At 39.0% G+C, this 288,358-nt stretch overlaps 1 protein-coding gene and 1 non-coding gene across 2 annotated transcripts; one reads left to right on the top strand and one right to left on the bottom strand.

Moving 5' to 3' along the window:
* The first annotated feature begins 21,003 nt into the window (after positions 1-21,003).
* Positions 21,004-21,136, top strand: LOC126021116 (small nucleolar RNA SNORA51). Its single transcript, XR_007499727.1, has one exon. It is a non-coding gene; the product is annotated as a small nucleolar RNA SNORA51 (small nucleolar RNA).
* Positions 21,137-76,661: 55,525 nt separating this feature from the next.
* On the bottom strand, positions 76,662-273,838 carry VPS41 (VPS41 subunit of HOPS complex). The gene is made up of 30 exons (XM_049781729.1): positions 273,722-273,838; positions 273,359-273,493; positions 270,714-270,752; positions 241,914-242,021; positions 233,565-233,642; positions 189,610-189,684; positions 182,703-182,765; positions 178,277-178,342; positions 161,732-161,851; positions 160,405-160,551; positions 152,540-152,606; positions 143,303-143,400; positions 138,998-139,127; positions 137,572-137,687; positions 136,260-136,316; positions 133,271-133,332; positions 131,047-131,128; positions 126,586-126,678; positions 122,226-122,353; positions 120,050-120,194; positions 117,472-117,513; positions 117,276-117,326; positions 115,300-115,437; positions 98,961-99,015; positions 92,221-92,361; positions 89,772-89,908; positions 80,611-80,710; positions 80,452-80,496; positions 79,176-79,255; positions 76,662-76,745 (listed from the first exon to the last, which is right to left on the bottom strand). The coding sequence occupies exons 1-30, from the start codon at positions 273,836-273,838 to the stop codon at positions 76,665-76,667; spliced, it is 2,796 nt and encodes a 931-aa protein (XP_049637686.1). The 3' UTR covers positions 76,662-76,664.
* Between the last annotated feature and the right edge of the window lie 14,520 nt (positions 273,839-288,358).

The following is a 288,358-nucleotide window of genomic DNA, read 5'->3' as shown; positions in this document are numbered from 1 at the left end:
TGCTAACTCTACATGGGAGACATTTCCAATGTTTCTTTTGCCACATTGTCTCTCAATTGTGACTTTAGCTACAGTTTACAATCTCCTTCTACAATTTCTGTATGAGACACTTTATTCACTTTAATCCTTGTTTACTTATTTCATTATGCCCTCTTCCTTTCTGGCACCTTCCCTTAATCAGATCTCAGTCCATTGGCCCTCATCAAATAGCCACTACCTTCCACTCCTTCACAGCTCCCTCGCAGGGGTCTTCAAACTACGGCCTGCGGGCCACATATATTATATTTATTCCCATTTTGTTTCTTCACTTCTAAATAAGATATATACAGTGTGCATAGAAATTTGTTCATAATTTTTGTTTTTACTATAACCTGGCCCTCCAACAGTCTGGAAGGACTGTGAACTGGCCCCTGTTTAAATAGTTTGAGGACCCCTGCATGTGCGTTCTATGATTTGCACTTGCTCAGGCAGTTGACATTGAATCAATTCTCATGATGGTACCCAACCCAGGTCCACAACTGAGGTTTGCTTATACTTTTTTGCTTTGAACTTCAGTATTCTCATGGGAAATTTTTTTATATTTACTGAATAGTCATAGTACATTGAGATGCCATTCACAATACCAGGGGCTGAAACATTTGTACCACAATTTTCTAACAGAACTGTTTTTTGAGTCTTTTATGATTCTGGGGGAAGGAATTTAGCCTCTTTTCAAGCCACTTAAATTTTGGATCCCTTTATCATTTTAGAAGAGTGATAAAGTGAATTTTTAATTAATATCTTTAAGCACCATAAAATATCCTTATTTTTACTATGTGTGTTCTTCCAACAAGCAGATAGCCTCTAAATCATATTCTCTGAGAAATCCATAGTGGATGACCCAAATGAGGTTCCATAGGCAAATGAATCAAGGAGATAAAAAAAAAATACTCTCTGTGTCCCAGCTTCCACCTGACCCTGCTTTTAGAAATAATAATAAAAAATAAACAGGGGGCCGGAGAGATATCATGGAAGTAAGACGTTTGCCTTTCATGCAGAAGGTCATTGGTTCGAATCCCGGGATCCCATATGGTCCCCTGCCAGGAGTGATTTCTGAGCCTGGAGCCAGGACTAACCCCTGAGCACTGCGAGGTGTGACTCAAATACCAATCAATCAATCAATAAATAAATAAATAAATAAATAAACAGGCTTAAAGACTCAATCTTGATGTTTGAATGCAACTATCTTCATAGATGTAATCTATTCTTGAAAGAGATGCAAAACCAAGCTGTGAAAAATAAGTTACTATACTGGCCATGCAACTGAAGCTGGCAATATTGGGAGAACATGAACCAAGCCCCTGCACTGGTGAAGCCACGCTTGCTGCATCCACCAACCACAATCACTGCTTTGCCAATGTTCCTGCTTCACCCCTCCTTGACTGTGCTTTGCAGAGACACCAATTTGACCAGAACTCCAGGTATTTTGATATTTGGACTAACATCACCAGGACTTTTGTGTAGTGAGTGCAGGCACCCTCACTTCACCTTCTCATACTTTCAAAAGACAGGGTGACTAATGGAATCCTAATTATTTGCCAAAGTGCTTGGAATTTCTAGAAAATTTGAAATATTTTAATACTGCCATCACAGCAGGAACTTGTCGAGTTAGATGACAATGTGTATTTGAAGTCACTTACTGCTCAGAAACAAACAAAAAGAAAACAGAAAGATCAACTAGCAGCAAGAATTTATAGACCTTTTGACAATGACTTAATGACCTCACCGTGAAATGCTATAATTTTCCCAAATTTTTGTTGTTGTGCTCTTTTTTATTCTTCTTCATCCTTTTTCTTTTATTCTTTCCTTCTCTCTCTTTTGTAGTGTTTGGGCCACACTTGGTGGCGCTCAGGGGTTCAGAATGTTAATCTATACATAAATGTATCTTGCTTATTTAAGAAGCATTCTTCAAGAACATTCACAAACCATGAGTACTTTTGGTCTAAGTCAACAACTCCCATAAGAGTCTCTTCAAGGAGCTGGAGAAATAGTACAGGAGGCAAGGTACTTACCTAGACCTTGACTGATCCTGGTTTGATCCCCAGCATTGCATAGAGTTTCCCAGACTACATCCAATGTGATCACTCCCACCCCATCAAAAATGATAATATCTGAATTCATAAGTCATGCAGGGGCCAGAGTGGTGGTGCAAGCAGTAAGGCCTTGCCCACGCTAGCTTACGATGGACCACGGACCATGGTTGGATCTCCTGGCATCCCATATGGTACCCCCAGCAAGGAGCGATTTCTGAGTGCATAGCCAGGAATAAGCCCTGAGCATCACCGGGTGTGGCTGAAAAACCAAAAAAGAAAAAAAGAAATCATGCAGATTATTATTTGATCATCTTATAATATATATTATAAGAGTATATATTATATATATTATAATTATATATATAATAAGTCTAAGCTAATTTTCTGCTGAAAAAAATGTATAGCCATGACACAACTGAATGGTTTTGGACAAAGTCCTTACTTTCTTTCTGTCCACATTTCCTTATCTCTAAGTTTAAGATAATAGTATTCTTACAAGATTATGTTAGATGTTTAAGGTTGTTAGTATGCGATTAACCCTTAAAACTGGCCATGTGTTCCATCAATCTTGTATGTTTACAACTGTTCTAATCATTCCTAAGTTGAAATCCCTCCTTTTCTGAATGTAAAATTTTATCATCCTGGTACTTGATTCAAATTCCCTCAGTCACCATTACCAGTATACTATTTTTGGGTCTTTCTGAGAGTCAGTGGGCATGATCACAAAGAAAAGATGAGTCTGCGCAGAGAATGATCAGTCTTCTTGTCCTCTTGAGTTTCTTCATGTTCATAAGAGCCAGCACTGCATTTATTTAAAGCAGAGACTTTAAACCAGTTTATATAGTGTAAGCCCCTCTCCATTTAAAATTGTTTTCTCAAATACTTTCTACCATAATAGGGTCTCGATAACACATAGACCATTATTACTCTTATAGCAAGAACAGATTCTAAATAAAAATTAAAGGAAATTTGAGGCTTTTTATATTCTTTGTTAGGAACAGTTTCTTAATCTTTCTGTGGGCTCTTGGCATCAATATTCTGTAAAAACCACCACTTGGTGCTATAAAAATTTAAGTTAATGAGACTGTCCATTGTGTCACAGAGATGTCTGGATATTTCCTACACTGCAAAATAGACTTACAGGGAAAAAAAATCCAATCCTGGTCAGGAGGGGGAGAAATTCGAGATGCAAATAAAATATTATGTAACACTGACTTACAAGGTAAGTTTTATATATTACAATATGTTAAACATTAATTCATTTACTATATATTTATGTACAATATTGCCTTGCTATTATTGAGAACTTACTCTATGATTATCAACATGCTGAGCATGAATTACAACACTAAAGTTAATACAAGGGTGGTTTGGTTTTGTGTGTGGTAGCCAAATAGAAATCTAGTGGGAATCCCAGATATTTAACAACAATTATGATAATTAGTAAGTGCAAACATTCAAGAAAATTAAATGCAAACATCGAACCTAAGAAAGTGTGGGAACGATGATTCTATCATTGCACTTCAATATAAAAGGATATTGGTTTGGGGCTGGAGCAATAGTACAGCGGTAAGGCATTTACTTTGCATGCGGCCAACACAGGATGGACCCGGGTTCAAATCCTGGCATCTCATATGGTCCCCCAAGCCTACCAGGAGCGAATTCTGAGTGTAGAGCCAGGAATAACCCCAGAACCCCGGGTATGACCCTCTCCCCCCAAAAGAAGAAAAAATGGATATTGGTTCTAGGACAGGTTTTCACTTCCTGAGGATGCCAAAATTGGCAAATACTCAAATCCCTTACACAAGGTAGCAAAGTATTTATATATTTACATAGTATTTATACTCATCTTCTTGTATACTTCATTAGATTGCTTTTCATACCTAATATGTAATGCTATTTAAATGGTTTTATTTTGTATTGGTTAGAAATAATGATAAAGAAAATAAATTTGGAGTCTCTTCCAGCATGGAGTTCGGCAGGCCTCCGCCATACCAAAGGCCTTCTTAACCAGGCCTAGGGGGTTGCGGGACTTGGGTGACCCCAGCACCCCTCTACCGCCTTGCTCCAGATCTCCAAGGCTTCCCCTGGGCCACATGCCTGGGCAAGCCAGCGAGGTGGGTCCCTTGGAGGAGCTTGAAGGTTCCCCTAGGCTTAACTTGTGGGTGCTGAGAGCTGCTTGGTTGCACTAAAGCAGTCACTGGTAATTTCTTACCAGTATATACATTAATAGTACTTCCTATCCTTGAATTATGTTTTTGTGTACGCAGAATGTCCATTTTGTTATCTGCCCTTTCGCACACCCCTACAAAAGCTCATTTTTTCTTTAGCTCTCTCACCCCCTACCTTCATTACTCCACATTTACCCTTTTTATCTTCAGTACTGAAGAGTCCTCAGTTACAGACCAAAGTGGTGCACTGGAGTTAACACCGCCCCCAACTATTTCAAAAGGCATAAAATGGATACGTATTTCTTTTTAACATTTTATGTGTGTTTTCTTTGACAGCTATACCTCTTGCTGAATATTTTCTTATACAGTGATGATTTTCTCCATGTTTTATCTTTTCTTCTCTTTGTGAACTGCTCAATAGGAAATTTGGTGAAAGAGTCCCTCAGTTTAATGCTTATGTTTGAACCAAGTCATGGTTATTATTGGACGTGTTCTTATGCCCCCATATCACCGATAACACCACGTGGCTTTATTTCTTGTTTGCATAGGCACATTAAAACGGGAAAATACTATACACACAAATAAGTTCTTATCTAATAGAGATGGGAACACACAAATCTTGTAGTGCAATGGGACCTTATGCCCTGAACATTGACATAATGACCTGGCACAGGCCTCAGAAGAATGGGCATTCTCCATTCACCCCTGATCTAGAGAAGCCATCTACGAAACATCCAAGGTTGTCTATAACATCACCTGGAAGCAATCCTCTACCACGGAAGACCCTACCACTGCTCTGACATCGACCTACTCAAAAGAGACTTCCCTTAACACTGAGAAGACTTAACAACAACGACGACCTTACTGGACAGGGCTTTCTGCATTGCCCTTTAATTGTGAGGTGAAACTAGAGGATGCTCCACACCAGCCTGACTTTAACGTAGGATATGCAGATTCCAGGATCTTTAATACAGAAACATGATGCCAACAATAGAGACTGTGTGAAAAATAAAACCGTATTGGCACTACAGACAATAATTTGGATTTAACAAAATAGTTTGCCTGAAGCCTAGAGTTGGTCTTATGCCAGGAAACTTCAGGGGTAGGGTCTCCTTGTATTTAGGCCAAGGATTTTCCTTTCCATGTCCCCCATATTTTGGTGGGCCTATGCAAACAATATTTGCCGCTCTAACACCGTTTTTAATGTGCTCCTTTGACTCTAAATCTTAAAAAAAAAAACACTTAAACTTTTGATGTTAACTTAAATATGCATGTGCATGAAAATGTAAAAAAGTACTATGCCTTCAATGTTTAAGGAGTCACATAAATTTCATGGCTTTAAATTGCTTTGTGTACTGCTAAGAAATGTTATAATGTACTACAATCTAGGGACTTGTGGACAAAGTAATTGTATATGGGTTCTGTTTTATTTTTCTTAATGTTCTTTGACTGTAAGGTCAAAATTTAGGCGTCAGCAAGGGTATTTCTTCTGAGAATTCTGTTTATGGATGATTGTCCTTCCACTGTAACTTTACCTTGTCCTCTTTATTTGCATCATTGTTCTTATAATTAAAAATAAAAAAGAAAAGAAATTTGTATATATTCAATACAGGCAGGACCATTGTAGACCTAGCTGTATAATAATGTACAACACACAACAATAATAATTATAATGATGATGCAGAATAATAATGCTGGGTGATTCAACCTGACAGTGTGATATCCACAGATATGTAGAGATGACTATAACTCAGAACAGTAACCAGTTGTGTGGGACAAGGTGTTTTTAAGAAGAGACTTTGAGTGGCTGGAGTGATGGCGCAGTGGTAGGGCATTTGCCTTGCACATGGCTGACCCAGGATGGACCATGGTTTAATCTCCAGTATCCCATATGGTCCCCCAAGCCAGGAGTGATTTTTGAGCACATAGCCAGGAGTAACCCCTGAGCATCACAGGGTGTGGTCGAAAACCCAAGAGAGAAAGACTTTGATATAAATAACATATGGGGATTATAGAAGAAGAACTACAAAGATTTTAAAGCACAAGATTGAGATGTCAGGAGAGTAGGTGCCCTGAGGAAGACTCATTAGTTGTCTATGAGATAGGAAGTGGGGGGTTGAGTACTAGATGGTCAAGAAAAAGACCATGTTATTCTTAGACATGAGGTGCCATATATGCCTCTGAAACATACTAAAAAACATTATTATGTAGGTGTTATAATATGTGTATCTGAAACAAAGAGAAAATTTATAAGCCAGTAGCTAGCATCATAGTGTTAGTAGGAAAGTTCACTCTACCTGTCTACCCATACCTATTCATCTATATCTAACTCACTCTACCTGTCTATATATACCAATCTCTCTATATCTAACTCACTCTACCTGCTTGACCATACATATCTTTCTTTTTTTGTTTGTTTTTTGTTTTTGTATTTTTTGGGGGGTCACACCCGGCAGTGCTCAGGGGTTACTCCTGGCTCTATGCTCAGAAATCACTCCTGGCAGGCTCAGGGGACCATATGGGATGCCGGGATTAAAACCACTAACCTTCTGCATGAGAGACAAATGCCTTACTTCCATGCTATCTCTCCGGCCCCACATATCTTTCTATATCTCACTCATTAAACCTATATTTCCATACTTATCTATCCATATCTAACTCACTCTACCTGTCTATTTATACCTTTCTATACTTATAACACTCTGTCTACCCACATTTATATGCCAATATCTAACTCACTTTACCTGTCTATCCATACCTATCTCTCTAGATCTAACTTATTCCACTTGTCTATTCATGGCTATGTCCCGATATCTAACTCACTCTGTTTATTCATATGTATCTGATTATTCTAACTCACTCTAGCTGTTAACTCACTCTACTATATCTGTCTATATCCCACTCATTCAACCTGTCACTCCATACATAGCTATTGCTATGTAACTCACTATTCTTGACTATGCATACTTATCTATTGATATTGAACTCTATCTGTACCTGTCTGTCTATATCAAACTCATTCTGTCTATACCTCACTCATTCAACCTATCTGCACTTATCTGTCTAGATCTAACTTACTCTACCTGTCTATCTATACCTATCTGTCTATACCTAAATCACTCTACCTGTCTGTCAATATATAACTCACTCTACCTGTTTTTTGTTGTCATACATCTGAAAAATCACTTTACTTTTTTTCATACCTTTTCTGAGTTAATTAGCAAAAGGTAACCTTAATTATGTCAATCCTGACCCTTCAGTGTTTCATGTTTACTCTGGCTAATACAAGTGGCCAGGAAAGCAGCAGAGAAAGAAGAGTTGTTTACTCAGTAAGACCCAAAAAGCTGCTCAAAAACCCCTGGCCAAAACACATTTTCTTCCATGACTCTCTGATTTCTTGTACAAAACTACAAGCTAAGACTCCTCACATATTGCATAATGGTGCCTGACTAGGGACATGAACATTTCAAAATAGTGAGAGGGATAAAGTTTTCTGGGGTACTGGGTAAATAACAAAAATGGTATCACCATGACAGCCCTCTTTGTTTGCACTGAATGTGCTATTAAGATATACCCAATATACTCTATTGGAGTATATGTCATCACACATAACCCTTGTTCTGAGTTGCCTCATGTTGCTCTGTGGTATTTACCAACATCTTTCCAGACCAACTGAGCATGGCATATGCATTAAAATTTCTCCCATGCACATGCCCCAAGAAGGGAAAGGTATGGTTACAGTAGTGAAGAGTTCTTACTCAAAAGACTTTTCTAATGCCAGTACTGGACCCAGTAGGATAAGTAAAATTGTGTTAAAGATGTCTGATAAATGTGTGTAGGGTACAAGAGTAAAGAGCTCTAACTCAACAGCACAGAATCCTTCAGGATGAGCAATGTGGGTACAGATAAGCCAGTGCTGGCAATCCATGTCTTGGGCACTGTTAAATGGTTCAATGTTCAAAATGCAATGGATTAATGCCATTAATTAACGACACTAAGCAGGATATCTTTGTTCACCAGACAGCTATTAAGAGAAACAACTCCAGGAAGTCTTTGCACAGCATTGGAGATGGAAAGATTGCAGAGTTTGATATCATGAATGGACAGACAGAAAGGTCCAGAAGCTTCAAACATAACTAGGTTGGGGGGATACTAGAGCAAGGCAGCCACTATCCTCCCAACTGATGTAGGTTTTCACTGATTCAACCTTCGGGCAGCTGAGGCCTTCTCAGGCAGGATAGAACAGCATCCCAGATGCTGGTGTCCACCACTCTTTTGCAGAAGGTGCTTTGTGAGAGACCTGAGGCCCCTCAATCAGCTGCAGATAATTGAGGGCACCAATCAACTGTGGATGTATGGATGTCTGTTTGTGTTGTAAGCAAAACCTTTTTTCTATTCCTCTAACACCTTTCTTTTTGGTACAGTGTTCCCATCCTGCGTCTTTTCATATTTGTGCTGAGAGAGAGTGAGAGAAAAGTATGCGAGTCGCTGTTTACAATCAAGCTGACCACATGAAGTGGCCTCTTTGTGTGGATCTTAGACTGATCTGTGATTCCAATCAGCAGCTGCAGGAGATAATCATCCCCCTGACTACTCTTCACCAACAGATTACTTTGGTAGCTGATCACTAACTGATATTTCCCCCATCCACGGGTCTTTTTTTGTTTTGTTTTGTTTTTTTGGTTTTTGGGTCACACCCGGTGACACTCAGGGGTTACTCCTGGCTATGCACTCAGAAATCGCTCTTGGGTTGGGGGAACCATATGGGACGTTGGGACGTCGGGGGATCGATCCCCAGTTCATCCTAGGTTAGAACATGCAAGCCACCCCCCATGGGTCTTTTTAACAAATAGAAAATGGGAAATTGTTGTTATACACCTGTAAATTCACTATTTTTTCCTCTTACGTTTTCTGAGTTATTTAGCACAAGTATCCTTCATTATGTCAACACTGACCTTCAGGTGATTTATGTTGAATTCTGGCTAATAAAAGTGCCAGTAAGATATAAGAAGATAGTCAACAACCCCTGAATGAAAATGCATTTTCTACCTAAAAAATACATTCTCTTTGAAATTGCATTCTCTCTTTGTCTGATTTTTTGTGCAAAACTACAAGCTGAGACCTCGCATAGTACAGTCTAATAATAATCTCTATATCTAACTCATCCATGCTTATCTTTCTATATCTAACTCACTCTACATGTCTATTTGTATCTTTCTAGATATTTCTAATTCACTCTACCTTTTAATCCATACCTATACATTTATATATCACTCATTCAACCTATTTATTCATATCTATCTGTCGATAGCTAACTCATTCTACTTCTGCACCATGCCTATCTTTCTATATCTACCTCACTCTGTCTATACATACAAATCTGCCTGTATCTAAAATACTCTACTTGTGTGTTACCTAACTGTAGATATTTTACTACTCTACTTGTCTATACATACCCCTCTATCTAAATCTAATTCAGTCTACATGCCTATACATACCTAATGTATATCTAACTTATTCTACCTACCAGTCTGTTGATATCTAACTTACTCTGTCTATCCATACCTACCTGTTTAAATCTTACTCACTAACTCATGTTGTCAATGGATAGTCCTGACAACATTGAGATCCATAAGTATAATTATCAAACCAAAAAATGTGTTTATTAGGGAATTAGGATGGGGGGGCAAATGAAAGCCTGAGGTTATTGGGTGTTGGGAATGGCAATAGAAATAGTATATGCGGATCCCTGGGTCCATCTGGAAAGAGCACAGAGAGCTGAGCTCTCTGGAGTCTGTCTGAAGGTAGGGGTGGATCAATCCACTGCACTTTGACCCATATCTGCTTTGGCTATGGCAGACTGTTTTTGAGGGCCACACCTGAAGCTGCTTTGTAATCCCTGAGTCCAACCAAAAAGAACACAGGGGGAAAAATAAAAAATAAAAGCACGCTCTGCAGCCGCGCACTTTTTATGTAGTACGAACCCCATTGCAATATACAGAATTACAATTAAAGGGTGACAATGAGGAAACAACAAAGAACAACTGCTTGCATGGAGTATGAGGATGGCATCTCTGATGAGCCAACAAGTGCCAACTACCTGGTTGACCTCTCAGAAAGCGAGTTTAGAGTGGAGATATGGAAGATGTTCTTGGAACTCAAGGGGAACATAGATCAATCTAAACAGAACACAAATATAGAAATTATAAAACTCCAAACTAAAATAATGGGACTGAAAAATGCAGTAGAGTTAATGCAAAACTCTATGGAAAGCCTCTCTAATAGAGTAACAGCAGTTGAAGACAGAATTATTCAGCTAGAAGATGAGAGGCATAATAACTCTATACAACAAAATAGATTTGAAAGGAATCTCAAAGTAAATGAACTAACAATGGGAAAAATACTCAAAGATTTTGAACAGATGAAAATAGAAATGTTTGATAAATTCAACAGAAACAACATACGAATTATTGGAGTCCCAGAAACACAAGAGGAGAATCCCCAGGAAGAATCAACAATTAAGGATATAATAACAAAGAATCTCCCAGAGATAGTGACTGTATGCAACCAAATCCTACATGCCCGAAGAGTACCAGCTAAAAGAGACCCAAAGAAAAGCATCCCAAGACACATCCTAGTCACAATGACAAATCCCAAAAATAGGGATAGGATAGTGAAAGCAGCAAGATTCAAAAGGGAAATTAAATTCAAAGGAACATTCTTAAGATTTACAACAGCTTTTCCAGGCCAGAGTTGTGGATAAAGCTGACTGCTGAGCCCCTTAGGCTCGGCAAATATTTTGGGGCTTCCCCCAGCTTGCTTCAACCTGGGAACTTTGATCTTCTCTGGCATTCATCCCCTGAGGGCGTGCCTCGGCTGAGGTGTGTCTTTCCGGGCCGGAGTTGCGGATAAGACAGACTCTGCTGGGCCCCTTAAGCAGGGGTCCACCTAGCCAATGAATACCACCACAACACATAGAAAAACCCACATGATAAGCGTGACAATGGGGAAACTACACAGACCAACATCAGCCATAGAGAATGAAGATGGAAACTTTGATGACCCAACAATGGAAAACCACATAAGCAGTCTTTCAGAAATGGAATTTAGAGAAGAAATATGGAGGATGCTCACAGAACTCAAAGGAAGTATAGATCAGAACACTAATAAAAATCAAGAGAATAGGAAGATAGAAATCAGAAAACTCCAAACTGAAATATCAGGTCAAAAAACAGGTCTGAAAAACTCAGTAGACAAATTGAAAAACATAATGGATGACCTTTCCAACAGGTTAAAAGCAGCTGAGATAAAATTAGTGTGCTGGAAGATGCGATGCATAACAACTTTACACAGCAGAAGAGATTGGAAAAAAGCCTTAAATCAAATGATCAGACAATGGAAAAGTTACTCAAAGAATATGAGCAGATGAAAATAGAAGTCTTTGATAAGCTCAACAGAAACAACTTTAGAATCATTGGAGTCCCAGAGACCCAAGAAGAAAACCTCCAGGAAGAATCAACAGTCAAGAACATCATCACAGAGAAACTACCAGAGCTAAAGAAAACATGTGACCAAATCCTGCATGCCTGAAGAGAACCAGCTAAAAAAGACCCCAGGAGAAACACCCCAAGACACATCCTAGTCACAATGATGAATCTCACAGATAGAGATAGAATACTGCAAGCAGCAAGATCAAAAAGGGAAATTATATTCCAGGGAGCATCCTTGAAATGTACAGCAGGCCTGTCACCAGAAACACTCAAGGCCAGAAGGCAGTGGTGGGATATAGTGACAAAACTCAATAAAATAAATGCTTTACCAAGAATACTGCACCCAACAAAACTCACTTTCAGGTTTGAAGGAAGTATACATGGCTTCACAAATAAACAACAGCTCAAAAACTTTAAAGACTCAAAACCAGCCTTAAAAGAAAAACTGAAAGATCTATTCTAAAGACAAGACAGAACCAAAACACACCAAACTTCTATACAAAGATGGCAATAAATCCCATGACAATTATTTCTCTCAATGTCAATGGACTAAATGCACCCGTTAAGAGGCACTGAGTGGCGAAATGGATTAAAAAACTGAAGCCAACCTTCTGCTGCCTACAAGAAACACACCTGAATAGTCAGAATAAACATAGACTCAAAATCAAAGGCTGGAGGAAAATTATTCAAGCAAACAACACCCTTAAAAAAGCGGGGGTGGCCATACTACTATCAGATGACACAAACTTTATACTCAGAAAAGTTGTAAGGGACAAAGATGGATATTATGTACTAATCAAGGGATATGAACAGCAGGAAGAAATCACTCTCCTAAAATATACACACCCAATGAGGGACCAGCAAAGTATTTAATACAATTGTTGACAAATCTGAAAAAGGATATCAATAATAACACAATAATTGTGGGAGACCTCAATACAGGCTTGTCAACTCTTAATAGGTCAACCAAATTGGAACCCAATAAAAATATACTAGACCTGAAAAGAGAAATGGAAGAAAGAGGCCTAGTAGATATATATAGGACACTCCATCCTCAAAAACCTAGATACACATTATTTTCCAACATACACGGGTCATTCTCCAGGATAGACCACATGCTGGCACATAAAACATATTTCCATAAAATCAAGAAGATAGAAATTTTGCAGGCTACCTTTGCTGACCACAAGGCCTGAAGTTAGATGTGAACTACAAAGGGACACAGAAGAAAAAATTTAACACCTGGAAATTGAACAGTCTACTACTGAACAACCAGTGGGTCCAAGATAAAATCAAAGAAGAAATCAAAAATTTCCTGGAAACAAACGACAATGAAAACACAAACTATCAGAACCTATGGGATACAGCAAAAGCGGTACTGAGAGAAAAATTTATAGCTTTGCAAGCACACATCAGAAAAGAAGAAGGAGCATACATGAATAGCTTAATGAGGCAGCTTATAGAATTAGAAAATGATCAACAAAAGAAACTAAAAATAGGGAGACAGAAGGAAATAACAAAGCTGAGAGCAGAAATCAATGAAATGGAAACCCAAAAAACAATCCGAAAGATCAACGAAAGCAGAAGTTGGTTCTTTGAAAAAATAAACAAGATTGATAGACCATTGGCAAAACTCACAAACCAAAAGAGAGAGAGAGAAACTTGATAACGCGTATAAGAAATGAAAAGGAGATCACTACAGATACTGCAGAGATTCAAAGGGTATTCAGAGAATACTTTGAGAAACTCTACGCCACTAAATATGAGAACCTGGAAGAAATGGATAAATTTTTGAACTCATATGATCTTCCATGGTTGAAAAAGAAGATGTAGCATATCTAAACACCCCCATCACTAAAATTAAAATTAAAAATATTAAAACTGTCATCGAAAATTTGCCTCAAAACAAAAGCCCAGGCCCTGATGGATTCACGAATGAATTCTTTCAAACCTTTCAAGAGGAACTACTACCAATCCTGGCCAGGCTCTTTTATAAAATTGAAAAAACAGGAACACTTCCAAATAGCTTTTATGAAGCCAACATCACCTTCATACCTAAACCAGATAGAGATGCTGCCAAAAAAGAAAATTACACACCAATATCCCTGATGAACACAGATGCAAAGATCCTCGACAAAATCCTGACGAACAGGATCTAGTGCCTCATCAAGAAGATCATTCACTTTAATCAAGTAGGTTTCATTCCAGGAATGCAAGGATGGTTTAACATACATAAATCTATCAACATAATACACAACATAAACAACAAGAAAAATAAAAATCACATGGTCATATCAATAGACGCAGAAAAAGCATTTGATAAGGTTCAATACCCATTCCTGATGAAAACTCTCATCAAGATAGGAATAAAAGGAACATTTCTCAATATAGTTAAGGCCATTTACCACAAATCAGTGGCATATATTATTCTCAATGGAGAAAAACTAAAAGCCTTCCCTCTAAATTCTGGTACAAGACAAGGCAGTCCTCTCTCACCACTCCTATTCAACATAGTACTGGAAGTACTTGCTATAGCAATTAGGCAAGAAAAAGATATCAAGGGAATCCAGATAGGAAAGGAAGAAGTCAAGCTCTCACTGTTTGCAGATGACATGATACTCTACTTAAAAAAAACCGAAAGACTCTACCAAAAAGCTTCTAGAAATAATAAATGCATATAGCAAAGTGGCAGGCTACAAAATTATCACACAAAAATCAATGGCCTTTTTATACACTAATAATGATAGGGAAGAAATGGACATTAAGAGAACAATCCCATTCACATTAGTGCCACACAAACTCAAATATCTTAAATTCAACCTGACTAAAGATGTGAAGGATTTAAACAAAGAAAACTATAAAACACTGCTACAAGAAATAAGAGAGGACACACAGAAATGGAAACACATACTCTGCTCATGGATTGGCAGGATCAACATCATTAAAATGGCAATACTTCCAAAAGCATTGTACAAATTTAACGCGATTCCTCTAAAGATACCCATGACATTCTTCAACGAAGTGGATCAGACACTTGTGAAATTCATTTGGAACAACAAACAGCCTCGAATAGCTAAAGCACTCCTTGGGAAAAGGAATATGGGAGGCATTACTTTCCCCCAATTTTAAGCTGTATTATAAAGCAATAGTTATAAAAACAGCATGGTATTGGAATAAAGACAGACCCTCAGATCAGTGGAATAAGCTTGAGTACTCAAAGAATGTTCCTCAGACATATAACCACCTAGTTTTTGATAAAGGAGCAAGAAATCCTAAATGGAGCAAGGAAAGCCTTTTCAACAAGTAGTGTTGGCACAACTGGTTAGCCACTTGCAAAAAAGCGAACTCAGACCCCCAGCTAACACCATGTACAAAGGTAAAATCCAAATGGATTAAAGACCTTGATATCAGATCTGAAACTATAAGGTATATAGAACAACATGTAGGTGAAACACTTCAGGACATTGAGACTAAAGGCATCTTTAAGGAGGAGACAGGACTCTCCAAACAAGTGGAAGCAGACATAAACAGATGGGACTATATTAAGCTGAGAAGCTTCTGCATCTCAAAGGAGATAGTGCCCAGAATACAAAGGTCACCCACTGAGTGGGAGAAATTATTCACCCAATACTCATCAGATAAAGGACTAATATCCAAAATTTACAAGGTACTGACAGAACTATACAAGAAAAAAAAACAACTAACCCCATCAAAAAATGGGGAGAAGAAATGAACAGACACTGTGAAAAAGAAGAAAGTCAAATGGCCAAAAGGCACATGAAAAGATGCTCAACATCACTAATCATCAGAGAGATGCAAATCAAAACTACTATGAGGCACCACCTCACACCACTGATATTGGCACACATCACAAAAATGGAAAACAAGCAGTGCTGGCGGGGATGTGGAAAGGAACTCTTTTTCACTGCTGTTGGGAATGCCATCTAGTACAACCTTTATGGAAAGCGATATGGAGATTCCTTCACAAACTGGAAATTGAGCTTCCATACGATCCAGCTATACCACTCCTTAGGAATATACCCGAGGAACACAAAAATACAATACAAAAATCCCTTCTTTACTCCTATATTCATTGCAGTGATATTTATAATAGTCAGAGTCTGGAAACAACCAAGATGCCCTTCAACAGATGAGTGGCTAAAGAAACTGTGGTACATATACACAATAAAATACTATGCAGCCACCAGGAGATATGAAGTCATGAAATTTTCCTATACATGGATGTACATGGAATCTATTGTGCTGAGTAAAGTAATTCAGAGGGAGAGAGAAAGACACAGAATGGTTTCACTCATCTATGGGTTTTAAAAAAAATGAAAGACATTTTTAACAGTATCTCAGACAAGAGAGATGAGGGATGGTAGGTGCAGCTCATGACATGAAGCTCATCACATAGAGTGATGAGTGCAGTTGGAGAGATGACTACACTAAAAACATAACAATGTGAATGAATGAGGGAAATAGAAAGCCTGTCTCGAGTACAGGTGTGGGGGGTGGGGAGGAGGGAGATCTGGGAAATTGGTGGTGGGAATGTTGCACTGGTGAAGGGGGATGTTCTTTACATGACTGTAATCATACAACTATAATCATATATGTAATCACGGTGTTTAAATTAAGATAATTATAAAAAAAAAAACAAAGATTTACAACAGACATATCACAAGAAACTCTTAAGGCCAAAAGACAGTGGTGGAATATTGTGACCAGACTGAATGAAGGGCCCAGAGAGATAGCACAGGGCGTTTGACTTGCAAGCAGCCGATCCAGGACCAAAGGTGGTTGGTTCAAATCCCGGTGTCCCATATGGTCTCCCGTGCCTGCCAGGAGCTATTTCTGAGCAGAGAGCCAGGAGTAACCCCTGAGCACCACCGGGTGTGGCCCAAAAACCAAAAAAATAAAAAAGACTGAATGAAATGGAGGCTTCACCTAAAATAATGTACCCAGCTTGTCTCATGTTCACGTTTGAAGGAAGGATCCATAGCTTCACGGATAAACAACAGTTTAGAAGTTTTAGAGATACAAAACCAGCCTTAAAGGAGAAACTGAAAGGCCTACTTTAAGACAAGATAGACAACAGAAACATCAATGTTATAAATAAATATATATATGGCATTAACTCACATGACAATCATCTCTCACAATGTCAATGGATTAAAAGGATGAATTAAGAGGCACAAAGTGGTGAAATGGATCAAAAATATAAATCCAACCTTCTGCTGCCTACAAAAAACACACCTGAATAGTCAGAACAAACATAGATTCAAAATCAAAGGCTGGAAGAAAATCATCCAAGCAAACAGCACTCTTAAAAAAGCTTGGGTGGCAATATTAATATCTGACAATGCAAACTTTAGACTCAGAAAAGTTGTAAGGGATAAAGATAGACACTATGTACTAATCAAGGGATATGTACAGCAGGAGAAATTGCAATATTAAATATATATGCACCTACTGAGAGACCAGCAAGATATCTAATACAACTATTGACAAATTTGAAAGAGGACATCAGTAATAACTCAATAATTCTGGGAGACCTCAACACGGCCCTTTCAACACTTGATAGATCATCCAGACTAAAACCAAACAAAAATATATTAGACTTGAAAAGAGAAATGGAAGAAAGAGGCCTAGTAGATATATATAGGACTCTCTATCCTCAGAAACCTGGATACATATTTTTCTCCAGTGCACATGACCCATTCTCCAGGATAGCCACATGCTGGTACATAAAACATATCTTTATAAAATTAAGAGGATAGAAATTTTCAGGTTATCTTTACCAATCATAAAGCTCTGAAATTAGATGTGAATTACAAAGGCACATAGAAGAAAAAGTTAACTGGAAACTAAATAGCCTGCCACTGAACAACCAGTGGATCCGTGATGAAATCAAAGAGGAAATTAAAACTTTCCTGGAAACAAATGACAATGAAGACACAAATTATCAGAATCTATGGGACACAGCAAAAGCAGTACTGAGAGGAAAATTTATAGCTTTGCAAGCACACATCAGGAAGGACGAAGGGGCATACCTTAATAGCCTAATGATACAGCTCATAAAATTAGAAAATGATCAACAAAAGGAGCCAAAAATAGGGAGACAGAAGGAAATAACAAAGCTCAGAGCAGATATCAATGAAGTGAAAACCCAAAAAACAATCCGAAAGATCAATGAAAGAAGTTGGTTCTTTGAAAAAATAAACAAGAACGATAGACCATTGGCAAAACTCACAAAGAGAGAGAAACTTGATAACCCGTATTAGAAATGAAAAGGGGAAGATTACTACAGATATTGCAGAGATTCAAAGGGTAATCAGAGATTACTTCAAGAAACTTTATGCCACGAAACATGAGAACCTGGAAGAAATGGATAAATTTTTGAACTCTAATAATCTTCCACAATTGAACAAGGAGGATGTAGAATATCTAAACACCGCTATCATTATTGAGGAAATTAAAATGGTAATCAAACGTCTCACCAAATAGAAAAGCCCAGGACCAGATGAATTCACTAATGAATTCTTTAAAACTTTTCAAGAGGAACTACTACCAATTCTGGCCAGGCTCTTTCATGAAATTGAAAAAAAAAAAAAAAGGGAACATTTCCAGACAGCTTCTATGAAGCCAATATCACCTTGATACCAAAATCAGACAGAGATACAGCCAAAAAAGAAAATTACAGACTATTATCTTTGATAAATACAGATGCAAATATCCTCAATAAAATTCTGGCAAATATGTTATCAAGAAGATCATCAATATGATCAAGTAGGTTTCATCCCAGAAATGCAAGTATGGTTTAACATTCATAAATTCATCCACATAATACATAATATAAACAAGAAGAAAAATAAAAATCACATGATCATATCAATAGACGCAGTAAAAGCATTTGATAAGGTTCAACACCCATTCTTGATAAAAACTCTCAGCAAGAAGAGAATGAATGGAACCTTTCTCAATCTAGTCAAGGCCATCTATCACAAGCCAATGGCAAATATTATCCTCAATGGAGAGAAACTGAAAGCCTTCCCTCTAAACTCCGGTACAAGACAAGGTTGTCCCCTCTCACCACTCCCATTTAACATAGTACTGGAAGTACTTGCTATAGCGATTAGGCAAGAAAAATATATCAAGGGAATCCAGATAGGAAAGGAAGAAGTCAAGCTCTCACTGTTCGCAGATGACATAATACTATACTTAGAAAACTCTAACGATTCTATCAAAAAACTTTTAGAAACAATAGATGCATACAGCAACGTAGCAGGCTATAAAATTAACACACAGAAATAAATGGCCTTTTTATACACCAATAATGATAGGGAGGAAATGGATATTAAGAAAACAACCCCATTCACATTAGTCTCACATAAACTCAAATACCTTAGAGTGTACTTGACTAAAGATGTGAAGAACCTATACAAAGAAAACTATAAAACCCTGTTACAAGAAATAAGAGAAGACACATGAAAATGGAAATCCATACCCTGCTCTTGTATTGGCAGGATTAATATTATTAAAATGACAATACTTCCCCAAAGCTTTGTACAGATTTAATGTGATCCCTCTAAAGATACCCATGACATTTTTCAAAGAAGTAGATCAAACACTTCTGAAATTCATTTGGAACAATAAACACCCACGAATAGCTAAAGCACTCCTAGGGATAAGGAATATGGGAGGTATTACTTACCCCAACTTTAAACTGTATTACAAAGCAATGGTTATCAAAACAGCATGGTATTGGAATAAAGACAGACCCTCAGATCAGTGGAACAGGCTTGAGTACTCAGAGAATGTTCCCCAGATATACTGTCACCTAATTTTTGATAAATGTGCAAAAGATCCTAAATGGAACAGGGAAGGCCTCTTCAATAAGTGGTGTTGGCACAACTGGCTAGCCACTTGTAAAAAAGCGAATTTTAGACCTCCAGTTAACATCATGTACAGTGGTAAAATCCAAATGGATTAAAGACCTAGATATCAGACCTGAAACCATAAAGTATGTAGAACATGTAGGTCAAACACTTCATGACATTGAGACTAAAGGTATCTTTAAAGAGGAAACAGTACTCTCCAAACTGGTGAAAGCAGAAATAAACAGGTGGGGCTATATTAAGCTGAGAAGCTTCTGCACCTCAAAGAAAATAGTGCCCAGGATACAAGAGCCACCCACTGAGTGGGAGAAACTATTCACCATCAGATAAGGGGTTAATATCCAAAATATACAAAGCACTGACAGAACTTTACAAGAAAAAAATCTAACCCCATCAAAAAATGGGGAGAAGAAATGAACAGACACTTTGACAAAGAAAAAATACAAATGGCTAAAAGGCACATGAAAAAATGCTCTACACCACTAATCATCAGGGAGATGCAAATCAAAACAACTATGAGGTACCATCTCATGCCACAGAAATTGGCACACATCAGAAAGAATGATAACAAACAGTGCTGGTGGGGATGTAGAGAAAGGAACTTTTTTTTTTAAATATAATTTTTATTTTGATTGTAGTGGCTTACATATTGTTGAGAAAGGAACTCTTATTCACTGCTGGTGGGAATGTTGTCTGGTCCAACTTTTGTGGAAAGCAATATGGAGATTTCTCCAAAAGCTGGAAGTTGAGCTCCCATATCATCCAGCTATACCACTCCTAGGAATATATCTTAGGAACACAAAAAATACAATACAAAAATCCCTTTCTCACACCTATATTCATTGCAGCGTTGTATACAATAGCCAGACTCTGGGTACAGCCTAGATGCCCCTCAATAGATGAATAGTTAAAGAAACTATGGTACATAGACACAATAGAATATTATGCAGCCATCAGAAGAGATGAAGTCATGAAATTTTCCTATATATGGATGTATATGGAATCTATTATGCTGAGTGAAATAAGTAGAGGGAGAGAGATAAACGCAGAATGGTCTCACTCATCTATGCTCTTTGAGAAAAATGAAAAACATTTGTGTAATGATTCTCAGAGTTAAAATAGAGGAGGACTGATGGGTCCTGCTCCTGACATGAAATTCACCACAGGAATCATTTAGTGCAGTCACAGAAATAATTACACTGAGAAATATCATAACAATATGTGACTGAATGAGGAAAGTAGAATGCCTGTCTAGAGTACAGGCCTGTGTGGGGTAGGGAGGAAGGACACTTGGGATATTGGTCATGGGAATATTGCACTGGTGAAGGATTTTTTATACATAAATATTAAAACATTTAAAAAGAAAAGAAAAGGCCTCCCAATTCTTACCACAGGCTGTGTTCTTTACACTGACTGTATGGAAAGAGGAGGTACAATAAATGCAACCCATATACACCTCAACCCAGGCCCTTTGCCTGGTCTGTATTGTGAATTGGGGGACAAAAGAAATTAAAAAAAGAAATAGTATATGCCTAAAGCCCTATTGTACACAAAATTATGGTGTCTCAATAAAAATACAAGTTAAAATAATCAAAATATAAAAATATTTTAAATAAAATAAGATGATGAAAGAGAGCATGGCCTTGTCTGGCAAGTTAGATTTTCTAGATTATTTTGTTTAAAAATTTTTATTTTAACTAAAATTTAAATAATTTCTATCATTAATCCTAGAAAATGTTCCAGCATGAGTCACAAATTGCACAGATTGAGAATATAAAATTGTCTTTCAATAAAAGGCATGCCAAGTTTTGCCTCCTTCTTTACAAAGTACATCTCCCACAATCCTGTGACATGGCAAATGCATAATTTGAAAAACACTATAAAAATGCCTCAGACAGCTTATTTTACAAGTATATCTTGACCTTATTAAGATTACAAAGTCACAGTGGTACCTAACTACATTAAAATATGAGAGGATGGGAATATTTACCTTTGGTATTACCAAACATGCACAAACCTGGAACATTCAATACACAGTTCTTTTCAAGTAAGGATGAATCAAAAATTAGGCTGCTGTTGGAAGAAATAAAAAGACAGTTTCATTTGTAGGTAAAGTACGGGTGGGACACAAAATATGAAAAATAGGAATACCTGTAGATAACATTTACTTTCAAGGAGGAAACGGTCAAAGGCATAAGAATCATACCCCACCACTGTGTATCATTCAAAAACCTTGATTTTAATTATTTTTATTCATTTTAGTCATGTATAATGTACTTTTGTAAATGGCAATCTGTACAAATAGTGCCATTTTTGACATGGTATACATTGAGGACATCATGTTGAGTGACATAAACCAGACCAAAATAGACAAATGTTGTATTAAATAATTAAGGATGGAGCTGGATGGCGATGGATGGAGGTGGATTTCTCTGTCTGCCATCCCAGGCCACGTGGCTCAGCAACCCCATGAACCGGCGAGTTTCAGGCCCAGGTGAAACGCGAAATCACTCACTCACAGGCAGGCTTCAGGAAGAATCATCTTCATTTATGCCCTAGCCACCACATGTGTGTGGCCTATCTCATAACCTTTCAAGCATACAGCCATTCTAGGCTTGCCCTGTGTCTTATTCTCTTTCAGCCATCTCCCTTAGAGAGCCCACCAGGGCCAAAAGGCAAAAGCCCCTTAATCCCTTGGCTTCCGGGTTTATCTACCTATTCCAAGACCCCTCCCCGGAATGGGCCGGGCTTTGCAGGTAAAGTCACACCTATTATCCGGTTCCCAAGACCCCTCCCAGAAATGGGTGGGTCTCAGATAAGTACCCTACATTTCCTCCTTTTTTGAAATATAAAAAGAGCCTTTTGTAATTTTGACTCCACCTTTAGCCAAAGGTGGGTTAATATTTTCATGCAACAACGTAATAAAGTGAAAATTAATATACCAGCCCTTTTCAAAAACATATTTTTGCAAAATATACTTTACACCTGTAACCTAAAATTCTATTAATGCTTTTTTACCAAGCATTATTCCGGAACTTTTATGTTTCTATACTTTTAAACTATATTGGGGGAACTTTATTGTTCCTATACCTTTCCTATACACAAGTACTTCAGCATACATGCATAACATACATTATAAAAACAGGCTAAGTACATTAAAATACACACAGTAAAACATTTTGCAATTAAAAATATTAACTATGAAAGACAACAAAACACATTTAAATTATAAAGAAAATGACTAAGACAAAGATGCAGGTGGTTAGAAATCAGATTTTAAATGGGCTAAGCTGTATTACCTTCCTATTATTTTTATTTTCTAACCACTAACTAACTAAAACTTATTCCATCACCAACTATGAGTAAAATATAAGACTACCCGCTTAGTTCCTATACTTAAAATGATTAATTTGTCCCACGCTGATCTCACCACGTGGCTTCTGTAAACTTGCTGGTTTGTCCCACGCTGATCTTACCACGTGGCTTTCTTTTAGTTTCAGGCCCTGCAGACAGTTCTGTAGACCATGAGGTTGCAGGTTTTCAGGCTTGCCACGGAGCAAAGCTGAGCTGAGGCGTTTCTGCTTCTGGGCTGATAACTTTTCGCCGCTTTTCCCCTCAGGGCAGCACTTAGCAAGCCAGTTTTTGGCCACAGCTTTTTTGCAGAGGGCTTTTGGATGTTCAAAGTTCAAAGTTATTTAAACTAAAAGTTCAGTCCGAAATTTCCAAAGTCGAAATCCAAATTCAAGCCGCAGGTCATTTTCAGAAAATCAGTCCACTTTAAATACAGTCTTTTTTCTCCTTCGTTTCCAATTTAAGCTTTTAATCAGTTTTTGTACAGGCCGAGGTTTTTGTTTCTTGTAACAAAGTCTCAGTTCTGGGCCTGGGCCTGGGCTGGAGGTGATGCAAGCTTCCACCTCTCTTTTTTCAGTTGCCCTTCTTTCCCTGGAAGGGGTTGCGGCCATATTTGAACATGGCTTTATGTGGTCAAACCCTTTGGGCTGACTCCATTTGAAAAGAGCCAAAATGAAACAGAAGAGCAGTAATCTTACCATATTCGCTGTTTTCTTGGGTCCAGGATTCAGGTCAAAGTTCGGAGCGCCAGATGTTGTATTAAATAATTAAGGATGGAGCTGGATGGCGATGGATGGAGGTGGATTTCTCTGTCTGCCATCCCAGGCCACGTGGCTCAGCAACCCCATGAACCTGCGAGTTTCAGGCCCAGGTGAAACGCGAAATCACTCACTCACAGGCAGGCTTCAGGAAGAATCATCTTCATTTATGCCCTAGCCACCACATGTGTGTGGCCTATCTCATAACCTTTCAAGCATACAGCCATTCTAGGCTTGCCCTGTGTCTTATTCTCTTTCAGCCATCTCCCTTAGAGAGCCCACCAGGGCCAAAAGGCAAAAGCCCCTTAATCCCTTGGCTTCCGGGTTTATCTACCTATTCCAAGACCCCTCCCCGGAATGGGCCGGGTCTTGCAGGTAGAGTTACTCCTACTATCCGGTTCCCAAGACCCCTCCCAGAAATGGGTGGGTCTCAGGTCGCTACACGTAAATCCAGGGTGGAGTAACAGACAAACACCATAGAAAAGCACTTATATATGGATTCTTTAAAAGCTTCTAAATATGAAAAAACAGAGCAGAGGGCCAGAGAGATACAGCAGTATCTCTGGTTGCACACAGTTAACACAGAACAAGGCAGAATACATCCTGGTTTGATTCCTGGCATCCCAGATGGTCCCCCAAACTTGACAAAAGCTATTTCTGAGTGCAGATCCAGGAGTAGCCCCTGAGTGCATTCGGTATGACCCCCCAAAACAAACAAACAAAAAACCCCACAGATCAGAGGTTGCCAGAGGACATGGGAGAAGGTGGGAAAAAATAGTGGTATTGTGGAGTGGTAAAAGTTACAAAATTCAAGTCATAAAATAATTAGTCTTTGGATGTAATGTGTAATGTATAGAAGCTGACAATAGTTAACAGTGCTACACCTTTCCATTGAAAGCGGCTAAAAAGTAGTGACACAAAATATCAAAATGTTTTGCCCAGTCTTTTAACTTTGAGGAGCCCCAGCAGCCCTGCTAACACCCCCCAGCCAGCCCTAGTGATATGAGTGAGCAAGGTCATCTTCAAATAAGTAGTGTTATGGGGAAATAAAATACTGCCCTTTATGTATCACCAAGTCCTGGGATACCTCCCCAGAAATTGGGTGACCACATGTAAATAAAATATGACTCTGGATCCATTTCACAAAATTCAAGCCAAAGTGGATCAAAGACCTTGAGATCAGACCAGAGCCCATAATATACAATATTGTATTGTAATATATGGTATACTATATTATATTACATTATATTATATTGTATTATATTACATGACATTATATTATATTACATTGCATTACATTATATTATATTAATTATATTATATTATTATATTATATTATATTATTACATGACATTATATTACATTACATTATATTATATTACATGACATTATATTACATTACATTATATATTAATTATATTAATTATATTATATTATATTATATTATATTATATTATATTATATTATATTATATTATATTATATTATATTATATTATATTATTACATGACATTATATTATATTACATGACATTATATTATATTATATATTAATATGTAAAAATATCAGCAAAACACTTCAAGATTTGGGCCTCAAAGGTATTTTCAATGAGATGATTCCAATGGCAAAAGTAACAGTTAAATAATAAACCAATGACTGGAGTGATAATACAGTCGATAGAGCACTTGCTTCACATGCAATCAACCTGGGATCAACCAGGCACCACATATGATCCCATGAGCCATACCAGGAATGATCCATATTGCAGAGCCAGAGTAAGCACAGAGCACTGCTGCTTGTTGCCCAAAACAGCAATAAATAAACATGTCTGACTATATATAATTAAAGCACTTTTTATAACAAGACACCTGGACTAACACAAAGACTCACAATTGAATGGGAGAAATATTTACATTCAACACATCAGAGAAAGGATTGATATTCAAGATACATAAAGAACTCACAAAGATTAATAAAGAAAAGTTAAAAAGAAAACCTTATCAAAATGGGGGAGAGTAGTATGAGAATAACAACCAAATACAATAGAAATAATGGGCAAAACCATGACTGAGCAGAATGTTTCCTGGCACCATAAAGAAAGTCCTTGGGGATGGATAACTAACATTTTGAAGCCTGTAGTCAGTCTCATGAGAGTATGCTTCAAGGGTAGAGGCATCTTTATCTCTTAGGACAAGGGAATTTTCTTTTTAATTTCCCCAATATTTTCTGTGCTTATGCAAAACAAAACTAAACAAAAACAGGGTCTGGAATGGCCTTGCACACAGTCAACACAGGACAGATCCCAGTTCAAATCTCTGCATTCCATATGGTCGCCCGAGCCTGCCAAGGAACAATATCTGAGCACAGAGCCAGAAGTAAACCCTGAGCGTTGCCGGGTATAGACCCCTCCCAAAAAATTACAAAAAATCTTTGCCACATCTGTCCCCCCCATTTTCTTTCTTTTTATTTTCTTCATTTAATTTTATTTATATTTATAGCTTCCAGACAGGGGCTCCTGCCCACTTTCTTTTTCTTGTTCTGTCTCATATTTCTATGTCTTCCAACAAATTGAGAAAAAAAAAAAGTGGATGGAACCTAGGGGCCAACCTGTCTCAGTAGCATTGAGTGGAAATAAAAATGGTCTGAAATACCCAAAACCAAAGCCAATGACAATAGAATCAAGAGACCCTAACTACAAGCTATACACAAAAGGGACTTGTTACACTAGCAGTCCAGGGTGCTAAGGTGGAGGAGGTATGAGATCATGCGGGGAACTATGGTGGAGGGAAGTCAACACTGGTGGTGGGAATGGCCCTAATTCACTGTCACTGTGTTACTGAAATACAAATGTGAAGAAGAAGAAGAAGAAGAAGAAGAAGAAGAAGAAGAAGAAGAAGAAGAAGAAGAAGAAGAAGAAGAAGAAGAAAGAGGAGAAGAAGAAGAAAGAGGAGAAGAAAGAGGAGAAGGAGGAGGAGGGGAGGTGGAGAAGAAGGAGAAGGAGGAGGTGGAGGAGAAGGAGAAGGAGGAGGAAGAAGAAGTGATGGGAGGAAAGTGCACTTAAGACAGAGAAAAGACCACTATGACAATAATAGTTGGAAATGATCACTCTGGTCAAAAACTGGGAACTGAAAGTATATAAAGTGATATGCGAGAGCATGAAAACCGGCAAGACTTTGCAAAAGACGGCTCCCTGTGTGTGACACCAGGCGGGGAAAATCCACAAAAGTACACCGGCCCAGTGGGGCCCAACTGTGAAAAACTGTGAGCGTGACCTGTATATGTCTGTCTACTGTCCTCTTGCGTGAAACTCTTGCTAGTGGGGCAAAAAGAGGCTCCAGAAACCTCGCTCGCCCAGACGCCATTTTCAGGGAGGGACTACAGAGCATGAAAACCGGCAAGACTTTGCAAAAGCCAGCTCCCTGTGTGTGACACCAGGCGAGGAAAATCCATGACAGTACGCCTGCCCAGTGGGGCCCAACTCTGAAAAACTGTGAGTGCGAACTGTATATGTCTGTCTACAGTCCTCTTGCATGAAACTATTGCAAGTGGGGCAAAAAAAGGCTCCAGCGGAACACGGCTGTGTAGCAAAGCGGAGCGGCCGTGCACTCTTTCTAAGGAAAGAACACCATTGCAACAAGAAAAAAAAATCACACTAAGAAAAGTGCTATATCACAGAAGCAAACATTTCTCTCCAGACTGTCTTCTCTGTTGCATGCTCGGGCCTAAGATTTGACCCAGTGTGAGGCTTCATCCACGGAGGACTCCCCTCCCTTAGAGGCAAGTCAACCCATCCAGAAAGGGAGGAGCCAGAGGAGTGTGCTGCCTGCATCATATAGACAACGAATACCACCACAACACATAGAAAAACCCACAATACAAGTGTGACAATGGGGAAACAACGCAGGCCAGCATTAGACATAAAGAATGAAGATGACAATTCTGAGGACCAGATAATGACCAACCAACTAATCAACCTCTCAGATAAGGACTTTAGACTAGCAATATAGAAGATGCTCAAAGACCTCCAAGAAACCATAGATCGAGTTGAACAGAACACTAATAAGAACCAAGAAAATATGAAGACAGAAATCACAAAACTCCAAACTGAAATAACATGTCAACTAACAGGACTAAAAAAGTCAGTAAATGAAGTGAATGACAAAATGGATAAGCTCTGGGACAGGGTATCAGAAGCTGAGAATAGACTTGGTGCTGTGGAAGATGAGACATAACAGTTCCATACAGCAGGAGAGATTGGACAAAAAACTTAAAGCAAATGAGCAGACAATGGAAAAATTAGTCAAAGAATGGGAACAGATGAAAATAGAAGTCTATGATAAGATCAACAGAAACAACTTAAGAATCATTGGAGTCCCAGAGACCCAGGAAGAAAATTTCCAGGAAGAATCAACGGTCAAGAACATCATTAAAGAGAAACTTCCAGAGCTAAAGAATATATGTGATCAAATCCTGCATGCCCGAAGAGTACCAACCAAAAGAGACCCCAGAAAAACCACCCCAAGACACATCCTAGTCACAATGACAAATCCCACAGATAGAGACAGAATTCTGAAAACAGCAAGATCAAAAGGGGAAATCACGTTCAAGCAAGCTTCCCTGAGATTTACAGCAGACGTGTCACCAGAAACACTCAATGCCAGAAAACAGTGGTGGGATATTGTGACAAGACTGAATGAAATGAATGCTTCACCCAGAATACTATACCCAGCAAAACTCACTTTCCAGTTTGACGGAAGAATACATGGTTTCACAGACAAAAAACAGCTCAGAAACTTCACAGACACAAAACCAGTCTTAAGAGAAAAACTGAAAGACCTAATCTAAGACAAGACTACCCAAAAGACACACCAAATTTTGAAATAAAGATGGCGTTAAATCCCAGGACAATTCTTTCTCTCAACGTCAATGGACTAAATGCACCAGTTAAGAGACACAGAGTGGCTAAATGGATCAAAAAACTCAATCCAACCTTCTGCTGCCTACAAGAAACGCACCTGAATAGTCAGAACAAACATAGACTCAAAATAAAAGGCTGGAGAAAAATTATCCAAGCAAAAAACACCCATTAAAAAGCTGGAGTGGCCATACTAATATCAGATAATGCAAACTTTATACTCAGGAAGGTTGTAAGGGACAAAGATGGACATTTTATATTAATCAAGGGGTACGTAGAGCAGGAAGAATTCACTCTCCTAAACATATATGCACCGAATGAGGGGCCAGCAAAATATTTAATACAACTGTTGACAAATCTGAAAAATAATATCAACAACAACACAATAATTGTGGGGGACCTTAACACGGCTTTGTCAACACTGGATAGGTCAACCAGACTGAAACCCAACAAGAATATACTAGACCTGAGGAGAGAAATGGAAGAAAGAGGCCTAGTGGATATATATAGGACACTCCATCCCCAGAAACCTGGATACACATTCTTCTCCAATGTACATGGGACATTCTTCAGGATAGACTACATGCTGGCACATAAAACATACCTCCATAAGATCAAGAGGATAGAAATTTTGCAGACTACCTTCGCTGACCACAAGGCTCTGAAATTATTTGTGAACTCCAAAGGGACTCAGAAGAAACACTTTAACACCTGGAAGTTAAACAGCCTCATGCTCAATAACCAGTGGGTCCGAGATGAAATCAAGGAGGAAATTAAAAGGTTCCTGGAAACAAATGACAATAAAGACACAAACTATCAGAACTTATGGGACACAGCAAAAGCAGTACTGAGAGGAAAATTTATAGCTTTGCAAGCACACATCAGGAAGGAAGAAGGAGCTAACCTGAGTAGCTTAATGACACAGCTAATAGAACTAGAAAATGCTCAACAAAAGGACCCAAGAATAGGAAGACAGAAGGAAATAACAAAGCTGAGAGCAGAAATCAACGAAGTGGAAACCCAAAAAACAATCCGAAAGATCAACGAAAGCAGAAGTTGGTTCTTTGAAAAAATAAACAAGATTGATAGACCACTGGCAAACCTAACAAAGAAAGAGAGAGAGAGAAACTTGATAACTCGTATCAGGAATGAAAAAGGAGAGATCACTACTGATATGACAGAGATTCAAAGGGTAATCAGAAACTACTTTGAAAAACTCTACGCCACTAAAAATAAGAACCTGGAAGAAATGGATAAATTCTTGGACTCTTACAATCTTCCACGGTTGAAGGAAGAGGATGTAGCATATCTAAACACCCCCATCACCATTGATGAAATTAAAACAGTAATCAAATGTCTGCCGAAAAACAAAAGCCCAGGTCCAGATGGATTCACTAATGAATTCTATCAAACTTTCCAAGAGGAACTACTGCCAATCTTGGCAAGACTCTTTCATGAAATTGAACAAACAGAAACACTTCCAAATAGCTTTTATGAAGCCAACATCACCTTGATACCTAAACCAGACAGAGATGCTACAAAAAAAGAAAATTACAGACCAATATCGCTGATGAATGCAGATGCAAAGATCCTCAACAAAGTCCTGGCAAACAGGATTCAATGCCTCGTTAAGAAGATCATCCACTACGATCAAGTAGGTTTCATCCCAGGAATGCAAGGCTGGTTTAACATCTGTAAATCTATCAACATAATACACAACATCAATAACAAGAAAAATAAAAACCACATGATCATATCAATAGATGCAGAGAAAGCATTTGATAAGGTCCAACACCCATTCTTGATCAAAACTCTCAGAAAGATGGGAATGGAGGGAACCTTTCTCAATATAGTGAAGGCCATCTACCACAAGCCAGTGGCAAATATTATCCTCAATGGAGAAAAACTAAAAGCCTTCCCTCTAAATTCTGGCACAAGACAAGGCTGTCCTCTCTCACCACTCCTATTCAACATAGCACTGGAAGTACTTGCTATAGCAATTAGGCAAGAAAAGGATATCAAGGGAATCCAGATAGGAAAGGAAGAAGTCAAGCTCTCACTGTTTGCAGATGACATGATACTCTACTTAGAAAACCCTAAAGACTCTATCAAAAAGCTTCTAGAAACAATAGACTCATATAGCAAGGTGGCAGGCAACAAAATTAACACACAAAAATCAATGGCCTTTCTATACACCAATAGTAATAAGGATGAAATGGACATTAAGAAAACAACCCCATTCACAATAGTGCCACACAAACTCAAATATATTGGAATCAACTTGACTAAATATGTGAAGGACCTATACAAGGAAAACTATAAAACTCTGCTCCAAGAAATAAGAGAGGACACACGGAAATGAAAACACATACCCTGCTCATGGATTGGCAGGATTAACATCATCAAAATGGCAATACTCCCCAAGGCATTATACAGATTTAATGCCATCCCTTTAAAGATACCCATGACATTCTTCAAAGAAGTGGATCAGACACTTCTGAAGTTAATCTGGAACAATACACACCGTCAAATAGCTAAAGCACTCCTAGGGAAAAGGAAAACGGGAGGCATTACGTTCCCCAACTTTAAACTGTACTACAAAGCAACAGTTATCAAAACAGCATGGTATTGGAATAAGGACAGGTCCTCAGATCAGTGGAATAGGCTTGAATACTCAGAAAATGTTCCCCAGACATACAATCACCTAATTTTTGATAAAGGAGCAGGAAATCCTAAATGGAGCAGGGAAAGCCTATTCAACAAGTGGTGTTGGCACAATTGGATAGCCACTTGCAAAAAATTGAACTTAGAATCCCAGCTAACATCATGTACGAAGGTAAAATCCTAATGGATTAAAGACCTCGATATCAGCCCCCAAACCATAAGATATATAGAACAGCACATAGGCAAAACACTCCAGGACATTACAGGCATCTTCAAGGAGGAAACTGCACTCTCCAAGCAAGTGAAAGCAGAGATTAACAGATGGGAATATATTAAGCTGAGAAGCTTCTGCACCTCAAAGGAAATAGTGCCCAGGATACAAGAGCCACCCACTGAGTGGGAGAAACTATTCACCCAATACCCATCAGATAAGGGGCTAATCTCCAAAATATACAAAGCACTGACAGAACTTTACAAGAAAAAAACATCTAACCCCATCAAAAAATGGGGAGAAGAAATGAACAGACACTTTGACAAAGAAGAAATACACATGGCCAAAAGACACATGAAAAAATGTTCCACATCACTAATCATCAGGGAGATGCAAATCAAAACAACGATGAGATACCACCTCACACCACAGAGAATGGCACACATCACAAAGAATGAGAATAAACAGTGTTGGCGGGGATGTGGAGAGAAAGGAACTCTTATCCACTGCTGGTGGGAATGCCGTCTAGTTCAACCTTTATGGAAAGCGATATGGAGATTCCTCCAGAAACTGGAAATCGAGCTCCCATATGATCCAGCTATACCACTCCTAGGAATATACCCTAGGAACACAAAAATACAATACAAAAACCCCTTCCTTACACCTTTATTCATTGCAGCACTATTTACCATAGCAAGACTCTGGAAACAACCAAGATGCCCTTCATCAGACGAATGGCTAAAGAAACTGTGGTACATATACACAATGGACTATTATGCAGCTGTCAGGAGAGATGAAGTCATGAAATTTTCCTATACATTGATGTACACGGAATCTATTTCGCTGAGTGAAATAAGTCAGAGAGAGAGAGAAAAACGCAGAATGGTCTCACTCATCTATGGTTTTTAAGAAAAATGAAAGACACCCTTGTAATAATAATTTTCAGACACAAAAGAGAAAAGAGGTGGAAGTTCCAGCTCACGTCAGGAAGCTCACCAGAAATAGTGATGAGTTTAGTTAGGGAAATAACTACATTTTGAACTGTCCTAATAACGAGAATGTATGAGGAAATAGAGAGCCTGTCCAGAGTACAGGCGGGGGTCGGGTGGGGAGGAGGGCGCCTTGGGACATTGGTGATGGGAATGTTGCACTGGTGATGGGTGGTGTTCTTTACATGACTGTAACCCAAAACACAATCATGTATGTAATTAAGGTGTTTAAATAAATTAAAAAAAAGTGATATGCATAATGCCCATTCAGTATCAGTATTTCAAACTACAGTTTCTAAGAGGGGAAAAGGAGAGAGAGAGTAAGAGAGTGAAAGAGAGAGGTAAAGAGAAGAAAAGTATCTTCCATAGAGGCATAGGCATGCTGGGGATGGAGTCTGGGGAACAAGAGTGTCAGTGGGAAAATTGGAGATGGGAAATGGACACTGGTGAAGGGACAGTGTTGGAACATTATATGACTGAAATTCAACTATCAACAACTTTTTTAAACTATCTTATGGTGTTTTAATTAAAAAATTTTTTTTCAGAAAATGGAGAGAGGAAATAAACAGACACTTCTCTGATGAAGACAGATGAATGATCAATAGGGCATAAAAGGTATTATCATTACTTGTTATAAAGGAAATCTGAATCAAGATGACACCGAGCTATCATCTCACACAAGTGAAAATACTACATATAACAAAACTGGGAACAATTCATGTTGGTGGGGTTGTGATAAAAAAAAAAAAAGGAACTTTTATTCACTACTAATGGGAATGTTGTCTGGTTCAACCCTTAAGTAAAACAATATGAAGATTTCTCAGAAAAAAATAAGAATTGGGGCTGGGCGGTGGTACTAAAGGTAAGGTGCCTGCCTTGCCTGCACTAGCCTTGGATGGATCGTGGTTTGATCCCCCGGTGTCCCATATGGTCCCCCAAGCCAGGAGCAACTTCTGAGCACATAGCCAGGAGTAACACCTGAGCATTACCGGGTGTGGCCCAAAAACCAAAAAAAAAAAAAAAAAAAAGAATTGAGCTTTCATAGGATCCAAAAATCCCACTTCTGGGTATCTACCTCCAGGGCACAAAAACATTAACAAATTTTTGCACAGCATTACTAATTTTGATATTAGTATAATACTTAGGGTCTGCAATCAACTGAGATGTCCAGTGACAAAGGAGTGAATTATGCAAGTGTGGTAACATATACACAATGAAATACAATGCAGCTGCAAGAAAGAGTAAAATCATATAATTTGTTGCAATGAGGATGGAACTGGAGGACATGTTGAGTGAAGTATGTGATGGTCTCACTTACCTGTGGTATATAGAATATCAGGAGGAGTGCATTCAAGGGTGGTCCTTAGATAACCCCTGGCCCTAGAGTACAGGAAAAGAAATAAATCAAGGGAAGAAGCAAGACAAGGCAGACAGAAAGTAAAAGGGCAGGAGACAAAGGTCTCAGGTCCATTGGTGGTATAGATGCGGGTATGTCTATAAATCTAGACCACTGAGCTAGCTCACTGAGAGCAGGAGATCTAAACTCCAATGGATTTTTTAATGTGTTTGTCAATAAGGCAGTCTGCAGGATAGAAGGGAACCTGGGGATGCTGGTGGGGATAATTTAATACCGGAGGTAGAATTGGTGTTGATTAAAATCATTAAAATGTCAATACTCCCCAAAGCATTATACAGATTTAATGTGATCCCTCTAAAGATACCCATGACATTCTTCAAAGAAGTGGATCAAACACTTCTGAAGTTAATCTGGAACAATAAACACCCTCAAATAGCTAAAGCACTCCTAGGGAAAAGGAAAACGGGAGGCATTACTTTCCCCAACTTTAAACTGTACTACAAAGCAATAGTTATCAAAACAGCATGGTATTGGAATAAAGACAGACCCTCAGATCAGTGGAATAAGCTTGAGTTCTCAGACAATGTCCCCCAAACATGCAATCACCTAATTTTTGACAATGGAGCAAGAAATCCTAAGTGGAGCAGGGAAAACCTCTTCAACAAGTGGTGCTGGCAGAACTGGTTAGCCATTTGCAAAAAAGTGAACAGTTAACATCATGTACGAAGGTAAAATCCAAATGGATTAAAGACCTTGATATCACACCTGATACCATAAGGTATATAGAACAACACTTAGGTAAAAACACTCCATGACATTGAGACTAAAGGCATCTTCAAGGAAGAAACTGCACTTTCCAAACAAGTGGAAGCAGAGATAAACAGATGGGAATACATTAAGCTGAGAAGCTTCTGCACCTCAAAAGAACTAGTGCCCAGGATACAAGAGCCACCCACCGTGTGGGAGAAACTATTCACCCAATACTCACTAGATAAAAGGCTAATATCCAAAATATACAGGGCACTTTACAAGAAAAAAAAATCTAATCCCATCAAAAATGGGGAGAAGAAATGAATAGACACATTGATAAAAAAAAAAAAAAAGAAATACAAAAGGCCAAAGGCACATGAAAAAATGCTCCTCATCACTGATCATCAGGGAGATGCAAATCAAAACAATGATGAGATACCATCTTACACCACAGAGATTGGCCCACATTACAAAGAATGAGAACAATCAGTGCTGGCGGGGATGAAGAGAGAAAGGAACTCTTATCTACTGCTGGTGCGAAGCCGTCTAGTCCAACCTCTATGGAAAGCGATATGGAGATTCCTTCAAAAACTGGAAATTGAGCTCCCATTCGACCCAGCTATTCCACTCCTAGGGATATACCCTAGGAACACAAGAATACAATACAAAACCCCCTTCCTCACACCTATATTTATTGCAGCTCTATTCACAATAGCCAGGCTCTGAAAACAACCAAGATGCCCTTCAACTGACGAATGGCTAAAGAAACTGTGGTACATATACACAGTGGAATATTATGCAGCCATCAGGAGAGATGAAGTCATGAAATTTTCCTATACATGGATGTACATGGAGTCTAACATGCTGAGTGAAATAAGTCAGAGGGAGAGAGAGACACAGAATAGTCTCACTCATCTATGGGTTTTAGAAAAAATGAAAGACATTTTGCAATAATTTTCAGAGACAAAACAGAGAAGAGCTGGAACTTCCAGCTCACTTCATGAAGCTCACCACAAAGAGTGGTGAGTGCAGTTATAGAAATAACTACACTGAGAACTACCATAATCATGTGAATGAATGAGGGAACTGGAAAGTCTGTCTAGAGTACAGGTGGGGGTGGGGTGGGATGGAGGGAGATTTGGAACATTGGTAGTGGGAATGTTTCACTGGTGAAGGGGGTGTTCTTTACATGACTGAGACCTAATCACAGTCATATTTGTAATCAAGATGTTTAAATAAAGAAAAAAAAGGAAAAAAAAAGAAAGAAAATTGGTCGATAATAATGGAAGCCAAAGAAAAGAATTAGTGTTGAGACACTGGATGCCTGAAATTCAACTGTGAATAACTTTGTAAGCCTAAATAAATATCTTTTTCAAATGTCACTGTGGTAGTTTGACTAGTTATCTGAACTTACTGTGGTGATCCCTTTGCAATATTTACAATTAAAAAATCATGTGTGAAACAGTCCACCACATCCATCATGCTGACTACTAAAACATTATATGTCAATTATATGTCTATAAAAATTAAAATGCCTGAGCTCACAGGTGTGTTGTCAGCCATGCACATAGTGCCTGATGCTCACACACAAGTCATTTGTGACTTGAGATTTTCATGCTTTCACAGTGGGGTGCATTCTATCTCTTTCCATTGGTTTTTCTCAGAATTTCTAAATAAACCCTGTTTTTTACTTTAAAAAAAATAGTATATTTCCTCTAATCTTCTTGCCTGTTCTTTTCCCAACCCCAGAGTTAATTTATTGCTTCTATTTCTTTGTGTTTACCTGCTTACATACCTGAAGACCCTGCTGACTTTATTTTATTGTACATAGTGAACCATTCTGTATGCACTGGTTTATAACTAGTTTAGTTACACTTCAGAAAGTTTTAGATTTTAGATTTCCTTTAGCACACGGTCTACAATGGTCCTACCTGATTGACATTTACTTTGATCCCATTGGTCACACTTTTTGTGCACAAGTGTGAAGAAATTTTGCGAGTTTATTTGTAAGTAGATAGTTGCAAAGAGGCTAGATATATATTTTTAATTTTAATTAGTGCTGCCAAATTGCCTTTAAAAAAACCTGTGAACAATTTACACCTCCAACCTACAGTAGATAAATGTAATCGTTCCTTGTGCCTTTGCCAACTGCCTTGGCAACTTTAATTACATTTCCCTAAATATTAGTGAGACTGGGCTCTTTCTACATGACTTTTTTAATCTTTTTTTTTTTTTTTGCAATTTGTCTTTTTTTTGTGCTGAATTGCTCTTTCTATTTTTTTAAAAAAATTGTATTTGGGCCTCACCCAGCTATGTTCAGGGTTTAATTCTGGCTCTGCACTCAGGTATCATGTTCTGTGGTATCGAATATGGGTAATCAAACTTTTATTGGCTGTCTGCAGGGCAAATATCCTACTTGCTATACTCAATAACTCTCCAGCTCTCTTTTTGTTTTTTGTATACTGCTTCCTTAAGTGTCCAGGTCTTCTCAGTTTTCTTCTTAAAGTTGATTTTTTTTATTTGTGCTAATCATTTGCATGATTACAAAACAGTAAAAAGTAAGGGTCATGTTTTAATCTCTTTATTGGTCCCTAAATTTATCCCTATGCTACATTTTGTGTCATTTATGAAACTATGACTATTTCTGATTAACTGTCACTTGTGAGTTGGCGAAGTCATGCATACAAAATAGATAAACTATGGTAACTGAGCCAAATGACCAGCAATGTGCAGTAATACCTGATCAGGCAAGGAAAAAATATTTCAACACATACATTTATGATGAAATTGGCACTTACATTTTTTTACTAGAAATTGAAACAAAGGCAAGGAAGAGGCATACAAGAACTCGGGGTGTGAAGACAGACTTGAGATGGGCCTCTCCTGCAGGAAGGGTTTCACTAATCTGAAAGGAATCTGCTCTAATTCTCAGTTGTTATGACAACATCATTCCTCCAAACAGCACCAGTAAAATGCTCACCATGCTTACTGCCCAAGCCCCGCAGCTTGCCAAGTCTTGACTATTTTTTCACAAGTTCGTGTCTGGTAGAAACTGGTAAAAGACCTCATGTGCCAGAACACACACTGTTCATCCCGACTCACCTCCCTGTTTACCTCCATAGGGACCTTTCTCACCTCCCTGACTTAACTGAATTCAAAAATAATTCCCTAATATTTCCAAAACAATCCACACATGTTTCTGCACTCAAACACTGCTAGAGTATAATCTGACCATCTTTCCACTGGGCAAGTGACAAGGCATTTCAAACTTTAAAATGATCTTTATCATTTGCACTGAAAATTTAGTGTAAGAATATAATCAAACTTTCAGAGAATATAAAATATATGAATATGAACAAAAAGGAGTGAGCCAATGATTGGCCTCACTGCAAGGCAAAATTCTCTCTTCTGTGTTTTTTTTTTAATAAGAACAGAAAGAAAATAGTACCCATCTTCTGATGATCTTGATTCTTGAATTTGGAATAATGTTACAATTTTATTGTGAATTTTATATTTTTCCAAATATTTTTTAAAGATCTAAACTCAACAAACAAACTTGCCATGACTGCACTGGGTAGACTCATTCTCTTCTCAAAAGAGATGTAAACTAAATTGATAAAAAAAAATCATGGGTAAACTAGCTAGAGAGCTGAAAGCTGGCAATCTTGGGAGGAGAGTGTGGGCCAAGAGCCAACTCTGCTGAAGCCATGCCTGCTTCTTCCATCTTACCACTTTGCCTATATCCCCACTTCACCGTTCCTCTGTAATTCTCTGCAGACATTAATCTGACAAATTCCAGATATGCCATTATTTGGGCTGATATCACCAGGACTCTTTTTTTGTAGTAAGAGCACCCTTCACCCACCTTCTTCTACTTCCAGGAGGCCTGGTAGTTGTTACCACACTCACAACATGGTCACCATGTTTGACTGGGCCAGCTCCATAAACTTACACCTACTGCATCTCTAGCCCTCACAATAGCTGCTTTGCCTATGGCCCAGCTTCACCATTCCTGTAGGGCTCTTTGCAGAGACACCAATCTGACCAAAACTCCAGATAAATTGGTATTTGAGTTGATAGCACCAGTTTGTTTTTTTTTATAGAGTGAGTGAGAGCACCTTCCTTCCTTCCTTTTCCATCCCCTTCCCCCTGCATTCTCCTATTTCTGGGAGACCAAGCAACTGAGAACATTTCCCACAAAAGTTATAGTATCAGTAATAGTGCTTTGAATTCCTGGACAACTTCATTTGTTTCATGTTGCCATCCCTACAGGAACACAGAAATTAGATGCAAATGTATAGCTAGTATAGCTAAGGTCACTTAATGTTCAGAAACAAATGAAATATCAAAAGTCAGCAAGCAGCAAAAGCTTACTAATGCCTTAATGACCTCATTGGAGAGACAATAATTTTTCAAAATTTGCCTGTCATTGTACTTCTTTTTTAATTTTCTTTCTTCTCTTCTTTTTATTCCTTTTTATTTTTATTCTTTTTTAAAATTATTTTGTTCTCATTTAGAAAAAAATGTAATATGGCCAACTCAATCAACTATGTGATAAATGTTCTTTTTGTTTGTTTGTTTGTTGGGCCACACTCAGTGACGCTCAGGGGTTACTCCTGGCTATGCGCTCAGAAATTGCTCCTGGCTTGGGGGACCATTTGGGATTCTGGGGGGGTGGGAACCGAACCGTGGTCAGTCCTAGGCAAGCGCCAGCAACCCAGATGCTTTACTGCTCCATGCCACTGCTCCGGCCCCAAATGGAAATTAAAATAAAATTTAAATTTAAAATTTAGTTATAAAAATCTAATTTTTAATTGGAAAAATATATTTTAAAAATGATTCTAGTCAGGGTTTCTGTAAGTGACAGTATAGAGGGTAATTCACGTGTCCTGCATGTGGTCAACCTGGGTTCAAGCCTCAGGATCACATATGGTCCTCCAAGCACTGCCAGGAATAGTAGTGCCAGGATTAGTCTTGGTGCATCACTAGGTCTGACCCTAAGACAACAACAACAACAACAGATCCTAGTCGGGAGCTGGATCAATAGTATAGTGGATAGAACTCTTGTCTTTCATGCAGGTTCAATCCTCAAATACCCCATATGATCCCTGAAGTACATCCAAGAGTGATCCCAGGAGCGATCTCTGAGTACAGAGTCAGAAATAAGTTCTGAGCATGCATGGTATGTGCCCACCAAAGATCCCCCCAAAGATCCAGATGGGAAAAAATTAGAGGGTAGGAGAAAGCTTGAGATCTGAAGGGAGTAAGAAATATTTCATTGTGATTTACTGGTATATAGCTTCTGATTTGAACAAAACATTAAAAATTGTGTAAAATAATCATACTAATAGAGTTACTTATTACATGTTAGATATAAAATCATTAATTTAGAACATGAAAATGTAGGGTTGGAGTGATAAAACAATGGGTAGGGCGTTCTCGTTGCACATGGCTTACCTGGGTTCAAGCCTTGACATTTCATATGGCCCCAAGCCTGCCAGGAGTAATTTCTGAGTGCAAAGTCAGGAGTAACCCCTGAGTGTTGTCAGGTGTGCCCCTCCCCACCAAAAAAACCAACCCAAACCCAAAAAACCAACCAACCATGAGAATGTGGTTTTAAAAGAGCTTGTGTATTTTGATTAAACACTAATATATTTATGAATGAAAGAAAATGATGTGTCAGAGTTGCTTTAAAAATACAGTTAGAGAGGCTGGAGTGGTTGTATTGTGGTAGGTGTTTGCTTTACTTGTAGCTGACCCAGGACAGACACAGCTTCAATCCCAACATCACATATGGTCCCCTGAGCCAGGAGTGATTTCTGAGTGCAGAGTTGGGAGTAACTCCTGAGTGCCGCTGGGTGTGGCCCAAAAACCGAAGGAAAAATAAAGTACACTTAGAGGGTATCACAGGCTCTGTATACATCTGACTTATGTTTGAACCCCCACTACTATTACAATTCTTCCCATATATTTCTATAGGTTGTGAGCAAAAACCTTACATATTTTTCTGGATCTACATTTGGTGCATAAATCTTGATCAAAATTAGTACTTCTTTGTCTAATGTTCCCCTGATCAATAAGTAGTGTACACCTTTGTTTCTGAGTACTTACTTGAGGCTGAATACAATTTGGTCTAATATAAGTATGGCTGCCTCAGCCTTTTTTTCCAGCTGCATGTATAATTCATTTCTATCCTTTTACTATAAGCCTGTGTCTATCCTGAACTTCTAAGTATTTCCTGCAGGTAGTAGATATCTGGTTTTGTTTCCTGATCCAACCATCTACTGAGTCTTTTAATGGGAGAGTTTGGTCCATTGACATTTAAGGAAATTATTGTCAGAGAGGTTGTTGTGCTATTATATTGTGTAGGGTGGTGTTGTTACAATTGAATGTTTGGTTTGTGTAATTGGTCTCAGAGTAGTTCATTTAGAGTCCATTTTGTTAGCACAAATATTGAGAGTTCTTTTTCGTCAGAGAATTTGGGGGCTCACACCCGGTGACACTTAGGGATCACTCCTGGCTATGTGCTCAGAAATCACTCCTGGCTCGGGGAAACATATGGGATGCTGGGTCAGCCACATTCAAGGCAAATGCCCTGCTGCTGCACTATTGCTCTGGCCCCTTGTCAGAGAATGCTTTTAACTCTCCCTCTCATGGAGATGAGAGTTTTTCTGGTAGTGGACTCTAGATCGAAAGTTTCTTTTATTCTATAGTTTAAATATATCACTCTACTCTTGCCTGGCTTGTTTCAAATGGAAGATCTGGTTTGATTCTTATGTTTTTTCTTTGTACTTGAGGTTTTTCTTTTCCCTTATTGCTTTAAAGAGCTCGTCTCTCTATCTCTATCTCGTTTTTTTTGTTTTATTTTTTGTTATTTTTTGTTTTTTTGTTTGTTTGTTTGTTTGTTTTTGCCATTTGAATTACTGTATGTCTTGCTGTTGTTCTGTTAAGATTTATTTTGCTTGGTTCTCTTTTCACCTTTTGGATTTGTATAGCAGCCTCTTTCCATAGATTGGGAAAATTGTTATCATTTTCTTTACTACTTGTTCTTCCCCTTTACTTTTTTCCTCCCCTTCTAGTATTCCTATAAGTCATCGTTTATTTTTATTTTGCCTTTTTTCATTAAAGTACCTTACATGGGGCCGGAGAGATAGCATGGAGGTAAGGCGTTTGCCTTTCATGCAGGAGGTCATCGGTTCGAATCCCGGCGTCCCATATGGTCCCCCGTGCCTACCAGGAACAATTTCTGAGCCTGGAGCCAGGAATAATCTCTGAGCACTGCCGGGTGTGACCCAAAAACCACAAAAAAAAAAAAGTACCTTACATTTCCCCCCAATGTTTAATCTCTCCTTTATTGATTTCTTTGTTGCTGCTTTTATTTTGCCTTTGAGTTCATCCATGTGATTCTCCATGTGTGTAGTACTACTACTATGGCTTGTTAGCATGTTTTTAGTTCCCTTATTTCCATTTGTATGGATTCTCTCATCTTCTGATACAGTTCTTCTTTGAGTTGATTGAATTGTTCATCTATGTATTTCTTAATTTTTCTGATAGTAATTTTTTGATTTCCATTGCTAAAACATTAAATGCTGATTTTAGGTCCTCATCTATAAGGACTGTGCACTTTGGAGGACTTGGAAATTTGCTAAGATTTCTCTCCATATTGCCAGCTGCTGGTTTCTTCCTTAGTTTCCCATTGTTCTTTGCATCTGGTGGGTTGGAGTGCTGGAGTTTCAGGGTGTTTAAAAGAGTGGTCTGTTTAATTGTATAAAAGGTGGTTGGAAGTATATATGTTTTAGGGTTTATTTATTCTAGGTAAGGTTATCCAATTATAATAAAAATGTTGTAAACTATTTTATTGGGTTGTTCTGGTTTTAGGGCTGTATATTTTCTTTTCCTTTTTTCCAGCCAATTGCATTTTCTTTTTTTTCTTTCTTGATCCTTTTTCTTTTTAATATCTTTAATTAAACACCTTGATTACAAACATAATTATGGTTGGTTTTCAGTCATGTAAAGAACACCCCCTTCACCAGTGCAACATTCCCATCACCAATGTCCTAAATCTCCCTCCTCCCCACCCGACCCCCGCCTGTACTCTAGACAGGCTTTCTACTTTCCTCATTCATTCTCATTGTTAGAATAGTTCTCAATGTAGTTATTTCTCTAACTGCGCTCATCACTCTTTTTTTTATAATGATCTTTATTTAAACACTGTGATTACAAACATGATTATAGTTGTATGACTACAGACATGTAAAGAACAACCCTTCACCAGAGCAACATTCCCATCACCAATGTCCCAAATCTCCCTCCTCCTCACTGACCCCCGCCTGTACTCTAGACAGGCTTTCTACTTCCCTCATTCACTCTCATTGTTAGAATAGTTCTCAATGTAGTTATTTCTCTAACTGCACTCGTCACTCTGTGGTGAGCTTCATGAAGTGAGCTGGAAATTCCAGCCCTTCTCTCTTTTGTCTCTGAAAATTATTGCAAGAATGTCTTTCATTTTTCTTAAAACCCATAGATGAATGAGACTATTCTGCGTTTTTTCACTCTCCTTCTGATTTATTTCACTTAGCATAATAGATTCCATGTACATCCATAGGCAAATTTCATGACTTCATCTCTCAGGATGGCTAAATAATATCCCATTGTGTATATGTACCACAGTTTCTTTAGCCATTCATCTGTTGAAGGGCATCTTGGTTGTTTCCAGAGTGTGGCTATGGTAAATAGTGCTGCAATGAATATAGGTGTGAGGAAGGGATTTTTGTATTGCATTTTTGTGTTCTTAGGGTATATTCCTTGGAGTGGTATAGCTGGATCATATGGGAGCTCAATTTCCAGTTTTAGAAGGAATCTCCATCTCACTTTCCATAAAGGTTGGACTAGACAGCATTCTCACCAGCAGTGAATGAGATGCTGATACATCCCTATCAGCACTGCTTGTTCTCGTTCTTTGTGATGTGCACCAACCTCTGTGGCATGAGATGGTACCTCATAGTTGTTTTGATTTGCATGTCCTTAATGATTAGTGATGAGGAGCATTTTTTTTAATGTGCCTTTTGGCCATTTGTATTTCTTTTTTGTCAAATTGCCTGTCCATTTCTTCTTCCCATTATTTGATGATATTAGATTTTTTTTCTTGTAAAGTTATGTCAGTGCCTTGTAGACCCCTCCTGAGAGGGACCAGTAGGGGCTTTGGGACAGGCATCTGGAGACTCCTCTCCAGATCTTCTACTTTCTTTTTCTTTTTTTTTTTTTTTTTTGGTTTTTGGTTTTTGGATCACACCCGGCGGTGCTCAGGGGTCACTCCTGGCTGTCTGCTCAGAAATAGCTCCTGGCAGGCACGGGGGACCATATGGGACACCGGGATTCGAACCAACCAACTTAGGTCCTGGATCGGCTGCTTGCAAGGCAAATGCCGCTGTGCTATCTCTCCGGGCCCCAGATCTTCTACTTTCTTAATAATAGGGACTATCTTATATTTATCTTAACTGACCAGCACAGTACGTTTTGTTAAGTATGAGAATATTGAGATTGTAAAATATGTCTGGTTTTTATTAAATGAATTTATACAGGATACTTTTGTATATTAAAAATACTTTAGGTATTGAAGTGATAACACAGTGGGTAGGACACTTGCTTGCATGTGACTCACCTGAGTTTGATCCCTGTAAACCTATATCGAACGCCAAGTACCACCAAGAGTTATTATTGAGTGCAGAGTTAGGAGTAGCCCCTGAGCACTACCAGACATGCTGGAACATTCTTTCCAATAAATAAATAAGTCTTTGATTCCTCCCAGCTATTTCCCTCTCTTAATATGTCTGAGTAGAACTAACTCTCAGTCAGTAGCATACTGTGAGCATATGGACCAATTTGAAGGCCGCCCACAGGTTCTATAGAGCATTTTCTGAAGCTGCTGAAAAGCTCCTTCTTCTGAGCCATGCCTTACAATGATTCAGAAACATATCTGGGAAAAATCTGGGCTCAACTTTCTAGAGGCCAATGTGTCTTTCCCACTCAGAAATGCTATCCCTTGTTACTGAAAAAAAAAATGAAGTTTCCATTATTTTTGTGGTCACAAAGAAAAATTAGGTTCATAAAATCTTAGCTGTGATACTGCCACTGTCAAGGCTGCTGGAGTTATTAAAGTCATTTGTCAATATTAAATGAACATATAAAATTGTAGGCACTTTGGGAAGACCAAAATTCAATATATTTTCAGTGATCCTGAATGAGTATCCTTAGTATGTATTATTAGAGAACTGCCTTAAATATGGGGTCATCTAAGGGTTATGTGGTACAGAATCAAAGGTATTTCAGATAGTACTGGGTTTGCTATTGGATTGTAATTTAGAAAGCAACCTAAAAATTAGTCAGGAGTTTAGCTCCCTTTCTTCCGTATTGTGCACCAAAACAAAATAGTGCCTTTTTGAAAATTGACAGTTTAGTTATTATTTTTTGGCTGATCATAAAAGACTGAGTAATTCTTCCACTATCTGTACTTCTGGATTTAATTACTTGGTAAGGCCTGTGGACTCAGAGGAATAGTCCTTTGCAAAGTTGTGTCAGCTCCCATTGGGAATATTTCAATCAAGATATAGATTTAGACATATTGCAGATATGCATCTTAAATAGGATATATACTTTACATATACACATGAAAAAACTACTGGGTAAGATTTTTAGGAGCAGCTAAATGCATATTTCATTTTCCTTTTCCTTTTATTAGTGTGACAGGTTAGTAGGTTGATCAATTGCAAAATATTTCATAAAATTTGAAAAAATATAATGTTCAAATTCTCATCCTTATTGCATCCATCATAGAAGTTGTCCAAAAACAATTCCTAATGATAAGAAATAAAACTTAAAGTCATGTGGAGTCATGCCTACAACTTCAGATCTGGCACTTTTAGGGCCCAGAATCAAAATACAAAAACACACAGATGGAATAAAGCTGAACAAAACTTTTTAAAATTTATATATAATTTTTATTTTGACTATATTGGCTTACATATCTTTCACAGTAGTATTTTAGGTACATATTAACATTGAATCAGGGGAATTCCCATTGCCAAATTTATCCTCTCTTCACCCCTGTTCCCATCCTGCATCCCATATTCCCCACCCTCACCCCCCGGGCTGCTAGAATAAGTGGTCCCCTCTGTGTCTAGCTTACTACTTAGTGATCATATATCTGTTTGGTCCTGGTACCCTCCCATGTTTCCCCCTCCATTTGAGAGGCGGAACTAGACAGTTCAAGTTATGTGGTTTTGTTTGAAGAAAAGAAAGCAATAAAATGAGGTAAAAAATCAAATAAGCCTAAAATGAACAAAACTTTAATCTGTCTACCAACAACTCCAAATTGACCAGTCAGAGCTGTCTCTTATAAACGATAAACCCTGCCCAAGGTCATAAATCAAATTCTATATGTAGGGGATATAGAGAGGTTCTAGTTTTTTTTTTTAAATAATCTTTAAAATGATTGGCTAGTGTCTAGGGCAGGGGTCTCAAACTCAATTTACCTGGGGGCCACAGGAGGCAAAGTCGGGGTGAGGCAAGCCGCATAAGGCATTTTGCTTACCGAATATTCTCAATAAAAAATCGCATTAGTAAGAAAAGAAATCGCAAAAAATCGCATTAAATATTTGCATACCCCAAATGGAACTGCTCGGGGTCTGCGAATGTTTAATGCGATTTTTCTTACTAATGCGATTTTTATTGCGATTATTCGGTAAGCAAATAATCACGAATATTGCGATATTTGAAGGCTGGCCGCGGGCCACAAAATGTTGTATGGAGGGCCACAAATGGCCCGCGGGCCGCGAGTTTGAGACCCCTGGTCTAGGGTATCTTCCTACTGCTCCCTTGTATCCTTTCCAGAGAGGCTACATGGTATGGCCAGGTAGCTTGGGGCAGTGTTAATAAAAATAGGCTTGTTCAAACTATTATATGGAATAATGTGTGTGCCTGAAAGATAGAAGTAAATGGGAAGGGTCAGTTCCTAATAATATGATAGAATGTGACCAGCAGGGCTGGTCTGTTTTTCTCTCTTTAGGAGATGTTTCAGAGATCACACTCATCTACTGTTCATCTCCACATATCAGAATATTCATGAATGTTTTGTTCACTTTTTTCTAACTGGACTTAGGAATCTGTATGCAATTGTCTTCCCTCTTCCCTTTGTACTCGATGTTCTTATAAACACTGTACATTTAGTACTCTGTAGTTTTTAGGTACTTGAGAAAATATATATCCAATCCCTTATTTCTTAAAAGGGGCTCTATATTGTTATTCTTTTCATTATTCCTTTGTCAAGATCTTTGTTTAAAGATGCATCGCATTGGGGCCGAAGTGGTGGCGCAGGTGGTAGGGTGTTTGCCTTACACACAGTAACCTAGGATGAACCGCAGTTCGATCTCCAGGCATCCCATATGGTCCCCCAAACCAGGGGCGATTTCTGAGCGCATAGCCAGGTGTAACCTTTGAGCGTCACCCGCTGTGGCCCCAAAACCAAAAAAAAAAAAAAAGATGTACCGCACAAAGTGCTCCTCTATGCATAATAAAGAGCCTTTCTGTGAGCAGGACAAATGTCTCATTCAAAAGCTGCCTTGTTGTCTCAACATTGGCTGAATGGCTCCAATTAGTAGTTCAGCACCAGCACCCAGGCTTGCAGCTGCCGAGCATTCATGGCTACACAACACATATCCACATCTTTTCAAATGTTTTCTTGCTGCCTGGACTATTTACCCCTAACTCGTTGCAAAAGTCTTTTATCCAACACTCAAATCCATAATCAACATATTAAAATATAAAGTCTCTTCCCTTTTCATCTTTATAAATTTTACGTAGATATAGTTTAGAAAACTAAGATTATTACTCATATTATGTTTTTTGCCTGGCAGAAGTAAATTTTTGAATTATCAATTAAAAAAACCCAGATAATTGGGGCCGGGAGATAGGATGGAGGAGGTAAGGCGTTTGCCTTTCATGAAGAAGGTCATTGGTTCGAATCCTGGCATCCCATATGGCCCCCCGAGCCCGCCAGGGGTAAATTTCTGAGCGTGGAGCCAGGAGTAACCCCTGAGCACTGCCGGGTGTGGCCCAAAAACCAAACCAAAACAAACAAACAAAAAAAAACCCAGAAAATTAATTTTGTTTCATTCTCTTTGCATTGGACAAAACTTGAACATGATTTTTATCATCAAAACACAAGCAAATTTCCTCAACACTGGCCACAACATTCACAGACTGAGAAAATCAAAGCATCTCTTTCAAAAGGAGGCAAGTCACATTTTTCTTTCTTAAAAGTACATCGTCCACATTTGTGATGACATGGAAAACCCATAGCTTCATTTTGCACTATAGAGCAATGGTCTCCGTTATACACTGGGTCAGGATCAATGAGCCTCACAAAGTGGAAAGTAAATTCAAAATGCTTTGCATGATCCAGTGTGGGAAAAGATATGCCATCAATGTTGCGGAGTTATGTTTATTACAGATCAGTCCTAGTCAAGGCAGCAGGTGTCAATAAGACTGCTTGGAAGTGGACATTTACCAAGCATTTGTTCTATTTGTTTTGTTTCTTTGTTTGTTTGTTTTTGGGCCACACCTGTTGATGCTCCTGGTATATGCTCAGAAATCACTCCTGGCTTGGGGGAACCATATGAGACACCCGGGGATCAAACCTCGTTTCATCCTAGGCTAGCGCTTGCAAGGCAGAGACACCTTACCTCTAGCACCACTGCTCCTGCCACTTGTTCCATTTCTGTGTAGACATTCTGTGTAGAATCCTTCAGAGTACACCATCCCATTTTACTCCCAAGGCAACAGAGACTTAGAAATATTAAACAACTAACAAAAACTGTTTCTCTGTGAAAGAACATTGGTCATGGCACAGGTCAAAATTAAGGGAAAGCACACCCTTTTATTATTTTATTTTTTGGGGGGGGAGTTTGGGCCACACCTGTTGATGCTCAGGGATTACTCCTGGCTATGTGCTTAGAAATTGCTCTTGGTTTGGGGGACCATATGTGATGCTGGGGGACTGAACCAAGGTTCGTTCTGGGTCAGCTGCGTGCAAGGCATTGCCCTGCCATTGTGCTATCACTTCGACCCCCGCAAACTTATTTTCAAACTATACATTATATATAATATATATGTACAGAAATGTTTATATTTTTAAGGGAAGTTTATGGAAAAGAAAATTGGATGTTCTAGACTTGTATTATAGTACTCGGTGTAAGAATGTTTAAGAATTTTCAAATTAAGTATATCTGCAGAAAGGTTCTGTTTATGTTCAGAGAAGTCTATGAAAAAAGCTTGTGATATGTATATGATATGGAAAGCTGATTGTTTTGAGAATGATGTATACAATTTAAACTTTGATACTATCACAGCCAATTTTACTGTGTCTATGCAAAATAACAATCATTTTTATAACTTCTGATCTTGCAGAGATCTTGCAGAACACGACTTAACTGCACTGCCCTTCTCAATTATTTAAAAAAAGGGAGAAGTTGTTAGATTATATCTTGTTTTACCTGAAACAAAGCTCATCCCTATTTTTTTAATATCTGTTTGTTTACAACTTGATTTTACTTAAAACAAAGATTATTTTATATGTAAACCTGGGTGGGACAGTCGCAGGATAGCTGAGCTATCTACTTTTAGTTTGTTCTAACTCCCACACCTCTGTATTTAATAAAAAAGATAGTCTGACAGCTTGCTCTCCAAATGAGGTAGAAGATTGCCTGACTAACACACACTTCACCCTCAGCCTGGTTTGGATGATTTCATGCACAACCTTGACTTAGACTCATTCACTCAGAGTTGGAAATATGGCACATGGGATAATTTTACAGAGGGCAGAGGGTAGTTGCCTTCTCAATTCCTGTAAGACCCCAGATTTTTCAGCTCCCAAAACGACAGTTGGAGTTTTTGTTGGCTGTCTCTGCAGAAATTAAGAAGTGAAGAAGTGGTGAAGAAGTGAAGTAGGACCAGTGGTGTGGCAGCAACCAGGGTCATGGTGAAGCAGCCAGGGATTCATCAGGGTGAGGACTCAGCCTGATCCCTTCCTGAGGGTCCCCTAGTTTAATAAACATTATTTTTTAAAAGCATAATTGTAGAATTTTTTTTGCTTTTTGTTCGATTAAATTCTATCATGATTACTAAATTTTACAAATTTTCTTCTTTATCATATGGAGAATTATTTTTACCTAACTTGTGCCATCTACAGTCCTATTTATACACAGAAAATGATAAGCAATATTTGAGAAAAAAATGAATGTGCCCAAATGTGTCTCTAAAGCATGATATGGGTAGGGTGAAACTAAAATCCTAGTGATAAAAGATATGTTACTTTTGAGATCAAACACACTAAAAAAAACTGAAGAAGAAATTTGTGCTTCAGAGCCAAATTTTGTAAATATAAAATTTAATGTGGTTTAGGTCTTTCTATCCTTTGTTATTTATATAAAACTGGCCAAAGGCCTTTATCCATCATTCTTCCTAAAATTTCAGCCAATCCAAGGTTTCTCTGTTCTTATTGCTATATTCCTAGTAGATCCCAGCTCTTGTTCTTTGTTGCTGTTCCTCATGGTTTACTTAGTTCATGGTGACAGTGCTTATAGGAGAGATGCCACTAAATATATCATGACAGTGCATGACAATTATGAAACCCCAAAACAAATAATTCTTCTTTCTTTAGAAGTTATTGATCACCCAGGTTGCTTGTTCTTCTTACTTAAAATCTGGCCAAGTTTCTAAACTTAAACCAATTCTTCATTCTAATCATTCTAGTTTTATTTACAATTTATATATCTATTATTATTGTTGGATATACAATTACAATTTTTTACATGTAACACAATAATTTAATGAAAATGAAAAACCATGCACATGCAAGGTAAGAGTTAGGATCAGAAATATTAGGGAGAAAATTTTTATAAATAAGCCCAAAGATTTTAAAAGAGAATTAGTCTGAAATATTTATAGAAGGTCAAAGTGGTGAGCAAATTATGAACAAGTAGGAATGTCTTAAAAAAATGCTATTTCTAGAAGGAAATGAGCTTATATGGTCTTTTACAACAACTCTTAACAGTAAAATATAGAAACAAAAGCCACCTCCAAGAAATAAGGGAGGACACGCGGAAATGGAAACGCATACCCTGCTCATGGATTAGCAGGATTAACATCATCAAAATGGCAATACTCCCCAAGGCATTATACAGATTTAATGCTATCCCCCTAAAGATACCCATGACATTCTTCAAAGAAGTGGATCAGGCACTTTTAAAATTTGTTTGGAACAATAAACACCCTAGAATAGCTAAAGCAATCATTGGGAAAAAGAATATGGGAGGAATTACTTTCTCCAACTTTAAACTTTACTACAAAGCAATAGTTATCAAAACAGCATGGTATTGGAATAAGGACAGGCCCTCAGATCAGTGGAATAGGCTTGAATACTCAGAAAATGTTCCCCAGACATACAATCACCTAATTTTTGATAAAGAAGCAGGAAATCCTAAATGGAGCAGGGAAAGCCTCTTCAACAAGTGGTGTTGGCACCACTGGCTAGCCTCTTGCAAAAAATTGAACTTAGACCCCCAGCTAACATCATGTACAAAGGTAAAATCCAAATGGATTAAAGACCTCGATATCAGACCCCAAATCATAAGATATATAGAACAACGCATAGGCAAAACACTCCAGGACATTGAGACTACAGGCATCTTCAAGGAGGAAACTGCACTCTCCAAGCAAGTGAAAGCAGAGATTAACAAATGGGAATATATTAAGCTGAGAAGCTTCTGCACCTCAAAGGAAATAGTGCCCAGGATACAAGAGCCACCCACTGAGTGGGAGAAACTATTCACCCAATACCCATCAAATAAGGGGCTAATCTCCAAAATATACAAGGCACTGACAGAACTTTACAAGAAAAAAACATCTAATCCCATCAAAAAATGGGGAGAAGAAATGAACAGACACTTTGACAAAGAAGAAATACAAATGGCCATAAGACACATAAAAAAATGCTCCACATCACTAATCATCAGGGAGATGCAAATCAAAACAACGATGAGATACCACCTCACACCACAGAGAATGGCACACATCACAAAGAATGAGAATAAACAGTGTTGGCGGGGATGTGGAGAGAAAGGAACTCTTATCCACTGCTGGTGGGAATGCCGTCTAGTTCAACCTTTATGGAAAGCGATATGGAGATTCCTCCAAAAACTGGAAATTGAGCTCCCATACGATCCAGATCTACCACTCCTAGGAATATACCCTAGGAACATAAAAATACAATATAAAAACCCCTTCCTTACATCTATATTCATTGCAGCACTATTTACCATAGCAAGATTCTGGAAACAACCCAGATGCCCTTCAACAAACAAATGGCTAAAGAAACTGTGGTACATATACACAATGGAATATTATGCAGCTGTCAGGAGAGATGAAGTCATGAAATTTTCCTATACATGGATGTACACAGAATCTATTATGCTGAGTGAAATAAGTCAGAGAGAGAGAGAGAGAGAGAGAGAGAGAGAGAGAGAGAGAGAGAGAGAGAGAAGCAGAATGGTCTCACTCATCTATGGGTTTTAAGAAAAATGAAAGACATTCTTGCAATAATAATTTTCAGACACAAAAGAGAAAAGAGCTGGAAGTTCCAGCTCACCTCAGGAAGCTTACCACAAAGAGTGATGAGTTTAGTTAGAGTAATAACTACATTTTGAACTGTCCTAATAATGAGAATGTATGAGGGAAATGGAGAGCCTGTTTAGAGTACATGCGGGGGTTGGGTGGGGAGGAGGGAGACTTGGGACATTGGTGATGGGAATGTTGCACTGGTGATGGGGGGTGTTCTTTACATGACTGAAACCCAAACACAATCATGTATGTAATCAAGGTGTTTAAATAAAATTAAAAAAATGAAAAAAAAAAAGAAACAAAAGCCACAAATCTCCCACAACTATCTAAAATAATTGAAGTCACAGAAATACAGGCAGATTTGGGAAGGCCTCAGACAGAAAAGAAAGTGGTTTGGAATAGACTGTCCCTATTAGTATCTGGCATAGGAGCTCTAGTCTCCTCGCATTTGGGGCATTGCAGGTTTGAAGCAACACGCGCCCATCACTGAACTGTAACCTTGAACTCATGCAACTCATTCTGGAAAGCAGACCCACTAAGTTCTTCCCTTGTCTCTCAGTAGAGTGTGAATGAACTTTAAATAGAAGTTGACTTGCCACTAAAATCACTATAACACTATGACTCTTCAGTAGCATGCCTCCACCTCTCTTCCACTTTCCTCATACCCCAAAACTTCAGTGACACCCTACCTGTTTTCTGCCTTCTCTATTTATTTTCTTACCAGGGAAAGTAAGTGCAGTGCAGATTTATTTCTTTCACTGGTTTGGCTTATATGGAGTGTCTTAAAAGGCAGCGTCTAGTGTTTGTTCTAGTTTTCAGTGGGCCACTTTCTGTCTCCTTTTTCTATTGCATTTAAGATTGAAGCACCCGTTCTATATATCAGAGGCTGGTAGTATATTTTTAACATTGCCAGAGACAGCCCCGATGCTTTAGTTTTTCATAAAGCCCACTCTTCTCTAAATGTCCTTGTCTGGCTCACAGATGACATTAACTATTCTATACAAAGCCAAGTTGATGTACTTTTCCAACTACATCATACATAACAGTATTAAAGCCGAAAGGAATAATGATACCATTACATGTTTTTTCTTTTACTCATGGCTATGCACTAAGAAATTACTCCTGGTCGTGCTTAAGGGACTCTAGTATGCTGGGGACCAAACCTGGGTCAGCTATGTGCAAGACTATCTCTCTAATCCCCCAAAATAATAAAACGATTTGAAATAGTTGGGTTAAAAACTGGTATTAATTATATAGCCTTGATTTTAGTATAATTTACTTAAAAACCATGAATCTGTGGTGATATGACCTATTTAAACAATTTTAACATCTGTGGCTACAAACCTTATCAGCATGCTCATTTTTTTTTTAAATGAAAAGAATATTTCATTTAAAGAAAAAGCCACATAAAATGAAAAGACAACTAGGGAATGTACCCTGTAGTTATCAGATACCAAAAAATTTAAATCACCTGGGTTACTGATTATTAAAGCAGTAGTTCAAGCAGAACCACACTTTTCCCCTGTCACAATCGCCCCAACCCCAAATCTTAAGGAAAAAATTCTATACCTAGGAAATGAGGCTTTGGTCACTCAATTGGGAGACAATAAATGGGTACCTTTCTGGAGCTTGCTTTTGGAGAGTCTGAAAGATTTCTTTCCTCTAAGAAGCAATTTAAAGGGATGAGACTCATTAAGGATAATATATTATATAGTTTTGCTATATAATGACAGTAATGAGCATACATTGCAATTGTTTTAGATAGAAGAGAAATAAGTTGGGGAAATAGGGGCTAGATTGGCTTGAAATCCATGAGGTGTAGAAGAGGAAATAAAATATGAGAAAAATGTATTAATACATTTTAAGCTTTGGAAAAATACATGGAAACATTATTGGATAAGTTTGAAAGATTGATGTACAAGGGTATTGCCATATAAATTGGAAAAATGTGAATACTGAGATAGGGAAATGGAAGGAATTGGTTATATCCCAGCTAGGTACTAGATACTAAGAATATTGGTGCAGGGCTGAAGAGATAGCATAGAGGTAAGGCATTTGCCTTGCATGCAGAAGGATTGTAGTTCGAATCCTGGCATCCCAGATGGTCCTCCTATTCTGCCAGGAGCGATTTCTGAGCGTAGAGCCAGGAATAACCCCTGAGCGCTACCAGGTGTGACCCCCAAAAAACAAAAACCAAACCAAACCAGAAAAGATATTGGTCCAGGCCCAAGACAGTGACAATCAGAATGCACTACAAAGTATGATCGCAAGAAAAAGACATGAATATGGATGGGGAGTAAGAACAATTCTTCTGCATAATGTCAACCCATGTTCAATTTCCGGCATTCCATCTGGTCCCCGAGCTTTCAAGGAGTAATTTCTGAGTGCAAAGCCACCACTGGGTGTGGCCCAAAATCAACCAAACAACCAAGAAATAAATTTCAGGTGGGGCAGACTTGAGAAAAACTCAAGACATTGTTTTGTTTTGGTTTCTTTAGAGCATTTTTTAAAATTTATTTAACAGATCTCCAGGGCTTTCCCGGGCCACATGCCTGGGCAAGCCGGTGAGTTGGGTCCCTTGGTGGAGCTTGAAGGTACCCTAGGCCTTCCCCCATTATCCATTCAGCTCCTTAGGGAGGGCCTGGGTGGGGCTCTAAACTTCTGGCCTCCCAGCTTCTTGAAGTCACTGGTAATCTCTGTCCAGTCTATATTTTCAGAATCGCGCGGGGGCTTGTGCCCTCGTGCACACAAGAAACATTAATAGTACTCACACAAGAGACATTAATAGTACTCACACAAGAAACATTAATAGTACTCACTATCATTGAATTATGTTTTTATGTATGCAGAATGTCCATTTTGTACTCTGCCCTTTTGCATACCCCTTCAGAAGTTCATATTTCTCTTTAACTTCCTTAACTCCTGTCATCATTACTCCTCATTTACCCTTTCTAACTTAAGTACTGTAGAGTCCTAAGTCACAGACCAAAGTGGTGCCCTTGAGTTAACACCCACCCAACTATTTTAAAAGGCATAAAAAAGACACTTATATGTTTTCAACATTTTATGGGTGTTTTCTTTGACGTATATAAACTTTTGCTGAATATTTTCTTATACAGTGATGATCCCCCCCCCCATGTTTTTTATCTTCTCTTTGTGAACTGCTCAATATGGAATTTGGTGTGAAAGAATCCCTCAGTTTAATACTTATGTTTGAACCAAGTCATGGGTCTTGTTGGAAATATTCTTACGCCCCCATATATCTGATAGCACCACGTGGCTTTATTTCTTGTTTGCTTAGGCACACTAAATTGGGAAATTACTATACATACCAATAGGTTCTTATCTAATAGAGATGGGAACACACAAATCTTGTAGTGCAATGAGACCTTACACCCTGAACATTGACATAAAGACCAGGCACAGGCCTCAGAAGAATGGGCATTCTCCATTCACCCCTTGATCTACAGAAGACATTTACAAAACATCCAAGGTTGTATATAACATCACCTGGTGGCATTCCTGTACCAGGGAAGACCCTACAGCTGCTCTGACATCTATTTACTCAAAAGAAACACCCCTTAACACTGAGAAGACAACAAGAACAATGACCTGATTACTGGACAGGGCTTGCTGTATTGCCCCTTAATTGTGAGGTTTGTCTATAACATCACCTGGAAGCAATCCTCTACCACGGAAGACCCCACCACTGCTCAGACATCGTCCTGCTCAAAAGAGACTTCCCTTAACACTGAGAAGACTTAACAACAACAACCTGCATACAGGAAAGGGCTTCCTGCATTGCCCTTTCATGGTGAGGTGAAACGAGAAGACACTCCACATCATGACTTCAATGTAGGACATGCAGATTCCAGAATCTTTAATACAGAAACATGATACCAACAACAGAGACTGTGTGAAAAGTGTGTTGGCACTACGGACAATGTCTCGAATCGGACGATAACTTGCCTGAAGCCTAGAGCTGGTCTTATGCCAGGAAACTTCAGGGGTAGGATCTCTTTGTATTTAGGCCAAGGTTATTCCTTTCCATGCCTCTCATATTTTGGTGGGCCTATGCAAACAACAATTGCCACTCTAACAACATTTTTACTGTGCTCCTTTGACTCTAATCCTTAAAACGCACCCACTTAGAATTTGAGGTTAACTTAAGCTAATATTCATACACATGGAAATGTAAAAAATACTATGCCTCTAATGTTAAAGGAGTTACGTAAGTTTGATGGCTTTAGATTGCCTTGTGTGCTGTTAAGAAATATTTTAATGTGCTACAATCTGGGGACTCGAGGGACAAAATAATCGCACATGAATTCTGTTTTATTTTATCTTAACGTTCTTTGGCTGAAAGTTCAAAGTTAAGATATCAGCAAGGGGACTTCTGAGAATTATGTTATGGGTGATTGTCCTTCCACTGTAACTTTACCTTGTCCTCTTTCTTTGCATCTTTTGTTCTCATAATTCAAAATAAAAAAATTAAAAAAAAAAAAAACAATTCTTGAGAGGTTTCAGGAACAGAAGTGATAGCTCAGCAGTAGGGAGTTTGCCTTGCATAATGTCAACCCATGTTCAATTTCGGCATCCCATCTGGTCCCCGAGCGTTCAAGGAGTAATTTCTGAGTGCAAAGCCACCACTGGGTGTGTCCCAAAATCAACCAAACAACCAAGAAATAAATTTCAGGTGGGGCAGACTTGAGAAAAACTCAGGACATTGTTTTGTTTTGTTTTGTTTTGTTTTGGTTTCTTTAGAGCATTTTTTAAAATTTATTTAACATCTTTTTTTAAGCACCATGATACAAACATGTTTATAGTTGGAGGGAGTTGTGTGTGTGTATGTGGGGGAGAGTGTTGGTGGTAGGAAGGTTGCACTAGAATTTAGAATTTTAGAATATTAGAAATTTAGAATTTTAGAAGAATATAGAATTTTAGAAATTTAGAGTTTTAGAAATTTAGAATTTTAGAACATACTTTAGAATTTTAGAATAAAATTTAGAATTTTAAAAATTTATAATTTTATAATAGAGTTTAGAATTTTAAAATTTAGAATTTAAGTATTTTAGAAAATAATTTAGAACTCTAGGGCCCGAATAGCACAGTGGCGTTTGCCTTGCAAGCAGCCGATCCAGGACCAAAGGTGGTTGGTTCGAATCCCGGCGTCCCATATGGTCCCCTGTGCCTGCCAGGAGCTATTTCTGAGCAGACAGCCAGGAGTAACCCCTGAGTACCGCAGAGTGTGGCCCAAAAACCAAAAACCAAAAAAAAAAAAAAAAAAAAAAAAGAATTTAGAATTTTAAAAATTTAGAATATTATAATAAATTAGAAGTTCAGAAATTTAGAATTTAGAATTTGAAAATTTTAGTATAGAATTTAGAATTTCAGAATTTAACATATAGAATTTGAGAATTTTAGAATAACATTGAGAAATTTAGAATTTAGAATTTTTTTTTGAGCTTTTTTCTTTATTTAAACATCTTGATTACATACATGATTGTGTTTGGGTTTCAGTCATAAAAGGAACACCACCCATCACCAGTGCAACATTCCCATCACCCAAGTCCCAAATCTCCCTCCTCCCCACCAAACCCCCGCCTGTACCCTAAACAGGCTCTACATTTCCCTCATACATTCTCAATATTAGGACAGTTCAAAATGTAGTTATTTCTCTAACTAAACTCATCACTCTTTGTGGTGAGCTTCCTGAGGTGAGCTGGAACTTCCAGCTCTTTTTTCTTTTGTGTCTGAAAATTATTATTACAAGGGTGTCTTTCATTTTTCTTAAAACCCATAGATGAGTGAGACCATTCTGCGTTTTTCTCTCTCTCTCTCTGACTTATTTCACTCAGCATAATAGATTCCATGTACATCCATGTATAGGAAAATTTCATGACTTCATCTCTCCTGACAGCTGCATAATATTCCATTGTGTATATGTACCACAGTTTCTTTAGCCATTCATCTGTTGAAGGGCATCTTGGTTGTTTCCAGAGTCTTGCTATGGTAAATAGAGCTGCAATGAATATAGGTGTAAGGAAGGGGTTTTTGTATTGTATTTTTGTGTTCCTAGGGTATATTCCTAGGAGTGGTATAGCTGGATCGTATGGGAGCTCGATTTCCAGTTTTTGGAGGAATCTCCATATCGCTTTCCATAAAGGTTGAACTAGACAGCATTCCCACCAGCAGTGGATAAGAGTTCCTTTCTCTCCACATCCCCGCCAACACTGTTTATTCTCATTCTTTGTGATGTGTGCCATTCTCTGGGGTGTGAGGTGGTATCTCATCGTTGTTTTGATTTGCATCTCCCTGATGATTAGTGATGTGGAACATTTTTTCATGTGTCTTATGGCCATGCGTATTTCTTCTTTGTCAAAGTGTCTGTTCATTTCTTCTCCCCATTTTTTGATGGGGTTAGATGTTTTTTTCTTGTAAAGTTCTGTCAGTGCCTTGTATATTTTGGAGATTAGCCCCTTATCTGATGGGTATTGGGTGAATAGTTTCTCCCACTCAGTGGGTGGCTCTTGTATCCTGGGCACTATTTCCTTTGAGGTGCAGAAGCTTCTCAGCTTAATATATTCCCATCTGTTAATCTCTGCTTTCACTTGCTTGGAGAGTGCAGTTTCCTCCTTGAAGATGCCTGTAATGTCCTGTAGTGTTTTGCCTATGTGCTGTTCTATATATCTTATGGTTTTGGGGCTGATATCGAGGTCTTTAATCCATTTGGATTTTACCTTTGTACATGATGTTAGCTGGGGGTCTAAGTTTAATTTTTTGCAAGTGGCTATCCAATTGTGCCAACACCACTTGTTGAAGAGGCTTTCCCTGCTCCATTTAGGATTTCCTGCTCCTTTATCAAAAATTAGATGGTTGTATCTCTGGGGAACATTTTCTGAGTATTCAAGCCTATTCCACTGATCTGAGGACCTATCCTTATTCCAATACCATGCTGTTTTGATAACTGTTGCTTTGTAGTACAGTTTAAAGTTGGGAAAAGTAATTCCTCCCATATTCTTTTCCCCAATGATTGCTTTAGCTATTCGAGGGTGTTTATTGTTCCAAATGAATTTCAAAAGTGTCTGATCCACTTCTTTGAAGAATGTCATGGGTATCTTTAGAGGGATGGCATTAAATCTGTATAATGCCTTGGGGAGTATTGACATTTTGATGATGTTAATCCTGCCAATCCATGAGCAGGGTATGTGTTTCCATTTCCGTGTGTCCTCTCTTATTTCTTGGAGCAGAGTTTTATAGTTTTCTTTGTATAGGTCCTTCACATATTTAGTCAAGTTGATTCCAAGATATTTGAGTTTGTGTGGTACTATTGTGAATGGGGTTGTTTTATTAATGTCCATTTCATCCTTATTACTATTGGTATATAGAAAGGCCATTGATTTTTGTGTGTTAATTTTGTAGCCTGCCACCTTGCTATATGAGTCTATTGTTTCTAGAAGCTTTTTGATAGAGTCTTTAGGGTTTTCTAAGTAGAGTATCATGTCATCTGCAAACAGTGAGAGCTTGACTTCTTCCTTTCCTATCTGGATTCCCTTGATATCCTTTTCTTGCCTAATCGCTATAGCAAGTACTTCCAGTGCTATGTTGAATAGGAGTGGTGAGAGAGGACAGCCTTGTCTTGTGCCAGAATTTAGAGGGAAGGCTTTCAGTTTTTCTCCATTGAGGATAATATTTGCCACTGGCTTGTGGTAGATGGCCTTCACTATATTGAGAAAGGTTCCCTCCATTCCCATCTTGCTGAGAGTTTTGATCAAGAATGGGTGTTGGACCTTATCAAATGCTTTCTCTGCATCTATTGATATGATCATGTGGTTTTTATTTTTCTTGTTATTGATGTTGTGTATTATGTTGATAGATTTACGGATGTTAAACCAGCCTTGCATTCCTGGGATGAAACCTACTTGATCATAGTGGATGATCTTCTTAACGAGGCATTGAATCCTATTTGCCAGGATTTTGTTGAGGATCTTTGCATCTGCATTCATCAGTGATATTGGTCTGTAATTTTCTTTTTTGGTAGCGTCTCTGTCTGGTTTAGGTATCAAGGTGATGTTGGCTTCATAAAAGCTATTTGGAAGTGTTTCTGTTTGTTCAATTTCATGAAAGAGTCTTGCCAAGATTGGCAGTAGTTCCTCTTGGAAAGTTTGATAGAATTCATTAGTGAATCCATCTGGACCTGGGCTTTTGTTTTTCGGCAGACATTTGATTACTGTTTTAATTTCATCAATGGTGATGGGGGTGTTTAGATATGCTACATCCTCTTCCTTCAACCGTGGAAGATTATAAGAGTCCAAGAATTGATCCATTTCTTCCAGGTTCTCATTTTTAGTGGCGTAGAGTTTTTCAAAGTAGTTTCTGATTACCCTTTGAATCTCTGTCATATCAGTAGTGATCTCTCCTTTTTCATTCCTGATACGAGTTATCAAGTTTCTCTCTCTCTCTTTCTTTGTTAGGTTTGCCAGTGGTCTATCAATCTTGTTTATTTTTTCAAAGAACCAACTTCTGCTTTCGTTGATCTTTCGGATTGTTTTTTGAGTTTCCACTTCGTTGATTTCTGCTCTCAGCTTTGTTATTTCCTTCTGTCTTCCTATTCTTGGGTCCTTTTGTTGAGCATTTTCTAGTTCTATTAGCTGTGTCATTAAGCTACTCAGGTAAGCTCCTTCTTCCTTCCTGATGTGTGCTTGCAAAGCTATAAATTTTCCTCTCAGTACTGCTTTTGCAGTGTCCCATAAGTTCTGAGAGTTTGTGTCTTTATTGTCATTTGTTTCCAGGAACCTTTTAATTTCCTCCTTGATTTCATCTCGGACCCACTGGTTATTGAGCATGAGGCTGTTTAACTTCCAGGTGTTAAAGTGTTTCTTCTGAGTCCCTTTGGAGTTCACAAATAATTTCAGAGCCTTGTGGTCAGCGAAGGTAGTCTGCAAAATTTCTATCCTCTTGATTTTATGGAGGTATGTTTTATTTGCCAGCATGTAGTCTATCCTGGAGAATGTCCCATGTACATTGGAGAAGGATGTATATCCAGGTTTCTGGGGATGGAGTGTCCTATATATATCCACTAGGCCTCTTTCTTCCATTTCTCTCCTCAGGTCTAGTATATTCTTGTTGGGTTTCAGTCTGGTTGACCTGTCCAGTGTTGACAAAGCCGTGTTAAGGTCCCCCACAATTATTGTGTTGTTGTTGATATTATTTTTCAGATTTGTCAACAGTTGTATTAAATATTTTGCTGGCCCCTCATTCGGTGCATATATGTTTAGGAGAGTGAATTCTTCCTGCTCTACGTACCCCTTGATTAATATAAAATGTCCGTCTTTGTCCCTTACAACCTTCCTGAGTATAAAGTTTGCATTATCTGATATTAGTATGGCCACTCCAGCTTTTTTATGGGTGTTGTTTGCTTGGATAACTTTTCTCCAGCCTTTTATTTTGAGTCTATGTTTGTTCTGACTATTCAGGTGCGTTTCTTGTAGGCAGCAGAAGGTTGGATTGAGTTTTTTGATCCATTTAGCCACTCTGTGTCTCTTAACTGGTGCATTTAGTCCATTGACGTTGAGAGAAAGAATTGTCCTGGGATTTAACGCCATCTTTATTTCAAAATTTGGTGTGTCTTTTGGGTAGTCTTGTCTTAGATTAGGTCTTTCAGTTTTTCTCTTAAGACTGGTTTTGTGTCTGTGAAGTTTCTGAGCTGTTTTTTGTCTGTGAAACCATGTATTCTTCCATCAAACCGGAAAGTGAGTTTTGCTGGGTATAGTATTCTGGGTGAAGCATTCATTTCATTCAGTCTTGTCACAATATCCCACCACTGCTTTCTGGCATTGAGCGTTTCTGGTGACAGGTCTGCTGTAAATCTCAGGGAAGCTTGCTTGAACATGATTTCCCCTTTTGATCTTGCTGTTTTCAGAATTCTGTCTCTATCTGTGGGATTTGTCATTGTGACTAGGATGTGTCTTGGGGTGGTTTTTCTGGGGTCTCTTTTGGTTGGTACTCTTCGGGCATGCAGGATTTGATCACATATATTCTTTAGCTCTGGAAGTTTCTCTTTAATGATGTTCTTGACCATTGATTCTTCCTGGAAATTTTCTTCCTGGGTCTCTGGGACTCCAATGATTCTTAAGTTGTTTCTGTTGATCTTATCATAGACTTCTATTTTCATCTGTTCCCATTCTTTGACTAATTTTTCCATTGTCTGCTCATTTGCTTTAAGTTTTTTGTCCAATCTCTCCTGCTGTATGGAATTGTTATGTATCTCATCTTCCACAGCACCAAGTCTATTCTCAGCTTCTGATACCCTGTCCCAGAGCTTATCCATTTTGTCATTCACTTCGTTTACTGACTTTTTCAGTCCTGTTAGTTGACATGTTATTTCAGTTTGGAGTTTTGTCATTTCTGCCTTCATATTTTCTTGGTTCTTATTAGTGTTCTGTTCAACTCGATCCATGGTTTCTTGGAGTCTGTTGAGCACCTTCCATATTGCTAGTCTAAAGTCCTTATCTGAGAGGTTGATTAGTTGTTCAGTCATTATCTGGTCCTCAGAATTGTCATCTTCATTCTCTATGTCTGATGCTGGCCTGCGTTGTTTCCCCATTGTCACACTTGTATTGTGGGTTTTTCTACGTGTTGTAGTGGTATTCATTGTCTATATGATGTAGGCAGCACACTCCTCTGGCTCCTCCCTTTCTGGATGGGCTGACTTGCCTCTAAGGGAGGGGAGTCCTCCGTGGATGAAGCCTCACACTGGGTCAAATCTTAGGCCCGAGCATGCAACAGAGAAGACAGTCCAGAGAGAAATGTTTGCTTCTGTGATATAGCGCCGTTCTTAGTGTGATTTTTCCTTCTTGTTGCAATGGAGTTCTTTCCTTAGAAAGAGTGCACGGCCGCGTAGCGAAGCGGAGCGGCTGTGCTCCTCTGAGCCTCTTTTTGCCCCACTCGCAAGAGTTTCACGCAAGAGGACAGTAGACAGACATAGACAGGTCACACTCACAGTCTTTCACAACTGAGCCCCACTGGGCCGGTGTACTTTCGCGGATTTTCCCCGCCTGGTGTCACACACAGGGAGCCCGGATTTCCTTCAGAATTTAGAATTTTATAATAGAATTTAGAAATTTAGAATTTTAGAATAGAATTTAGAATTTTAGAATAACATTGAGAAATTTAGAATTTAGAATTTTATAATAGAATTTAGAAATTTAGAATTTTAGAATAGAATTTAGAATTTTAGAATAGAATTTAGAATTCTAGAATAGATTTTAGAATTCTAAAATTTAGAATTTGAGAATTTAAATTAAATTTAGAATTTAAAAATTTAGATTTTAGAATTTTAGAATTGAATATAGAATTTTAAAAATTTAGAATTTAGAATTTTAGAAATTTAAAATTTTAGAATAAAATTTAGAGATTTAGAAATTTAGAATTTTAGAATAAAATTTAGAATTTTAGAAATTTAGAATTTTAGAATAGAATTTAAAATTTTAAAATAAAATTTAGAATTTTAGAAATTTAGAATTTAGGGTCCAGAGAGATAGCATAGATGTAAGGCATTTGCCTTTCATGCAGAAGGTCATTGGTTCAAATCCCAGCATCCCATATGGTCCCCTGTTCCTACCAGGAGTGATTTCTGAGCATGGAGCTAGGAGTAATCTCTTTGCACTCCTGGGTGTGACCCCCCAAAAAAACCAAACAAACAAAAAAGAAATTTAGAATTTAGGAATTCTAGAATTTTAGAAATTTAGAATTTAGAAATTTAGAACTTAAAATTTCAGAATAAAATTTAGAATTTTAGAAATTTAGAATTTAGAATATAGTATTTTAGAATTTAGAATTTTAAAAATGTAAAATTTAGAAAATTAGAAATTTAGAATTTTAGAATAAAATTTAGAATTGTCGAAATTTAGAATTTTAGAATAAATTTTAGAATTTAGAATTCTAGAATTTTAGAAATCTAGAATTTAAAATTTAGAGTTTTAGAATTTTAGAAATTTAGAATTTTAGAATATAATTTAGAATTTAGACTATAGTATTTTAGAATTTAGAATTTTAAAAATGTAGAATTTAGAATTTTAGAATTTAAAATTTAAGATTTGAGAATTTTAGAATAAAATTTAGAATTTTAGAAATTTAGAATTGCATGTACAATTTTAAAATTTTAGAAATTTTAAAAATCTAGAATTTAAAAAATTTATATATATAAAAATTATATATATTCTCTCTATATATAATTCTAAAATTCATGTAATTCTAAATTTATATATATAAATTTATAAATTACAAATATATATATATATATAAATTTAAATTTATAATTTATAAATTACAAATTTGTAAATTATTTATATATAAATTTAAATTTCTAATTTATTTATATATATATATATATATATATATATATATATATATATATATATATTTGATTTTTGGGTCACACCTTGCAACGTTCAGGGGTTACTCCTGCCTCTACACTCAGAAATCGCTCCTGGCAGGCTCAGGGGACCACGTGAGATGCTGGGATTCGAACCACCTTCTTTCTGCATGCAAGGCAAGCACCCTACCTCCATGCTATCTCTCTGACCCTCAGAAATTTATAATTTATAATTTAGAGTTTTAGAATAGAATTTAGAAGTTTAGAATTTTAGAAATTTAGTATTTTAGAATTTAGATTTGAGAATTTTAGACTAGAATTTAGAATATTAGAAATTTAGAATTTTACTTCCTTGTTCTTTCTTCCTTCCTCTCCCCTTCACTCCCTTCCTCTCCTCTCTTCCCCCCCCCAAAAAAATGAAGAAAAAAAAGAAATTTAGCATTTTAGAATTTAAAATTTAGAATTTGAGAATTTTAGAATAGAATTTAAAATTTTAGAAATTTAGAATTTTAGAATTTAAAATTTAGAATTTAGAATTTTAAAAATTTAGAATTTAGAATTTTAGAACTGAATTTAGAATTTTAGTGTCTTAGAATAGAATTTAGAATGTTAGAATATAAAATTTTAGAAATTTAAAATTTAAAATTTTAGAATTTAGAATTTAAAATTTTTACATTTTAGAATAGAATTTAGAATTTTACAATAGAATTTAGAAATTTAGAATTTAAATTTTAGAATTTTAGAATAGAATTTAGAATTTTAGAATAGAATTTAGAAATTTAGAATTTAAATTTTAGAATTTTAGAATAGAATTTAGAATTTTAGAAATTTAGAATTTATTTATATTTTAATTTCTTTTTTAATATAAAATCTTTATTTATGCATGATTGTGGTTGGATTTCAGTCATAAACAGACCAGTGCAACATTCCCACTAACAATGCTCCCTCCAATGCCCCTTCCCTCCTTTACAATCCCTACTTGTATTTGAGACAGGCATTCTACTTATCTCATTCGTTAAGATTGTCATGATAGTTGTTCGTGTAATTATTTCCCTAACTGCACAACAATACTCTTTGTGGTGAGCGTCATATTGTGAGCTGGTCCTTTTGGCCCTCATCTCTATTGTCTCTGAACATTATTACAATAATGTCCTTAATTTTTCTTAAAACCATCAGTGAGTCTATTCTGTGTTTCTCTCTCTCCTTCTGACATATTTCATTGAGCATAATAGATTTCATGTACATCCACGTATAGGAAAATTTCATGACTTTATCTTTTCTGATGGCTGTATAATATTCCATTGTGTATATAAACCGCTGTTTCTTTAGCCATTCATCTGTTGAAGGGCATATTGGTTGTTTCCTGAGTCTGGCTATTGTAAATAGTGCTGCAATGAATATAGATGTGAGGAAGGAATTTTTTTTTCTGGTTTCTGGGCCACACTCTGCGGTGCTCAGGGGTTACTCCTGGCTGTCTGCTCAGAAATAGCTCCTGGCAGGCACGGGGGACCATATGGGACACCGGGATTCGAACCAACCACCTTTGGTCCTGGATCGGCTGCTTGCAAGGCAAACGCCGCTGTGCTATCTCTCCGGGCCTGTGGAAGGGATTTTTGAATTGTATTTTAGTGTTCCTAGGGTATATTCCTAGGAGTGGTATAGCTGGATCATATGGGAGCTTAATTTTCAGTTTTTGAGGAATTTCCATTTTGTTTTCCTTAAAGGCAGGACTAGATGGCATTCCCACCAGCAGTGAATGGAAGTTCCTTTCTCTCCACATCCCTGTCAGCACTGATTGTTCTTGTTCTTTGTGATGTGTGCCAGTCTCTGTGGTGTGAGATGGTACCTCATTTTTGTTCTGATTTGCATCTCCCTGATGATTAGTGATGTGGAGCATTTTTTTCATGTGTCCTTTGGCTATTTGTAGTTCTTTGAGGAAGTGTCCGTTCATTTCTTCTCCCATTTTTTTGATGGGGTTAGATTTTTTTTTGTTAAGTTCTGTAAGTACCTTGTGTATCTTCGATATTAGACCTTATCTGATTGGTATTGGGTGAATAGTTTCTCCCATTCTGTGGGTGGTTTTTGTATCCTAGGTACTATTTTCTTTGAGGTGCCAGCTTAATATATTCCCATTTGTTTATCTCTGCTTCCACTTGATTGGAGAGTGCTGTTTCTTTGAATATGAAGATGCTTTTAATCTCAATGTCATGGAGTGTTTTACCTACATGTTGTTCTATAAACCTTGGTTTCAGGCCTGATATCAAGGTTTTTAATCCAATTGGATTTGCCTTTTGTACATGGTGTTAGATGGGGGTCTGTGTTCACTTTCTTCCTAGTGGTTAACCAGCTGTGCCAAAACTAATTGTTGAAGAGACTTTCCTTGCTCCATTTTGGATTTCTTGACCCTTTATTAGTTTATTGAATGTCTAGGGAACATTCTCTAAATACTTAAGTCTATTCCATTGATCTGAGGATCTGTCATTATTCCAATATCATGCTGTTTTAATAACTATTGCTTTGTAATACAATTTAAATTGGGAAACATAATGCATCCATATTCCTTTTCCCAAGATTGCTTTAGTTATTTATGGGTGTTCATTGTTCCAAATGAATTTTAAGAGTGTTTGATCTACTTCTTAGAAAATATTATGGGTATCTTTAGAGGGATTGCATTAAATATGTATAATGCTTTGGGTAGTATTGCCATTTTAATGATACTAATCCTGCCAATTCATGAGCAGGGTATGTGTCTTCATTTCCTTGTGTCCTCTCATTCCTTGAAGCAGGCTTTTGTAATTTTCTTTGTATAGGTCCTTCACATCTTTAGTTAAAATGACTCCAAAGAATTTGAGTTTGTGTGGCACTAATGTGAATAAGATTTTTTTGTGAAATAACATTTATTTATTCAAAAGAAAAATTAACAATTATTCATTCCTTTTATACTAAGTAGAAAATGAGGTGCAAAACTATTAACATACAATTCTAAATGACAAAAACTATATATAGATAAGTTAAGCAAAGCAAGATAAGTAAGATGACATGTAATAAGAAAAAGCTAAAAAAGATGACAACACCAAGGAAAATGAAGATATAGAAAAACAACTAGACTTTGGGATATATATCAGGAATATAAAAAGTAATATGAACATGCAGATAGATAAGAAGAAATTATATATAAAAGTGAAAGTGAAAACTGTGAAAGCATGAAACCCTGACTTCCTAAATAGAAATATTTGAATCAAATATTTGTAGTCAAAATAATATTATCTTGGGTTTGTAGTCAAAATAATATTATCTTGGGTTTTCCGATCCCCGCGAGAGGCTGCTAAGGAAGACCCTAGCGAACTTGATCCCATAAGGTTCACCAGCCAGGTAGGCTGTCCCCAGTGACAAGGTGGTACCAGACTCCTTCTGAGTGCTTTTAAAAGGCCTCTGCATTACTCCACTCTTGGCTTCCTGATCCCCTGCATGAGGTTGTTAGGAAAGACCCCAGCGAACTTAATTCCATCAAGGTTTGCCGGCCAGATAGGCGGTCCCAGCCCACAAGGTGGTACCAGACTCCTGCCAGCTGGGTGTGGCCCAAAAACAAAAAAAAAAACAAAAAAAAAAGAAAAATTTTTTTTGGGATCACACCCGGCGGTGCTCAGGAGTTACTCCTGGCTCTATGCTCAGAAATCATTCCTGGCAAGCTTGGGGGACCATATGGGATGTTGGGATTAGAACCACCATCCTGCATGCAAGGCAAACACCCTACCTACATGCTATCTCTCCAGCCCCTCTTCTCAGGAATATTTAATTGTTTGCTTAGGAAAGTTATTTTACTTTAAGATGTCACTTATATTAATATGTAATTGTTTGTTATATTTTGATTGGTTAGGCCTCAAAAACTTTATATCACAAATTAATATTTAGCTAACCAAAGGGCATAACTCCTGTTTGATTTGGGAGTTGAGGGTTAGGCCACATCCAGCAGCACTCAGGGGTTACTCCTGGCTTGGAACTCATAAATTACTCCAGGTAGGATCTGGGGACAATATGGGATGCCAGGGCTCAAACTCAGGTTGGCAGCATGCAAAGCAAACACCCTTTTTGCTGTGCTATTGTTCTGACCCCCCATAACTCCTGTCTGAGTCATTTTCAGGCTTATTTTCTGTTTGACTCTTTAAAGAACTCAGATTCCTTTTTTTGTTTGTTTTTGGGCCACACCCAGTGATGCTCAGGGGTTATTCCTGGCTATGCGCTCAGAAATCGCTCCTGGCTTGGGGGACCATATGGGACGCTGGGGGATCGAATCACGGTCCGTCCTAGGCTAGCGCTGGTAAGGCGGACACCTTACCTCTGGAGCCACCACGCCAGCCCCCAGATTCTTTTTTTGTTTCTTTCGTTGATCATTTTCTAATTTTATAAACTGTGTCATTCAGCTATTCATGTAGGCCTTCTGCCTTCCTGATATGTGCTTGCAAAGCTATAAAATTTCCTCAGTATCCCTTTTGCTGTGTCTCATAATTTCTGATACTTTGAGTCTTCATTGTCATTTGTTTCCAGGAATGTTTTGATTTCCTCTCTTACCTACCGGTTGTTCAGTAGTAAGCTGTTTAATTCCTAGGTGTTAATGTTTTTCTTCTGTGTCCCATTTGTAGTATATGTTTAATTTCAGTGCTTTGTGATTAGCGAAGGTAGTCTGCACAATTTCTATCCTCTTGATTTTATGGAGGCATGTTTTATTGGCCAGCATGGGGTCTATTCTGGAGAATGACCAATATGCATTGGAATAATATCCAGGTTTCTGGGGATGGAGTGCCCTATATATCTACTAGTCCACTCTCTTCCATTTCTCTTTTCAGAGCTCTTATATTTTTGTTGGGTTTCAGTCTGGTTGACCTATCGAGGGGTGACAGGGCAGCATTGAGGTCTTCCACAATTATTGTGGTGCTATTGATATCTTCTTTCAGATTTGTCAACAATTGTATTAAATATTTTGCTGGTCCCTCATTAGGTCCGTATATGTTTAGGAATGTGATTTCTACCTGTTGTACATATATGCCTTGATTAGTACGAAATGTCCATCTTTGTCCTTTACAACTTTCTGAGTATAAAGTTTGTGTCATCTGATATTAATACGGCCACTCCAACTTTTTAAGGGTGTTTGCTTGGATAATTTTCCTCCAGCCTTTGATATCGAGTCTCTATTTGTCCTGACTATTCAGGTGTGTTTATAGGATTCAGTTTTTGATCCATTTAGCCACTTTGTGTCTCTTAACTGGTGCATTTAGTCCATTGACATTGAGAGAGATACTTGAAATGGGATTTAGTGCCATCTTTGTGTATAAGTTTGGTGTGTCTCTTGGTCGGTCTTGTCTTAAAGTAGACTTTTCAGTTTTTCTTTTAAGGCTGGTTTTGAGTCTGCAAATTTTCTGAGCTGTTGTTTATCTATGAAGGTATGTATACTTCCTTCAAACCTGAAAGTGAGTCTTGCTGAGTGCAGTATTCTAGGTGAAACATTAATTTCATTGAGTTTTGTCATTATGTCCCACCACTGCCTTCTAGCCTTGTGACAGGTGTGCTATAAAATTTAATTTTAATGATGCTTTTTTGAATGTAATTCTCTTTTTGATTTTGCTGCTTTCAGTCTTCTTTTTTTAAGGAGCCACGCCCATTTGATGCTCGAGGGTTACTCCTGGCTAAGCACTCAGAAATCGCCCCTGGCTTGGGGGGACCATATGGGACGCTGGGGGATCGAACCGCGGTCCTTCCTTGAATAGTGCTTGCAAGGCAGACACCTCACCTCTAGCGCCACCTCACCAGCCCCTGCTTTCAGTATTCTAATCCTTTTTGTGGGAATCGTTATAGTGACTAGGATGTGTCTTGGGGTGCTTTTCTTTGGTCTATTTTAGCTGGTACTCTTTGGGCATGCAGGGTTTGCATTTGCATTCAGTCTTTATCTCTGGGAGTTTCTCTGCAATGTTATCCTTGACTGCCGATTCTTCCTGGGTATTTTCTTTTTGGGTCTCTGGTACTCATTGTTTCTTATGTTGTTTCTGTTGAGCTTATCAAAGACTTCTATTTTCATTTGTTTACATTCTTTTTTTTTTTTTTTTTTTTTTTGGTTTTTGGGCCACACCCGGCGTTGCTCAGGGGTTACTCCTGGCTGTCTGCTCAGAAACAGCTCCTGGCAGGCACGGGGGACCATATGGGACACCGGGATTCGAACCAACCACCTTTGGTCCTGAATCGGCTATTTGCAAGGCAAACGCCGCTGTGCTATCTCTCCGGGCCCTTGTTTACATTCTTTAATTTTTCAAAGACTTCTATTTTCATTTGTTTACATTCTTTAATTTTTCCATTGTCTGATCATTTGCTTTAAAGCCCCTTTCCAATCTCTTCTGCTGTATGGAGCTGTTATGCATCTCATCTTCCAGCTCACTGATTCTATCCTCAGCTGTTGTTACCCTGTTGGAAAGGCTTCCATTGAGCTTTTCATTTACTGAGTTCTTCAGACCTGTTATTTCAGTTTGGAGTTTTTTGATTTCTATCTTCATATTCTCTTGATTATTATTTGTGTTCCGTTCAATTTGATCTGTGCTTTCTGTGAATCTATGGCCACCCTCCATATTTCTTCTCTAAATTCCATACCTGAGAGACACACTAGGTAGTTGGCAGTTTTTGGGTCATCAGAGTTGCCATCATCATTCTCTGGTGTTGGCCTGTGCTGTTTCCCCATTGTCATGCTTGTAGTGTGAACTTTCTACGTGTTGTGGTGGTGTTCACTGGCTAGAAGATGTGTGCAGCTGTGCTTCTCTAGCTCCACCTTTAGTGGGTGGGACTGCTCACCTCCAAAGAAGAGCTTTAGGGAACAATGGCAAAGGGTCAAAATCTCAGGTCGCAGGACAGCAAAGAGAAGGCCCAAGACATCTGCCGTGTTTCAGGTCAAATAGCAGAAACCAGCTTTACTGTCTATGGGTGGGACTCCTCACTTCAGAACAAGAAGAGTCCTCAGGGAACAGTGGTGGAGAGGATCAAAATTCTAGGCCACAGGACAGCAGAGAGAAGGCCCAAGACATTTGCCATTTTCAGGTCAAGTAGCAGAATAAAACTTCAAGACATTTTTGATTTGATGGTAGCAGAATCAATAGGGAACAATGAGGGAGGCAAGTCAGACTATCCACAAGCAGGGGGACACATGTATGTCATGTTAGCCATGCCAAACCAGTGTACAAGCCTGTGTGCATATTTATTGGGACACATTTGTTCTAAGGCAAGAGCAGGCATATAAATGCATGCACACATAATTATGTATTCATATGATGCTATATAAAAGTATCCATCCATTCATCATCCATCTATCCATCCATCCGTCTTTAACCAAAGAGAAACATTTTTTAGTCTTTTTTTTTCACTCTACAGTGGTCTGTAAATACAAAGATGAACACAATGTTCCCTTCAATGAGTCCACAGTAAGACATGCATCTGAAGAGAACATGGTAATTAAGATGGGTTGCGATCCACTGGGAGCTTTAGGTGATCTTGCCCTTGTTCAGAGCAAAAGAGCAACTAAGATAGGGGTAATACAGAAGGAAAAACAAGTCTTTGATTTTAAGTAGCAGAATAGATTTTTAAAAATTTACCCTTAGCTAGAACAGAGTGCTCAAACAGGGAGGAATTTGCCTTGCATGCTGCTGAGCATGCTTTGAGTCCCTGGCACCAGAGTTGGTGACTAGACACAGAGCCAGAAATATTATGCACTTCTATGCCCATAATTCCTCATTCTTCCAAAATAAATAAAACAAACAAAACAAAAAACAGTATCCTTTTATTTATTAAATATATTATCAACAGGCTGTAGGCTTCTCAAGACTTTAGAGGATTCGAAATTGATACCATGAACAGATATATGAAAATCTGAGGCATTTCAGTGCCCCAGACATGGAGATGACATTAGTTAAGAGGAGCTCAGAAGAGGGTGTCAATGTAGTGTCAAATGCAATACACAGGCTTGATGTTCTAACAACAAATAATGCCCCACTTTCCATTTCTTTTGAGAAGCTACAAGAGTGGCAAAGCAGATGTCCATCTTCTCCAAGCCCTCAGCCCCCTACTCTTCCAAAGAGGGAGGGAGCAAAAGAAAAAGATGAACCTGATATCTACGTTTGAAAGGCCAGAGCACTAGAACCATGAAGTAGGTGGCTGGGATGCTGGAAGGGACACGAGAGTGGTCTCTATGGAGTTTTTTTGGAGCAGATCCACAGGGTCAGCCCTGGCCTGCAGACATGTCTGAATCAGCAACCACAGGACAGGCCTTGATGTCTATAGGGTCAGTGATCAAGAAGATCAGATGCTTTATTCTGTAAAACAAACAAACAACAAAACACCAAAAAAAACCCCAACACTTTATTTGTTCTTGGGTCACACCCACCTGCTCTCAGGGGTTACTTCTGGCTCTGTACTCAGAAATTGCCCTGACAGGCTGGGGGACCATATGGGATGCTGGGAATCAAACAAGGTTCCTCCTGGGTCAGCGGCATACAAGGCAAACACCCTACCGTTGGCTCTCTTCAGTTCCATACTCTTTTCTTATTGATAGGAATAGACCATATCTATCCTTACAATTTCTGTGCCCACCCCCACCTACAATTTAGAGGCAACTATAAAGGGAATCCCTATTCCACAAGTTTATGGACTTATGAGTTTGAACTGAGTAGTAGAGATTTGGGCATCAGATAGGTTAATGAGAATGCTCTCACTTGATTCTTTGGCAAGTCTGAGTTTGAGGCCTTTGTTACATTGGCATCAGACAAATGGGGGACAAAAGTCTAAAGACAGTCTGGTGTCCTGTTAGGATGAATGATAGCCCTAACCTGCCTGGGAGATTAGTGCAAGGGCAGTGGCATAAGGGAAAGAAAACTACAAGTCAATCCAGAAAGTAAAGAACTCAGGGATAAAATGCAGAGTGAAATGCCTGATTTGCAAAGCCAAGTTTGCCCAAACCTACATGCTTCATGCAAAAAGTGCATGAATTCCTGAGGTTCTGGAGAAGACATGATCATATGTTATTACAATATTTCAGTATTGGTGGAGGCAAGGAAAGAATAGGGGTGGCTATCTATGGTAGCTTTCTGGAGCCTGAGATTCTTTTTTTCTTTTTTCTTCCTTTCTTTAACCTGACATTGATCCAGAGTCATTGAACACATGACAGGCTTTCATTCTTTCCAGATTTTATAAAGTGACAGCTGGAATAGGTATTTGGAAAATTAGCCATTATTGTTATCAGAACTGTGGTGTTCCCAACCATGATAATAGAAGCCAGAACTGTTATATGATTAGCACACAGAAATGTTTCTTATACATGCATTATATTCTTGAATGTCTGTGAGGAGTGCTGAAACCAATGCAGAAATATATATATATATATATATATATATATACTTTTGATCCAAGTTTATTTAAAAATAATGATTTCCACTGCTCTATGTAGCCCATTGTAAAGGCTCCGCGCATCATAATCCCACCCCAGGAAAGTGGGTCTGGAGCAGGGATTGTCACAAAAATAAACCAGGCCTAGTTTGAGAGGGTGAAACACGCATGGCTGGGCAGCTCTTCCTGCCTCATTGAGTTTGAGAGGGCGTGCTGCCTGCCAGAACTGCTGTTTTTATTCAGTACAGAGACCACTCCTGGATGAGGGAGAGAGGCAGTAAGGATAAAAGGCCTATCTTGAGCCAGTGCTGGTATGCTTGAGACATGTAAAACAAGATGGTAAGTAGGAAAATCTATTTTGGGTGAAACCAAGTTGTAAATTGTGAACCCAAAGCCCTAATCCAAAGGATGAGGGTCCTGCAGTTCATTTTGCAGGGAGGGTAAGCTGTAAGCTGGTGAACTGAGATAGAATGTGGGAAGATTGTAACAGTGCCTATCACAGAGTAATTCTTTAACAAATGCCCTTCCACAATATTAAATATAAATTAAATAATGTAACAAATGAAATGATTAAAATGTATTATTCAACATTTGTTCAATTTCCTCAACTTTCTTCCTTCTCTCCTACTTTCCCCCCATTTGGTTGCTGTTGTGTGGAGGTGTGATGCACTTGTTATGGTCCTGGGCAGTCACAGAGGCAAGACCAGAGATGTAACTCATGGCCTCACACATGCTCTACTGCTGAGTCACACACATCCCCGAGACTCTCAAAACTTCAAGTGCAAGAGGCAAAGCACTTATATGTAGGTCTTATATTCTAGAGGACCTAATCTTGATCCAGTTCTACAAGGACTTTTGAGCATCACCTTCCCAGAATGAGCATTGATCCACATGCCTGGTCAGTAGCGTCACTGACAGAGACCCACTAGGCTCCAGCCTTTGCAGAGAATGGTTTTTCTTAAAGTATGTGGACAATATTTACCTAATCTAACAGAAATGGGGCATGTTTGTTTCTTACTCCTTATTTTTAATATCACTTAGTTTTCCTTCCTGGTATATTTACATGTCCTGTTTTCCCAATTTATTTAGCACATTTGAGTCACCCATCTATTTATTATGCAAATAATACCAGAAACCAATCTCTATGCTTTTTTATCTTTATTTCAAATATAGGGTTTATTTTGAGAGAGAGAACAGAAAAACAAAGAGTGTGAGAGAAAAAAACAGAGAATGTTTATTTTAAGGAGCTTGTATACATGGCTGACCTGGGTTCAGTAGAGCAGGAATAGTCATCTTGAAATAATGAGACTGAAGGGTACATTCAATCCTGACAAAGGAATTCTCAGTGTTATAAAACCTATAGGAATAACCTGTGGGGGACCTTCCTGCTAATGACAAAGAGGAGACGAGTGCTATGTAGTCCCCTACCACTGGCCCTGTTATCCCTGAAAGGCCCAGAGCCCCTGCTGTGAAGTCTAGAAGGTCCCTCAGTGACAGCAGGGGCACAGCCATGTGACATTCTAGCTTCTTTGACTCCATCTGGTGAGGCTCCTGAGATCTGCTGGGCTGGTGCTCTGCTTGGTGTGTGCATGGAAGTAGGAAGGTTCTCAAGTTCTTCCGAGACACAGGCAGGAAGTCCACTTACTTGTCCTTTATGTGTGTCTAATACTATCACACTGATAAGAGGCAGATTATATGGCCCTTGACAAAGCAACTGACTACCAGGCATAGTTCTCCTTAGTACCTTCTCTCTCCTCTCTGCTCTGTGCCACGAAGGCCATGAAGCCTCAGAGATGTCATCAGAACCCTCCTCTGGCATTATTTCCCTTCCTCCTAAAAATCCTACCCAGGTTTTAGAGTCCCACCCATTTCTCTTTGCTGGCAAAACCTAACCATAGCCTGTCATGTGGTGAGATACTTGTCTATGTGTGATGAGCATACCAGATGGAAGCTATTCCTCTCAGGAAACATGAATCTTTTCACAACGAGGACAGCAAACACTTATTCAAAGCCAAGCTGCAGGCCTGCCAGGCCAGGCAGTGCTTGTCATCACAGACATAGGTGATATCAACAGAAAAGTCCTGACATCAGCATGACATCACCCTATCCAGGGAGTTCCCAGATGTGGAGGAATGAGCAACACAGTACACAGTGCTTCACTGAATGCCTGTTAAGAAGGGAACCACAGCTGATGAACTGTCAAAGAGCCAAGCACAGAATGGGAGAAGTCTATGGGGGCCTGGTCCGAGTGTGCAGGTGAAGCTCTCACCACTGGGTCCACTCCAAGGCCACTTTTGCAGCTGAACCATCTACTGGGAATCTCTCACTTCTGCCCAATCTCCAGGCTCATGTTTCTACTCCAAAATCATACAGCTGGTGAAAATATGCCTGTGGGCCCAAATGACACATGGACAGGCACATTCTGGCTTCTCTGTGAATGGGAATCTTGAGGTCAAGATGAAGACACTGTTGGGCGACATATATTAACATGTAAATCTCTGGCCAGCACTGGGATTAACAGAGCCTTTGGCTATGACAAAAATCAGTCTATAAAAGAGGATGGAAGAGAAGGAACTGAGCTATTTTTTCATCTCTAAAATGCCACTTCCTGGTCCACGGTGCTTGGCGCTGCAGATGTTACAGAACTGAGCAGGAGAATTCTGAAATGCAATAAAAACATTGATTAAAAAACAAATTCTTCTCTTATTTTTGTTTGTTTGTTTGTTTTTGGGGCACACCCGGTGGCGCTCAGGGGTTACTCCTGGCTATCTGCTCAGAAATAGCTCCCGGCAGGCATGGGGGACCATATGGACATTGGGATTCGAACCAACCACCTTCGGTCTTGGATCGGTTGCTTGCAAGGCAAACACCGCTGTGCTATCTCTCTGGGCCCAAATTCTTCTCTTATTGCTCTTACATTTAGGCCATTTGTTGGGTGTGAAGGGGCAGCTAAGACTCGCACTGCTTTTCCTGGAGATGATTTCTGCACCACACAAGTTGTGTAAGATTCAGGGACACTCCCATGGAAGACATGTCCGAAGTGAGTTGGGGGCCCTGATGCTGAGCAGCAACAGTATTGGGGGTGAGAAAGAGGCAAAAAGCACAATTCTCTCTATGGCTCACATCTCTAGAACTCAATTGCTAGGAGTGTTCCTCTTTCCTTCCTTCCCCCTTCCATCCCTCTTCCCTCCATCCCTTTTCCTACTTTTCTTCCATCCTCTCTTTCCCTCCCTCCCTTCTGCCAATGGTGCTCAGGGCTTACTCCTGGTGGGCTTGAAAAACCATATAAGATACCGGGAATTGAACCTGGGTTGGCAGCATGTAAAATTTGCACCCTACTTGCTGTGTTACTGCTCCAGCCCCACTTTATTTTCTTCCTTAAGTTTAGACATTTTGACTGACATGACTATTAATGGCAGAGTCTTATGCATACAATGACCTAACATTGGGGACCTCCAATGTCCTCCTGGTCCTCAATTCCCCAACCCCTCACTGAGAAGTTCAGTTCTGTAAACCAGTTCTCAGACTCTTGTCTTTGGCCATATGATTACTTAACTATGTTTCTTTATATCCCAAATATGAGATTATTCTGTCATTCTGTATCTGCCCTTTGCCTTCTGACTTCCTTCACTCATGCCTTAACAGATTCACTCAGATGGAATTGGAATTGAACCTCCACTACATGAACCCAGACACAGCTACTTGTCAGTTGTGGCTGAGTTTGAGGCCTCCCCGCTACCCCCCTACCCCATTTTGAATCTAGCTGAGGTGTGTGACACCAGCAAGAACAGCCATAAGCAGTGGCCAGAGATTGGATTGAAAAAACTGCCAGCTGTAATTAAACCTCTGGTATGTGAACCCAGATGGAGGTGCCTGTCAGTTGTGGGCAGAGTTTGTGGGAAAAGCCCCAGTTTAAATCCAGATAAGGTATGTGAGACCATCAAAAGTGGTCACAAGTAGTGGCCAGAGATTAGATTTAAAAAAGCACCAGTTGGAATAGAACCTCTGGCAGATGAATCCAGACGCATCTACCTATTGGTTGTGAGCAGAGTTTGGGGGAAAAAAAGAACAGTTTGAATCCATTTGAGGCGTGTGAAACCAGCAAGGTTGCAGTTGCTCTGCTTTGCTTTGTGACTGCACATTTCTTCCAGTCAAGGAGCTTTACCAGAACACTTAATAACAGTAATGTAAAACAAAGTTCACAATGGGAAAACTACATAGAACCCCAAAACACCATATGACTAGTTCTGGAGACCCAACCAACACCTGCCAGCTACATAACATCTCTGATCAGGACTTTAGAGAGAAAATGTAAGGATGTTCAAAGAACACAAAGAAACTATGGAATGGATAGCCTATAGACTCAAGAGTGTATGAGGGTAGAAATGAGAAAACAGAAATATCAGGGCTGAAAAACATGGTAGGTGAAATGAAAACCTCACTCGAAAGGATCATCAGCAGAGTAAGAGCCACTATGGACAGAATTAGTGAGAGGGAAGGTGAGCAGCATAATACCTCCATACAACAGATACTGGAAAAAATCCTCACAGAAAGTGAACTGACAACAGAATTCTGTGATAAACTTAATAGAAACAATGCAAGTTTCATTGGGATCTCAGAGACCCAGAAAGAAAACCCCACTGGAGAACCAACAGTCAACAAAATCATTGCTGAAATATGGGTGAGAGGGAAGAGGGCATCAGGGAGAATGAGAGGGAAACTGTTGACACTGTAGTGGGAAATATGTACTGGTGATGCTTGTTGTAGATTGTATAACTGTAATTCAATCACAAACAATTTGTGGGGAAAAAGAAAACTGTAGTATGACCATCTTGTAACCATGGCATTTAAATAAAAAAAATTCGTATGTGCTGCTCAGGTTTAAACCAGGGTTGGCCACATGCAAGGGAAGGGTCTTAACCCCTGTCCTCTCAGGCCCAACTTAGTACAGTACATTAAGCATAAGACACCTGAGATGATTCAGAATACAGGAAGATTTTGTATGTGATACAATTATTTGAGCCCTAGAAACATGGGTCAATCATAACTGAAAGCACATCCCTAAGCCATCTCTGTGGCTGTAAACTCACCATGCTGGGCACAGGCAGGCACTCCTTATGGAACATATGGCGGCAGTGGAAGACCACCACACTGAAGGGCTTTGATGCATCTGGGCACAGGACAGGAATGGGAAAAGATTTAGGGCTATAAGTAGATCAGGAACTCAAACAAATATGATAAAAAGCCTCGCTGTAGTTTAATTTTCTAGCAATGAGCCGCCTTTGGAGACTGGCTTATTCATATTCTGAAGGTTGGGGTGAGTGGATAGAAAGCCCCCATTATGACTGTGTTGTTGTGAGGCACACAGATCCTTGGTGGGTCGTCAGTTCTGACGACAATTTCACAGCAAATGTACTTCCAAGAATTTAGTCTTACCAGAGTCTATATGCATGTTGTCTACTAAAAACGTGGTGGAGGTCATTTCTCTTAACGTACTACTATCTTGTTTTAATTCAAGTCTTGGAAAACCTATAAAAATGTTCACTGCTGAATAACAGTCCCATTAACAAGGAGAAATAAGTGCTACCTCAGTGTGGTCCTGTAGTATTTTTCTATGCTGAATTTACATTTTAAAGGAGTCTTAGAATCTCATCAACTATACCTTCATTTCTACTTTGAAATTGGAAAATTTCCTCTTCTCAGGTCATGTCATGATACATATACCAGGGAGTTCTGATTTTACACAAAAATATTATCCATCTTGTCTGTCTCTCCATCTGACCACCCACATAGCTACACATAAATACTTTTTATCATTCGGAGAGTCACGATTCTAATAAGACAAATACTGTTTGCAGAGAAATGCGTAATACCTTGGGTGCCTAGAACCATGTGGCAGATAAAATGTTTAAGCAAAAGGGAAGGTGATTTTCAAAATATTTTCCTGGCTACACACATGGTTCTTCCACATTTCATTTATGCAATCACATTTCGTTTAACTTTTCTTTTTGCTTTTCCTCTCTGGCATTGGTTTTCAGAGAATGGCCCCAAATTAGTAGCATCAGCCTCATCTGGGCAGTGGAGAGAAATCGAGCATTTCAGGTTCCAGACAGGAGCTACTGAATCTGAACTACTAGGAAGGGAACAGTACTGTGGATTGAATAAGCCTCAAGAAAACTGTATTAGACTTAGAATCTCCATTCTAAAAAAATGATAACCTCAAGAGTCAATTGAGTAGGGCAGAAACTCTTCTAGAATGAGTTATTCTGAAAGCCACATAATTTTATTCTCAGTGATTAACTTGAAATTTTAATCATCATTTTACTGATATATGGGAATGGCTTTTAACCCTCCTTTCCATCTTACCTGATGGAAGAATAGGGGAAAGGCAGGATTCACAGATATTTTCCTCTGCAAACAAAACAAAACAAAACACATGTCAGGTTATACAATGTTCCCACTTGCTTAGTCTCTTCCCTAAGCAAGGATGGTGATTCCAATAAGCCTATTTTTGTTTTTACTTACCATCCACTAGAACGCCTTTCATTTGTGTGCGGTGCATTTTCTTCAGTAAGGACAAAGAGTCAGCCACGAGAATCTTCTTGCAGCCTTCACGAAGCAGAATCTAATGCACATATTGGAACAGGAAAACCATCTTAAAAGACTCAAAAAATGGGAGAATCCCCCAGAATGAGGAAACAAAGACATAAAATAGTGAAGAACTAACTGGTCTCTATCCTAATGCTTTTGTCCGTCCACACCAACTTTTCCAAATTCACTTCCTGTGAAAATTTTTTTTTCTCATGAGTTTGCTGAACTTGTGAAATCAAATATAAATCTCCAAGATTTCACAATAAAACATCATTATCTTTGAATCCCCTTAATGTAGGCCCTGTGTAACAGGATTACTTGGCTGTTAAAGGATTCATTCTCCCCTCCTAGTTCTACATTATCCATTTCTTTCACAGATTTCACTCCTGGCATAAAGATGAACTGGATCCCAGAAATGCATAAGGAATACACTAAGAGCAATCAAAAAAAACAGACAGCTATTCTGTCCTAACTCCCCTCCAGGATGCAGCCTATCATTTTTTTCCTTCCAGTGGGCTTCAAACCTTTCAGCACAGTACTGGGAATGTGATGTTCTGAGTGAAGTTAGTAAGTAAGACCGTTAATGTGATGAGAGACAAGGGCTAAAGAACCATATTAACCTCAATTTTGGGAGTCTTACAGGGCTGTCAACAAAAATGACTTACTGAAGGTTCTTTTTCCTCATCTCAGTACTAAAGATATTTTTTTCTATTTGAAACTTTATTTAAACACTGTGACTTCCAAAGTTGTTCATAATTTAGTTACTCAGGTATTCAATGTTCCAACACCAATCCCAGTATGGCCATCACTCCATCCATGACCAAGTGACACCCTACCCCACTCCCTACCTGCCCCCTAAGCAGGCACAAAGTAATTTGCTTTATATTACATTGCATGTTAGTATATATAATTCATAATGATGTTACTGAAGTTACTATTTGATAATCTGTTGAGCTGTTAAGTGCTAGTTGAGCTTTCTGGTATATTCACATTAACTGAGCTTAGTGGGTTTCTATGCAACGTTACCATTTAATTTGCTGTATGCCTACTGGGATGTCAGTCCTGTGAACTTTGGAGGTGTCTATGTGGTCTTGCATACCCACAACAAATTACTAGGATGCTCAGGCACTATGACACTCAGGCCTACCAGGTTCAGTGCAATAGCAGCTTCTATGAAACTGGTAGTGGAGCTGGGACCTGTAAATGTGAGTGTGGGTGGGAGTCACTGGGACCTCCAACAGAGCAGTGATCTGGACCCAGTGACTGGGCCCAACAGGTTCAGTGTGGTGGTGGCTTCTCTTAGAGCATATTTTTAAAATGCATTATTTCCATTACTCTGTAGGCTTATTTATCACCTTTATCCCTTTCCACTCTTCCCAATGCTTTCAGTCTGGAGGACTGTGCAAGGCAAGAACATTGAAGAAACCTAGAAATATAGAAATGAAGACATATATAGGTTGTTGGGGAGAAGAAAGTGGGGGGAGAGGAAGAGACAAAGAGGGAGGGATAGAGCATGAGAGAGAGAAGCAAAACGTAGCAAAATGCATAGAGGCAGAGGGGAGGGCAGGAAGGAAATTGGGGACATTGGTAGTAGAAAATGTGTGCACTGGTGAAGGGACGGTTGTTGGACATTGTATGACTGGAACACAATCATAAACTTTGTAACTGTTATCTCACAGCAATTCAACTAAAACATTAAAAAAATAAGAAAAGAAAAAGTAAAAGAAAAAAGGCAACAAAAAAGCATTTGCAATGTGGACAACATGGAAGTGAGTCTGGTTATGGCAACATGAATGTCTCTACCATCCCAGTGAACAGTTTTAAGATGGTAAATATTCAAGAGATCAACTAACATCCAAATTAAAGTTCTAGAGGCACCATTTCTAGTACTGATGAGCATAAATAACACATTTTAGTATTCATGTTAAAAAACTTCTATTCTTTAAAATGTTATACAAATGTAGGTTCAAAGCTCTACCTTGAACAAATCTACTGAATGCAGTGTGCTTCAAATCTCATCTCAGCTCTATGCTATACTAAAAAGCAAAACAAAACAAAAACCTGTCAAACCATTTCCCCGAAGTGTTTCTAAGTACAGATACTCCTGGCTTAACGACCAAGTTCCATTTCAAAGACTTGGTCATTAAGCAAATTGGTCCTTAAGTGAGGAACTGCATGTACTGTATACAGTAGTACAGTATATGTATAGTACTTGACAATACAGTACTCTGAATCAGTAAAATAACGAGAAAGATCAAACTGAAAACTTGCACTTGTTTTAATTTGCATAGGTTGTGTAATTTACACACAGTACTGCAATGTATTACAGAACATAAAGTTAGTAAAGTAGGTCCATTAAAGCACCAAAACCCACAGTACTGTACTATGGAGTATACAAGATGAAAAAAGGATATTTAAAATAAAATAAAATAAAATAATGGTGAAGAGATGGTTTTAAGTGTGAGTGGTCGCTAAACAGGTAGGTCATTAAGCGAGGAGTATCTGTATATAAGCTTATCAATCTGGTACCAGATTTTCAGTTCCCATACAATTATTTTGAAATTTTGATTGGAATTTTATTTAATGTATAGGTGATGGTGATTTCGAACAAGAATGTAACATGCCATGTGTGTACTTTTAATAATTGAAGAGTCAAGTTTTGGGGCAGGAGTGATAGTACAGCAGTAGGGTATTTGCCTTGCATGCAGTTGTCCAAGATTCAATCCCTGGCATGCCACAAGGTTCCCTGAGCACCAGTAGGTGTGACCCTGAGTAGAGTCAGTAGTAAGTTCTGAGCATTGCCAGGCATATATGGCGATTTCTCAAAAATATTAAAAATATTTATGACCCAACACTTCCCCTCCTAGGTATCTATCTCCTAAACATAAAAACACCCATTTGAAAGATAATATACACACATCCATCTTCACCACAATACTCTTTGCAAGCGTCAGCATCTGTTAATCTGTTGAGGTAACAACACTAGTTTATAGGAGTATTGAATGTTTATATATTTTAAGCATACAGTTACCACCAAAGTGCCCATAACATTCCAGCACAGTCCAAGAGACCTTCAGCTTCAGATCTCCTTCCTACTACTCCCATCCCCACCCTAGGTGGGAATAGGTAAAACTATTTCTCTTCTTAGCATAAAGTTTGTTTGCATTGGACATTGTTCTCTTGGTCTGAATACCCAAGTAGTTAATGACAGGGTGGGGGCAGGATGGCTCTATATCACTTTAGTAAAAGCTGGGGAGGTAGCCTGCCTTATCTTGCATGTGTGTGGCCAAGGTTTGCTCCCCCGCACCAGAAAGCAACAAAACTGATCCCAAATCAAAAAATTTCAGAGAATGGCTAAAGAATTGGAATACTAACTACCTGGCCACAGAAAGACCAAGTCTTTTTTTGCGATAAGGATGGATTCAAGAGCGCCATGCTAAGCACAGTAAGACAGAAGCAGCAAACCAGACTGTATGGTCGAACTCATATGAGAATATCAAGATACTGAGCAAGGGATTAGACAATGTCTTATGGCAATAAATTTTATGCTGAGAACAGAACTAAATTCACCTGGGGGATGGGGGTGCTGATGGAACAGCGGAGGAGGGTAACGAAGTTACAGTTCTCCTAAACTGAAGTGGAAGGTGTTGGCACTTCGGTGAAGGTGTGCTAACACTGTATATCAAAAACATAGATATTGACACGTGTGAATGTGTTACCTCAATAAACCAATAATAAAAATGTATGGAAGAAGTGTTTTGATTATGCCTATTTTTGAATAATGATTCAACAAATACAGATTTTATTTGTTTGAATACATTTTGCTGATTTCCATTTTCCTAGGAGACATTTCCAAACATTCATGAACTTTGCTCTATTTTTTACTGATGCCTATTCTTAAATCTTTAATTTAAATGAACTTACTGCCTTTTTAATTATCAGAAAAATCAAAGTTGCTGCACCAGATTTCATTCATCTTGACTATTCCTCATGATGTCATCTGAGTTTTTTTCCTGTGAGCTTGGCATCGATAGAGAGTCTTGAGTTACAGCAGAGGAAAAAATGCATTCTGACGACCCAAGGGGCTTCAATGGGCCTAAATTCGGTGGAGCTAGAGGTAAGGCATCTGCCTTGCCTGCAATAGCCTAGGACGGACCATGTGTCCCATATGGTGGCCCCAAGCCAGGAGCGATTTCTGAACACGTAGCCAGGAGTAACCCCTGAGTGTCAAACGGGTGTGGCCACCACCTCCAAACAACAACAACAACAACAACAACAACAACAAATTAGACTGTATTATGCTTTTTTTTTCTTTTTTGGGGCTACACACTGTGATGCTCAGGAGTCATTCCTGCTATGTGCTTAGAAATTGCTCCTGACACGGGGGACCATATTAGGGGATCGAACCAGGGTCCATCCTAGGTTAGCGGGTGCAAGGCAAACGCTTTACTGCTTCCGCCACTGCTCTGGCCCCTATGTTTTCTTTTTGAATGGGTGAGAGGTTAGACTACACATGTCTGTGCTAAGGAGTGAACCCTGGCAATAATCACGAGGCCCTACATATTGCCAGAGAATCAGGGCAGGCTAGGTGGGAGGCAAGGTAAGCTATTTAACCCATTAAGTAACTAGTTCTTTGGCCCTATTATGAAAAGAGAGAGAGAGAGAGAGAGAGAGAGAGAGAGAGACAGAGACAGAGAGATGGAGAGAGACAGAGAAGAGAGAGAGAGACAGAGAGATGGAGAGAGAGAGAGAGAGAGAGAGAGAGAGAGAGAGAGAGAGAGAGAGAGAGAGTGTGTGAGAGAGAGAGAACACTTGGCAATGCTCAGTGGTAACTCCAAGCTCCGCACTTGGGAATCACTCCTGGTGGGTTTGGGATATGGGGTGCCAGTGACTGCACTCTACTTGCTATTTCTCTGGCCCCAAATTGCATAATTTCTTTCATTTCCTTTTTTCTTTTGGAGGGGAAGATGGAGAAAATAGAAAGGTTTACTGGAAGACAGAAGAGAAGACAGAAGGGACAGGACTTAATATAGGATATTATGGGGAGGAGCTTAATATAGTATTGAATTTTAAGCTTTGTAATTTCTAAAGGGGACCTTCCATTCTTTTCAAACCTTCTCTCCCTAAACCTCAATGAGGGAAACACAAATACTCTTAATACTCTCATAACCAGAGGAATCTGTATCTCATACTGGAATATGTTCCTTCTTTATTCCATAATGGCATCAGTTTTCACCTCAAAAAAAAAATGAAAACAGTGCCCTGCACATACAATATTACCTTTCAGGAATTTCCTTTCCTAAGGCACTTTCTATTGTTTTCCCACAATTTTTCAAATGTAGGGCCCGACTTCTCATACCCTGCTCAATGTTAAAGTTACTTTCTCTCCATGATCCTAAATTTTAGAAAATCCATGTTTTATTAACATGACCTGTATACTCAACACTTTCAAGAACAGTTGGTGCTTTTAAAATCAATTTATTATAGGCGTATCTTAAACTACTGCCCATTTAAATAACAATAATATATGATTACTTCTGAAAGTCCCATAAGACTGTACATTTTCTTAATTTTTCCTAATTTCTCAGTAGTTCATTTTCATTGATAATAATTTAAACCAAAAGAAAAGCACCATTCTCAGGATTTTAAACAACAATTAAAGAACTGTACATCAGCAAAGTTATTATGATTCATTAGGAACAGCTGCTGTGTGAAAAATGTCATTAAAAATCACAAGTTTCTGAAATGCTTTATTTTAAAAGATTTTTTGAATGTTAACAAATTTGCTGACATTGCTTTGTGCATACTGCAGTGCCTGTAACTACAATTACAATGATATATATTTGCTTAATTTTACATGGCCTAGTACCATACCAGTGATTGAGTGGAAAATCATTTAGCCTAATTTCTAATTCTCATTTAGGTCACAGTAATAGGGAACTTACTTTTTTAAGATGATTATCAAGATCATGAACTTCAGAGAAAAAAGAAGGAAAGATAATAAGATTCCAAGGTTTTGACATTAAAAACTATATTATCTTTGAACCTAAAAACCTGAAAGATCATGGCTACACCTGCCCAAGCAGCACAAATCTGGCTATCTCAGGGCTAGAGTTTGGGCCAAATCCCCATCCTGCTGATATGCTTGCTGCCTCCATCACCCAAATCACTTTTTCCTGATGGCACTGCCTCGTCACTGACTCTCTATGACTCTCTGTGGGACACCAATCTGACCATATTTCAGGTACACTGGTCATTGGGCTAATATCACTAGGGTTTTTTTTTTTTTTTTTGGAGTGCAGCACCCTCTCCCATATCTTCCTTCCGGAAAAGCCTGGCAGCTGTAACAATGCCCACAAACTCTGTCACCGTGTTCGAACTGGGCCTTCTTCCAGGAGGCCCTGCAGCTGAGAATATGCCCATAAAATTTGTAGTATTGTTGCTCTGAATTTTTGGACAACTTCATTTGTTTGATGCTGTCATCCCTAAATGAACACCCCCATTTAACAAACTGGACATATAACAAGAGTTTACTAAACTTCGAAAAAAGAAAAAACTATACTGTCTGGCACAAAGGAAAGAGAAAGGGGGATGGAGAGGTAGTACAGCAAGTAAGGAACATGCCTTGCATGTGGCTGACCTAGCACCACATATGGTCTCCCAAGCCCAACAGGTGTGATCCCTGAGCAAAAGCAAGCCCTGGGCGTGGTCTAAAAAAAAAGGGGGGGGGGGAGAAAGAGAGAAGAAAGGGACAGATAGATGAAGTACTCTTAAATTTTAGGTCCAGGGATTTAGCTCAGCAGTAGAACACTTAGACACCTTAGATCTTATCTGATGTACAGTGTGCAAATATTTTCTCCTATTATAGCTTGACTTTCTCTTGAAGTGCAAAAACTTTTTGATTTGATATAGTTCTATTTGTTTATTTTTGCTTTTGTTGTATTTGCCTCTGTATATTCAGAAAGATGTTCATTTAAATTATGTTGGTTTGGGCCCGGAGAGATAGCACAGCAGCGTTTGCCTTGCAAGCAGCCAATCCAGGACCAAAAGTGGTTGGTTCGAATCCCGGTGTCCCATATGGTCCCCCGTGCCTGCCAGGAGCTATTTCTGAGCAGACAGCCAAGAGTAATCCCTGAGCACCGCCAGGTATGGCCCAAAAACCAAAAACCAAAAAAAAAAAAAAAAATTATGTTGGTGGTTCTCAGCTTCTCTGTCCACAGGGATTCTTGGATACAAAGGGTCTAATTTTGAAACCTTGGTGTTCAGTCATACCTGATACCATATTCATTTTGCTTTGTGAAAATGTCTTGATAAAACACTCCAATATTCTTCTCTGGTTTATGTCCTCTATTAGGACCTGAAGCATATGATTATTTAGATTACTGAAATAGTCAACTGCGAACCACAGAATTATATTACAGAACCTACTCATTGAACATGTTTGAGCAAATTAACATTTCCTTTCTCTCTCTTCCTCTCTCTTCTCCCTACTTCTTTCCTTATCCCCTCTCTTCTTCCTCCTCATCAATTCAATCTATGTCAAATAAAACCCACACTGATAGTTTCTCTTTAGGAAAGGAACTTCGATACATAAGATGCAGCGGACAATAGGGTAGCCACCTACATAGGTAGGCCTCATTAATACATTGTTTAGTACTCGAGATGTGAAACCTATGTGTATCCTAAACTGCTCCAGCCATTATCTAACCCTGAAATCTTCATTTAGCAGGGCCCAACCTCATCACTGATGAAATGACTAGAACTGAGAAAATCTTCAACTCCAACACACCAACCCAATCTCTTTTACTTGATTTATTAGCTTTTTTTTTAATTATTTTTTACTATGTTTACCATTTTTCTGTTCTCTCTCTTATCTTTTGCTCTCTCTTCCTCTCTTTTTTAAGCTACACTTAAGCTTATGATTTATCTTAATTCAATCAGTCCTTAAGAGTTCAGACCCACCCTATTAGGGTCAGACCTCTAACAAGAATAGATCACTGATCTCTCTGGACTGTCTTCTCTGCTGCGTGCTGGGGCCCAAGATTTGATCCTGTGTGTGGCTTCATCCATGGAGGGCTCTCCTTCCTTGGAGGTGAGTCGACCGGCCCAGAAAGGGTGGAGCCAGCTGAACTGTGCTGGATCTCTGAAGCCCAGCATATCTCTCTGGACTGTCTTCTCTGCTGCGTGTTCGGGCCTAAAATTTGATCCTGTGTGTGGCTTCATCTCCGGAGGGCTGTCCTTCCTTAGAGCTGAGTTGACACGCCCAGAAAGGGTGGAGCCAGAAGAGCATCACTTTAGGCTTCTTCTTTGTGCCACCACCTTCCTGTCTGTATTTCTTCTTTTTCATCCTGCTTCAATCTGAAGCCACTCCTTGAGCTTATCAGAAGTTTCCAATTTGCACCCCTCAACTCTCATCACAGTGCCCCCATCTTCAATTGCCCCATCCACACACCTTTCCCCACATCCCAACTCTATCTGCAAAACCTGTTTCCAAGAAAACTATTTCATGTCAATTTCAAATAAAGTACAGAAAGAACAATCTGAATTTTATATTTGGGTATGTTTTAGATGATGAGTTACTAAGTGGCTCTGAGAAATTATCAAACTGGAAAAGCTTTCTTTGGACTCAGGCCAGGTCTTACTCCTGGTTCTGTGTTCAGGGGGACTATGTGTGGCACCAGAGACTGGGTTGGGTACATTCAAGGCAAATGCCTTCCCCGTTGTATGTATCTCTTGTACCTATCTTTTCTCACAACACTCATTCTAGTTAAAAATATTTGGGTAGTCTGGTGTAAGAGCCACTGTAACTACTCACACACACTCTCTCCAAAGTCATATTATATTTATCAAATCAGTGTAAGGAGACTGCTCATCCAGAGAAGAAGTCAGAGATGACAAAGAAATATCAAATGATTTCTTTAAAGGAAAAGTTTCTCTACTTGAATGTTTTTTCCAAAAAAAATCAGGGTTTCATTAAAATGTTAACAATGACTGAATTCTGTAATAGTTATCTGAAATAAGCCCTAGCAATGTTTATCCAACAGCCAATCAATTAACTTCCCAAACATATCACTTGTCTCAGAGAGATTACTTACTTGCAAATTGTAGTCTTGCAGAATTTTAACCAAGGAATCTCTCAAATTGGGAATCTCCATTCCTTCCTTGATACGGTGAATCAATAGAATTGGATCAACATGTGTGCCAATGTTGTTTAACAAACCAGTAATAAATGCTACAAAATATAACATGAAACAACCAATATATAAGTAATGTGCATAATGCAACTTTAAGTTAAATGTAACTCAAGAAACTCTCAAAAAATAATCTTCCTTGACTTTCTTTGGGACATGAAGAAGGAGCTAAATGAAAAGACTTTAAAGCTGGAAAACAATTCATTACTCTGTAATACAGTCTGCAATATCAAAGGTGTACAACTATATTTACTGAGAAACTGTAAGGATTTCCAATGTTTGGAAAGGTAACAATGGCATCTGTCTCTACTATAGAGAAAGAAGAAAGGGGTGACTAATTCAGCTAGAATCACACAACAGGCATGTAATAAAGCCAGATGCAAATCCAAGCAAGAGTAAAGTCCATGACTTGCTTTATTCAACTCACTTCCTTTAAGGTTGTTAAACTTTACCATGGTAAATTAATTTTCAGATAAAGTCATATGTGAATGTACCTCTTTACAGAAATCAACTTTATCATATGATTCTTACTAAAAAGATCACCTGAATAGCTGACTACTGCCAGTTTCTCAGTCATTTTGCTATTTTATCCCAGACTAGTGTCCCAATCAAATGAATACTGTGGCTTCATCCTCAAATGGAAGAAATGCAAAAACTCAATTGCAAGGCCAGAAAATGTTCACTGCTGGTACTGTGCTGATAAAGTGCAGGTAGACCCGGTGATGCTCAGAGGTTACTCCTGGCTATGCACCAGAAATCGCTCCTGGTTTGGGGGACCATATGGGTCAGCCATGTTCAAGGTAAATGCCTTACTGCTGGGGCTATGGCTCCGGCCTTTTTCCTTTCAGCTTTTCTAAGTTAATTAGCACAAGTACCCTTCATTATGTTAACCTTGTGCCTCAGGTGATGTATCTTAAATTCTAGCTAATAAAAACAGCTTAGGGTGAGAAGCACAGGTAGAACAGATCAGCATGGAGAACACCAAGAGAAAACAACAAGAGAACAGCATGAAGAAGCACAGTGAGAGCAAGAAGAAGACAGCTAGATCCTAAAGGCTGCTCAAATACCCTTGGTCTTTCTGCACCTTCTATTGTGACTCAGGCTTCCTTCCTTCCTTCCTTCCTTCCTTCCTTCCTTCCTTCCTTCCTTCCTTCCTTCCTTCCTTCCTTCCTTCCTTCCTTCCTCCTTCCTTCCTTCTTCCTCCCTCCCTCCCTCTCCTTCCTTCCTTCCTTCCTTCCTTCCTTCCTTCCTTCCTTCCTTCCTTCCTTCCTTCCTTCCTTCCTTCCTTCCTTCCTTCCTTCCTGCCTGCAGCTGTCACCCCAGGGAAGCCAGCAGCCCAGTTTCATCACAGAGCAAACCTCCAGTATGGTCAATGGAAAACTGACGTCAGTTTCCATTAAAAGACTGGGAAGAATTTTACATTTTCCAATTATATGTCCCCCTATATACCAACTACAAAGCAAAAACAAAACTAAAGCACACCACATTTACTCCATTTGGAGTCCCAAGATTGCTGATCTAAGGAGTGCTGGCATTTCACTTTGCTGGGCAGCAGGCCTAGAAGAGAACCAGCGAGACCTGTGCATCAAGAAGAGCTCAGCCACTCCACTCTGCTTCATGGTCACGCGCATATCTCTAATCACTGAAATCCAGCACCGCACATAGAAAACACCAAACTGCAAAGGATACAATGGGGAAACAGCGCAGAACACCACACTATGCTTAGAGAATGATGATGGTAGCTATACAAACCCAACAAGGACTAGTCATTTATACCCTCTCTAATAAATATTTTAGAGAGGAAATCTGAAGGATGTTCAAAGAACTCAAAGAAAACATGGAACGAACTGAAAGAACCACAAATAAGAATCGAGAGAAAATGAAAATAGAAAACCTCAGTTGAAATAATAAGACGAAAACCTGGTAGGCAAAATGAAAACCTCACTGGAAAGCCCGAACAGCAGAGTGGCAGTAGCTGAGGATAAATCAATGAGCTGGAAGATAGAGCTGCAGAACACCTCCATATGACAGAAGAGGCTGGAAGGAAAGCCTTAAAACAAATAATCAGATGATGGAATAAAATATTGACTCTATTTGAATGTAGTAGATAAACAGGCTTCAAGTGGCCAGTTAGTATATCTGGTTCACTGCTTGTTCAGTATCACATTGTGATGAGGCTCCAGGCTCTCTGCACAGGAATAATACTGGAAACTGTTAGATTCAACTGGCCGATTTTTTAAAATAGAAATTTAGCTATATTTTTAACTCTGTATCTTAAGAGAATTCCTACTCATGATATGCCAGGCAATATGAGGAGAGAGAATTCATACACATAGATGGTTTGTCTGCTTACGTGGTTTGTCAATGGAATACAAAATCAAATCTTCCCAGAGTTCTGCATCGTCTTGCTCCTTGGCAAACTCAATTGCTTTGTCAACATCATGTAATTCCTCCATGATCATCTTCAGGGCACTTCGGCTGTTACCCATTCGGCCTAGTAAGGATGCAAACAAAGTTTACTTAGGACAACTTAATGATACACCTGTAGAGGAATGATGATACATCTCTGAACTTGTTTGTAGTTCTACAGCTAAACAGAAGCATATTTTCTTATGTGACATTGACTTTTTACTACCTGTAACAGTAAAACAGAAACTTATTTACTGGGTACTCTGTATAATCTGTGGAAATTAAGAATTTAAGTATTTCATATAGTCATATGAAAAGAGCGATTCTATCACTCTAGAATCCTATGAGAAATGTTTCATTAATATTTTGATTTTATAGAAATAGAAACATATTAATAACTTGTTCATTCAAATAGTGACAAGATCCATGTGAAATGTGAATTCAATCTGGTTACATTCTGACTTCCTAGTGAGAATCCTTTTTCTGTTTTGGGGTTACACCTGGTTGTGTTCAGGGCTTTCTCTTGGCTTGGTGCTTATGATCACTCCTGGTGGTGCTCAGAGGAATACAAGGGCTCTGAGATTGGTTGCTTTCAAGGAAAATGCCAATCCTGCTCTCTGATCCCAATGACCCTCTATTTATTAAAATATATTAAAAAAAAAACCTTTAAGCATTATAGTCACAAGATCGTTCACTGTTGGGTTTCACTCATAAAATGTACACCATCTTTCACCCTTGCACCCTTCCTGTCAACAATGTCTCCTGCTTTTCTCCCATCCCCACATCTTCCTCGCTCCAGGGCAAATTGTTTCCGTCCTTTTTTTTTTTTAATTTTTGTTTTTAGGTCACACCCAGCAGCACTCTGGGGTTACTCCTGGCTCTATGCTCAGAAAATGCTCCTGGCAGGCTTGGGTGACCATCTGGGATTTGAACCACTGTCCTTCTGCATACAAGGCATGCCCTACCTTTATACGATCTCTCTGGCCCTCTCTCTTTCCTTTGGACACCTTTTTGGCACTATTGTTAATGAAGGGGTGTCTTGCCTGTTAAGTTTCTCCACTTTCACTGCCAAGTTCTTGTTCAGAGCCATCAATTCCATCTATTATTGTCCTAGTAGACCCTTCTCTGTTACAATCACTGCTCTTTATGGCTAGCTTTCTATCCTGGGATGGATGGACCTCCTAATCTTTGTTTCAATTGTCTCTGGGTATTTTATTTATATATATACATAACAGACATAGACATATTCTATAGACAAAGAATAATTTAATTCATTTGTGGGATATAAGAAAAACAAGAGATAGATAGTAGATAGTAGTATCTCTTGTTTTTCTTATAACCCACAAATGAATTAAATTATTCTATGTCTATTCCTTTCCCTCTGGATCATTTCACTCAGCATAATAATCTCCATGTCCATCCATGTTAAGCAAATTTTATGACTTCATTTTTCTTAAGAGCTGCATAGTATTCCATTGTGTAGATATACTACAGCTTTTTAGCCACTCATTTGTTGTCAGGCACCTGGGTTGTTTCCAGATTTTGGCTACTGTAAATAGTGCTGCACTGAACATAGGAGTGCAGAGGACATTTTAGTATTGTTTTTGCGTTCCTGGAGTATATCCCTCGAAATAGTCATAGGAAGCTCAATTTTTAGCTTTCTGTGGAATATCATCATATTGTTTTCTAATAAGGCTGGACCTGTCTGCATTTTCACTAGCAGTGAAGGAGAGTCCTTTTCTCCTTCTCCCTGATGATTAGGGATAATGAACATTTTTTCATGTGCCTTTTGGCCATCAGTATTTATTTTTTGAGGAAATGCCTGTTCATTTCTTTTCTCCATTTTTTGATAGGGCTGTATATTTTTTTCTTGTAAAATTAGATATTAACCCCTTACCTGATGGGTAACTGGGTGAAAAGTTTCACCCATTTTGTGGTTAACTGTTTTATCCTAGTCATTATTTCCTTGGAGGTCTCAGAAGCTTCTGAGTTTAACATAGTCCCATTTGTTTATCTTTACTTCCACTTGATTGGCCAGGAGTGTTTTATCCTTGAAGATATCTTTAGTTTTAATGTTATGAAATGTTCTATGTTTTCCTCTATATACCTTATGGTTTTAGGTCTAATTATCAGTCTTCAATCCACTTTGATTTGACCTTTATGCATGGCGTTAAGGAGAGGTTTGAATTCATTTCTTTGCATGTAGTTGATCAGTTTTCTCAGCTTTCCTTGTTCCACTTTGTGTTTCTTAAAAATTAATTGTTCATAAACCTGTGGGTTCATCTCCGGATATTCAAGTCTATTCCACTGATATAAGGGTCTGTCTTTATTCCAGTACAATGTTGTTTCAATATTCCACCGATATAAAGGTCTGTATTTATTCCAATACAATGCTGTTTCAATGACTACTGCTTTGTAATATAGTTTAAAGTTGGGGAAAGTGACCCTTCTTCTATGCATCTTTTTGAAGACCTTCCTATCTCTTTTCTCCCTTCCTTCCTCTTTCTTGTTTTTAAAATTACTTTATTGAATCACTGTGAATTACAAGTTTACCAAATTATTTGAGTACCCATTCCTTTATTCACTTCCTCTACTGGTGTCACTAGTTTCTCTCCTGTCCCCTCTTCCAGGCTGCCTCTCTGGCAGGCTTTTTTTTTTTTTTTTTTTTTTTTTTTAAGGCACTGTTGTTTACAATAATACTAATAGGATATCATGCATATCACTTTATTTCCTTTCAGCACCCAGTCCTCTTCAAGAATGACCACTTCCCTTTATCAGTGTCACAGTAGTCCCTTCCCTGGGATATCTTCCCTTCCCCCACAGTCACAAACTTCCTATTTAAGACCCATTTTCCTGCCCTTTCTTTCTATTGTCTTTAAGCATTAGTTACTTCCCTATGTTTCCCATAGATGAGTGAGATCAATTTGTGTTGGTCCCTCTCCTTTCAACTCTCCAGATCCATCCATGTAACAACAAATTTCATGACTTCATTTTGCCTAACAGCTGTGTAGTATTCCATGTATATAGACCAAGGCTTTTTAATCTATTCATTTGTTCTTAGGTATTTGGGTTGCTGCCAGATTTTTGGCTATTGTGAATAGTGCTGAAATGAACATAGGAGTGCAGGTGTCTTATGCATTGTGTTTTGGGGCCCCTAGGATATCAATGTGACATTTCAAGGTCATATGGAAAGGTTATATGAGGAATGTTCATATTCTTTGCTAAAAAAAAACCCATGCAGTTAACATTTCTACCAGCAGTGACTAAGGGTCCATTTACTCCCTGGATCCATGCCAACATTGTTTCTCTAATGATACTTCATTGTTGTCAGTGATTTAGAGCATGTTTTCATATGGGTTTTGCCCATTTGTATTTATTCTTTGAAGAAGTTTCTATTTAACTCTTCCCATTTTTTGAAGGGTGTGGATGTTATTTTCTTGTAAAGATCTATCAGTGCATACTGTATCAATAATATTAACCCTTTATCAGATGAGTTGATAGGCATATACTTTCTGCCAGTCCGAGCTGTTTTGTATTCTGGCCATAATTTCCTTTGAGGTACAAAAACTTTTTAGTTGAGTGTATTCAATTTTTTTTAAAATATCTTTTATTTCCTTCATCCTTAAATATACCTCTGGTTTCAATATCATGGAAAGTCCTGTCTATGTTTTCCTCTACATAACTTATACATTTCAGTCTAATATCTAGGTCTTAATCCATTTTGATATGAGTTTTGTGCATGACATTAGAAATAGAAGAGGTTTGAATTAAATTTTTTTTTTTTTGGAAGTAGCTGACCCGTTTTCCAGCTCTCCTCATTGGAGAATTTGACCTTTTCTAGTTCCTATATTTCCCTTCTTTATTGGAGTAACTAGCCATATACCTGAGGATCTGTCTTTGGATTTTTGGCTCTATTTCAAATGATATGAAGTAACTTTCTTTAGTCCAGTATCATGCTGTTTAAATTACTTCTGTTTCGAAGTATAGTTTGAAAATGGAGAAAGGAATGCCTCCCATCTTTTTTCCTCTACAATATTTTTGTTTGTTTTGGGACTACACTCAGCAGTGTTCAAGGGCTACTCCTGGTTCTGCACTTGAGACTATATCAGGTACTGGGGACTGAACCTGAATTGGCTATGTGCATGGCAAACACCCTACTTATTGTTCTCCAGGCCTGTCCTCTGTGCATTTTTAAATAGAGAATATGTAGAAAGTGGGAAGAAGGATTACTTGGCTATGAACTGCCACTCTTTCCCCTGGCCGAGGCCTGGAGCAGGTACCAGGAATGGGTATGAGTCCTTCTTTAGGCAGCCAAGATCAACTGAGAACAGCTGGCCTATAAACAAGATGATTATCACCTTTGTTTTATCTACTGTCATACTGCTTTCCCTATCCATATTATTTTCATAGTTTATAACTTTAAAAGTATGACTGATTTTTAAAAGGTGTAGAGGATTTAAGGGGTCATAGCGATAGCGCAGTGGTAGAATATTTGCCTTTCATGCAGCTGATCCAGGATGGACTTCAGATTGATCCCCAGCGTCTCATATGGTCTCCCAAGCTAGGAGTGATTTCTGAGCACATAGCTGAGCATCACTGGGGGTGGCCCCAACTCCCCCCCCCCACACACACACACTAAAGAAAAGGTGTAGGTATAGAGGATTTAGAAAGATTTTAACATTTTAGTGTTTAGAGCAATAGTACTGGGGTTAAGGCCCTTGCAGTGCAACACAATTAACCCCGGATAGATCCCTGATGCTGATATGGTCCCCTAAGCAAGATATGGCAATGTCTCCCTGTCTAAATTGTCTTCTGCTTCTAAGGCCATATGAAATTATGAAAACAGCCCACTTGGGGCCAGAGAGATAGCATGGAGGTAAGGCATTTGCCTTGCATGCAGAAGGACAGTGGTTCTAATCCCGGCATCCCATATGGTCCCTAAAGCCTGTCAGGAGAGACTTCTGAGCCAGGAATAACTCCTGCCCACTGATGGTGTGACCCAAAAACCAAAAGAAAAAAAAAAAAAAAAAAAGGAAAACAGCCTACTTGAGTTGGAAGGAATTCTTTTTATAAGAAATAAATAGGTGGGCCCGGAGAGATAGCACAGCGGCATTTGCCTTGCAAGCAGCCGCTCCAGGACCAAAGGTGGTTGGTTCGAATCCCGGTGTCCCATATGGTCCCCCATGCCTGCCAGGAGCTATTTCTGAGCAGACAGCCAGGAGTAACCCCTGAGCAATGCCGGGTGTGGCCCAAAAACCAAAAACCAAAAACAAGGGAAGTAAATAGGTGAACTTGAGGTTATAGTCAGAACTCCTTGAACATGGTCAAATAATAAAACGAAGTCCCAACTACTTTCTTCCAAGGAAGGGAGGCCTTAAAGTGAGGGGGCTTCTGGTTCCCACTAGACACCCATAATCTGCACAGGCACCTACGGATCTAAAAGATGTGAGTTCTTTCTCATGACAGAGCCCAGAATAGTCTAGAAAGCTAAGTGAGAGAAAGATGTAAAGTGGACAAAGACAAACCCTATCCATATATAAATGACCCTAAAGAAAGAAATAATATAATCTGTGTCTCTGTGCCATGAATAATTGCAGGAACACCCTTTGAAAATCTTCAGGAACCAACCAATCCTAGAACAAAAAGTTTATTCACGAGGAATAAAATACATGAGAAAATGCTAAGTTCTGCCTTGGGGTGTGCTTAGTGCTTACAAAATCATGATACAACTGGAGGCAAAATCCAGAGAATCAAGGCAAACTAAGAGATAGATTATAATAAGAGGTTGTCCTTTGTACAAAATTTCAACATCCTTTTGCATTTCTTTTGGGTATTTAAGGTATTATTTTTGAAAATGAGTAATATTTTCTATCAAGAAGGTAATATAAGATAAAAAAAATTTTTTTTTTGGTTTATGGGTCACATCCAGTGGAACTCAGGGATTACTCTAATATCTGTGCTCACTCCTGGCAGGATCAGGGGAGCATATGGGCTGCTAGGAATTGAACCCAGGTTGGCTACATGCAAGGCAAACACCTTACTATGACTTTGGCTCAAGCTAATAGGCTTGATTGATTTCTTTTTAACATAGGCAAATGCTTATTTTTTGGCTTACAGGTATATTAATTTCCCTTTAACTAAAACACCGTGATTTACAAAATTATTTATAACTGAGTTTTAGGTAGCACCAATTCCACCACCATTGTCCACTTTTTTCTGCCAATGTTTTCAGGTTCCCTCTAATACCTCCCTGACCCCACCTGCCATTTTGATAAGTCCCTTTTTAAGTTTCGCCTCATGATTTCAGTGTTGTTAACTCTGGTTTGGATGTTTAGCTCTCTCATTCCTTAATACTATCAATATGCCTGGACCTCTTTGACCCTCTTCTTTGCTAACAAATTCACAGTTTACAAAACTGAGCCATAGACTCACCACCATTTACATTTATTTCAGTATGCTGCATTGTGAGAACATTTTGACTATTATTCAATACTAATATGTCACCAGTGTTTATTAAAGATCTTGTCTTTCCTATGAACTAAAAAACTCTTTTGTACACAAACTTTTTGAATAAAACAAGCTTTTAACTCTGTGGTAGTTTAAAACCATGTCTTCATTTTAGTCTGCATCACATTGCCATTCTCTTTCTTATTTTAAGGAGCTGAATGAATAGAAATTACTTACTCAAAAGATAAACAGTCTCTTCTACAAAGTTCCTCTGTTGGCAGATCTCAAGAGCCTGCAAAAAAAAAAAAAAAAAAAAAAAAGGTTAAAATAAAAGGAGCAAAATATTAGCATGTTGGGGCCAGAACAATAGTACAGAGTGTAGAGCACTTGCCTTGTATGTGGCCTTGAGTTCTGGTGCCTATATGTAGTGCTTAGGACAGAACGCAGATTGGTCGTGTGCAAGGCGAACACCCTACCTACCTGCTGTACTATCATTCTGGCTCCAGCAGTCAAAACTTTGATGCTACAGACAAATCAGAAAACCATAAGGAGGAGGCAGAGGCAGGGTGTGGGGCTCAAGGAAGGATCAAATCCCAAAATAGAGGAACAGGAATGGAAGGTCAGGTATGGCTGTTTTGTACAAAACTTTCCTCAAGAGGTGGCATCTGAACTGGGCACAATATGATGACTAAGAGTTGCCAATGAGAAACCTGAGCACTCAACTCCCAGGCAGGATTTCTGCCTCACTAGGAACACTCTTTCCTATGGTCTATAGGGCATCCATCTGAAAGCAAGGCCCTATTTCTGCCCAATAATTTTCTCAAACTCTATTCACGGAGGCATTTCAGTTCAAAATGTTGCCCTAACTTTCCACTCTTACATAGCACTGGTATTCAGGTGAGGCCTGTTAAGAGTACAGTTCAGATTGGACCTCAGGTCCTTACGCTTTGTGTATCCCACCTACTCTACCACAATCTTCAAGTGGAGTGCTGGGAACCAGTTCCCAAAGTGACCACTTGCTGTCTATGGGACCAGGCACTGCACAAGGCCCTCCTCCAGAGCAGGTTTGCAAAAAGGGTTTTTTAACTAAATGAGTGGATAGGGAAGTTTAAACAGGAATATGACGAGGTTGTGCAATTAGAGTCACGTTAAAACAATCTGCCAAGGCTACTAAACTCTGTCAAGGACATAAAGCAATTATTTGGGGGGTGGTTCAATGATTTATTCTGGAAGATAATAGGTTGATTTATATATACTTTAACGTTTTTGGTATATAAAATATAGCCTATTTATTTATATTTAAGAAGGGGGAAATTATGACCAGAGAGACTAATGTAGGAGCAAGACAAAACAAAATAAATATGGAAAAGAGGAAAAATACACTTAAAGCACTGCCATAAAATCAGAAATCATAATTTTAGTACATGAATCATAAAAATGGGAAAGTGAGAAGACCTGAAGGTCACAATAAAGAAACATCCAAATTTGTAACTTACCAGGTTCCTTAGAAACCATATGACCAAGAGTGAGTTATCCTCCAGAGGATCCTTTCCCCATTTCTAAGTGAGAACAAACACCCCCACACAGCTAGAAAAATCCTTGTCTGTTTTGACTAAAATCACAGTTTAACTATCTTGATAGCTGAAAGACTTCATTAACCAGCCTTACAAATAAAGGAACTTTCTGACGGACTCAAGTCTCCTGAGGTGAGACAGGGCGACCGGTGAAAAGTCAGTAGTAAAACAAAGAAGCAAAGCTAGAAGACTGGGAATATTCTGAAAGCTAAATATTGCGAGGCAACCAAATGTCTAGGTTGGTGCCAGCTGCTGTAGTAACAGGACAGTTTATGGTTTAGCGGATGGAAGTCATCCACAGATACAGATACATAAAAATGATAACTCAGATGAGCAGGTCTGAAGATAAATATCAAGCCGAGTTTCTTACAAAAAGGTAGCAGACGGGCCCGGAGAGATAGCTCAGCGGCGTTTGCCTTGCAAGCAGCCGATCCAGGACCAAAGGTGGTTGGTTCGAATCCCGGTGTCCCATAGGGTCCCCCGTGCCTGCCAGGAGCTATTTCTGAGCAGACAGCCAGGAGTAACCCCTGAGCACCGCCGGGTGTGGCCCAAAAACCAAAAAAAAAAAAAAAAAAAAAAAGGTAGCAGAATCCCAACTTTGAACTTGAAAATTTATTGACACATTGAAAGCTCCAATCAGAAGGGTCAAACACAACTATCCCCAACCTTTCTTCAGTATATTAGAATGCTTAATTAATAACGAGCTGGTTCTAAGCCACAATGAGTTCAAACTGCCTTGGACTGGGCTAGTGCGAGAAAATGGCAGGTAGGCACTTGCCTTGCCTGAAGCCAGTCTAGGTTTGAACCCCCGCACTCCATCTGGTTCCCTGAGCACTGTCAGAATAATTCATGAGTGCAGAACTTAGAGTGATCCCCCCCTTGAAAAAACAAAATGAAACAAACTATCCTGGACTTTCTAAGATCCATCCAAGATAGTTGCTACTTTTCAATAGTTGCCTATGGCTCCTGCTTACAAGAATAGAAGAGATAATGATCATGCCCATTTCCATCACTGCAGAATGAATTAGAACAGCATTTCTTAAAGCGGCCTATAGGGTTCCTTGTAAGGAGTCCCAGATATTCCCAGGAGGTTATAGATGGAAAATCTTGTAAATGGAGGTTGCAGCATGAGATGAGAGGACTAAAGTGTGGGTAGAAGGGCAAAGGCAGAAAAAGGCCAAGAAACCCTGGCCTGAAGTATGCTGCAGCTTGAAGTGACTTCAGAACAAAATCAAGTACAGTCCTTTGTGGAGAAGAAATGCTTGGGGCAAGTCTGGTATCAAGGGCTGTAGAGAATGCAAACATATAGAAGAAGATACCAGAGACTCTGAAATGTGACAATGTGACTCTCACAGGTTCTTAAATAAGTTCTGACCAGTTTCTAGATGTGTCTGAAATGATCCTTTCTCAAAAGGACATCCTTTTTCTCAAAAATGGAATGAACTCTAGAAATCTTGAGTTTTCAGTATACAAAGAAAGCTATTTTGGTATAAAGAGCTTTTCCTTACAGTTTTCCTTTTTAAATAGGTCTTTCACTTCTTTAGCTAAACTGATTTCTTGGTACTTAATTTTGTTTTTTAAAATAATTTTTAAAATTGAATCACCATGAGATAGTTACAAAATTGTTCATGACTGAGTTTCAGCCATACAATGTCCAATACCCTTCACCAGTGCACGTTTCCTATCACCAATGTGTTCAATTTCCTTTTGCCTGCCTCTATGGCAGACTTTTCATCTTCTCTGCTTCCTTCTCCTTCTCCCCCCTTCCTATCTTTCCTTTTAGATACTGTGGCCTGAAATATTGTTACTGAAAAGGTATCAAGAATATCACTTTACCTCCTTTTAGTCCCCAGTTCTAGGGTTTTCTATTATTGACAAAAGTGAACCACACACTAGTGTTTCCTTAAATCAGACTCTAGAATGAATGTCCCTGAGAGACAGTCCTCCTCTAGAGGATAGTGGGGGAACTGCACGATTGGTGCTCCAGTCAACACCACCAAGAGAAATCATGAAAATAAAGTCGAAAGAGTAATGTACATAAATTGGGTAAAAATAACACAGAAATATTTTACTTCTATTTTTTCCTGATTTTATATCAAAACTAAAGAAAATGCACAAAATATAAATTATAAATTATATAAATATAAATATAATAAATATACAAACAATAATATAATATATAATAATATAATAAATATATAAATAAATATAATAAATATAAATATAAAATATAAATTATAAATTAGACACGGCCATGGCTTATCTTTCAATGTCTTTAGCAAAAATCTATTAACTTGGGTCTTCCAACTTATATCTCCAAATTCAGAAATACTGCCACCTGGTGAATATCATTCATTCTATATTAGAGAAACCATAAATTCAGGTAAAATGTGCCAAGCCATCAAGCTGAAGTCCTACTTTTAACACCTCCCAATTTCAGCACGTGAGATGTGCAAATTTTAAAAGCTACTGCCTGTTAAGCATGCGTGGAACAGAGCAGCCAATGTCCTTCAGAATTCTTACAATCCTAGTAAATGCTCTTACAGTAATCCCCACAAATTTACAACTCTGCTTTCAGGGATTTTTGTTAATCAACTACAGTCTGAAATCTATTATGTACAGTTAGACATCAGGAGGTCACCTCAAATGCTTACTAGCATTCACCACTATAAATATTCTAATTTGCTAATCTCTCATGCCTAATTTTTTTTAATATAAATTTTTATTTTGATCATAATGGCTTACATATTGTTGACAATAATATTTTAGGTACATATTTACATAAAATCAGGGGGGATTCCCATCGCCAAATTGTCATCCCTACGCCTCCGTTTCTATCCTACCTCCCTTTTCCTTTTCCCTCACCCCAGGGCGGCTAGAATATGTGGTCCCCTCTGTATCTAACCCACTACTTAGTAGTCTTGCACCTGTTTGGTCCTGATGCCTCCCTTATTTCCCCCTCTATCTGGAGTCAGGACTAGCTAGTTCAAGTTGCGTGGTTTTGTTTGAAGGAGAAAAAGGCAATAAACTGGGGTAAGAGTCTAATACCCCGAAAATGGGCGGAGTCCTTCTAAAGGCTCTCATCATCACTCTGGGAGATGGAGAAAAAGTAGGTGAAACACTCCACTAGTACCAAAAGAAGTGTCAAATATCCAGTGAGGGCTCCAGCTATTTCGATAAGCACCACACAGAGCAGACAAAACAAACAAACAAACAAGTAGAAAAAAATAAAACAAAAACAGACAAACAAAAATCACGCCATGGTCTTGAATTAAGAAACATGGCATAGTACATAATGAAAGAGAAGAAAGGAAGAAAAAAAAAAATAAAAAAAATAAGTATAATTGGGGACTACACTTTCAATAATCACACCCAAACAGAGAAATCGACCAAAATAGATTGGTAAATCAAAAATAATAATAACAATAATAAATGAAGGTACTATATATATTTATATCAAAAAAATAACCAAGGTTTTGTGCTTTTTGTATTTTTGTTTTTTTCCCTCCTGCACTGGCACAGTAAATATTGGGGTCATTCGAAAAAGAATTCACTTGGCCTAAGAGATATGGGATTTCTCCGTCCTTGGAGCATACTGTCATAGGATCGACTCTAGACATTGCTCAGGATCCTTTACTTTCCCGGTGGTGTTTTTTTTTTTTTTTTCCTTTGGTGTGTGGAAGACTTCTGCTCTGTGTTTAGAGGTCTCAGTATCTGTACAGATCCTGAGGTGGGACTTATGATGAAGTCAGTCTTTGTGGTTCTAGAGGTTCTGTTACCTCAGTGTCATTTTAACCCATCTTCTGTGGTTGATGATCTTGGTCTTTGCACTGAGCCTAGGGTGGCACCTAGGATAGCGTCTTTCTTTGTGCTCCCAAAAGCCCCATTCCGTTACAATTGTCTCTGCCGGATCTTTGGGGCTGGGGATCATGATTCTTGTGCAGGTCATAGTTCAAACCCTAAACTAGGGCTTATTTATTGGTCCCAAGATGTATACAGTCTGGTCGTGAATCAAGCAGCCAGTCATCTGTAAATCCCGATCTTGTGTTTTTGTCCTACCAAAGGGAGCCAAGACTTCTGGTTTTGTCTTGTCGTTAGTTGGTAAGGTAGGCTAATCTGCTCTAAGGTCAAAATGATCGCATTTTCCCCGTTGTCAGGATATCATGTTAGAGGTGGGCCTTGTTGTTGGTCTCGTCGTATTAAGGCCGTCCTGGATGGAGTTTGTTTCCTGCAGCTGTTGTGGAGAGCTGTGCCGTTTCTATGTCGGAGATCCAGGGTTCAAGGCTGGATGAATGGTATCTAATCACCTGAGGTCTAATTTGATTCCACATGACATATTTTCAAGGCAGGAGATATCCCTATATTTTAAATAACTATGAGTTCCTATCTCTAGTAGATAAGAGCTCTCTTTTATTTTTTTTTTTAAATGTAAAATTTCCCCTTTACTTAGTGTGCCTTTGTAGGGGGAAGTGGTGCTACATTATAATGTCTGTGTATTCGTGGGTGGACTGATGGGATAACAGCCACAGGTCACCTACCAAAAAACGAAGAAAAAAAAAAGGGGGGGAGGATTGAAACTGTATGTGCTCACAAATATATATGAAGGACAAACATTTAAAAAAAAAAAGATAAATAAATAAATTAAAAAAAAAAAAGAAATAAAATGAGTTAGCGAAATTTTTATGGGACCAAAGTGGTGCAAAAGACTACCTTACATTTGGGGGAGGGCAGGTAAAGAGGTGGTGTATTACAGGTCTTATGCCTATGTTGGAAGTACAGTTTTTCCCATTGTCTTTTGGGTTTTTCTTGTGGTGTGTGGGTTCCCAGGCATCTTCCTAACCCACCCCCTGACCTTCTTCAGATTGGTAAATATTTGCGGCAGGGGGGTCTTGGAAGAGTTCTTGCATTGGGGATACTTTTGGATCTAGGCCCGGTTTCAAGGAGCAGTTCGCGTTAGGGGGAGTTGGTCGGGAGGGCCTCGCAGCATGAGTCCATAGGGGAGTTGGCTGTCTTTTCTTTCAGGAGACGAGGTGTGGTTTTATCTGGGTGTCCTCTCGCCTGGGTGCTGGGTACTGGTTCATTGGGTAGGAGGTCGATCTTGATGCCTAATAGAATAAGGACTGGGGGAGAAGAGTTTTAATATGGTGGGAGATCTGGATGGGATTGAGGGGTGAGGGGATAGTTGGATTTCCGGAGGGGGGAAAGGGGAAGGTGTATGGGAAGGGTTTGAAGGGAGAGAAAAGAGAAAATACCTTAGAGAGAAAAGGGGGGGAGAAAGGGAGAAAAGTAATGAGCAGAATAGAAGAAGAAAAAGAAAAAAAAAAAAAAAGTAGTGAGGAGAGGGGAGAGAATAGCAAGGGAATGCTGGTTTGATTGAATGTGTTCGAAGAATAGAGCCTGTAGTTTAAGTCTGTACGTCTCAGGTACTGCTTCAGTGGTCTGACTGGTCACGTGCTTCAATTCCTAAATGAAGGTATTACCTAAAGATAAAGTGTATGTTAAAGAGTTTTCTTGTGGCCATCTCGTAGTGCAAGCAAGGTATGGTATCCCGTGTGGTATCCCGAGTTGCCACCTTAGTTTGTCCGCCCTTTGTATCCAAGGGCACCTGTGGGCAGAAAAGCTGAGAGGTTATTTAAAGTATAGTAAGATAAAGGCATTAAAAGGTAGTGTTATGGTATGTTGCCATTGTAGTCCGTGATTTCCCTTGGTGTTCTATACTTGTGTTCCTGTATATGAACTCTCAGGGATTATTGTGGACCTTTGTTGTAGAAGTCTGATTACATACCTGTTCTCTCTATGCTGCCGTTTCTGTTGTTGCTGTTTTCTTTGTGGTATAATGTGTAGTCAAGAGTTTGCGTTGTTCCTTTTTCATGTATTTTGGACACTGCTCCCACGTCTATGCTGACTATTACAGTGTTCGGAGTTTCTACCCTGTAATTTGATAGGATTTAGTTGTGTATAAACTATGTGTTCTAGGTGTTTCAGAATAGTGCTACCATTCTGTGTTTATCTTTTGTCTTCTGACTTACTTCGTTTAACATAACATGATCTAGGTCCATCCATGTTGCTGCAAAGTCTGTGATTGTATCGTTTCTGACTGCCATGTAATATTCCATTGTGTATATGTACCACATCTTAATGATCCATTCATCTGTTGTTGGACATCGAGGTTGGTTCCAAGATTTGGCTATTATACTGAGTGCTGCAATAAATAGTGGGGTGCATATATATTTTGGAATGAATGTCCTTCCATCTTGTGGGTATATGCCTAGTAGAGCAATTGCTGGGTCAAATGGCAGATCAATTCTGAGTTCTTTGAGCACTCTCCAGACTTTTCTCCATAGATGTTGGACTAGGGGGCATTCCCACCAGCAGTGGATGAGAGTTCCTTTCATACCGCATCCTCGCCAACAAAGGTTGTTTCCATTATTTTTGATGTGAGCCAACCTCACTGGTGTAAGGTGGTATCTCATTGTTGCCTTGATTTGGATCTCCCTGATGATGAGTGAAGGTGAGCATGTTTTCATGTGTTTGTTGGCCATCCTTCTGTCTTCCTCAGAGAAGTGTCTATTCATTTCATCTCCCCATTTTTCTATGGCTTTATTTGGTTTTGAGGGGCTCAGCTTTCTGAGTGCTTTGTATGTTCTAGATATCAGCCCTTTATCTGATATGTCAAGTGAAAAGATTTTTTCCCATTCTGTTAGCTGTCTTCTTGCATTAAGTAGGGTTTCTTTTGCCATGCAGAAGCTTTTTAGTTTGATGTAGTCCCATTTGTTTATATTTGATGCTAACGTTCTTGCCATTGGTGCTCCGTTCTCAAAGACCTTTTTGATATATAGGTCTTTGAGTGTTCTGCCTATTTTATTCTCGATAAACTTTATAGATTCAGGTCTGATTTCAAGGTCTTTGATCCATTTTGAGTTGACTTTTGTATAAGGAGTGAGGTATGGGTCAATTTTCACTTTCGTACATGTGGTTTTCCAGTTGTACCAACACCATTTGTTGAATAGGCTTTCTTTGTTCCATTTCAGATTCTTGCCTCTTTTATCAAATATTAGTTGGCTGTATATCTGGGGGTTTATGTCTGGGAATTCTGTTCTGATCCACTGGTCTGAGCTCCTGTCTCTGTTCCAGTACCATGCTGTTTTAATTACTATGGCTTTATAGTATAGTTTCAAGTTAGGTAAGGAGATGCCTCCCAGCTTCTTGTTTTTCAGTATGTGTTTGGCTATCCTGGATCTTTTGTGGTTCCAGATGAATTTTGTGATTGATTGTTCTATTTCTTTAAAGAATTGTGTCTGAATTTGGATAGGGATTGCATTAAATCTATATAGAAGTTTGGGTAAGATAGTCATTTTGACTATGTTAATTCTACCTATCCATGAGCATGGGATGTTCTTCCATTTCTTTAGATCTTCTTCAATTTCTTTCTGAAGTGTTTTGAAGTTTCCCTGGTAAAGGTCTTTCACTTCTCTTGTAAGGTTTATTCCTAGATACTTGATATTTTTTGATACTATCTTAAATGGGATTGTATTTTTAATCTCTCTCTCCTCAACTTCATTGTTTGTATATAGAAACGCTACTGTCTTTTGTGTATTGACTTTGTATCCAGCCACTTTGCTGTATTGGTTGATTGTTTCTAGGAGTTTTACTGTGGACTCTTTAGGGTTTTTGATGTATATCATCATATCGTCGGCAAATAGAGCTAGCTTGTGTTCATCTTTCCCTACTTGAATTCCTTTGATTCCCTTCTCTTGTCGGATTGCTATTGCTAGCACATCTAAGGTTATATTGAATAAGAGTGGAGAGAGTGGACAGCCTTGCCTAGTTCCTGACCTTAGTGGGAATGCTTCTAGTTTCTCGCCATTAAGTATAATGTTGGCTGTAGGCTTTTCATATATAGCTGTAACTATCTTGAGGAAGGTTCCTTCTAACCCTATTTTGCTGAGTGTCTTTAACATGAAAGGATGTTGGATTTTGTCAAATGCCTTCTCGGCATCAATTGATATGATCATGTGGTTTTTGTCTTTCATGTTGTTGATGTGATGTATCATGTTTATTGATTTGCGTATGTTGAACCAACCTTGCATTCCTGGTATGAAACCCACTTGGTCGTGATGTATGATCTTTTTGATGAAGTGTTGGATTCGGTTTGCTAGGATTTTGTTGAGTATCTTTGCATCTATGTTCATTAGTGAGATTGGTCTGTAGTTTTCTTTTTTGGTGGTGTCTTTGCCTTCTTTGGGAATGAGTGTGATATTAGCCTCATAAAAGGAGTTGGGGAGGATTCCTGTTTTTTCTATGGTTTGGAAAAGCCTTTGGAACAGTGGTAATAGGTCTTCTTTAAATGTTTGATAGAATTCACCTGTAAATCCATCTGGGCCTGGGCATTTGTTCTTAGGGAGTTTTTTAATTACCTCTTCAATTTCCTCTGAAGTGATTGGTCTGTTTAGACTTTCTAGATCTTCCTTTTCCAGTCTTGGAGGAGGGTGTTTGTTCAAGAATCTGTCGATTTCTACTGGGTTCTCTAGCCTACTTGAGTATAGTTGTTCATAATATGATCTCATGATATGTTGTATTTCTTGGGGTTCTGTTGTAATCTCTCCCCTTTCATTTGTGATCCTAGTGATTTGGGTGTTTTCCCTCTTTTTTTTGGTGAGTCTCGCCAATGGTTTGTCTATCTTGTTTATTTTTTCGAAAAACCAACTCCTGGTCTCATTGATTTTTTGTATTGTTTTCTTAGTTTCGATATTGTTTATTTCTGCTCTGGTTTTTATTATTTCTTGCCTTCTGTTTGTGGTTGGATTTCTCTGTTGCTGTTGTTCCAATTCTTTGAGGTGATCTTTTAAACTGTTGGTTTTGTTGTTTTCCTGTTTCTTGACATAGGCCTGTATTGCTATGAGTTTCCCCCTAATTACTGCTTTTGCTGTGTCCCATAGATTTTGACATGTTGTCTCTTCATTGTCATTTGTCTCAAGGAATCTTTTTATTTCTTCCTTGAGTTGTTCTTTGATCCAGCTGTTGTTAAGCAGCATGTTGTTTAGTCTCCAGGTATTAGTTTTCCTCCATTGCTTCTTCTTGACATCAATTTTAAGCTCTGTTGCATAGTGATCTGAAATGGTACTTCTAATGATCCTTACCTTTGTGATCTTACATAGGTTGGCTTTGTATCCTAAGACATGGTCTATTCTGGAGAAGGTTCCATGTGGGTTTGAGAAGAATGTGTATTCTGCTTTCTGGGGATGGAGGGCTCTATATAAGTCTGTTAGCCCTAAATCTTCTAATTTTTCATTTAGAGCTCTTATTTCTTTGCTATTTTTCTGCTTGGAGGATCTGTCCAGTGGTGATAGTGGAGTATTGAGGTCCCCTACTATTATCACAATTCCCTTCATGTGTTTCTCCAGGTTTGCCAGTAGTTGCCTCACATATTTTGGTGACTCTACATTAGGTGCATAGATACTGACCAGGGTTAGTGTTTCTTGATCTAATGTTCCCCTGACCAGTAAGTAGTGACCCTCTTTGTCTCTGATCACTTTCTTGAGGTTGAATACAATTTGGTCTGATATAAGAATGGCTGTCCCTGCTCTTTTTTGTTTTCCATTGGCCTGAATAATTACTTTCCATCCTTTTATTCTAAGCCTGTGCTTATCCTGTAGCTGTAGGTGTGTTTCTTGCAGACAGCAGAAGTCCGGTTTATTTTTCCTAACCCAGTTCTCTACTATGTGTCTTTTAATTGGAGAGTTTAGTCCGTTTACATTTAGGGAAATTATTGATAGAGAGGACTGTTGTGCAGTTGTATTGTGTGGAGTGGTTGTTGTTACAATCGGGGGTTTGGATTGTGTAATTCTTCTCTGAGTAAGTCGCTTAGGATCGGCTTAGTTTGCACAAATAGTTCAAGTTCATTCATGTTTGAGAATGTTTTTAGTCTGCCCTCCCATATGAATGATAGTTTTGCTGGGTATTGGACCCTGGGTTGGAAATTTCTTTCATTCAGTCGTTTAAATATGTCATTCCACTGTCTTCTTGCTTGAATTATTTCAAATGGGAGATCTGGTTTGATTCTTATGTCCTTTCCTTTGTACTTGAGGTTTTTTTTCTCCCTTATTGCTTTCAGGAGTTCCTCTTTCTCTTTGTTTTTTGCCATTTGGATTATTATGTGTCTTGGTGTGGGTTTATTGGGGTCTACTTTATTAGGGACTCTCTTGACTTCTTGGATTTGTCCTGAATTGTCTTTCCAGAGGGTGGGAAAGTTCTCTGTTATTATCTCCCCGACTACCTGTTCTACCCCCTTCCCTATTTCCTCCCCTTCTGGTATACCCACAATTCTTAGATTGTTTCTTTTGTCCTTGTTGATTAGATATTGGATTTTTCCTTCCAGTGCTTTGCCTTTTATGTCTTTGTTGGTTTCTTGATCATTTTTTGATTGCAGTTTTCCTTCGAGTTCTTCTATGTGCTTCTCCAACTCTGTGTTTCTGCTCGTAAGGCTTGTTACCTTGTCTTTTAATTCCTTCACTTCTTTTTGTATGGACTCTCTCATGTTCTTTGACATTTATTCTTTAATTTGGCTGATTCGTTCGTCCATGGATTTTTTATATTCGGTTGTTAGGGTTTCTTTTAATTCTTTTAGTAATTCTTGCAATTCCTTCCTCATGACTGCTTTTAGGTCTTCATCCCGTGGATCTGTGCGTTTTGGTGAACTTGGAAATTTGATAGGGTTTGTCATGGTGTCTCCAGTTATTAGCGATTTCCTTGCTTTACGCATTGTTCTTTGTATTTAATGGTGTATTTTGGAGTGCTGTGGCTTCTAATTTTGGCCTGCTTTGGTCCCCTTCCTGAAGGTGTTTCTAGAGGGGCCTGTTGGGTGAGTTTGTTGGGCCTAGCCCTTTCTCCTCCCCTTTGCTACCTAGAGTGCAGCCTTCCTGCTGTGGGTCTTGTCCCTTTCTGCTCCTTATTTCTGTCAGCGGTGCAGTTCCACTCCTGGCCACAATGGTTACTGGCGCTGTTGAGCCTAGCTCTCAGTCCCCCCTCCTTTCTCTGGGAGTCAATGGAGCTTCGCCCCCTCCACGCCTCCCTTGAAGGGTTCCCTCAGTTCAACCCTTCAGGCTCTGTCCTCACCCTTGGGGAGTCCCTGGTCCACTCCAGGGTCCAGGGAGGTGGACTGCTCTAGTTCCCCTGCGAGTCCAGATGGCTGGCCCTATCTCTCCCGTCTGTTCGGGTCGCTCAACTTGACTTTCTAGTCACCCACCTGGGGGAAGGGAGTCACTCAACCCTCTCTGGCTGGCACGCAGGGGTTCCTTGGGGAAGGGTCCGTCCCAAATGCCGCGCGCAAAGAGACAGAAATTCCCTCACTCACTCCTCCAGCCGGCCCGCCAAAGGGTCCGACCCAGACACCGGCACAAAGAGACAGAAATTCCCTCACTCACTCCTCCAGCCGGCCCGCCGGGGTCCCTGGGGAAAGGGTCCGACCCAGACACCGGCGCTAAGAGACAGAAGTTCCCTCACTCACTCCTCCAGCCGGCCAGCCGGGGTCCCTGGGGAAAGGGTCCGACCCAGACACCGGCGCAAAGAGACAGAAATTCCCTCACTCACTCCTCCATCCGGCCCGCCAAAGGGTCCGACCCAAACACCGGCGCTAAGAGACAGAAATTCCCTCACTCACTCCTCCAGCCGGCCCGCCGGGGTCCCTGGGGAAAGGGTCCGACCCAGACACCGGCGCTAAGAGACAGAAATTCCCTCACTCACTCCTCCAGCCGGCCCGCCGGGGTCCCTGGGGAAAGGGTCCGACCCAGACACCGGCGCTAAGAGACAGAAATTCCCTCACTCACTCCTCCAGCCGGCCCGCCGGGGTCCCTGGGGAAAGGGTCCGACCCAGACACCGGCGCTAAGAGACAGAAGTTCCCTCACTCACTCCTCCATCCGGCCCGCCAAAGGGTCCGACCCAGACACCGGCGCAAAGAGACAGAAATTCCCTCACTCACTCCTCCATCCGGCCCGCCAAAGGGTCCGACCCAAACACCGGCGCAAAGAGCTCATGCCTAATTTTTTAATTAAACTTTATGGTAGGTATGTATACACAGGGGGAGAAAACACAGTAGAAATGCTGTACTATTGTAGTTTCAGGCATCCGTAGGGGTATTCAGCAATTTTTCCCCAACAGAAAAAAAAAGATAGGGGCTGCAACAATAGCGGTAGGGCATTTGCCTTACATGTAGCTGACCCAGGACAGATCTGGGTTCTGTCCCCAGCATTCCATAAGGAACCCCAATCGGGAGTGATATCTGAGCACATAGCCAGGAGTAACCTCTACGCGTTACCGGGTGTGGCTCCAAAACAAAACGAATAAAAAAATAAAAGAAAAAAGAGATGACTGTGTTGTTATTGTTATTATTTTAATTAAATTTTATACACAAAAGGAGATTATTCCTTGTCATATTGAAAAGAATCAAGTTCTAAGTCTTGACCATCTTGTCTTATTATTGATGAACTTTTGGTTGCTTCTTTCAACTCCAGAAGACATATCTTATGTCATATATATAAAATGTCTTATTTATTTGCACTTTTGTAGGATTAAAGTAAAAAACAAAGTAAATAAAAGCATATGATTTACATATCATAGATCGAACAGAAACAATTTTTATTATATTTTAAAACTGCTGAAGTTAGGGGATGATGTGAGAGAGCTCAAGGACTAGAACACATGTTTTGCACACAGGGGCTCAGTGTTCGATCCAGATACAGCACGGCTCCCTGACCACTACCAACTTTAGCCCTGCAGGTACCTGCCAAGTGTGGCCCTGCTGTTCCTTGAGCACAGAGGGGCTGGAGAGGGTGCTGGTGGCTACAAGCAGTCCTGGGAACAAGAATCCATCAGGCCCAGTTAGCTGAGAATCACTGAGAATGATTCGTTCCCCTTCTTGATCCCCTCAACCAGGCTCATGAGTACTGTTTAGGAAATACCTCACCAAAATTACTGTTGGTTTTATAAATTCCTGTAAACTCTGTAACTCTTCAAGAATAAACCATTTCATCAAAGCTTATGATTAGTTTTGGTACTTAAGAGTTGTGATGATGGAGCCGGCGATGTGGCACTGGAGGTATGGTGTCTGCCTTGCAAGCGCTAGCCAAGGAAGGACTATGGTTCGATCCCCCGGCGTCCCATATGGTCTCCCCAAGCCAGAGGCAATTTCTGTGTGCTTAGCCAGGAGTAACCCCTGACCATCAAACGGGTGTGACCCGAAAAACCGAAAAAAAAAAAAAAAAAAAAAAAAAAAGAGTTATGATGATTTTAAATTCTGGACTCTGGTCTTTGATAATCCTATCTCAAAGGGTATTTGATGTGATTTAAGGGTTTCCATTAAATTTTAGAACAGAGACAATCAGGAGAAATATGGTTGATTAGGATTTCTGAAGATTTCACTCAACTGTAACCAGACAGTCATTCAAAAATGACCTCATTCAAGCAAAGAAGAACATCAGAAATGCATATAATGCTTCTATGCTACTAAGATGAACATGCTTTGAATATGTCATCTAAGTTTTTGCTGGAGATGTTTATTTGCTAGGAGTGGGGTAAGCATTAAAATACCAATGTTCTTATCTTCAGATAAAAGATCAAAATTTTCCTGAATCTCTGTAGACAAAACTGGCAAATATGTCCAAACTTTCACTTCATATGGAATGCATTTAAGGTAGAAAAAGATCTACTTTGCTTTCCATAAAGTAGTACATGATACTTATCTCAAATTAGCAACATAAAAGTAATTAGTTTCTAAGGTAATTAAGTATTATACAGTTCTTATTTCTAAAAAGAAGAAAATAAAAATCTTGATGAGTTAATAAAGTCATGATTATTTCCTTTAAGATAAAATTTGGAAATGCAGGAGAGATCACTCAAAAAGCTGAATGTAGGGTGTATGTTGCCAGTGGGACAAAGGCCTGAGTTCAATTCAAGCATTATATGTCCCCTGAGCACTATCAGGAATGACCCTAAGTTATTCTTCAGAAAATATCTCAGGGTTCAACACAAATGTTAAACGTTTTATTTTTCTAATAAGATTAATATCCAGAAGAGATAATTTTTCATTATAAAATTCTACTCAGCTAAAACTAATTCCCAGAAAAATTAATAAAATTAAAGTAAATCATTCCAGGCTACAGGCAAATTATATTGGGGCCAGGGAGATAATACAATGGGTAGGGCAATTTCCTTGCCTTGCACATATGGTCCCCGGAACTCCATTTTATATGACATACAGGGCTATGAATATGAAGCCCTGCTGGGTGTAGCCCCCATATTAAAAACAAAACAAAACAAAACCGTTAAGTGTCAACTTTAGAATCTGTGAGTGAGTACAAACTACAATTGATAATCTTCCTTAGCCAGTTTATCACCTATGCATCAATTGTGATTTCTTTTTTAGTGACACAAAGTTGAATGGCTATCTGAATTTCACCTGACATTTACAGATCTCAGACAACATTCCAGATGATATCAAGAATCCCAAGAACAACACCTTGGGCTTCAGAATCATCACATGCTAGAAAAGGTAGAATGACTTGATCCTGAAACTGTAGGCTCATAACACTTAGCTCACATTCCTACCCAATCATGTCTCCACTCACTGACCATACCACAAACATTGACTAGTGAGGGTCACTGCTGCTGTCTTTAGATTAGGCCCTTGTCTCTTTCCTGCCTGGCCCTCAATATCATTTTTGAGTCTGTAAGCAATAAAGACAACTTCTTTCACTTGGGCTCAATGGTTAATTGAGCCCTAGATTCTAGGGCTTTAATTTAAAATAAAAATAAAAATGCTCAGCTCATCAAAATCTAACCCAACAGGCCTTCTTGTACTGCATTGAGTACAGTCCTCTCTAAAAAGTAAAAGTGGAGCAGAAAAAGAAAGCTTAGAATAACATGTCTATAAATCAACAAATCAATCAGGCTTACCAACAGTGCCAATTTCTTCACTTAAAGTGTTCGAGAAGAAGGTGTGACTTACCTTTTCCAGTGGGCAATGAGTGCTGTCTCGTAGAAATGGAAGCAAGTTTGGGCGATCATATTCGGCATAAAGACTGATCTGTTTCTCATGGTAGCATTGCCCCTTATGATGGTCCCTCTTGAAAAGCTTATGTAGGTACTAGAAGGAGAAAAAGAGGAACATCATGAACAGGAAGATGAGAAAAGAGGTATGGGTTTATCTGGAAAGGGATAGTGATCTCTGTTTCCCAAACTGAAAGCTTCCATGAAGAAGCTGAAGGAGGGAGCCGAGCTTTCAAGAAAACTCTCTAGATGAGCAGGAAAGCAGTGTGCTAGTTGGGATAGCCAGAAGGTTCTCTAGAATCATCTCTGGAATAGCCCCAATGTCTGGACTTTTCAATTATGGCAAATTACTAGCCTCTCTATGATGGAGCTTCCTGATCTGCAGAATTCCTCTTAGGACGAAATGACTTACCATTTATAAAACACTCTGAACCTTACTAAGCACTAAAGAAATGTGAATGGTGGTAACTCTTTGCTTTGTCACGATCACCTATTTCACTCCAGTAATAGTGTTTGATGAGTTCTCTTTGTACCCCACACATATTTTCATCTTGCATATAAAAGTGGGCAGAATTACGGGACACACGACTACTTAAAAACTCAAGCAGCAATGAATACATTCTCTAGCTTTTCTTTATTAAGTCTACCTGAGATCTGTGTTTTCAGTGAAATATTTCCTAGAATTTGTGACAACACAGTCAAAAAATAAAATTAAACTTATAAAAGTACAAACATTTTGAACCTATTTTCAAAACAGATTCTTTATTCTAGCTGTCTGGGGAAGTTAAAGGACCTCAAAAGAAGTAATTCACTTTCCACTCAAAGGCAAGATGAAGTCAATAGATCATAAAGTTAGAGACCTAATGCTCCAAGTTTAGTTAATTTCCAATGTAAACAAACACTGCATAGACCTCTGGAGGTAGGAAGACTCAACTATCGCAATCCCATGAAGGACATTCACACATGCAGAGCAGACTGGCTCCAAAGAGACAGTATGTATTTGTCCCTTGTGAATATGTATGTATGCATGTATGTATCTTGTCTACTCTTGAATATGAGTGTCCTAAAATATGACATTTACAATTGTAGAAGGAGCCCACTAAGCTTAATTATGACCATGCACATTTCCTGTGTACATCTTTCTAAAGCAAGAAAGGGAGTAAGAGCAGTGAGAGAAATTTCACATCGTCAGAGAAAGGCTCAGGCAGGCCACCGGCACTGGGGTCAAAGTGTGAGCTGAGGGGCCAGAACCATAGCACAGCAGGTAGGGTGTTTGCTTTGCATGTGGCTGACCTGGGTTCGATCCTGGGCATCCCATATGGTCTCCCAAGCCTGCAGGGGTGATTTCTGAGCGCTGCCGGGTGTAGCCAAGAACAAAAACCAAAGTGTGAGCTAGGGAATTCACACTCCTTTCCTGGAGTCTTCCAAAGCTTCAATATTAAGATCGATTTCAAGAAAAATACACTATGCGCTACTTACTCCCTTTCCTAGAATGCAAAAAGGTGGGCAAAAAAAGTAAGAGCATCTCACTGTGTTGACTAGTCATAGTTCTAATGGCATAATGTCAATTTTCATGGAAGCCTTTATCTTGCATCATTTCTGAAGGACACAGAAAGCATTTACTCCTGCTTTATCCCCATGATAAAAGCAGCCCTCAAAGGAAATCTAGGACAACAGCATGATCATTCAAGATTGAGTGAGGGAAATTACAGGAGCTAGCTGGGGTGAGAGGCTAAAAAAACGAATGTTTTTGTTTGCTTGTTGTTTTTTAGTCTGGATACAGTGAAAATATTGCATTTACTAATTCCAGAATATCATCTGTGGTCAAACCTTCATGCTGCATATTACCCCAAAGAGTTTGGTGTAGCATTTTATACCTAAATTGTGATTTATTTTACTATTCACTCAAAAAGGACAAAAGATTGTTAGGCTTACCACATGCTGCAATTCTGGTCTGTCTTCTAATTCTTCCACAACCTTCTTAATCTATAAAAAAAGGGCAAAATTTTAAAGATAGACTTTTAAGGATGTAAACATAGCTACAAAATTCTCTGATCAACATCACTTTTTTATGACATTCACAATCTCAAACACTTATTTAGTATCATGTATAAAAATAAAAAAAACTCACTGAAATTTTATCTTCATTGTCCAAAAGCATGTCAACAGCTTTCTGAAATATATCAAGATCAAAAAGGGACACAATTACTGAAACTTGTCACAGAAGAAGAAAACAGAACACAATGACAGAAAGCTTACTCTCCAGATCTTAGATCTTTAGATTTACAGTGACAGTGACAGGGAATGAAATATTTATAGTATTAAAAAGTGTTTTCAGATATAAAATGAAATTAAAATGTGAAACAATGTAAAATAAAAACAAACTATTAGATGACAAGATCAAATAGAGGTAACCAGAGGGATGGAGGGAGGAAGGTGGGACAAAGAGGACAAATGTCTATGGCAACAGACCAAACTAGACTTCTAATATGACTTTAATGTAGTATAAAACAATGCTTATTCCTAATGATGCAGGCTAATCTTATATAACTTCGAAAAATGTTGAGTTAAAAGCCTCAGTCTGGGCCCGGAGAGATAGCACAGCGGTGTTTGCCTTGCAAGCAGCCGATCCAGGACCAAAGGTGGTTGGTTCGAATCCCGGTGTCCCATATGGTCCCCCGTGCCTGCCAGGAGCTATTTCTGAGCAGACAGCCAGGAGTAACCCCTGAGCAATGCCGGGTGTGGCCCAAAAAAAAAAAAAAAAAAAAAAAAAGCCTCAGTCTGAGGCTACTTTTTTCTTATGACCAAAACTGTGCCTTGCCTACAACTTATAAACATTTGGAATGAACAGACATGAGCCTGCTTGATGGTTCAAATATTTTCAGAAATTTTTATATGACTCTACACAATTAGGAACATATGTTATTCCCAGTAAGACAAAAGCCAGGCTTTTTCCTGGTCACCTGACTTAGGTCCTGTATGGATCACAAATATAAAGAATTGGTCACCGGTGGGGAAGAGTTTGAAGCTTTCTAACAATTAAAAAACTACAGAGTTTTGGAATTTACTTCAGGCATTTACTTCACCCTTCACAATCATGCCAACACCTGCCAGTGTTTATGATGTGATGATGGGACAAGCTTAGCACACAAAACTCTCACAGAATGTTGGTTCTGCTCTGGACTCTGCCAGCATGCCCCCAAGTGTCTGCTTCAAGCAAACACTATTTTCCCTCTGAAATAGGAGGGAGCTGGAGATCTTTAGAAAATTTTAGGATTCCCTAACTCTGGCTCATTCTTGTTTTTTGACATTTGCACTATGAGGTTCTAGGCAAATCTGAGTGGGAGAGAGGCCTGAGAGGAGAGACTAGATAGAAGAAAAAGTAAATTTTCTAAAAGATTCTCATCCTCAACCCTCTAGAAGGACTCCGCCCATTTTCAACGTTTTTGATTTTTACCCCAGTTTATTACTTTTCCTTTCTTCAAACAAAACCACATAACTTAAACCATCTAGTCCTGCCTCCCAATTAGAGCAGGAAATAAGGGAGATACCAAGACCAAACAGGTGTAGGATCACTAAGTAGTAAGCTGGGCACAGAGGTGACCACTCATGCTAGCAGCCCCGGGAGTGAGGGAGGAGGTTATGGGAGGCAGGACAGGAATGGAGGTGGAGGGAGGACAATTCGGTGATGGGAATTCCCCTGATTTTATGTTAATATGTACCTAAAATATTATTGTCAACGATATGTAAGCCACTATGTTTAAAATAAAAATACATTATTAAAAAAAATGTGTTATGAGACCAAAAAATTTTTTTTTCTCATCCTCTTAGTCATCTGCCAAAGGAGTAGAACCTTTGGACCCAAGTGTGTGGAGATCTGCACTCTTTACTCACTTGAGATGAAAAATACCTTCTAGAAAAATGGAGGTAAGAAAAAAGAGATTCTATTTAAATGGAGTCTATGCAGACTATCAGAGAACATGATACTCTTTAGTAGAGTGGAAAAGGCAAGTGACCCTTTTCCAGCCTTAAGAGTCCTACTTCTGGACTTATCTAAAATCTTAAGTTTCTGAATAAGAGCTTCTGTGCTTTATCAACCTTGTTCTTTTTGCCACATATACTTGCCATGAAACTCATTCAAAAAAATTAGCCCTTCTCCTCTAGCCTCCAAGTGCTGTCATTTTACCATTAAAAGCTTGTGAAGCTTCCATTAGACAAACACTTTATTATTCAGTTTGGCTCCTACATTTTATGATGGACTATCATCCTCACGTCCCAGAATGGAACACCATGAGAATAAAGAAAACTGTGTGAGCTAAATCTGTGATTCACAAGAAAATCAGAGTAACTGATGTGAAATAGAACTCACTTAAAATTTAAATTCTGGGACATACAGTCGAAAGTCTCAAGTGAATAGAAGTACAGGGCTCATCACATTTATGTCTATAAACTCATTTTTTTTTTACTAATGAAGTACTTAAACTTAAAGTATTCAACTTTTGAGGTTCCACATCAAATTGTGATTGTTTTTAGAGAATACCTATCAACGAAAGGATTCTTTTTTTTTTTTATGATTTTTTGGTTTTGGGTCACATCCGGCAGTGCTCAGGGGTTACTCCTGTGCTTGGATTATTAAGCATTTCAATAGCTTATTACAATTTTGAAAGAATAAAATTAACTTATGAACAATAAAATAAGAAACATATTACCTCTGAATCAAAGTCCATTAATAAAACAATTTTATCCTTGATAGAACTGAAAAGATTATGCTTATGGATCAATTGGAAAACATCCTTATGTCTTAATGTTAAGTATATTTCCAGAGCATTGCCATAGTTTTTGTCATAGGTATACCTGGAAAACAAAAATTTTACATGAATGTAAATCAAGACTCTTAAACACATATATATACATAAAAACAGATAAATAATACCATACAAGATCTGACAACTGAAATCTTTTTCAAGAGAAAAGTTTTATCTCAAAGCTTTTCCTTCAGATTTCCTACAATGATTAATAAGTAGTTCATTCTCAGAATCTTACTTCATATCCCATCAAAGTTTGACAAAATATACAATACTTTTAAAATAAAAACTTTCTTTACTGGGATTGTTTCAAGTTAAAAAATATTTATTTTGAAATCCATACACTTAAAAAACAGTACAGGGGTTAAGGTATGTGCTTTGCATGTAGCCAACCAGGTTTGATTGCCAGAACGACATATGGTCCCCTAGTCCTACCAGGAGTGATCCCTGAGCACAGAACCAGGAGTAAGTCCTGAGTAAGGACCAAAAAGGTCTAAATATTAAAAAAAAAAAAAAAACTAAGAAAAAATTATATATCAGACAAAGAAGCCATGATTAAAAAAATGAAGCCAATTTTTATAGTAATAGGAAGTATTTGATTATATGCTTTAGAAATATGGCTCTTTTAGAAATATAAGCCAGTGCTACCCTTAGTGAGTTTCTTTCTTTTTCCATTTTAATACTCTCTTTAGTATTCATTTCTTTACTGAAAGAAAGTCCTAAGGGTGTCCACTGTTTGGTACTGGGATCAAGCAGAAACAGGCTCTCAACATGACCTGTGGTCTATTTCGTGTCTCATCAGACACAGGTTTTCAAATCCATTTGGTCTACGATAGGTGGATCATTCCATGCATCTCTGGAATGCGTGGACTGCCTGCTTTGGGGAAACTGCCTATACAGCAGCTCCTCCAGGCAGGAACACATTCATCTCTGCAGTAAGGGATGACACAGCACCAATTCCCCAATCCTGGGTTGTATCAGTCTCAGATACCAGCAACTTGCCACATAAAGAATCTAAAATGAAGTGTTGAGTCCAGGTTTTCTTTGCATGTTCAGGGCGTACTCCTGGCCTGAGGCTCAGGGATCACTCGTGGCAGGCTTGAGGGACCTTATGGGGTACCAGGGACTAAACCCAGGTCTGTAGGTCATGTGCAAGGCAAGAGCCATCCTCACTGTTCTATCACTTTGGCCCCTTAGGCTGCTTAAACTTCTTTCATTTGAGAGCACTTCTCATCAGAGGATGGTTTTTAAACAACCCTGCAAATATAAAATAGATCAAACATTTGCTGAGAAATCATCTTTTCACTCAATACTTTTGGTTTGGGGCCATAGCGGAGAGTGCTCAAGAGCTTCTCTCAGCTCGATACTGTGTGTGGGGGACTGTAGTGGTGGGGGTCTGCTCCTGGGGGAGCTGTGGGAACCACGAGGGGATCGACCCAGCCCTCCTACATGAAAAGCCTGTGCTCCAGTCCACTGAGGTAGCTTTCTGGCTATAAATTAATTAAAATTTCCCCAACTCCCAGGCCTTTAGTTTAAGAAGCGAAGGACGAATTGACTCAAGACTGCCAGCTGTCTTCTCTCTGAAACCAATTTGCTAGAAGGGTTCTGAGAGTGACCTCCATTCTCCCGGAAACACCTTTTTCTGGCTGACTGAAGCTATATCCTCTGCAAAGCAGATGACAGGACAGTTGTACAGTGTCACTCAGTGTTCTGCACCTCCAGCTGTTCCTGGGAAGTGTTCTAAAAGGATTTTCTACCAGAAAATACAAAAATATATTAAATATTTCATTTCTCTCCTCCCTATTTGGAATTTTCTAGGCCTAAAATATGAAAAAAACTTCATGTCAATTAACCTGGGAAAAAAAGGAAGTATAAAAAGATACTCAACGGGGCTGGTGAGGTGGTGCTAGACATAAGGTGTCTGCCTTGGAAGCACTAGCCAAGGAAGGACCGCGGTTCTATCCCTGACATCCCATATGGTCCCCCCAAGCCAGGGGTGATTTCTGAGCGCTTAGCCAGGAGTAACCTCTGAGCATCAAACGAGTGTGGCCAAAAAAAAAAAAAAAAAAGAGATACTCACAATTCTGCCAGGGTTTTCAGTAATGTTCGGTTCTGACTGTCCTTTGTCAGGTGGTCCCGGACTGCTTGAACAATTACTGAATTGTTGTATAGGTCTCCAGGCCACTCTCTGATCAATGTGGCAAAGCCCTAACACAAGGTGGAAAAACAGAAAGTACTCACGTGAGCGGAAATGGTGATTTTGTGACTCAAAGCAACCCATTAGGCTTTGGTTAGTTTTCAGATGATGGGTCTGGGATTGGCCAAATATTAGTGCACTATGATTTCTGGAAAACAAGCTGAGAAGTAGGTGGGGCTATACATGTCTGCTCTTACGTGATGAAGCACACAAAAGAGGACTCCTGGTTTTTTTTTTTTAAATCACCTTTACAAACTGGTACTTTTGGGTCACTTCCCCGATTTGCTCTTTCTCCATTTTGGACTAATATCTGGTTACTTGTTCAGTGGTCACACAAGTGAGATCCCATTGCATTGACAATACAACTGCAAATGGTGTTCTCTCTTCACTGCTGGGACAGCCAGTACCCCAGCCTCAACAAGCCACTGCTTCTATCCTTCCACTCCTACCTCTGAAATTAATTTTCTGTTATTTTGGAGTTGGCTCAATTCTTAACCTGGCTATCTCTAAACTAGTCTCAGACCTGATCATTCCAACACATAATCCCATTTTGCTTGATGGACCCTTATTTCCTTCTTATACAGATTCTTGGCCAGTTTTCTTAGCACCTTTGACCTCCTGATATTTGGTGTCAACCCTCAGCTTTTGTAACTGAATGATGGCAGACAGTTTAAATAGTGTTCCTTTTTGAAAAGTAAGTTTAGGGGAGAAATAGCCAGATGCATTCAAAAGATAATAAGGTAGAGGTAACAATGTTCATATTACTTAAAAGAATTATGTTTTAAGTATTAAATGCAACCTCAACTAATGCTTTAGTGAATTATTCTAAATTTACTTAAAGGATATTTAGATATGTCTCTAGTCAGGTAGAGGTTGCTTCTGTAAAGTACCAGAATTTGGGACAAAAATCAGAAAAGTATCAGAAATAGTTTCCATGAGCGTTCTACCTACTTACTACTAAAGTATGCCTGAGGAAGGATGGTAAGAGCCAGAGAAGCCATATTTTCCATGTAAACAGCAATGTTCCTGTATCTGACCCCAGAAACTTGAAAATTTATTAAATAAAGTTATACTTTGTGACATTATAGAATCATTAGTTTGTTTCTTCTTCTGAATTTAGGGTAGAAACTCTGGATCAAGCTCCCTTTTTAAAATTCTATAATTTATGAAGTCTGAAAAGATTTCTATCCAAATACTGAAATTCATTAAGTCCGAGGCTTGCCTTTATCATCTCTTCTGATCCAGGTACAGTCCAGAATACTGACAACTTCTAATACTAAAGAAAATAAAACAACCCGGTCACAGTGTGTGATGCAGGTACAATGATTCCAACATCAAAGGAAATAAACATGTATTATATTTCACATTAGGTTTTTCTCAGTTGAACTGGCTTCATGAACTCTTGAAGAAGTGGATTAAAATTGATGAAATTAATCCTGTGGTATTATTATAAATTACAGGACAGATTATCTGGGAGATATTATTTATTATTTATTTATTTATTTATTTATTTATTTATTATTATTTATTATTCAGTGATTATAGAGAATACTTTAATATCCTTTGCTTACTGTTAAGATAAAAGGGACCAAGTAGTCATTAAATGAAATGCCAAAGATATCATCCCATATTTGATATGTTTATCATTTGCCATTAATATTATGAAAGCTTAAATTTCTTTTTGGAGCAGTGGTGCTTAGGGCTATCTCCTGTAGAACTCTCAGGGGCCACTCCTGGTGGAGCTTGGGGGAACCATCGAGGATGCTGGGGATCAGACCCAGGTCAGCACATGCAAGATAAGTAACCTACCTGCTGTATACTATGGCTCTGGCCCAAGACTTAGCTCTAAATTATTCTAGTTATGAATTCCTAGGCAAAGCTATGTGATACATGTTTCAACAGAAGCTGAATGAGATGTTCAAAAGCATCATTGCCTCCAAGAATATTTTCTTCTAAGTTCCAGACCATAAGCAGGTCAGGAAAATCATATCCAGAGCAAATGACTTGTAATGAAACCTCAATTTTATGTGGTCACTACCTGGAAGGTTCCTTGAGATCTTTACATCCAAAATAATCTCAGAGTTAAAACTTAATGAGTTAATGAGTTAAAAATCGTAACTTAGGTGCTCGTTCCTCGGCAGGAATTTTTTAAAGGAGCTCTTTCTTCTTGTCCCTCCCTAGTCTGAACACTTCTTTCTCTGAGTGAACCTCTTTACAAGCAAGCGACTTATGCTCTGTGGGAGAGAGAAAAAGGTAAAGATAAAGTCTTCCTTATCTACAAACATAATACTGGACTGAAGGAGGCAATGACAGCCTGGAGCATACTGTGAGGCACCAGTAAGGAAAAGCTCACTCTGCTCCTATGGAACAGAAAAAAGTGCTAGCAGCCTGGGCCAACCCTGGATTACGCAGTGGGACTTCAAGATCATCCTGGCTTATGAATCCTTCAAGCACCAATCCAATCCCCCCAAGAAAGCTTACTAATCTCTCATGTACCTGACCACCAGAAATCTCATCATTCCTTCTAGGCAAGAGCAAAGCCTGATCTCCACCACAACACTTTGCTGATGGCTTTGCTGAGGCACCCTGGGTACTAAAGAATAACTGTCTCTTAATATCAGGCCCTGAACCTCTCAATATGGCATGGAATTCTCCCTAAGGAGAATTAATCCAGTGTAGTGTAGGGTATATGGCTGCGTATCTGTCGAACCAACTGTCCAATCAGAATACCCAGATTACCTCTAGACATTGCTATATGTCCTGGAGATGGTCATGCTGGAAGGGTCACATTCTCTAGGAGATTGGTTGAGGTTTGATTTCAGATAGGAAAGGCAGTTCCCATTTCTCTGTCCAATTAGGACAGGGGGAACAGTTCCAGTAGTAAAGATATGCAGGAAATAATTCACACAGTGAAGAGGTACAAGAACAGGTTCAGGAAATCAAGTGCTCAAGCAAGGAATTCAAACCACCTAAGTTTTCTGCTCTTAAAAGGAGCACAGCTCAGTGGAAGAAGACTCAAGAACGAGCCCCTGCCTTCCTCAGACCCTGCTTTTATTGACAAGGATCAGGCCCCATCCTAGGGTGGGAGAAGAAGACCAAGTAAGGAATAATCCAACAATGATCACCAGATCACACCCTAGGGTGGAATACAGATATTGATTAGGGTAGGAACAGTAACCCAACAGTGCTCAATGACCCAGTCAATAAGATTTACTGAAGGAACATGGTTCTGCTCACATGTGTATGCCCTGTGCCTGGAACAGTGGTCCGCAACCTGCGGCTCTGGAGCCACAAGTGGCTCTTTACACTTTTAATTTGGCTCTTCTGTGTGCCGGGCGGCAGCTCCAGGAGTCAGGACTCTGCTCCTAGCCTCTGTCAGTGCGTGCCCTGTGTAGCTCTCAAAATAAATTTCAATCGTGGTTTTGGCGAGATTTGGCTCAGTTGAAAAAAAGGTTACCGACCATGGCCTGGAACACTCCTGGAATCTTTTTCTAAATTGACACATAGCACACAAACAAATTTAAAAAAAATATTATGATCTACTTAGGGGGCCTGCAAACACTAACTTAAAAGTAATCTGTTCAGGCACATCCTTTTTACTGAATGAATGCCTTTTAACTATGTGAAATAATACATATTACTTTTTAAAATATTTTATGTGATTTTTTCAATTATAATGTAGGTAGCATGATTACAATTAAGGTGCTGGGGTACAATGCTACTACTTTGATGGCCTCTTCTGTAAAATTGGATGTAATTTATGCGCAAATTTTGATTATGCTAGTAAAAATAAAGAGCATACAAAAGATCAGAATTCACATACTGCCTTCTCGTTAGCCCATAATCAAACATCTAATTCCCAATCCTCCTGTGGTCACTCTGCTGTCATTTCTATTTAACACTCCTTTGGTAAATTAAGTTTTGAGTCTCCCACTTCAGAAAGTTCTGAACTCATAGGAGGGGGAGAAGTATCAACATCAACTGCTATTTATTGGTGAAATGCCCCAAAGTACTCACTTCTTATTCTCTGAGCTCTACTACAGAGGTTCTAAAGGAATTACTGAATGTGTATATAATTTAGAGATTTTTATCATCCACATAAACATGTCAACAGAGCTTAATCTGAGTTTCATCTACATAAACTGTTCATCTGTTTCCCTTAAATCAGATGTTCTATTATTTTTCCAAGGTTTCTTAATAATTTTTCATTGAGGGTAAGTAAGACCATGCCAGAATACCATACCTCGTAATCATTTTCCAAAAACTCATGTAAGATCATTTCATAGATGAGTGGTTTCAGAACTGGATCCCCTCTTGGCAAATAAGGACTAACAGCCTAGGGAAGGAAAAGAGGGAAGATTCTTTTAGTAAGAAGCAAGACAAAACTGAAGTCCAATTATACAGGAAACATGAAAGCAAATTTTCACTTAAAATAAAAAATTGTTTGGAGCAGAGGCCTGAGAGATAATTTAAGAGTTGAGACACTTGCTTTATATTTGGGTGACCCCTGTTTTATCCCAAGTACAACTTGGAGTGATGCTTGAGCACCAGCAGTGCAGCCTCTTCAACAAAAACATTAAAAGCTAGTATTAAAAATGGAAGCAGGTAACAAATACCCAACTGGGGTTGGAGTAAAGCCTTTAGAAAAAGTGAAGTAACTAAGACATTCCTTCATTGTATGCTGTAGGGTGCAGGAGAGAACACCCTCATTTAAAAAATATAAAGTAACAAATTACTTTGGAAAATAACTTGAAAAGAAGCATTAATCCTAAGTGGAGCAGGGAAAACCTCTTCAACAAGTGGTACTGGCAGAAATGGTTAGCCACTTGCAAAAAAACCGAACATAAACCCCCAGTTAACATCATGTATAAAGGTAAAATTCAAATGGATTAAAGACCTTGATATCAGACCTGATACCATAAGGTATATAGAACAACACGTCGGTAAAATACTTCATGACATTGAGACTAAAGGCATCTTCAAGGAGGAAACTGCACTTTCCAAACAGTGGAAGCAGAGATCAACAGATGGGAATACATTAAGCTGAGAAGCTTCTGCACCTCAAAAGAAATAGTGCCCAGGATACAAGAGCCACCCTCCATGTGGGAGAAACTATTCACCCCATACCCATCAGATAAAGGGCTAATATCCAAAATATACAGGGTACTGACAGAATTTTACAAGAAAAAACATCTAATCCCATCAAAAAATGGGGAGAAGAAATGGACAGACACTTTGATAAAGTGACAAATGGCCAAAAGGCACATGAAAAAAATGCTCCTCATTATGATCATCAGGGAGATGCAAATCAAAACAACGATGAGATACCATGTCACACCACAGAGATTGGCACACATCACAAAGAATGAGAACAATCAGTGCTGGCGGGGATGTGGAGAGAAAGGAACTCTTATCCACTGCTGGTGGGAATGCGTCTAGTTCAACCTCTATGGAAAGCAATATGGAGATTCCTCCAAAATCTGGAAATTGAGCTCCCATTCGACTCAGCTATTCCACTCCTAGGGATATACCCTAGGAACACAAGAATACAATACAAAAACCCCTTCCTCACACTTATATTTATTGCAGCACTATTCACAACCAAGATGCCCTTCAACAGACGAATGGCTAAAGAAACTGTGGTACATATACACAATGGAATATTATGCAGCCGTCAGGAGGGATGAAGTCATGAAATTTTCCTATACATGGATGTACATGGAGTCTATCATGCTGAGTGAAATAAGTCAGAGGGAGAGAGAGATGCAGAATAGGCTCACTCATCTATGAGTTTTAAGAAAAATAAAAGTCATCTTTGCAACAATCCTCAGAGACAATGAGAGGAGGGCTGGAACTTCCAGCTCACTTCATGAAGCTTACCACAAAGAGTGTTGAGTGCAGTTATAGAAATAACTACACCGAGAACTACCATAACCATGTGAATGAATGAGGGAACTGGAAAGCCTGTCTGGAGTACAGCTTGGGGTGCGGTGGGATGGAGGGAGATTTGGGACATTGATGGTGGGAATGTTTCACTGGTGAAGGGGGGTGTTCTTTACATGACTGAAACCTAATCACAATCATATTTGTAATCAAGATGTTTAAATAAAGAAAAATGCAAAAAAATAGAGAAAAAATGCCTATAACACATTTCTTACAACATATAACAATGCTTCAAAAGTAAATATATAGGGCAGGGATGGAGAAATAGTGCAGTAGGTAAAGCACTGGTCTACCTGCACTGGCCTACTTACTAGGTCCATCCCATATGGACCCCAAGTAACCACTGAGTATGACAGGTTAGTCCCCACATTCCCCCCACCTTCCAAGTACAAATACAGAAAATATAAACGAAAGTACAAAGAATAAATTAAACAAAAGTATAGGTAAATTGTCATATTAATTATGAAACAATGAAAATCTAAATGGCAGGAGGAATACCAGAATGAGAAAAGCTGACTTTGTAAAAGAATTACAAAGTAGAGTCATCCATTTTTTCTTTCCCTTAACTGTAATCTATCACAACCACCAAATAAATACAGGAGAGTATTAGCTTAGTTTTCCAGCTCTTTCAGGGCTATGCCAAGTTCTGGATTTCCAAACACCCTTCAGTATTCAATATTCAATGACTTTGGTATATCACACACCATTGATGTGCTTGGCACTGGAGACACAAGGGAACAAGCATGGCCACAAGGATATGAAAACTTCCAGAGAAAGATGTGCAAACATCTAGCCAGGCAACTCAACTGCAGTTTTAGTTACTTTTTTTTTGTTTTGGTTTTTGGGTCACAACCGGCAGCACTCAGGGGCCATTCCTGGCTCTGCGCTCAGAAATCGCCCCTGCAGGATAGGGGGACTATATGGGATGCCGGAATTCGAACCACTGTCCTTTTACATGCAAGGCAAATGCCTACCTCCATGCTATCTCTCCAGCCCCTAATTATCTATTTTTTAAAGAAAGGAGAAAAACTTATTGAAAACTAAGCAGAAGAAAAAGAAACACTCAGCAGGAGAGAAAGTTAGTATAGGATGAAATTGACAACTGTAGCCGGACATGCCAAGAATTGTGGGAATCATGCTTATACCACAGATTTGTGGGTTCCTCCCAGTGTAGTGAAAGGGGAAGGGCACTCTGGTAAGAAGAGGCAGACTGAACCAGGACTGGAGAAGGAGAAACATTCAGTGTTAGGGAGGTCAGAAGTTGGGGACAAACATTGGCAGAGGTGATGGAGAGGAGAAAGGAGAGGTGTTGCCAAGGCAGGAAGTTGGAGTTTGTATTTTTATTTTTTTCTTTGAAGATCTATCGTTCTATGTAGTTGAATTAAAAAATTTCTTATAGAAACCATTGTGATTTACAAAATTCTTCATAGTTGGGTTTCAGACATACAATGAATCAGTTCCAACACCACCACCAGTGTCAACCTCCCCCACCAATGTTCCCAAGAGTCCATCCATTACCTCCCAGCCTGCACTGTAACAGGCCCATTTTAAGTTTGGTTGTTGAAGCTTGGGTCTCATGATTTCATTGTTGTTGACTCTGGATTGGATATTTAGTTCTGTCCTTTCTTAACACCACCAATGCAACTGAGGACCCTTGGCCCCTGACCCCCATCCTTTCATATCAGTCTTTCTCCTCCTCCACTCAATTTTGTTCCTTCTCCCCACTATACTCCGGGCCTAGTGTGTTCTCAACAACTCCCATTTAAACCATTGCTATGTTAACGACAGGTATACTACTTCTCTCACTACCATTGCCACGATAGTTGTTAGTGTAGTTATTTCTCTAATTGCACTCACCACTCTTTGTGGTAAGCTTCATATTGTGAAGGGTGGGAGAGGAAGGAGATGGGGATAATGGTGGTGGGAAGGTTGCACTGGTGAAGGGGTGTTCATTATTTTATAACTGACACCCAACTACAAGCAAGTTTGTAATCATAATGTTTAAATAAAGATATTATTATTAAAAAAAACTAATGCCATGAGTTAATTTTTACATTACTGTTTTATTTCCTTTTGAGCTTGCAGATTTTTTAAATTAATTTTTATGACACTCACTGATTTACAAAGCTATTGAATTTTTTTAGATCGTTTTGATTAAACCACTGAATTAGAAAGTTTTCATGACTGAGTTTTAAACACTCAGAAGAACCCAAGAGTTTATTCTATGGGTGAAAAGGAAACAACAGATATGGGAAGGAAAGTAGCGCATTTATTTTTTAGAATCTGGAGTGCTAACCATTATACCTTTCATATGCTAACCAGTAACCATTATATATGGTGCTTATTTTTTTAAAAAGCTAATCCTGGATTAAAAATAAAAACCTGAATAAACTATAAATCACATTCTTAATTTTTTAGACTTTTTTTTAAATTGATTGATTGATTGATTGATTGTTGGGCCACCCCTAGTGGTGTCCAGAGGTTACTCCTGGCTCTACACTCAGAAGTTCCCATGGCAGATTGTGGGACCATATGGGATGCTGGTAATCGAACTGGGTCCCTCCAGGATTGGCTGAAATGCCCTACCATGTGCTACCTCTTCAGCCCCCACATTCTTACTTTGAAACTACTTTTAGAATCTGATTTTTTTTTGCAGTTAAATTACTCATTTTCCAATAAAGTAAGATTCTATTCATTTTAGGTCCAACTTAATATATAACATATATAACAATCATGACTAAAAGAAAACAAAGTTTTTTACCTTAAGCTGTCCAATTTCTTTAAATTTGTAAACTTCATATTCCCACAGTGCTGCATTTTTCCCAAGAATCTTCTGGCATTTGCTGGAAACAAATACAACCCAGGGAAAAAGCACAAAGGAGAAAATGTAAATAGAGACGAAATTAGTGGTCAGTTCCCTTTTAATGTTCTAGATGAATCTCCAATCCCTGAAAAAATTTCTTAAGAGTTAATAAACATTAGTGTATGACTATAACTTACTGATTTTTCATTGACAAGGCAATGTAAATCCTGATAATCGGTATAATACTAAGATCACTCCCTTAGAATAAAACTGAGGGTTTTCCGAATCATATACCTGTTGGGAGCACTATTCGTTTGGGCACCTTTTTCTTTCACTTATTTTGAATTCTATTAAAATTTTTTTCTTCTCTTTTGTTTTAGGGCCACACTCAGCTGTGCTCAGGGCATATTCCTGGCTCTGTACTCGATCTCTCCTTGTTGGACTTGGAGGACTCCACAGGTGCCAGAACTGAACCCAGGTTGATAGTATGCAAGTGTTCTATCTGTGTTACTATCTCTTCAGGCCCCATTTTATTTCATGTTTTATTGGGGCCACATCTTGGAGGCACAAAGGGGTTACTCTTGGCTCTGCACTCAGAAATCAATCCTGGCAGGCTTGAGGAGTCATATAGGATGCCAGGGATTGAACTCTAGTTGGCTGAGTGCAAGAAAAATGCCTCAGCTGCTATGCTATCTCTCTGTCCCCTCAAGTCCCTATTTTTTTTTTTTTTGTGATGCTCAGGGGTTACTCCTGGCTATGCGCTCAGAAATCGCTCCTAGCTTGGAGGACCATATGGGACACCAGGGATCGAACCGAGGTCTGTCCTGGGTCAGTCGTGTGCAAGGCAAATGCCCTACTGCTGTGCTATTACTCCGGCCCAACTCCCTATTTTAAGAACTTTTTTTTGAACTGAAGTAATGTTTCATTACAGCATTCCCGAAGTTTTAGGTGACAATACAACCTAACACACATTCATACTTCACCACTGGAGGTCTAACTCTTTCTGACAGATTTATCTCTTTTACTCAATTTACCTATCTATTCCCCCACCCCCAATTTCCCTTCTGGGAAACACCAATTTAGTTGTAGAATCAAAATTTTTACTTCGTTTTACTGATTTCACTCATTTTTCTCGACTATGTCTCACATGAGTGGTACCTTTCTTGCCTTGAAGAAATGTCATCATACCCCAAAGGGGCAATGCTTTAGATTCAGACTAAAGACACAGACATTAGAAAAGCAGACAAGACTATAAAGTGGAAACATTTTTATGAGTGAAATTTGATTTAATTATAATTTATATAGAAATGACATCCAGGGGGTGGGGTGGGGGCCAAAAAAAAAAAAGAAAAAAAAAAAAAGAAATGACATCCATTTCCTTGAATCTCAGGATGCAAGTAGGCCTGGAGGGAAGCACTGAAATACACACTTGTGTGTGTGTGTGTGTGTGTGTGTGTGTGTGTGTGTGTGTGTGCAAATAAAATCATAATTCTGCCTGCAGCAGAAGTCTGGGATCTGATCACTTCCCCTTCTGGTTACATCTGTCCTTCTATTGCGAAGGGCAGGCTTGTCTACAGTGCAGTACTAGGCAAATAAGGTCTTCCATTGGAGCCACAGATGGGCAGGCTCAAAAGGAAAACATCTAATGTTCTGAATTCAGAATTGCTGCACTGTAACACAAGCCATTGTGCTTGGCCATTTGGTCCTCGCTGCTGCCCACTGAGCTGAAAATCTGGTTACTGTCTTGAGTGAGAACCATGATCTCTGCTCCTAACTTAGGAATCTTTGGGATTGATTGGCTAAAATCTCATACTTGTAATAGCTTGTCATTATTCTCATTAAGGAAGAAGGAAAACATTTTTCCTTAAGTGGAAATGAGACTATTAGTGAATAAGTAATGCACATCCAGACATTTTGTGGTTAAGACCTTTCATGTTTAATTAAAAAAAAATTCAGTGTTAAGAAAGAAGTAAAAAAGTCAACTACAGGGGCTGGATCGGTGGCACAGCGCTAACCTAGGATGGACTGAGGTTCGATCCCCTGGCGTCCCATATGGTGCTCCAAGCCAGAAGCAATTTCTGAGCACATAGCCAGGAGTAACCTCTGAGCATCACCGGGTGTGGCTCAAAAACCAAAAAAAGAAAAAAAAAGTCAACTACAGTTGTGAAAGGGTCCTTCTTACCGTGCTGCAATGTCATATTCTCCATTCTCTAACAGATGAGTTATATATTCCAAGCCAATGTCCTAGGGGGAAAAATAATCAAAACATGAACAACTAAAAAGACCGCGACATACTGGATTCTGAACACTATTAGTTTGCCTAATAAAATTAGTTTATTTCTTCTTTAGGATGTTTATATAATTATGCATATTCGCTTGGAGAAGGGGCAGAGGGCAGTGGGCTAGAGCCCAGAAGTTCTCAGAGGCTATTCCTACCTAGCCTTGTGCTAGGAATGACTACAGGCAATGCTTGGAGGATTTGTACCAAGGTCTGTAGGATGCAAGAAAGTGCCTTAACCTGTACTATCTCTCCATCAGTGTCTTAATCATATTTAAATGTACTGCTGAGAATTACCTGACTGTCAACATAGTCTAGAATCTGGAGCTTGTAGCTTTTAGAGGTTGGGGGAAATAGCTAGCAGAAGCCTCTGTTAGCTTCTTCCTTGTGGTAGTCCTAGACTTTGGTCCTGGAAAAATAAAGCTCTCTTTGATTTAGTTGGTGGTGATATTTTATTTTAATCAACAGTGCTTACTTGATTCACTAAAAAGTTTTAGTGTAGTTTCCTCCTGGCTGATAAAAATGGCAGAAGTTTTTTTTGTTTTTTTTTTGTTTTTTTTAATCTACCTGCCTAGTTGGAAATAGCACTGCACAAACAAAAAAAGCCCAGACATAATTAATTACTATCTAGGACATGCCCATTTCCAAAATCAAGACACTACCAGAGTTTTCATTGACTACGCTTAAAAAATTATTTTTATTATAGTTTAGAAACACTGTTACAGGAGTGTTAACATTTATAGTACTGATGTATACATGAGGTACAAAATCATATTCTATATCCTTAGGATCCAAAGAGTATAGAAGGCTACTGCAATTCCCAGTTCCTCTGAAAACAGCCCACACATCATAATACTTCTAGATTGCTTTTCTGTTTGTTCACAGTTCTTCTGTCCTGGATCAAAGAAGACAGTCTCTTTCCCTGCAGAGACAATTTCCCCATTTTTTTTTTTATTGTGGGCAAAGTGAATTACAAATCTTTCACAGTAATATTTAAGGCACATAGTAGTGTTATTCACATGTCTGTGGCCTCCCTTCCCTTAGGGAGCTAATTCTGCAACTGCAACTTTCTTTGCAATCCTATGACTCTTCTCTTTTACCATGGCATAAGCAAGCCAATTATCTTCCTTATCTAAATATGTACCACCAACAACTTCCTCAGATACCATGCCCCAAACCTTAGTGTTTCCCAGGAGTCTGGAGTAAACTCAACTTCCTAGTGTCCTATTCTCTTTCCACACTCTCTTGGTCTTAACAATAAGTAACATGTATATAGAAAACTCATTTGTCACCTTTATTTGAATAAACTCCAGTGTGTCTGATTAGCTGACCTGCTTTCCTCTGCTACTTAAATATTTAGCTCTCATACTCTGAAATGTTCTTTGTTCAGTACCCACAAACACAACACCCTCTGGATCCAGCATTGCTTGGGTCAACATTCCTATGTGCTGGACTCCTGCACTGTATGAATTGGTTCATAGCCACACTTTTTATTGACTCTCCTGAATCTATTTCTATGTCCAGATCTTCCTGTGTGCCACAGGATGTCTTAGAGGTGCCCCATACCAGATATTCCGAAACCAAAATTCTCTTCCCCACTCAATCCTGCTCCTTGCAGTCTTTCTCTTCTTCAGTGAATGACTGTCCTCTCCCCTGCCCCAACACTCACACCCACCCCACCCAGGTGCTAGTCCAGAGCTTGAGAGTTAGCCCAGATTTCTCACTTTCATTCTCCTGTCACATAGTATGTCTTTATATTGGTAAAAGTTAAGTCAATGCTATCACCCACATATTTTCACTTCTCCATCATTAGTGATTGTGTTGACTGACTCAGCCCTTACCTTAAAAATGAAGAAGTCTCTTGATCTCAAAAGACACTGGAGCATCCTTCTATCTAGCCATTTTCATGTGAGCAAAGAAAGCAGAATTTGTTTTCTAAAAGCTCCAAAATAAAGCTGACGTGATAATTATCTATGGCCTTCTGTATCTGGCTCTTGGTTTGTAAATGTTTAGTTGTGTTTATAAATGTACAAACACTTCAAATCTTCCATGTAACCAAGTAGATTCAGTGGTTTCATTTATCTGCATTGTCTCTACATGCTTCTGCCTAAGGGTCGTCCATGCCATTTCTCGATAATCTTTGAAATTCTCCACAAATAGGAAAGTTGGGGAGAGGATTCTCTGGTTCCTCTTATGTTGTTTTAGTTCCTGAATCATTTTCCTTTGGGATTAGGATTTTTCATGTGGCATTTTTTATAGAGTTTAGATGAGTAACAAGAGGCCAAGAACTCTGATGGAAAACAAATAGCTACAAAAATCCAAGTTTCCAGTTTTTATCTCTATGCAAGCTAAAGCTAGGCTGTATGGACTCTATGTTCAGAGGATGAGGTGTCTATGCTTCTTTCCACTGTCACAGTTAGCAAAGAAATAGGCTTTCAGTTACTCTACTTTTTCCCAGAGTCCAAATGTAATAAAAATGTATTTGATGTCCTAGATTAGTCTTTATAACAAAATCAATCAAGTCTGCTATTATGGAGACACTGAAGCAATCCAGTTTTATGAAACTACTCTTTTGATAAATTTTGTGATAATGTTATTTTGCCTGGGATTTAGAGAAACTTTTGCACACCTAACTGGAAAGCTTTATATTTAAAGTTTATTTCAGAAATTGAGTTTCCAAATTACTTCAAACTACCTCTTACCAGGTGTTCAAGTCTCTTGTTTACAAGCAGAAACTGATTCAATAAAAATAATATTTTGATCCCACAGGTTAGGGAATTGTTTGAAATAAATCCTCAACACCACTGGAAAAAGCTGCTCAAGTATTTCAGTCTCACTGTAACTTACTGAAAGGTGAAAGTTATGTTTCAAGTGATAGAATTTCTGCACTTACCAGAATCTTATGTCTTTTAATATTCTTTTGGCTGATTTCAGCTGCCATCAAGGCCTCCTGAATTTATATAAGCAAAATAAAAACAGGAGAAAGGGAGGGAAAATGAAGGGGGAAAATTAGGGGCAAAAGGAAATATGGTGGGAGAAAAAAAATCAAGGTTATAAATACTATAATAAAAGTTCTGTATAGTTAAGTACTTAGTCTAAGTACATTAAAAGAGACATTTTTTCATGGCTTTTGATTTAGGCATTGGAATTTTTGTGACGGCCGAATGAGCCCACTGCAGTCAACCAAATTCAACTTCTCTAATTTCCACTTGAATTCATTCCCACACAAAGACATAGGAATCACATTTCAGACATCATTTAAAATTTTTGAGGTTCAAACAAAATAACAAGTGTCATCCGCTGTTACAAATCTCTTTGACATATCCTGACAAAAGGGCTCATAAATATAAAAATTGAGCTGTATGCATTATCAACGTAAAACTACAACTCTTGATTTTATTCTTGAAAACTCTATCCTTGTTTGGGAAAGTTTAGAATTGTATCATTCAAAATTATTTGTGTGTGTGTGTGTGTGTTTTTGGGCTACAAGTGGTGGTGATGAGGTTTTACTCTTGGCTCAGAGATCACTCCTGGCATGACTCGGGGACCATAGTGGGTGCTGGGGATCGAACCCGGTTCACCTGTATGCAAGGCAAGAGTCCTACCTTCTAGACTCTCTCTCTGCTCCAAAGAAAAATTACTTCAGTACAAAGTATAAAACATAAACTTTTAGTAATTGGGGTATATAATTTATATTAGGGGCCAAAGTGATAGTGAAAGGGGTTAAGGTATGTGAGTCAGATATGGTTACCCCTGATTTGATTCCAATAGCAAAGGGGGAATCCCCTGAGCTCTGCAAGGAAATACAAGGTAACAATAACTGAATTTATATTTAAATAATTTATATTAAAGAATATTTCCCCCTAAAATATTTTTAGGTGCTTACAAACTTAAAGATGCAAATAGGTGAAATAGTTTTTGTTCATTTTTAGCTAATATTAGTATTAATCAGTAGTCTAAGTCCAGCCATAGAATTTATCTAACTAAATGAACACAATAATGCTGTTAAAAAAATACTGTTCTTCAAGTTAATGAAAATTCCACCCCTACTATGCCTTAGTTTTGGAGGAGGTCTGGAAAGTAATCAGCCTCCTGCAGATTTTTAGCTTGCAACATTCTGACTGACTCACATGAAAGACTTACAAGACCTTCAAGATCTTTGTTACATATGTGACAATAATTCAAGAGAATAAAACCCAAACTACTTCATATTTCTTCTTTTCGAGTAGCCAGTCGATATGATCATCTTGGTCTCGTTCTTTGGCGACTACCACATCTCTTGGACTCACGATGTAAAAGAGTGCTTCCCCTTCAGAATGCTCTGGAGAGGAGAGAGGGTTTGGGTGTGTCATCAGAAATTTGTTTTCTTTGTGGCACGTGTATTTGGCTCGACTTTAAAGTAGGAAAAGAGATAACAGAAATGGCAGAATGTATTCCAGTGCTTTGAAAAAAGCACAAACAAAAAATTATTTGAAGAAAAAAATGAACAAAGGAAGAAAGGGATGGAAAGAATACGCCCCGCTCCCCAATAAAGTGAGTTTAAAAGTCCGTGTTTAATATACTATCAATCTGATCTTAGTTAGAAACTGTTGAAAATTTTCCATGCCTATTGCAAATCAGAATTCATCAACTGTAAATAAACTTTATTTCTGGACATGTACAACCCTCTTCTATTTTTATAGAACAATTATACCTCAGATGTTTCCTCCATATCAAGGCCAACACCATCTAAAGCGTCAATGACAGATGCCCTGAGCCCTGGGGACATAATCTATCATTTCAACATGTTGGCACAATGCCGATCATGAGGGATTCTTGCGGAATTCAATTATAAAAGCTGTTCTGAAGGGTTTCCAAGTGTGCAGCAGAGTTTGCTCTGAGCAAAAAGCCAAGATTGGATGCCTTCAGCTGTGAATCATATTTGCTTCTTTTGCCCAGACCAAAAATATACTCCTTATTAAGGGGTTTCATACAAGAAAGCAAAAACATGTATAGAAAAAGAGTTCTCATTTCCAATGGCCAAAATGAGAACTGAAAATATTCTTAAAAAAAAAAAAAAAGCCAACTATTTGTATTTGACACAAAAGAACTGCTAAAAAGCTTAAGCTGTTTTGGTTTAATCATTACATTTTTCACAGACTCAATGACACCACAGATGCTCTGGGTATGACTAAGTGACAATGGTTCTCCTTTTCTTGCTGGGCACTGACGAAGTGTTTTCATTCATTCATTTATCCAGTTGATAAATAGTAAGTGAACACCTAACATGTGCTGGGCACTCTGCCATTGAAGAACATATTTCTGCCATTCAAGAGCTTCCATCTTCCAGGCACATAAAGTTGGGCCTGATAAGGCAATCAGAGGACCATGATGTGTGACACTGACATAAATTAAATGCATCTGAAATATTTAGGACCACAGAGAAAATATGACAACAGAGAATATGGGGTCTGCACATCTTGCTCCTGGTGCCATCTCTGTCCCTTTGGAACTTCCCAAACTTCCATAAATTCGCTGATTCTCAACAGCAGAGCCAGCCCAGATATTTTCTCATACGCCCTTATGGCATGTCAATGTCATTTTAATGGGAGGGAAGAACATCTGGATAAACGACTACCCACTCATTCTCACCTAAGTGATAATCTCTGCACTCATTTTCCTGAAAGCCTCTGACGGTCAGAGCGTCAGAAGAGATGTCTTCACAAGTCTCAGAGAGGGGTTGGATGATATCCAATCTAGGCCTGGCACAATATTCTCTTTTCTAGCAAAGAGAGAAAAGGAACAGTGCTCATTTTAGTAATGGTTCAATACAAAATTACACAAACACCACAATTATTTGCTCTGGTTTTCTCAGTCTGCCAGATGCACATCCCTTGGCCCAATCATCACAGACAGCCCCAGATACCTTGATCCTTTCTAACTAACCTTCTATCTAAAGAGAATAGCATCACTTCTGTAATCACCATAGCAGCCCGCTCAAGTGCACATACTTGGACAGCTTTGAATCTCATCTTTTCCTCCAAAGGAAAGAAGAGGGAAACTACCAGCAAATAGTGGCAATGCTGAAATGCCAGACTCTGAGTTATGTCTAAAGCATAGTATTCTATGATAATGGAAAGCTTTGCTACCTGCACTATCCAGTGGAACAGATACTGACTTGAACTGGCAAAACTGAAGCACTCAGTTTTAATTTTACTTCAATAGCCATCTACAATTAAGAATAGTTCTTGGCGCCAGAGAGATAGCATGGAGGCAGTGTGTTTGCTTGGCATGCAGAAAAACGGTGGTTCAAACCCCGGAATCCCATATGGTCCCCCGAGCCTGCCAGGAGTGATTTCTGAGTGTAGAGCCAGGAATAAACCCTGAGCGCTGACAGGTGTGACCCAAAAACCTAAGAAAAAAAAAAAAAAAAAAAGAATAGTTCTTGAGGGGCCAGAGCTAGAACACAGCAGTAGCAAGTTTGCCTTGCACGCAGCTGACCCAGGATGGACCTTGATTCGATCCCTCGCATCCCAGATGGTCTTCCAAACCATGAGCAATTTGAGTGCATTGCCAGGAGTAACTCCTGAGCGTAACTGGGTGTGGCCCAAATCAAAAAAAAAAAAAAAAAAAAAAAAAAAATAAAGAAAAGAAAAGAAAAAAAAAAGAAAAGAAAAAAATAGCTCTTGCATTATTCTTCTAGATAAAGAGAAAAGATCTGTTGATCTGTTGAGGTCTTTCTGCCACCTCTCTAGTGCTAAGTAGGGGAATCTATCTTATTGAGTTCATAGATCAATTCTTTGTCTACGTTTTTCCCAACTTCACAGATGAAAGACGTGAAGGACAAAAAAGTGAAGACAGGACAAACTTCCATTAGGGAATGATTAGTTTGGGACCGTGGAAAGCTGGGGCTCAATGTGAACAAGCCTTGAAATCAAGTGTATAAAGTTCATGCTTTCTGCAAGCTCAGCATATAGCATATAGCTAAAAACATACATTGGAGTATTTTCCAAAGCAATAAGACCTGAAACAGTGTGGTGGAGCAGCAGATAACATGTGCTGCTGCTTGTCTTGGTTGAAAAAGCCCAATAAAAATGTCCAGAACTATGCCCTGCCCCGTGGACTTCCTAAAGAAAATGGCAGCTCTCCAGAGTTCTTCGACAGGTTTTCATAGAACTGAGAATGAGTTCATTAGCTAATGAATTAGCTCATATATTTAAAACAGCTCTGAAATAAAACAGCATCGTAACAATGCTGTCAGAAGATATAGAGACGAAACATGTTCAATGTAGAAGATAAAGGGGGTTAAAAAAATCCCTCTACAACGTACATTCAGCTCTAAAGAAATGAGAAATCTCAATTTTTGAAATGACTGAAGGGGAATAATGGAAAGATATCTGAATACTAAAAAATTAACTGCTCTTGGGTTCAGTGGCTTAAAGTGCTAGCCTGGCTAAAGCAAACTGAATCCTAGGTGCTGCCAGCCAGCTGCTGTTAGAAGTACCAGTGAGAAAGAGATTAGAAGATGGCTCCAATGTCCAGGATGTTGTAGGGAGTCCGAGTTTCATCCCAGGGCCTTGTGTGCACTGAGAAGATGCTGAAAGACCCATGGCCTGGAAAACTGAGTGAAAAAAAAGGAAATGCTACAAGACAAGAGCAAATCGACTCGGTTATTACAAGAAAACTTTCATTTAAGTGTTTGCTTGGCCATACAGACAAACTCTTTTATACAACGTGTGTTCACTATTTTACAACCTGCAACCATAGGTAAATGCTACTTCTCTGTGACCAGCGAAATTCCTAAGAGCTGAATTCTGTTGTTTTTTTTTTTTTCATCTCTGCTCCCTGTATGTTAGTATAATTCTTTTCCTTTTTTAATTTAATTAAAAAATTTTTTTTTTGCTTTTGGGGCCACACCAGTGATGCTCAGGAGTTACTCTTGGCTATGTGCTTAGAACTCGCTTCTGGCTTGGGGGACCATATGGGACACCGGGGGATTGAAATGCGGTCGTCCTAGGTTAGTGCGTGCAAGGCAAATGCCCTACCGCTTGCGCCACAGCTCCTGCCCCATGTTAGCATAATTCTTAACACATACATTTCAACAATGTATGAAACCCCTTTTGGAGAACAAATTCATGAGCCAGGGTATAGCAACCCAGTAAAAAGTACAGAACTACCACAAACAATTGGAGATATCATAACCACATGGATAATGAAATTAGGCTCCTAAAATTAGGACAATACAGAAGACTTGATAACTGTTACATCTGTGAAAATGTGTATGCTCAAGATTTAACTGAGGAAATACCTGGGAAGATATGAGAATCACTGTGAAAAACTTTTTTTCATGTCATAGTTAAATAATTTTTAGTATGGAAAATTGAGAGGGGGTAACAGCTAGGCCCAAATCTGCTTCCGGATTTCTTTCATCTTGATTTCATTTGTCCCTTCATAATTAAAACTTAAGGTGTACCTTGGTGGTCTACAACATGAAGTGGCTAAAAGCAGAGGCTTATCGCTATTAAATACATCTTTAAAACATATCCAAGACCCTCCTTTTTCCTTGGAAAATATTCCATTTTCTAATTTGTTCTATAGATGTGGCTTTTCTTGGCTGTTACTCCTTTCCAATGCTCTTTTATTAACAAAAGTTCCCTTCCTTTATTTTTTTTCCAGGTCACTGTTTATTAGGTTTTTCCTCTCTCTCACTTTTTTTCCTTCCATTTTACTGCTTCTTTCCGTATGTCTTTCAATCACAGTCTCAATCTTCCCCACATTTCTCATCAAAAGGCACTGTATTTATTCCCCCAGGAGTCACTGCTTTTCAAAAAAAAAAAAAAAAGAAAGAAAAGAAAATAATAAACTGATGTCCTTCAACAGGGCTAGAAGCCAGCCCTATTGATTTTAGCAGGTCTGAGTGTTCACTTAAGTCCTCAGCATCCCATTGCCTAGCAACAAGAGCACCAAGAGAGCTTCGGGTTACTATAGTGATGGCTTCCTAATGCAAGCACTGGCCCTGCTCAGAGCAATGCTGGAGAGCAACCACCACTTCAAAAGTGCGGCTCCCAGGGTTTTCCAACCCATTTTGATTCCTGACTATCTGAAAAGAAACAAGAAAGAAGAGGATACAGGAGAGGAGAGCCTATATACTGTAAAGGGCTAGTCAATCAATTGCACTTTCTTTTATATACAGCACCCAAAAGAAAATCCTTTACAATCAGCTCTCCTTGTTGATACCTTAAAACTCTTCTCAAACCACAAACCCTGGGGCTGAATAAAGACAAGCTATGGATGGCTTCAAAGGGAGAAGGAGTACAATGCCGTATACTGGACAAACTACTGACCTTCATTCAAAAATCAAATATAGTTGATCTTTTAGATGCCTTTAGCATTTTGGAAATGTTTAATAAGACACAAAACTAAGGAAATTTAATTGCTGTGCTGAAGCCTTTGCAATCATCTATTTCCAAGCAATAATCAAACATCTCAGAAGCCCTGGCCAGTGTGAAGTAAACAAATATGTCTGCCTGTAGGAAATAATGAACTGCCCTTTCTGTAATTCGCTCTGACCACAGGGACCCCTGTTGTTGCAGCAGATCAACTTCACTGCTATCATTTCTGCTAATGCACAGTGTCAGCTTAGTTTCTTGGCCTTTCAGCACGTGGAATCCTTCATTCCTTTCAACTAAAATACCAAGAGAAATGAATAAAAGAAGAAAAAACAGAAACAAAAATTCCAAACAAGGACTCTCTTGTGCTTAACAAGCAATGAGCAGAGGTTCTGAAAAGTAAATATATTAGATCTACAGGGTAATCTCCACCAATGCTATTTTACAGCTTAGGAAGTTCTGACCAGACTCTATATAGCACTGTTCCTTCATGGGAAACCAGAAATGGGTTAATTGATAAAAAATAATAAGCCCACACTTCTCTTTCATTTGGGGGTAAAAGAATTACCGTTTTCTCAGACACCTCCTTCACATAGGAGAGCACCACAAGCTGATCACAGAGAGGCGCAAGTCCGCTGATGTAGAATTCAGTTTCAAACTGAGACACTGTGAACAAAAAGAAGAGGATTTCAGCATTAACACGAGCCCTTTGAGGGAAGGACACACCAGCTGTGAATGGCAGGTCAACTCTTAAAATCCACATGCAGTGTACAGGTGAGCCTACTTTTGGGGCAGTACTGGAAAATGATGGTAAGAATTTATACTGGAAAATTTTTATCATAAACAAAAAAGCAGACTCGTAACAGTGTTAAGTGGTCAAAGGTGACAATGTGGCATAGGTTATAAAAACCCTTCAACTCCCTGAAGAAGCCCACAAAATCCCATGCAAGCTCCTATTAATACTAGGAAAAGAACAAATCTCTTAACATTCTGCTACACTGGCACATTACATCATACTATTAAAGGTTATAATAAATGCTATTTGTAATTACCAAATACCATTAGTACTCTCTTTTGAAAACACAATTAAACACTTATCTAAAGACTGAAAAAGTATATGAGAGCGAGAGAGGGGACATACCTCATACCTTTGAAGGTATGAGGCCATAAGTTTGATCCCCAACACCACCCATATGTCCATGCTATCATCCTGGCTGCCCTGGAGTCACAGCAAGTATGTGATCTTTAGTACAATCAACCAAGTGCATGAAAGGCCCCAAACTGAAGTGTGTAACCCCTGACAACCCCACAACCACACGTACAAGCACTGCTACTAGGTGTGAGTGACCTCTGGTTACTTCAATAACCAAAAAGGGAAAAGGAATCAATAAATAAAATGAATAAAAAGCTTTTGCATGGCAAAAGAAGTGAAAATAAAAAGGCACCTTACTGGGATTTCGGTAAGGGTAGAGAAGGATCCACTATGACAGTAAGAGTTGGAACGATCACTCTGGACAAAACTGAGATGCTGAAAGGGGGATAAAATGATATACTTGGCACTTCTTCATTAACAATAATTAATAAAATTCATTAACATTAACAATAGTCCTAACCATAGTGTCATGGGGAAAAGAGAAAGAAAAACAATTAGAAGCGATATGTCGCCCAGAGGGTGGGAGGGATATTGAGGACACTGGCGATGGAAAATGTACACTGGTGAAGAGAGGTGTACTTCGTTTGATTGAAATTCAACCATGAATAATTTTGTAAGCACGGTTTTTAATTAAATAAAAAAGGCACCTTATTGAATGAATTCATCAGATAAAGAGCTGATATCTAGATTAGTACAGCACTCAAAAAAGTCATCAATAAAAGTTCAGTAACCCCACCCAAAAATGCAGAAAGGGGATGAACAGATACTTCACCAAAGAGGACATGGAGATACGTAGGAGACATCACTGCCTGTGATTAGGGAAAGGCAGATCAAAACAACAATGAGGTTCACTGTTGCTTATTAAAATACCCAGGCTATGAAAATCTCCCATCTACAAATGAATGGGTTAAGGAGCTATGGCATATATTCATGGTGGAATGTGATGCAGCTGTAAAAAAACAAATCACACAGGTCACTACATCCTGAATGGAATGGGAGGGTACTAGGGAAATTAATCAGAGGCAGAGGACAAATAAGGAATGGCCTCACTCATCTACGGAATTATTGATTCAAATCAAAAACATAGAAAGTATTGAACTATGACACTGGAATCTGTTGAGGGCAGTTTGGTGGTAGTGGGGAAAGTAAAACTGTATATCAATACCATAGATTTAAAGACTATTATATTTCTCAAACTATAATAAATTCAATCATGAAAGTAAAAAATACAATAAATGCAAATAATGATAATCAAGCACTTAATCTTAAAGCGAAATGCAATTTAAAATGTCCTTTTAGGGAAAGTATAGTCTAAAAGTAAAAAAAAAATAATGCAAAATTTAAGAAGTATATGGATTTTGGGGCCAGAGATTTACTGTAGGTCAATTGTTTGCCTTGCATGCATCTGACCAGCATTCTATCCTTTGTATTCTAAATGATCTTCCCCAGTGCACCAAGAATAATACCTGAGGCACAGAGCCAGAAGAAAGCCCTGAGAACAGAACTGTTGAATAGAACTGTTTAACTTCTTAAAAAGTCTGGTGCAAAGGTCACTGGGTAACTGCAAATATTGCTATAGAAATATTTCAATAATTAGCTACAGTCAAGTATTTTTCTATAAAACAAAACAAAGATGTCCAGAAGCACTTCAAAAGCTTACATTGTTAAGTACTAAATCTTATCAGATTTTTCTATTTGAAAATTAGTAATGATTTCAGCAAAGATTACAAAAAGTAACAAAATCATAAAGTAACAAAAATTTTAAGAATAAATGGTACATAAAAACACAACAGAGATATAAGACCATGTTCACATAAAGATTAAATAAGATTGCATTTCATTTTACTAAATTTAATATTATGAATGTTAACATATTAATATTGTGGGGAGAAGATTGCACAATTATTGTCACATCCAGATAAGTCACAATGGATTACAATAATAGCGTTTTATCTTAAGTTTTAAACGTTTGCTATTTAGTAGTAACTCATCTCCATTAACATCCACTAATAATATTAGATAAAATCTCATGTTAAAACATACTCCCTTCCTAAATGTGAGCTCCTGGTTTTAAATAATGACTGTCTATAGCTATTCTGCATTTAGAAAAGGCATTTCTTAATGAATAGTGATTTTCTCACGTTTTATACATGATTGTTTTTAGATTTATCATGATTCCTTTTATTCTTTACATTCAATCTAAGAAACACTGGCTAGAGACAGTGGGTCAAAATAAACGTAAAAGAAAAAACTTGAATAACAATATTTTTCCTCTAAAGAACAGACATAATCTACTTAAATTTTACAAATCATATAAACTACCTTCAGATGAAGAGTAGACCAATGCAAGTTTTCTTTTCTGTTCCCTAAAATTCTATCCAATTTTGCATAACCAATCACGGTTTTAATAATTTTAAAGGTTTTATTTTCCTTAGAGGAAAACCAGTTTAAATAAAAGAAAATTATAGTTCTACTCCCACAGCAGTTCATCTTTAAAGTGATTATCTGGAAAAGATAAGTTACCAAGAAAATTATGATTAACACTGCTGAAAAATATTGCAAAAAATAAGACAGAAGAACAGAGTGTAAAAAAAAAGGCAGTATGTAGCAAGTGAGGCATAAGGAAGCAGCTAGGCTTCACAGCAAAGGGGTCTAGTGTGAGTAAAGTAGGCATGAGGGCCCTGTAGGATGTGAGTTTGATTCTCTCTAGACTCCACTGAGCCAAGGTGTACAGGAACAATTACCCAAATTATCAGCCAATAACTGCTGTTCACTGGTGTACGCAGGGGGATCAAGTGCTCCCAGACATGCTAGAAGAAAGTCAATTCTAGATAAAGAAAGATTCTTAGCAGGCTAAAAGAGAGAAACTTTTAAAAGTACCATATGCATCAATCCAGTTTAGGGAGGCTGGGTTCAGAGAGAGGCTGGTCCCATCCATAGCACTGAGGCAGAAGAAAGACTACGCTATGCTTCTTAATCAGCCTTGTGCGAGAGAATATTCATTCAAGCCCCAAATCCAACTTGTAAATGGGAATGAAAATGTTCTAGGAGCCACAATGAAGACAAAAGGAGGTGGAATTTCTTAAGGCAAGATAGCTGGAGCCAGCACTGAACAAAAGGTGTGCATCAAGAGCCTTCTGTAAGACGGCAGGAATTGGTGTTTTTCCAAGCAGGAAAAAATCTGAAGCAAACGCCATCATTGTAAGCAAGGGTGGAGTAGCAGAACGTGGAGTGAATCTCCCTGCCCCAGGCAGCACTAAAGCAAACCCCTTCCCATCACAGGTGACCAAGTAGAGGCTGAAGAATGAACACATTCTATCCAGACTAAGGCTAGAGTGACACAGTCAGTCTTCTCTGGAATAACTGGTTAGATCCCAGGCCCGGTCAAAACTAGGGTTGAATCACAATACTCTTCCCAAGGTGGCTTGGGCCTGACACATAGCTAGATACAAGCAAATGAGAACACCAGGTCTGCTTGGGGTGATATGTGCTTCTGGGCACTCCTGGTCATGAGTCCCCATTTACTGCCTTCATTTGTCAGACTTAGACAAGAGTCAGCCACCAGTAACTGCAAACTCTGGGATGCAGCACCATTCTTTCCTGTTTTAGTGGACAGATGATGTGATTACAAATTTCCAACATAGGTCTAGGGCTACACAAAGTTAGCATCAGAGATTAGTGAGCAGCATTGAGGCCTCTGCTATGGGGGACCTAAAAGTAGACAAACTCACAGACAGCAAACAGTGAACATGATGCATACTCTGCTACAGGCCTCCTCAAAGTGAATAGCCACACAGACAACTCTCGCATTACGCCAGACACAATGGAGAATCAGAGGAGTTCACTTGCATTCATGGATAAAGACAACAGCCCAGGAGGACCCCAAGTACATCATCTCCCTAAATTCCCCCCAAACGGCTTTTTATAATGTGTAAAGCAACATTGCTAAGAATGTTTACTGAGGGACCAAAGTGACAGTATAACCTTGCAATGAGACTGAGCAGGGTTCATTTCTCAACATTCCTTATGCACTCCTCAGTATACTTGAGCACCACCTGGAGTGATCCCAAGTAGAGAAGAAGCAGAAGTTAAGACCTAGTTCACCTTATATGGCCCCCAAGTTAACTAATAAAAAAGGAAAAGTACATAGATTAACTAGGTACAAACTTTTTTTTTCAGCCTCACTGGATGGAGTTCAGGTGTTACTCCTGGCTCTGCACTCAGAAATCACTTCCAGCAAGTTCAGTGTACCATATGGGATGCCAGAGACCAAACCAGGTTGGCCCCGGACAATGAAATGCTCTTACCTGCTGTGCTATTGCTCCCTCACCTACTTATTGTGAAAAACATTTTTTAGAAAGAATGATCACTGAACTGAAGAAAGTAAAAAAAGAGAGTTCCAACAAGGTAAGAGAAAATATGAGAACACCTCAATCAAAAATTAGATTTGTGAAAGCTACAAAAAAAGAAAGAAGAAAATCAAGGGGGAAAAAAAAAAATCTCTGGGACAGCATCAGGAAAAATAGCAGACTATAAGCATTCTAGAAGGAGAGAAAGACAGAATGGGGAAATGGGAAAGTATCATTGGCTGAAAACTATAATGGAGAACTTCCCCAGACAGGATTAAATCAAATATCCATTTCCAAAAAAAGCCCAAAGCATTTCAAACAAAGTAAATCTGAAAAGAACATCAAATCACATGTAATTAAAATGCTAAAGCCAAAGATAAAACATGAAGAGCAAAAAGAGAAAGCCAAAAATAAGAGAACCCCCACATAAGATTCACAGATTTCTCAGATGAAACAGTGTAGACCAAAAGGGAGTGGCATGACACAGCCAATATGTTGAATGAATAGTAAATATCCAGGGGCCACTTAACTGCACCCCATTCTGCTTTGATTCCCAATACTACAAATGATTCCCAGAGCAGGGTAGGAGGGTGGGAGTGACTTCGAGGCACAGAACAAGGAATAGCCCTTGATACCACTGCACAGGTCCAAACAAACTAATAAAAACCATAATAGCTAAGATTTGGAAATAAACTAAAAACTCAGAAATATCTCATGCTTAAGAAATATACAGTCACAAATGTTTCCTTAATCTCAATAGCATTTTCTCTAATTTATTAAAGAACATACTGTTCAGGGTTAAAGCAACTGTAATCCAGACCTCCTAATATTTTTTTTTTCCTTTATCCTAGTCAAGTACACTTATCTAAACCACTTTCCCTCCTGCTGTGGAAATGGTTTATATTCTTAAAGGTTTGCTCTCAAGAGGGGGAAAAATGGTACTTAACCACTAACCACAGTAGCAAGATGTCAGTAAGGAAATATTGCAGTACTTACATGCAGTCTATTTCATGTCAATTATAGCACAGATAAGCAATACTTTAATAATAATATGATCCCAGGGCTAGTAGGGCCACCCTGGGTCAATCATTAGCAGTGAGGAAGCTGGGATGAATTCCTGCATGGTGATTAGAAGCATCATGATTAGGTGAGTGCCTATTGTGTCCCAAGTACTGTGCTACCAACATTTCTTCTGCCATGTCTAATTCTCACAACCATCTGGAGAGGCTGGGATTGCTGCTTCCATTTCACAGGTCAGAAAAGCCTGGTTGAGGAAGCAGAAGGAAGCCTGTAAAGATCACACAGGGGAGGGCCAGAGTGATTGTTCAGTATAGCTTATCTTGCATATTGCCAGTCCAAGTTGGATCCTCAGAATCCTACAACATCCCCTTAGTACTACCAGGGTAATTCCTAAGTGCAGAGCCAAGAGTAACTCCTGAGCATTGGCAGACATGACCCAAAAATCAATCAACCAACCACCAAAAGATCACACAGGAACCATGCACTGTGTAGTCTCCTGGGACATGAAATCTGGTAATTTAAAGGCATGAGAGTCTATCCACTTTAATGTCATGAAGTAGGATTTGGGTAAGTCACCAATTTCAATAGTCACTGCTCATAAATGGTCAGGTATTTAAGACCACAAACACTGGAAGGTAACAAAAAGGGGAGGACAGCTGCTGTAGCTTCAAGGTTCCCAAAAGGTTTTATTTCTTAAATCATTCTGCTTTTTTAAAACTCGCCAGTATTTAAAATGATCTAAAGTTTACACAATTGAAACATTCAGAGAAATCCTTTCTTTTTTTCTGAGAGTGCTACTGTTTTCCAGGAGGAAAGAAGACAGATGCTGAAAACATTAATCTCATCTCTGTTGTTCACTCAATACCTTTGTATTCTGTATCAACCAACTCTGTCCAAACTCTGAGAATTATAAACTATGTATTTCTATCTGGTCACTCAAAAACCTGTTAAAGCCCTAACATCAACTTTTGACTTCCAGGACAATAATATCCCAGATTTAAGTAACATAGCCAGACTAGTTATGTGGGTAATATACTTCTTTATCTGGTGTTATAGATATTTTCATGTTCTAATGATAACTTGCTTCACCTTATAATGATCCATCAGATTTATAAAATTTATATTCCCTATTTGCCATCCAAATAAATATATAAAAATTTTCAGTCAACTTATAAAATAGCAAAACCATTTTTGTCACGACATGGCTCAGTAACACAAACATAGTTTTTAGTGGAGTCCAAAGATCTGGAGCCCATCCTTGGTAAATAGGTAGCTGGCTAGTTTAGTCCCTGACACCACGTGTTTCCTAGAGCAGTATCAATTGTGCCCTTGATTAACCCTAATATTGGAGGACCCTCAAATGAAAAATTAAAGCACAAAATTCAATTCTATTATATATGTTTGATAAAAGTGTGTATATTTTCTTCCTTTGAAAATTTGAATTTGGGGCCCGGAGAGATAGCACAGCAGCGTTTGCCTTGCAAGCAGCCGATCCAGGACCAAAGGTGGTTGGTTCGATTCCTGGTGTCCCATATGGTCCCCCGTGCCTGCCAGGAGCTATTTCTGAGCAGACAGCCAGGAGTAACCCCTGAGCACCGCCGGGTGTGGCCCAAAAACAAAAACAAAAACAAAAAAAAGAACAAAAAAAAAAGAAAAAAAAAAAAAGAAAATTTGAATTTGAATACTTTGGATGTCTGCACAAAGTATGAAAGTACATAAATCTTTGTATACTCATGCACAGTCCTCTGAGTCCACTGGCACCGAGGGAGTCACTCCACACATTATTTGGCATTGTTATGTATGAGCTTGGAATGTGCCTAGCACTGTATATAAGACACAAACTCTGAGTAACAGTCAATCTCATGTGAGCACTCATGTAGATTCTAACTAGGTAAATGAAAAGGAAATGTTTTGAATAACTAGTCACTGCAACTGAAATATTCTAAAATGACAGTACTAGGCCGGCTAACAACAGAAGAACCAGACTTTGTTACTGAGAGTTCCAATGGCCTTTCCCAATAGTGCGACATTTTAAGCTGAGAAATGTTGAGGGGTTAATGATGAAGAGTCTGAATCCTTTAGAGGCAAAGAAGGAACACAGCCAGGGAAAGGAAAGGCTGCTTGGTGTGATACAGCAGCAAAGACCAAGCAAAATTTAAAAAGAGGATGAGGTAAGAACCCTGTGTCATGTTTCAACTCTATTCTAAGAACATGGGAAGGACTGAGGGATAGAGATATGATCTAACTTGTATTTAAGCTGTAGTGGGGAGACTTGAGAACAGTAATTGACAGTGGAAGGAAATAAATCAGAAGGCTATCCAGATAAAAGATTATTACAATTTAAATCTGACTGGTGCTGGTGACATATATTACTTAAAAAGGACCAGGAATCAGTATTGTGCTAAGAACAAATTGTGCTAATCTGGGAATTCTAACAAACAACCTGTGGAATCAGAATTTCTTTCAAGTTTTATACGTAAGAATAATGAAGTTGGGTTAGAGAGCAGGGAGATTATTTGCATGTGGCCGACCTGGGTTTGATCCTCAGCACTGCATATGCTTCCCTGACAGCACCAGAAATAAGCCCTGAGCAAAGAGCCACAAGTAAACCCTGAGCACTGCTGGGTATGTCCGGAAACCAAACAAAACAGAAGAATAAATAGGCATAAAGAAATTGTCCAGAGGCCAGATAAAAAACAACAGAACCAGAAACACTGTCCCTCCATCAAGAACTGGAACCCTCTAACCCACAGTAACTCGGTTTCAGAACCAACTACAATGTTGTCGTACAATCAGGAATACAATTACTAAAGTGGCCCAGGAGCAAAGTTGCAAAATGTAAAAGAAGAGACTTCTGAATACTATTTCATTAAGCAACCAAGTGCTGAGCCCTGAAAAAACATGAAGAACATGGCTTTCTTTTGAAAGTGTAAATCATAAAAATGAGTCAGAAGGAAAGGGATAGACATAGAATGTCCTCTCTCATCTGTGGGACTTAAAGATACAGAGCAAGGCAGCAACCAAGGGGTCAAAAACAATACAAGGAGAGAACTGGCCTACACAATGAGTTTTGGGGGCTTTGTAATAATAAAAGGGAAAGGCACTGGCGACCGTGGGAGGCAGAGGTGGGGACACTGACTATGGATGTGATGTTGCAATCATGCACAAGTGAAGCTATTGTTACACAGCCTCAATCAATATATATATTTTTTTTAAAGAAAAAGTTTAATTAAAAATATAATAAAGCTAAAAAGGGAAAGTTGATACTCAGAGAAGGACATACCTATTTCAACATATCGACTAGGCAAGTCCCTCATTTCACTGGCATGACGCTCCTTCACTGAACAAATCTAGAAAGGAAATTCACGGGTTAGTTTTTCAATTAAGGGGAAACTTCATCACAGTGCACTCAGCATATGAAACTGTCCTTAAACTACAAGTTGAAGACTGAGAGCACATGGCTTAAAAGACAAATTAAGTTGGTCTTAAATGACATACTGTAAACAATCATTATTTCTATCCTCCAACATTACTCTTCAAAAAATAAAGTAACTACAGTATAATTTAAACATTACCGAATCTCAGAAATTCTATGTAAGGGCTACTGTTAGCATTTTCCAAATACACAAACTCTGGCAGAAAAGCCAAAATGGCCACTAGCTAATGTCGGCAACATCTGCATACAGTCTTATGTGTCCATACATAAAGTTTCACTGATGCTAGATAATACCTAGCAACAGTGGCGTATGCTAGTCTTCTACATTGATACAATCAATGTATTGTATCATTTCATCTGGCGATGAAATTACAGATTACAGCCTGGCTTCTGGCCTGCTTCCTGCTTTTATTGTTATGAGTATAATCTAAGAATATATTTATTCATTCATTCATTTATTTGTTTCTTTATTGGGTCACACCTGGCGACATTCAGGGTTTACTCCTGGTTCTGTGCTCAGAAATCACTCCTGGCAGGCTTGGAGGGCCATATGGGATGCTGGGGATTGAATCTGGGTCCGTCCTGAGTTGACCATGTGCAAGGCAAATGCCTTACCACTGTGCTATTGCTCCAGTCCCCTTAGAATACTTTTAAAGACAAGGAAGGGAAGGAGAAAGGAAGGGAGAGAACAAAACTAAATGAAAAGCACCACAAATGGTCTTTTGAGCTCTATCAGGAATAACCCCTGAGCACAGATGGATGTGGCCCCCAAACCAAAAATAATTTAAATAAATAAAATCCCATTATATAGTTTGGATGAAGATATATACATTTCCATTTTTATATTTCATACACACTACATTTGCATTAGTCTAGAGAACAAAACTAAGGTTCTATTTTTGTTTTCATTTCTATATTTTCTAAATTATATTTTATTTTGCAATAAAAAACAGGAACATTTCATAAAGGTCCAGTCAATCAGATTAAGTTAGTATTGTCCCAATTTTAATTACAGATCAGTCTATGACTACTTTTTGTGTTATTATATATCTGCTATCCTAAATATAAAACAGAACAAAAAACAACATTAGGAAACCTAAAATTAAAAAAATACTTAAATGGGTATAATAATGTAATATTCTCATTCACCTTGTTGCTGTAAATATATCATTATATATTAACATATTAACATAACATACATATAATATATAATAATATAATATAAATCATACATAATATTATAATATATAAAATAATTACATATTATAATCATATTATACTATAAAATATATAATATATTATATACATTATATTATGTCATATAATAAACAGGTCTATAATCCAAGAAACAAAACAGATGGTTTTTTATTTTTATTATTGGGGAGAGGCTATAGTATTAACCTTAGTTAATACATGTAGTTAATGTTAATGTAGTTCAATACATTATTTTTAGTCCTTATGTAACACAAGCTTCAATTTCCTTAAAGTTTTACGTTACTGATTTACTATTATAAATTGTATTATAAATGAATGAATCCCCATTTAGACAGTTTTCCCCCTTCCATTTAATACAAGCAAGAGTACAAAGAATATAGTTTTCTATAAAACGTTTGCACTTTTTCCTCTTAGAAAAAATTCCTAGAAGCAGTCCAACGTATAAGTACAGCTGTAAGAAGTTCCTTCAGTCTGTGTAAAACATATATCGAGGGGCTGGAAAGACAGCACAATGGGTAGAGTGCTGCCTTCCATGTGCCATACACAGGGTTCCATCCCTGACATTGCATATAGTCCCCTGAGGTTCATTAGGAGTGATCCCTGAGCACAGAACCAGGAGTAACACCTGAACACTGCTGGGTATCAAAAATTAAACAAAAACAAAAGCTTGGGCCCAAATTTCTGCCCAGCAACATGATGAAACTTTATGAACATTTGCATTCTGTAACACAGAATCCATGGTTGTAAGGAGAGAAGCATATGTTGTTTTCTTCCTTGATTCCTTTTCATCACTTGTATCCTATCAATCTTGATTTACCATCCACTTAACCAATTTCCCCCAACTTCCTCCTCTTTTCTGCCACGCTTCTGATCTACTCTGTTCATACTTAGTAGAAAAGTACATTATCTAAATAAACAACATGCTCCACCAGGCCAAATGGGTGACTATTTTAAATGTGTTGATAAGTCACTGGAGAGTAGTCATTCAAATGATTTAAAATGTGAACACACACCCAGCAGCAAGATGAATGAGAATATTAGAGTCAATCAGCACCAGCCCCAAGTTAAGCTTTAGATAAAGCTCTTTACTTTGGGAGACCACAGTGTAATATGAGAGTCACAGAATTCAATGAGAGATGGGAGCACTATGTGACGGGAAGGAGCAGGGACATGCACTGGCAGAAGCAGAAAGCTTCCTGAGATGGGGTACATGTGGGCTCTAGGCAAAAACCCAAAGGCAACTCCACACTTGGGGTAAGGTGATTCCAAAAGAAATCCGAGCACAGGGAGAGCCAAGCAGGGAGAAGTCAGTATAGTTAGTGGAAGCTTAGAAAACAGGTGAAAGAAGTCAGCATGCTCTAAGTAATGACTCCTCCTTGAGAGGTTTAATGAAGAAACCCACATCAGCTCATCAGTAAACTAGAAAGATTCTAACTGCACAGTTGACGACAGGACTATGAGGATGAGGGTAAAGCCAGGGAGATTTGACAGAAGTTAAGAAGAAGAGAAGAGGCCTGGAAAACAGAGAACATGAACAACTTCTAATCCTGAGTTATCCCTGAGATAATATTATCAACTCTTTGTTAGAGAAGAAAACAGTACCCCATAGTGACCCAACGGCATGAAACTTGAGCTGGAACTCAATGGAGGAATCTAGCATCTGCACAACTTTCCAGGAACAAGGGATAGGACACTATTTATCAGCAATTGATTGCGCTTTGCTCCACCTTGTTCAACCCTGTGGTCTGAGCTTGTATCCCCATGTCCAGCTCCCAGAGGAGGGAAAGCTAGTGTCTATACATAAGACACGTGTGCCACTTGAACCTGCAGTGCAATGAAAAAGCAAATCAACGATTTTGCCAGCTCCTTGAACACTAACTTACTCTTCAAACTGTTCCCTCTTACTGCAACCTACTTACAAGTTCAGTTGACTGCCAACAAAAACACATTCTCTTAACAATCTTTCTGATTTCAATCACTGGGGCTTTGCCTTTCAGTTAAAGAAAGGCCACCATTTACTCTTCTTTTCTTCACACTCCCCACTCACCCCGAGAATTTACACTCAAACTATATCCAGGTTTCAGTCATCCTTTGCTGTTGCCACTGAGCTGATCCTGGACACCACCATTTCTTCACTGAGGTAGCCTCCTTCCTCCTCCTTTGCTTCCTGCCCCTTTGTTGTTCAGCTCCACACAGAACCAGAGCAAGCCTTTGAAGACCTAAGTTTGTTGTGGACTAGCTCTTGGGTTCCAATTGAGTTAGAGAACTTCTTTGAGATCCCTTGAGGAGAGTGGATACATGGGCAGTGAAATATGAAGAAAATGAGGCCACACAATGTATGTGGAGAAAAATCGTGTTCTAAAATTTAATATGAGGGGCCAGGGATAAATTGCCAGTCATACAGCTACTTCCCAGTACCCCAAAACATTAACAGTAGCCTTGTCTTATATACATAACAATTCGCTTGGCTAGGGGGATAAAAAGTAAGATTCCTGAGTTATAAAGGAGGTTAATTTTAACATCTCAAAGCAGTTCCTGACAATGTAAATTTTACGTTTTACCCTCAAGTGTAAAATAAAGGATGAGTGAGAAGCAGGAATTCTGTCTCAAATTCCTGTTTTCAAGAGGAGAGGTTCCATTGTTTAAAGGTCGAAGTGAAGGAGAGAGCTGTATCTACAAAGATGCAATTCTCATTTCTGGGAAAAGTCACATAGCTCAAATCTGCATCCTGGCAAAACCCTTCCTGATTCCCAGAAGCAGAAACTGCAATGAAGACAGAGAAAGAGAAAAATATATAGTTTCTAATTGTCTTTAATTTGATGCTGAAATTATCTAGGTAAAGGGAATTTAATCAAGGCTATATTTGCTTATAATACACACAGCAGAAGGAAGAATTAATTATTGGCTAATTAGATGTGAAGGAAATATAATGTCAGTGCCATAACACGAATTTTAAAAATATCTCTAAGGAATTTACCATTTATCCACACAGGGATGAGGCTTCCCAGCGGGCCTTCTGGTGAAAATTCCTTTGGAGTATATGAAGAATATGACACCCTAGTGGGCCTTCTGTCCATCCTCCTCAGAAATATAGGAATTCCTATTAATGGCGTGACATAAGTTAGCTCCATAATACAGAGTCCTCTTCGGGTTTATCATCTCACTCAAAAATAGAGCCAGAAAGACTTTACAAACCCGTGAAGCCTGACACAGATTATTAAATCGCAGTCACCCCTAGCCTCTCCTCCTTTACCCATAACACACTACTCTTCTCTCTGTTGCCCCTGTCTGCTTGGTTTCCTCCCCTCAGCTCTTCTCCTGTAACTTATGAGACTTCCCTGGATGTATCATTCAGTGAACGTCTTCCCTTCACTATCAAACTGTTGAGATGTTCTTCGGGGTCCTCACTCTTATCAATGTGGCAAATCTACCTGCTTGTCTTATTTCCAACTTTTCTCAACAATTTCTTGCTAAATCTGCCAAGGGATGGAATCCATGCATTTCTTTCTGTCTCTTTAACATTAAAAGACTGTTTGACATAGTGAAGGAGCTTGGTTTAAAGTTTCTGTCATCCACTTGAAAGAAAGAATGAAATGATCAGTTCAAGCTGCACCTGCAGCTTCTCTCACACATAACATAACCAGAGAAGGAAGATTACCTTCTTTTCTTCCCTCAGCAGAACAGAGAGTTCTGAACTGAAATATGCTCAAATTGCTACCAATTAAGTATGAAGAGGCAAAATCCCTAAGAAAATAAAATACATGACATGAAACACAGTTATATAAATCATACCCTAAGTTGACTATAATGAAAATGTACTTATTTCTTGTGGCAGTCATAGCATATAACTATAAACACAGTAGGCTACACTGGCAGAGATATTTTTCTCACAGTTCAGTCAGATAGAGCTGTGGTTTGCCTCCAAAGATTGGAGGCTGAGGAAAATAACTTTTTCATAAAGCAACAGGAAACTTCTGTTGACTGACATCTGCAAGCTTCAGTGGGCCCATGTCAAAGAGTGGGCAGATTGCTGCTTTTCCTTCACAGGTTCTCAGAGATCTTTTCAGTCTTCTGAAGCTTCTGGTGGCTGCTAGCATCCCTCAGCAACAAGACTCCACTCTGTCTTCTATCCTGTGGCAGTGCGTCGTTAACAAAGGCAAATATGACTTGATGGGAGCCTACCTAGGACAAAAGAGCATCTCCCCATCTCAAGGAGCTGAGTTCAATCACAGCTCTAACTAAACTCTTGCACTAAGGAAGACACAATTGCAGGCTGCTGGAGTGAAAGCTGAAGCTTAATGGAGAACATTTCTCAAGCAGTACTCAATGAAGTTCTCATGAGGATACATATAAATGAAAGGCAAATTTTCTGTGTCTCTCGCCAGAATAAAAGGAGATCATAACTTCAAGAGAAAGAACCATTTAATTCATGTAAGGAAATTAAGAATTACCAAGACTCTAAATTTATTGGCTGAATATCATGTACCTGAGTGAGGAAGACTGGGAAATCATTATATGTAATACTAGGTGATTGAACACAGCTTCTTTTTATAGAATGGAAAGAGGCTGTATTCTCTCAACACATAAAAAGTTACCTCCACTTCAGTAACAAAAGTCTGGGGGAATAGTTTAAGGGTTAGCAGGCACCTTGGTTTGATCCCCAGTTTGGTATCCTATCCCCCCAGCAATACTGCACATAGCCCTGGTAGCACATAAGCACTGCTGGGCTAGAAGAATACCATATTCTGGGGTCCCAGTACTCAGCCTTTCAATTTAGGACTGGCCCTATGAACACTTCTAGGGAGAAGAGGGCAAGGAAGAGGAGAGTAGAATAGATGAGAGGAGGGTAGAACAGGAGATGGGCAGAGAGGAACAGAGGAGGGAAGGAAAAGGGAGGGGTGAGGATAGGCAGAGAAGGGCAGGACAGAAGAGATGAGTAAGGGTTAGGAAAAGAGGGAGAAAGGGAGGAATGGAAGAAAAGAAGGGAGAGAGAGAGAAGGAAGGAGGGAAGGGGAGGGAGGGAGGGGGATTTGAACTTACCAACATTCTAAGGGCAAGGAGGACTGTACAAACTCAAGTTAACAAGTGCTTGGTTCAGTTATGACTAACAATCACTGCATGAATTATTTCGCTGTCTTCCTTTTCCACAGAAAAACAAATTTTAAATAGCCATGGATTTTTCATGACTTTTCTAGGGTTTTACAGTCTAACCAAGGCAGCCAATATGTCAGTTAAATATATCAGAATCTGTGCTAAGCTTGTCATAAGCATCACATCACTTAATCCTACCCCAAAATGCCTATGTGAAAACAATGAGTACTCTGGACTTAATAAGAGGAAGGTATAAAATACCATTTAGCTAAATTAAAATTTTTGGAGAAAATTTTCTATTGTTGCTGTTGTTTGTTTAGATCAGGGGTCTCAAACTCGCGGCCCTCGGGCCGTTTGCGGCCCTCCATACAACATTTTGTGGTCCTGCCCTAGAGAATCTTTTTTTGTTTTGTTTTGTTTTGTTTTAGTTGTTTGGGTCACACCCCCCAATGTTCAAGGCTTACTACTGACTTTGCACTCAAGGATCACCCCGACTTTGCCTCCTGTGGCCCCAGGTAAATTGAGTTTGAGATCCCTGGTTTAGATGAAGCTATATATTTTAAAAGAAAAGAAATTATTTTTGGCTCTGTAGTTGCTTACAAGACAAGCCCTGACAGGCATGAACTAAAACTGAGTTAACTTTGGGTTCTCTGACAGAGAAAAGCTAAATTTTATTTACCCAGGCACATAAAGGGCCAATAATTAAACACCACAAAATACTCTCAAATCTCATTATAAATTGATTTATACTCTGTTGAACCATTACTAAGCAAACAGGATGACTTAGTTTTACCTTTCTTTTTCTGCCATCAGAGTTAATGAAGAAGCTATGGGTCAAATCTTGGGAAATGGAAATAACAATAGAGTAAGCAAAGCCTGATTGAACAATAAAACTAGACATGTTTTAGAAATCACTGAGGCCAACCGAGCTCTGGGAAATTTCTGAAAGGTGAAAAAAAAAACAAAAACAGTGCATAAACATAAAAGAGTACAAACTGTTTTTGTAAGGCATGAAAAAGAGAGAACATATCTTAAGGGGCCGAGGAGAAAGCTCAAAGGGCTTATGATGCCTGCTAGGATTCATAGGGCCCTGGGTTTAATTTCAGGCCCTAGCTCCATATGGCCCCCTATGTACTGTCAGAACTAACTCTGGTACATTGAAGGGAAGAGAGGGGGAAGGAGTGAGGGGTGGGGAAGAGAAGGGAAGGGGAAGGAGGGGAGGGGAGGGAAGGAAAAGAGAGATTATCTTTAAACTTAAGCACCTGAAAGAGTTTGAGCATTAACTGGTATCATGGGGCCAAACTATTCAAGTGAAAAAATTTTCATCTGCAGAGTTGTTCAAGAAATCATATTCCCTCAGTGGAGCTATAATAACAAGTACTAATTATAAAGACATGAAAAACTACCTTGATGGAAGCCCCCCAGCCAATAATCAGGGTCACATTGTCCTTCCAGCAGAGACTGCAGGGATACATATCTGGTCGAAGACTTATATCATCCCGGGGCACATTGGTGATTCTCTGCTTTGAAGTGATGTCAAAAATCTTCACACCCTGGAAAACAGAACAGCATTATAGACTCTCTATTCCAGAGAAGAAAAGGAAAGGAAAATTTATTAACCCTCACTGCAAGACACTGTGGATCCCTGGCATTGCAAAATATTATCAGTGCTTTCTGAGCATTACAGAGAAACTTGCAAGCTTTCCAACTAACCACAAACTGTATAAATAATAACAATAATAAAAATAATATCTTCATCTTTCAAGGCTCAAGCGATTAATTAGTGGATGGCTTGGGTGACAAATTCACAGGTATCAAGAACTACATTTCCGAAATGACAGATGAGTAACATTTCTAATTATATTAGACCACTGCATAAATAAAGTTGGTTTTTAAGAAACCCTTTTGAAAAGCCACTGTGCAACAAAAGTATGCCTGACATTTTAAAGCACTCAAATGGGAAACAGAGACATATAACAAACTAACAGCAAGTAAACGAAGAGGTCATTTGTTTGCCTTTACTTCACTCAGAAGAAGTGGGAAAAATACTGAATAACAAAGGAGTCTGGAGATTTCTACAATTCATAGCTGGCCAGGTCTGAATTTACCCATTTACTACATCATACTACATTATATCATGTAATTTTACTCATTTATTACTTTATATCATTTATTAGTTTATCAAAAAATTTTAAAAGATATACCAAGGGTCTAAAAGGTAACTTTTAAGCTTTCTACTTAGCCTAACACATATTGTGTAAACTTTAAGTAAGAAAAGCACCGAAAATTACAATCTTCCTTCTTAAAGAAAGCCCAATTTTTGCCTGTGATTATTCTGTGAGTAAAAAAGAAACCAGCAATATATTGCACTTGTTTAATATCAACTATTACTTGCCTTTGGCTAATAGGCAAATAGTATTTTCAAACCCACATTCCCAATGCAGCCCTTCAGTTATTAAGATGCCTTTTCATTTTCTTGGGCTATTTTCCATGCCTCAGGTTTTTTTACTCTAAATAGAGCTTAGAATATGTTGGGAATTACTCTATTATGAAAGCCAAAAGCAATCATTCCTTTAAGCTTCCAGGGAGGGTACTTATCACCAGGCATAGCTTTTAGAAATGACCATGGCACATGACATCTGTTTTCTTGGAAGAGACCATCCCTTCCCTCTTCTACTCACTCCAGCCTTTCCCTGATGGCAACCTTTCAGAAGATGGGAACTGCGCTTTTACCATATTATTAGCCCAAGCAATCAGATGGCCTCTCCACTTCACACTCCGTATGTTCCCTTCGCCTTCGTGCAGAACTGAAGACTTCCATCTGCTCATCCAAGACCGTTCAAACAACAGCAACTAGAGATAAACAGAGGAAAAAGTTGTTTCAGGAAGGGAGAAGCTCGTACTACATTCCTTACTTACTATTCCTATTTAATTGTGGACAATAAAGAGTACACAAACCCTAGTATATTTTATGCAGACATACATTCACACAGGATACATTTTGCAAACATTTTCCAATGCACCTTAGCCTACTTGGGATGAATGCTGTTTAAGTCTGTTGGTGTGTGGGCATTAGTACAAAGTTGGACCACAAGATGGCACCAAAATACCAAAAGTTATGAAGAATAGTACACTACACTCCAGAAAATAAGACCAGAAAGTTCTTTAAATTAGTTAGCGATTACTTTTTGTAACAAATTAAAACCTTATCATTTTTCTCTGAAGATAAATTATCAGTCACAGATTAAACTGCAACAGCTAAAAGCTGTCTTATTTTTCATTTAACCCCAGAAAAATAAGTTGACAATGTTTGAATAGTAATTTATTTATAAGAGAAATAATCTTTTATTTACATTTTCATTTTATTTAAATTAATTAAATCTAATCAGAAATATCTGTAAAATATCATAAGAGCTCTTACAATATTCTGAGGGAAAAGACTTTAATTTAAAAAAAGTGGACAAATATTATTGCCAATTAAATTACTGTCAAACAGGGATTTGCCAAAATCCCTAAGAATTGTGCTAAAGAGAGAGCAAAAGGGTCTAAGTCTGTGAGCTATATGCCAGTAACCCAAGTTCCAATGTCCAGCCCCATATGTAAACCCCAAGCAGTGTCAGGAATAAAATCTGAGCACCACTGGGAGTGGCCCAACCCCCTAACTACCCCCAAACTCCTAAGGCTGACAAAGTACAGTGCTAGTTAATTCATACTATTACTGTAATTAATAACTGTTATTATTGCTACTGAGGCCACATCTTGTGGTGATCAGGAACCTGGAGCCTGCAGATCAACTCATGTATTATCACAATATAAAGTACTTTTTCTTGCTATATTAAACTTAAATAGTTTTAAAAAGACATCTTTTGTTTACAGTTTATGACCTTAGACATGTAACCTGAAGTGGCAGGTATCCTTCAAAAGAAGTTAATACTTATAAAAGATTCCTTATCAGAATTTTTAAAATGCCTACTATCAGAATTGATTTCAGTTTATTTCATCTATTTTTTTTTCTTTCCTAACTCCAAAGGAGGAGAAAATAACAAGGAAAAGATCAGATTCATATTTGATATATATTTTAAATAGCTAGACTTTTATAGAGAGGCACAAAAGAAAAAAACCCTCTAAAATTAAATATAACCATATTCACAAAGAAGGGGAGTATGGTTACAGTAAATGACAACAAAACTAATAAAGTTCTCTATTACCCAGGCTCAAGCAAGATATGAGTTGGAGAGACAGTAGAGCAGGAAGCAAGGCACTTACCTTGCCTTCCATCTTGGGTATCACGCTGAGTCCCTGGAGCCCTGCTAAGAGTGAGTCTTGAGCACAGAGCCAGGAGTAAGTCTCAAGCACTGCCAGGCCCAAAATATACCAAGGCCTGTCCAACTGTATGATACAGGAATCCTCTGTGCTTGGAACAACCACGCACCCAGACACCCACCTGCAGCTCAGGCTCTAGGTACGAAATAACCATTCCCCCCAATCCAGTTAAAGACCATTTGATATGTGACTAAATGATTTGAGTGAATCTGTGATCTGGGCCGTCCCAAGATCATTAGGCAGGAGGTTATAAGATGATGTTAGTGTTGGGTGCCAGGAGGGGTGTGATGTGGGGAAGGAGGAAGCCAAAGGAATGACACTCACTGCACAGCACGTCATGGTCAATGACTGACTGACTCATCTTTGGTTAACTCTAAGGCAGTGCTTGGGGGCTCTGAGGCTGCAATCAGTGAAGCTTGTGGGGGTACATGTAGAACCCCTTCACTGATTGCAGCCTCAGAGCCCCCAAGCACTGCCAGAAAGTCTCTGGCACCCAGCACCACACACAGGGCCCAAGCAGATCCATGTTCAGGCCCTAGAACTGAACTTCAGGCCTGGTGGCTGAGCATCCTAAGTAGAGGCCCTGCAAATTATGGAAACTGCCAGGAGAATGCCCCAGCCCACAAACAGGGGTGCTTTTATTTTTATGCTTTCTTTAAATTCTTTATCATTTTAATTGAATCTCCATGAGATACACAGTTACAAAGTTGTTCAAGATTGAGTTTCAGTCAACAATGACAAACACCCTTCACCGGAGCAATTTCCCACCACCGATGTTCCCAGCTTCCCTCCCATCCTCCCCTTTCCTCTCTCCTCTTCCCTGCCAGCCTCTGGGCAGTGCAAACACATTTCGAGAAGTAAAACATTTTTCTTACGGTCAAGTGGGCTTGGTCTTAGAAAAACTTCCAAACCACCTGTTGGAAGCAGCAGCCATGGCGAGAGCAAGAGGGCAGAGGGTAGAGTTGGCTCCACCCAGAAAGCATCAAGGCCATTATTAAAGCCATCAGCGGCAGGATCAGAAAAATCAAGTATGCCCCAGATTTCAAATGAAAAACTCAATAAGATCTGATAGAAATAAGACCCCAGGCAAAGACCAGGCTCAACTTATTATATGATAAAACACTCAAGACTCGAGGATAGGGGAAGGGGAAAAAAGTCAGAAACTACAGAAACTTTCAGGCTAGTCCAACAGAAGCCGCAGGTAAAAGAAGTGTTGCAAAAGGCTCTATGCAGGGAAACCAATTTCCAGCATCAGCAGTAGCAAGATACTGGAAGAGCCATTCAGGACATGCTAGCTGGGGAGAAGGGAAGCTGGAGGCTGCAAGATATGCTAGCTTAGGCTCAGTGCAAGCAACATAAGAATGGGACCGTGTCATTTCCATAGTAGAGTTTCCATTCAGGAAAGCTCACAGAACACAACTTCTATCCACACTGTCCAAAATAGAAAATTGGAGCAATTAAAAAGAAAAAAGAAAAAAAATCACCTCTGACAAAGTTATAGGAACTTCAACTCGATAATCAGAAGCCAGATTTCTCCCAGTTTATAGGAGTTAAGAGGTGAAAAAGCCACAGTAGCACTCGATGGAAAAGTTTTGAGAAACAACAGAATTAATCCAGAGATTATAAGAGATCTTCCATTCTTAACTTCTTATAAATGAGACATTCCATGAACTAGAGAACTTTAAAAGTAATCTTATTTTTATCAGAAGACATTAAAATTAAGCAAAAAATAAATAATAAAGGATAAAAAACAAAATTGTAAGCAGAGAATTTTGAAATGAAACTACAAATTCCACATACCTAAATTTTGAGATGTGCAATCAAAGTTGTTAACAAGAAAAAAGCATGCTTTTAACAACTTAGTAATGAACAAAAATATATGCATGCATTAGCATCATGTTAAAAATACACTTTACCGAGAATATAAAAGAATAAATCAAATGGATACATTTTGATTCTTTACGTACCTAGATAAAAGACTTAACATTCTGTGGTAAAATAAAATTTCAGTTCACTGAGTTATCATGATTTTAATGCAAGTCCAAGAAAATTATCAAAAGGTTTTCTTAACAGTTTCCAAATACTACATGAAATACTTTATGAAAGTAGCAGGAATTTAAAAAAGAAACATAACTGGAGGTGTGTAGTTCGGCTCTGCCATGCATTAAAACTTATAAAACTGACACTTATACCTTATACAGTAGTACAGTACATGCATAGTACTTGACAATACAGTATTCTGAATAAGTAAAATAATGAGAAAGATTAAACTGAAAACTTCCACTTGTTTTAATTTGCATAGGTTGTTGTATAATTTACACACAGTACTGCAAAGTATTACAGAACATAAAGTTAGTAAAGTGGGTCTGATGAAGAGATGGTCATAAGAGCGAGTGGTCGCTAAACAGGTAGGTCCTTAAGCGAGGAGTATCTATATAAATAAGTACTCATATACTAAAATCTAAAATATGCAGATTTTTCTTTTTAGTTAATCATAATTCTAGAAATAGATGAAAGGAGATTTTATATTGCTTTTAAATTATTCTGCAGAGAATATATGGGTTACTATTATAATGTTAGTATACAGGGGTGAAGTCTGTTCTTTTATGTTAGGTTACATACACCTTATTTCACTAAAGCAAAAAGATCATCCCTGATTCCTTTGTATGTTTATTTGGATTTACCCCAAAATAGAGATTGTCTTACTTGTAAACCTGGGTGAGACTGCCTCAGTATAGTTTGAGATATCTGTTCTTACTGCCCCACCCATAGGTGGTCTCTTTACTCAATAAAAATGGCAGTTCTGGCAGGCAACTTGCTCTTCATACAAGATAGAAGACTGCCAGACCACGTGTGTTTCACTCTCAGCCTGGTTTGAATTATTTTATGCGTGACCCTGATTCCGACTCGTTCACCTAGGGCTAGAGATATGGCGTGTGGGGTGATTTCACACTTTTATTTTTAATTTCTGCATGCTTGCTTTCTTTTTCACCACACCTGGCTATGTTCAGGTGTTAATCCTGGCTCTGCATGCAAGGTGCTGGTCAGGGGACCATCTGGGTTCTGAGAATATAACTCAGGATGGCCTTAGCTATCTACTATACTGTCCAGTCCCACTGTTAACTTATTTTATAAACAGGATAATTAGGAGAACAGTTAAGACACGATCAAAATAGCACTGGAAATTAAAGGTCTGATATTCAATATTAACATTAATTCATGCAAACTCCACATATTGTTAAAGCAAATAAACAAACTTCTTTAGAAAACTGTTATAAAGTTTTGTTGCAATTTCAGCCAAAAAGCAAGGTCATTTAATCCTGCCTGTGAGATGAATCATGAGATGACTCATGTTCTGTTCTCCCTTTGTCTCCTGTTGGGGTTCTGAGGAAAAATTCCAGCAGAGGGCAGGTGGGACAGCAAGACAAGAACAATTCTTCAGTCCCGACCAGGGAGCCGGAGCCTGAGTTTTCTTACCAAGAGCCTAGCGCACTTGTCAGGGTATCAAGGAGTCGAGAGGTTTTTCCAATGCAAATGAATAAATCACAACCAGCATCTGGGCTGGGTAAAGAAGGGTGAAGAGGGAACTAGTACATTACCTTCTATGAAGAAAATAAGTTGCTCAGATTTACATAATTATTTGAGACATGGTTCATGTTATTTCCTGACAATTTTCAAGTAGCATAAGTTTAAGACACTTTGCCTCTTATTCTGTGGGTGGAAAATAAGAAACAGCCTGCAACTAACAGATATAGTTTTACAGAAAAAAGTTACATGTATTAAGAAAGACCTTTATTTAGAGGACTTCTTTTATAAGTCAAATAATATTATCTAACTTGTTGGTTCTATGCAGGTCTTAAAGTCATATGATTCTATAATTTGTTAATACTTTGGACTTGTTTCTTTGTTTGTTTTTTGTTTTTTGAGCAGCGGTGCATACTCAGAAATCACTCCTGGCAGGTTTGGTGGACCATACAGGATGCCGGAAATCGAACCCAGGTCTGTCCTGGGTTGGCTCATGCAAGGCACATGCTCTACTGCTGTGCTATCTTTCCAGCCATAATCAGCATTTTGTATCTTGTTTACTGAGATTCAAGTATTTTTATCTTTCATCTTTAAAAGCAGATCCTAAATACTTTGCAGAAAGAAGCAACATTTTAGGCTTTGATTGACATACCAAGCACAATAAATATTGGATATTAAGAAAGCAACCCTGCATCTACTAGTCTTTTTTTTTTTTTTTTGGTTTTTGGGCCACACATGGTGACAGTCAGGGGTTATTCCTGACTATGCGCTCAGAAATCGCTCCTGCCTTGGGGACCCTACAGGACTTCGGGGAATCAAACCTTGTTCTGTCCTAGGTTAGTTAGCATGTGCAAGGCAGATGCCCTACCACTTGTGCCACCACTCTGGCCCCTGTATCTACTAGTATTACTCTTGTTCTCACACACACACACACACACACACAATGTGCTTGCTATGAGTGATGTCATTTCTCCAAACCTTTCTAATCTCAGCAATACCCAATTCTGAGCAGAACATGTTCTAATCTTAAAAACCTAAAGGAAAGGACCTATGAACTGATTCATATTTAATATTTACCGTATTTGCCGGTGTATAAGATGACCCTTTAACCCATGAAAAACTTCCTAAAAGTCTTAAAAGTAAGTTACTTCTTAGAAGTAAGAGGGGTGCGGATCACTCGTCCCTGAAGCTGGAACAAGTTTCAGCATGCCATATACCAGCATATAATATGACTCCCGACTTTTAGGAAGTTTTTCATGGGTTGAAGGGTCGTCTTATACGCCGGCAAATACGGTAATCCTTTCTACAGGGATCCTAGATTCTATTACTAAAAATGTTGGTCTATTTCCCTGCACTACAGAGGATCTGGTCTGTGCAGCAGCATCAAAATTCTGAAGGCAGCCCAGGAGAGTCATCTTCTCTTCAGTTTAGCTAACTGCAGCCCATTTGGCTCAGACCAGGGATTGTCTGAAGCATTCTCCTGCCTACAGCACTTTCTCTAGTCTAGATCAACAATGAATCCACCTCTCCTGGCTCTCTCATGTTGGGCCTGCTTCTCTCTTCAAGCTTGGCCTTTTGAATCATCTATTTTGACTCTCTACCCTAGTCTTCAATCAAGATTTCTAGTGCTCAATCCATACAATCCATACCTTGAAGTCAACTAGTAATTATAGAATCATTCCTGTACTGCCCTCAGAAGCTCACCAACTACAACTCGACTGCAAGTGCAGGATTTGATTTCTAACACGCTGGACAAAGTTCCATACAGTAGGAAGAACCAAACAGGCTGCTCCCCTCTGGCGTTTTCAACCCAATGTATGAGCATGCAAGCAGAGATGCAGCCCGGCAATGATGCCAAGGGAAGTTCTGCTTTAGTGATTTAAGAAAAGCTAAGCTTCCTTTCTTCCAAACATTCCCCACTAATTTAGCTAACATAAAACTATCTGCCCATACTTCACTGACTGTTAATAAAATCCATTTATTTCTTTTGTCAAAGCTGCTGAGAAACCTACTGAGTATGGACGTTCTACAAAGCATTTGAGAAGGTGAGGCAGGGAGTGAGCTACCCTTAAAAGCAGCCGGTTAATTTATTTGGTTCATCTTACACATCATGTAATATTGAATCGTCATTATCACAATACTGAGAGCAATTTGAGCTCACTGAAAGCTAAGTACAAGAGAGGAAAAACTGTTTCCAAGAGGTCTATTTTTTTGTTGAAGAAAGTATTTTAGGGTTTATTTCTCATAAATCCACATTCTGGCAGTCAGCACTCTTGGTATTTATATTTCAATAGGCGCCCTCAGATCCTCAGCAATATACTTTATTCTCCTATGTTTTGTGCTGATAAATCTATCTGGTACTTTCCTACAAGAGGTAAAAGGCAACATATCCCAGAGTCTTACCCACACACGTGCCAGGATTCCTATTGAGCTGTAATAAAGCTGCTGGTTCTGGAACCATAACACCCAACATTACCCATCACCTGCACTTTCAGACGGAGGGAAGGGAGTATGACTGGCTCCTTTTTAATCATCCTTTGATCTTTCAAGGATATAAATCACTGGACTCCTTCAGGTCTTCTAAATCCAAACAGCACTGCTTGCTCTGAGGCAGATAAGGGAGGACTGGCTGGAGTCTGCATCCATGGCCAGTCCCTTATCAGGTATGTTTGAAGAGGGAGGGTACATGACAGCACGAAAGATAAAGTGCTGCACCACAGCAGAGCTGGTGCCCCAAACAATAAAACAGAAAGAAAGAAGCGAGTATGGACCACGGCAAATTAAAACACGGAAAGTCAACTGTCTATACCTAGATCAAGGGCATAATGGTGGAAAAGGCTACTGCAAGAGTAAAAAATTCAAGTTACTAAAATATTAGGAATCACAATAAAAAATCAAGAGAACAAGTGAGAAAACCATCGAATCCCAAAAAGATCCGAGACAAGAGCTAGTTATAGAAAGCCAACAGGAATGCTGAGTCCTGACAGAGGTAGCAGGCACCAAGAACTGGCGCATAAGCACCTTTGCCTTATTTGTGACTTTCGCTCTGTACCAAAGTTTAAAACATACAGATTTTCCAAAGAAGCCAAGAATCTTACCATCTCCATCAACAGAAAATATAAAATAGGAAAAGATGAAAGAGTAAACATCCCAAACACACTCTTACTTTCAATTCCACTTTATTTCTTAAAGGCCATTTGACATATCTAAAAGCAGGCAAGCACCAGTCAAATATTCCATGATAGAAAGCCAGCACTCAGAAGGGGCTCTAGACCCTAACTCGATGACGGCTTGCCTCCAAGCAATATTTGAGAAAATACAATTTTGATGCACACAGATTCTGGACAAATGTGTGCAGCTGTAAATCCCACTCAACAAGGATTTGGAATTAAATCAACAATACTGTGTCAAATTAAGGTAAGAGTCAAGTTTGTGGCAAGAAATCTGAACTATAAGTTCAGGATCAACAACAGGGTAGAACACTAGTGGTGTTACTTAGGAGCAGTTTCATTATATAAAAAATGCAGGAGGAGAGAGATCAGACGTCTCCAGTCACCTATCTGGGCTTGGCAATCAGCTGTAGGCAGCATATGAGGTGAGCTCCTTTGCAACCTCACCATTTACACTCTTCGTAAATGTATTTGAATGATGAGTCATCTCAAAAATGACTGGGACATTGAAAAATATAGTTTTATGCATCCACACACACTCCATGAAGACAGAAATAAACCACACAGTCACACACATACACATCTTATATTCAGAGACACAGACGACACATATACTATACAATACAGTCACAAACGGGATGCAAACAAGCCACATGTACACACAATACATTCACACATACAGTATTTCCCAGAAGGATGTTCGAGATAAGGGGGTCATCCACAGAAGGGTTAAACTTGAATTAAGGATGTGCAAAATGAACAAGTCTCTCTCTTTCTCTTTCTCTCTCTCCCCCCCTTCATCCCTCGCATTTTTGGGCCACATCTGGCTTGGGGGACCATATGGGATGCTGGGGGATGAAAACGTGGTCTGTCCTAGGTCAGCCAGCCGCGTGCAAGGGAAATGCCCTACCGCTGCTCTACCGCTCTGGCCCCCATGAACAAATCTCTTATTTTAACCACACAATCTCAATCACAGAAACAGAGACCTGCTTAATCTTTGTCTCTCAGTATGAGCAAAAGAGAAATGGCTAAATCTTGAATAGCTGGGGATAAAAGTCAAAGCAAGCAAAGACTGGACATTATTTCCAGAAGAAACCAAGCCAAATGATGGACCACGGTATCCTGCTCAAGCAGTCCTAGGAGTCTGGAGGCAGACTAGTCAGTCTGCACATAGTCAGTGTTCCACACAGAGCACATATTTGCGTTTTTTAAAATATACTCATTCTGACTCCATCCAAAATAGTTCCTTGGGAACAAGAACAATTATTCCAGATTGAGCCAAAATTGAAGAAAATCTGCAGGTCATGCAGTAAGCAGCAATAATTGGCACTCAAATTGACAATAAATATCAAACCAGCAGTACTCATAATTGTGGCTTCTATGGTAATATTAGAAGATGCCCCAGGCAACGAACACAATCAAACAAATCACAAAGAAGTGGCTAGTAAGTAAAAAATACTCAAAACTCATAATTCAAAGAAGTTACAAAAGAGAACAAAAGCTTCTTTGGATACCAAATTGTCAAGAAGGCTGTGACAAACTACGCACTTCGAACAGAGGAGCATAAGCTGGTGTTTTCTTGAATGCAATGTTACTTGGCAGTATATAACAGCATGCAGCTTAAAAAATGGACTTAACCACTGATTCTAATTTCAATCCTAGGAATCTAGGAAACAATCAGAGCACAAAAATAAGCTCATAATCAAAGAGTTCCACAGCAGAAATTAAATGGCCATAAACTGGTTATGACCCCAAAGCCCAATAATAGGAAAATGGTTAAAAACATTAAACTGGGTTGGGGATGTGGCATAGTAGTAGGACACTTACCTTGCATGTGAGATGTCCTTGCAACAGAGGAAAAAAGAAAGGAAGGGAGGGAGGGAGGGAGGGAGGGAGGGAGGGAGGGAGGGAAGGAGGGAGGGAGGGAGGGAGGGAAGAGGGAGGGAGGGAGGGAAGGAGGAATAGATGGACAAAAGGCTGGAGGAAGGGAGGAAATAGACCCATACAGAAAAAATATTTGGTATTCCACAATATTTGAACTAGTAAAAACAAATTCTTGGACTTTGGTTGCAGGTTAGTAGGAAGAGAGGAAAGAGGTCCAATGGCCATTAGGGAATACAGTAGGAGATAACTGGGACTCTGGTGTTGGGTGTGGTTTGATATTATATATTTAGAAGACGTATGAAACTGTACTCCTAAAATATCAGCCCTGGAAGCCAGAACAATAACCTCAATTTAAAGTAAAAAACAATAAATGGCAATATCTGGGGAACAGACTGATAGGTCAATGGACTGGAGTGTATGCATTTTCATGAACAAATACTGAGCTCAATCCCAGGCACTGGATGGTTGCCAGAGCACCACCCAAAGTGATCCCCGAGCACCAAGCTAGGAGTAGACCCAGAACATTCTGGGTATGGCCTTAAAAAGAAACAAAAAAGGGACTCTGTAAGCAAAGAACAGATTTCAAGAAGTTCATTTGATTATAAATGTTAGGTTAAAAAGAGAACCAAAATTGTTAGGATTACTTTATATAGCAATGTAAAATAATAATCAACACATTATTGTATAAAGTAACTTATTCTTATTAAAGCAGTGTGTGCATGCTATGTTGGCTACTATCAGAGAAAAATAAACCAATAAAGTTCCACTGTTGAGAAATAATGATTTACTTATATTGTTAATAATTTGATATATAGCTTCCCATGAATGTTACTACATCTATTATATTTGTAGGAAAAGATGAAATCAGGCCATACAAAGAAACAGCTCAACGGACTAGAGCATACATGTGTACATTTTCACAAAGAAACTCCAAAGTTGCAATCTAGCAAGTGCTGAGGGTTTTATTTCCTCCAAATGTGTAAAACGAACAAACAAAAAGCTGCATCCGAGGCTGGTCTGGCATGGACTAGTAATTTCACAAAACATCAGCATTCCAGAAAGCCTACAGCCATAAGAGGGAGTCAGAAAACAATTATGTTTGAATGCAGCTAAAATATCAAACATCTTAGAAGCCACCTAATTAGTGAAACAACTCCACATTCTGGCTAAAGCGAGAGACTATTGCTTCCTTAACACTGCTATCTTTAGCCTTAATTTAGCCTCCCCACATCTAGATAACATCATTAAGATACCGAATGGATGAATTGGTGACTCAATGGTGAGCACAGTTGCTCTCCAATGGTTCAATGAATGCTCATGAGCATCCATCCATCCAGGGCAAAGCCCATCTCCTTAAACCCTCCCCAAATCGTCTTTCAGGAACCTGGAACAAAGCCTTCCTAATACTTTCCTCATTTCCCACGGGCTTATTAAAACACACACACAAACACACACAGACACACACGAACATTTTTCCTCTTTCAGCATTTTGCACTTTATCTCCCACTCCCTCAAAACATACTTTTTACAATAACAAATATTTTAAAAACTTCAGTTGTCTTACTTCTCATGAACTTTGCTTGTGTACACCATGAGATACATTTCTGGGCCACAAATGATTGGAAAGAGCACATACAAGGAGACTCATCAACACTCAGCACCAGGAAATACGTTTTGTTGCTTCCCAGTGGAGCACTGTATGAGGACAGTTTGTCCACAGGTGGCTACTAGAGATCCAGACTGTCCACTTGTAGAAACACTTTTGGTGATCTTATTTTTGGTGGATCTTACTGGATCCACCCAGGAGAACTGGATTATAAAAGAAAAGAAAAATGGAAAAAAATCCAGGATGTATGCTAAGCCTAACATATGAATCCCCACTTCTGGTCTGACCCAAAGATCAAGCACTCTCGGGCTTCGGGGCTAGCAGTGGGCTCTGAGGCTCACGGAGCTTTCTGGATTCTAACAAGATGCATCACTCTAAAAGGCTGCTCTCTTAAATTCTCTCCTTAAAAGGACTCAAATGCACCTGTTTTTTTTTTTTAGGAACTGTCGCTGAAAATGCATAAAACCTGATCTGAGCTACCACTACTGGTGCCTTTCTTTCATAACCAGGAGACCTGGGTCAAGTTCTTTCCTGTCTTCATTTTCTCAGTGTCTTTCCTGCTCCGCTGACATTTTCCTGCTTACAAATCCACTGTCCTGGCAGCCAGGGCTACTGGCTCTAGCTCAGAGTCACTTCGGCAAAGAGCTGACGACCTTGTTTCTGAAAATGAGGCCCGCTGCACACAGCATTGTGCCAATCTAATCATTTCCAAAAGGATCCAGTCGGTCATTACAAAGTAAATTTTAGAGTTCAAAGGTAAGGGTCAGAAGAATCTGCTGACAGAGAAGGACAGAACTAAATATCTGAGCCAAAGTCAACAACAATAGAATCAAGAGACCTAAACTTTAACAATCTAAACTTAAATGGGCCTGTTATCCTGGCAGGCCAGGAGGCAAAGGGTGTTGGTATAGGATGCACTCTTGGAAAATTGGTGGAGGGAGATGGACACTGGTGGTAGGAATCGCTCGGATTCACTATATGTCTGAAATTCAACTATGAAGGATTTTGTGGATCATGACAGTTTCAATAGAATAAAATTTAAAAAGAAAAGAAAAGAATCTGCTGACAGAGCTGAGCAATTAAAAAGAAAAGTCCAGGCAAGATCTGATTAGACTACTTTTCACTAAAATAGTAACTTCATTGCTGTGCTCATGTATTAGAATCCTGAATACACAAGAGGCCATCCTTTTAAACAATCTACGGGTTCACATATTTGAAAGCTCCCTCCGATGGGACTTTTAAGAGATGTGCTTTCTCTCACACTCAATTTTTATTTTTAAGCTTAGAAACAAAACAGAATCTAAAATAAGCTTTTTATGCTCATGTGCCAAACAGTAGAGTCCATAAATCCAAGTATGGTATTCAAGAAGTTACCTTGAAAATCTAAAACACAAGTTTATGCCAGACACATCTACTATAGTTCCTTTTCTAGTCCCTGGAGGGTTAAGATGGTCTAAGGACCTAAGCTGGAACATTCAAAAGAAAACATCAACAATGGTGTCAAACTGCTATTTTAGGCTCTTTTTCCTTTTTCTATATTGCTGTCTTTTAGGATGATCCTAAATGAATGTTCCAATTACTTAATAAAACAAAAACTGTAATGAATTAAGGCCAAATAAAGCTAAACTATTAAATTAGACAGCTCATAAACCCATAGAATAATAACATCATCTTTATCTCATTACAGGACTTTTATCCCTCTGTTTTTCTTTAGCTTTAGTGCGACTCTCACCATTGTTCATAGATGTAAAAGACCAAGATTCATTTATTGGTCCCTGTGAGAAACAATGGTGTTTGGGGATGAGCTACAGAGCCCGGTTCCATTCCCCAACCCCCATATGGTCCCTCGAGCTCACCAGGAATGATTCCAAAGTAAAGTCAGGAGTAAGTCCTGAGCACTACTGAGTATGCCCCTATCTACCTCACCCACTCCAAAGAAAAGACAGTTAGGGTTTTTTTGATGGGAGTTTGCTTTGTTGCTTATTTGTCTGGTGGTGCTCAGTGGTTACTTCTGGTTTGGGGCTCAGGGGACCATAAGGGATGCTGGGAATTAAATGTAGGTCAGCCACATGCAAGCAATTGCCCTTTCACTATACTATCATTCTGTCCCCAAGATTTTTAAGGGTTAAGTGTTTCCAGTCTTTTAAAGATTCGATTATTTCTTAAAAGCAGGTCATAAATTCTCAGTTTCATTATGATACTTGTCCTTATACTCTTTTCTTGCCGTATAACATTCTGTATCTGCTCTAAACAGAGATAATTTGATATCTACACTACGTAAGTATAAGCTTTTTGCTAAATGTTGGACTCTTCAAATTTGTTTTCATTTATGCTACTGAAACCTGAAGTTGAAAAGATCTGAGGAACTATTGGGCCAACATAGTTTATTTTGTCTTATTTTTTAGAAGTCTAACATGCTGTAATTTAGTGATGCCTTTTTTGTTTGCTTGCTTGCTTTTTGAGCCACACCTGGTGGCATTTAGGGGTTATTCCTGGTTCTGTGCTCAGAAATCGCTCCTGTCAGAGTGTAGGGGACCATATGGGATGCTGAGAATCAAACTGGGGTCTGTCCTGGGTTGTCCCTACCACTGTGCTATCCTCCAAGCCCATGCATTTGTTTTTTAATGAGGATCAGAGAGACAGTACAGTAAGGACACTTGCTTTGCATGAGGCACACCTAGGTTCAATTTCCTGAGCACAGAACCCAAAATAAGCTGAGTACTGACAGATGTGGATGTGGCTCAAAACAAACAAACAAACAAACAAACAACAAAGCAAAATAAAAAAAGAAGCATGAGCCAGAAAGAAGCCCTGAGTACTGCTAGGTGTGAAACCTAGCAGTGTCAAACCTCTCCACAAAGAAGGAAACTGCTCTTCTCCTCCCCCCCCCCCATTTGTGAGACTTCCAAATGAAAGTGATCATTTCTTTTAGTCCTGATCCTTCTCTCTCTTTCCCTTCCCTTTGTTGTTGCTTTGATGACCAGTTTTTACACAACCCTTCACATACTTGATCCGATCACATCACAGTGTAGTGCAGATCTAACACAGGGCTGAGGTGCCAGAATCACACCTGACAGTGTCACTGTGATGACACTCAAGATGCAGGCTGCAGGCAAGAGCGAGGATCAAACTTGTGAGCTCAAGACCTTAAGGCAGGTGCTCGTTCACTGAGCCATATTCCTAGGACCTCCTTCTTACTGTCACCTTTGACCTTACTTCTTAGCTTATTTGTTGGATTTTCTTTTTGTTTCTGAACCACATCCAGTGGTTCTCAAAGCTTATTCTTGGCTCTGCACTCAGGGGTAGTTGCATGCAAAGCAAGCTCCTTACACTCTATACTATTTCTTTGGCCCCTTAACTTCTTTTTGTTAAATCAAGGCTAAGTTCTTTACTGAAAACCTTCAATATTCAACTAAATAAACTTTTCACAAAGCATATAAAATACTAATGCCAAAGCTATGCAATGTAAATGATCTTATAGACATACAAGAACAGAAGAAATCTCTCCAGAAAATTATGTAAAACACATCAAGTTTGATTCTGGGAACTTTCCATTACTGAACAACATACCAAGAGGCCATCTAGCTTATTAAATAAAAACTACTTTTTACTATTCACTAAATATGTATTTTACATAATCAAATGCAATAGTTATATCATATTTGTGAACTTCAGGAAAGATTTTTTGTCAGCACCTCTTGTTAAAGTATTTTTATTTTATTTTATTTTGGTTTTAGCATTTAAACAGATGCAGATTGAAGACAGAAACCATTTGATTCTTCTATAGAACCTTCCATAGATAAAACTTCTATAGGTACAACCCAGAGAATATTCTTTGGGAGTCCCAGGAGGCTGGAACCTAGAAATCAAGAGCTGCAAAGCTGCAAAGCGGCAGAGATTCTCAACTGATTCAGGGTCGGCATGTTAGCATCCTGCCACGAAATGGACTTGGGGTAAACAGAAGCTGCCACTGCCACTCAACTACTTCACTGAGCTGTTGAAGGTGCTAAAGAAATGCTGGGTAAGATCTCGGGCTAAATGTTGGATAAGTATGGGCTCCTGGTCTTTTATTCTGTAGCAAGTCCAGGGGAAAGGACAAACACTTTGGTGGAACAGTCAGATCTTTCAGCATTGTCCAGCAACAGAAATGACTCAGGTGGGCTCAGGTCCACCTCCTTCCCACTGAGTCCTAGATGGAAAAGGACCCAATCCAGGGTCTTAGCATACCGCATTTCACGGCAAAAATATCTTCAAACCAAATTGATCATTGGTTACTTGAAAGAGTAAACATGTAACGACTCATTCCAAAAGTAGAAACTTTAGAATATACCACATTTAGAAGCAAGTATATACATGCATGGACGGATTGTTGGATCACTTTCGTAAGGGTGGAGACTGGGGTGTTATCCATGCAGTGCTCACAGGGCCTTGAGACACCCCCAGAGATAACTGAACACTGACTCACTGTTAGGAGCTAAAGCTGCAGCAGAGCTGGGGACCACCAAGACCACCCAGCAATGCTGCGACCTCCAGGGCTACACATCTGGTGGTGCTTAGGGGTCACATGATAAAATCAAAGTGCTGGGCATACTAACATTGTGATCTTCTTCCTAAAGGAATGTAACAAGAAACACACCTCTCCAAAAGATGATGGTTCTGACCATTTTAGTACCTAAATATACTAAGGCCAAACTGAAGCACAATAGACACAAACACTGGCCCGGCCACCCCCCAAAAAACTGCAGGTGTTGCAGATGGCACCAGGCTGACCTTCTTGCCTCCTGTCACAAACTGCTTGCAGCTGGATCTCGAGAACTGCGGGTGCACAGCAACAATCTGAAAAAGAACCCAAGACTAGTTTAAGAGTCAGTGAAAACACAGAATAAATTGGGTACTACTAATCCATTCCATACAGCAGGACCACAAAACTAATCTGAGGGTTTGATAACATTACAGGTAAAAAGATTGGGAGTCCCTGGCAGTAAGTTCTTGGAAAAGAATAAAACTACAGTCCTGATGTAGTGCAAAATCTTGAGGAATACATGCTTCTGAGATGCAAGTTTTGAGCTCTTTAGGAGATGGAGCAATTGAGACATCACCGAGAGAAGGGTGGACCCCCCCCCTTGGATAAGAAAAAGCCACAGAATATCTAAGGATCATAATAAAAATATGAAAGGACCATCAAGAGTCGAAGGCTTTGTGACAATACCCACATTAACTTTCAGGTATGTAGACAATAGCAAGTTAAGACAATTTGGAAAAATCCAATCTAATCTTCTCCCGAAACCCATGCTCAGCTGTGTTCACTCTGCAGAAGTTAATGTTCTCTTGTGAAGACTTATCTCTCTCTGGGTCTCACACCACATTTCTCTAAGTGAATTCCTCTAAATGAAAGTATTTTACTTCACTATTTCACCTCCTTCTGAAATTCTTTTCTGCAAGAGAAGGGGACAATCCCTCATGTTTGTGCTGAGGTGAGGACTGGGTTTCTTTTTCTGCAAAGATCAATTCTACCTCTAGCCAGAGTCCACAGCTCTGCCAAATCTCAAGTAGTGGAGACCAGTTCCCAGGTCGTGCAGACCAAGTGGTTTTCAAGAACAGCTTGGTGCGGCCTCGTGGGGTTGGCTGGATATGAGCACCACACTGTAGTATAAAGTTGATCATAGGTAATACCTGACTCACACCAGGCATTTCCTGGAGTTGCCGAAGCAGGTGATCACTGAGGTGGAAGCAGTTTCCTCAAGACCTTCACCCAAGCTGGTGTAATAACTGGTTCATCTCCCACTGGCCTTCCTCCTTCACCTCCATCCTGTCCCCCCCCCCCCTTTTTTTTTTGTGGTTTTTGGGTCACACCCGGCAGTGCTCAGGGGTTATTCCTGGCTCCAGGCTCAGAAATTGCTCCTGGCAGGCAAGGGGGACCATATGGGGCGCCGGGATTCGAACCGATGACCTCCTGCATGAAAGGCAAATGCCTTACCTCCATGCTATCTCTCCGGCCCCTCCTTTCTTTACCTTTTTCCTTTCTTTGTGATAGAGTTAACATTTTATCATTTTTTAATTTTTAAGTGCTATGTTTTGCAATATGGTTACTGGTAGGGCTTTATAGGTACAAAGTTCCACACCACACACTTCCCACCTAGAGTATCCATTAACCCCACCCCATCATCCTAGTTTTTTCTCCATTCCTGCCCCTACTTCCTCTCTCTCCCCCCCAGCTCAGTCCTTCCAGATAGACCAGTTCTTGGGCTTTTGCTTTTGGACAATTGTTCTTTTATTTTCTAGTGAGCCTCATCTTGGATTCTGGAAGGTTGTGTTTAGGAAAGTTAACTGCTAAGTCGGAGTTTTTCTTGGGGGTCTCTTCCTGTAACATGAGGCCTATGTTGCTCCCCCAATCTAATCATCCCTAGATTCAAGTATTCATTAACATAATGGTTGGTTCTGTGTAAATCGGCATACTGAGAATTTCTAGACATTTAAAAAAATCACAATTGGACTCATAATCCTTTATGTAAGAATATTTCCTCCTCTAGCATGATCATCTTTAAGTCAATGGCTCCTTATTTCCCTGACCATTCCTGCTGCACAACTGGCAGTTCTTACTTTCACATTTTCCTAGTCTACCTAAATACCAATGTCCAATCATGTTCATGACCTCTGTTACACATCTCAACATCTCCCATGTGGGGCTTTAACTTTCAGAAGGCAACTGCTATTCCAGATACCCACTATGCTCCTCAGTCATATTCCCTTTTCCCTTTTCTTCATTGTAGCTGTATGAAAACATACAGTACTGCTCTTCCCCACACAGTAGCAGTCAGCTTGTCTCACCTTCTTTGCGTCCCTCTCGCTCTTGAAGGCAGCGGGGGTCTTCCATTGTTACTGTCTCTCCCTCAGCAGTGGATCCCATTTCTGAGTCCACAGACTTCTCGCTCGCATTCTTTTATTTTCAGTCTCCCCTGCTATCGATTTTTGACCAACAACCAAAACAAACTCTGCAGAAATCTTCTCTCCCTTTATCTACCAAAGGTCTCTCTTTCTCAGCACCAAATTTTCTGAAGTGTCTAGGTTGGTAGTTTCTACCCCTTTGTCTCTGATTGATATAAGTGAGTGTCCAGCTCTTGAAAGCTGTCCTGACTAAGAGCACCAATGTTCTATAAAAATATAAAAAAAAAAATTGCCCTGTTTCAGTCCATACTTGATGCTGTTTTCACACTGACATTCTTAGTGTGGCTCATTGAACATTCTCTTTGGGCTGCCCTTGCACCACCATCTGGATGACCTTCTATCCCTCTACCTGTTTTTCTTCTACCCTCTGAGTTCTTAGAATAGTGCAAATTTTACCATAAGTGTTCTCTTAGCTTTTAACGGAAAGGTATCTTTTGAAGTGGCTCCTTACTCAACTTTGATGTCATCAGCAATATGCTTTTAGAGCCAATCTCCATTTTGTTTCAAAAATGTCATGCTTCAATACATCCCACCAGGTACCACAGTCATCCTCAGGCAGCCCATCTGAGCCATTTCCTTATTCCCACAACCTATTCCCATGAACCAAAGCAAGAATCCAGGCAGCCCTCTACTCCTCCTGCTTTCACATCCTCATCCAACCATGAGTAAACTGTTCAATTTAATTCTTAAAGGTTTTTCCAATATATTTCCCTGCCCCACCCTGCACACTGTTGTTTTTCGAAAAACCAAGATTCTATAAAGTCATGCCTGGAGCACCACATCACCCTCCTAAATTGTCTTCTCCCCTCACAGACTTAAATCATCCCCTGCTCTGACAGTGCTGACTTTCTTAAGTATCATCAGGTCCTATCTCTTCTCAACTGTTAATCGATAAATATGTGAATGAGCGAGTGGAAAAACTGAATGATCCCTTCTAATACCAACACTAGTTACTTTAACTATGCTCTCTAGGCCTTGTCCCTGCCTTGCGTCTATCGGCTCTCCAATCTGTACTGTATATATGGTTTCTATATTAATTTTCCTAAAGCTCAACTCAGTTTATGCCACTTCTTTGCCCTTAAACATTCAATAATTTCTCCTTATCTACAGATGAAATTGAAATGCTTTAGCTTAACTATAAAGCCAGGCCAATTTGTGTCTACAATTTTCCTGCCAGGTCAGGAATTTTATGCACCATCTAAAAGAAACTATTTGCCATTTCCTGAACATAGTTTGAACTCTTAGGCCTCTCCATTTCTATATTGTTCTTCCACATACAAAACTGGCATTTTTCTCTGTCCTGTCCATTTATTAAAGCCCAGTCAAACATCACTCCATCTGTGAAGCCATTACTAACAAGTACAACAGAAGAGGCTTTTCTTAACTTTGGATTCCTTAGTGATGTCTTTGGGTCTTTAATCAGGAATTCATTCTCTGTATGTGTGTTTATCACCTTTCCCACTACAACAAGATTTCTTATAAGCCAAGATCACAATCACTATTTCTTTTTTTTTATTTTTAACTGACAAGCATCTTAAACTTTTTTTCCAAATAAATTCTTTAACTGAATCACCATGAGATAAGTTACAAAGTTGTTCATAATTAAGTTTCAAACAATGCTCAATACCTTTCTCTTCACCAGTGTACATTTCCTGCCACCACTGTCCTCAGTTTCCCTCCCACCTTCCCCTCTGCCTCAATGGCAAACACTTCTATTCTCTCTCTCTCTTCCTTTTCTATCTTTTAGACATTGTGGTTTGCAATATTGTTAATGAAGGGGTTTAATGCATAGTACTTTACTTCCATACAACATCCAGTCTTTGTCCAGAGTAATCATCTCTGACTATCACCGGCACAGTGGACACTTCTCTGTCGTAAATGCATTCCTTCACTATTGGGGTGAGCTTCCCACCATGAACTGGTTCTACTGGCCCAAATTAATTAATTAACTAATTAATTATATTCTAGATATTAATACCATACTTTTTTTACCATACCTTATTTTTTAATAAGTGATCATTATCTATCCCTCTTCCACTGACTCATTTTGCTCAGTATGATGCTCTCTATAATCCATGTATAAGTAAGTTTCTATCTTCTAGTTTCCTTTACAAAATTAAATAGTACCTCATATATTTTAATTTTTGAGTAAAGATTACTAAAAAAATTAATGCATGGCCGACATTTTCCAAAGTATTAAATCTTTATTACATTAACTGAAAAAATAGAAAAGTTAAAACCAAATACTTACTTTAATGGGGCAGTCAAATGTCTCATGAAATTCTTCTCCAGAATATAGTCCAAACACCTGTACCTAAAAAAAGTAAATAAGCCCTTTTAGTTCACTGTGACAGCAACAAAAAAGGCACTAAGTTGGTGAGAAATAATAAAATTCATTTTTTAAAAAGCAGAACATTTCATATTCAAAATTTCTTGTGATCTCTATTAAGTAGCCAATGAAAACAATTCTATCAAAGCTAAGATAACTCCACTAAAATTAAATTCTATAAGCATTTCCTGAACAGAGTTCCCTTTACACACCACAGATTTGTTTTATTAAGTAGATGCCAATTTTAAAAGGTGAAAAATAAACAATCCTTAAAAATGATAAATTTATAATAAAATAAGGCATAAATAAAAGAGAACATATCTAAAAAAAGCTCTAGCAAATAGGCTGATACTATTTTCTAAGTAATGGGTTCTTTTATTCAAATTGTCATTTATTATGATTTTGAGGGAGAAACAGTGAAGCAAAAATGGCCTTGTCGCATAACATTCAGACAGGTAGTATCTAGTAAAGACTGTAAGATTAAACTTTTATATGAATCTTTATGTAGAATAAGAAACACTTTCTTCCACTGTCTTAATTTTTATTCTTTAACCAAAAAAGGGCCAAATATTCTAACTTCATAAGACCAATTCTATAAATACAATCTGTATCGGATAGGTGATTTGTAAAGCTATGGATATTTTGGTTAGTTTCATCAATATGGCAGCTACAACTAATTATATACCACTTATACTACTAAAAGTATAAGTTGGCAGTGGTGGTGGGATTGGTGCTGGAACACTTTATGTCTAAAACTCAAACTATGAGTAACTCTGAAAACCATGGAGCTAAAATAAAATATTTTCTAACATAAAAAAATAGCAAAATCCAAACCATTTTACACTCATTTCTTTGCTCTCCATTTTTATTTATTTTGCTATTTTGTCTTTGTGATTTTCACACTTAGATTTTAAAAATAAGTTATTCTAGAGAAGAAGATTGTATTTAGGACTGGAGAGAATAGAAAAATGGTAGTCACTAGGAAAATCCTCAAAACCCTTTCCAGCGGGGCGGGAGAGATAGCTCATTGGTAGGGTATTTGCCTTGCAAGCAGCCTATCCAGGATGGACAGTGGTTCGAATCCCGGCATCCCATATGGTCCTCCGTGCCTGCCAGTAGTGATTTCTGAGTGCAGAGCCAGAAATAACCCTAAGCGCCGACACCGCTGGGTGTGACCCAAAAGAAAACAAACAAAAAAGCCTTTTCCAATTTGCCTTAAAAATACTTAAAAAGAGAGTGCAGTGAGTGAGGCGCTGCCTTGCAAGGAACAACAAACCAGGTTTGATCCCATACACCACACAGAATGCCCAGAGTATTTCCAGGAGTGATCCCTAAAAGCAGGGTCTGGAGTAAGCCCTGAGCGTCACTGGGTATAGTCCAAAAACAAACGAACGAACGAACGAACGAACGAACGAACGAACGAACGAACGAACGAACGAACGAACGAACTAAAATAGCAGGAATGAAGTCTTGGTTGTTCCATCTAGGAGAGCATCCAATGAATTCTTCACAGGAAAGATGATTGTTTCTATTGTCTTAACCCATGTAGTGTTAAGAGCATGAGGAAAAATGTTAAAATCATAACCCCCTTCACGAGGAAAGCTGCCTAAAATAAATCTCCTTAATAAAACGCAACTGGATCATTGTTGATTCTAGTATAATAAATAACAAGCAAGAAAAATAACAATGTTTGCTAACCCTATGAAAAAGTCTTCTCCCAGTTTTATAACATGCAAGAAGGCAAAAAGAATACCCAAGGTCTGTAAAAAGAATACTTTAGTATCTTTTTCTTTTTTTGTTGTTTTTGTTTTTTTATTTTTTTTGTTTGTTTGTTTTGTTTTGTTTTGTTTTGTTTTGTTTTTGGCCACACCTGGCAGAACTCCTGGCTGGTTACTTCTGGCTCTGGGCTCAAAAATGTCTCCTGGCTTGGGGGACAATATGGGATGCTGGTATTTGAACCACCATCCATCCTGGGTCGGCTGAGTGCAAGGCAAATGCCCTACCGCTGTGCTATCTCTCTAGCCCCTTACTTCAGTATTCTTAAATATACCAGAATTCAAATTACTTGGAGAAAAACCAGACTTTTAAAAATGTTTTAAAAGTGATTAGAAAAGAAAGAATATCCCAAATAGTAAAATAGATCCTGTTATTCTCCCTACATTATAGGAGAAATAGGTTGCGGCATTAACTTTAACTGAAGTTACCTGAACATCATCACACAGCTAAAACTTTGTAGGATATTTCTATTCCTACTAACAGAGCTGCATTTTGACCCTTTAAGACATATAGAACCTTCTTAAAATTTTAATTATCATGGCCAGACAGTGCAGGATGTAAGGCACTTGCTTGTCTTGCACATGGCTGTGCTGGGCTTAATCCTTTGGCTCTACAGTTGGTCTCAGAAGTAATCCCTGAGCACAGAACCAGGAGTAAGTTCTGTGCACCACCAGGTTTGGTCCCAGCAGCCAAAAGAATAAATAAATAAAAATAAATAAATAAACTAAATCTGGGTCAAGCTGGTGACAATAGAAAGAGCTGGGATGGAAAGATTTCAGAAAACTCTGAAATGCAGCTATGTGTCCTTATAAATGCAAAATGTATCCTACTACATGAGCAATAAAGAACAGAACTGACATTGAAAGAAAATCAAAATCTTGCTCAGACAATTACTTGTTTAAGTATACAGAGAAATGCTGCATGACTTAGCAACAACAAAAAAGTCAGAAGTGGGTAAGATAGTGGTGAAGAGCAGCCACACAGCGTACCCCATTTTTCGCCTTCTTGGTATTTTCAGAGGTATGCTTATTCATTCACCCTCATTTTGAACAGTTGAGGCACAATGCTGCAGGGGTGTGAAGAACCTGGGCCACAATGAGTGAAGAAAGGGAAGGGTTGCAATACAAACAGTTCCCCTGGACTGGGAATTCGCCATGTGTTGCCATTCTGCAACATCCACAGGGCTCCCACATGCCTGGGGCCCAGCTGCAGGTTGCAAGCATCAGGTCAAGCAACGCTCTTAGCCAAACACCATGGAGGCAGGCAAGGCTCAGAGACATGCTCTTAGCCTCTGCACGATGCTACCTCTGGCCCAAGTGTTATTGAGTTTCCTTGAGAAAATGAAAGCAAATGGAACTGAAGCAATATAATCAAAATCATAACTGAAGCCCACACTTCTGAAATTAAAACAGTACTTCAGTATATGGATCAAGGGCACTTAGGATGTTCCAGATGAAATTAATAAAAATAGACCCGAACAAGACATAACTTAGCACATGGAATTAAAAGAACCATTTATTGTTCTGTTGTTGTTATTGTTGTAGGTAGGCCAAACTTCAGAACAGGGCAAAAGTAAATTTTTAAGGTTCTCTTTAAAAAAAGAAAGAAAAACAGGCTTGTTTCAGAAACGTCTACACAAAATAAAATTCAAACTAAAGGGAGGAGTAACACCCAAGTTTTGAAAGAAAATATTTCAACCCACTACATTATGAAGGCAACATACACATGAAAAAAGACTATTAACCACATGGAGTGAGTTAGTACAGTGGGGAGAGGGCTTGCCTTGTTAGCTGCTGACCCTGGTTCAATCCCAGGTATCACTTATGGTCTCCCAAGCACTGCCAGGAGTGAATCCTGAGTACAGAGCCAGGAGTAAACCTTAAGCACTGCCAGACATGCCTGACCCCCTCCCCCAAAAGGAGAAAAAAATATTGTATATGTATAGACCCTAAAAAATGACTAAAACTGGGCCCAGAGAGATAGCACAGCGGTGTTTGCCTTGCAAGCAGCCGATCCAGGACCTAAGGTGGTTGGTCGAATCCCGGTGTCCCATATGGTCCCCTGTGCCTGCCAGGAGCTAATTCTGAGCAAACAGCCAGGAGTAACCCCTGAGCACCACCGGGTGTGGCCCAACCCCCCCCCCCAAATGACTAAAACTGTATTTTGCTGAAATAAAAGTATACTCTAGGGCTGGATGACACAGGTGGTAGGGCATTTGCCTTGCACACACTAGCCTAGGACAGACGATGGTTTGATCCCCCGGCGCCCCATATGGTCCCCCAAGTCGGGAGCCATTTCTGAGTGCACAGCTAGGAGTAACCACTGAGCGTCACCAGATGTGGCCCAGAAAGAAAACAAAACAAAAAAAGTACACGTTAGTGCCACTTATTTATGAAAACACACCACACACACAAATACACTGATCAATGTGTTTGTACGCATGCCAGAGGTGATCAAAATTTAGTATTCAAGCATAAAGAAGTCATGGAATTACAAAAGTAGAGAGCTGGAGAAATAGTACAGTGGTTAAATTGCTTGTTTTACACATGGCCAAAACCAGGTTTGGTCCAAGTACCACATATAGTCTACCAAGCACCACCAGCAGTGATCTGAGATCAGAGCCAAGAGTAAGCCCTGAGCACTGCCTGGCGTGAGTCCTCCAAAATGAAATGGACAGCAGTCAAAGAAACAATAAGCTTTAAACAATTACTACAACTGTTTAAAATTTACTTTCAATTACTTTAAAATTTAAATGTAGGGCCCAAATGACTGAGCACTGCCAGATGTGGCCCCAAACAAACAAGCAAAAACTTAATAGTAAACATCAGATGTCATTCTCAAAAGGATAGTAATTGTCATTTCCACACTAAAAATTTAAAAAACTCATAGGGGCTCAAGTGATAGTTATGTGGGTAAGGTGCTTATCATTCATGTGCTGACCTGGGCTTGATCCCCAATACACCATAAGGTCATCTGAGCTATGCTAGGTGCAGAACCAGAAGTAATCCGTGAGCACTATAAGGGATGGCATAACAAACAAATTTTTGAAAGATAAAAAAGGAAAACCTAATGTCACTTATCAATATAGTTAATTAGATATTGAGAGTTCACCTCTGTGATAAGTGCTATATTTCCATCTTCACTAATTACCAGTACATTAAAAATAACATGGGCCTGGGTAAAGGACCAGTTACATATATATTTATTTTTTGAAAAATGTGTTTTCAAATCAGTGAGTGATAATAAAATAGTAGAAAATCACTTTTTAAAATGTTACATGGCTCCACACTAAACATGTCATTTTTAAGCCTGACTGAAATAGGAAAAGAGATGTGCCTGTCAGGACGTGAAGGGTCACTGCATTACCCTCCAGAAATGGCAGCTAAGTATCCACTTTGCAACATCAAATAATTCAGCACTGAGTGCTCCAAAGCCTCTTCAATGAAGTGCTGTGGTAAAAATATTCTTTCACACTCTGGGACCAGAGAGAGTTCAGAGATATTGAAATATGCAAAATCAGACCCTATATGTGCCTGGGTTGAGTTCAATCCCCAGTGTCAAATGGTTCTCCAACGATTTCTGAGAATAGCAGTCAAGACTGCCCAATGTACCTTGGCACCAGAGGAACTCGCAGTCCCCCAACTTTGAACCCTTGCCCAAACCACTGACCAACCAGAGATTCCCACATTCCCCGGCCACTACTTCGGAGGATCTCCTTCCCCTAAAAAGAAGAGTTCTTTTAGAATCCAAACACATAAATATCCTTTCAATAAATTAACTCAATGAAATTCAAGTAATCACTTTAAGAAAACAAAATGAAGATGATCAGTCTCACAAATATACAACAGAAAAATGTCTCATTTATCTGAATGAGTTTTTTTCAATTTATGTCTTACAACTCCTCCCTCCTGTCTCTTTGAATATCTGGTTCATCTCAGAATTTCAGGCAGTAGTGGAGAATTTGATAGTGCTTTCTGAAATGCACATGTCACAATTTAATTTCAAAATATTCTTTAGGAAACATTAGGCTTAGATATATAAAGTGCACTCTTGTATGTCAAGAGGACTTCATTTTTCTTCTGTTAACAAATTAAATGGGTATAAATCTTTCATACTGAGTACATTGTTTTTAATTTACTCATCCTAATGACCCACTGAATTAAGATCACATAAAAACCACATAATTAGATGAGGAAATGTGCTGTATTCAGAGAGAAATACATTATGTTCTGCCATGATTCTTAATGTTCTCTCTTCCCCAAGTGTTATTTTACAAAAGGAGCTTAAATACACCATGCATTAGAATTTTATCATCACAAACCAACATTAGGAAAGACTTTCATTGACTGGAAAACAAAAAAAGACATTCTTATAAGTGGAGAATCAATCACCAGAACCACTAAATGTCACAGCTCAACATCAGCAAGAAGCACTGATAATTGTTAGTTATATACAGCACAAATGATGTATGTCCTTGGTTGAGAAAGCGGATGCCAGGTTTTTAGAAAACTGTACATATATTGATTTTACATTTATTTAATGTGGCCATTGTAGGACACTTTATTCTTCTGATAAACTATGATTGCTTATCAAAAGATTCTATAATTCAAGAGAAGCATTCATAACTTGTGTGCGAAAATGAAAACCACCAGCCCACAGAAATCATGCCCACAAAATCCAATTTTGTGGATTTACGGCAGAAAGGCATTCAGCCACTGTCTTGCAAGAACTGCAGACTAGTCACTGAAGTAGAAGTGGCACAGCAGTAATGATTAAGGTGACATGTCCCCCTGCCAGAGCTGTTAATCAGCTTAATACTAGTTACATTATTGACATTCTTGTAATTACTTTTCCTAAGGCACATTTGTTCAAAATATATTTTACTTTAATTATGAGCAATTGGAAGCAAGTTCAATACCCCAAAAGAATAATACAGATTCTCCAAATGCAGGTGGGATACAGTATACAGAGGGCTTTTCCAAGCACCTGCAAGCGGACACCACTCCCTTAGCATGGACACTGTGTTTTCGACAAGAACACATCCGGTTCATACCTTGCCATCCTCTGAACACACACCCATGTGCTCTCCACTTTCATCCAGGCTGATCTGGTTTATCTTCACAGGGCTCTATTAAAACAAAAACACACAAAAAGCATCAGCAAAAAACATGTCGACTATAAAATCCCTTGGCTCTAGGTAAAATCTAAGTAACACAAGTTGTGTGTAGCTGCACATTTTACCCTTTGCAAATGACAATAATAGCTTTGTAATCAAACAGGTAGAAAGACTAGAAACCAACCACTTGCCAGAGTTCATACTCAGAACTTAAATTCTAGATAAAGTGTTCTTGTATGTTCCATGACCAATTTGTACTGTTCTACATACTCCACATTCCTATAAATTCTTTCCCAGTCAAAATACATGAAAAGAACAAAAGTAAACTTAAAACTTATGATGTAGAGCTGAAAGCTGGCAATCTTGGGAAGAGGGGCTGGGCCAAGAACTAGGCCTACAGAACCCATGTTTGCTGTATCCATCATCCATAATCACCACTTTGCCTATGGCCCTGCTTCACCATTGCTTTACAATTCTCTGCAGAGATAATAATCTAAGCAAACTCTGGGCAAGCCAGTATTTGAGTTGATACAACCATGACTTTTTTGGAGTGAGAGTGGGCACCCCTCACACACACATATCGTCTTCTATTTCTGAGAGACCCAGCAGTTGTAACCCACCATTACAAGTCACAATATTATCAATAATAGTTTGAATTCCTGGACTACACCAGAACTTCATCTGTTTAAAACTGTCCTCCCAGTAAGAACACACAAGTTAGACGTCAATGGATAGCTGAAGTCACTTAATGTTCAGAAACAAATGAAACAAGAGAATCATCAACTAACAGCAAGAGCTTACTAAACCTCTGACAATGATTTAATGGCCTCATTGGAGATAAAATAATATTCACAGATTTGCTTGTCACTATACATCTTTTTTTGTTTGTTTGTTTCTTTGTTTTTGGCTACACTGGTGATGCTCAGGAGTTACTCCTGACTATGAGCTCAGAAATCATTCCTGGCTTGGGGACCATAAGGGATGTTGGTGGATCGAACCATTATCCGTTGTAGACTAGTGTGCACAAGTCAGACGCTGTACTGCTTTGTGCCACTACTCTGGCCCTATATACTTTTTTTTTTTTATTTTCCTCTCCTCCTCTTCCTTTTTGTTCTCCTTCTATATTTTTTTTTCCTTTTTGGTTTTTGTGTCACACTCGGCAGCACTCAGGGGTTACTCCTGGCTCTATGCTCAGAAATTGCTCCTGGCAGGTTCAGGAAACCATATGGGATGCCGAGATTCAAACCACCATCCTTCTGCATACAAAGCAAACATCCTACCTCCATGCTATCTCTCCGGTCCTCCTTCTGTATTTTTAAACGATTTTGCTCACATTTATCTGGAAACGAGTGAATTATGATCAACTATGTCAACTATGTGATATATAATGATCTTTTAATAAAGTAAATTTTAAAAGTCATGATATAAATACGAACTTCAAAATCTGGCTTATCAGTCAAACTTTTGGTTCTTCTATGATTAAATAATTCATAAATGATTTAGCTATATCTATTTCTAGTTAATAACTTCATTATACAGAATTTAAAAACATTAAATTAAAAATTCTGTGAAGAATCACGCTTCCTACTTTGGATTTAATTCCCAGTGTAAGTACAGAGCTGTATTTTTAATTTTACAGCACTCCAATCCTGTATATACCACCAGCTATTTACTTCCTAAGACATTCATATTGGTATTTTCTAGCAAAATTCAAAATCAATGAATACTGACATTAATTAATGGTAAAATTCCTATTTTTCCCTTCTTAAATGAGTTTCCAAACACTTGACAAAAAGCCTTTGAAAAACAAACTAATCATGAAAATGAAGTAATCATCAGTGACATGGATTGAAAATTATTTTTTAACATGTAATATTCCAATAGCTTGGTTTGCTAATAAAAATAAATGGGAATATACAGAACTGAATGTTATATACTACCACAATGGAAAATAACTGAACTGGTAGGTGACAATCAGAGTAGATCAAAACACCCTGACCTCAGATGAGCCACAAGCTGCAGCTGCTGAGGGAAATTCCTGGCCAGAGAGAGGAGCAGCTAGTAACAGGGCCTGCTCTTATCTTGAGTCTTCCATCTTTACACAAGCAGCATTCTTGATGTTTATGTTTTACCTAACAACTAAGCCAGAGCCTTAAAAGTGCCTTGAAGGTTAGGAGATATCTGTAGAAACAGATCCTTGTCCTATTTACAGAATCTACTCCAGTTTGTGAAAGGAAACCATGACAGAAAGAACAGAGTGACCAAAAATGAGTGAAGACAGGCCCAAGATGGAGATGGAAAGTGAGCACAGGCAAGAGCAAACCCAATATGCACTTCAGCAGCACTGAGGTTAGATATCTGCTGTTACTATCTCCCTTATCCCCTCGACTTTTGTTCACCAAACATGATTCTAAGAACCTGGCAAATTTACTTATTTGCCAATAATAAATTTAATTTTTTAATAATTTTTATTTTTAATTTACTTCATTTATAAATTTATTTATCCTTGGCAAATGTAAATCTTGCCTAGCTCTCTGACTGTTGTTTAACTGGTTTTGAATATAGTCTGCCTGATATTGCAATTTAATGGGTGCAAGGAGCCCAATCGATGCCAAGGCATCATCCTTCCTGCCTGATATGACATGTATAATCCACATGTGAGCACTTACACAGAAAGTTAAATTGGTTCAAATCAAATACAAACAACTATTTGTATAGTACATGCCTAGTGCCCAGCAGCCACATACTGGGGGGTTTGTTCTAGGAACCAAACTATTTTTATTACTGTGGAAACTTCTATTGGTCCATGTTATTCCAGGCCTACATAAAAGTGCCAGTGTTGAAGCCAATCCTTGAATGTCCTTGGTATTGGAATATTGTATGCCTAAGACTTCTCTATCACTAACTTTGTAAATCTTGGCTTTTTAATTAAAAAAAAAAAACTTAAAACTAAACAATAAGGTCCCCTCCTTTCTACTTCTTACACAGTCAATATACCGATATATAAAAATCAACATTGTTTGTTTGGGGGCTCTGGTTATTACAAAAAAGCATGCCCTACCAGTGGTCCTCAAACTATGGCCCGCGGGCCACATATTGTATTTGTATCTGTTTTGTTTCTTCATTGCAAAATAAGATATATGCAGTGTGCATAAGAATTCGTTCATAAGTTTTTTTACTATAGTCAGACCCTCCAGTGGTCTGAGGGACAGTGAACTGGTGGCCCCCTGTTTAAAAAGTTTGAGGACCCCTGCATGCTAACAGTCTCTAAATTACACACTGAGTCATATCCAAAGTTCTCAGATACCAAATGACAGATCTTTACAGTCTAAGAGAAAGCAATCCACAGAACAATTATGGCTGCCCCACACTAATGAAAATGTGAGGTCTCAATAATTTATCTGAGCTGCTGTGGAACGACAGTATTCCTAAACAAAAAGTCTACAGTTTAAGCACTAAAATCAACCAATTTCATTACAATTTGTTGAGCAGAAACTATACTGCCTGATTAGTATTAGATTAGGGGGAAGATCATACCTACAATTATGAAAAGCCTTCATCTCGCAGTAGAAATTTACTATTTATTCTATCAGTGATCAACTTTCAATGACGTATTTCCTAACTACTAATAAACATACATTTTTCTTAAGTATGTTGGAAAATCTGCACTGCTTTAAGCAGTTTCTGATACATCTTTCTCTTGTCAATTTTCTCCAGTGCTTGCTCTATTTTTAAAATTTTGGTATTTTGAGTTACACAGCTACATTCAGGGAGTACTCCGACATCTGCACTCAAGGACCACTCTATGGAAGCTGGAAATCAAGCCATGGTTGGCCATGTGCAAGGCAAGTGCCCTGTACTCTCTCTCCAGCTCCTGCTTATTTATTTTTTAAGGTTTGAGGTCTTCACTACATGTTATATATTTGGTCTTCTCTACTTGTTTGCAAAATAAGTACTGCTCTATGTCTTATATATTTAAGTCTTTCCTACTTTCAGGATTCATTTTATTTTCTTCCAACTGGATTTAATGAGCCTGGTTTATTAGGTAGTTCATCCTTTCTCTGCCCTTTAATTCACTTCTATTTTCAGTGCATCATGCTCTAAGAAGGTAGTTACTACAATTTCTATCCTCTTGATTTTATGGAGAAATATTTTAAAGGCCAGAATGTGATCTATCTTAGAGAACATCCCATGTGCACTGGAGAAAAATATATATTCATTTTTCTGAGGATGGAAAGTCACACACACACACACACACACACACACACATACACACACACACACACACACACACACACACACACAAAGAGTTTGGTATTTGTTGGATCTGCCTTGCCTTAAAGTAGACCCTTCAGCTCTTCCTTTAAGGTTGGTTTCAAGTCTGTAAAGTTTCAGCACTGTTATTTATCCATGAAGCTGATATCCTTCCTTACAGTGTGGAGGATAGCAACTGCCAAAGTTGTAAACAGACGAGATGTTCCTACCCCATAAGACTTCAACCACATTGACCCTAAAAGACCACATCGCCAAGACCTGTGTGGCAGATCAAAGGCAAATGCCTGTCTTGAGACAGCATGTCCAATTTTAAATACATCATTTAAGGGAATGAGAAACTTGGGACAGGGAGACCTATGTCTGGAAGCTGGCCAACAGGCGGTTCCCTGCACCCCTCTCCTCCTGTGGCCAGTTCCCAGGGGAGGTTGGATTTTTTGAGAGCCCTTGAATAAAGGTATTACAAAAGCAAAGCAAAAACATAAAATAAAATAAAAATCCTGAATGTAAGTCTGGCTGAGTGAAGTACTCTTGGTAAAGCAATCATTTCCTTGAGTTGCATCGCTATATTCCACCACTGCTTTCTGGATTTGAGTGTTGCTTGTCACAGATCCACTGTAAATCTTAAGGATGCTCCTTATGTAATTTCCCTTTTTGGTCTTGCCACCTTTGTATTCTATCCCTGTCTTTGGTATTCATCATTGTGAGTAAGGAATGCATTGGGGTATTTTTCTTTGGATATCTTATAGCTCTACTTTTTCAGATATGCAGCATTTGGCAGCAAGCACTTTTTAGTCAGGAACTTTCTGCTTTGATGTCCTTGAATGTTGATTCTTTGTGGGGATTTTATTCCTGGGTCTCCTGAATTATAATGATTCTTCTATTATTTTTGAGTCTATTCAGCTTTCTATTTTCATTGTTCATATTCTTTGAGAATTGTTCCCATCATCTGATCGTTTATTTTAAGGCTCTTTTCCAATCTCTACTATGGTATGGAGTTGTTATGCATCTCATCTTCCAGCTCACTGATACTGTCCCTAGAAGGTGTTACTCTAATTGTGAGGCTTTCCAGTGAGGTTTTCATTTTGCCTACCATGTTTTTCAGCCCTGTTATTTCAGTTACAAGTTTTCTCATTTCTACTTTCCTATCATCTTGACTCTTATTTGTGGTCATTCAGTTTGTTCCATGGTTTCTTTGAGTTCTATGAACATCTTCCAGATTTCCTTGATAAAGTCTCTATAGGTGGCTAGTACTTGTTGGGTCTTCAGGGCTCCCATCTTCTTTCTCTAAGAGCATGATGGCTCGCCAGGCTGCTCTGCAACTCTTGCTGGGTCTTGTCTGGGCTACAGGGCATGCACAACTTTTCTAAGTCAATTTTTTAATACTTTCAATTTTACTGATTTCTACATCTATTATACTAATATCCCCCTTTTATTATAGAATGAATTTTTAACTTATTTCTTTACTGATACATATTGTTAAATTTATCAATCATAAAATAAATCTTAATAATATCCTCTAAAGTCTAAATATACCACTGCCACATATTAGAAAACAGGAGATAGCATGTCTTTGAAATTATTATTTGCTCTTTGAGAAAAATGCCATTTCATTTATTTTTAGCTTTACTTGTAATGATTATGAGTTTTATTGACTTATTTTTAATAAAAACTAATATGATAAATACACAATATTTACCATTAGAAGGGTTCTCTTTGAAACCTAAGTATTATTTGAAGCACTTAGTATTCTTTTGAAGTTCCAATGCATACATATTTTAATCCTTCCATTTATATTAATTTGCCAGTACCTCCATATACTACTTTATTATTTTAAAGCAGATAGAAATTCATTTCAAAATTTTTCCACTACAAATATAGTCATATCTAGACCTCTTTGCTTTTCAAATAAAATTGGTTTGGTACTAAGAAACACTTATATTTTCTTTATTCCCTTCTTTTTCCCCTCCTGTTTTTGGACTACACCTGGTGATGTTCAGGGATTAATTATTCCTGGTGGCATAGTTGGAGAACCACTTAGGGTGCCAGGGATGGAATCCAGGTCAGCCATATGCAAAGCAAGTGCCCCACTGATTGCACTATAGTTCTGCCCCCAACACTATATTTTCCTTTTAAATGGGAAGTGCAATCAATGAAAGTCTTATGTTGCTTAATTTTCTTTTATCTTAGACCACTTTTCTCACATTTTCATTGCCAACATGCCTTTTTTTTTGGTTTTTGGGCCACACCTGGTGGTGCTCAGGGGTTACTCCTGGCTGTCTGCTCAGAAAAAGCTCCTGGCGGGCACCGGGGACCATATGGGGCACCGGGATTCGAACCAACCACCTTTGGTCCTGGATCGGCTGCTTGCAAGGCAAACACCACTGTGCTATCTCTTTGGGCCCCCAACATGCTTATTTTTGTTTGTCTTTCTACAATGTACTTTATGTTCACATCCTAATTTTTCATTCCATTCATTCTCTTGTGAGATACTGTACTTCAAAGCTGAACCTATTTTTCTTTCAGTAATAGGTTTCTTTTCAGCCTGTTTCTTTCCTTAAGATTATCTGGTAACATAGTGTTGACATTCATACATTTTAAACTGCTATTTTTTCATGTATTTTATGTGTTATACTCAAAAGTCTTTGTCTTTGTCTATCCAGAAAAAAATTTAGGTTTTCATTTTTTTCTCTTACAATAAGTTTTTTTTTTCACATACAAACAAAAAGTTTTAAATTACTATAATTATATTTGAATGATGTTTCTCACAAATAAATCCAATTACACTAATTATTAGGATAAGATAGTATGTTTATTTATATAGTATTATTTTAAAGTGAGAGTACAAATATTTTATATCTTAGTCATTTCAAAAAAGAACACTGAAAGCAATTTTAATAGTTAAAATGTGTTAGTTTATCATATTAATATAGAAGTAAATATGTATTAACACAAGAAGCAGAAATCTTAATATTTAAACTGTGTATTCCTAATTTTGAAATTGATTCACAGTGGTTATTAAAGATTAGGGATAACAAATAACACTGCAACTAACTACATATTTTTAAATATTTTCTTAGAGTAGTTTCTTTAAAAAGGAAAACTTGTGCTTACACTAATTAAGCCAAGTAAACAATCAACAAATATACCAGTACAACTTATAGATAAGCAAAACGTCTATGGAGTGGATAACATCAACAGTACTATAAAAATTTATTTGTTTAAAGCCAGAATGACAGTACAATAAGTAAGACATTTGTCTTGCATATAGCCAGTCTAGGTTCAGTCCCTGACAGCACACATAAACCCCAAAATCTTGCAGGAGCAATCCTTGGGCACAGAGTAAAGAGAAAGCCCTGAGCACTGCCAGATGTAGCCCCAAGCCAACAACAACAACAACAACATTTGAGTTAAAGTACAAATAAACCTCATGAAAACTAAAACTATGAAATAGTTTATCTATAGAATAAATGATGATTCATAAGTACCTACTTGTGGCAGGAATGTCCCCAAATAGATTAGTTCCTTTACACTGCTGCTGGACATTCAAATTGGAGAAACATTCTTAGCAATGTTTTCTAAAATTATATATTATTCACAACCAAGGAGATGATTTCACAAAGATGATTTTCACAATAGATGTCTTTATGAAATATAGAAATGGGAATTGAACTTTCAGCAGACTTAGCAGTCAAGAGAATTAACCTTCACTATCCTGTTAGGACTGGTTCTAGGTAAACATGATAGTTACAAATGCGACAATATTTACTTCACTTATAATATGTGAATTCAAAATACTAGCATTCATTATATGTGGGTGCCAAGATTAATATTCTTTGATCATGCCTGTCTATATTTTGTTTAACTTCTACAACAAAATTTCATCTGTAATCAAAAGACAAATATCAGAAAAGATTATAAAGTAAATTTGCTCCTCTGAAAGACTGTGTATTTTAGAAACCAACAATAACCATCACTGTTAAAATCGTCACTTTGGGGACAGCAACAGGTATTGTTCTACTTTGAGTAACTGAGTATCATCACTATGCACAGCAGTTTCTTTAACAATTCCACGTGCATAATAACTAATAACATTTCAAAATTACAAAGATCAATGGCACCCAACTATTTGTCACCAAGACAGGAACAAATCTCTTATGTATGTCTGTCGTTAGATCAGAAACAACAGAATACCAGAAACAACAATAAGGTAAAGAAACAGGAGAGAAGAAACTCTTACACTGACTTTTCTGATCACCTATTTTACACATTTAATTTAGAGCTGTAGTGGCAAAAGCTAGGAAACTGGTAGAGAAAGAAAAAGAACAGGAATCATAGGCCAAAAGACCAGAGAAAAATGGTCTCAGCTGTATTTTCCATTAGCTACAATTTAATTCCTAATGGAGACATGTTTGGAATTCTGGACAATATAAGTGAGTTTGTTCAAAAATCAATAATGTCATGCTGACACTATGTAACATACAAAAATGTTTCCTTAATGGAACACCCACCCCCCAAAAAAGATTCCAAGTAAGTGGGAGGGGGCAAGGACCAGCCACTTAAATGCAGTCCACTACAGGTGGTCTCAAGTTCTTAAATTTAAAGAAAAGGCCAAATTACCAATATGTTCACCTCATGTGATAATCAATTACCTAATGCAAAATGCCTGGGGAAAAAAATACACTTAGTATGGATTATGTCAGCTCTTTAATTAGGAATAAATTCACGGTCACTTCGAAAGCTGCTTTTAATGGTGTTCTTTGGGGCAACTGCATCTCCCCTGACACTCCTCATCATCCCACCTAAGCTATTGGTCCCCCAACAGTGAAGCTAAGAAATCAATCTGCTAATGTATAATTTGTAAGGCTCCTCTGACTAACAAATGGATAATTGATTCCTTCACAAATGCTGCATCCCCATGGACATACCGAGGAGTGAATAAGAAGCAGAAGATGGGATTTCATTTTCATTTTCTCAGACACCTGCTAGCTAACAACCCCAACATCTCTGGTTGTCTACATAGCTTTATGTTCTTTGTCCCAGTTAGCAAGCAAGCCGAATTCATATTACATGTATGAAAAAAAAATCTGTTTTCTCCTACTTGGGAAACATTCATTTTACTGTTTATTTGACTTCCCCTGATGATACATTCTGAAATTAGCCAGCCCTCTAGGTGGAAGAAGTTTCTGAAAAATATGACTAATTATGGGTTTTTTTCAAATCTACGAAACTAAACAAACAGGAACACTTATTTGTACATTTTTGCCTCCAACACTTTTTCATCAGAACAGCCTTAAACTCTAAATTCTCAAAGCATCTCAGTTGCTCTATGAATTCATCTCTAGGTTTAATTCAGGATGGGGAAAAAACTCAGCCTGGAAGTGAAGAGAACTATTGTGATGCTTTTCTTGAAAGTCCTAAAATATGGATGCAGCGGAAACAAGTGAAGGTGTGAAACTCCCAGGTAGTTCCTCACAAATTCTACTCTATGCTGTATTGCCTCCTCTCAATACAACAGCAATTGCCAAATACTCCCCCAAGTGAGGCCCCAAGAAGGTCCTAGTAACTCTACCAGCCTTATTTGACTCACAGATTTTGCAGACCAGTATTTCCTTGCAACCCTCTCTCTCTCAGCAAGGATCACCAGGCGCACTGATCACCAGGAGCATTAGAAATTCTCTGAATAAAGATGAGAATTCTTGTTTCTGTATGGGTCTATGACAAAACTAAATGCATCTAGCTTACCTAATATGTCATACTCCCCACAAAGAGGCTGATTATTTTATAAATTTTTATATTAATTTTATATTAATTATATATTTATAGTTCTATATTATCTACATGTAATATATTAATATATATTATTCTATACATATTCTATATTTATGGCTCTATAGTTATTAGTTCTATACTTTATGTAGTTCTATATTAGTTATTAGTTCTGTATTAGTTCTATCTATATATGCAATATATACTTATAAAGATATCACTATATGCAAATATGATGAGAGTATTACTTAGTCACAAAAAGAATGTTCTGTCATTTAAGACAACCTATGTGAACCCTGTAACTTAGAAAAAGATAATTTTTTTTTTATCTTTACCTACATGTGCATCCTTAAAGCATTCAACTCATAGAAACCAGGGGGCAGAGGAACAGGAAGACTATTCAGGGGTACAAGCCTATCATTGCAAAATGGACCTACAGTGCACTATATGTATCCTGAGAATGAAATAAAGTCAAGTGTAAGATTTTACTTAGATGTGAAACCTAAGAACTTTCCTGTCTCAATAGAGATCTTTAATTTTTTATTTTTTAAACTTTATTTATTGATTGATTAATTGATTTTGGGGCACATCTGGTGGTGTTCAGGGGGTCTCTCCTGGCTCTGCCTCAAAAATCACCCCTGGCAGGCTGGAGGACCAAATAGGATGTTGAAAACCAAACTGAGTCCCTCCCAGGTCGGCCAAATGCAAGGCAAACGCCCTACTGCTATGCTATCTCTCCAGCTCCCAGATCTTTAAATTTTTTGATTATTAGAAGGGAAATTAAATTTAAGTGGCTAATTTGTCTTAGTCACAACAAAGTTCTAATATATGATCATAATAAAATGGTTATTATGCAAAGGGAGGGATTTGTTCATTTAACTGATGTAGTCAACAGTTCAAAATAGCTATGTGTATCAAATCATCACAATGTAGTACATTTTAAACGTCAACTGTAGTCTCAAAACACTGTTTAATCTCCCTTATAATGAACAAAAAAATAAAATATTCTATTATTTTTTGCCTTTATAAAAATATGTTAAACCTTTACTGGCCATTCAAATATACTTTAATCAAGTTTCTCATTAAATCACTCTGGGTATGGATTAGACCTTTGTAACCAGTTAAGATCATTTGCCTCCTCTTCTCCCCCTGAAAATTCCAAGAGACATGATGCCCAGGGTTCAATGAGAATCTATGATAAGTGGCTCAGACATTCTCCAATGGATGCACCCAGCATCAGAGCAGGGCCTTGGCAGAGACACAGAAGAGGCACAGGCATGCGTGGTTTCAGGCCACAGAAGACAGGAGATAGATGCTCATTTTCTAAATCCTAACCACCTTTCAAAGCGAAGAGTGGGTTTGGAAGGGATTGCCACCTCTGACACTGGCACACTGCTAACTTCTCAAGCTGCCTTTTCTTTTATTAAACCCCATCGTAGGTCTGTGCCTGTCACCTTCCCATGGAAAAATGGCAGGAGACAGATGTGCACATGAAAAGCACTCAAGACAGAGATTCACAACATGGGAACTGATGAAAACATTACTTGCATATGAGGCCAAAAATGGAACTTTTGGTCCATAGCCCTTCTTTTAATCACATGGCAGAACTGTGCTGGATGCTAGTTACATGTGATCAACATAATAAAATCATCACTCCTGGGAAGCGGGGTAGTCACTGACAAGTGGCTTGTGTCCTAGGTGGTATCCTTGTGGAAGCTGACATAGAAAACTATCACTGTCCTTCTCAGTTAGGTGGATGAACAGCAAAATCAGAATTGATATTTATTTTTGCTACTGCTTATAATGCTCACTTGCTTAATATTTTAAGTGGAAACTCTAGGAAGTCTTCCTATATGATGTCCTGGTTATTGATTTACAATATTCAATATGGCAGGTGAGTGAGGAAAAGTCTAAGTAAATTAGTTTGAGCAGAAGCTCACCCTAGAATTCATATTGGAGTAATTACTTAGCTATTAGATATAGTGGAAGTTTGTGATGCCATGGAAAAATCAAACTAATTCAGTGTCTAAAAACATGAAATACCTAGGGATCTAACTTAACAAAGTAGGTAAAAAAAAATATATATATATATATATATATATATATGTGAAAATTACCAATCACTCCTAAGAGAAACAGAACAAGACAGCAGGAACTGGAAAAATGTCTCTGTTCATACACTGTAAGAATCAACATTCAAAATGATCTTCCTAACCAAAGCATTATAGAGAATAAATTCAATTCCTGTTAAAACTCCAAGGACTTAGAACAAACACTACTTTTAAAATCTGCATAAAACTATAAAGCTGTCCAAATAGCCAAAACAATTCTAAGGGGGAAAAAGAAATATGGAGAGGTACTGAAGTTCCAAACTTTGAATGGTACTACAAAGCTCCAATAATCAAAACTGTTTGGCACTGAAATAAAAACTGAGTCTCAAGAAACAGAAATAGGGTGCCCAGGGTGAGTGCATTCCCCTGGGGCCGCTCTACTTGGGCGTTCAGAGACCTCCGTGCCCGCCAACCTGCGTGCCTCTCCCCAGAGTGAGTGCAGTGCCCTGAAGCCGCTCCACCTGGGCATAAGGACCCCCCCGCACCCGCGACCCCCCCCATGCCTGTGCCCAGGGTGAGTGCATTCCCCTGGGGCCGCTCCACGTGGGCTCATGGAGACCTCTGCGCACACCAGCCTGCGTGCACATAGACCCCATTACCCGCCGCCTCACTCTCCTCTCCCCAGAGATCACCCCACTCAACCCGAGCTTAGACAGAGGAGGGCAGTTCCCTGGCAAGTACCTGGCCAGAGTCACCTGTACCAGACCCACTATGCGCCATTGGGACAGGCTGGAACCAATAGACTGTGTGAGCTTGGGCCTGCTACCTGGACCTTTGGGTAACCTAGAGCAACCTAGCCCCTGAGCCCCGGAGTGGACCTGAGACACCCCAAGGGCTGAGGGCAGCTACCGGGAGGGTTTGGCTGGGGGAATTTCTTCTGCTGAAGCTCGGAGGGGGCCGAGCTTCACTGACTCCCAGATAGGGGAGGGAACAGAGAGCTAGGCTCAACAGCGCCTGCAACCATTGTGGCCAGGAGCAGAACTGCACCGGCTGACAGGAATAAAGAGAAGGAAATTGACCAGACCCACTGAAGGAAGGCTGACTTCCAGTTAGTAGGGGGGGGGAGAAAGAGCTAGACTCAACAGCAACCTCCACCATTGTGACCAGAAGAGGACCAGCTCTAGCTGACAACAAAAGGGCAAAGCAACAAATCAGGCCACATAAAGAGCACAGGAGGAGCCAAACCTCAGCGAGCTCACCCAACATTCCCTCTAGAACCACCATCAGGGAGGGGACCCATTCCCACACCACAGGCGACCAAAACAGGCTGAACTAGAAGGCACAGCACTCCAAAATACACCAATAAATGCAAAGAAATATGGGTAAATAAAGGAGAACCCTAACATCTGAAGATACGGAGACAAACCCTAGCAAGTTTCCAAGTCCGCAAAATGCACAGATCCATGGGAATGCGACCTAAAAGCAGCAATAAGGAAGGAAATGCAAGAATTGATAAAAGAAATGAAAGAAAAGCTAGCTACTGAGTATAAGAAATCTATGGATGAACAAATCAGCCAAATTAAAGAAGAAATGTTAAAGAACATGAGAGATTCCATACAAAAAGAAGTGAAGGAATTAAAAGACAAAGTAACAAGCCTTATGAGCAGAAACACAGAGTTGGATAAGCACATTGAAGAACTCGAAGGAAAACTGCAAACAAAAAAGGATCAAGAAACCAACAAAGAAATAAAAGGCAAAGTACTAGAAGGAAAAGTCCAGTATCTAATGAACAAGGACAAAAGAAACAATCTAAGAAATGTGGGTATACCAGAAGGGGATGAAATAGGGAAAGGGGAAGAACAAGTAGTCAGAGAGATAATAGCAGACAACTTCCCCACACTCTGCAAAGAAACTTCAATGCTAATCCAGAAAGTGAAAAGAGTCCCTAATAAAATAGACCCTAATAAACCAACACCAAGACATATAGTAATCCAAATGGCAATAAATGAATAAATAAATGAGAAAGAGGAACTCCTTAAAGCAATAAGGGAGAAAAAAAACCTCAAGTACAAAGGTAGAGAATCAAACCAGATCTCCCATTCAAAATAATTCAAGCAAGAAGACAATGGAATGGCATATTTAAATGACTGAATGAAAGAAATTTCCAACCTAGGGTCCAATACCCAGCAAAACTATCATTCATATGGGAGGACAGACTAAAAACATTCTCAAACATGAACGAACTTGAACTATTTGTGCAAACAAAACCAACCCTAAACGACCTGCTCAGAGATAAATTACACAATCCAAACCCACGATGTTAACAAAAACCACCCTACACAACACAACTGCACAACAGTCCTCTCTCTCAATAATCTACATAAATGTTAACGGACTAAACTCTCCAATTAAAAGACACATAGTAGAGAGCTGGATTAGGAAAAATAAACCGGACTTCTACTGTCTGCAAGAAAAACACCTACAACTACAGGATAAGCACAGGCTTAGAATAAAAGGATGGAAAGTAATTATTCAGGCCAATGGAAAACAAAAGAGCAGAAATAGCCATTCTTATGTCAGACCAAATTGCATTCAACCTCAAGAAAGTGATCAGAAACAAAGAGGGTCACTACTTACTAATCAGGGGAACATCAGATCAAGAAGTACTAACCCTGGTCAACATGTATGCACCTAATATAGAGTCCGCAAAATATGTGAGGCAACAGCTTGCAAACCAGGAGAAACACATGAAGGGAAATGTGATAATAGGAGGGGACCTCAATACTCATATCACCACTGGACAGATCAACCAAACAGAAAAACAGCAAAGAAATAAGAGCTCTAATTGAAAAATTATAAGATCTAGGGCTAATAGACTTATATAGAGCCTTACATCCCCAGAAAGCAGAATACACATTCTTCTCAAGCCCACATAGAACCACATAGAACCATCTCCATGTCTTAGGATACAAAGCCAACCTATATAAGACCACAAATGTAAGGATCATTAGAAGTACCCTTTCAGATCACTATGCAATAGAGGTCAAAATTGACTTCAAGAAGAAGCAATGGAGAAAAACTAATACCTGGAGATTAAACAACATACTGATCAACAACAGCTGGATCAAAGAACAACTTAAGGAAGAAATAAAAAGATTCCTTGAGACAAATGATAATGAAGAGACAACATGTCAAAATTTGTGGGACATAGCAAAAGCAGTAATTAGGGGGAAACTCATAGCATAGCAATACAGGCCTATGTCAAGAAACAGGAAAATGACAAAACCAACAGTTTAAAAGATAACCTCGAAGAATTGGAACAACAGCAACAGAGAAATCCAACCATAACCAGAAGGCAAGAAATAAACAACATAGAAACTAAGAAAACAATACAAAAAAATCAATGAAACCAGGAGTTGGTTTTTTGAAAAAAATAAACAAGATATACAAACCGCTGGCAAAACTCACCAAAAAAAAAAAGAGGGAAAACACCCAAATCAGTAGAATCACAAATAAAAGGGGAGAGATTACAACAGAACCCCAAGAAATACAACATATCATGAGATCATATTATGAACAACTATACTCAGCTAGGCTAGAGAACCCAATAGAAATCGACAGATTCTTGGAAAAACACCCTCTTCCAAGACTGGAAAAGGAAGAACTAGAAAGGCAAAACAGACCAATCACTCAGGGGAAATTGAAGATACAATTAAAAAACTCCCTAAGAACAAAAGCCCAGGCCCAGATGGATTTACATTTGAATTCTATCAAACATTCCAAGAAGACTTACTACCACTTTTCCATAGGCTCTTCCAAACCATAGAAAAAACAGGAATCCTCACCAACAGCTTTTATGAGGCTAATATCACACTCATTCCCAAAGATGGCAAAGACACCACCAAGAAAGAAAACTATAGACCAATCTCACTAATGAACATAGATGCAAAGATACTCAACAAATCTTAGCAAACCGAATCCAGCACTTCATCAAAAAGCTCATACATCATGACCAAGTGGGTTTTATACCAAGAATGCAAGGTTGGTTCAACATATACAAATCAATCAGCATTATACATCACATCAACAACAAGAAAGACAAAAACCACATGATCATATCAATCGATGAAGAGAAGGCGTTTGACAAAATCCAACACGCTTTCAGGTTGAAGACACTCAGCAAAATAGGGTTAGAAGGAACCTTCCTTGGGCCCAGAGAGATAGCACAGTGGCGTTTGCCTTGCAAACAGCCGATCCAGGACCAAAGGTGGTTGATTCGAATCCTGGTGTCCCATATGGTCCCCAGTGCCTGCCAGGAGCTATTTCTGAGCAGACAACCAGGAGTAACCCCTGAGAACTGCCGGGTGTGACCCAAAAACCAAAAAAAAAAAAAAGAAGGAACCTTCCTCAAGATAGTTACAGCTATCTATGAAAAGCCTACAGCCAACATTATACTTAATGGCGAGAAACTAGAAGCATTCCCACTAAGGTCAGGAACTAGGCAAGGCTGTCCACTCTCTCCACTCTTATTCAATATAACCTTAGAAGTCCTAGCAATAGCAATCCGACAAGAGAAGGGAATCAAAGGAATCCAAATTGGGATGAGGAACACAAACTATCTCTATTTGCAGACGATATGGTGTTATGCATCGAAAACACTAACAAGTCCACAGTAAAACTCCTAGAAACAATTAACCAATACAGCAAAGTGGCTGGATACAAAGTCAATATACAAAAGACAGTAGCGTTTCTATATACAAACAATGAACTCATGGAGAGAGAGATTAAAAATACAATTCCATTTAAAATAGTATCAAAAAATATCAGGTACCTAAGAATCAACCTTACAAGGGAAGTGAAAGATCTATACCAGGGAAACTTCAAAACACTGTAGAAGGAAGTTGAAGATGATCTAAAGAAATGGAAGAACGTCCCATGCTCATGGATAGGTAGAATTAACTTAGTCAAAATGACAATCCTACCCAAATTATTATATAGATTTAATGCAATCCCTATCCAAATTCAGACACCATTCTTTAAAGAAATAGAACAATCAATTACAAAATTCATCTGGAACCACAAAAGACCCAGGATAGCCAAACATATACTGAAAAACAAGAAGCTGGGTGGCATCTCTTACCTTACTTGAAACTATACTATAAAGCCATATATAATCAAAACAGCATGGTACTGGAACAGAGACAGGACCTCAGACCAGTGGGTCAGAACAGAATTCCCAGACATAAACCCCCAGATATACAGCCAACTAATATTTGATAAAAGAGGCAAGAATCTGAAATGGAACAAAGAAAGCCTATTCAACAAATGGTGTTGGTACAACTGGAAAACCACATGTACGAAAGTGAAGATCGACCCATACCTCACTCCTTATACAAAAGTCAACTCAAAATGGATCAAAGACCTTGAAATCAGACCTGATAAAGTTTATCGAGAATAAAATAGGCAGAACACTCGAAGATCTATATAGCAAAAAGGTCTTCGAGAATGGAGCTCCAATGGCAAGAACTTTAGCATCAAACATAAACAAATGGGACTACATCAAACTAAAAAGCCTCTGTATGGCGAAAGAAACCTTACTTAACGCAAGAAGACAGTTAACAAAATGAGAAAAAATCTTTTCACTCGACATATCAGATAAAGGGCGGATATGTAGAACATACAAAGCACTCAGAAAGCTGAGCCCCCCAAAACCAAATAAAGCCATAAAAAAAATGGGGAGATGAAATGAATAGACACTTATCTGAGGAAGACAGAAGGATGGCCAACAAACATGTTTTCATGGAAAACATGCTCACCTTCACTCATCATCAGAGAGATCCAAATCAGGACAACAATAAGGTACCACCTTACATCAGTGAGGATGGCTCACATCAAAAATATTGGGAACAATCTCTGTTGGCGGTTATGCGGTATGAAAGGAACTCTCATCCACTGCTGGTGGGAATGCTCCCTAGTCCAACACCTATGGAGAACAGTCTGGAGACTGCTCAAAGAACTCAGAATTGAGCTGCCATTTGACCCAGCAATTGCTCTCCTAGGTATATACCCCCAAGTTGGAAGGACATTCATTCCAAAATACATGTGCACCCCACTATTTATCGCAGCACTCAGTATAATAGCCAAGTCTTGGAACCAACCTCGATGTTCAACAACAGATGAATGGATCATAAAAATGTGGTATCTATACACAATGGAATATTACATGGCAGTCATAAACGATACAATCACGGACTTTGCAGCAACGTGGATGGACCTAGAACATGTTATGTTAAAAGAAGTAAGTCAGAAGACAAAAGATAAACACAGAATTGTAGCACTATTCTGAAGCACCTAGAACATACATCTTATATACAACTAATACTCAACAATCAAATAACAGGGTTTAACAGGGTAGAAACTCCAAACGTTGTAATAGTCAACATATACTCGGAAGCAGTGCCCAAAAAACATGAAAAGGGAACAACGCAAACTCTTCACTACACATTATACCACAAAGAAAACAGCAACACCAGAAACAGCAGCATAGAGAGAGCAGGTATGTAATCAATCTTCTACAACAAAGGCCCACAATAATCCCTTAGAGATCGTACACAGGAACACAGGTAAAGAATACCATGGGAAACCACTGACTCCAATGGAAACATCCCATAACAATATGTTTTAATGCCTTTATCTTACTATATTTAAAATAACCTCTCAGCTTTTCTATCCACAGGCGTTCTTGGATACAAAGGGTGGACAAACTAAGATGGCAGCTCGGGATACCACACGAGATACCATACCTAGCTTGCACTACGAGGCGGCCCCGAGAAAACTCTTTAACATACACTTTATCTCTAAGTTATACCTTCTTTTAGGAATTGAAGCACGTGACCAGTCAGACCACTGAAGCAGTACAGATGTACAGAATTAAACTACAGGCTCTACTCATCGAACACATTCAACAAAACTAGCATTCCCTTGCTATTTTCTCCTCTCCTCTCACTACTTTCTTTTTTATTTTTTCTATTTTCTTTTCTATTCTTCTCTTTACTTTTTTCCTTTTCTCTTCTCCCTTTCTTTCTAATGTATTTTCTCTTTTCTCCCTTCCTACCCCTTCCATAAACCTTCCCAAAAACCTGTACTTCCAACATAAGCATAAGACCCGTATTACACCACCTCTTTACCTGCTTTTCCCCAAATGTAAGGTAGTCTTTTGCACCACTTTGGTCCTTTAAATAATTCGTTAACTCATTTTTTACTTTTATTTTTTTAAATGTCTGTTCTACATATACATATGTGGGCACATACATTTTTATTCCTATTTTTTATTATCTTTTTTGGATATGTGACCTGTTTCTGTTTTCCCCTCTGTCCACCCCCAAATGCACCGACAATATAATGTAGTACCATTTCTCCCTGCAAAGGCACACTAAAAAAGGGGAAATCTTACATATAAAAAAGAGCTCTTATCTACTAGAGATAGGAACTCATAGTTGTTTACAATACAGGGATATCTCCCACCTTGAAAATATGTCATGTGGAATCAACTTAGACCTCAGGTGACTAGATACCATCCGTCCAGCCTTGAACCCTGGATCCCAGACATAGTAACGGCACAGTTCTTCACAACAGCTGCAGGAAACAAATCCCATCCGGGACAGCCTTAATACTGCTGGGTCACCAACAAGGGACAGCTCTAATATGATATCCTGACAACGAGGAAAATGGGAACAACTTGACCTAAGAGCAGGTTATCCTACCTTACCAGCTAACGATAAGACAAAATCAGAAGACTTGTAACCCTTTGGTAGGTCCAAAAGCCAAGATCGCGATTTACAGATGACTGGCTGCTAGAACCATGACCAGACTATATATATCTTGGGACCAATAAAAAAGCCCTAGTCTAGGGTTTGAACTATGACCTGCACAATAACCATGATACCCGGTTCCAAAGGTCTGGCAGAGACAATGGTAACAGAATGAGGCTTCTGGAAACACAAAGAAAGACGCTATACTAGGTGCCATCCTAGGTTCAGTGCAAAGACCAAGACCACCATCCACAGAAAATGGATTAAAATGACACTGAGGGAACAGAACTTCTAGAACCACAAAGACTGACTTCATCATAAGACTCAGCCCTGGACCTGTGCAGATACTGAGATCCCTAGATACAGAGGTCTGATTACCCAGGACGGAACAGAAGTCTTCAAAACACCACAAAAGCACCACTGGGAGAGTAAATGACCCTGAACAGAGTCTATAGTTAATTCCATGACAATATACTCCAAGGACGGAGAAACCCCATATCTCTTAGGCCAAGTGAATTCCTTTTCGAATGACCCCAATATTTACTGTGCCAGGGCAGGAGGGAAAAAAAAAAAGCAAAAAGCCCAAAACATTGTTTATTTTATTTTTTTTATTTTCATTTATTATTATTACTATTATTTTTATTTACCTATCTATTTTTGGTCGATTTCTTTGTTCGGGTGTGGTTATTGAAGTTGTTGTCCCCAGTTATACTTATTTTTTTTTCTCTTCTTTTCTTTTCTTTCATTTTGTGCTATGCCATGTTTCTTATCAAGACCATGGCGGTTTTTAATTTTTATTTTTATTTTATTTATTTATTTTTTTGTGGTGCTTATTGTTAATGTCTTTTTCTCCTTCGTCTCTCAAATCGATACTGAGAGCCTCTAGAAGGATTCCGCCCATTTTCGGCGTATTAGACTTTTACCCCAGTTTATTACTTTTCTCGTCTTCAAACAAAACCACGTAACTTGAACTAGCGAGCCCTGCCTCACAGTTAGAGGGGGAAATAAGGGAGGTACCAAGACCAAACAGGTGCAAGACTACTAAGTAGTAGGCTAGGTACAGAGGGGGCCACATATTCTAGCAGCCCTGGGGGTGAGGGAAGAGGATATGGGAGATAGGACAAAAACGGAGGTGTAGGCAGGACAAATTGGTGATGGGAATCCCCCCTGATTTTATGTAAATATGTACCTAAAATATTATTGTCAACAATATGTAAGCCACTATGATCAAAATAAAAATCATATTAAAAAAAGACACAGAAATGGAATTGAATCCTGAGATTTAACCCACATATTTTAAGGCAGTTAATTGATTACAAAGAAATAAAGACAACAAATATAAAGAAAATAACTAAACTGTATCTCAACCAATCCCCCAAATTGAGTATGGTTGACTGAAGACCTCAAGATTAGGCCAGATTTCACACTGAAGAAAACATGAATACACTGAAGAAAATAATTCTCTAGGAAATAACCCTAAAAAGGGACTCCAGAGTCTGAGCCTAGAGGCAGAAAACAAAAACAAAAATAAGCATGGCTGCATGAAATTAAAAAGGTTTTCATGGCAAAAAAATAAAGCTAAAATAAAAACATCCTACTGAAACAAAAAGATTAGGTACACAAATACATCAAATCAAAAACCAATTACCAAGGTTTATAAAGCACTCGCAGGGCTGTAGAGATAGCACAATAGCAAGGCGTTTGCCTTGCATGCGGCCAACACAGTACGGACCCAGGTTTGAATCCTGGCATCCCATACGGTCCCCGAGCCAACCAGGAGCAATTTCAGAGCACAAAGCCAGGAGTAACTCCTGAGTGCTGCCAGATGTGACACATATACATACATACATATATACATATGTATAGCATATATACATAACATATATATTATATATACATATATATAAAGCTAAACAACAAAAATCAATAACCCTACCAAAAATAAGAAATAAACGCTTCCTCAAAGAAAACATACAAATAGATTGTAGGTATATGGAAAAAACTGATACGACTAATTATTATAAAAATTCAATTTAAAAACAATGAGGTATAATCTCATAACAGTAACAATGTTATATAAAATGTCTGAAATTATTGTTGGTGATGTGGTGAGAAAGGAACCTTCATTCACTGTCAGTGGAAAGTCATTGATTCACACTATAGAAAGCAACAGAGGCCTGTGCGTATTTCTCTACTGTCCTGTATCCTGACCCTCTCCTGAGTGGCCGAGAAGGGCCCAGCAAAATCCCCTCCTAGAGTTGCCCAGCCTGAAAGTCAAGGAAGACTGTGTCCTAGAGTGAAAACCGGCTATCAGGGATAAATTGCAGAAAGGCAGGTCCTCTGTCTGTGACTTCAGGCCAGAGGGATCTACCCCTGCTATATGATAACCAACTGGGAGAGACTTGTGCGTGCCGCCTGTGTGTGTTTCTCAACTCTCCTGTGTCCTGTCTCATGAGTGGGCTGAGAAGGGCCCAGCAAAATCGCTCTCCTAAAGGCTCCGGAAGAGCATGGCCACTCTGCTTTGCGCCCCTGCGCTCTAATGAATGAACCCCACAATAACATGCAGAGAGAAATCACACTACAAGTGTGACAACTGGAAAATCTTGCAGGCAAACACCATGCACAAAGAATGAAGATAGCTCTGATGACACAAAAATAACAATCATCTAATTAACCTCTCAGATAACTTTAGATTAGAAATATGGAGAATCCTCATGGAAATCAAAGAAAATAAAAGCTCTAGTTGAACAGAACACAAGACAGAAATCAGAAAACTCCAAATTGATATTACACATCTGAAAAACACGATAGCTCAACAGAAAAACTCAATGGACAGCCTCTCCAGCAGGGTAACAACAGCCAAGGACAGAATCAGTGAACTAGAAGATCAAATCAATTCCATACAGCAGAAGAGACTGGGAAAGAACCTTAAGCCAAACGATCATAGAATAGAAAAAGTGCTCAAAGAATGTGAAGAGATGAAAATAGAAGTCTTTGATAAACTCAACAGAAACAACATAAGAATCATTGGAGTCCCAGAGGCGTAGGACGAGGATCCACAGGAAGAATCAACAGTCAAAGATATCATCACATAGAAACTCCCAGAGCTAAATACTGCATGCACTCAAATCCTGCATGCTCGAAGAGTACCAGCAGAAAGAGAACTGAAGAAAAACGCCAAGACACATCCTAGTCACAATGACAAATCCTACAAATAGAGATAGAATACTGAAAGCAGCAAGATCAAAAAGGGAAATTACATTCAAAGGAGCATCCATAAGATTTACAGCAGACATTTCACAAGAAAGTCTCAAGACCAGGAAACAGTGGTGGGATATTGTGACAAGACTGAATGAAATGGAGGCTTCACCTAGAATACTAAACCCAGCTCAACTCACATTTAGGTTTGAAGGAAGAATACATATCTTCACAGATAAGCAACAACTCAAAAACTTCACAATGCAAAACAAGCCTTAAAGGAAAAAGTAATAGATCTACTTTAAGACAAGACAGACCAGCAAACACACCAAACTTATACACAAAGATGACATTAAATCCTATGATAATCATCTCCCTCAATGTCAATGGACTAAATGAACCAATAAAGAAACACAGAGTGGCGAATTGGATCAAAAAGATAAACCCAACCTTCTGCTGCATACGAGAAACACACCTGAATAGTCAGAACAAATATAGACTCAAAATCAAAGGCTGGAGGAAAATCATCCCAGCAAACAACACCCTTAAAAAAGCAGGGGTGGCCATATTAATATCGGATGACACAAACTTTAGACTCATAAAATTTGTAAGGGACAAAGATGGACACTTCATACTAATCAAAGGATATGTGCAACAGGAAGAAATCACACTACTAAACATATATGTACCCAATGAGAGACCAGGAAATTATCTAATACAATTAAGACAAATTTGAAATAAGACATCAATAATAACACAATAATTGTGGGAAAACTCAATACGGCCCTGTCAACAGTTGATATGTCAACCAGACTAAAACTCAACAAAAATATACTAGCCATGAAAAGAGAAATGGAAGAAAGAAGACTAGTAGATATATATATATATATAGGATACTCCATCCCCAGAAACATTGGATATACATTCTTCTCCAATGTACATGGGTCATTCTCCAGGGTAGACCACATGCTGGTTCATAAAACATACCTCCATAAAATCAAGAGGATAGAGAGTTTCTAGGTTACTTTTGCTGAAAACAAGGCTCTGAAGTTAGATGTGAACTACAAAGGAACACAGAAGAAATACTTAAACAACTGGAAATTAAACAGCCTGTTACTGAACAACCAGTGGATCCAAGATGAAATCAAAAAAGAAATCAAAACTTCCCTGAAAACAAATGACAATGAAGGCACAAACTATCAGAAACTATAGGACATAGCAAAAGTGGTACTAAGAGAAAAATTTATAGCTATGCAAGCACACATCAGGAAGGAAGAAGGACATAACTGAACAGCTTAATGACGCAGATTAAAAATTATAAAATAATCAACAAAAGGAACCAAAAAATAGGAAGACAGAAGAAAATAGCAAAGCTGAGAGCAAAAATCAATGAAGTGAAACCCCCCAAAAAATCCAAAAGATCAACGAAAGTAGAAGTTGGTTTTTTGAAAATATAAACAAGATTGATAGACCATTGGCAAAATTCACAAAGAGAGAGAAACTTGATAACCTGTATTAGAAATGAAAAGGGGAGATCACTACAGATATTGCACAGACTCAAAGGGTAATCAGAGACAACTCTGAGAAACTCTGCCACTAAACATGAGAACCTGGAAGAAATGGAAAAATTCTTGGACTCTTATAACCTTCCACAGTTGAGTAAGAACGATGTAGCATATCTAAACACCACCATTACTATTGAGGAAATTACAACAGTAAACAAATACCTGCCCAAAAACGAAAGTCCAGGCCAAGATGGGTTTACTAATGAATTCTTTCAAACCTTTCAACAGGAACTACTACCAATCCTAGCCAGACTCTTTCATGAAATTGAAAAAAAGGGAACACTTCCAAACAGCATATATGAAGCCAACATCATCTTGATACCAAAAGCAGAGATGCTGCCAAAAAAAAAAAAAAAAAAAAATTATAGACCAATATTCCTGATGAGCACAGATGCAAAGGTCCTCAACAAAATACTGGCAAATAGGATACAATGCCTCATCAAGATCATTCACTATGATCAAGTAGGTTTCATCCCAGGTGTGCAAGAATGGTTTAAAATCTGTAAATCTATCTGAATTATTGTTTAAAAATAAAAAAATAAAAAATCCGTAAATCTATCAATATAATATACATCATCAACAACAAGAAAATTAAAAATCACATGATCATATCAATAGACGCTTAGAGAAAGCATTTGATAAGGTCCAACACCCATTCTTGATAAAAAAAAAAAAAACTCTCAGCAAGATGGGAATAAAAGGAACCTTTCTCCAATATAGTCAAGGCCATCTACCACAATCCAATGCAAATATAATCCTCAATGGAGAAAAATGAAAAGCCTTTCCTCTAAATTCTGGCACAAGACAAGGCTGTCCGCTCTCTCCACTCCTCTTCAACATAATACTGGAAGAACTTGCTACAGCCATTAGGCAAGAAAAAGATATCAAGGGAAAACAGATAAGAAAGGAAGAAGTCAAGCTCTCACTGTTTGCAGATGACATGATACTCTACTTAGAAAACCCTGACGACTCTACCAAAAAGCTTCTAGAAACAATAGATTCAAATAGCAATGTGGCAGGCTACAAAATTAACACAGAAATCAATGGTCTTTTTATATACCAATAATGGTAGGGAAGAAATGGACATTAAGAAAACAACCCTATTCACATTAGTGCCACGCAAACTCAAATATCTTGGAGTCAACTTGACTAAAGACTTGAAGGACCTATACAAAGAAAACTATAAAACTCTGCTCCAAGAAATAAGAGAGGACACATGGAAATGAAAACACATAACCTGCTCATGGATTGGCAAGATTAACATCATTAAAAAGGCAATACTCCCCAAAGCATTATACAGATTTAATGCGATCCCTCTACCCATGACATTCTTCAAAGAAGTGGATCAAACACTTTTGAAATTCATTTGGAACCATAAACACCCTTGAATAGCTAAAGCTAAAGGAATATGGGAAGAATTACTTTCCCAAACTTTAAACTTTACTGCTAAGCAATAGTTATCAAAACAGCATAGTATTGGAATAAAGACAGACCCTCAGATCAGTGGAATAGGCTTGAATACTCAGAAAATGTTCCCCAGACATACAATCACCTAATTTTTAATAAAGAAGCAAGAAATCCTAAATGAAGCAAAGAAAGCCTATTCAACAAGTTGTGTTGGCACAACAGGCTAGCCACTTGAAAAAAAGTGAAATTAGACCCCCGGCTAACATCAAGTATGAAGGTAAAATCCAAATGGATTAAAGACCTTGATATCAGACATGATACCATAAGGTATACAGAACAACTTGCAGGTAAAATACTTCATGACTTTGAGACTAAAGGCATCTTCAAGGAGGAAACTGCACTCTCCAAACAAGTGAAAGCAGAGATTAACAGATGGGAATATATTAAGCTGAGAAGCTTTTGCACCTCAAAGGAAAGTGCCCAGGATACAAGAGCCAGCCACTGAGTGGGAGAAACCCAATACCCATCAGATAAGGGGCTAATATCAAAAATAAGCAAGGCACTGACAAAACTTTACAAGAAAAAAACATCTAATCCCATCAAAAAATGGGGAGAAGAAATGGACAACTTGACAAAAAAGAAATACAAATGACCAAAAGACACATGAAAAAATGTTCCACATCACTAATCATAAAGAGATGCAAATCAAAACAACTATGAGGTACCATCTCACACCACAGTTATTGGCACACATCACAAAGAATGAGAATAATCAGTGCTGACGAGAATGTGGAGAGAAAGGAACTCTTATCCACTGCTGGTGGGAATGCTGTCTAGTCCAACCTTTATGGAAAGTGAAATGGAGATTCCTCCAAAAACTTGGAATTGACCTCCCATACAATCCAGCTATACCACTCCTAGGAATCTACCTTAGGAACACAAAAATACAATACAAAAATCCCTTCCTTGCAACTATATTCATTGCAGCACTATTTGCCATAGCAAGACTCTGGAAACAACCAAGATGCCCTTCAACAGATAAATGGCTAAAGAAACTGTGGTACATTTATACAATGGAATAGTATGCAGCTGTCAGAAAAGAAGAGGACATAAAATTTTCCTATACATGGATATACATGGAATCTATTATACTGAGTGAAATAAGTCAGAGGGAGAAAGATAGATGCAGAATAGTCTCACTCATCTATGGGTTTTAAGAAAAATGAAAGACATTCTTACAATAATTTTCAGAGACAAAAGAGAGGAGAGCTGGAAGTTCCAGCTCACTACATGAAGCTTACCACAAAGAGTGAAGAATGCAGTTAGAGAAATAACTACATTGAGAACTATTATAACAATGTGAATGAATGAGGGAAGTAGAAAGCTTTTCTCGAGTACAGGCGAGGGTGTGATGGGGAGGTGGGAGATTTGGGACATTGGTGATGGGAATGTTGCACTGGTGAAGGGGGATGTTCTTTACATGACTGAATCCCAACCACAATCATGTTTGTAATCATGTTTAAATAAAAATATTAAAACATAGGCAACATAGAGTCCGACTACTACTGCCATATACAGTGGATATATGTTGGCTACCGTGACTTGGCAGTGGCAACTTTTGCAAAAATCTCTCTGCCATTTTCCAGTCCTACGTGCTGTTTGCTACAAAGCCCTTAGGCCAGCAGGAAACAAGTAAGAAATAATTTCTTAGCCCAGGGGAAAGAGAAACTCACCCTGGAATGAAGTTGGATCCCCCTAGCCCACATTCTTGAGTAACAAAGTTATTCCTTAAGAACTTTCCCCCACCATACATCTGTTAAGAGTTTAGGAATGTGGCTAAACCGACTTCTCAGGATCTGGCATGACTGCCCCCTGCCCACTTTTTTAGAGAAGGGTGCTATGTTCCTTGTTCCAACCTACCTGTCCTGTGTTTATACCTTATTTGGAATAATGAGATAAGTCTGTGCACTGAAGAGAGTGATTGACACTGCCTTTTGCCTGTCCCCTGTACCTTCTCTATTTAAGAAGGTGCTGAACCCCATTAAACGCCTTTGAATGGAATTCCGCCTTGGGCCTTATTATTATTAACCTCTCTTAGATTTTTTCCAAGGTGTGGCTGTGTGATCTGAACTTTGCAAAATAAAGATGCGGTTGTACGTGAGCCTCTCGTCCACTCTCCACTGGCCGGGCCCCTTCGGGGGGCTTACAGGACACCCGCAGATATAGTACAGTGAATGTCTTGCGTGCGACTGACCAAAGTTCAATGCCCAGCATCCATATGGTTCTCAAAGCACCATCAGTTGTATTTTCTAAGTAAAATCATAAGAAACTCCTGAGCTTTACCAGGTGTGGCCCAAATCCCCTCCCCAAATTAAAAATAAAATTAGAATTAATGATGATATGATACTGTGAGCAACCTTCTTAAAAGAACTAGTGTTTCACTAGTTTTTATAAAAATATAATTGAAGGAGGTAGGAAAGATACCCCCATGGAAAATGAATTCTTAAGATTCAATAAAATCAAGAGATAGGAGTTGGAAGAGTTACTGATGTCTCACTGATTAGAATCTCACCTGACTCCACTGCAGACCTCGAGAACACTGGACCCTCTACCCAGACACTTCAGTAGGAACAAAGTCCACGAAAAGAGTATCAAAGATCATAAACTACCTTCTGGCAATCACCCTAGCAAAAGACATGTGCATATCACCAGCATCTCCCCTCTTGATATGTGGACCTTTCTACTTCCAAGCTGGGTACTATGGGACTCGTTCTGTTACAGTCACCTGGAAATTGTCACACAGAAGTTGGAACAGAAAGTATGTCCATAGGCCAGGACAGGAAAGCAACTTCTGTTCAGAGACAAAGCCAGGGCACAATGCAAACCATAAAGCAGACAGAGAAGAGTTCTGTTTGATTCCACAGGCAGCAAGAAGACTCTTGGTGTGTCTTCCAGAAGGAGAGGAACGAAATCATAGCACTCTTCAGGGGGGATTAATTGGAAAGCTGCGTGGAAGAAGGGCAGGAACAGCAGGATACAGGGAGATTGGTTGGGTTTCCCTGCAATCACCAAGGGAAGAGGTGATAAAGACTTAAACAAGGGCAGCAGCAATATTAAAAACATGCAGAAGAAAAAAAAAGGACTGTGAGAAGCATCTATAGGATTTGGAGGGAATCAAGGAACTAGCTAATAGGGGATCAACATCAGAAATGAAGGACATACTCTGAGGACTTCAGGGGAAATTTCTACGTCTGTCTGCCTGTGCCTGTGCTTCTGAATCCCTGAAGGTTTCCTCAGAGGCCTAGGGAGTGCACCCCAAAAAAACTGCAATTTGAAGCGGCTGAGTGAGTACATTCTGGCTGTGGGGGTCGCTGTCCAATAAGCTCAGGTCTCTGGCCTGTGGAGGCTCTGCCCTGCTGTGCCTTTGTTCACTCTGAGGACTGTCAACTAGAGGCAGCAGAAGAGCCTTCACTTCACGGCCGCGCACTCTTTCTAACCAATGAACCCTACCACAACACGCAGGAAAAACCAAACTACAAGCGTGACAATGGGGAAACCTCGCAGGCAAACACCATCCACAGAGAATGAAGACGAAAGCTAGGATGACCTAATAAATTCCAACCACCTGATTAACCTTTCAGATAAGGAGTTTAGAATACAAATATGGAAGATATTCGTAGAACTCAAACAAGGCATAGAGCGATCTGAAGAGAACACAAAGACAGAAAACAGAAAACTCCAAACTGAAATTACAGATCTGAAAAACACGGTTGCTCAACTGAAAACCTCAATGGATAGCCTTGCCAACAGGGTATCAGCAGCTGAGGAGAGAATCGGAGTACTGGAAGATGTGATGCAGAAAAACTCAACACAACAGAAGAAATTGGAAAAGACAAACGAACAGGCAATGGAAAAAGTACTCAAGGCATACGAACAGATGAAAATAGAAGTCTTTGATAAACTCAACAGAAACAACATAAGAATCATTGGAGTCCCAGAAACCCAGGAAGATGATCTCCAGGAAGAATCAACTGTCAAAGACATCATCAAAGAGATACTCCCAGAGTTAAATACTACATGTAATCAAATCCTGCATGCCCAAAGAGTACCAGCTAAAAGAGACCCAAAGGAAAACACCCCAAGACATATCCTCATTACAATGACAAATCCCATAGATAGAGATAGAATACTGAAAGCAGCAAGATCAAAAAGGGAAATCACATTCAAAGGAGGATCCCTAAGACTAACAGCAGACATGTCACAAGAAACTCTCAAGGCCAGAAGACAGTGGTGGGATATTGTGACAAGACTGGATGAAATGAATGCCTCACTGAGAATACTGCACCCAGCCCGACTCACGTTCAGGTTTGAAGGAATACACAGCTTCATGGATAAATAGCTCAGAAACTTAAAAGATGATAAACTAGCCTTAAAGGAAAAACTGGCAGGTCTACTCTAAGACAAGAGAGACCAACAAACACAGCAAACTTATCTACAAAGATGACATTAAATCCTATGACAATCATCTCCCTCAATGTCAATGGACTAAATTCACTAATTAAAAGACACAGAGTGGCAAAATGGGTCAAAAAGATGAATCCAACCTTCTGCTGCCTACAAAAAACACACCTGAATAGTCAGAACAAACACAGACTCAAAATCAAAGGCTGGAGGAAAATCATCCAATCAAACAACACACTTAAAAAAGCTGGGGTGGCCATATTAATATCTGATGACACCAACTTTATACTCAGAAAAGTGGTAAGGAACAAAGATGGACACTATGTACTAATCAAGGGATATGTGCAACAGGAAGAAATCAGACTATTAAACATATATGCACCCAATGAGAGACCAGCAAAGTATCTAATACAATTACTCACAATTCTGAAAGAAGAAATCAATAATAAAACAATCATTGTGGGAGACTTCAACACGGCCCTATCAACACTTGATAGGTCAACCAGACTGAAACCCAACAAAAACATACTAGCCCTGAAAATACTTATGGAAGAAAGAAGACTAGTAGATATATACAGGACACTACATCCCAAAAAACCTGGATACACATTCTTTTCCAATGTACATGGGTCATTCTCCAGAATACACGACATTCTGACACATAAAATATACCTCCATAAAATCAAGAGGATAGAAATCTTGCAGGCTACCTTTGCTGACCACAGGCTCTGAAATTAGATGTGAACTACAAAGCCACACAGAAGAAAAACTTTAACAATTGGAAATTAAACACCCTGCTAAACAACCAGGGGGTCCGAGATGAAATCAAAAAGGAAATCAAAAATTTCCTGGAAACAAATGATAATGAAGACACACACAAACTGCCAGAATCTATGGACACAGCAAAAGCGGTCCTGAGAGGAAAATTTAGAGCTCTACAAGCACACATCAGGAACGAAGAAGGAGCATACCTGAATAACTTAATGACGCAGCTCAAAAAATTAGAAAATGACCAAAAAAAGGAACCAAAAATAGGGAGACAGAAGGAAATAACAAAGCTGAAAGCAGAACTCAATGAAGTGGAAAACCAAAAAACAATCCGAAAGATCAACGAAAGCAGAAGCTGGTTTTTTGAAAAAAATAAACAAGATTGATAGACCATTGGCAAAACACAAAGAGAGAGAAATCTGATAACCCGTATTAGAAATGAAAAGGGGGAAATCACAACAGAAATTGCAGAGATCCAAAGGGTAATCAGAGACTACTTTGAGAAACTTTATGCTACTAAATATGAGAACCTAGAAGAAATGGAAAAATTCTTGGACACTTATAACTTTCCACATTTAAGTAAGGACGATATAGCATACCTAAACACCCCCATCACTACTGAGGAAATTGAAACTGTAATCAAACATCTGCCCAAAAAGAAAAGCCCAGGCCCAGATGGTTTGCCTAATAAATTTTTTCAAATCTTTCAAGAGGAGCTACTACCAATTCTAGCCAAGCTCTTCCATGAAATTAAAAAAACGGGAACACTCCCAAACAGCTTTTATGAAGCCACCATCACCTTGATACCAAAACCAGACAGAGAACTCTGCCAAAAAAGAAAATTACAGACCAATATCCCTAATGAATGCTGATGCAAAGATCTTCAACAAAATCCTGGCAAATAGGATCCAATGCATCATCAAGAAGATAATACACTACGACCAAGTAGGTTTCATCCCAGGAATGCAAGGATGGTTTAACAATTGTAAATCTATCAACATCATACACAACATCAACAACAAGAAAAATAAAAATCACATGATCATATCAATAGATGCAGAGAAAGCATTTGATAAGGTCCAACACCCATTCTTGATCAAAACTCTCAGCAAGATGGGAATGGAAGGAACCTTTCTCAATCTAGTTGAAGCCATCTACCACAAGCCAATGGCAAATATTATCCTCAATGGAGAAAAACTAAAAGCCTTTCCTCTAAATTCTGGTACAAGACAAGGCCCTCCGCTCTCACCATTCCTCATCAACATAGTACTGGAAGTACTTGCTATCAGGCAAGAAAAAGATATCAAGGAAATCCAGATAGAAAAGGAAGAAGTCAAGCTCTCATTGTTTGCAAACAACATGATACTCTACTTAGAAAACCCTAAAGACTCTATCAAAAAGCTTCTAGAAACAATAGATTCATATATCAAGGTGGCAGGCTACAAAATCAACCTATGGAAATCAATGACCTTTTTATACACCATAGGGAAGAGATGGAAGTCAGGAAGACAATCACATTCACAATAGTGCCACACAAACTCAAATATCTTGGAGTCAACTTGACCAAAGACGTGAAGGATCTATACAAAGAAAATTATAAAGCCCTGCTCCAAGAAATGAGAGGACACACGGAAAAAGAAACACATACCTGGCTCATGGATTGGCAGCATTAACATAATTAAAATGGCAATACTTCCCAAAGCATTATACAGATTTATTGCGATCCCCTTAAAAATACCCATGACATTCTTCAAAGAAGTGGATCAAGCACTTATGAAGTTCATCTGGAACAATAAACACCCTCGAATAGCTAAAGCACTCCTAGGGAAAAGGAAAATGGAGGCATTACTTTCACCAACTTTAAACTGTACTACAAAGCAATAGTTATCAAAACAGCATGGTATTGGAATAAAGACAGACCCTCAGATCAGTGGAATAGGCTTGAGTTCTCAGAGAACTTTCCGCAGACATACAATTACCTAATTTTTGACAACAGAGCAAGAAATCCTAAGTGGAGCAGGGAAAATCTCTTCAAAAGCGGTGCTGGCAGAACTGGTGAGCCACTTGCAAAAAAGCGAACATAGACCCCCAGTTAACATAATGTATGAAGGTAAAATCCAAATGGATTAAAGACCTTGATATCAGACGGGATACCATAAGGTATATAGAAGAACACATCGGTAAAACACTCCATGACATTGAGACTAAAGGCATCTTCAAGGAGGAATCTGCACTTTCCAAACAAGTGGAAGCAGAGATCAACAAATGGAAATACATTAAACTGAGAAGTTTCTGCACCTCAAAAGAAATAGTGCCCATGATACAAGAGTCACCCACTGAGTGGGAGAAACTATTCACCCAACACCCTTCAGATAAGGGGCTAATATCCAAAATATAGAGGGCACTGACAGAACTTTACAAGAAAAAAACATCTAATCCCATCAAAAAATGGGGAGAAGAAATGAACAGACACTTTGATAAAAAAAGAAATACAAATGGCCAAAAGGCACATGAAAAAATGCTCCTCATCACTAATCATCAGGGAGATGCTAATCAAAACAACGATGAGATACCACCTCACACCACAGAGATTGGCACACATCACAAAGAATGAGAACAATCAGTGCTGGCGGGGATGTGGAGAGAAAGGAACTCTTATCCACTGCTGGTGGGAATGCCACCTAGTACAGCCTCTATGGAAAGCAATATGGAGATTCCTTCAAAATCTGGAAATTGAGCTCCCATTCGACCCAGCTATTCCACTCCTAGGGATATACCTTAAGAACACAAGAATACAATACAAAAACCCCTTCCTCACACCTATATTTATTGCAGCACTATTCACAATAGCCAGGCTCTGGAAACAACCAAGATGCCCTTCAACAGACGAATGGATAAAGAAACTGTGGTCCATATACACAATGGAATATTATGCAGCCGTCAGGAGAGATGAAGTCATGAAATTTTCCTATACATGGATGTACATAAAGTCTATCATGCTGAGTGAAATAAGTCAGAGGAAAGAGAGAGATGCAGAATAGTCTCACTCATCTATGGATTTTAAGAAAAGTAATAGTCATTTTTGTAACAATCCTCAGAGACAATGAGAGGAGGGCTGGAACACCAGCTCACTCCATGAAGCTCACCACTGTGAGTACAGCTATAGAAATAACTACACAGCTAGCAGGAGGGGGTTTGGCAGGCCACCGCCATGCCAGAGGCCTTCCTAATCAGGCCTAGTGGCGGTGCAGGACTTGGGTAACCCCAGCACCCCTCTACCACCTTGCTCCAGATCTCCAGGGCTTCCCCGGGCCACATGCCTGGGCAAGCCGGTGAGTTGGGCCCCTTGGTGGAGATTGAAGGTACCTTAGGCTTTCCCCCATTATCCATTCAGCTCCTTAGGGAGGGTCTGGGTGGGGCCCTGAACTTCTGGCCTCCCAGCTTCTTGAAGTCACTGGTAATCTCTGTCCAGTCTATATTTTCAAAATCGCGCGGGGGCTATTGCCATTATTAGTACCATTATTAGAACCATTATTAGTACTCACTATCATTGAATTATGTTTTTATATATGCAGAATGTCCATTTTGTACTCTGCCCTTTTGCATACCCCTTCATAAGATCATATTTCTCTTTAACTTCCTTAACTCCTATCATCATTACTCCTCATTTACCCTTTCTAACTTAAGTACTATAGAGTCCTAAGTCACAGATCAAAGTGGTGCCCTGGGATTAACAACCAACCAACTATTTTAAAAGGCATAAAAAGGACACTTATGTCTCTTCAACATTTTATGGGTGTTTTCTTTGACAGCTATAACTTTTGTTGAATATTTTCTTATACAGTGATGATCCCCCCCCCATGTTTTTTATCTTCTCTTTGTAAACTGCTCAATATGAAATTTGGTGTGAAAGAATCCCTCAGTTTAATGCTTATGTTTGAACCAAGTCATGGGTATTGTTGGAAATGTTCTTAGGCCCCCATATATCTGATAGCACCACGTGGCTTTATTTCTTGTGCTTAGGCACACTAAAATGGGAAAATACTATACATACCAATAAGTTCTTATCTAATAGAGATGGGACCACACAAATCTTGTAGTGCAATGAGACCTTACACCCTGAACATTGACATAAAGACCTGGTACAGGCCTCAGAAGAATGGGCATTCTCCATTCACCCCTGATCTAGAGAAGATATCTACAAAACATCCAAGGTTGTATATAACATCACCTGGAGGCATTCCTCTACCAGGGAAGACCCTACAGCTGCTCTGACATCGATCTACTCAAAAAAGACTTCCCTTAACACTAAGAAGACTTAACAATGACCTGCTTACTGGACAGGGATTGCTGTATTGCCCCTTAATTGTGAGGTTTGTCTATAACATCACCTGGAAGCAATCCTCTACCACGGAAGACCCTACCACTGCTCAGACATCGTCCTGCTGAAAAGAGACTTCCCTTAACAATGAGAAGACTTAACAATGACCTGCTTACAGGACAGGGCTTCCTGCATTGCCCTTTCATGGTGAGGTGAAACGAGAAGACACTCCACATCATGACTTCAATTTAGGATATGCAGATCCCAGAATCTTTAATACAGAAACATGATACCAACACCAGAGACTGTGTGAAAAGTGTGTTGGCACTACAGACAATATCTTGGATCAGACAATAACTTGCCTGAAGCCTAGAGTTGATCTTATGCCAGGAAACTTCAGGGATAGGATCTCTTTGTATTTAGGTCAAGGTTATTCCTTTCCATGCCTCTCATATTTTGGTGGGCCTATGAAAACAACAATTGCCACTCTAACACCGTTTTTACTGTGCTCCTTTGACTCTAATCCTTAAAATGCACCCACTTAAAATTTGAGGTTAAATGCACCCACTTAAAATTTGAGGTTAACTTAAGCTAATATGCATGTACATGGAAATGTAAAAAATACTATGCCTCTAATGTTTAAGGAGTTACGTAAGTTTTATGGCTTTATATTGCCTTGTGTGCTGTTAAGAAATATTATAATGTGCTACAATCTGGGGACTTGAGGGACAAAGTAATTGTACATGGATTCTGTTTTATTTATCTTAAAGTTCTTTGGCTGAAAGTTCAAAGTTAAGATATCAGCAAGTGGACTTCTTCTGAGAATTATGTTATGGCTGATTGTCCTTCCACTGTAACTTTACCTTGTCCTCTTTCTTTGCATGTTTTGTTCTCATAATTCAAAATAAAAAAATTAAAAATATTAAAAAAAAAAGAAATAACTACACAGAGAACTACCATAATCAAATGAATGAATAAGGGAACTGGAAAGCCTGTCTGGAATACAGGTGGGGGTGTGGTGGGATGGAGGGAGATTGGAGACATTGGTGGTGGGAATGTTGCACTGGTGAAGGGGGTGTTCTTTACTGAAACCTAATCACAATCATTTATGTATTCAAGATGTTCAAATAGGGCCAGGAGAGATAGCGCAGTGGTGTTTGCCTTGCAAGCAGCCGATCCAGGACCTAAGGTGGTTGGTTCGAATCCCGGTGTCCCATATGGTCCCCCGTGCCTGCCAGGAGCTATTTCTGAGCAGACAGCCAGGAGTGACCCCTGAGCATTGCCGGGTGTGGCCCAAAAACCAAAAAAAAAAAAATAATAATAATAATAATAAAGATGTTCAAATTAAGAAAAAAAAAAAAAAGAAATGAAGGACATGGGCCTGAAGAAATCATGATCCCGAAAACCCACCTCTAAGATAAGACTGACTATTTCTTGTATTTAGATTCCCAAAAAGGAAAAAATACTTAAATAAAGAAAATGAAACAAACAAACAAAAACAAAAAACCCTTCCTTGCTCTGGATCAATAGACCCTACTAATGAAAAAGCAAGGCCTCAGAGAAAAAATTTGTGCAATGGAAAGGCCAGGCCTGTGAAGAGAAAATTCTGTTAGCCCAGAGAGCACTCAGCATGGGAAATACAAGGCCCTTCCTTCTGTCCAGACTGTGAGTCACAATGCAGATAAATAAGCAGAGTCCAAGTGACTCCATATAACAAAGCAAAGAAATAAACACCAATGTGCTAACAACCCCGACAGGGTTGGCTAAAAGGCAGACAAGGAAAATCAGGCCCTCTGATTTCCTGATCAGTGCCCCTGCAGTGGGTCCAGTCCCCAATATTCCTAGCCTGTAGGTGTCTAACTTGTAGTTGCAGATAAATAAATAAACAAATTCTGTTTTCCTCAGAGAACAATGCCCTAGAGCATGTAATAAACTTCTTCTATCACAGTTTAGGCAATAGAAATGGGGCCAGCACCCTGGAGATTTTATTCTTGCATCTGCTATGGAGCACATTTGAGCATTTCACTCCTAACAGCTGCTTGGGAAAACCAGACTTCGTGTATGTCTAATGTGGATAGAGAAGCACAGGAACAGCTCACCAGAGAACTCAGGCAATCTGCCTCCAGTTCTGTCCAGAAACTCAATGACATCACAATGACAAAGAAAAAGTCAGCTTGGAGGAGTTAAGTTCTTATTCGTGTTCCTCTTTTGCTCTTAATAACATCAATGGTGAAAAAAAAAAATAAAAAAATAAAGCATTATGTTTTCAATAGGCTGGCAGGGGAAAAAATCATTTACCGAATAGGGGCAGGTAAACAAATAGTTTAAATCACTGAGACTGAATTATTAACCAAGCAGAAAAACTGAGTCATATGATAAATACCATTAAAATGCCCACAAATTCTGAAGCTCTCTTGTAATAGAAATTGTTATAATACTCTCCAGTGTAAATATGCCACTTCATCAACTCCTCATGAAGTCTATACCAGAACCGAATTATCTGGTCTTCACACAAGAATCTTGTCAGCAAAAATGTGATGTGATGACATTAAATATAAACAACTAGATTCAACTAACCAGAGTTCTCTCCATACACAGAACTAGTTACCTAGGTAAGCATATTTTTAAAGTACCAAAAAATAGAACTACATGGGTAGTTTTATAAACAAGGCCTACCCTAAAATAATATTAGTTCTCAAGAGCCTGGGAGCAAGTTCAGTTGGTGAGAATGAGTGAGAGAGAAATTTGTTAATTTGAATTTGAACGAGATATTTACCTAATGTACGTTACTACTAACTACAGGGTCAGATATAATAATGTTCTATTCTCAGCATCCTTTCAGCTCAGTGTTTTCTTGGCTACCTGTGTTCATTAAGATGCTCTAAAGTTATCAAGTTAGGGTCAGAGATAGGACAGGAAGTAGGATACTTACCATGCATGCAGCTTCTCCCTCTCTCTGTTTCTCTCTCCCTCCAGCTCCCTCCCTCCCCCTTCTCTCTATTTTATATTTTAATCACACCATCAGGCAGTGCTCAGGGCTTGGGAAGCCATACAGGATGCTGGGGATTGAACCCCAGTTGGCTACTGCAACCCTGATTCAAATTCGCAGCACCACATACACTCAATCCCCTGAGCACAGCCAGGGGTCACTCCTGAGAATAACACCTGAATATTGTTGGATATCCTCTCTCCAGCCCAAAATCCAATGTTATCAAACCTCCTATTACATACTTGATTCACAATACTTGAGATTAAGTAAAACATGCAGAAAACTGAAAAAAAGAACTTGGCAAAGTATAAAAGACCAGAGACAAAAATCAAATACTGGTATTCACAGGCCAGAAAGAGTAGCAAAAGCATCTAAAAAAAAAATGAGATGAAAAAATGCTCCACAACAGTAATCATCAGGGAGATGCAAATCAAAACAATGAGACATCATCTCACAGCATATCACGAAGAACAAGAACATCTAGTGAGGGGCCGGAGAGATAGCATGGAGGTAAGGCATTTGCCTTTCATACAGAAAGTCATCAATTCGAATCCTGGGTCCCATATGGTCCCCCGTGCCTGCCAGGAGCAATTTCTAAGCATGGAGCCACGAGTAACTCCTGAGCACTGCCGGGTGTGACCAAAAAAAAAAAAAAAAAAAAAAAACCACCGAAAAAAAATGTATTTGGGGCCTGCGAGGTGGCACTAGAGGTAAGGTATCTGCCTTGCAAGCGCTAGCCAAGGAAGGACTGCGGTTCCATCCCCCGGCATCCCATATGGTCCCCCCAAGCCAGGGGCAATTTCTGAGCGCTTAGCCAGGAGTAACCCCTGAGCACCAAACGGGTGTGGCCCGAAAAACCAAAAAAGAGAAGAACATCTAGTGTTGGTGTATATATGGAAAGAAAGGTACTCTTATTCACTGCTGGCATGAATGTAGACTGGAGCTGAAAGTGTTATTCATGGTACCCCTTCATTAACAATAGCAAACCACAATGTCAAAAAGGAGAAAGAGGGAGGAGGGAGGGAGGGAGAGGGGAGGGAGGGAGGGAGATAGGAAGGGAGGGAGAGGGGAGGGAGGGAGGGAGAGAGGGAGGGAGGGAGGGAGAGAGAGAGAACAGTAAAATGCCTTCACAAGAGGCATAGGAGGGGAAAGGGGAAACTGGGGACATTGGTGGTGGGAATGTGCACTGGTGAAGGGTAGTGTACATTCTATGACTGAAACTCAATCAAGAACAATCTTGAACCTTAGCTCTTAAATAAAGTGAAAAAAAGAAAGTATCTCTCAAAATGAAAGTAACAGACATATTACAACATCTAGATGCCTAGAAGGTACCAAGAGAACACTAAATGTGCAGGCAATATAAAAACAGAATGCACCAAGTCCAACTCCTTTCAGATTCCATTAACCTGGTATCTTTTATATTTAGAATACTCAATTATGGGGCCGGCGCGGTGGCACTAGAGGTAAGGTGTCTTGGCAAGCGCTAGCCTAGGATGAACCACGGTTCGATCCCCCGGCGTCCCATATGGTCCCCCAAGCCAGGAGCGACTTCTGAACGCATAGCCAGGAGTAACCCCTGAGCGTCACTGGGTGTGGCCCAAAAACCAAAAAAAAAAGAATACTCAATTATATTAATGCCTAAAAGGTTGCCAGTACTTTAAAAGCAAGAGATAACTAATGAATAATGGAAAAGTAAAAAGTTTCAAGTTGTTGTCATCAACAAATAATTTGGGGCTCCTAAAACAAAGAGAAAAAGACAAAGGGGTAAAGAACGGCTGAGACATGGCCCTCTGCCCTCCTGAACCTTCATTGAAACTATAAAGCTAGAATGGGCACTGTGAGGGAGTAACAGAATTACTTAAAAATGTATTTAACACTGATGGAGGGAAGTTGACTTGGCTGGTAGGATTGGTGTTAGGACACTGCTTGCTAGAAACAATACACTGTCTTAATATTTTTTAAATTTTTACGTAAAAATTAATTAAACACTATTTTTAATTTTAAAAATAAATTATTAAACATTAAGAAAAAGAACTGGATGATAGCTTAATGTGCTAAGTACAGGCTTTGTATATGTGAGGCCTGGGATCAATCCCCAGCACCACAAAATATTAAGTATACCCTACTAATACTAAGTAATACCCAAGTACTGCCAGGAGTGTCCCTGGAGCACATAACTACTTCCTTTTCTATCCTTTACCTCCTTCCTATCCCTCAACCCCACTTCGAGAAAGTGAAAAGTGAAAGAGAAATTCATTTTCAAACAAGTAACTGCTGGAGAGAACAATCCAGCAGCCTCCACCCATACACACCATCTTGCCAGCAGAGAAAGAGTCCAGCTCCATGACTGAATCTCATCAAGCTGTCAAGATACCAAATCATTCCAGCTTCATAGCTCCTGCACTACACAGCTACCCAACACTCCAAAGTTTATAGTACTGTCAGCTCAGAATGATCACAGCAAACCTAATAAGTTGCTTAGAAGATCAACAAGCTCAATAGACAAAAAATAACACAGAAGGCTCAACAAGCACCAACCAGTCTAATAAATCCACTAAAACCACAATGACTTCAATATCACCATAGTAGGATATAACAATTATCACAAACTGACTTGCATTGATCTAAGTTTTGATAATTCCATTTGCCTTTGTATTATAATAAATAGATGGAAGTAAAAAAATTTTTGTGCCTCCTAAGGAGACAGATTGGGGTGGTGGGATTGTTGTTGGGATAATTGATGCCTAAAACAATAATATCATGAATAACTCTATATCACAGTGTTATAATTTTTAAAAATATTTTTAAATGAGGATAAAAGTGTTGGATAATTTATGCCATAAATTTTTCATACAAATTACTGGGAAGGGAGGAATATAGAATATACCTGACATAAAACTGACATCAGAGAAGATAAACTAAAATTCTATACCAAAAAAGAAACACAGAATGAATGAATTGACAGATAAGATCTTTCTTCTTTTCTCTCTTGGCAAGGAAAGAATCATGGTATGAACAGTGAACCTGAGAAGCCAAGCAATTTCTCTATGGTACATATAATGTCTGTATGCTTACCAGGAGTGTCACAGAATCATTAAATGGGAGAAGATCATTTAAGAGCCTGTCCAGACTAGATGGCTGTTAAAAGTGAGGAGACAAAATGCCACACTCAAATAAAGCTATGCCCCTACCCACCACATGGTTAGCAACAACCAAAAAACCAATACACAAAGATGTAAGAGCAAAATCCAGGAGGTAGATGAGAGAGTCAAAGCATACTTCCTTACTTAGAAGAAGCCCCAAGGAAAAAAACAAAACCTACAATTTGATCATAAGGTCAGACAGAATGTATAATTCTCTTTCTGGACTGTTCCAATGTTCTGCCATCTTTCTGGAATACAAAACAAGTCATCCTTTTTTACTTGCACCAATGTATCAGCCTTAGAATCTGTGGTTCCTTTGATAAGTCACACCAACTCTTTATAATTACTCTTTCAACAAGAGATGATGCTTTCTTAAAAAAAAAAAGTGTTTTTCAACACAACTGATTACATTTTTTGCCCCACGGTTCACATTCGGTTCACATTTGCATAACCATGGCCAAACTTGATTCTTTCAAGAAACCTTAAAGATCAAAAGTAGGTGCTGCAGAGTTCACAGGTCTGAATGGAAACTTTGCATCCGGGAGGGCCAACTTCAATCTCATTAAAAATAATCCGCAAGGGGCAGAGCAATAGCACAGGGTAAGGTATTTGCCTTGCATGTGGCAGATCCATGATGGACTTTGGTTTGTAACTCCTGAGTATCACAGGGTGTGGCCCAATAGGAAAAAACAACAACAACAACAAAATGCAAGTTCAGAGCAGAGGAGTCCCTGAATACCACCAGTTGTGTCGCAAACAACTCTCCCCCCTTCCCACACTACACAATAAATTTCAAATTCAACATTTCTTTCATCCTTATGATTTTGAATCACAAAGAAATCCAAGGTCTGGTTCCTCACTTTCAATCAATATTGACCTAAGAGTTTAAGCATCAAAACATCCACATAAAATATTAATTTTAAAGTTAGAAGAGATCAAATGAACCATCAATGTCAATAATCAATTACAATTGGCATCTGGAGAAAATGATGGGCACAGTTGTTATTTGTCACCCAAGAAGGAAATACAATGAATTTAAGAATTCAGCAAAGCTTCCACATATGTAAAATAGCCATTTATTCACTAGCAGAAGCTGTATTTTATTCTTTCCATAACAAAAACCCGATATTCAACACTGTCACAAAAAAATAAAAACAAAACAAAACAAAAAGGAGCCTTTCAAATGTGAGAAAGGCAACTATAATTGGCTAAATAACTACAATTCAAACTTATGTTTGGTAGGTCTTAAGTAGAGTTTGCATACAAAAGATAGCCAAATTATCTAATGTGTACAATGTTCAAACATCTTTCTACATTCGTCTTTAAATTTTTTAGCATCTGAAGCTCAAGTGAAAGCACAGCAGATAGAGCATTTTGTCCTGCATGCAGCTAACCCAGATTCAATCTCCGGCATCCAGTTTGGTCCCCCGAGCCTGCCAGAAGTGATTTCTGAGTGCAGAGCCAGGAGTCACACCTGCACACTACCAGGTGTGGCCCAAAAACCAAAAAATAAAATAAAATAAAATAATAATTTTAGCATCTACTATAAATTATATACTAACACTCTAATTCATAAAGATCCTTTATATTCATTTAAAAATTTGCTGAAATTAAGAAAAGGAAAGTTTTTAGGATGCAATGACTATAAACAATGTTTTCTACTAAAGGGGCTGGGAAGACAGCTAATGGGTTGCATGGGTGCATTACAAGCAGGAAGCCTGAGTGCAATCCCTGGCACCACAGGGTTCTACAGACACCATCTGGAACAATCAAATGAAAAGCAGCTGTTGAGTATCACAGGAAGGAAGGAAGGAAGGAAGGAAGGAAGGAAGGAAGGAAGGAAGGAAGGAAGGAAGGAAGGAAGGAAGGAAGGAAGGAGGGAGGGAGGGAGGGAGGGAGGGAGGGAGGGAGGGAGGAAGGAAGGAAGGAAGGAAGGAAGGAGAGAAGGAAGGAGAGAAGGAAGGAGAGAAGGAAGGAGAGAAGGAAGGAGAGAAGGAAGGAGAGAAGGAAGGAAGGAGAGAAGGAAGGAAGGAGAGAAGGAAGGAAGGAAGGAGAGAAGGAAGGAAGGAAGGGAGGAAGGGAGGGAGGGAGGGAGGGAGGGAGGGAGGGAGGGAGGGAGGATGTATTTCATACTTACTACATCAAACTTCTGAGTGATGTTCCCCTGGACGTCAAGTAAATAAACTTTGCCATAATGTGTGCCCAGTGCCAGAAACTGCAAGAAAAACAAAGAGGGGTCAATCTACTGATGTGCCATTAGCAATTATATTAAAATCATTTGAAAAGTTAAAACATTTAATCATAGAAGTGATCTTTACTACCTTGGAAAATACACTGTTTGGAAAAGGCTTATTTCCAGATTCTAGAAAACATCAGGGCTTACTTTACCGGGTTGGTGCAAGCGAGCTGTCAGAGTGACTGATGAGGATTCTCAGGTACTGACAACTACTGATGTGCAAGCGGTCTCCCCACAATGCCTGATGGTCTGCGACAGCAAATTAAAATGCAGTGGTGAATGCTGGGCTGGCCCACAGCTGAACCCTGAGTCAGAAGGATCAACCAAGAAAACCTGTCCACTTACAGCTATTGTGTAAATCTGTGCTATCTCTGAGGTCACAAAACATACACATCTACAAAGAGGAGAGAACTATTTTTTTGAAAGAAAAATGCATGCCATGTTGAAGTGAGAAAATTCAGATACTGATACTACCAGTTGGCATTTTATCACTATGAAAGCAAGGTATGATATTGAGAGTCAATAATTTTATACTCTAGCCCCCCCCAGTCTTTCCCCATTTCCCAATAATTGGTGAGACACATCTTGCCATATGAAAAGACCTATTTATCAGAGAAAATTAATTTTTTCCCACTGTTTAATTCACTGAACTAACCTGAACAAGCCAAAAGAAACTTTTGAGCTACCAGAAATGGGACAGGAATCTCCTCTTTGTGTCCTGTAGCATAACTCCAATAATTCTAAATACTCCGTATTTCACTGCCTGTGACCATGGTTCACTGCAAGCTATAATGACAGGCTTGAATTTACAGGCACTACTGAGGCTCCCAGTCATGCAGCACAATCTTTAAAAAAATAGCCTTCCAGACCTTCCAGATTTCAAAAGATTTCTCAAAAATGGAATTGCTGCCAATGAAATTTCAGTTCGGGCACTTAAAAACATAAAGCTACATTAAAGAGGAATCACCCAAAGAGAAAGAAGGGGCTCATTAGAAATTCATCCCCTGTGATGCCTTTCACTCTTGCAAGGTTGCCTTTTTTCAGGAAGAAAAAAGTCCCCAGGGTGAAAAATCAATACTGGTTAATAAAACATCAGGTGCACAGACATAACTAGGTATGACGCCCCCGCTGTATGGCCTGCCTGAGTGGGTGGGTGCCAGGCCGATTACTCAGCCAGAGAGGACAGCTTTGCTGGAGAGAAGGGAGTGCCAGGGCCCTGGGAAGGAAGGGGAAGGAAGTGATTCTGGAGGGCCTGAATGTTTAAAACCAGACTAGCTCTCTGAATGTAGAATACTTTAATCAGAAATGAAGAATTCAGGTGGTGGGGATTTTTCCCTTCGTGGTGACAGTCTAAAAAAAAAAAAAAGTATATATATATATATATATATATATATATATATATATATATATATATATATATATATTTGGTTTTTGGGCCACACCCGGCGTTGCTCAGGGGTTACTCCTGGCTATCTGCTCAGAAATAGCTCCTGGCAGGCATGGGGGACCATATGGGACACCGGGATTCGAACCAACCACCTTTGGTCCTGGATCAGCTGCTTGCAAGACAAACGCCTCTGTGCTATCTCTCCGGGCCCGACAGTCTAAAAATATTTGAACAGAAAACATCAACAATATTCCTCTGCATTTAGAGGCCATCTGTGTGGGAAGAAAAGATCCTAAGAGCTCCGTGCACTAAAGTCCTCGGCAGTATCGATTCTCTTCATAAATACTGTATTTGTGTATTAGAAAATTAAGGGAGCCTTCATGTGCCTTATGACAGCGCCCAACTCTGCTACTACATACTTCTTTTTTCCTCGTTGTGAGCTTCCTAGTGTATTTTTTTTTACCATTTTAAAGTTCCTATCCAACCTATTTTACTCCCATGTTAACAACCCCTTCTCCTTTTTTTCCTTTAATATAAAAATACCATTTAATATTTAAAGCAAAAGAAATTATTCTGATTTTACAGCTTCAAGGTAAATTTTACAAAAAATTATTCTGGTTTTAGTTTCAAGATAAAATATGATTAAGTTAGGACACATTTTAATTCAGTAATTTTTATGACAAGATACATTTTGTTTAAGAAAAACATTTTGTTATTTTAATTAAGTTTTGCTACTCCCTTAAAAAGGATGTGACAAAAAAAAATACAAAGCCGATAACACCAATCAGAGCAGTCTTTAGAAATTTATTTAACCACCAATATTATTGATGAGTATGCTTCCATTTGCTAATGTTTTCAACTATTTTTTTAAATTATCTTTATTTAAAACACCATGATTACAAATATAACTGTAGTTGTATGATTACAGTCATGTAAAGAACACCCCCCTTCACCAGTGCAAGAATCCCACCTCCAATTTCCCAGATCTCCCTCCTCTCCACCCCACTCACACCTGTACTCGAGACAGGCTTTCTATTTCCCTCACTCATTCACATTGTTATGATAGTTTTCAGAGTAGTTATTTCTCTAACTGCACTCATCACTCTATGTGGTGAGCTTCATGTCATGAGCTGCACCAACATGGGTAAATGGGGGAAATAATGGTTGGAACTGAGGCAGTAAAAGATTAGAAATGAGCTTTGTAGGGCAGTATCAAGGTCACAATACAGATGGATATTATGCATATATAAACTATATGCATATAATACTATCAATATATATTGTACGCATGGGAGCACTAGCCCCCGCGTGGTTTTTGAAATGGAGACCAAGGAGAAAAAATTTCCAGTGACTGTCCCAACATAAACCAGTGCTGCAACGGCCTGCCCTCCTCCCAAAGCACATTCCCATCAGTGTAGGAGAGGTAGGGGGAAAGCCTGATGACCCCTATAGAGTCCACCTGGACCAGCGCCCAGGGAAGGCCTGGAGTCCAGGGGAGAAAGAGGGGGATGGCTGGGGGCCTACCAAGCCTCCCAGCACTCCCTAGCCTAGGGAGAAGGCCTCCGGCATGGGGCCTCCCCAAGCCCCATATCTGGCAAGAGCTGGCCTCCAGAATCAAAGAGGAACCCAGAAGCCAGATATCTGCCTACCCTCCTCCCCATGCACCTCCACCCTGGAGTACGGAGGGAGAGGGGAAGCCTGAGGGCCCTTAAGAGTCCACCTGAACCCACTTCTGGCCATCTGAGCTGGCACCCAGGGAAGGTCTGGAGTCCAGGAGAGAAAGAGGGGGGATGGCTGAGGACCTGCCAAGTCTCCCAGCACTCCTCAGGCACGGGGCCTCGCCAAACCCCATGCCTGGCAAGAGCTGGCCTCCAGAATCAAAGGGGAAATCAGAAGCCAGATATCTACCCGCCCTCCTCTCCATGCACCTCCCCCCTGGAGTACACAGGGAGGGGGAAAAACCTGAGGACCCCTAAGAGTCCAACTGAACCCACTTCTGGCCATCTGAACTGGCACCCAGGGAAGGCCTGGAGTCAGAGGAAAAAGACAAGGACGGCTGGGGGCCTGCCAAGCCTCCCTGCACTCCCCAGGCTAGGGAGAAGGCCTCCAGCATGGGGCCTCCCCAAACCCCATGCCTGGCAAGAGTAGCCTCCAGAATCAAAGGGGAAACCGGAAGCCAGATATCTGCCGCCCTCCTCCCCATGAGTCTCCCCTTGGGTTTTCAACTATTTAAAATAGGGTTTAAAAACTGCAATATTGGCAGCTAATCACAAAGATAAGTAGAAATTCTTTAAATGCTACTCTTTCTAACAACTAAAGCCTAATTATTTACACTTTTGAAACTATTAAACTTTTTTAACCTAAGAGCACTTAAATTCCAGAATGGGAAAATAATATAATTTAATTAATCTCTTATATTTTTCATGTTTAATTACAGAAACATCATTTATTCTATTTTATATAGTTATTTTGATTGTTTGGAACCACATCTGGCTGTGTTCAGGGGTTACTCCTGGCTCTGCACTAAGGAATACTCCTAGAAGGTTCAGGGTACTTTCTGGGAAGCTGGGAATCAAACACAGGTTGTCTATATGCAAGGCAAGTGCCCTCCTCAATGTTCTCTCTCCCTGACCCAACATCACGTATTTTATAAACTCACAGATCTGTTATTGTTGGTTTAGAGACCAAATCCATTAGTGTTTAGGGCTTACTCTGGGTTCTATGCTCAAGAATCTTCCTGGTGGTCTTAGGAGACCACATGGGGTACAGAGGGACCAAAGCCATGTTGGCTATATGTAAGGCAAGTGCCCTCACCACTGCATTATCTATCCCATCCCTAATTGGATCTATTGTAAGTAACATGTGAAAAGTAGCCCTTATCACACACATACAAACACACAGTAGACTCTTAAGAAAGACAAAATCATGCAATTTACAGTAACATAGTTGAAACTAGAAGGTGAGTGAATGATCTCTCTCTTATGTGAGACTTAAAGACACACATCAACGTAACAACAAAGTGACAAAGGCAACATAATGAGAGAAATGTTCCACAGAACTGGGGTGAGGTGGGCCCTGGAAGGGAGAGGACTTGGGGTCTTTGGGAGAGGGAAGGGGGTACACTTGTGATTGGTGTGGTGGTGGAGTTATGTGCATAAACACATTATTAATAGTATTGTATCCCAGGACCGAACTGGTACCCCAAGTCAACCATGAGTGATCTCTAACTTCAGAGCCAGGAATAGGCTGGATATGGCTCCAAAACTAAACAAGAACAAAATTACCAATATTTCTATTGTGGGGACATCCAGTTCATGCCTGAGGAGGAGGCAGGCAATGAAGACATATGAATATCTACAGAGCTAAAATTCAAATATTTTGTGTTTTTTGTTTTTTAAAGAAGAGGGTTATTCAATTCATGAAGACTCAGGAAGCTGATTAAGAAATCTAGAAAGAGGCTAGAGTGATTCTACAGTGGGTAGAGCATCTGCTTTGCACATGACCCAATTGATCCCCAGAATCCCCATATGGTCTCCTGACCCCTACCAGAAGTAATTACTGAGTGCAGAGGCAGGAGTAACACATGAGCACTGCAGGAGGGGAGACAGAGGAGAGAGGAAGAAAGTGAAGTAAAAGGAAGGGAGGGAGGGAGAAGTTACTTTCCTCTGAGAAAGCTTAGCACCTCATTTCTACTCTGGACACATCGCCACAACTCAAGCCATTATGAGGTAAGAAATGAAGTGAGTCTTTCAAGCACCATTTGCTATAAACTCCAAACCTCCACTGTCTAAATGACACTATCCTTACCTTTGCAGCATGGAGTGTAAGTATATAAATGCTTACCTACACAAAAGATTCTGGGCTGTTTGAGATTTTGTTGGTAAAGAGAAGAGAGGAGAAATAGAGACTGGAAAAAAAAAAAAAAAACCCTACCCAGAGCATCTAAAGCCCCAGGGGTCTCAAACTCGCAGCCTGCGGGCCTTTTGCAGCCCTCCATACAACATTTTGTGGCCCGCAGCCGGCTTTCAAGTATCGCAGTATTCGCAATTATTTGCTTACTGAATAATCACAATAAAAATCGCATTAGTAAGAAAAAATCGCATTAAATATTCGCATACCCCGAGCAGTTCGGGGTATGCGAATGTTTAATGCGATTTTTTGCGATTATTTTTCTAACTAATGTGAATTTTTATTGCGAATATTCGGTAAGCGAATAATCGCGAATACTTTGCACCTAGCGCAGACATTTCCACTGTCCCTTGCATTATCGGAGGCCTAAGGGAGAGAAGGGAGAGAAGTTTATTACAGAATTAGATTTTGTCATACCTTCATCATGACTTCATCAAAGCCTGCAGTGAAGAGAAAGATGGATGACGAGCACAATTTCAGAAAAAGTGGGAGATGCAGCATTTCTTTGTTGAGCACAGAGGCGTCCCCACATGTCTTCTTTGCTCAGAGAAAGTTGCAGTGCTCAAGGAATACAACTTAAAATGCCATTATTCAATTAAACATGCTGAGGAATGTGCAAAATGTCAAGGAAATGAGAGAGCCAAACGGGTTGCCAGTCAAAGCATATCTAATGAGGCAACAAGATTTCTTCAAGAAAGCAACCAAAAAAGAATGTTGCATCAGTCGAAGCTAATTACATGGTTAGTGAAATGATTGCTAAGGCAAGGAAACCATTCACAGAAGGAGAGTTTGTTAAAAAAATGCATGTTCCAGGCTGCAAGTATTATCTGTCCGGAAAAGAAAGGACAGTTTAGCAAAATCAGCCTTTCTGCCAACACTGTGGCAGAGCGCATTTCTGACATGTCAAGTGACAATTATCATCAACTGTGTGAGAAAGCCAAATGTTTTGATGCATACTCAGTTGCTCTTGATGAGGGCACAGATATAACAGACACTGCGCAGCTCACAATGTATGTCCATGGTGTTGATTGAAATTTTGAATTGACAGAGGAGCTGCTCACAATAATTCCAGTGAGGGGCCGGCGAGGTGGTGCTAGAGGTAAGGTGTTTGCCTTGCAAGCGCTAGCCAAGAAAAGGACCATGGTTCGATCCCCTGGCGTCCCATATGGTCCCCCCAAGCCAGGGGCAATTCCTGAGCATGTAGCCACAAATAACCCCTGAGCATCAAACAGGTGTGGCCCGAAAAATAAAAAAAACAAGATTATTAAGGGCCCGGAGAGATAGCACAGCGGTGTTTGCCTTGCAAGCAGCCGATCCAGGACCAAAGGTGGTTGGTTCAAATCCCGGTGTGCCATATGGTCCCCCGTGCCTGCCAGGAGCTATTTCTGAGTGGACAGCCAGGAGTAACCCCTGAGCACCGCTGGGTGTGGCCCAAAAACCAAATAAATAAATAAATAAATAAATAAATAAATAAATAAATAAATAAATAAATAATTCCAGTGCGTGGCCAGACCACCACTAATGAGATATTTCGGCATCTTTATGATGCCATTGAGAATGCAGGTTTGCATGGAAGAGGTTTGTTGAAATAATAACTGATGGAGTGCCATGGATGACAGGGAAGAAATATGGACTGGTGGCACTTGTTCAAAAAAACTTGAAGAGGAGGGTGTAGAGAAGGCCATTCCTCTTCACTGCATTATCCATCATTAGGCCCTTTGCAGTAAATGCCTGCCGTGTGACAATGTGATGTCTGTTGTTGTGAAATGCATCAACCAAATCAGATCCAGGGGCTTAAAGCACAGGAGGTTCCGTGCTTTTTTAGAGGAAATGGATCAGAATATGGAGATGTGCTCTATTTCACCGAGGTACGTTGGCTCAGCAGGGGAAATGTCCTGAAAAGATTTTTTGAGTTGAGAGAAGAAGTGAAAGCCTTCATGGAGAAGGATGGGAATGCTGTTTCTGAGTTGAGTGATCACAAATGGCTCACAGACTTAGCTTTTCTTGTTGATATCACACATAAGCTGAATGTACTAAACAAGATGTTACAAGGCCCGGGGCAGCTTATCAGTGCTGCCTATGACAACATGAGAGCATTCTCCACAAATCTTGTGTTATGGAAATTCCAGCTCTCTCAGGCAAACCTTTGCCATTTCCCAGCATGCAAGGAACTTGTGGATGCAGGCATACCATTCAGTGGTGAGAAATATGTTGATGCTATTTTTAAGCTAGAGAAGGAATTTGATCACAGATTTGCAGACTTCAAAAAGCACAGAGCCAATTTCCAAATTTTTGTGGACTCCTTTTCCTTTGATGTGCAAGATGCCCCTTCTGTGCTTCAAATGGAGCTCATTGACCTGCAATGCAACTCTGATCTCAAAGAAAAGTTCAGAGAGATTAGTGGAAAAGCAGACATGCCAGCTTCCCTGAGCTTTCCCGAATGTTCAAGCACACCATGTGCCTTTTTGGGAGCACATATTTGTGTGAAAAGTTATTCTCCACATTGAATTTCAATAAGTCAAAGTACAGGTCTAGACTTAATGATGATCATCTTCAAGCCATACTGAGGGTCTCAACTGCTTCCTTCCTAAAGCCAAATGTGGTTCAGATTTGTGAGAAGAAGCGCTGTCAAGTCTCTGGCAGCAAGGAATAGGCAAAAGATGCCATGTTCAGAAGAACTGTTCATGATCTTCACTCAATGTTCTATTCATGTGCAGAAGAAATAATTAAATGTTAATAATAATTAAATAATAATTAAATGTTAATAATGATGTTTGAGGACTTTCTTTTTGTGAAATTTCTTATGCGGCCCTGCCTCACCCCGACTTTGCCTTCTGCGGCCCCCAGATAAATTGAGTTTGAGACCCCTGATATAAAGGATAAGATGCTACACAGAAAAAAAAAAAAAAAAAAAAAAGAAAGATTTGAAAAAGACTCCATCAGGGCCCCCTTACCTTGTCGTGGACAGTCATGCAACTGGCCGCATCCTGCTGCAGAATTTCTGTGACCCCATTAGAGAGCCGCTCATACTTCAGTTTAGGTTCCTCTTCACTCTCTTCTTCCTGAATGAAAAAGAGGAAAATGATAGTAGGCTAGTAAAAGACCCAACACACAATTCCCAGAAGAACCAGAGAAGAATTCTCAGTGAGTGATTGTCAAAATCTACAACTTTAGCTCAAGGTCAGGATCTTTATGTTTCTTTCACCCAACTGGGCCTATCAGTTGCCACAATATCACTGACAGAATAAATCTGAAAGTTGAAAACCCAAGTAAGCAAACACTAATGAACTGAATGAATTTCATGAACTCCAGCATATCAGAGAATGCACAGGAGATGGACAGATGCCATTGAAAGCTGAATGTACAGGGCCACATTACAGCAGGCTGGGCACTTGCCTTACAGGTGGCCAACCCCAGTTTGATCCCCTGAGCTCCATCCAGAGTGATCTTTCAGGGCCAGAGGAATAGTAGAGTGGGTAGTGTGCTTGCCTCACACGCAGCCAACCTGGGTTTGAGCTCCGGCATTCCATATGGTCCCCGGAGCCTGCCAGGAGTGATTTCTGAGTGCTGGGTCAGGAGTAACCCTGAGTGGCACCAGGTGTGGCCCAAGACACACACACACACACACACACACACACACACACACACACACACACACACGAGTGACCTTTCAGTGTAGATTCAGGTATAGGAAGGTAATTTTGTGTGATGCCAACAACAAACAAAAACAAAACTGATGTGTTTTCAAAACACATCTGACTTCATGGGCACAAAATAATCATTGTGAAGATGAGATCACAACAAAATGTATGTATATTCAACCTTTAGATCAGAGGCTTCTGACCCTTTTACACAATAAATAAGCACTACTCAACGTTCCCCTGGGAATCAAACTTTTTTTTTTTTTTTGGTTTTTTGGGCCACACCCGTTAGATGCTCAGGGGTTACTCCTGGCTACGCGCTCAGAAATTGCCCCTGGCTTGGGGGGACCATATGGGACGCCGGGGGATCGAACCGTGGTCCTTTCCTTGGCTAGCGCTTGCAAGGCAGACACCTTACCTCTAGCGCCACCTCGCCGGCCCCAGAATCAAACTTTTTAAAAGGTAAAAGAGAGAAAATGTACCCCAACTATACCTAATGCTACAACCAACCCCCAGGTAGTTCCAGCACCACCACAGCCAAGGGCACCATCAACCACTTGTTTTTGATGACAATATTTTAATACTTATTTTATTTAACTAACAACCCACAATGAAGGGTATGGATTATATCTACTTATATGAAAAAAAGGTGTCTTAGTCATATTTATGTATTGTTTGTTACAAGCTCTGATGCTGCCCTGGGAGAGAGGTTGTAGGGCTGGAGCACATGCCTGGCATGTTTGATTCTCTAACATCACACAGTCTGTAGAGGCTTTAACTTAGGTCATGATCTAATATGTCAAAGTCAGTTTAAAAAAAAAGAAGGTTTATTTATATTAATATAGAATGAGAATCACAAATAATAGCAAATACTGAAAATTATTATAGGATCAAGCTAGCCAATAACAAGTTTCCAGAAATATCTGTGTCAATGTCATACACTTTTTTTCCTTTAGTTTTGCTGTTTTTGTTTTGTTTTGTTTTGTTTTGGTCATTTCTTTGTTTGGTTTGGGGTGACACACACTTGACTGTGCTCAAGGCCTATTCCTGGCTCTTCCCTCAGGGTACATTCCTGAAAGGTCTGAGTGTTGAATCCAACATCAGCAGAATGTAAAGTAAGTACCTTTCCTCTTTGGAAAGTATCTCTTTGGCCCATATTCTGCAAAATTTCTTTCAAAAATCTTGCTTCACAAATACATTCATGAACTTTGAGCAAGTCAATGAACCAGAATAAGCAGAAAGGCTTGAGGACACACAACACTATGCATATGCCATTGGTCAGGCACCTACTAGAAAGTTCGTGATGCCAGGGTAGCAGAGAAAAGATGGAGAGATGAGTGAGGCTCTATAGGCATTGAAGCAGAAAGAACTAAGCCGAGAAGCCCTGCTCTGCCTGGGACACAGGGAAAGCAACAAACCGTTAGAAACTCCTGGAGACAGACTGATGACTACACTGGAGACTTAACAGCAAAATAGAGTTCAGCAGAAAGATCTCAGTAGCAAAGTTGGTTTGTTAACACTTTAATTCATAAGAGCTGGCAATTGTCAAATATACTGGAACTTCTACTTTCCAGGGAAGACTAAAGGCTTATCAAAGAGTCAGTGTAGGGCCAGAGAGAGAATACAGAAAGAAAGGTACTTGTCTTGCATGTTCAAATCTCCATTACAATAAATGGGTCCTCTGGGCATCAGCTGGTGTGGTTCAAATGCCACCCTCCATAAAAAAGGTTTCAGTCTAACTCTGACTCACTTTAATTTGTACATAACCCCAAACTCATTTGTCCTTCGCTTTATACAAAGAAAATTCCTCCTTGGACTATGAAATCAAATAAGGTCTCTATGATTTTATACACTTCTAGAATTGAAGAGTCAATAGAAAAAATTACTAGGTATGATACAAAACCAAATATCTAAAATCAAAAAGGAAAAATTATCAGAAAAGCAGAACCTTAGGAACCTTAGGATATTGGGGTTCGGATTCAATGTAGTTACCTAATTCACATAGTGATGTTAGAATTAACAGAACTACACCTGTCATGTTCAAAAATTAAAAGGAAAAAGAAATAGATGAGATCTTTGAAATTTTCAAGCAAACTGTAATCCACAAAAAATCCCACAAAGTTTAATTACGGAGGATATACTAAAATTAAGAATACTGTGTAAGATTAAGATTAGCTACAAAGAAGACAGAATTACTGAAATGAAAAACAAGTTCTTTAAAAATGATACCCAAAGGAAAGCTCAGAAAAAAACAAAACTAAACAAAGGGACAAACAACAATAATACAAGAAAAAAACACAGGAGTAATGTAGAACAATGAAGAAGCACTACAAATTCAAGCAAATTAACACATCACAGTAAAGCAACAAATAAATAAAAGAAAAATAAGTGCTAGTGTAAAATAAACCCCCACGCTATATTTCCAAATCCAGGTGAACAGGTCTGGAGAAGGGTAGCCACAAAGAATCAATAAGCCAAGTCAGTCAGGAGAGACTCATGGAGTCAGTGGCTTCTCTCTTCGTGGTCTCTCTGCATGCCAAGCCAAACAGACTTTTCTTTATTCTCAGAACAAATTCAACCAGGTGAGGAAGGTTGGAGTAAGACTTAGGTGAACTTTTACATATCAAAAGACTAGGTGAAAAAGAAAGAGGAAGTTGGGGAATGCCTTTGTTTTGGGTAAATAGCTGGATGTCATCTAACAACAAGAATTTTTGAAGATTGTTAAGACTAACAGGTAACGGAAAACAAATATTTAGAGGATTGAAGGGCAAATAATTCCTTCTTCACTGACCATCATAGATTTAACTTCATATATATATAAAAATATATATATTTAACTGCTGCGGACTGTTTTATCCTAATGGGATGAAAAGTCCCTAAGCATAACCTTAGTGGGTTCTTATCCCACTGAGAGTCAAACGGGAGCACGAAGAGGCGAATATGAAATAATGAATTATGAAATATGAAATGAATGAGACCACACAGAATGCATGGGGACTTGCGTCTAGAAAGACGAAGACAAATTTATTTTTTGAGCTGGGTAGCTTTTAAGGTTGAGGTTTGGAATGCAGGGTGTAATTTTTGACATCAAAGAGAGTGGGAGATAGTTAGGGAAACAGAATGAAAGACCATGGCTAAAATTTGCATATTAAAGAACAGATACTGAAGTTGAAAAGAAGTTTTGTTTTGGGTTAGCTTTGTTTTGGGTAAGCAGGGGAAACCAGGTAATTTTCAGGGAAGTGGGAAGAGAGAGAAATATTTTAGAGTTTTGGGGGAAAACTGAAAATTGTTTTATTATGAGCTAAGTTTTTGGGAAAAACATGATCTTGGCGCCAAAGTAGCAAAGATCACAAGAGCTGGTTAGTGGGAGACTTTTGGCGGGATTTGTACTGTCCTCCTTTGTTAGAAAGAATTACTAAGGCCTGATTTCTAATATTGGTCAAAAATAAAGAGAGAGATAGTTACAGCCACATATTAGAATTATGGCCAAACAATCCACGCAAAGGGTCAACTGATTTTGACTGCTCTAAGTGGGCCTTTTTGGCAAATAATTCATTTTTAGGAGTGCAACAGTTTTTTGATGTGTGCCCTTCCTGAGTGGGGTGTAACATTTAACTTCATATATATTATATATAATATATATGTATATATCCTGAGTTAACAAAATCAAACAAACGAAAATCAAAAAACACACAAACCAACTCCAATGGAATCTAAGTGTCACTAGTTTTCTGTCAAGATTGCTGCTGCTCAGAAATTTTAGGTAATTTCACCAACACGTAGAAAGCAAAGTCAAAATTCAAATACATTATAAATATCTACAAGTTAATGCCTTACTCTCATGAATCTCCCATGAATGATGCTATATAATCCACTATCAGAAGCCTCAGTCATTATGACTACAAATAACTCGAAGCTACAAGAAAGGTTTCAAAATTTAGTATTTAGTTGATGCATCCGCTTCCTATTGCTGAATACCAATGTAGCATGCCAAACTTACCAACTAAACATAACAAGTATGCATTATTCAACAGACTTTCTCAGAGACATTTCTTGGCCAAATAATTCATACTCAAGGTCTTTCTTGCAGGCAAGCAGCCAGCTGGGGGCATGGGATGTGAGATCTGGCCAGGGATGACATATCTGCCATAGGGAGCACTCAGAAGCTGGCGAGTTGGTGCTGCACTGTCAGGCAGCTTCAATGTCTCACCCATGGAATTTCCCCTAGACTGAACTTTCCTCTGGACACAGTTTCCCTCGGAGAACCAGGCCACAAGGAGCCAAGTGGAAGCTTTACTCTGTGTGCTGTAAAGAGGTGAGCTGAGGGGTGCAGAGGTACAAGTAGAAAAAGCAGAAGAGGGAGATCACCAAGAGCCAACATGCAAAAAACACCAAACTCAGGGCCAGAGACAGTGCACACATTGATTGGATGCCCGACCCAGTTCGATTCTGGGACCCCTAGCTTCTGGAGTCCCCTAGCACACTAGAGGTCCCCACACTACAGGGCTAGGCATTTCAGGGGGTAGATTTAGGAGCTCCTGAACACTGCTTGGCAGGCCCCAATCCCCTTCCTCACCCATGACCTGCCAAAAAAAAGAAAGAAAAGGAAACGATTCTATTACTATAATGAAGTATTTGTCTCCAAATATGCACCAGGTCCAGTGAACTTCTCCAGGTATATGCAAATGTCCTTCACCAGGAATACTCAAGCTATTAGTTGATGCAGGAGCATTAAAACAAGAGCTGGTTACCTACTGTTGGGTTTCTAAGAATAATTCTAAGAACCAAAAGTAACTAGTTATTCAAAATGTTATAGGTGATAAACATCTCCCCAGAGGAGAAACTATTGTCAACAAAAAGCAATAATAAAGAGGGAAAAGAATCACTAATTAACAAGCCCCAAGAAAAACTTAAAAAGAGAAAAAAGTACCTAACATATCTAATAAACACTCCTACTCATGTATCTACAAGCAAGAAAAAGAAGTCATTACAAAGTTAATACTAAATGTAGCAAAGATGATGTGTGCATTCTTCAGCAAACATGTTAAATACAAATTGAGTACTGAATGTTGGTCTTTATAATAAGATGCCACATGTTGCTCAAGTCTGGACATCAAATTGTGCATCCAATGTGAAGTTAATTCGAGCTTCTCGACTATTTTGCATAAAAGCACTCATCCACGGACCATTAGATAAAGTTACTGTAAATAAGGTGTGCCTGTCCTATTTATAAGTGAAAACTAAATAATTTCTCTCACATAAATATACAAAAATAAATACTCTCACAACACAGTTCACTGAAGCATTCGTTCTAAGGCTTCAAAGACCATAAAATAAAATGAAAACTGTGTATTAGACACTTGATGCAGCATTTCATGGTTTTCTGACAGGTATCTTTTATGTTAAGTTAAAAGCAGGCTAAAGGTGAATTCTTAAGGTGTTTTTTTTCTCTTTGCTGTAAACAAAGAAAATGAAAAGTGACTCAAAAAACACAATTCATAAGGTGATTCTACAGCTGCAGACAATATATCACATTTTTTAATTATTTTTAAGTCAGGCAGATTTAATATAGTTTCATTTTTTTAAAAAAATTAAAATAGGAAAAAGAGGAACTGGTGCAATTTGAACTTCTATGGCAAACAACCCACTGTTAATAAACAGCAAATCAATAAGTTTGCTAAATTTTAATAATCTTGCAAACCCACAAATAAAACTATCAACAATCTGAGTTGAGATGACAGTTAACTGCGTTTCTATGACAACCTAGTGGAATAGTACAAGTCTTGACTTGCAGCAAAGCAAAGATATGAACAGAGTGACATTTACCTATACATGAAAAATTTGCAGCTTTCTTTAAAAAGAATCAATGCCTCATCCAACATGGATTTCCCACTAAGTATAGAGCACTTCTAATTAAAAAACAGGTCCTTTCACCATCCTACAGGAATCTAGAAAGCGATCTAAAAATAATTTCTCACCAGTTATTCTTACTGGTGTTTTGAATTTAAAATAAAGTGTAGGGGGTGGGATGGAGGGCTTACAAATTAAGGGAATTAAAAGATTTCTTATACCTGTTAGCCTCCAGAATACCATCTAGTGTGGCCAAATATATATATGTATATACAGGATGAGGAAGCCTATAGAACTTCCAGGTATGGCCCCAAAACTAAAAATTAAAAGTAGATAAGTAAAAATAAATGTAGATCACATGAAATCTAAGAGTTAACAGGAAGATCTTTACATCTTCTATTGCTTTTAATACAGAATTTAAACTTTTATCTCCGGGTCATATTTTTTATTAACATATTAGCTTTGTTTGTTTTTTGCAAAATAAAATAGTAGGGGCCAGAAAGATCAGGCAGAAGTTAAGGCAATTTTTTTTTGTTTGTTTGGTTTTTGGGTCACACCTGGCAGTGCTCAGGGGTTACTCCTGGCTCTATGCTCAGAAATCGCCCCTGGCAGGCACAGAGGACCATATTGGGATGCTGGGATTTGAACCACCATCCTTCTGCATGAAAGGCAAATGCCTTACAGCCATGCTATCTCTCCAACAGGCAACTGACTTAAACAAAGCCAACCTGGGTTCAATTCCAGTCACCAAATATGGTCACCCCCAATCCCTACCAGGAGTGAACCCTGAAAAGAGCCAGAAGTAAGCCCTGAGCACCGCTGGGTACACACAAAATTACCCTCCCCCAAATTATACTAGTCATACTAAAGGGAGATAGATGACCAAATTCAAATATAGCTAGTGTCTTGAGAACTCCAAGACAATTCTCTCAAAAAAAAGTTGTTATGAATATAAACTTTATCCACCTAGTTTCACCTATAAGAAAGACCTCAGTAAAACTTCTAGGAATTTTAAAAGAAGGAATGGTTTATTTATTCTCATGTCATCAGCTACGTCTGCCTAACTAAGAAATCCTTTAAATATCCAGAGTTCTACAGACAGATACTATAGGGAACATTAACATTCTAAAAAAAATTTTATGTCAAAATATAGAAAACTTATGTTTTTTATAAAGTACAGTTTGAACATTCACAGTAATAGGAAGTACTAATAAAAATCAATAATGTTCAACCATGTATATAAACATTTAAAGGTAATTTTCTCTAAGTTTCTTGAAAATTATAATTACCTTAAAGGAGAACTAGAATATAAAAACCTGGCAATCAATCTTTTTAAAATGTTAATCTTTTTTTTTTTTTTTTTTTTTTTTGTTTTTGGGCCACACCCGGTAACACTCAGGGGTTACTCCTGGCTATGCGCTCAGAAGTTGCTCCTGGCTTGGGGGACCATATGGGACGCCGGGGGATCGAACCGCGGTCCGTCCAAGGCTAGCGCAGGCAAGGCAGGCACACCTTACCTTTAGCGCCACCGCCTGGCCCCAAAATGTCAATTTTTTTTTTTTTTTTTTTGGTTTTTGGGTCACACCCGGCAGTGCTCAGGGGTTATTCCTGGCTCCAGGCTCAGAAATTGGTCCTGGCAGGCACGGGGGACCATATGGGACGCCGGGATTCGAACCGATGACCTCCTGCATGAAAGGCAAACGCTTTAAACTGCTCAAATCTAATTCAGAACAGTTGACCACTAGAAAATTTGCATTTAAATATTTCCTTTTATAAGGATTTCATTTCACAAGAAATCCTGTGACATTAAGATAGTTATATTTTGATCAATATCAAAAAGCAGAAAGGGAACAAAAAATAAAACACAATTGTAGAAAAACAAAAAATGTTAACATAACTGAAATTACACTGTAAATCTGTTAAGTCAATTAAAAGATAATTTTAGTCTAAAAACAAAGCTAATAAATTTTACAACTGCATGGCTATTCAATACAATATGGAATAACCAACAAGTCCGAGTCAAGAACTATAACTATACTTATACTTATACTTATTTAAAACTTTAACATTTTCAGTAAATGTACATGGGCAATATAGGACAGCTCCAAATATCACATCAATCTTGAACTTTTCAAGAAAGAATTTTAGAGATCTACAATAATGAAAAAATACTATTTTAAGAAAAAAATCCTAAAAAATAGGATTCAAGATTAATCAAGAACTAATGACTTGAGTTAGCTTTCTAGAACCCTCTAACCACATGAATGCTACACTTTCTTAAAAGGATAAGCAGAGCTATTAATTACTCTAGGCTACCCTTTTATTTCAGAAAGATTTTTGCACACACATGAAAAACAGCTATTTGGAAGAAAAGAGGTGGCTTCATAGAGCCTTCTAAGAATGTCAAAACATATCAAGCAAACTACATAAGCAAGCCGAGAGTAACTTCTGGTTTCCATTAATAACACAAGGTATTATAGCTGCCTCAATGACCAAAGTTTTTAAAAGTGACACGAAGATAATGGAATTCATCAAAAAAGGGTGGCAAAGTCACCCAGAATACTATTCCAGAGCACTAGTGACAGAATAGCAGTGACATTCTTATAGGAATGCAAGTAATGTGATCAAGTTCTATTTTTAAGCAATTTCGCTGTAACCAAAAAATGTAGATTAGATTATTAGAAGCTAAAAAGATAGCACAGGTCTTTTTGTACAGACAAGAGAATTCAGATAGTTTTTCTCATATTAATACATATATTTTGGTTTTGGGGCCACACTCGGTGATGCTCAGGGGTTACGCCTGGCTATGTGCTCAGAAATCGCTCCTGGTTTGGGGGACCATATGAGACACCAAGGGATCAAACCATGGATCAAACCTAGATCAGCGTATGCAAGGCAAATGCCCTACCACTTGTGCCACCACTCTGGTCCCTCGGTATATTATTTTTTAAATATATAAAATACTACATGGTTAACTGAAAGTCACTTCTTACAATAGATAAGTTCTTTCTAGATTGTTTACTGACCAAAATCTGGAGGTATTCTGTTCTCACAACTGAGTTGGGGAAAAAGTGCTAATTTAAGCACAGAGGGACGGGTGATACTAAACTTCCCAGTGTATAAAACCATCTTCCAAAATAAAAGCTTATCTAAACAAAGATGCCAAGTGCAAAGACTGAAAAATCTCAGGAGACTCTGGTAAAGGCACTGAAATCTTTGCAAATAGTAAGGATAAATATGATCAAAATATCTTAGTACAATTAACAAATGTTTAAACTTGCTTTGCAAGATTCAATTTTTGTTATAGAAACTATATACATTTATGATGGTGGCAGAATAAGCACCAAAACAGTGACCATCCCAGGGCTCAATTTCTTTATCTTAAGGAGGACAGCTGTACGCCAACCTCCTGCTAGGACCCAAATAGAAAATAGCAAATGGAAGTATGACCAATCACCAATATTTAGTCAAACTGAGGAGTAAATTTACTATAGAAACAAATGCTGTTTTATAGGTAACATTCAACATCGCTTCAAAATTTTAACTGTACTAAACTAAGATTCCTATCTCTGAAAGCTGCTTTCCCTGCCATAATACTGAGTTGAAAAAGGAGGAAAAGTTTAGCCTCTAATAATTGAAGTGCTCTACTTAAGATTCACAAGATATGCAGTCTTCATAAACCTGGTTGCTCTTTTAACCTGGAGTATCAGAATTTCATGTTCAATTTAAGGAGGGGGAAAAAACCAAGGTAAAGGTCCTCATGCCCTAAGTCACATACCATAAACAGGATCAACCTCATCATTTAGTTTATATTGGGAAAGCGATAAGAATATAAAGAGAAGGAGAAGAAATGAGAAAAGCAAATAAGCTTTTCATTTCCTTCCAGCCATATAGAATAACCTCACCAATCTTCAAGATATGCCATTCAGGTGGACAATTTCCGCCGCAAAAGCCAACATAACCCTCTTTTCCCTTCTTCCCAATATCCCCTAGTGATCGCAAGATCCTTAGAAGCAGGGTTTATGACTTTTTATTGTTCTGAAATTCACCTAACAGAACAGCGGATGCCTAATAAAGACTAGTGAAAACAAAAGCCTTGGTAGCAGCAGACTGAGTTTAGTAAGAAGCTTTTCTAAGACATTCTCACTTAGATTCCCATGCAGGTAAAGCCAAATTCTGGGCATCTGCTCCAAAGCCTCTAACAATGTCTCCAAAGTGGCTGGAAGAAAGCAGACGAAAAACATAGCAACAAAAATTAAAACAGGATGTTACCAAAATTAAGGAGAACTAATAATATGTGGAATACAGATTCGAACTCCTGACCCACTGGATTAGTTTCATGAAAATAAAAATCTAAACACAAAGTCAAAGATGATGTTAGCATCTTTACACCTAATACACCCCTCCCACCTCCAATTTAAGGCTTACTTCATTCACTGAACTCTCCATGAGGGGTATGTCTATAGCCTCTCCCCAGTTTCTGACCACATGCACCTTCATCTCTGGCCATCACCTCTCACCCACTTCTTTGCATAGACTACAAGCCTCATGATCCCTGACGAATGTGTTATAGAATGTGGAAGAGGCAGGATCAAAAGATAGCTAATGGCTGTGGCAGCACAGCGGGTAGGGTTCTTGTCTTGCAGCAGTCAACTTGGGTTCAATCCTCAGCATTCCATATTCCTGAGTACCACAGGGTATAACCCAAAAATTGAGAGAAACAAAGAGGGGGAGGGGAGTGGGAGAGAGGAAGGGAGGGCTGGTCACTTCAAGGAATCAGAAAATATAACAAAAAGGCAAGAATGTCTTAAGATACAAACTTTTCAAAAAAAAAAAAACTGAATAAAGAAATCAAAAAATATTGGCCCAGAGTGATAGTATAGCAGGTAAGGTGTTTTCCTTGCGCGCGACTGACCCAGGTTTCATTCTCGGAAACCCATTTAGTCCTGAGCCTGCTAGGAGTGATTTCTAAGTGCAGAACAGGAGTGACCCCTGAGCACTGCCAGGTGTGGCCCAAATCCCCAACCCCCAAAGAGAAAGAGAAATCACAAAATAGAACCAATAGAAAGTTATGAACGTGCTCTCTAGTTTCTGCAGAGAAGTACCTGGCCCAGGCTGATTTTAGCAGCAAATTCTACTAAAATCACTCATAGAATAGAAAACATCAAGTCCTTGGAACCAATGATTTACAATTTGTTTATACCTACTGACCGGAGCTGGTTTGTGCACTGGCTGAGACTGGCAGCTAATAACCACAAGCAGACCAGCCCAGCAGGCAAAGGCCAAAGACCATTCAAACCACTTTGATGCAGGCACTATAACTGCATTCATTAAGTCACACTCAGGGTGAGCCACTGGTGGGATGCACCCGCACCTCCATGTTCAATTTTCCCATAACGCTAAAGTGCTGAAACACTTGGAAAATCACAATGTTCTCCATGCCAGTTCTGCGTTGTGCAGGCCCTAATAAAAAACCGGGGGAAGGACTTAAAACTTCACCTACCTTACATTTTTGCAAAGGCAGGAGTGCAAATCAATATATATATTGATATTGATTTATATTGATATTAATTTATATTGATATATATAGATCACAAAGGACTGCTAGAAGAATTAAATGCATAAAATACAAAAGCAGAGTATCTGGTGAGTAGTAGTATCAGTAGTATCAAAAAAATATCAGCACTTCTTGTATTACAGTGGCAAATACAAACTGTACAGCTCATATTCTTCCTCCTGAGTTTACATCCTATTACATTCTCCAAGCACATCTAAGTGGGAATCTTGTAGCTAGGAAAGTAATAAGGAAAGATGCAATGCTACAGTCTCCTATTTATTCAGCCAATAGCTCCTCCTGAACTACAAAGATCAAATATTGCTCATCACTGGTGAATTATTCAAAAATAAACAACGACTGATGCAATTTTGACAATAGTTTAAAATCTTAGCTTTATCAGAGGTTTTCCCCACTCTACTTTCTTGATACTATTTTGAGAGATTTATTTAACCCACTAAGGTCTCTAGAGAAAACATTCATATTTCAGAGTAAAGAATTCTGATTAGATGGATGCCTGTGACTCCCTTTACCTAAAATGATTACACTAAAAATGAAAGAGCTCATGAATGAAAAGAAATCCACACATGTTCCTATTCATTATAGTATTTCTTGAGTCCACAGAGGAAATAATGTCTGGAATACCAACAGGGTGAAAATGGGTGCTGATTGTCCAGTGTGATTGTCACTTAAACAATCCTTGGCCAATTACTAGAAAAGACATGTTTTGATAAGCTCTTGTTAGGATTAATAGCCTCATTACAAGTTTTGCTACATGTTTTCTTTTTTTTCTTCCTCCTACCCCATCTTGCTACATGTTTTCTGTTGATGGCTATCTACTTTTTAAAAATCTAAAAATTAAAGAAAAACTATCAGTCACTCAATAATAGAGTCCATTGTATTACTTTAACAAATTACCATAGTGACTTGAAACAACATACATTTTCGATATTAGAGTCCAAAGTGGATTTTATAGAGCCCAAATCGTAACAGAAGGGCTGCACTGTGAAGCTCAAAGGAAAAAAACGATCTTCTGGTCATTCCCAATTCTAAAGGAGGACTCTGCAGTCTTTGGCTGGTTTTCCCTTCTTCAATAAAAAGCCAGCAAGAGTGGGCAGAGTCAGGTATGGGGTTTGGGGAGGCCCCATACCAGAGCCTTTTCTCCCTAGCCTGAGGAGTGCTGGGAGGCTTGGCAGGCCCCCTTGTCTTTTTCCCCTGGCTCCAGGCCTTCCCTGGGTGCCAGCTCAGAAGGCCAGAAGTGAATTCAGGTGGACTCTTAGTGGTCCTCAGGTTCCCCCCTCCCTCCGTACTCCGAGGGGAGGTGCATGGGGAGGAGGGCAGGCAGACATCTGGCTTCCGGTTTCCTCCTTGATTCTGGAGACCAGCTCTTGCCAGGTATGGGGTTTGGGGAGGCCCCATACCAGAACCTTTCTCCCTAGCCTGGGGAGTGCTGGGAGGCTTGGCAGGCCCCCAGCCGTCCTTGTCTTTTTCCCCTGACTCCAGGCCTTCCCTGGGTGCCAGCTCAGATGGCCACAAGTGGTTTCAGGTGGACTCTTAGTGATCCTCAGGTTCCCCCCTCCCTCCGTAAGGGGGGAAGGTGCATGGGGAGGAGGGCAGGCAGACATCTGGCTTCCGGTTTCCTCCTTGATTCTGGAGACCAGCAAGAGCTTCAGTCTTTCCCTGGGCACTGGTCTAGGTGGACTCTATAGGGGTCAACAGGCTTTCCCCCTATCTCTCCCTACACTAACGGGAATGCGCTCTGGGAGGAGGGCAGGCGGTTCTAGCACTGGTTTATGTTGGGACAGTCAGTGGAAATTTTTTCTCTTTTTTTCATATTGATAGTAATGTGCGATATATTCTATATATCCATAATATCCATCTTGTATTGGGACCTTGATACTGCCCTACAAAGCTCATTTCTAATATTTTACTGCCTCAGTCCCAACCCTTACTTCCCCCCATCCTCCCATGTAGATGCAGCTAATGACATGAAGCTCACCACATAGAGTGATAAGTGCAGTTAGAGAAATAACTACACTGAAAACTATCATAACAATGTGAATGAATGAGGGAAAAAGAAAGCCTGTTTCAAGTACAGGTGTGGGTGGGGTGAGGAGTAGGTAGATCTGGGAAATTGGTGGTGGGAATCCTGCACTGGTGAAGGGGGGTGTTCTTTACATGACTGTAATCATACAAATACAATCATATTTGTAATCACAGTGTTTAAATAAAGATAATTAAAAAAAAAAGAGTGGGCAGAGTCCTCATCACATCATCTGACCTTTCCCATCTCCTCACCCACTTGTAAACACCAAGGGCTCCCTAGATAACACAGAAGAACCATTATAACTTCAATCTAATTCCCAGTCTTAATCTTCCCTGCCATATAACAGGGGGATTAGGACATAGAAGTTTGGGGGGGGGGGGGGGAACCATCATAACTCTTCCTGTTACTCAAGAGTTTAATAATCTGTGATTGGTCTCCCAATCACAGAGCCAGGAGCAGCCCCAACACTGCTAAATGTGGCCTGCCCTTCTCCCCAAGAGGCATGTTTATGAATAATATTAGTAGCAAAAGTTATAAAGATAGTGATCATACTAATTAACTTCCCTGGTATTATATACCACAGCCCAAGCATAAGTAAAGTGATTTACAGTGGTCCTTTGCTTCAGTGGACACACTACAAGCAGATAACTATAGCTTAGTTATCTAGTAGCATCTTTAAGTAACAAAAAGTCACTGGATTCATTTGAAAAGAAAAGCAATAAAAGGAGGTAAAAATCAAGCAAGCCGAAAATGGGCGAAGTCACATAACTTGAACCATCTTGCTCCGCCTCTCAAATTGAAGGAGAAATAATGGAGGGTACCAAGACCAAGAAGTTGTATGATCACTAAGTGGTAATAAAAATGATTGGACCTGGGCCCGGAGAGATAGCACAGCGGTGTTTGCCTTGCAAGCAGCCGACCCAGGACCAAAGGTGGTTGGTTCGAATCCCGGTGTCCCATATGGTCCCCCGTGCCTGCCAGGAGCTATTTCTGAGCAGACAGCCAGGAGTAACCCCTGAGCAACTCCAGGTGTGGCCCAAAAACCAAAAAAAAAAAAAAAAAAAGATTGGACTTTAATACCAAATCCAAAGCCAGAGACAAAAGAATCGATACCCAATCTACAACAAGCTAGACACAGAGGGGACCACTCATACTAGCAGCTCGGGGGTAAGGGAAAGGGATATGGGATGCAAGCTGGGAACGGGAGTGGAGGGAGGACAACTTTGGTGATGGGGATCCCCTGATTCAATGTTAATATGTACCTAAAATATTACTGTGAAAGAGTAATCCACTTTGGTCAAAATAAAAATTATTAAAAGAAAAAAAAAGAAAAGTCACTGGAACAAAGCCTGACTTATACAAAGCAGGCCTCACCACATATGAAGTTTCATTAGGCCTGTTTTGCTATCCATGTCACTCCTTTGTAGCCTTTCTCTAGTTTTCTTCTTTATTCTGCAAGTTGAATGTTGAAACATTACATCAGCAAATGTGATAGTTCTACTTTTTCGTTAATATAAAAAATAAAGTCACAGCAGCGATCAAATAGTCTTAGACAAAAGCTCTATTTGTGAGGGTGAAAGTTCATTGCATTAATCTCATTGCTTGTACTATGTGGTATGTCTGCATAATAAAGGGGGCATAACTCTGCGAATGTTAAGTGGTTAATATATGCTCTCCTCCCTGCACTCAGGCTTCAGTTCCAGGCAGTGTTCACTCCATAAGACGTACAGACAATCTTTAGGAAGAGCACTAAGAGCCAAAGAGGTTCTTAAACTTGTTGCAGGCAGATAGATAGCCTGGTGGGTGGTTGGGTGGGGGAGGAAGGTTGGGAATGAACAAGTGCGGGGGGGGGGGGGGGGGGGGGGGGGGGGGTGGGGGTGGGGGGGGGGGATTCAGAAACTGCCAGGCCTTGGAGTAGACTAAAGTCATGGAGTCATCCTTTTGAGATTCAAAATAGTGAACTCTGGTTAAAAAGAAACTGAGGCACCACACTGAAATGGGGGATCTAGGTGAGATTCAGTTACACCCCCTCCCCCCAGAATTCTACATTTTCCATCCTCAAGTGCAAAACCACAACCAGTGGACTGCCACAATCACTGATCTTTCTTCATTTAGACAAGAGATTTTAACTCTAAACTGAAAAAAAAAAAAAAAAAAGATGTAACTTGAGAGAACCTATTCAAAGTAGGGTTTGAAAAAAGAATTTCATATATCCTTAAACCTAAAAAACTTTCTAAGACTTTTGGGGGTTTTATGGTTAATACTGATGGCTCTATTTTCTTGCATCCCTAGGAGAGAAATAAATCTTCTCAGAAATAAATCTGTGCTACGTTAAGTAAGGGCAATTTTGGAACTGTTTGATACACAACAGAATTACCACATGTTACTTAAGAGAACTATGGCTCATTTTATTTTATTTTATTTTTGGTTTTGGGCCACACCCAGTGATGCTCAGGGGTTGCTTCTGACTATGCACTCAGAAATCACTCCCGGCTTGGGGGACCATAAGGGATGCCAGGGGATCAAACCACAGTTCGTCCTAGGTCAAACATGCGCAAGGCAAACGTCCTACCGCTTATGCCACTGCTCCAGCCCATATGGCTCATTTTAGATATAAAAACATGAATAGCACTCAGCACAACACTTGGCACACCAAAGTAGATCTAAACAAATTGAAGCAATTCATGATATTCATGCATTAAAATTTATGAGATGTTTTAATTATCTGGAAACAATCTTAAAGTAACCATCATAAAATTGGTGTAATAAGCCACTATAAATTTCCTTAAAACAAATGAAAGACCTCAGCAAAGATGTTATTAAAAAATGAAAAATTGGGGCCAGAGAGATAGCATGGAGGTAAGGCGTTTGCCTTTCATGCAGAAGGTCATCAGTTCGAATCCCGGCATCCCATATGGTACCCCGTGCCTGCCAGGAGCAATTTCTGAGCATGGAGCCCGGAGTAACCCCTGAGCACTGCCAGGTGTGACCCAAAACCACACACACAAAAAAAAAGAAAAATTTAGAACAAAAAATAACATAGCCAAACAGAATCATTCACTAAAAATATATATATAAATAAATAGCTTAATTGAAATGTGAACCATGGGGCCGGGAAGGTGGCGCTAAAGGTAAGGTGCCTGCCTTGCAAGCACTAGCGTAGGACAGACCGTGGTCGATCCTCGGCATCCCATATGGTCCCCCCAAGCCAGGGGCTATTTCTGAGCACATAGCCAGGAGAAACCCCTGAGCGTCAAATGGGTGTAGCCCAAAAACCAAAAAAAAAAAAAAAAAAAGAAATGTGAACAAGACAAAACCAATAAATTGAGGACAGAACAGAATTGACCACATATGACAATAAAGAGGAAATATAACAAAGAAAATGAACAGTCTTAAAATACTGTGAAAAAATTCAAAAGGCCTAAAATTAACGTTAGCATAAGTTTAAGATGAAAAGAAAAGATAGAAATTAAAAAATATTCAAAAGTAGCTGAAACCTTCCAAGTTCAATGCAGAAAATAAGTCATGAGACTGAACAATCTCCAAATACAATAAGTAGAAAGCACCATAATAAGAGCCATCAAAATGAACTACGTTAACTAACTTAAAACTAAGTTGAAACTAAGTTAAAAAAATCTTAAAAGTAGGTAAAAAAAAATATGACAAATAACTTATGGCAATCACCAATTCACAGGACAACAGCTTTCTTGTTTAAAAACAGTAGATGGAAGTGGAATTGCATTTCTAAAGTTCTAAACGAAAAAGAAAAAACTGTCAACCAAAATCAACCCTAAAATTGGGGTCGGAGAGATAGCATGGAGGTAAGGCATTTACCTTACGAGCAAAAGGTCGGTGGTTCAAATCCCAGCATCCCATATGGTCCCCCGAGCCTGCCAGGAGCGATTTCTGAGCATAGAGCTAGGAGTAACCCCTGAGCACTGCCGGGTGTGACCCAAAACCCAAAAAAAAACAAGAGCCCTAAAAGGTGATTCACTAGGAGGAGAGGCAGACCAAGTTCCACCCTACTGAATCTCCACACCTGCTGCACCCATCACCCACATTCACTGCTTTTACCATTTCTAGGATTCCCTGCAGAGACCCCAATTTGACCAAAATTCCAGCTACACTGGTATTTGGGCTGACATCACAGGGGCTTTATTGGAGTGAGTGCATGTACCCTCCCCTGCCTTCTCATACTTCTGAAGCCCTAACAGCAGAACATAATCCACAAAAACTGCGGTATCACTTAGGTATTATTTTTTTTTTAATTTTTTTAATTTTTTATTTTTAATTATGAGAACAATGATGCAAAGAAAGAGGTCAAGGTAAAGTTACAGTGGAAGGACAATCACCCATAAACAGGGTTCTCAGAAGAAATCCCCTTGCTGATGCCTAAATTTTGACCTTACAGTCAAAGAACATTAAAAAAAATAAAACAGAACCCATGTACAATTACTTTGTCCACAAGTCCCCAGATTGTAGTACATTATAACATTTCTTAGCAGTACACAAAGCAATCTAAAGCCACGAGATTTATGTGACTCCTTAAACATTGAAGGCATAGTATTTTTTTACATTTTCATGCACATGCATATTAGTTTAAGTTAACATCAAAAATTTAAGTGGTTTTTTTTTAAGGTTTGAGTCAAAGGAGCACAGTAAAAATGGTGTTAGTGGCAAATATTGTTTGCATAGGCCCACCAAAATGTGGGGGACATGGAAAAGAAAAGCCTTGGCCTAAATATAAGGAGACCCTACCCCTGAAGATTCCTGGCATAAGACCAACTCTAGGCTCCAGGCAAACTAGTTTGTTCAATCCAAGTCATTGTCTGTAGTGCCAATACAGTTTTATTTTTCACGTAGTCTCTATTGTTGGCATCAGGTTTCTGTATTAATGATCCTGGAATCTGCATATCCTACATTAAAGACAGGCTGGTGTGGACATCCTCTCGTTTCACCTCACAATTAAAGGACAATGTAGAAATCCCTGTCCAGTAAGCAGGTCGTTGTTGTTAAGTCTTCTCAGCGTTAAGGGAAATCTCTAGAGTAGGTCAATGTCAGAGCAGCGGTAGGGTCTTCCCTGGTAGAGGATTGCTTCCAGGTTATAGACAACCCTGGATGTTTCGTAGATGGCTTCCCTAGATCAGGGGTGAATGGAGAATGCCCTTTCTTCTGAGGCCTGTGCCAGGTCATTATGTCAATGTTCACGGTGTAAGGTCCCATTGCACTACAAGATGTGTGTGTTCCCATCTCTATTAGATAAGAACTTATTTGTATGTATAGTATTTTCCCGTTTTGTTTTGTTTTGTTTTATTTTGTTTGTTTTTCGGGCAACACCCTTTTGATGCTCAGGGGTTACTCCTGGCTAAGCGCTCAGAAATTGCCCCTGGCTTGGGGGGGACCATATGGGACTAGCGCTTGCAGGGCAGACACCATACCTCTAGCGCCACCTCACCGGCCCCATATTTTCTCGTTTTAATGTGCCTATGTAAACAAGAAATAAAGCCACGTGGCATGCAGATGGGGCATAAGAACACGTCCAACAATACCCATGACTTGGTTCAACTAAGGCCATACACCCTGAACGCACCCGATCTCGTCACTTAGGTATTTTAACTGGCTATTAATTTTCACAAATATATTTTACACTGTTAAGTGAAAAAGTTCTTTCTTTTTCTTCAGATTGATAGCTAACTTCACAATCCTGTACATAGCATTAAGATAAGAAACAATGTATGCGGTGCTATATTTGTTTTAAATGCCCCAATGGTTTTGCAGCTCCCAGGTTTTTTTTCCTTTCAGAAATGAGTTCAAGTGGCTTTTTATGTCTTAAAAGTTACAGACCGGACTCCTGGAGCAGCTGCCCAGCACACAGAAGAGCCTCATTAAAAAGTGTAAAGAGCGGGCTCCCTGTGTGTGACACCAGGCGGGGAAAATCCGCGAAAGTACACTGGCCCAGTGGGGCTCAACTGTGAAAGACTGTGAGTGTGACCTGTCTATGTCTGTCTACTGTCCTCTTGCGTGAAACTCTTGCGAGTGGGGCAAAAAGAGCCTCCAGAAACCTCGCTCGCCCAGACGCCATTTTCAGGGAGGGACTTCAGAGCATAAAAACCGGCTAAGCGGGACCGGAGAAATAGCATGGAGGTAAGGCGTTTGCCTTTCATGCAGGAGGTCATCGGTTAGAATCCCGGCGCCCCATATGGTCCCCCGTGCCTGCCAGGAGCAATTTCTGAGCCTGGAGCCAGGAATAACCCCTGAGCACTGCCGGGTGTGACCCAAAAACCACAAAAAAAAAAAAAAAAAAAAACCGGCTAAGCTTTGCAAGAGCTGGCTCCCTGTGTGTGACACCAGGCAGGGAAAATCCGCGAAAGTACACTGACCCAGTGGGGCTCAACTGTGAAAGACTGTGAGTGTGACCTGTCTATGTCTGTCTACTGTCCTCTTGCGTGAAACTCTTGCGAGTGGGGCAAAAAGAGGCTCAGAGGAGCACGGCCGCTCCGCTTCGCTACGCGGCCGTGCACTCTTTCTAAGGAAAGAACTCCATTGCAACAAGAAGGAAAAATCACACTAAGAACGGTGCTATATCACAGAAGCAAACATTTCTCTCTGGACTGTCTTCTCTGTTGCATGCTTAGGCCTAAGATTTGACCCAGTGTGAGGCTTCATCCACGGAGGACTCCCCTCCCTTAGAGGCAAGTCAGCCCATCCAGAAAGGGAGGAGCCAGAGGAGTGTGCTGCCTACATCATATAGACAATGAATACCACCACAACACGTAGAAAAACCCACAATACAAGTGTGACAATGGGGAAACAACGCAGGCCAGCATCAGACATAGAGAATGAAGATGACAATTCTGAGGACCAGATAATGACTGAACAACTAATCAACCTCTCAGATAAGGACTTTAGACTAGCAATATGGAAGGTGCTCAACAGACTCCAAGAAACCATGGATCGAGTTGAACAAAACACTAATAAGAACCAAGAAAATATGAAGACAGAAATCACAAAACTCCAAACTGAAATAACATGCCAACTAACAGGACTGAAAAAGTCAGTAAACGAAGTGAATGACAAAATGGATAAGCTCTGGGACAGGGTATAAGAAGCTGAGAATAGACTTGGTGCTGTGGAAGATGAGATACATAACAATTCCATACAGCAGGAGAGATTGGACAAAAAACTTAAAGCAAATGAGCAGACAATGGAAAAATTAGTCAAAGAATGGGAACAGACGAAAATAGAAGTCTATGATAAGATCAACAGAAACAACTTAAGAATCATTGGAGTCCCAGAGACCCAGGAAGAAAATTTCCAGGAAGAATCAATGGTCAAGAACATCATTAAAGAGAAACTTCCAGAGCTAAAGAATATATGTGATCAAATCCTGCATGCCCGAAGAGTACCAACCAAAAGAGACCCCAGAAAAACCACCCCAAGACACATCCTAGTCACAATGACAAATCCCACAGATAGAGACAGAATTCTGAAAACAGCAAGATCAAAAGGGGAAATCATGTTCAAGCAAGCTTCCCTGAGATTTACAGCAGACCTGTCACCAGAAACACTCAATGCCAGAAAGCAGTGGTGGGATATTGTGACAAGACTGAATGAAATGAATGCTTCACCCAGAATACTATACCCAGCAAAACTCACTTTCCGGTTTGATGGAAGAATACATGGTTTCACAGACAAAAAACAGCTCAGAAACTTCACAGACACAAAACCAGTCTTAAGAAAAAAACTGAAAGACCTAATCTAAGACAAGACTACCCAAAAGACACACCAAATTTTGAAATAAAGATGGCGTTAAATCCCAGGACAATTCTTTCTCTCAACGTCAATGGACTAAATGCACCAGTTAAGAGACACAGAGTGGCTAAATGGATCAAAAAACTCAATCCAACCTTCTGCTGCCTACAAGAAACGCACCTGAATAGTCAGAACAAACATAGACTCAAAATAAAAGGCTGGAGAAAACTTATCCAAGCAAACAACACCCATAAAAAAGCTGGAGTGGCCATACTAATATCAGATAATGCAAACTTTATACTCAGGAAGGTTGTAAGGGACAAAGACGGAAATTTTATATTAATCAAGGGGTACGTAGAGCAGGAAGAATTCACTCTCCTAAACATATATGCACCGAATGAGGGGCCAGCAAAATATTTAATACAACTGTTGACAAATCTGAAAAATAATATCAACAACAACACAATAATTGTGGGGGACCTTAACACTGCTTTGTCAACACTGGACAGGTCAACCAGACTGAAACCCAACAAGAATATACTAGACCTGAGGAGAGAAATGGAAGAAAGAGGCCTAGTGGATATATATAGGACACTCCATCCCCAGAAACCTGGATACACATTCTTCTCCAATGTACATGGGACATTCTCCAGGATAGACTACATGCTGGCACATAAAACATACCTCCATAAGATCAAGAGGATAGAAATTTTGCAGACTACCTTCGCTGACCACAAGGCTCTGAAATTATTTGTGAACTCCAAAGGGACTCAGAAGAAACACTTTAACACCTGGAAGTTAAACAGCCTCATGCTCAATAACCAGTGGGTCCGAGATGAAATCAAGGAGGAAATAAAAAGGTTCCTGGAAACAAATGACAATAAAGACACAAACTCTCAGAACTTATGGGACACAGCAAAAGCAGTACTGAGAGGAAAATTTATAGCTTTGCAAGCACACATCAGGAAGGAAGAAGGAGCTTACCTGAGTAGCTTAATGACACAGCTAATAGAACTAGAAAATGCTCAACAAAAGGACCCAAGAATAGGAAGACAGAAGGAAATAACAAAGCTGAGAGCAGAAATCAATGAAGTGGAAACCCAAAAAACAATCCGAAAGATCAACGAAAGCAGAAGTTGGTTCTTTGAAAAAATAAACAAGATTGATAGACCACTGGCAAACCTAACAAAGAAAGAGAGAGAGAGAAACTTGATAACTCGTATCAGGAATGAAAAAGGAGAGATCACTACTGATATGACAGAGATTCAAAGGGTAATCAGAAACTACTTTGAAAAACTCTACGCCACTAAAAATGAGAACCTGGAAGAAATGGATAAATTATTGGACTCTTATAATCTTCCACGGTTGAAGGAAGAGGATGTAGCATATCTAAACACCCCCATCACCATTGATGAAATTAAAACAGTAATCAAATGTCTGCCGAAAAACAAAAGCCCAGGTCCAGATGGATTCACTAATGAATTCTATCAAACTTTCCAAGAGGAACTACTGCCAATCTTGGCAAGACTCTTTCATGAAATTGAACAAACAGAAACACTTCCAAATAGCTTTTATGAAGCCAACATCACCTTGATACCTAAACCAGACAGAGACGCTACCAAAAAAGAAAATTACAGACCAATATCACTGATGAATGCAGATGCAAAGATCCTCAACAAAATCCTGGCAAATAGGATTCAATGCCTCGTTAAGAAGATCATCCACTACGATCAAGTAGGTTTCATCCCAGGAATGCAAGGCTGGTTTAACATCCGTAAATCTATCAACATAATACACAACATCAATAATAAGAAAAATAAAAACCACATGATCATATCAATAGATGCAGAGAAAGCATTTGATAAGGTCCAACACCCATTCTTGATCAAAACTCTCAGCAAGATGGGAATGGAGGGAACCTTTCTCAATATAGTGAAGGCCATCTACCACAAGCCAGTGGCAAATATTATCCTCAATGGAGAAAAACTGAAAGCCTTCCCTCTAAATTCTGGCACAAGACAAGGCTGTCCTCTCTCACCACTCCTATTCAACATAGCACTGGAAGTACTTGCTATAGCAATTAGGCAAGAAAAGGATATCAAGGGAATCCAGATAGGAAAGGAAGAAGTCAAGCTCTCACTGTTTGCAGATGACATGATACTCTATTTAGAAAACCCTAAAGACTCTATCAAAAAGCTTCTAGAAACAATAGACTCATATAGCAAGGTGGCAGGCTACAAAATTAACACACAAAAATCAATGGCCTTTCTATATACCAATAGTAATAAGGATGAAATGGACATTAAGAAAACAACCCCATTCACAATAGTGCCACACAAACTCAAATATCTTGGAATCAACTTGACTAAATATGTGAAGGACCTATACAAAGAAAACTATAAAACTCTGCTCCAAGAAATAAGAGAGGACACACGGAAATGGAAACGCATACCCTGCTCATGGATTGGCAGGATTAACATAATCAAAATGTCAATACTCCCCAAGGCATTATACAGATTTAATGCCATCCCTCTAAAGATACCCATGACATTCTTCAAAGAAGTGGATCAGACACTTTTGAAATTCATTTGGAACAATAAACACCCTCGAATAGCTAAAGCAATCATTGGGAAAAAGAATATGGGAGGAATTACTTTTCCCAACTTTAAACTGTACTACAAAGCAACAGTTATCAAAACAGCATGGTATTGGAATAAGGATAGGTCCTCAGATCAGTGGAATAGGCTTGAATACTCAGAAAATGTTCCCCAGAGATACAACCATCTAATTTTTGATAAATGAGCAGGAAATCCTAAATGGAGCAGGGAAAGCCTCTTCAACAAGTGGTGTTGGCACAATTGGATAGCCACTTGCAAAAAATTAAACTTAGACCCCCAGCTAACATCATGTACAAAGGTAAAATCCAAATGGATTAAAGACCTCGATATCAGCCCCAAAACCATAAGATATATAGAACAGCACATAGGCAAAACACTCCAGGACATTACAGGCATCTTCAAGGAGGAAACTGCACTCTCCAAGCAAGTGAAAGCAGAGATTAACAGATGGGAATATATTAAGCTGAAAAGCTTCTGCACCTCAAAGGAAATAGTGCCCAGGATACAAGAGCCACCCACTGAGTGGGAGAAACTATTCACCCAATACCCATCAGATAAAGGGCTAATCTCCAAAATATACAAGGCACTGACAGAACTTTACAAGAAAAAAACATCTAACCCCATCAAAAAATGGGGAGAAGAAATGAACAGACACTTTGACAAAGAAGAAATACACATGGCCAAAAGACACATGAAAAAATGTTCCACATCACTAATCATCAGGGAGATGCAAATCAAAACAACGATGAGATACCACCTCACACCCCAGAGAATGGCACACATCACAAAGAATGAGAATAAACAGTGTTGGCGGGGATGTGGAGAGAAAGGAACTCTTATCCACTGCTGGTGGGAATGCTGTCTAGTTCAACCTTTATGGAAAGCGATATGGAGATTCCTCCAAAAACTGGAAATCGAGCTCCCATACGATCCAGCTATACCACTCCTAGGAATATACCCTAGGAACACAAAAATACAATACAAAAACCCCTTCCTTACACCTATATTCATTGCAGCTCTATTTACCATAGCAAGACTCTGGAAACAACCAAGATGCCCTTCAACAGACGAATGGCTAAAGAAACTGTGGTACATATACACAATGGAATATTATGCAGCTGTCAGGAGAGATGAAGTCATGAAATTTTCCTATACATGGATGTACATGGAATCTATTATGCTGAGTGAAATAAGTCAGAGAGAGAGAGAAAAACGCAGAATGGTCTCACTCATCTATGGGTTTTAAGAAAAATGAAAGACACCCTGGTAATAATAATTTTCAGACACAAAAGAGAAAAGAGCTGGAAGTTCCAGCTCACCTCAGGAAGCTCACCACAAAGAGTGATGAGTTTAGTTAGAGAAATAACTACATTTTGAACTGTCCTAATATTGAGAATGTATGAGGGAAATGTAGAGCCTGTTTAGGGTACAGGCGGGGGTTGGGTGGGGAGGAGGGAGATTTGGGACTTGGGTGATGGGAATGTTGCACTGGTGATGGGTGGTGTTCCTTTTATGACTGAAACCCAAACACAATCATGTATGTAATCAAGGTGTTTAAATAAAAAAAAAATTATAAAAAAAAAAAAAAGTAAGCATTATTTAACAGAAAAAAAAAAAAAAGTTACAGACCCCTGGACTAAGCAATATATAATGTGTTTTGCAAATATTAATTTTATCTAATCCTTATAACAAACATACAAGATAAACCTAATTTTCATATAAGAAAATTAAACAATAGACTTGAGTGCTATTTCTACAGTTATAAAGCAAGGAGGAAGAATGGCTAAAATATGAACCCCAAGTTGCATCCTAAACAGAAGCACCAAAGACCAGAGGCAAATGAGAGCACATGTAACCTCCAGCATAACTACAAACAGGGAATATTTGAAGTCAGCAGATTCACTACAAATGACTATGGAGCAGAGTCAGATGAAATTCTTTTGCTGTATGGAAGCTTGAGACTGAGGTGGCTGCTAATATCTTCAATTCTGAAACAAAACCCCTAGACAGACTTCTAAAACTGTAGAATTTGGCATCACTGATTCTAAGAACACAGGGTTTTCAATTAATTAAATATTTCCTTAATAATGGTCAGTGCTGAGGGGCTGGAGTGATAGCTCGATGGTAGGGCATTTGCCTAGCATGCAGCTAATCCAGGACAGACGGCGGTTCGAATCCCAGTATCCCATATGGTCCCCCAAGCCAGGAATAACCCCTGAGCATCACTGGGTGTGGCTCAAAAAACAAAAAATAAGAAAGAAAAAAGGTCAGTGCTAGAACAATAACTAGTACAGTGGGCAGGGCAGAGCACTTGCCTTGTACACAGCTGACCCAGATTCGATTCCCAGTATCCTTTAGGGCCCCTAGAGCACCACGAGAAATGATCCCTGAGCAAAGACAGGAGTGAGCCTTGAGCACTGCCGGGTATGGCCCCAAAACAAACAACAACAAAAAAATAATGATAATCTGAAAGGCTTCTCTTGATTTAAAATTAACAAAATACTCCATCTATAAGCAAACTCAGTAACATTGTACAGAAGCACCTGAGGTTACCAGATGACCTTCGGGGTGGAAATGTTAGGAATCAAATACTACAATCAAACTAGAAATGTGTGGGAAAGTGTTATGTAGGATGCTCTGGAAGAATACGTAAAGGCCCACCCTTTTCCTAATAAAACATAATTCCTAAACTCGCAATATGCACTGTCATTACCCAAATGTTTTAGCTAAAATGGCGACTAGTGTGGATGTCTAGCAGACTGTCAGAATCACCATTAAATTCTTGAACTAAATAAAATATTTGAAAAAAGGTATAATTATGACTAGAAATCTATTTCTAAAATTGATTAGGTAAGTAATTTGTTAGCATTGGCTATTTCTTTGGAAGGGGAGGCCACACAAAGCAATTTCAGGTTTATACTGGTTCCGCACTCAGGGATCACTCTTAACGATACTTGGGAACCAGATGGGTGCCAGGGATTGAAACTGAGTGGGTCACATACAAGGGAAGTACACAGCCTTGCCCACTGTATGCTTGCTCCAGCCCTGAAATTTTTTTCTGATGCAGTCTTAAAAAATGTTTTCTTTAAAAGCTCTTCCTTTTTTCTTACTTTTTTCATCTTAAAATATAATCTTTATAACAATTTCATTTCCTAACAGGTATTAAGATACACTTACCTTTTTGTCAAATAAACTATAATTTCAATGTTTCTGAAATTATACAATGAGAATAATAGTCATTAAAGAATAAAGAAATTATGGAGGGGATGTGGTTTTATTTTGGTTTTAATCTGGTCGACAGCCAGTGGTGTTCAGGGTTTACTCTCGGATCTGAGTTTAGGAACTACTTCTGGTAGTGCTCAGGAGACTTATATGGGATGCTGGGGGTTAAACCTGGGACAGCCACATTCAAGACAAATACCCTATCCAGTATAATATCATCCCAGCCCTAGAAAGAATATTACAGGATCTTGAGTGCTCATTTTAAGAAATAGGTTTCTAGAGAGGAAAAAAAAAGAAATAGATTTCTAGAACTAGAGCAAAAGAACAGAGAGTAAGGTGCTTGCCTTTCACACAGTTGAACCAGGTTTGACAGCTGACACAACATACAGTCCTGAGCCTATCAAGAATGATCCCTGATTATAGAGTGGGCCAAAATGAAGGAAGAATAAAAGGAGAGAAGGAAGAGAGGTTGAAAGAAATAGGTTTCTGTGCACTAAGGAGTTAATATCATAAAAGTTTGCATCAACCAGCATGCTTTGAATAAAAAGTATTATTCAATACCCCTTTAGTAACAATATTACAAACCACAGTGTCTAAAAGAGGGAGGAGAAAGAGAGAAAGAGAGAAGAAAAATATCTGCCACAGAAGCAGGCAGGGCAGAGGGTGGGAGGGAAATTGGGATATTGGTGGTAGGAAATATGCACTGGTGAAGGGCATTGACATTGTATGGCTGAAACTTAGTCATGAACTACTTTGTAGCTGTGAAAGAAAAAACCAACTGCATTGCAAGGTGTTTAAAAATAAAGTAATTAAAAAAAGGAAAAATTTCATTATTCAAAAGAAGAAAACTTTTCATTCCTTCTATTTTTTTTTTCTGGATATTGGCTATTTTAAGAGAAACCTGACCTATTCTTCCCAAAGCCCAACCACAGCTCACTTTACTTACTTATCACCCCCCCACCCCTGGCAATGTCGCCCTTGGCAAGAACAAGCTTAAAAGGTAAAGAATAGGTTCCAGTAAGAATATGGTGAGCTGGAAAATCCCAGATGCCCAGATCACACCACCTTACCTCGGAGTCATCTGTAGATTCTTCAAATGACCCAGTTTCCTACAAAGCACAGAGGGGAAATGGTTAGAGCAGATGACATAAGAATTAAAAAGATTTCCAAAGAAACAGACCCATTCAGCAATAGCACCAGCCCATTTTCAGAGGGCTTAAGGATTGTCCAGACTCCAGCTCCCACAGGACTCTAGGCTCCCCACATTCATCAGGACTCAGACTACGACCACAAGTCCATATGGATACAGCTCTGGCTGACCTAACTCTATCGGCCAAGAGGCCACCAAGTACCTATGCCAAGTGAGAACTGGGAAGGCTTCTTTCTCCTCAAAGTGAAAGGCAAGAGAGAGCTGCTTTACTGTTTTCCAAAGGAAAGGGGAAACAGTCCTCTCAAATTATAGACAAGCCAGTTTTTAGACAGAAAGGTTCTGGTGCTATTAATTATGATGCTATTCATCTGGCAGAACCCAAATGACTGTCTGGGTTAAATAGCTTTACAAAAGCACTCCTCTGGAGTGGCCTATCAGGCACCGTGCAAACAAGCCGTATAATTCACATTCACTCTTTAAACCATTAACTGGAAGACAAATTCCAGCATTTAACACAGTTTCTCTCTTGCCAGACAATGAATCTTACTGCTCTGGAGAAAACAAAGCAAAAAGGAAAAAATTGACTTGCACCCGCTAATCTCTCACCTGTCTGCTGGAAGAGAGAATGTGCTGATGTCATGCATCCGCAAAGAGGTCAGCAAAATGAAGATTTACTTAACACACTTAGAGATATCAATAGCAATAAAAGGTTACAACTAATATGCTGACATCGAATGTAAGCATTTTACAACCATCCCATGATAAAGAAAGAACAGAACAAAACAAAAAACCCCATGGGGCAAGGACATTTTAGCTACAACTAATTTCCAAGGAGAAAAGGGGCATTTTAAAGAAAGTTAAGTTTATGCAATATCAACTGGCATGTTAAAAATAGAAACCTGGTGTTTGAAAACATTTTAACCTCAGTCGTCAAAAACCACTAAGCCTGGCAGGTGACAGGCCCCTTCAGAAAGGTCTTCTAGGACAATCTAGCCCTGGCTTACAAAAGACACCTGAAAATTGGGAATAAATCTGATATGTACTTAAGAGTTTTATTATAGTTTATTGTTTGTCAGAATGACTATGTCAGACTCTATTATCTCAAAACAAAACAAAACCAAGACAGTGCTATTGTGAAGAACACAGAAATGAAGGCTAGATGCCACACAGAGCCAAGGATTCTAGGAAACAAACTAAAAACACAAAACTAAAGCTGTTTTTCACTTGGCCTTTCTACAAATCAAACACCATATTTGCCATCCACTACCATCTTTCCCCAGTACTTGACCTAAGGCAGATGCTGCCTCTACCTACCAAGTGTCAGAATCCTTTAAAAACCAGAGCACACTCTGCTGGCTTCTCAGAAAAGCCTGGAGACCCAGACTTCAGTTTTCCAGCCTGGAGGCCAAAGCCCACCTAGCTGCCTAACTTGGTCCTGCTCACAAGACCCCACCTCAACGCCTCTAAGGGCCCAGGGCTGGAGCAGGTAGGAAGGCTCTGCCAGCTGGGTACAGTCTGCAAGGGCTTAGTGTGAGCCGGGTGAGTTTTTCACTATTTTCCCCTACAAAGTCGTATCTAACTTCACAGAAAGCAGTCATTCTGCTTACAGGGGCTCCTTATTTCAGGCAGTGGCCAACTGTATAAGTGTCCTAGGGGTTTCCCAAGAAACCCGGCCCTCAAAAGGGTTCTCTCCCCTGCTTCAACACAGCAGCAATTGAGTGGCTTTTGTTTGTATTTGATCTTTTGGTCTTGGGATCACACTTGGGCTTACTCTTGGCTCTGCACTCAGGAATCTCTCTCTCTCTGTCTCTCTCTGTCTCTCTCTGTCTCTCTCTGTCTGTCTCTCTCTCTCTCTCTCTCTCTTGTCTTGGGATCACACTCGGGCTTACTCTTGGCTCTGCACTCAGGAATCGTTCCTGAAGTAACTCTCTCTTCTCTCTCTCCTTTCTCTTTCTCTCTCTCTCTGTCTCTCTGTCTCTCTCTGTCTCTCTCTGTCTCTCTCTCTCTCTCTCTCTCTCTCTCTCTCTCTCTCTCTCTCTCTTGTCTTGGGATCACACTGGGCTTACTCTTGGCTCTGCACTTAGGAATCATTCCTGAAGTAACTCTCTCTTCTCTCCTCTCTCTCTGTCTCTGTCTCTCTGTCTCTCTGTCTCTCTCTCTGTCTCTCTCTGTCTCTGTCTCTCTCTCTCTCTCTCTCTCTCTCTCTCCCCTTGCTTCTCATATCAACTGCCTTAGTGATCTTTCTGCCCTTTTTTCCCCAATATCCTTCCAAATCAATTTGCTGATCATGCTGAGAAACAACTTTTAGAGTTCTGCCCCCTTTAGTGTAGGCCTTTTCCTCTCACAACCAGGGTGTTTTCTCCCAGCAGATACCTAAACTGCAGCTCCTGCCCCCAAGAGAGGACCCACCCAACCCCGAAATATCAGCTCACAGCTCCGTGACCCTTGCTAGAGACAGAGGGCTTGGAAGCTAGCTGGGGTGAAGACTGACATCCCAGAGAAAAGAAAGGCAGCAAGTCATCCTAAAAGCAGTGTAACCTTCAGTGAGAAATAAAAAGATTCTACCACCTTCTTTTCTTCCAGAGTTTTATGGATGAGAGTGTGACGACGGCACAGGCAGGGGACATCTGTGATGTGATACATAATAACAGCTGTAGGTTGGACAATCTCAACTCGAAAAGGCTTTGGAACTCCCAGGGACTAGGCTGGAATGCAGAAAAGATGGAGACGCTAAAGAACCAGCATGAACTAGAAGACCAGGGGGCCTGTTCCACCCAGGAGTCTGGGAACTGTGCTCATCGGACTGTCAAGGGGGAAAAAAGCCCGTGATCTGCCCCAGCTCCATGACCTAGTTCCAAGGCAGACTGTGCATTAAAACACCCACATTCAGTTCTGAAGAACTAGTTGGTGTCTAACGATCCATCTCACAGATTCTTCCTCAAATAGGTACTTGCTTAGAATCACCAGAGCTTCGATGACAAGATCTGAAGACAACAGGACTAAATAAAGATCAGTGTGACAGTTGTACTTGGCTGTATGAAGCATTGCTGAGCTCTCATTCACTGGTGAAAATGTGGGTGCTGGACACTCTGCTGAGAGTCAGCCACTGACACTAGCACCCATCTGACCAACTCGTACCAAAACGAGAGGAAATGCAAGAGGAAGGCACTAAGCATGGCCCGTGACCACACACTGCTCACCTGGGAGTAAAACTGGACCCTCTAAAAGTGGACTTGATCAGGGTTTTGTCTCTGCTTTGGGGGAATTGTGCACCCTTGAGTTATTTATCGAATTGCCATTAAAACATCTGTTTTGTGGGGCCAGAGTGATAGTACAACAGGTATGTATTTACCTAGCATGCAGCTGACCTGGGTTCAGTCCCCAGCACCTCATACAGTCCTCAGAACACCATCAGAAACACAGAGCCTAGGAGTAAGCCCTGAGCACCACCAGATGTGGCACAAAAACCAAATAAATAAATAAAGATCTATCTGAGCAACTGGAAGGAAAGACATTTGTATGCATGTAAGAAAACCCAAGTCTAAAAGACTAGTCACAGTCCTAGTTATGAAGCAACCATTTCAACCTAGCCACCTACACATACTACACATACTCTCTCATTTTATACCTACACAAGTTCCAAAGAGCAAAAACACTCAAGTTACAGACAAGAAAACTAAGGCACAAAAGCAATTTATTCACCGGATTCTATTTTGCACCCCAAGCACAAATGCATAAGAATACACAGGAATGAGTAATAAGCCTTAAATGTTCTACAGGAGGTCTATATAAAAGGTCTATAAAAGGTCCCTTTTTATTTCTACAACACTGAAGAAGAACTTAATGGGGGAAAATCTCCTGTTCAGTCAAGAAACTGAAGGTGTGAGAAATCAAATATTGAACGGATTAATCAGCTGAATGAAAGGAAAGACTAAAGGGTAACTGAGGAACTCCCAGAGTGCGAAATATTGGAAATGGCATCCATGTCAGAATTAAGAAACTTTAAAATTATGAGAAAGTCACACTAATTCTGAACCTGTCTTACTGACAGTCTGAATTCTTAAGGCTGATCTCCCCTTTAAAGCACCTGTGAAACATGAGTACTGTGAGAAGCAGACATGAATAAGCTTCAATCCTTATTCTTGAGGACTCAGCAGTGAAGCAAAAACGCAGAGCCACAGACTTCCAGCAAAAGATTATTCATATGAGAGAATGGGCAAACATTCTCACACATCCGCAATTATGAAGGTCAACTATACATCATTCTGGAGCTATGGAAAGCTGTGAGGGAAGCGATACCAGGACAAAAATAAATAAATAAATAAAAGAATGTTTGGGCCTTTGTTTTGTTTTTCATTTTTGCAAACCACTTCTGGTGCACTCAGTATAAGGATTTCCCAGTGACTTAAAAAAAAAAAAAAAGCATATTCATATTCATAAAGAGACTTTTAGTTTGCGAGTCCAGGACCTGCTTTATCTTATGTTTACTCACTTAGTATATGAAAAACTTACTCTGGTTCTTCCTAAATTTAAGAAAAAAAATAGAAAGTATTCACTAAATATCAGAAAAGTTAAGATTTAGTTTTATCTTATTGATAGTGGAAGGCTATTTGTATTTATAGTTCATAGTGGTTGGCAAGGAAAAAAGCTTCCTTTGTCCTAATATATATAACTGGCTATGGAAATTCACTTAATATGCATCTTAGTCCCTAAAACATTCAGAGGCAGATTGTATGTTAAGGTTTTCCAAAAAGTTCAAAGTAAAAACAATAAAAAAATACAATTAAAATGTTTGTAGTTCTGCTTTTGTTCACTTTAGCCTTTTAAAAATTATGATTGCTGGACGTTGGAGAGACAACACAGTGGGTTGGGTGTTTGCCTTCCATGAGGCCAACATGGGTTAGACCCCAACAATCCATATCGTCCCCTGAACCTGCCATGAGCTAAACTTCTGAGTACAGAGCCAAAAGTATGTAACCCCTGAGCACCAGTGGGTGTGACCCAATAAACATATATATGTCTACATATGATGTACATATACGTATATATACATGTTTGTTTAGGTAACATGTTTACAATAGTGTTAATGTATATAGTTTTGCTGAACCTCCACCAAACACTCAGAGCAGTACCAAACATCCTCTACCACTGACCTTAAGTCACTTCCAGTCCATCTCTCCGTTTCCACTCCATAAACTTACTCTTTTCACTGTTTGTTAATCTGTTTTATAATCAGAGGCCCAGGTTTTGGTGTCATCAATACTGGATATTACCATCTTTTGTTTCTCTGTGAGCCATGAACGAGTGAGGTAATTTTGTATCTGTCCTTTTCCTCTGGCTCCTTGTTCAACATGATATTCTCCAGCTGAACTGCAAATTTTCATTTCTTAGAGCTGCACAGCATTCCATTAAAAAACTTTAATACATCTGGAGACACAATACTACCAGTAGAAAGTTTTTTTTGCATGTAGTCAAGTGGAATATGATCCCCAACACCCCGTATGGTCCCTGAGACTCACCAAGAATGATCCCTGAGCACAACATCAGGGGTAAGCCCTGAGGATGGTCAGGTATGACTCAAAAACAAACAGACAAAACTAATAAAGGCCTACTATCCTGGTCACACTATGGCTACCTAACGGGAAATGCAAAATACAGAAAACAAGCAGTGAATCTGACCTTTTAATCTATTACTGTCTGGTAATACAGGTACTATTATTTACTAGCTTTCTTTAAACAAATACACAGAACAAGAATTTGTGAATATTTATTCTGCCTTCTGCCAAGAGCAATATCTTTCAGAGAACAAAAAAATACCACTAGGGAGACAAGGTGGGAGCAAATACCTGTTTTGAGCTTATACTGATTTTTAAACTCTCAATGTGTAATGACATCACATATTGAGTAAAAAAAATGCTAATTTACATGTCAGGCAGCCGTGACAGATTCTTATATTCTAGAATGGAAAGCAAGCAAAGATAAACAGAAACATATGGAAAACAAAAGAAAATTTAAAACATGCTATGTCAAGTGGTGATGAGTACCAAGGAGAAAAATAAGGAGATTTCAAAGAACAGTTGAGTCAGCTTTGACTCCAAAAGATAACACTTGAGCAATGAAATGAAGACAATGAGGGCAAAAACTCAGTCAAAAGCATAAATGTGCCTAGCATCCTGAAGGAACAGAAAGTAAGCCAGCATAACTGCTCTGAGTGATAAGAGAAGAAAAGTGAAAATTATGTCCAAAATTAAGGGAGTAAATGAGAAGTAAATAAGAAGCTGACTAAAAGGACTCCTTTTCCTGAGTGCAGTGGAAGACAATGGGAAGATCTTGAACATCTAAGGTATGAGGTATTTGACCTCACATACATCAAAATAAACATTCAGTGTACAGAATTCTGTGATGTTCAAATGTGACAGGAAGGTACTATGAAATGGAAAGGGGTATAAAAATGAAAAAAACATTTCTAATGTATCACCAGCTTTCTATGTCTTTTTCATATCAAGACATAGACATATTAAGATTTTTCTCTCTTGTAAAACAGCTGTAAAGCAATTCTCTCCATTACAACTCACATCATTTTTAAGAATGTAAGGAATCTGATTCATTGTCTTTCAATCAAAACACACAAAAAAGCTGCATGTCACTATCATCAAACCCAGCAATGAGTAATGAAATCGCATGTGCTTAATTAATAACTATTTTCTTTTGACATGTCCTGAAAAAAAATAAAGCTTCAATGGTAGAAAACTCTCCTGTCCTCATAATTGCAACAGAAATCAAATACCTAGCCAGACAAATTTATTAATAACTGGCATATTAAAATATGCACATTGAGACTACACAAATGAAATTATCAAACTAAACTTCTCATATGTAATACCCAGTTCTTTATTAAAACACTTGAGACTCTGGGAGTGGAGGAGGGTTTGCCCACACTCCTCAATGCTCAGGGTTTACTCCTGACTTTATTCTCAGGGATCATTCCTGAAGATGCTCAGAAGACCATATGGGGTGAGGGAATCTAACCCAGGTCAGTTGCATGCCCTACCCAATGTACTATCGCTCTGACTCCAATGATAGAGATATTTTGGAAGCCTATGGCCCTACTTATCTGTAAATAAAATAACTGCCGTAAGTTGAAGTAACACTGGAAATGAAAATTTGAGGTATATTCCCAAGTTCTGAACTCTGTCTAAACTTGTCTTCTCGATGTTACCGTTGTCAGTTTAATTACTGACAAGCTATAACTGTTGTCTATGAGAAAAATTTGCCTTCGCAATCTTCTACCCTCAATCCAGTGCCTAATTGCCAGGGGTTGACTAGACACTGCCATCATATCCTGGCAGCAATATTTAATTCCACTTAAGCTTTTACTTTGATTTGTGCACTACCTCTCAAGTCATACTAGAAGACCAGCACAACTAGTGTACTTCTGTACTATTGCCACTTGAAACTTAAAAATTAAATAACTAGTCCAATACGAAGAATAGAACCAAGAATATAGCAAGTTTGCCCCAGAAAGAATGCATCTAGCCACTACCAGCCAGTGACTTAGGTTTAGTTCAAAGGATTCCAAATAAACCCATTCTCTGGGGCCTCTCTTCGCGTCTTCTGCCAACCAGGTCTCACTGCTCCACACCGAATGAAAGCAATCTGAATCCAGGTTCTGAGCCCTAAAATGAAGGGAGAACTCATCCCTGGAGCAACCGAGGCCTGCCTGCCTGGCTGGTCAGATAAGGAGGGGGTGCAATAATTTCACACACCGAAAGCATAAACAAAAGACTCTCCTGGGACCCGCGTCTCTCAATCGTGAAGGGTGGTTGGGAATGAAGTGGGAGGGTCCCCCCGGAGCACAGGCCTGCACAGCCCAGACCCCAGGCAGGGGGCTGCATCAGACTGCACCAGCTGCCATCCAGGGCTGGGACCCACCGGCCTCTCTCCGCCTGCCTGGATCCCCAACTCTCCGCCAGCTCCGAACTCTCTCAATTCTACCAGCTCACCCTCGCGCCAGCTTCATTAGAAGCACAGCTTTTACCTGCTCCTGTGCTTCCGCCATGGTGCGGCCCGGGAAACGCGTGATAGAGCCGGAAGTGACGTCACGCATGGTCTCGGCGCTTGCTGGGAAATGTAGTTCTGGCCAGGCGCGCGATGAAGTAGCAAACCGGGAGGAACAGAAGAGGACTGATCTCCGAGCACAAAACCAGAAAAGCATTCTCAGGATTTCTAACTGTGGACCCCAAAGAAACAGAAAAACTATGGTTTTATTAGTCTTATTACGATGGTCTTCTTAGTCTAGGTTGCCGAAAGAATCTCTGAAGCAGAACATATGCAACTAGAATTCTAGGAAAAAAAAAAAAAGAAAGCAAAGAAAATGACTGGGAAAAGTAGTGCTGAATATCCAAAGACTACAGAAAAACTACAAAACATATGCAAAGGTAATACTGCACAGAGAACATAATAAAATAGTTGAGATAATGACTGAGCATTTCCCCCATATTAATGCCAGATAGTAAACTATGAACTAGGAAACTTGGAGAACTCCAAATAGGATGAATGCAAAACCATAATAACAAACAAAACAAAATGTCAGTTTTACCTGGACATATTATGTTAAAAATATAGGAAATCAGAGATGAAGACAAAAACTTTGAAAAAGGTCAAAAAGAAAATAAGGGATATTGGAGGGATGGTCAGTAGAAATACCATGTATAAATGGAAAAGATAAAAAAAATTATAGCTAACTTCTCAAAAAAAATCAAGAGAGTAAGCAAAGGAATTAGAGTGAAATAGATATATTTGAGGAAACAAAGCATCACCACCACTCACTGCAGAATTCTATAGTCTTTTAATAACTGAAGATGAATGGAGTAGCATGCTAGTACTAGGGTAGGAAACTAGATTTAAAGTACATATGAGGGGCCGGCGTGGTGGCGCTAGATGTCTGCCTTGCCATCACTAGCCTAGGACGGACCGCGGTTCGATCCCCCCGGCGTCACATATGGTCCCCCAAGCCAGGAGCGACTTCTGAGCGCATAGCCAGGAAGAAACATCACCGGGTGTGGCCCAAAAATCAAAAAGGGGGGGGGGGCGGAGATAGCATGGAGGTAAGGCATTTGCCTTTCATGAAGAAAGTCGGTGGTTCGAATCCCAGCATCCCATATGGTCCCCTGAGCCTGCCAGGAGCGATTTCTGAGCATAGAGCCAGAAGTAACCCCTGAGTGCTGCCAGGTGTGACCCAAAAACCAAAAATAAATAAATAACATGAATTAGTGATAAATAAAATATTGTAAACTGGTGAGAATGCCGTCTAGTCCAACCTCTATGGAAAGCAATATAGAGATTCCTCCAAAATCTGGAAATTGAGCTCCCATTTGACCCAGCTATTCCACTCCTAGGGATATACCCTAAGAATACAAGAATACAATACAAAAACCCCTTCCTCACCCTATATTTATTGCAGCACTATTCACAATAGCCAGGCTCTGGAAACAACCAAGATGCCCTTCAGCAGACGAATGGCTAAAGAAACTGTGGTACATATACACAATGGAATATTATGCAACCGTCAGGAGAGATGAAGTCATAAAATGTTCCTATACATGGATGTATATGGAATCTATCATGCTGAGTGAAATAAGTCAGAGGGAGAGAGAGATGCAGAATAGTCTCACTCATCTATGGGTTTTAAGAAAAATAAAAGTCAATTTTGCAACAATGAGAGGAGGGCTGGAACTTCCAGCTCACTTCATGAAGCTCACCACAAAGAGTGGTGAGTGCAGTTATAGAAATAACTACACTGAGAACTACCATAATCATGTGAACGAATGAGGGAACTGGAAAGCTGGTCTGGAGTACAGGTGGGGGTGGGATGGAGGGAGATTTGGGACATTGGTGATAGGAATGTTGCACTGGTGAAGGGGGTGTTCTTTACATGACTGAAACATAATCACAATCATATATGTAATTAAGATGTTTAAAAAAGGGGGAAAATATTTTAAAAAAAGAAACTGGTACATATACACAATGGAATATTATGCAGCCATCAGGAGAGATGAAATTTTCCTATACATGGATGTAAGTGGAATCTATCATGCTGAGTGAAATAAGTCAGAGGGATAGAGATAGATGCAGAATAGTCTCACTCATCTATGGATTTTAAGAAAAGTAAAAGTCATTTTTGCAACAATCTTCAGAGACAATGAGAAGAAGGCTGGAACTTCCAGCTCATTTCATGAAGCTCATCACAAAGAGTGGTGAGTGCAGTTATAGAAATAACTACACTGAGAACTACCATAACCATGTGAATGAATGAGGGAACTGGAAAGCCTATCTAGAGTATAGGTGGGGGTGGGGTGGGATGGAGGGAGATTTGAGACATTGGTGGTGGGAATGTTGCACTGGTGAAGGGGGGTGTTCTTTACATGACTGAAACATAATCACAATCATATTTGTAATCAAGATGCTTAAATGAAGATATTATAAAAATAAATAAATAAAGCACATATGAATTACTGATAAATAAACTATTGTAAACTAAATCAATTAACAATTTTTTTAAAAAAACGTCTAATTGATATGCTCAAAAATAAAATCAATTAAAATGTTCAACTAAAACATAAAAGGCAGTGGCCAGAGAGATAATACAGTAGGCAAGGAGCTTGCTTCGCATGGAGAAGCCCTGAGCACAATTAGATATTGCCCAAATACCCAAAAATGTTAAAGTAAATCAAACCAAAAAATGCAGGAAAAGGAAGACTAAGATAGGAACAACTACAGACATTAAAAAAGAAGTAATAAAAATAGAAACTATTGACATTGATATTTAACATATCAATAACCAGTCTGAATGTCAATGCTCTAAGTACACTGATTAAGTGAAATTATCACAATAAATTAAAAAAAACTATGTTAACCATGGGCAACTGAGAGTGAACTCCAGTCATTCTCAAGGTCTGTTGAGCTTATCATAGACTTCTATTTTCATCTGTTCCCATTCTTTGACTAATTTTTCCATTGTCTGTTCATTTGCTTTAAGTTTTTTATCCAATCTCTCCTGCTGTATGGAATTGTTATGTATCTCATCTTCCACAGCACCAAGTCTATTCTCAGCTTCTGATACCCTGTCCCAGAGCTGATCCATTTTGTCATTCACTTCGTTTACTGACTTTTTCAGGCCTGTTAGTTGACATGTTATTTCAGTTTGGAGTTTTGTGATTTCTGTCTTCATATTTTCTTGGTTCTTAATAGTGTTCTGTTCAACTCGATCCATGGTTTCTTGGAGATCTTTGAGCATCCTCCATATTGCTAGTCTAAAGTCCTTATCTGAGAGGTTGATTAGTTGGTTGGTCATTATCTGGTCATCAGAATTGTCATCTTCATTCTCTATGTCTGATGCTGGCCTGCGTTGTTTCCACATTGTCACTTGCCTCCAAGGGAGGGGAGTCCTCCGTGGATGAAGCCTCACACAGGATCAAATCTTAGGCCTGAGCATGCAGCAGAGAAGACAGTCCGGAGAGCAATGCTTGCTTCAGTGATCCAGCACAGTTCTTAGTGTGATTTTTTCTTCTTGTTGTTCTTTCTTAGAAAAAGCGCACGGCCGCATAGCGAAGCGGAGCCAAAGTGCTCTGCTGGAGCCTCTTTTCGGCCCACTCCCAAGAGGTTCACGTAACAGGGTAGTAGACAGACACACACAGGCAGCACTCACAGTTTTTCACAGTTGGGCCTATTTTTAAGTTTTTTAAGTTCTGTCAGTGCCTTGTATATCTTAGATATTAGCCCCTTATCTGATGGGTAGTGGATGAATAGTTCCTTCCATTCCATGGGTAGTTTTTGTATACTCATCATTGTTTCCTTTGAAGTGCAGAAGTTTCTTATTTTAATGTAGTCCCATTTGTTTATCCCTGCTTTCATTTGTTTGGAGAGTGATGTTTTCTCCTTGAAGATGCCTTTAGTCTCAATGTCATGAAATGTTTTGCTTATGTTTTCTTCTCTATACCTTATAGTATCATGTTTGTTATCAAGGTCTTTAATCCATTTTTATTTGAGCTTTGTGCATGGTGTTAGATAGAGGTATGAGTTTGCTTTTATGCATGTGCCTGACCAGTTGTCCCAACATCACTTGGTTTTTTTTTTTTTTTGGGGGGGGGGGGGTTTGTTGGACCACACCTGGTGGCGCTCTAGGGTTACTTCTGGTTCTGTGCTCAGAAATCACTCTTGGCAGGCTCGGGGGATCATATGGGATGCTGGGGATTGAACCCACGTCCATCCTGGATCAGCTGCATGCAAGGCTAACGCTCTACCACTGTGCTATGACTTTGGCCCTCAATACCACTTGTTAAAGAGGCTTTTTCTGCTCCATTTTGCATTTCTTCCCCCTTAATTAATGATTAATTGATAGTATGTCTGTGCATCATTTTCTGAATACTCATGTCTATTCAATTGACCTATTCTTTTATTCTAATACCACGCTATTTTAATGACTATTGATTTGTAGTACAATGTAATGTGGGGGAAAGTGATGCCTTCTTAATCGTAAGGGTTACTATAGCAATTCATGAACATTTATTGTTTCAAATAAATTTTAGAAGTATTTGATCTATTTCTTTGAAGATTGTCAAAGGAATTGCATTAAATCTGTACAATGTTTTGAGGAGTTTTGTCATTTTAATAATGTTAATCCTCCCAATTCATGAACTGGGTATGTGTCTCCATTTTGTTGTGTCCTCTTTTATTTCTTTTTTGGGGGGGGCAGGTGGTTGGGTCACACCCGGCAGTACTCAGGGGTTACTCCTGGCTCTATGCTCAGAAATCGCTCCTGGCAGGCTCAGGGGACCTGATGGGATGCCGGGATTTGAACCACCGACCTTCCGCATGCCAGGCATATGCCTTACCTCCATGTTATCTCTCCGGCCCCCACTTTTATTTCTTGATGGAGTGTTTTGTATTTTTCTTTGTAGACGTTTTCACCTCTAGATAAGTTGACTGCAAAGTATTTGAATTTCTGTGGTACTATTGTATATCATATTGATTATTAATGTCTATTTCTTCTTTATAATTATTTGTGTATAAGAAAGTCATTGATGAAAGGAAAGCTCTGCTTCACTATGTGGCCGTGCATATCATTTAGCCAATGAATACAACCACAACACGTAGAAAAACCAACAATACAAGTGTGACAATGGGGAAACAACGCAGGCCAGTGCCAGACTAGAGAATGAAGACGGCAACTAAGATGACCAGAACATGGCCAACTGACTAGTCAGTCTCTCAGATAAGGAGTTTAGAGTCGAAATATGGAAGATGTTTGAAGAACTCAAAAAAAAAAGTATAGAAGAGAAAACTAACAAGAACCAAGAGAATATGAAGACAGAAATGAGAAAACTCCAAACTGAAATTTCAGGTCCAATAACAGGTCTGAAAAACTCAGTAGATGAATTGAAGAAAAACATGGATGAGCTTTCCCATGGGTTAACAGCAGCTGAGGATAGAATAAGTACACTGGAAGATGACATGAATAACAACTCCATACAGCAGAAGAGACTGGAAAAAAGCCTTAAAGCAAATGATCTAACAATGGAAAAAATACTCAAAGAATGGGAACAGATGAAAATAGAAGTCTATGATAAGCTCAACAGAAACAACTTAAGAATCATTGGAGTCCCAGAGACCCAGAAAGAAAATCTTCAGAAAGAATCAACGGTCAAGAACATCATTAAAGAGAAACTACCAGAGCTAAAGAATACATGTGATCAAATCCTGCATTCCTGAACAGTACCAACTAAAAGAGACCCCAGAAAGAACACTCCAAGACACATCCTACTCACAATGACAAACCCCAAAGATAGAGACAGAATTCTGAAAGCAGCAAGATCAAAAAAAAAAAAAATTACAATCAAGGGAACATCTTTGAGATGTACTGCAGACCTGTCACAAGAAACACTCAAGGCCAGAAGGCAGTGGTGGGACATAGTGACAAAACGCAATGAAATGAATGCTTCACCTAGAATACTGTACCCAGCAAAACTCACTTTCAGATTTGAAAGAAGAATGCATGGTTTCACAGACAAACAAAAGCTCAGAAACTTTACAGACTTAAAATCAGTCTTAAAAGAAAAACTAAAAGAGCTACTTTAAGGCAAGACTGACCAACAGAGACACCAAACTTCGATAGAAAAATGGCACTAAATCCCAGGACAATTCTTACTCTCAGTTTCAATGGACTAAATGCACCAGTTAAGAGACACAGAGTGGCTAAATGGATCAAAAAACTCAACCCAACCTTCTGCTGCCTACAAGAAACGCACCTCAATAGTCAGAAGAAGCATGGACTCAAAATAAAAGGCTAGAGGAAAATCATCCAAGCAAACAACACCCATAAAAAAGCTGGAGTGGCCATACTAATATGAGATAATGCAAACTTTATACTCAGGAAAGTTATAAGGGACAAAGATGGACATTTTGTATTAATCAAGGGATACGTACAGCAGGAAGAAATCACTCTCCTAAACATATCTTTCTCTCTCTCTCTGACTTTCTCTGACTTGTTTACTTAGCAAAATGTCCGTCTGATAGATCCCTGTTGTTATAGATGACAAGACTTCCTTCTTCCTATGTCAGATTAATATTTCAATGTATGTAGTAGCTTTTTTAACCCATTCATCTACCTATCAATGCCTATGATGTGTCCACATATTATTATAAATATTGCTGCTATGAAGATAAAAATGAAATTGATGGATCATATGGCAATTTCATTAGAATTTTTCCAGAAAATTGACACTGTATTTGAACGTGGACATCATCTGTATTTTGGGAAGAATTTGAAACATATTGGTTAGTTCTTCTTTAAATATTTGGTAGAATTTACAAGTGAAGTCACCTGATCCTGCGATTTTACTTATTTATAAATTTTTATCAATAATTCAGCTTTTTATTCTTTATTTTTGGCAGATGCTATATTTCTTGGAATTTGTTCAAAGAAGTGGATCAGGCACTTTTGAAATTCATTTGGAACAATAAACACCCTAGAATAGCTAAAGCAATCATTGGGAAAAAGAATATGGGAGGAATTACTTTCCCCAACTTTAAACTTTACTACAAAGCAATAGTTATCAAAACAGCATGTTATTGGAATAAGGACAGGCCATCAGATCAGTGGAATAGGCTTTAATACTCAGAAAATGTTCCCCAGACATACAATCACCTAATTTTTGATAAAGGAGCTGGAAATCCTAAATGGAGCAGGGAAAGCCTCTTCAACAAGTGGTGTTGGCACAACTGGATAGCCACTTGCAAAAAATTGAACTTAGACCCCCAGCTAACATCATGTACAAAGGTAAAATCCAAATGGATTAAAGACCTCGATATCAGACCCAAAACCATAAGATATATAGAATAACACGTAGGCAAAACACTCCAGGACATTGAGACTACAGGCATCTTCAAGGAGGAAACTGCACTCTCCAAGCAAGTGAAAGCAGAGATTAACAGATGGGAATATATTAAGCTGAGAAGCTTCTGCTCCTCAAAGAAAATAGTGCCCACGATACAAGAGCCACCCACTGAATGGGAGAAACTATTCACCCAATACCCATCAGATAAGGGGCTAATCTCCAAAATATACAAGGCACTGACAGAACTTTACAAGAAAAAAACATCTAATCCCATCAAAAAGTGGGGAGAAGAAATGAACAAACACTTAGACAAAGAAGAAATACAAATGGCCAAAAGACACATGAAAAAATGCTCCACATCACTAATCATCAGGGAGATGCAATTCAAAACAATGATGAGATACCACCTCCCACCACAGAGAATGGCACACATCACAAAGAATGAGAATAAACAGTGTTGGCGGGGATGTGGAGAGAAAGGAACTCTTATCCACTGCTGGTGGGAATGCCGTCTAGTTCAACCTTTATGGAAAGCGATATGGAGATTCCTCCAAAAACTGGAAATCGAGCTCCCATATGATCCAGCTATACCACTCCTAGGAATATACCCTAGGAACACAAAAATACAATACAAAAACCCCTTCCTTACACCTATATTCATTGCAGCACTATTTACCATAGCAAGACTCTGGAAACAGCCCAGATACCCTTCAAGAGACAAATGGCTAAAGAAACTGTGGTACATATACACAATGGAATATTATGCAGCTGTCAGGAGAGATGAAGTCATGAAATTTTCCTATACATGGATGTACACAGAATCTATTATGCTGAGTGAAATAAGTCAGAGAGAGAGAGAAACACAGAATGGTCTCACTCATCTATGGGTTTTAATAAAAATGAAAGACATTCTTGCAATAATAATTTTCAGACACAAAAGAGAAAAGATCTGGAAGTTCCAGCTCACCTCAGGAAGCTCACCACAAAGAGTGATGAGTTTAGTTAGAGAAATAACTACATTTTGAAAAGTCCTAATAATGAGAATGCAGGAGGGAAATGGAAAGCCTGTTTAGAGTACAGGCGGGGGTTGGGTGGGGAGGAGGGAGATTTGGGACATTGGTGATGGGAATGTTGCACTGGTGATGGGTGGTGTTCTTTACATGACTAAAACCCAAACACAATCATGTATGTAATCAAGGTGTTTAAATAAAAAAAAACTTAAAAATAGAAAAATTATTAACTCAATCAAAAATAAAGAGAAGACATGAACTGACATTTCCTCAAAGAAGAAATACAGATGGCCAAAAGGCACATGAAAAAATGCTCCACATCACTAATGATCAGGGAGATGCAGATCAAAACAACAATAAAATATCATCTACTCTATACAGACTGTCACACATCATAAAAAAGAAAAACCAGTGCTAGTATGGGTGCAGGCAGAAAGGAATTCTCATCCACTGCTGGTGGAATACTGTCCAGTCTAGCCTTTCTGGAGAATAATATGGATATAAAAAAAAAAACCCTGTAAATTGAACTTCCATATGATCCAGTAATACCACTCTTCGTATACACCCTAAGCACACAAAAACACAATACAAAAATGCTGTCTCACTCCTATGTTCATTACAATGCTATTTCCAGAATCTGGAAACAACCAGGTGTCTGACAACAGATAAGAAAGTAAAGAAACTGTGTTACACATACACAATGGAATAAAATGCAGCTTTTAGGAAAAATTAAGTGATGGAAATTTCCTATACATGGAAGGACATGAAAATTATTATGCTGAGTGAAAAGAGTCAGAGGGAGAGAGATAGACACAAAATAGTTTTACCATATGTGGGATATAAGAAAAAAAAAAAAAAGACAATATGGTAAAATACCCAGAAATGAGGACCAGAAAAAAAGCAGTCTATGATATGAAGTTTAGCACAAAGAGTGGTGAGCAGAGTTAGAGAAATAACTGCAAAGAAATTGGGGAAGAAGGAAATAGGGGACATTGGTGGTATGGAAGTTTCACTGGTGAAGGTGTATATTATATGACTGAAACTCAATTACCAATGTTTTTGAAATCCCGGATACTCAAATAAATTACTATTTTTAAAAAGAAAACAATTATTTTTTGTTTCAAAAAATTAAATTCTGAGATTTATTTAAAAATCAGGAC

The sequence above is a fragment of the Suncus etruscus genome, chromosome 10 (assembly GCF_024139225.1).
Source record: "Suncus etruscus isolate mSunEtr1 chromosome 10, mSunEtr1.pri.cur, whole genome shotgun sequence".
Taxonomy (NCBI): Eukaryota; Metazoa; Chordata; class Mammalia; order Eulipotyphla; family Soricidae; genus Suncus; species Suncus etruscus.
Note: the sequence above shows the minus strand (reverse complement) of the source record. Positions and strands in the feature narration are given on the sequence as shown.

Excerpts from the sequence above, each read along its gene's own strand:
- VPS41 (XM_049781729.1), bottom strand. The coding sequence starts at position 273,838 with ATGCTTCATACAGCCAAGTACAACTGTCACACTGATCTTTATTTAGTC. Across the intron at positions 120,195-122,225 it reads CTGAAAACCCTGGCAGAATT|GTATACCTATGACAAAAACT; the intron begins GTGAGTATCTCT and ends TTTGTTTTCCAG. Across the intron at positions 117,327-117,471 it reads ACAATGAAGATAAAATTTCA|ATTAAGAAGGTTGTGGAAGA; the intron begins GTGAGTTTTTTT and ends CTTTTTTTATAG.